The following is a 246,744-nucleotide window of genomic DNA, read 5'->3' as shown; positions in this document are numbered from 1 at the left end:
GGGGGCGTTTGGGGTCTGAATTTGAGTTATGGCTGAGTTTTTCTCGGAAGCGAGGAACGTGCCCTGAAGTAACCCCCAGTTCAGCCTTTGAATTTGGCCGAAATATGGGCATGGGAGATTAACTGGCTCGCCTTGATCTCGAAGCCGCTCTGTACTGGCGACCACACAGTTGGGTGGGCAAACAGTATACAGAAGCCATGGTATTTGGGACAAACTTATTTGTGTAAAGACGACAACACTTAAAAGATTTATTTTTGATGCCAGATGTTTAACCATACTGAGAATTATTCAGAGCCAGGAAAAACAGGTTATAGTCTAGGATGAAGATGAAAGGGAAGGGAAGAAAAATGGTTTTGAGACTCAGCACTTACACTGGCTCCACGCCTGTTTCAGGGTATTCCTGCATGGACCTTACAATAACTACCTTAAAACTTTTAGCTTCAAGTTTTATAGCAGCTATTTCCTCTGTTAAGATAATATTGGAAACTGGATAATCCACAATTTATTGAGACCTCCAAATCTTCATTATGATTGAGAAAAATGATCTGAGATATGATCTGTTAATCTATGTCTTCCCTGAAACATTTAGTACATGGTGAATATGTTTATTAGTGGTAAATCAGTAACTGGATTCAGCTTAACATTCAAATGTTTACCTCCTTAACATGAGTTTACAATGATTGTTCAGAACGAACCTAGTTAGCTTTGTAAATCACAAAATAAATAGCTCACTGTCAATAAGGGTAAATTCATAAAAAGAAGAAAAAGAAAATAGCACTGGGTGTTATATAGAAGTGATGAATCACTGGGTTCTGCTCCTGAAACCAACACTATGCTATATGTTAACTAACTTGAATTTAATAAAAACAAGAGGGGCGCCTGGGTGGCTCAGTTGGTTAGGCATCTGACTCTTGATTTCGCCTCAACATGATCTCATGGTTTTATGAGTTGATGAGTTGGAGCCCTGCATCAGGTTCTGTGCTGGCTGCATGGAACCTGCTTGGGATTCTCTCTCCTTCCCTCTCTCTCTGCCCCTTCCTCACTCACATCTCTGTCTCTCTCAAAAATAAAATTTTTAAAATTTAAAAAATAAAAAACTGAAAAAAGAAAATACAGTATTATAATACAGCAAGGGAGTTGAATCCACATTTTCCAGATATTTTTTTTAAATCATGTACTACAATAAACAATAGATTATACGTTCCAAATTGGGGAGAAATAATATACTAATACTAAAACACATATGTATAAAAGATCAGTAAAACCTGAGCCAGATGCTCAGCCTTTGGAGGTGACTCCACTGGGCCAGCACTGGTGCGAAATAAACAGTTTTCTGATTCCCCTAGTGCTTGTTGCTTGTGTCTTCCTGGACGCCAAGTATTTGCTGTAACAATACTTTCACATTTTAGATAGTATCTCTTTTATTTTTGTATAATTTGTATTATTTTATACTGATATAGCATATATAGTACATATAATATATACTATATAGATGAAATTTTAAAATGTTTTAAACTATACTTTGAATTGTAAAATAATTTACTAGCAAATTATAAAAAAATCATTTTGAGGGGCACCTGGCTGGCTCAGTTGGTGGAGCATGCAACTCTTGATCTCAGGGTTGTGAGTTTGAAGGTTGTGAAGAAATGTAATTTCTTCACTACATTGAGTGTAGAAATTACTTAAAAATAAAATCCAAAGAAAAAAAATTATTTTGAGAACTGCACAAGTTTGTAATTTTTTTTAATGTTTACTTATTTTTGAGAGAGAGAGAAAGAGACAACGTGAGCAGAGGAGGGACAAAGAGAAAGAGGGAGATACAGAATCTGAAGCAGGCTCCAGGCTCTGAGCTGTCAGCAGGGAGACGCATGCAGGGCTCAAACCCACAAGCCCTGAGATCATGACCTGAGCCAAAGTCCAACGCTTAACTGACTGAGCCACCCAGGGGCCCCATAAGTTTGTAATTTTAAAGAAGCATCCTTTCACAAGAAAAAAAAAATATTATGTACCTAAGAATAAAATTAACAAAAGATGTGCAAGTCCTTTATGGATGAAATTATATCAATGGAGAAATCTTTTCATAAAAAAGAAAAGATACTTATAAAGATCTTTGTTTTGACTGAACTAATCAATAACTATAATGCAATTATAATTAAAATCTCAACAGGGTTTTTCACAGAACTTGTTTAAATGACGTTAAAATGGATGCCAAACTTTGTCCAAGAAAAGCAGCTATAATTTTTTTGTGGGGAAGGGAGGGCTGCAGAATAAGTTGAGAGAACCCCTCCTAGTAGGATTTATTATATAACAGTTTAGGAATGGGCAAATAGACCAGTAGAACCTAATACTGATTCCAGAAGAAGACCTAAACATATATGATAACTTTGAATGTGACAAAGGTGGCTTTAAAAATTAGTGAAAAAAGGGGTGCCTGGGTGGCTCAGTCGATTGAGTGTCTGACTTCAGCTCAGGTCATGATCTCACAGCTTGTGAGTTCGAGCCCCACATCAGGCTCTGTGCTAATCACTCAAAGCCTGGATCCTGCTTCGGATTCTGTGTCTCTCTCTCTACCCCTCCCCTGCTCATGCTCTGTCTCTCTCTTCTCAAAAGTAAATAAAAACAGGGGCGCCTGGGTGGCGCAGTCGGTTAAGCGTCCGACTTCAGCCAGGTCACGATCTCGCGGTCCGGGAGTTCGAGCCCCGCGTCGGGCTCTGGGCTGATGGCTCAGAGCCTGGAGCTTGTTTCCGATTCTGTGTCTCCCTCTCTCTCTGCCCCTCCCCCGTTCATGCTCTGTCTCTCTCTGTCCCAAAAATAAATAAACGTTGAAAAAAAAAAAAATTTAAAAGAAAAAAAAAAAAAAAGTAAATAAAAACATTAATTTTTTTTTAATTAGTGAAAAAAGGATGGGCTAGTTAATAAATGGTACTGGAACAATTGCCATTCATATGGGGAAAATTTTTGATCTCTCCTCATTATGTATAAAAATTAATTCTGGGAGATTAAAAACCTTAATATTAAAACCAAAACCCTAAAAATATATAAGAAATGTCAGTTCTTATCAACTTGATCTATACAGTGCAGTTCCAATGCAAATCCCAACAAGTTATTTTTGTGGCTTTTGACAAACTGATTCTAAAGTTTATATGGAGAGGAAAAGGACTCAGAATAACCAATTAAATAAGAAGAACAACAACAAAGACAGGCACTACCCAACTTCAACACTTACTAAAGCTACAGTGATCAAGACAGTGAAGTATTAGTAAAGAATTGACAAATCAATGGAACACAATAAATAGTGCAGAAATAGATTCACATGAATATAGTTAACTGTTGAAAAAGGAACATAAGGCAATTCAATGGAGAAAGGCTATTTTTTTCAATAAATGGTGCTGGAACGATTGGACATCCACATATAAGAAAACAGGAATCTAGACACAGACTTTATATCTTTCACAAAATTAACTCAAAATGGGTTATTGACCTAAATGTAAAACAAAACTATGAAATTCTTAAGTGAAAACATAGGAGAAAATCTAGGTGACCTTGGGTTTGGCAATGACTTTTTAGATACAACACCAAAAGCACAATCCGTGAAAGAAAAATTGGTGAGTAAGACTTCAGTAAAATTAAAAACTTCTGCTCTGGGAAAAACACAGTTAAGAGAATGCAAAGCCAAACCACATGACTAGGAGAAAATATTTGCAAGACACACACATATCTGATAAAAGACTTGTATCCAAAATATACAAAAGAACTCTTAAAACAATAAAGGAAAAAAAATTTTTAATGGGCAGAGGATCAGAATCTCACCAAGAACACATACAGATAGCAAATAATCACAAAAACATGTTCACACCATGTGTCATTAGGGAACTGAAACTTAAAACAACAATGATACCACTACACACCTATTAGAATGGCTAAAATCCAAACTGTTGACTACACCAAACTTTGGTGAAGATGTTGGGAAACAGGAACTCTCATTCATCACTAGTAGGATACAAAATGGTATAGTCACTTTGGAAGACAGTCTAGCAGATTCTCATAAAGCTAAACACAGTCTTACCATGCTATCCAGAAATCATGCTCTTTGATTATCCAAATGAATTCAAAACTTACAGCCACCCAAAAACCTGTACTCAAATGTTTATAGCACCTTTATTCATAACTGCCAAAACTTGGAAGCTACCAAGATATCCTTCAACAGTTTAGATTTAAAAAACAAAAACAACAATGAAAAAGTGTTACATCTACATAATGGAATTTTATACAGCAATAAAATGAAATGTGCGATCAATCCGTGAAAAAATGAAAAACAAATGAAAAAATCTTAAATGCATAGTATTAAGTGAAGGCAACCAATCTGAAAAGGCTATATACTGTATGATTTCAACTATATGACATTCTAGAAAAGGCAAAACAGTAGAGACAGTAAACAGAATAGTGGTTACCAGGTGTTTAGATAGAGGGAAGTAGGGATAAATAGATGGGGCACAGGAGATTTTTAAAGCAGTGAAACTATTCTGTATGATACTGTAATGCTAGATACATGACATTATGGGTTGTCAAACCCATAGAACTGTACAGCACAAAAAAATGAACATAAATGTAAACTATGGACTTTAATTATATTTATATCTTTAGTAATCAGCATCCTGCCTTACTATAGTAGTTATGCAAAAAATGTAAGTGAATGAATAAAAAATGTATAAGAAAATGTGGGATCAGATCTCTACAATTATAAGTGAAGGAAGGATGTCCTAAGCAAGACTCGTACAGCACTCAAAATTTTAAGAGGACTTCAAATACCTCCATTTTGACCTCAAACATTCTCACTGATTAAGTTCTTCTTTCCAACTTGTCTCTTAACTTAGGCAAAAGACCATGGGGGCAAAGCATCCCCTGATGGGAACCAAAACTACCCCATCAAGCAATAAGGACTGCTCTGAGCCAGCAATACTTCACTCGTGACAATTGATGACCTGATCTTTATTGCCCACCTGCATGTACCCATGGGTCTTTGTCCCCCATTTGCCTTATATAAATCCGGAAGTAGTTTGGCACTTTGGAGACAATCTTTGAGACACTAGTCTTCAGTCTTCCTAGTGTTGGCCTCACTGAACTAAATTCCTTTCTTATTTCACCACCACTCATTTCTCTGCCTTTGGATTTTGTCAGGACAAGTGGCCAGATCTGGACTGGTCCCAAATTGGGACCCCTGGAGCCAGGTACTCTTGCACCCCTGTGCCCCTGCACCCTGTGCCCCAGCTACACAATGAAAGAAAAGGACTGATAAGTTTTTTTATAATATAACTGCATATGTATATGATCAAAAGGGAACTACTGTTCAGAATACCACTAATAAGAAAGCCAAACTGCTCAGAAAAATAGGCAAAGAATATCAATTCTCAGAGATGAAATCTGAATAGCCATTAGGCTTACGAAAATAATCAAGGCAATGCAAATTAAAGCAACAATGAGATACCATTTTATATCCATTAAATTGAAAAACAATTGAATTCCTGTAACGCCAATTGGATATTATTGATGGGAAGGTAAATTTATTTGGAAAAAAAAAAACTTTGCAGTGCAATATTACACTATTTAATAAAGCTGAAGATAAGTATTCATTACCACCCACAAATTTCAATTCCAGGTATACACAAAAATCCCCCACATATACATGAGAAAGTGTGCAAGAATATATACTGCAGTCTTGTTCATGATAGCTAAGTGTCAACAGCCTGTCTCTCATTAGGAAAATGACTGGATGAAGATAGATGAGTAGATAGGTAGGTAAGTAGGTAGATAGATGATAGATAGATAGATAGATAGATAGATAGATAGATGATAGATAGGAATATCCTAAAACAGAATAAGGATGACAGGTGGAAAATATGCATGTATTTATGCATATATTCAGGAGACAATAATGGCACTAGAAGTCAGAAATCAAGCTGTAGCAGTTGCTCTGGGAATCCAACAGCACCTCTGGTTAACTGAAAACAATTGGCTTCTCTGTCTTTTCTCTCTCCACCTGTTTTTATCTCTATTGTGTTCCTAATTATCTGTTTTTGCTTCCTTGTGATTTCTGCCTACTGGTTTCTCTCCATGTATGTCTCTATCATTCAGGTCTTACCCAAAAATTGCTCCTAGGGTGGCCTTTCCACTGCTTCCTACACAAGCTGTTTTATTTTTTTAAGTATCAGTTATTACCTATGTAAGTTACTTTAAAATCAACATATTTACTCTTAGAATCTATGTTTTGTACTACAGTGTTAACTCCAGGAGAGCAAAGCCATAGTCTATCTTGTCTATTGCCACACCGCCTGGAATAGTGCCTAGAACTTAAAAGGTACCCAATAAATAAATGCTTAAGCCCACCTAGTTAGCTCCAGATAGTCTGCCAGTCTCACATAAGAATAGCCTTCAGTCAAAGGTTGTATTTGCTCATCCCCCTAGAGTACTCTGATTATGTTGAGCTGCCCTACTGATTACTTCCTAGGCCACAGGCCAACCCATAAATTATCTCTGGCTTTGGAACAAAGTCTTAGCTGTAGGGTATCATTAAATCTGCTCAGCACTTCGCAACATGTCTAGAAGATAGAAGATAGTTATGAAGATATAACATCAATATAAAATGTCCATCGTATTTTAGTCCCTTTTCTGTATTTGGGACATTGGGTCACCAGTACCTGCCTCCTATCTTTTCTTCTTGAAACCCCACTCATCCTTCAGAGTTTAACTGTACAGCAATCATGTTCATGGAGCTGAAGGGGAGCAGAATTTACCATTTCAAAATATGTCACTTTGGCATGAGGATTATTTTGAGCTAAAGACAATCAAAACCCAGCAGATTCAGGAAAGCTCATTACCTCCCCCTCAATTGCCTAAATTTACATTGGAAAGGGGACCTGTACAAGAAAGAGAGCCATTCCAGAGGTACCTTTTTCCCTAAGAAACTTATCTGCATAGCAGGGTAAGCTTTGTTTTCCAAACATCCTCTGTGACTTCCAACGAAAGGTCTTCCTCCTTTTTGTATCCCCAAACCACTACCCATTTCCTTAGCTCAGGATGTTGCATAAGCCTCAATTACCTGGATGTTCCTTGAGTCTTCCAATCTTTATGGGGCTCCCTTATACACAATTTTGTTTGTTTTTCTCCTGTTAATCTGTTTTATATCAATTTAATTTAGACCAGCCAAAGAACCATAGAAGGGAAAAAGGGAAACATTTTCTATCTCTATAAAGCCTATTTGGATTTTCCCAGTCCAAATTTACTTCTCCCTTTTATACATCTGTTAGAACACCTAACAAATTCTGCCATATGCCACCCACATTGTAGATTTAAGTCATAAAGATTGTGCTACACATAAAAGACTAGTAAAACGTTTATAACTTGTTACATAATGAGCATTATATATGAGGAAATGAAAGGATCACTGAATGTAAATCCAGAGGCTTTGGTCATAAATTTTTTAATTACAGTGGAGTTAACTTTAGTTACCAGAGTAATATCGTAAAGAATTTACAGAAGAAAATATTATGTGTAACAAGGTTATGTGGTCATGTCTAATAGCTAGATTGACCACCAAATTGGAAACATGTTTAAAATAAATAACTCTGGGGCCGCCTGGGTGGCTCAGTCGGTTAAGCATCCGACTTCGGCTCAGCTCATGATCTTGCGGTTCGTGAGTTCAAGTCCCGCGTCGGGCTCTGTGCTGACAGCTCAGAGCCTGGAGCCTGTTTCCGATTCTGTGTCTCCCTCTCTCTCTCTGACCCTCCCCCGTTCATGCCCTGTCTCTGTCTCAAAAATAAATAAACGTTTAAATAAAATAAAATAAAATAAAATAAAATAAAATAAAATGAATAACTCTGGGGCTCCTGGGTGGCTCAGTTGATTAAGTGTCCAACTCTTGGTCTCAGTTCAGGTCATGATCTCACAGTTTGTGGGTTCAAGCCCGGCCTCAGGCTCTGCACTGACAGGGTGGAGCCTGCTTGGGATTTCTCTCTCCCTCTCTCTCTGTCCCTTCCCAACCTTCTCTCTCTCTCTGTCTCTCAAAAAATAAAAATAAACATAAAATTTTTTTTTAAGCTTTTATTTATTTTTTGAGAGAGAGAGACAGAGCATGAGCAGGGAAGGGGCATAGAGAGAGGGAGACACAGAATCTGAAGCAAGCTCCAGGCTCTGAGCTGTCAGCACAGAGCCCGACACAGGGCTCGAACCCACAGACTGCAAGATCATGATCTGAGCCAAAGTCGGATGCTCAACCGACTGAGCCACCCAGGCGCCCCCATAAAAAATTTTTTGAATGCACTCTGGGAACGCCTGGCTAGTTCAGTCAGAAGAGCATGTGACTCTTGATCTCGGGGTCATGAGTTTGAGTCCTGAATTGGGTTGTAGAGATTACTTACATAAATAAATAAACAAACAAATAAATAAGCAAACTTATAATAATAAATAATAAAATAAATAAATAAATAAACTTTAAAAAATGTAAAGGACATGAATATTCTGCTCTTCTGTTTCCCCACCAAAAGAAAAAAAGAAAAAGGAAGAGTCTCTAAATATTTAGATTTTAAGAGATGCTACATAAAAATGAGGCAGCACCTGTCATGCACTTCACAACTTTAAGATAGCCTAGGGGTCTGGCTGCCTGTAAAACTACCACAACAGCCACATTAAACATCTAAGAAAGGCTGTGCTACTTATATGCATGCTCAGTTATAAGAGCTAATTTTTAACTCTATAAAACATGTCTATTCATGCTGGTTCTAGCTTGCCTCTTTTTCATATTCCTAGAATCAGAGTATTACTCAGTTATTTCATACAATAGAGAACTCCTTGAGAACAAGAATTCTTTTCCTCTTTACATCTTCCTTGGTCTCAAGGCAGTGTCTTGCATAGTGTAAATTACAAATATGGATTGAATTGAACATAGAAATTTTAATTTAACCATCTGAAATATGTAAGGGGAAAAAGTTAATAAAAAATCTGGTACAGGGATGCCTGGGTGGTTCAGTCAGTGAAGTGTCTGGCTCTTGATTGTGGCTCAGGTGATGATCTTACAGTTCGTGAGTTTGAGCCCCTGACAGTGCGGAGCTTGCTTGGGATTCTCTTTCCCTCTCTCTCTGCCCCTGCCCCACTCACATTCTCTCTCTCTCTCTCTCTCTCTCTCTCAAAATAAATAAACTTTAAAGAAAAATTTGTATAGGAATGGGGCTTCTGGCTGGCTCAGTTGGTAGAGCATGTGACTCTTGATCTTGGAGTTGTCATTTTGAGCCCCCCATATTGGGCAGAGAGATTACATTTAAATAGAGTTTTTTTAATGTTTATTTATTTTTGAAAGAGAGAGAGACAGAGTGGGTGTGGGGGAAGGGCAGAGAGAGAGAGAGGGAGACACAGAATCCAAAGCAGGCTTCAGGCTCTGAGCTGTCAGCACAGAGTGCAACGTGGGGATTGAACTCATGAACCAGGAGATCATGACCTGAGCAGAAGTCCGACTCTTAACTGACCGAGCCACCCAGGCACCTGGGGAGAGAGATTACTTTAAAAAATAAAATAAAATAAAACATCGTTTAAAAAAGAATCATTAATGAAATGGGGATGCACCTTACCAAATGTTGAACCATTTCATAAAGCCATAAATTGTGAGGCTGACACAGGAATCAAAAGAGAAAGAAAGAGAGGGAGAAAGAAAACCAAGTATATATGGATAATTAGTATGCAATAAAGGTAATATTTAAAATCAGTAGAGAGAGCAGATAAATTTTAAAATAATACTGAAATCACATTTTTCATAGTATTTGATAAAGTGGGTTTAGCAGTCATTGTTATTTAAATGGAATTAACTAAATGTTCACAAGTGCTGATCATTTCATCTTAATTCTATGTACATCAGGAGCCAAAATATCACCTTATAGGTAAAAAAAAAAATTAGCCTACTTAAGCCCTGTTTATTTTTTAAATCCATTCTTCCCAGGATTTAGATGATGATTGGCATTCAATAGACAACAATTTTTTGTTGGATAATAAAATGGGTGATAGGGTAAATGTGTTCTACATTATAGTTTAAAACAATTTTTTACAAGATGTGTGAGGCCATTCACTTTTTTTTTAAGTTTATTTATTTATTCTGAGAGAGAGAACATGCATATACACATGCCGGAATGCAGAGAGAGAGGGAGAGCAAAAGAGTCCTAAGCGGGCTCCTCATTGTCAGTACCAAGCCTGATGTGGGACTAGATCTCACGAACTATGAGATCATGATCTCAGCCAAAATCAAGAGTTAGATGCTTAACCAACTGAGCTACCCAGGCACCCAAAAACAAATTTTTCAGACTCCTAAGGTATACTGAATTGAATAATCACTCTATATTGTTTTAGTATCATTCCAACTTTACCAGACAAACCCAATTACTTTAACACCAATTCCTAAGTTAAACATTTAATATGTCAATTCTTTTTTTTTCTTTTCTTTTTTTTTTTTTTTATTATTCATCTTTGAGAGACAAAGAGAGACAGAGTGCCAGCAGGGGAGGGGCAGAGAGAGAGGGAGACACAGAATCCGAAGGACTTTCCAGGCTCTGAGCTGTCAGCACAGAGCCCAATGCGGGGCTTAAACCCATGAACCATGAGATCATGACCTGAGCCAAAGTGGGACGCTTAACTGACTGAGCCACCCAGGCACCCCTCGATTCTTTTTTTTTTTAAGTTTATTTATTTCTTTTTGAGAGAGACAGAGAGAGTGCGGAGGGGAGGGGCAGAGAGAGGGAGACAGAAAATCGCTAGCAGGCACCACACAGTCAGCACAGAGCCCGGTGCGGGGTTTGAACCCACGAACCATGAGATCATGACCTGAGCTGAGATCAAGAATTGATGCTCAACTGACTGAATCACCCAGACGCCCCTAATATCTCCCTTCTTATGCCTATTCCATACCCCATAAAGAGTGTTTGAAGCAATATCTTGATAATGGTAGGCAAGGATTTCAGAGTAATTGTGTGTGCATCCAAACTACAAAAGACTAATATCTACTCCCTGTGTAACTACAACATATGAAAAACACACATCAAATAAGGGCCACTTACTCAGCTTCATATTTTACTGTATCTTGCTCCAAAGGGTGTAGTTTTGATTTCTAGCTCTTTAAGGCATATTACACAGAGATTAGAGAGGTAATAAATGATATTAAAAGGTTTTGAGTTTAGTAGTTAGACATCCTGCTATAGAATTTAAGCAATTTACTTAATCTTTTTGAACCTCAGTTTCCTCATCTGCAAAACAGTGATAATAACAGTGATGCCAAGATGATTTAAATAAATGATTGTCAAATCTTCAAAATAATGAGTGGCCCTTATAAGGACTCAAATCTCAAATATGTTTTGAGTTATTATTAAATGTTTATCTGAATTAAATGAAATGGTACATTATAACTAGTTACTATTTGGGGCTTCTGGGTGGCTCAGTAGGTTATTATCACTCTTGATTTTGGCTCAGTTCATGATCTCATGGTTTTGTGAGTTTGAGCCCCACATGGGCTCTGTGCTGACTATGCAGAACCTGCTTTACATTCTCTCTCTTTCTCTACCCCTCCCCTGATCACACTCTCTCTGTCTCTCTCAAAATAAATAAGTAAATAAATATACACTGAAATAAATAAAATAAAGTAAAATAAAAAGTAAATAAAATAAAAATAAAGTAAATAAATAAAAATAAATAAGCAAACTTAAAATTTTTTTTTTAGTTATTACTAAACGAGATGGTGCCATTATTATTAGATGGTAGAAGGTAAAAGACTTTCTTAACTTAATCCAGGGGAATTGCTCGAATGTTTTGACATTAGTTCAGTAAGTGGGTTTCAAACCCCCAAACTGACTTATGGCTTCAGGGTCGGCCTACCCCAAGGATGTTCCTCTATTCTTTCCTTGGGATAGATTTATCAGGACTTAAAGGAGAGTATTCTGGGTAAGGAGAAGATCAAGGACCTACTTTCTCCGGTCCTTTGTAATCCACTAGGTCTGCTCATGTTTCTCTCCTTTTCTTCTCATTGTATATTTTAAAGCTTCCCTGAGTAACATGACCTGGAAAGAGAGCACAATAGCGAGGAATGAGGAGTGACATAGTGATAATGTCTCAAGCCACCTAAACCCAGAGCAGATGCAGAGATTGGCCATTATTTTGGAGGATTTATGGATACGAAAATTCTGAAGATTGATGCTGAAGAATTAAATGAAATACCAGTTGTTTTAGTTTAGTTTTGTTTTTTAAATGAAGATAGGCGGAATGAGTCCTATTAATTGTCAACTGGCAAGATAAACCAGGATACCTAAGTAACCACTAGATAAGAGCTTATCAGGCAATCGAGTAATATAACAATCCAGAAGAGCTTAAAGTATAGTGAGACTAAATCCTGATGGTTAAAAAGGACAAAGCCTACTGTACTAATTAATTAACTTTTATGATGGTGTCAGACCATTAGTGATGAGGAAACACTGGATTTCATGTATTTGGACTTTGGTAAAATGTGATTCTTTCTTCCTGTCAACGTGTTAGGACCATATGGTCTAGAACCAAGTATTATACATTAGACAGAAATTGACTGAATATCTTATCCAAATGGTTTACACTACCACTGCTGTTGAAATGTGCCAAATCGGGCTATTTAAGGATCAGTCCCCAAGGATTTGTAATCTATGACATGTATGACATATTTTATAAAAAACAGTAGTAGTTTCTACCCACTCCTACAACTTTGAGTCATTGCTCAAAAATAGTAATAGCCAAATCAAATTACACTTCTTTTTTTTTTTTAAGTTGACAGAGACAGAGAGAGAGAGAAAGAGAGAGAGAGCAAGTGAGCACAGGGGAGGGGTAGAAGGAGAAAGAAATAGAATTTTAAGCAGACTCCACACTGGGTGTGGAGCCCAACATGGGGCTTGATCCCACAACCCCGAGATCGTGACGTGAGCTGAAATCAAGAGTTGGACGCTTAACTGCCTGAGTAACCAGGCACCCCCTAAGTTACATCATCTTGGCCCAAAGCCGTATGTCTGAAAAAAATATATGAGAGGTGACCAATGCACAGATCTTCAGACAGAAAAAATTTAAAAGGTAGGTGGGAAAAAGGAGAAGAGACAGAACGGTAAACAAAAATCTGATTAATTTAAAGTGTCCTAGTTACCCACAAAAGAAATATAAAACTTAGGTATTATATAGATACAAGTTGATTCTTTTAATGTTAATTGTATTTTGTCTTGGTCATAAAATAATAAACCTTAAGACAGGACACATGCCAAGTCATACAAAATCAAAATTATTAGCCTGTGGTTGAAAAAAAAGGTCCAAAATTAAGAAACAAAGAAACATTCTTCTAAATAAAAACTGAGTCAAAAGGAAATTTAAAATACATGAACAATATTTGGGAAATTATTGATATGAAAACAATATACACAAGGTGGACTGCAAACTTGTAGGTCAATTTATAACAATTTTATCATAAAAATAGGAAAAGTGGGGCGCCTGGGTGGTTCAGTTGGTTGAGCATCCAACTTCGGCTCAGGTCATGATCTCGCAGTCTGTGAGTTCCAGCCCCACGTTGGGCTCTGTGCTGACAGCTCAGAGCCTGGAGCCTGCTTCAGATTCTGTGTCTTCCTCTCTCTCCGCCCCTCCCCCACTCATGCTCGCGCTCTCTCTCTCTCTCTCTCTCTCTCTCTGTCAAAAATAAAAACCTTAAAAAAATTTTAATAAAAATAGGAAAAGAGATAATAAGCACTGTTTATCATTTTATATATTTTTTTTAAAACAATTTATTTCGAAAGAGAGAGAGAGAGAGAGAAAGACTGAGGGAGGTGCAGAGAGAGAGGGAGAGAGAAAATCCCAAGCAGGCTTACACTCAGCACAGAGCCCCCCTGGAGGCTTAGCCTCAGTCTCACAACCACAAGATCAGGACCTGAGTGGATATCAAGAGTTGGATGCTCAACTGACAGCCACCCAGGCATTCCTCATTTTTAAAAACACCCTAAAGGGAGCACCTGGGTGGCCAGATGGTGAGCGTCCAACTTGAGCTCAGGTCATGATGTCATTGTTCTTGGATTTGAGCCCCGCATTGGACTCTGAGCTAACAGCTCAGAGCCTGCTCTAGATTCTCTGTCTCCCTCTCTTTGCCCCTTCATCACTTGTGCGTGTACTCTCTCTCTCTCTCTCTCAAAAACAAACATATAAAAATTAAATAAATAAAAATATAAAATGAATAAAAAATAATAACACCCTAGGGAGGGGAAGGTGGGGGACACAATGAGGTCCATAAAATCAATCTCTATTTGAGATCAGCCAAGTATACCTTAGTTATAATGGGATATAGAAATGTAAATGGGATTCTACACACCACCAATAACTAGTTTGGAAGAAAAAAAAGTTTTTAAAGATTATATTGGCAACTGCAGCAAAAAGAATAAATTACCCAGAAATAAAGATGTGTAAGAATTCTTTTTCCTATAGTATATACTAATTTCTTAAAACTATAAAATATTAATATGTATGAAGAAAAATCCTCTATTTTTTCCTATTCAGCAATGACTATCAATAACATTAGCTTCAGATGATTTGGTTTAAATAATTTAATCAATATGTCAATTGGCCAAAACATATTTCCAGTAACTTTAATTTTCAAATATGATGCCCCACTGAGCAATTTCTCAATATTTATTTATATTATTTTTATTTATTGTTTAAATCATAAAGATTTGGGAAGCTGTATGTTAACTGCAATGAGATCCAGTCTATTCTGAATGATTGTTGTGACTTAAAGTCTTTTCAGATTATTGCACCAAAATGATTAAGGTTTAGGAAGCATTTAAATGGCTTTTTAAAATTCAAGGCAAAAAATGAAACCTAAATGTGAATCAAAAGCTTTGTATTGGGTAGCTAGTCGAAATTTTACAATGATTTTAAAATGTCTTTTAGAACTTCTGAAATGGAAACACAATTAAGACACCTTTTGTGAAGCAGATGAAATGAAATTGGGTGTCAAATGATATCACTGAATGTTAAATTCTGCCAAGTAACCAGTAAAGAGAATTTACATGGGAAATGTTCCTTTAAGTCCTATTTGAAATTATAAACCCTGAAGTAAAAATGATTCTGACCATTATGGGTTAGGTTATATCACTTGTTAATAACAGGTTCTTTACCAAAATTCTCAAATCTCATAAGCTGTAAAAACCAGAAGTTCTTTTTGATGTTTGCCATGGACTAATTGAGAGACAGATTCAGAATTGAAGCAAAATCAAATTACTTATAGTCATTTGTTCCACTTCGTATGAATTCATAAGTTTAAATCAGGTATATTCATTTATTTGCCTTAGGGAGGTTCCCAGACTCTGCTGAAAATATTGTATAAAATTTGCTATCTACTCTCATTTACCTTTCTAAATCTGAAAAATTATGAATTCTAAAACTCATCAAGCCTCATAGATTTCTGATAAGGGGTATTGGGCTTGTAATATGTAAGGTTTTTTTTTTTTTATCAAGTATACTCTGACTCTAATGTTTTATTTTAATTTAATTCATCTTATAAGAAATGCACAGTGGTTATTTCCATTTTATAGATGGGGAAACTGACACACAGAAAGGTGAACAACTTGCAAAGCTAGTAAGGGGCAAAGCCTAGATTCAAAACATGGCTCCAGTTGGACAGCTGGACTAGCTCAGCTGACTTTTGAATCAGAGGTCAAGGCTTACTTAGCAGATAAGTAAAAAAAGCTAGTTTAATGACTATTCACACTCAGTTTTCTCATTGTAAAATGAGAATAATATTACTAACTAGCTCATCAGATTATTACTTTGATTAAATAAAACATGTAAATCACTTACGATAATGGCACATAGTACCTACTAAGTATGTTTGCTATTGTTAATAGTATTGATCAGTTTAAGTCAACCTGAACTATCAGTCTCAGGGGGAGCCTTGAAATAGTTAGAAACAACTTAGATTTTGCATCAGTAAAAAGAAAATATTTGCTTAGGGATGGGCGCCTGGGTGTCTTAGTCAGTTAAGCCTCGGACTCTTGATTTTGGCTCAGGTCATGATCTAATGGTTTGTCAGGAGCACTGACAGTGTGGACCCTGCCTGAAATTCTCTCTCTCTGCCCTTCTCCCACTGTGTGTGTGTGTGTGCGTGTGTGTGTGTGTGTGTGCACTTGTATGTGCTCTTTCTCTCAAAATAAAAAATAAACTTAAAAAAAAAAAAAGAAAGAGGCACCTGGGTGGTTTGGCCAGTTGAACTTTTGACTTCAGCTCAGGTCATAATCTCACAGTTCATCAATCTGATCCCCACATTGGGCTCTCTGCTGTCAGTGCAAAGCCCACTTCAGATCCTCTGCCCCCCTCTCTCTCCACCCCTCTCTTGTTCATGCTCTCTTTGTCAAAAATAAATAAATATTAAAAAAAAGGAAAGAAAATATCTGCTTACACTACGTAGTCTAGGACTATGTGTATAACTTAAAAAAATAATATATTCAAAAGAAACCCATTTGTTCCTTGTGCTATGGTTTGTAAACACAGTGTCTGACACAGAGTAGATAATCCACAAACCTTTCTTGAATGAACAGTGCTATAAAGTTATAAAGAGGCAACCACATGCTTCAAATTATGAAATGTTGATTCTGAGTCCATACAAGACAGATATCATTGAAAGCCTTGGTTGATAATGGTAGATACTAAAATGTTAATGAGTTCATTGACTTCCTATAAACAAATAGTAGAGTCCACAGTATATATTTTATTAGAGTTGTGCTGAAGAACATCTTACCATACTTAGCTGGTGAGATGTCCAATAAAGAGAAAAAAGCACAGAGCTTTCCTTCCCATTCTAAGTCTCTCAGGCCACAAACTGGCTAACATCGGGAAAGGGAGACTCTCGGATGAGCAGAACCCAGACCTAGTGGGTCAAACTAGGCTGAAATTTATTTTATTTTATTTTAATGTTTATTTATTTTTGAGACAGAAAGAGAGAGTGTGAGCGAGGGAGGGGCAGAGAGAGAGGAGACACAGGATCCAAAGTAGGCTCCGTGTTGTCAGTGCAAAGTCCGATGTGGGGCTCAAACCCACGAACCGTGAGATGATGACCTGAGCTGAAGTCAGATGCTCAACCAACTGAGCCACTCAGGCGCCCCTAAGCTGAATTTTAAATAACCAAATATGACTGGGAAGCTTGGATTCTGACTGAGATGTCATTAAGAGATGAATTGGGACTTTGAGGAGCGTTGAAGTCATTTAAAAAAATAGAAGTTTTATATTTATGCTGTACTGAGAGGAGACTGCTTATTAAACTAGTTATGTATATTTTTCTGGCAAAAAGGACTTTGAAAAACCTTTAGAGCCCTTAAAGATTTTAGAAGCCCATAGGATACTTCAGAATAATTTATAATATATATGAATCACCTAACGTTAGCATTAGTAGCAAATAAATAGTATACCAAGGGTGTTACCTTATTTATTTTACTTATTTTTATCATGCTAGAATTAGCACTTGTGAATTGTGATTAATGAGTTATCATTAAAACATAAAATGAAAAGGCACAGGTGCTTGGCTGGCTCAGTTGGTAGAGCACATAACTCTTGATGTTGGGGTTATGAGTTTGAGCCCTACGTTGGGTGTAGAGATTACTTAAAAATAAAATCTTAAAGGGGCACATGGGTGGCTCAGTCAGTTAAGCATCTGACTTCAGCTCAGGTCATGATCTCATAGTTTGTGAGTTTGAGCCTCACACTGGACTCCGTGCTGACAGCTCAGAGCCTGGAGCCTGCTCCAGATTCTGTGTCTCCCTCTCTTTCTGCCCCTCCCCTGTTTGTGTTCTATGTCTCTTTCAAAAATAAATAAACATTTAAAAAAATTTTTAAAGTAAATAAAATCTTAAAAAAAATAAAAATGAAAAGGCAATCTATGGAATGGAACAAAATATTTGCAAACAATATATCTGATAAAGGATTAACATCCAGAGAGCAGACTGGTCATTGCTTGGGTGGTGGGGGGATGAGAGAATAAGTGAAGGTAGTAAAAGAGAGTAAACTTCTCGTTGTAAGATGAACAAGTTCTGGGGATCTAACGTACAGCATGGTGACTATAGTTAACAAAACTGTATCGTATACTTGAAAATTGCTAAGAATAAATCTTAAAAGTTCTTATTACATACAAAAAAGTAACTATATGAAAAGATGCTCTGTTCACTACCTTATGTGTGTTAACTAACCTCATTTCACAATATATATGTATATCAAATCATCATATTTTACACCTTAAACTTACACAATATTATATGTCAATTATATCTCAGTAAAGCTAGAAAAAAAAAAGAAAAGGAAACGTTTGGAACTAGATAGAGATAGTAATTGCATAACATTGTGAATGTACTAAATGCCACCGAACTGTTCAGGTTTTTTTTTTTTAATGTTTATTTATTTTTGAGAGAGAGAGAGAGTGAGAGTGGGGAGGGGCAGAGAGTGAAGGAGACACAGAATCTGAAGCAGGCTCCAGGCTCTGAGCTGTCAGCACAGAGCCCAACGTGGGACTTGAACCCATGACCTGTGAGATCATGACCTGAGCCAAAGTCAGATGCTTAACAGACTGATCCACCCAGGTGCCTCTGTTCATTTTTTTAAATGTTTATTTATTTACACACACACACACACACACACACACACACACACACACACACACGGGCAGGAGAAGGCAGAGAGAACGGAGAAAGAGAATCCCTAAGCAGGCTCCATGCTCAGGGAAGAGCCTGACACGAGACTCTAACTCATGAACCATGAGATGACCTGAGCCAAAATCAAGAGTCAGATGCTTAACTTACTGAGCTACCCAGGCACCCCTCAATTGTTCAGTTTTAAATGGTTAATTTTGCTATGTCAATTTAATTTTAATGAAAACAAAGTAAAAGACCAGTACAAATGTTGCCTTTAATAAAGTTGCAAATAATATACTTCCATATCATATTACTATACTTATCTGTTTATGGTTCTTTTCCCCTAACTAGGTATATGCTCTGTAAAGATAGGAGCTATATTTAAACATTTTTGTATCACCTACCCAGCACAATGCCTGCCACATAGTAGTCACTTAGAAAATGATTGAATTAATTAAAGAATTTAAAAAGTTACATGTATTTCTCATCATGAAAGTTGAAGTTAAGTTTTGGATGACTAGCACATTTTGGAAAAGTTATTGATGTTCCTGAGCATAAAGTGCTGAATGTCCAGGTTATTTAGACCTTTTTCATAAGATTACAGGAGATTTACCTAACAGAGCTGATAATTGATTTTATTTTTCACCAAATTGCTGACACTAATATACCTGTTAAAATTATGAAAAACATCTAAATTGTGTTGGCTTTCTAAGGATCACTTTGTTTACTTCAGGCTCTGACAAATTTATTACTGTGAAGTCAATGAACGGTTCTAAGAGATCTTAATTTCCCAGTAAGGTGATAGTGAGCTAGATGGTGGAATATGACCTGAGGCTTGCAATTCTACACGATTGTTTAACTTCTTCAAGTAACTCATTAACTATTTGTACTACGAATATAAAGTGCATGACAATTTTGATATAACTAGACTAAGAAATGTTTTTGGAAATAGGAAATTCTTCATACTTTTATGCTCTTACAGGGCTCTACTTCTTGTGAGTTGTCTTTCATTCACTGAGACATTCCCTCGAAATTTTCTTTTGTGTTTAACTATTCCAACCTTAAATGTGCTGTGGCTAGTGTTGCAAAACTTTCATTTGAACTTTGTTTCGTGATTCATTTCTCATAAGAGTGGGACTTTCAACTTGGCACATACTCAAATATGTGCTTGGAAATATTCTTCAAAGAAATAAATAGTGATACAGTGATTAAAAAACATTGTTAAAAAGCAAATTTAATTTTGTTTAGATGAAAAAAAATTTTTAAGGTTTATTCATTTTTCAGAGACAGAGGGAGACAGAGCGTGAGTGGGGAAGGGGCAGAGACAGAGGGAGACACAGAATCTGAGGCAGGCTCCAGGCTCTGAGCTGTCAGCACAGAGCCTGACGCAAGGCTTGAACTCACGGACTGTGAGAGATCATGACCTGAGCTGAAGTCGGATGCTTAATCGATTGAGCCACCCAGGCACTCCAATTTAGATTTTTTAAAATCTTTGTATGTTTGTTTGTTTTTGTTTGTTTATGAGAAAGAGAGTGAGAGAACACCATTAGGGGAGGGGCAGAGGAGAGGGAGAGAGAGAATCCCTAGCAGTCTCCAAGCTGTCAGCTCAAAGCCCAACACAGGGCTCAATATCATGAATCATGAGATTGTGACCTGAGCCAAAATCAAGAGTGGGATGCTTAAGCGATTGAGCCACCCACCGAGGCACCCCTAGTTTAGATTCTTATATGTGATGGCATACCTTTAAGATTTTAAGTAAAATAACATTGGCATTGATATGGTTATTTTCTCAGCTTTATGAGTCTGGCTACATGTCTCCTCCTATCTGTTAACTTGGGTAAATTGTTTAATGTGAACATAAAATTTCCTCAAATACAGGTGAAATATTTTCAGATGTAGTATTAAGTAAAAATCTAGCTTAGCAACAATTTAGACATTTACGTCTGTCTTGTTCATCTTTTGTTTCCTGGCAAAAAAAGAACCTGAACTAATTACTTTACAATTTAAGAGTATTTGGGCTGCCTGGCTGGCCCAGTCATAAGAGTGGACAACTCTTGGTCTTGGAGTTGTGAGTTTAAGCCCCACACTGGGTGTAGAGATTACTTAAAAATAAAATGTTAAGGGGCACCTGGGTGGCTCAGTCACTTAAGTGTCCAGACTTCAGCTCAGGTCATGAACTCACAGTCCGTGGGTTTAAGCCCCATTTTGGGCTCTGTGCTGACTGCTTGGAACCTCTAGCTTGCTTTGGATTTTGTGTCTCCCTCTATCTCTGTGCCCCCCCCTCCCCTGGCTTGTATTCTCTCTCTCTCTCTCTCTCTCTCTCTCTCTCTCTCTCTCTCAAAAATAAACATTACAAAATTTTTTAATAAATAAAACAAAATCTTAAAAAAAAACAATTTAAGAATATTTGAGCTGACCTGCAATTAAAGAATCCTCTTTGTTTTTGATATATAACTATGTTTACCAAACATGGATGAGTTTCTCAATGAAAGAAAGTAATATTTCTGCTGAACTGAGTTCAAATCAGACCCTTATAGAATTGCTATTAATTTGTAATGTCACAAAAATAAATGCAAAAGAATAGTACTCTTTTAATGAGGGTGTGGGTAAATATAACCAGAATATCTTGATCGATTGTACACGTGCCTTCCGGGAACTTATACAACTAACGTTTTTTGAACACTTCTTTATGTCAGCCAGTGTTCTACACACTGTATGAGTATCACTAATCTTCATAAACACTTTGAGAGAACACCATGATGAGGTATGTAGCTCTCTTCAAGGAGAGATAAGCTTTTTATTAAAACTTAACAGTATAAGGCAATTGAAATCTATTAAGAGATAATTCCCATTATTTTCTGTTGTGGTTTTTGTAAAGGCTGCTTTTAGGCAACAGGCTTGAGTAATGGAAACTTGAGTAAGGCAAAAGGGCCTATGGCACCCACCCCACCGAACTGAATACAAATAAACACAATAAGCGACTAACCAATAGGCTATTTACATTAAGTCAGTAATCCCCATATTCTCTCACTCCACCCTCTAACTTTGGCCCCCCAACACCACCTCATAGCGATAGTGTCTCCTCTGCTGTCCTGCCTGCAGCTCCCCTGTGATGTGTTCAATAAACTTCTATCTCCTTTGGTCTAACTTGGGTGAATCCTTTCCCCGCCAGTGCCTCAGGCCCCCATCCAAAGAGAGCGCCTGGCGGTTGTACAAATGATGTGTAATTCACATTACACATCACAGTTGAACACCGCACCTGATATTCTGCTGTCAGTTCTAGAAGAGAATGAAGAGTATGTTCGGAGGAGGTTGAACAGGTTAGTGAAGATTTAGATCTTTTCGTGCTGCTTCAAGGCACAAACAAGATAAACTAAATAGGAAATGGAAAGAGAGTGTGTGAATGAATGAGGTCCCTTTGCATTGCTAAAAGCACTCAAGGTGAACATTACCAGGGTAGAGAGTTTGTTTTTGTTCTTTTAAAATATATTTCAGTAGTGCCTTGGTGACTCAATAGTTAAGTATTCTACTCCTGATTTCGACTCAGGTCATGATCTCATGATTCTCACGGTTTGAGCCCGGCGTTGAACTCTGCACTGACAGCACAGAGTCTTCTTGGGGTTCTCTCTCTCCCTTTCTCTCTGCCCTCCCCCGCTCCTTCTCACACCCTCTCTCTCTCAAATAAATAAACTTAAAAAAAAAACTTAAAAAAATAAAAATAAAATATATTTCAAAAATATATAAAACAGCTTTACCAAAAAATTAGGGGAAACTAGGGAAAGAAAGGGAGGAACGGAAGAAGGGAGGGAGGAGAACAGAAGGGGGGAAAGAAGGAGAGAGAGAATAGAAAAAAACATAAGGGATAATCTATCAAAATTACTTTAAGAGGGGGCGCCTGGGTGGCTCAGTCTGTTAAGCAACTGACTTCACCTCAGGCCATGATCTCGTGGTTCACGGGTTCGAGCCCCACATCAGGCTCTGTGCTGACAGCTCAGAGTCTGGAGCCTGCTTCGGTTTCTGTGTCTCCTTCTCTCTCTGTTCCTCCCCTCCACATTCTGTCTCTCTCTCTGTCTCTCAAAAATAAATGAACGTTAAAAAAAATTTAAAAAAAATTACTTTAAGAAGAAAATGCAAAGTAATCTAAGATGTAGCCTCCAGGACACAGGGGTGCAATATAACTCCTGGATCCAGTAGTCCTAGACAGACCAGGTTCAGCCACTTGCTGCCCACAGAACCCAAAGGTACAGAGAGAAGTGGTGGTGAAATAAGAAAGGAATTTATTTCAGTAAGGCCAACAAGACGGTGGACTAATGTCCAAAGTGCTGAAAATACTTCCAGGTTTATATTTTTAAAATGTGGGACACAGGTCGGTGGGTATATCCTGGGAGGCAGTAAAGGTCAGGTCATCATTTTCATGGGTAGCGTCTTGCTGGCCCAGGGCAGTCCTCAAGGGGATACTTGCCCACAGGGTCTTTTGCCTGACTTAAGAGATAAGCTGAAAAGAAGAACTTAATCAGTTAGAAAGTTTGAGGTCAAAATGGAAGGAGGTAGTCTTCTTTCAAAGATGATAGTCATTATTATTTTTATTATTTATTTATTTATTTATTTATTTATTTATTTATTTATTTATTTTGAGTAGGCTCTGCACTGGACATGGGGCTAGAACTTACAACCCTGGGATCAAGACCTGAACTGAGATCAATAATCGGATGCTTAACCAACTTAGCCACCCAGATGCCCTGATAGCTATTATTTTCTGATGAGAATAGGAAAATTTATCCAATCTTATGATTTGGCAAGCATAATAAAAGTCATAGAAACAATCACATGAAAAAAGACACTAACAAATAAAACACCCAGGGACCACCATCTTCCAGCAATTCACCAAAATGACTAACACAAAAGGAAAGAAAAAGAGCACCTGCTACCTTCTTTAGGCCTTTTAGAAAACCCGGAGTGCTTCCTTTGGCCACATATATGAGAATCTGCAAGAAAGATAATATTGTAGACATCAAGGGAATGGGCACTGTTCAAAAAGGAATGCCCCACAAATGTTATGGTGGCAAAACTGGAAGAACCTACAGTGTTAGCCAGCATGCTGTTGGCTGGCACTGTTGTAAACACACAAGTTAAGGGCAAGATTCTTGCCAATAGAATTAATGTATGTATTAAGTGTGTTAAGCACACAAAGAGCAGAGATAGCTTCCTGAAGGGAATGATCAGAAAAAGAAGGAAAATGAAGAGAAAGATACTTGGGTTCAACTGAAGCACCAGCCTGTTCTACGCAGAGAAACACACTTCATGAGAGCCGATTGAAAGGAGTCTAAGCTGCCAGAACCCATTCCCTATGAATTCATGGCATAAGTGTAGAAAAAATAAAAGACCTCAAGACTATAAAAAAAGAAAAAGGGAGGAAGGAAGGAAGAAAGTAAGCATGCAGTGTTGATGAAGGTATATATGACTGTTCTTAAAAAACATCTAGTGGGAGTGTGTATAAGTTGATACATTTAAACAAAAAAAAACCAATTTGACAGTATAAAACATTTATAATTTTCATTCTGTAATTCTATTTCTGTGCATCTATGCTAGTGAAATATCTTAAACAGGAAAGAAGCCATGAGTACAAATATATTCATCACAGTGGTTTTTAAGTAGTAGAAAAATGGAAATAATATGAACACAGTTATAGAAGAATGGTATATTAACTCGAACATATGCACTTGGTAGAAACTTATGCTTTCATCAAAAAGGAATTTTCAAATACGATGTACCAGCATAGAAATATATTTGTTGATGAATGGAGACATTCTCAAAGAAGTATAGTTCAAATAGCCAAAATATTAAAAAATTGTTTAATGTTTATTTATATTTGAGAGAGAGAGTGCGTGAGCAGGGGACGGGCTGAGAGAGACAGAGACAGAACCTGAAGCAGGATCCAGGCTCTGAGCTGTCAGCACAGAGCCTGATGTGGAGCTTAAACCCATGATCTATGAGATCATGACCTGAGCCGAAGTCGGAGACCTAACCAACTGAACCACTCAGGTGCCCCAACAGCCAAAATATTTTTGAGGGGATTCTAAGAATTAACTTGTCTCTCATCTAAAATTAATAAACTTCGATTCACATACTCACCAACACTGCCCACATCTCTTTTTCTCTTCTTTCAATTTTCCGTAAACCCACATTATTCTGGAGCCCCTTACTGACAGACCACAATCAATATTCTCTTTCCCTTTTCTCAACTGCTTTCCCTTTTTCCATCCCCAATTTGTCACTTGTTTTTTAAATGACTCTAAGTCAATTTGCTTTTTTTTTCCTCACCCCTTTCTAATCTCGAATTTTGCATCTCACAAGTCCTTCATTTCAGTCTGGCAGAGTGATCTTTCTGGAGGAAAAACATGGGAAGCTGGAATGGTAAAAAAAAAAAAAAAAAAAAAGCAGGGGCGCCTGGGTGGCCAGGTTGGTTGAGTGTCTGACTCTTGATTTTGGCTCAGGTCATGATCTCACGGTTCATGGGATCCTGCCCCACATCAGGCTCTGAGGGGACAGCACACAGCCTGCTTGGGCTTCTCTCTCTCTCCCTTTCTCTCTGCCTTTCCCCCCAACCCAAGTAAATAAGCTTAATTAAAAAAAAAAAAAAAGCAGTCACCATTTTCACTCCAAGTTTTGGCAGAGGGAAGTTTATTCCTACATTAAGAATTTTTTTTCTCCTGTTCAATTATGAACAGGCTAACAGAATTTTAAATACCAAATATTGCAACTTGGTATTCAATTATTATTACCAAACCAGGTTTTTATTTCCATGCATCAACTTACCCATACTCCCACTGGAAATTCATCATCTATATCTTCATCAATATTGGGTATTTTATTTCTTCACATCTTTTTTTCGTGTGAAACTAAGAACAATTATTCTAAGATACTGATACAAACTTATAATAATAGTAACATAAATGGAAGTGTTAAAATAAAAAGGACTTCAAAGATGTCCCAGAGAGAAGGGCCAGGATTTTGCTGTAAAAATAAAAACTTCTATTTGAACTGTGTCCTAGGATCCTGCCAATCACTTGATGGATTACATAAGTATGATTCACATATATCCTAGTTACACTGAGAGGCCAGAGTACCCAGTGGCCAGTTGTTAATAGGGAATAGGTCAAGAGGAAGGAAAACAGAAGTAGGGCTTAAAAGTACTTAAAACTGCTTCCTTGTTTTTTTTTTTTTAATTTCCATTTCTAAGTATAATGATATTACTAGAGCCCTGCTGCTCGCTTTGATTAAATGAGAAAAGATTAATTACTGCACTTTGTACCTCACTAGATACTTCCTGTAATATCCTGTTTTCTGTTAACTACTTGATAATTCAATTAAAAATCAGAAGAATTATAAGTAGGTGAGATGAAGTCTCATGAGGTCTTGGATTTACTTCAAAATACTTTAGCAACAAAAAGAAAGAAAAAGAGGGTAGATGAAACCAGTGTGGCAAAATAATTATCAGTTTTACATTTGGGTGCTTCATGTATTAATTAGGGTTCAGTGTATCAGTCTCTTCACTTTTGTATTAGGAATTTTTCATAATAAGATTAAAATCAATAGTTACATTGAAGGCAATCAAGCAAGCTCTTAGCTTTATTTTTTTTTTTTTTTAAGTTTACTTATTTAGGGGCACTGGGTGGCTCAGTCGATTGAGCCTCCGACTTCAGCTTTGGTCATGATCTCACAGCTCGTGAGTTTGCGCCCCGCATCGGGCTCTGTGCTGACGGCTGGGAGTCTGGAGCCTGCTTCGGATCCTGTGTCTCCCTCTCTCTCTGCCCCTAACCTGCTCACAGTCTGTCTCTGTCTCTCTCAAAAATAAATAAACATTAAAAAAAAAAGTTTACTTATTTATTTTGAGAGAGAGAGCAAGTGAGAGCAAGTGGGGTAGGGGCAGAGAGAGAAGGAGAGAGAGAATCCCAATCAGGCTCCTTGTTGTTAGTGCAGGGTCCAAAGTGGGGCTCGATTTCACAAATTGTGAGATCATGACCTGAACTGAAATCAAGATGCTTAACCAACTGAGCCACCCAGGCTCCCCAAGCTCTTCGCTTTAAAGAATAAAGTTTCATAACAGGAACCCATGGGGGAGGGGAAGAAAAAAAAAGAGGTTAGAGTGGGAGAGAGCCAAAGCATAAGAGACTCTTAAAAACTGAGAACAAACTGAGGGTTGATGGGGGGTGGGAGGGAGGGGAGGGTGGGTGATGGGTATTGAGGAGGGCACTGATATGCCCCAATTCGAGAGATCCCCGAAAACAAACCACCAGAGTCCAGAGTCAAAGCCAAGCGGCAAGGGTCGTTTATTACAGGTTCGAACCCGGACCTCCTCGCACTCGTTGCCGGTGACGCTAAGAGGCCCCGAGCAAGGTTTTTACAGCACTTTTATAGACAGGCACAAACAGGTTATGGGGAAGTTAGGGATTTTTCGAGGTTACAGAGCTGTTATTGGTTGACATTTAAATTTGAACACTCAGCAGAACTTGATTGGTTCCCGCCTTTAGGTCAAACCACAACCAGGCACGCCCTGGCTGGTTCCAGGAACGGCGGAGAAGTGGGGGGGGGGGGGGGGGGGGGAGTCTTTTCCTTGCGGTTGTGGGTACACCTGATAATTTTTCTTTAGTCTCTCAGCACCTGTTGGGATGAGCATTGGGTGTTGTATGTAAAACAATTTGACAATAAATTTCATATATTAAAAAAAATAAAGAATAAAGTTTCATATTTTGCCAATGAAGAGGTTTTTGGTTGCATCTTGATTTATCCAGAATAGTATTAAAAATTTCTGATACCTGAAAACTTTCTAAGTAATCAAAGACAAAAAAAAAAAACAAAAAACAAAAAACAAAAAAACAAAACCCATATGCAATGACAATGATAAATATCAGATTCAAGACATTCTGACATTCGATATACTTAACAGTAACACCGATTGGTACTTGTCACAACTACAAAGTCCAAATACTCCTTGATACCCAGATACTAGCTCTTTCCCACCTCCCACCCCACTCCTCCTCTTCTTGCTTGCATGCTTTAGTCTCGGATTTACCCTTAAACACCCTGTTCCTTTACTTTATTGCTCTCATTGATCTACTTGGATGGAAAATAAGCTACATAATATCCAAGAGAAAAAGACTCTTGGATCAAAAAAGAATTTTAAAAGAACTAGGACAAATAATAAGAGTGGTGGTAACTAAAGAGAGAAGACAAAGGAACTAAAATGTTTTGAGACCTCTTCTATGGACCAAGGAGATATTACGGATATTTTACATATAGCAGAGTGAGAGACGTTTTGATATTGTTTGCAAGAAAAGTCACTAGAATTCTGTTTTTTTTAACATTTATTTATTTTTGAGACACAGTGAGACAGAGCACGAGTGGGGGAGGGGCAGAGAGACGGGGGGGGGGGGGGGGACAGAATCCGCAGCAGGCTCAAGACGGCAAGTGGTCAGCACAGAGCCAGATGTGGGGCTAGAACCCAGGAACCGTGAGATCATGACCTGAGCCAAAGTCGGACACTTAACCGACTGAGCCATGCTGGCCCACCTCTTTTTTTTTTTAATGTTTATTTATATTTGAGTGAGTGACAGTGTGTGAGTGGGGGACAGGCAGAGAGTGATGGAGGGGGAATCTGAAGCAGGCTTGTTATGTCCAGTTTTTCATGCCAAAATGGTATTCTTTGATACTGTCCTCTTTCCTAAACTCCCTGCATCAAAGTTATCTTACAAAGTCATGTTGAGTTTTATTTTTGAATATATTTCTCTTTTTTAAAATTTTTAATTTATTTTTAATATATTTTTTAATGTTTTCTTTATTTTTGAGAGACACAGAGAGCGAGAGCAGGGGAGAGCCAGAAGGAGAGGGAGACACAGAATCTGAAGCAGGCTCCAGGCTCTGGGCTGTCAGCACAGAGCCCTAGGCAAGGCTCAAACCCAAGAACCTCAAGATCATGACCCGAGCCCAAGTTGGACACTTAACAGACTGAGCCATGCAGGCACCACATTGAATGGTCCTATTCTTTATACAAATGTCAGGCAGGCAGAAATCTTTAAAGAGCAGAGCAAATATCTTTCATTGCTCCATCAGGTCTGTCACTCACTGTGACTCCTGAAATGTAAAGCTGGTTACCCACAGGGTGGAAGTAGATGAATTTGTATAAGGCACTCGGGGACTTCTGTGAGAGAATACATCCTAAATCCTCTCTGAGGATATCCTACATCCTCCTCTCTGAGATGCAGAATTAGAGAATGGTTCTGGAATGGAGAAGGCGGGCTTCATTCATTCAAGGGCCAGTGGTAGGGATAGGCAGCACGTCTCCTAAAGTAAAATTAATGTAGAGGGGAGCCTGGGTGGTTCAGTCAGTTGAGCATCAACTTAGGCTCAGGTCATGATCTCCCAGTTCATGAGTTCGGGCCCCACATCTGGCTCACTGCTGTCAGTGCAGAGCTCACTTCAGATCCTCTGCCCAACCCCCTCTGCCCCTCCCCGACTTGTGTGCATGCATGTGTGCTCTCTCTCCCTCTCTCTCTTTCTCTCAAAAATACATAACATTAAAAAAATTAATGTAGAGAAAGAAGTTGATCTGGACTGGTAGCTCTAACTCATGACACATAAATAATACAGAAGTAAGTAGAGTAAGGGGCACTTGGCATCCAACCCACACTGCATGCAGAGCTTACTTAAAAAGTCTTGGGGTGCCTGGGTGGTTCAGTCCATTAAGCGGCTGACTCTTGATTTTGACTCGGGTCGTTATCTCACAGTTTATGAGTTTGAGCCCCACGTCCAGCTCCATGCTGACTAAGCCTGCCTGGGATCCCCTTGCTCTCTGCCCCTCTACCCTCCCCTTCTCAAAAATAAATAAGTAAAAATTTTTTAAAAACTTAAAAAAAAAGTAGAGTAAGAAACATATTTATACTGTTTTCACATAAAGAATTAATTGAGGGGCGCCTGGGTGGCGCAGTCGGTAAAGCGTCCGACTTCAGTCAGGTCACGATCTCGCGGTCCGTGAGTTCGAGCCCCGCGTCAGGCTCTGGGCTGATGGCTCGGAGCCTGGAGCCTGTTTCGGATTCTGTGTCTCCCTCTCTCTCTGTCCCTCCCCCGTTCATGCTCTGTCTCTCTCTGTCCCAAAAATAAATAAAAAACATTGAAAAAAAATTAAAAAAAAAAAAAAAAGAATTAATTGATCATTAACATCCTCCCCTCAAGCAAGACAAAACTTTTACCTCACTTTGGATTTTCCCATCCTTCATCTTCTACTGCATTGAAATTATCTGGCAATTCGGTTCTAAATTATTTTTTTACACCATATCTCTACTTAACTGGGAAAATTACCTATGTATAAAATAAAATAAAATAAAATAAAATAGTGTTGCTTATATTTTAAAAATAAAGGAAAATAATTTGAAATATATTGTAGTGGACAAAGCAAGAGGTATTCAAATCTCATACACTCTGCTCTATGGCCCCCGACTTCCTCTTCCTAAACCCTGACTTGGTTCCCACCTTGCTCCCTTCTCTGAACAGTTCTCACCCTTTATTTCCCACCCAGGGCCTCATTTTCCCCTTGAAATCTCACCAAGCATCTCACTTCACAGAGATGTTTTTCTGCCTCTGAATTCCTATTATATTTACCATTCGTTGTCATACTCTATTGTTACATTTTAAGTGAATAAACTAAAATGGAACATATTTGAGAGCAGTGACTGTTCTAGATCTCTCTGTACTCTTCAAGGGACTTAATGTGGTATTTTATTTTTTAATTTTTTTAATGTGGTATTTTAGATCTCGGCTGAACATTAGACTAAAACTCTAATTTGGTCAGAACACACGAGTTCCTCCCCTATCTCTCTTTGGTTCTTTTTAGCTTAGTAACCGTCATGGACAACTGAATGTGAATCTTAGGGCTTTTATTGGTCTACCTAGCAACCAGGAATGTTCCCAAGGATACAAACTCTAAAGACATATGCTTTTGATATGGTAATGAATGAAACTAAGGAGGTAGTCCTAAAACAGTACATTTCCATATAAACTGAAATCATATGTCAATATTAGAACTACTGTATAATTAACTGTGGCTTTATGGTCTCAGTAGGAGCTATTATTGCCCTCTTTATAATCAAACATTTTATTTTAGTCGCATCAAGCAAACATCTCTAACTTTTTAAAAATGAAATAATGAGAACTTACTAGAGGAGTACCAAGAACAACATTACAACCAATCATGTTCACATAATCCAGATTTAGCAAATTCAGTCATATTTCCTAAGGAATAAAACATTATAGAGATGAAATCCTCTTGCCTTGTTTGCCTTTATCTTTCCCCAGAAGAACAGCTATCCCGAAATTGATATGTATATGTATATATGTATATTCTTCCTATCCATGTTTTTATATATTTTACCATACTTGTATGTATCCATTAATACTGTATAATATTATTTTGCACGCTTACAAATATTACACAAATGTTATACATCGTATTCTGCACACTGCTTTTCCATTAAAAATTATCTGAGATTTAAACATGCATATATATGCAATGGATTCAATCCAATTGCTGCAAAGGAATCCATACAGTGAATAATATACAGTTTGCTTATCTACTCTCTTATTGAAAAGCATTTAGATTATTTCTAGTTTTGGGGAGGGCACCTGGTGGCTGGCTCAGTCCATAGAGCTTAGGACTTTTGATCACAGGGTGATGAGTTTGAGGCTCACGGTGGGCATAGAGCTTACTTTAAAAAAAAAAAAAAAGATTACTTGCATTTTTTTAAAAATTAAACTAAAAGGGCAGCAGTGAAGACCTTTGTGCATGACTTGACATGTGGGAGAATCCTTTTAGTGTAAATATTTGAACATGAAATAATGTTAATATGATAAATTGTTACAGATTTTCTGATGTTAAATAGACCATGCTTATAGTCATGGAATAAACCTTATCTGGTCATGATTTTTTTCAAGTTTTATTTATGACTTTGGGTCTACATTCATAAGTGAGATTTGTCTATGATGTTATTTTCTTATAGTGTTCCTTACTTTTGTTACCAAGGTTATAGAGCCTTCTAAAATACTTTGAATACTTTGAATACTTTGAATACTCTTGCTATTTCTAAAACAGCTTGATTACAACAGAATTTTTCTCACATTCAAAAAACACGGAAGGGGTGCCTGAGGGACTCAGTCAGTTAAGCAACCAGCTTCAGCTCAGGTCATGATCTCAGGGTTCATGGGTTCAAGCCCTGTATCAGGCTGTCTGCTGTTAGCACAGAGCCCACTTCAGATCATGGGTTCCAGTCTCTCTCTGCCCCCCTACCCCCAGCTCACACTCTGTCTCTGAAAAATAAATAAACATTAAAAAATAAAATAAAATAAAATAAAATAAAACATAAAAAATAAAAAACTGAGGTATTCTTTGTTGATATTTTAGATTTTTCAAATGTTTTTACTTTTTAAAAATTATTTTTAATATTTATTTATTTTTGAGAAAGAGAGAGAGCACAAGTAGGGGAGGGGCTGAGAAAGGGGCACAGAGGTTCAAAGTGGGCTCTGTGCTGACAGCACAGATCCTGATGTGAGGCTAAAATTCACGAACTGGGAGATCATGACCTGAGCCAAAGTTGAACATTCAACTGACTGAGCCACCCAGGCAAGCCCATTTTATTTATTTTTTATTTATTTTATTTATTTTGAGAGAGAGAGAAAAAAAGAGAGAGGGAGAGAGAGAATCCTAAGCAGGCTCCTCACTGTCAGCACAGAGCCCAAAGCAGGGCTTGAACGTAGGAACCATAAGATGAAACTTCCACAAAACCCTGCAAATGATGAGGTTAGGGGAACTCCCAAGTTGGTGAATACATCCACATGTTACGAGGGTGGTACACCCAGCTCCACAGGCTCGTGGGTTCGGTACTCTTCTGGACCTCACCCTTGTACTTCTTCATCAGGCTATTCATTTGTATCTCTTATAATAAACTGTAATAGCAAGTAAAGCATTTTCTTGGGTTCTGCAAGTTGTTCTAGCAAATTGTTGAACCTGAGTCGGGTGGGCTTGAGGGAACCCCGGTATTTATAGCCAAGTTAGACAGAAGTGTGGCTAACCTGGGACCTGATACTTGTGACTGGCATCTGAAGTGAGATCCCCCCTTAGGGGCGCCTGGGCGGCTCAGTCGGTTAAGCGTTTGACTTCAGCTCAGGTCATGATCTCGCGGCTTGTGAGTTCAAGTCCTGCATTGGGCTTTGCGCTGACACCTCAGAGCCTGGAGCCCATTTCGAATTCTGGGTCTCCCTCTCTCTCTGCCCCAACTCCGCTCATGCTCTGTCTCTCCTTCAAAAATAAATACTTAAAAAAAGAAGAAGAAGAAGAAGAAGAAGAAGAAGAAGAAGAAGAAGAAGAAGTGTGATCACTCCTGTGAGACTGATCACTTAAATCTGTGGAGTTTGACATTAGGACTGGGTAATTAGTGTCTACCTTGAATTGAATTGTAATACACTTAGTTGATGCAGAGTTGGAGAAATTGTATTGGGAAAGATACCATGTATTGGTGTCAGGAGGAAAAAAATCTCTTGCCATCACTGTGGATTTGCATTCTATTTTAGTTACAATCAGTGGTATCCTGGAGCCAAATTATACTGGTTCAGAAGAGTCGTTTATTAACCTCCATGAAATTTGTGGGCTGGTTGTTAACTACAATAACACACACACACACTCCACAAATGGGTAGCATGTTTTATGTGCTATTTTGACCTTGCTTTTTAAATTAATGATATATCTTGAATATTATTCTAATATCAGTAGAATATTTTTGTTACAGGGGTACTGCATTTTTTTTTCTTTTAAGATGATCTAGTTTTGCTTTCACTATGATGGGCCTTGGTGTAGATTATTTTATTTTTATTTTACAGTATTTTATTTTGAACTTTGGTATATATCCTGATTTTCAAGATTCATGACTTTTTTCATTTCTAGGCTATCCTGCTTATTATCTTTTCAAACACTAGTCCCAGTATACCATCTTTCTGAAACTCCTCCAATTCCTTATTATGCCATTTAACCGCATAAACATCAAAATTTCAGGTGTATTATTTTATATTTTCTAGCCACATCTATGTCCTGTGTATTTAGGGCAAACTTTTATTTAAAAGACACCCCAACATACAATGACTTAAAATGTTGTTATTTAGTGTGCTCTTAGGTAACAATCCAGAGGTGACTGAACGGAGTTTCCTGCAGGTTCTGGGGTAAATAGTCATTAAACGAATCTTATACTTTCCATCCTGTGTCTCCACCATTGCCTGGGGCAAGAGTTCTTTTTTTTTTGTTTTGTTTTTTGACTGAAAAATAATTGTATACAATATTGTATTAGTTTCAGGTTAGGGCAATAGTTCTTAACCATTTTTGTGCTATAAACTCCTCTGGCACTCTATTCAAGTATATAGACCAACTCTCAAAATGATACATAAAATAAAATACATTTTTTTAATGCATAAAATGAAATACATTTAGATATAAAGGAAAGAAATTCGAGCGCCTGGGTGGCTCAGGCGGTTAAGCATCCGACTCTTGGTTTTGGATCAGGTCATGATCTCAGGGTTCATGGGTTGGAGCCCCTCTGCGCTGATAGTGCAGAGCCTGCGTGGTATTTATTCTCTCTCTCTCTCTCTCTCTCTCTCTCTCTCTCTCTCTCTCTCTCTCCCCCTCTGTCTGCCCCCTCCCACTCGTGCTGTCTCTGTGTCTCTCAAGCTAAATTTTTTTAAAAAGTTTAAAAAGAAGTTAAAAAAAATAAAGGAAACAAGGGCGCCTGGGTGGCTCAATCGTTTAAGCGTCTAACTTTGGCTCAGGTCATGATCTCACGGTTTGTTAGTTGGAGCCCCACATCAGGCTCTCTGCTGTCCACGTAGAGCCTGCTTCAGGTCCTCTGTCTGCCTCTCTCTCTGCCCCTCCCCGACTTGCACACTCACTCTCTCAAAAATAAATAAATAAAAACATGTAAAAAAATAAAGGGAACAAATTATACCAGATTACATTTATCAAAATAGTTTTCTAAATAGTGATATAATAATAAATATACTTAATTCATTAAGCATCATAATCTAACAGTGGATCTAATAACCACCATAACCTTGAAGTACAGTTGAGCGTAAATGATATTTAGAGAGATCTGAAACAATTGTAATGTGATATGAAAATATTTTTGGGGTGGAAAATTCATAGGTATTGCTAATACCACAGTGTGGTTTGCTGTTTACATTCATAATTAAAGAAAATATTAATTTCAGCTAGAAGCTAGTGAAGACAAGGATATAATATTTTCCCATTCAAGTTCATGAACCTGAGATTAAGAACCCCTGCACTTAGGTGTCTCTTTGGCTTGAAGCTGAGTCCTAGGCAGTGTTCTCACTTACAAAAAGGGGAAGAACTTGAAAAAATGCACACTCCACGTTTTAAAGTTCTGTTCTGAATGTGGCATATAATACTTCTGCTCAATAGGACATAATCAATGGTGGCATGTAGCTACAACATAAGCTGGGAAGCAGTCTTTAACTGGAAGCCACATTTCCAAATATAACTGTATTACATAATAAATTAGCAACTGGCAATCTCCTTCATGCTCTTATAAGAAAAAATAATTTCTACGATTTTTTTTTAACGTTTATTTTTTGAGAGACAGACAGAGCGTGAGTGGGGGAGGGGCAGAGAGAGAGGGAGACAGAATCTGATGTAGGCTTGAGCTGTCAGCACAGAGCCCCATGAGCTGCTGGAACTCACCAACTATGAGATCATGACCGGAGCGGAAGTCAGATGCTCGACTGACTGAACCACCCAAGCACTGCAATTTTTACAAGTTTTAACTTATGAACAGATATATCAGACAGTGGGTTTCCATGAGCATTTCCTAATGTATAAACTTGATAAGTATTTTCAGCATTTTTATATGTTTTAGTTAGATGAAATATATTTTTAAATTGCAAACAGGGAATACAAAAAACAAAAACAAAAACAAATAAATTGCAAACAGGGAATTAGCTCACCACAAAGCTGTGAATTAGGTAAAATTTATTTCTGTCTTTACAACATTCTCATTTCTTTTTCTTTTTAATTTAACTTTTTCTTTTTTTTTTTAATTTTTTTTAACGTTTATTTATTTTTGAGACAGAGAGAGACAGAGCATGAACGGGGGAGGGTCAGAGAGAGGGAGACACAGAATCTGAAACAGGCTTCAGGCCCTGAACTGTCAGCACAGAGCCTGACGCGGGGCTCGAACTCACGGACCACGAGATCATGACCTGAGCCGAAGTCTGCCGCTTAACCGACTGAGCCACCCAGGTGCCCCTTAACTTTTTCTTTTAAGAGAGAGAGCATGCATGTGGGGGGGGAGGGGCAGAGGAAGAGGGAGAGAGAGAACCTTAAGCAGGCTACATGCCCAGTGCAGAGCCCCACACAGGGCTCAATCTCACAACTGTGAGATCATGACCTGAGCTAAAATCAAGAGTTGGACGCTTAACTGACTGAGCCACCCAGATACCCCTACGACACTCTCATTTCTATCCATTTTTAAAACATCCTCTCCTTTTCTCTCCCATTTGATGAACCTGCATCTTTCAGCCTTTATTTCCATTTTTATTTTGAAAATTTTCAAACATACAGGAAAGGTGAAAAAATAATACAATACCTATACACCCTCCACGTAGATTAAAAAATGTTTAATTGTTAACATTTGCTTAATCTCTCTTTATTTTATTTATATATATGTTTGTCACAAGCACATTATGAGTGCACAGACATGAGTTGTGTCTTTCCACAGTGTTAGCTTTATTCAATCACAAAACAAGGCTAACATAATTGTAAAGCAGGTCCAAGATTCCAAACTCAATGCCATTTTGTTACACATTTAACTTGGTTTCATACATATCACACAAAGTAAAGCACACTACAAACAAGATACAGCAAGAGGTGAGAAGTTGAGAAACCCAACTCAAAGTCCATCTATGAATGCATAGTAGAGATGAGGCCTCAGTCTGGTCTGGTTAGCTCTCCGTGCATACTGCTAATTATATGCTAGCAGTGGAGGATCTCTGTTATGCTCAGAGACCAGTCAGCCAGAGCTTTGGCACAAGTCGCCTTTTCAGTGTGGTCAGATGGGAAAGGGCTAGTGTCTGGAGAGTCTGACAGTTTGCTGCAAAAGTCACCCTTTTTTGAAGGAGTTTAATCAGCCTTGGGCCTTTCGAGGCCTCTTCAGGTTCTGCTGGTCGTCAGTTCTGGGCATCATCAGTCTGTGCCGGTTTCAGCATTATCTGGTCTTAGCTGCAACGCTCTTGGTTGCCTGACATGAGTCACTGCTTGATGTAAGTGACTCCATCTTGCCCTCTACAATATTTTTAAACAATTTGAATGTAAGTTACAGATATCATGAAACTTCACCCGTATATACTTCAGCATGTATCTCCGAAGAAATAAGGACATTCCACAGTATAACTACATTATCACTCTTAAGAAAATTAACAATAATTCTGTAATATCTAATATCCTTTCCATATTTAAATTTTCCTAATCATTGAAAAAACATTTTCATAGGTGTGCCAGGCTGGCTCAGTTTTGATACAGCATGTGACTCTTGATCTCAGGGTCATGGGTTCAAGCCCCACATTGGGTGTGGAGCCTACTTAAAATAAAAAAAAAATAATAATGATAATAAAAAGCTTTGTATAGCTAGTTTTTCTGTAATATGCATCTCTTAGTTTGGTGACAGACCTTTTCAACTTTGAACAAACCTCCTTTGCATCTAAGTAATGTCTGTGTTTATCTAGACTTTTTATTTCTACTTGTGGATTTAAAGGTTTTTATATCTAATTAATACAAAGACAGGAAGGGAGAAGACTTGGGTTTTTTCCATTTTATTAAGTGGATCTTTTGCTCGAACCTAATATTAAATTAAACCTAATACTATTGCTGAACAGATATAGGTCTTAGCGACTTTAAATACAAAGGGGTGGATTACAAGGTATTCTGGGACTATGTATGCCCATTTTAGGCCACATTTGACATCTTGGCTTTCTGTTCAATTTTTCAAGATTTTCAAGATTCTACCAATATTTATTGAGTAGTCAATATGTGCTGGGGACATATAATTAAGATGGACATGGTGTCTGCCCTCAAGGGAGAGAGATCAGTTAATTAATATTTTCAATTGGAAATATTGGAAGTGTACTATACAACGGTCTCAGAACTGGTATTCTCTTTAATCCCAGCCCACAATCCTTTCATATTCCCTACCCCTGAGATGTCCATATGTCAGAGATCTGAGTGTCATTATTAAATGCCATCTCCCCCTTCCGGTGCTTTATCCTGGTGCTCCAGTTCTCCAATCCTGCAGCATTGGTGTTATGTATTCACCTCAAACCACTGATATACAACTTCTAGGCACAAAGGTTCTGGAGTCTCAAACTCTTTGGTCCCAAAACTCATGGATTATGACCAGGGAAAAGAGCGTAACTGCTCAAATGTTTTAATCAGCTATTTCTGCAATAATGCTTCAGAATACACCACTCCAAACTCAGTGGTTTAAAACTACAAGCATTCAAAAATAAATAAATAGGGATGACTGGCTGGCTCAGTTGCAAGAGTATGCAACTCTGATGTTGGGGTTGTGAGTTTGAGCACCATGTTAGGTGTAGAGATTACCTTTAAGAAAGAAAGAAAGAAAGAAAGAAAGAAAGAAAGAAAGAAAGAAAGAAAGAAATTTACAACTACAAGCATTCATTTTTCTCTTAAGGATCTGTAGGTTGCTTGCTCCTTTACTATTCTAGGCAAGATTCTTATTTCTAGACTCTGGGTTCCAAGTTCTATGTTGCAGGTTAGGGTTCAGGTGTGCTCCACGTTTCTACAGCAGCCACTCAGGTCAAATCACCACAGCACAAGGAAACAAGATAAACTTTGCAGGCACATGAAAAGCCTGTGCTCACGTAATTTCCTATTACATCATATTCTGTTGGTTTAAAGCAAGTCACATGGCCAAGCCCCAAGTCAGTAGCACAGGAAAATAGAGTCTAAGCCAAGTTAGAAGGGAAATGAAGTGAATTTTTTGTGGAGCATTACGGTATTACATCAAGATTCCTAGGAAAAAAGGCACGGAAAAGGATAGAAAGAAGAGATTCCCAAGGGTAGGACAAAGAACAGCTAAACTCTAGCCATGATTGAAGATGGGATAGTACCCCCAAAAGATCAACTATCAGGAAGTAATATGGAGGACCCATTGCAGTGGGTGTGATGAATAGTGATGAAATGCTACAAGATATCACACACACAAAAAATCACAAACATTGTTACTGCTGAGAAAGATGAAGAATCAACAAAAGAGGAAAATAATAAAATTTTATTTTTTATTGTATATGATAAATTACAGCTATTTGTGTGGGCTGCTTTCCTTTTATGATTCCCAATCTCTAGGCACAGTAACTACCACAAATATCATTAAATATGTCAAATTGTGTTATTTTAGTTATAGAAGAAGGTTTTATATACTGAGCGTTTATAGATTTTTGTCATGCAATTTGATTTTTTGCTCATAACTAGAGGGATCTATGATCTAAACTAGAGTGGAAGCTAGGAGAATAGAAATAAAAGAACATATTTAATAGCTATTTTGCAGAAACGATTAACAAAATAATTGGATAAATAATTGGATTCAATTTAAGAGATGGATAAATCCAAGATATTTTTGTATGCAAGCCTAATGTGACTTCTTGAACAGTACAATCAACAAAAGCCAAAGAGCTGTGGGGGGTCTGAGAAATAATTTATGATATTGTGATTTAAAATAAAAAGTACATATCTGGTCTTTGTCACATTCCTGTCACAGAGCTCCTGAAACTCTTGTAAATTCCTAAGAGATGAGAGCACTGGGAGACTCTTTTGTTCTAATGGGGCAACTCTAGGTGGACTCCTGGATGGCCCTAGAGGTAGGCTGATAACCAGAAAGACCAAGCTATGATTAGAAGTTTGGAATTTGTAGCCCCACACCCCATACCTCAGCAGAGAGAGGCTGGAAATGGAGTTAATAAATGATCGTTAGTACATGAGGAAGCCTCCAGAAAATCCCTATAGTATGGGGTTCAGAGTGCTTCCAGGGTCGGTGTTCACATCCACATACCCCAGTTCCCCAGAGGCAGAAGCTCCTGTGTTCAGGATGCTTCCATACCTTGCACTATAATATCTCTTCATCTGGCTTTTCATCTGTATCTTTCATCACACCACTTAATAAACTGGTAAACATGTTTCCCTGGGTTTTGTGAGCTACTTTATCAAATTAATTGAACCTGAGATGAGAAAGAGGGTCATGGGAACCTCAGATTTATTGCTGGTCAGAAGCACAGGTGACAACCTGCACTTGTGATTGATATCTGAACTGGGTGGGAGTAGTTTTGTGGGACAAAGCCCTTATACTGTGGGATCAGATGCTAACTGCAGGTGGACAGGGTCAGAATTGAACTGAGTTGAGTTAAACTGTAGGACACCCAGCTGGTGTCAGAGATTTGCTTGGTATGGAGAAAAAACTCCCACATAATTGAAATTGAGTGCAGTATCTTAAACTCCAAAAATGACTGTCAACAATTCTTCTTACAACACACGCTGCTCCTCTCATCCATATTGCCTTGTGACTTGTTTTGACCAATGGACTATAGCAAAAGTTATATTGTGCAGTTATGCTGTACAGTTATGGACCTTTCCTTCAAGGGGTCATCTTGAACATTTCAGCTTCATCTGAGCTCCCAGCTGAATGTAGCCATAAGAGTAATCCTAGTCAACAAATACCATGTTAACAGATTTGCTATTCAGTTGAGCCTAGCCAACTCAAAGAATCATGAGAAATTATAAATAATTGTGTTAAGCCATTAAGTTTGGGGATAGTTTGGGAGCCAGTAATAGAGAACTCATAGAGAAATTGGTACTGAGTATGGAATTCAGTTACAACAAAAAGCATAAGATATGCAGCGTTAGCTTTTGGACTGGGTGGTGGACAGAGAATGGACAGATACAAGGAGACTATTGGGGGAGGCCGGAAAAGCAGCCTTTATCTCATCAATAAAGATAAGAGAAATAGCAAAAATAAAATTTATTGGAGATTGGAAGGGGAACCATGTATGTATGGGTGTAGTAGCAGAACAATTAGCAAGTCTGCTAACTGTAGTAGCTTGGAAGAGAAAAAGTATTCAGTAAACCTATAGATCTGTTTATGCAGATTTCCAGACAGAACATTAAAATTGTCAATCGGTCTCTTTTAGCAAAAACATATGATAAAGTATTCAAGAGAAAGGTGAGGGCAAAAAGGGATTGTTCAATTTTCAAGTGGAATTTAGAGGACATATACAGTCTATGACAGTCTTCCCAGCAGGCAAAAATGTCTCAAGGCAAGAGATATTCTCAGGGCAAAGTTAAAATTCAGAGCTCTGCCAGTAAAATGCAGTCATGATCAAGTCAATGGTGCAGCTGTAAGAACTTCTGTTAAGACTTCAGAGTGACTTAAGGAAGTGTCGTACAAACCCATAGAGTTCCATGGGAAGGTTTCTAAGAATCCTAAGGACATCGTCCCACGGTAGCCTAATGTGCCCCAAGAAGAGAGATGGCTGTCTTGGAAACAACTATCAATATGGCTTTTGAAGCACAGAGTGAACCTCAGAATGATTTATATAAAACTTCCAAAGTCATTAAAAGAACTGCCCCAGCAAAAGCATCATCTTCTTGTACCAAGGAACAAAGACAGTTCACTTTGAAAGAAGCCTCTAGACCCTAAACTTCTAATGGAAGAAAGCAGGCTGTGAGAATTACTTATGTAAACAAAAAAATGATAACTTAGGCAGAGCAAAGATCCCAAAGAGTACAAAACCAAGAATCAATAGAACAGTGAATTCAGAAAATTCCCGGAGAACGGAACTAGGACCCATGTCTGGAGTTTGGAGCATGGCCACGTATGCTGGCCAGGTTTCAGAAATGGACCATGACTACTATGTGGTCTTATGTTTCCTGCTTTCAGGACATGAGTTTCTCTTGCAGTTGCTCTATCCTTTTCTCACCCATGTCAGGATGGGCAGTGGGGAGACAGGTGTTTTTAACTTGCAGATCTCCAGATCAAGGTTAACTGAACCTGAGCAGTCTCATCCTCATCTGGATTTAGTACAGATGACAAGATCTTGGATTTTGGGCTAGCAAAGTAACGGGATGAAATCTGTGGGGAGCGGGGTAGATTAATGTATTTTGCATATGAGTGGAAGATAAATTCTAGATGATAGACTGTGGGAAGACAGCTAAAGACAGCTGCCAACAATCCCTCCTAACTTTGCATGTGCATGTCACTCCACCAATCAAAAGTAGAATCCAATTCTCCTCCCTGCTCCCTCCCTGAACTTGAACTAGATTGTGGCTTGTTTTGATTTACAGAATGTGTTAGAAGGGACATTCTAGAACACCCAAACACAAACCTTCAGAAGCTTCTGCTTTGAAGGGATCCAGCTACCACGTAAATAAGCTTGGACTAGACTACTGAGTAGTAAGAGACCAGGGGCTTCAAGTGAGAAATTCTGGCTTCCACACTCCATGCCAAGGCCCCAGATGTATGAGGACGGCAGTCTGGAATATTTTAGCCTGGCTTAGCTCCCAGATACACCAACGACTTCACCTGACACTATATGAACAGAGAACCCATTGCCACTGAGCCCTCCAAAAAACTGCGGAATCATGAACAAATAAATGACTGCTTTTAAAAAACACTAATTATTGGAGTGGTTTATTATGCAACAATAATTAATGAAAACAGGATACAGGAGAACATTTTGGGGATGGTGGAACACATTTAGGGAAACAATGATTTATAATTGCAGCTTCAAACATGCCGAATTTGAGATCAGGGTGGGCTATAAAAATAAATATTCTGCTGCCAAATTTCTAACACCTTTAAGAAGAGTAAAACAAGATTATTCATTTATACAATAACTTAAACACTAATTTATACAATAATTATTCACTGATAATCTATTATGTGCCGGGCTGTATGCAGGGGTTGAATGACAATGTGTTTCAAGACGACTTAAATTATCTTAGCCTGTCAGTAATTTTCAGAATATTTCTGTAAATACTGGTAGCATCTACCAATTTAAGGTAGGCAGGGCTATTTTTCTACTTTCCCCTCTCCTCCCTTCCTAACAGACTTGATATCAATGATATCTTACAGTAAAAGTAAGTCGTAGACCAAATTGTGACAAATGTATAACATATAGGAATTGTCTTTCCTTGACAAGAATGCAGAATTTTATTAAGAAATACATATTAAGATGATGAAGCAAACCAAAATCATAGTATTAATATTTTTATGGTATGTTTGGGAATAAGCTGTTTGTCTTTGGTATATTTGAATGTTTTATATTTTAATGTTTTAACGAGTTTGAAATATTTAATATTTTACAGATTGTCTTCATGACTCTATTTTTTATTTAAGAGAGAGAGAGCATGAGTTGGGGAGAGAGGTGGGGGGGAGGGGGGGAGAGAAAGAGAGAGAGAGAGAGAGAGAGAGAGAGAGAGAGAGAGAGAGAATCTCAAGCAGGCTCCCATGACCCTGAGATCATGACCTGAGCCAAAATCAAGAGTCGGCTGCTCACCCAACTGAGCCCAAGGCACCCCTCAGCAAATGAGGTAGATTCCAAGATCTCTAGGAAGGGCTGGATGTAGGTTTTTGTGGGGCCTGAAGTTTACACATCTCCTTTTGCTGACCCTTCATTTTTATTTCCCAAATAAATCTTATTCCTTAACCATGACAGATGACCACTGTGGAATTCACTTTTACCCTCTTTAAGTTCTACTATTTATGTGCTGAGTCAGTGCTATTACTCTACATCTGTTTCACACGCAGCTATAGAGAAAATTAATTTGAAACTTTATCCTGGTCAAATACAATGGAAGTGTAAGAAATAGCCCTGCAGTCACAATTGGGTATAAATGGAATATAAGAAGCTTAGAAAGATACCTAAAATAATTAAGTTAGAAATTGTCATTCCTATCAGCAAATTATGAAAGATCTGAAAAATATCTTTGGAATAAAAGTGGCTATTGCTGCAAATTATGTTTTTGCACTGTATAATCCCATTTCATTTATGTGATTAACTTGCCTTTTTTAATTTTGAATCTTTATTTTTATTTTTATCTTATTTATTTTTGCTGTTGAAACACACGGTCCTATCTCAATATTTCTTTTCTTTTCTTTTTTTTTTTAATTTAAATTCTAGGTAGTTAACATACAATGTAGTATTGGTTTCAGGAGTAGATTTTAGTGATTCATCACTTACATATAGCACCCAGTGCTCATTCCCAAAAGCACCCTCCTTAATGCCCATTGTAGCAGGATTCTCACACAGAGTCACACGAAAAACCTAGGCTTTTCTTTCCAGGAAGCCACTTTATTCATGCCAGCACTGCTCAGTTGGGTTCGTACCCAAAGAATTGAGCCCCAAATGCCATGTGGCATAGTTTTTTATATATTTTCTCCTACTTTGTCTCCCATACATGGTAACACACAAACATGTAGTCTGATTAAGTGGTCTCATGTTACAAGGTCTTGAGGGATGTTGTCACATAAGCGTATAGTCAGGTTGTCTTTGGGTTGTTGTTGTTGTTGTTTTTTTTTTTCTTTAGGGAGGGGTCCCTACCACACCGCCACCCACTTAACCCATTCCCCCAACAACTTGCCTTTATTTTTAATGCAAGGTTTTCAAGAGTAAACCTATCTTGAGCTGGAAAAAAAATCGAAGTATATGGACTTCAGTTTCTACAAATGCCCCAGAGTCATAAGTAGTTTTAGAAAGAAGGCTAAAGAGAGGTTTCTAGTCCTGGCTCTGCCTTTTACCTGCCATGTTACTTCGCTCTCACTCATCTGTAAAGTGGAGATAGTACAGCTTACTGTGCCAACCAGACCAAGTCATGTTGTAATTTAGCTGAACCAAGTGGATGTGAAAGATCTCTATAATTCAGAGGTGAAGTATTATTGTATTTATCACATAGACACTGTTCCCTAATACCTAACACACTCACAGCACCCCTTACACCAGGAATATGCTGTTCTATCTGTTTTGCCTATTCATTTAAAATTTTTTTTAATATTTATTTATTTTTGACAGAGAGAGAGACAGGCAGACAGAGCATGAGTGGGGGAGGGGCAGAGAGAGGGGGAGATACAGAATCTGAAGCAGGCTCTAAGCTCCGAGCTCCGAGCTGTTAGCACAGAGCCCCACGCGGGGCTCGAACTCATGAACCACCTGTTTTGCCTATTCAAATTGCACTTCCCCTTAAGCCCATGTTCAAGAGCTATCACCTCCTAGATCTTTCACTGAACATTCTATCTGAAGTCTTTTTATGTATATATAGAGAGACATATATATGTCTATATCTATTGTTTATTTCCTTGGATCAATTGTATCTCTTTTTAAATATAACACAAAGTCACGTATTGAAGGAAGGAAGCATACAGCATTTAACTTTATGCATTAATTGGATGTCTACCTATCCTTTGCTAGGCAATGTGAGGACTCTGAGACACTCTTCCTGTTTCAAAAGTATCATAATGTAGTAGCAGAAATATGACATTTTGTTTATTAACTATTCACTGTTACTACTATTAAATACTATAAAATCATTAGCATCTGGATGGTATCTGAAGCCCAAAGAGTAAAGGGACTTGATCTGACAAGACTGAAGAGAAAAGAGACTGTAGAGAAAAGAAGGCCCAGGACAAAACCTTAGAAAATCAGTATGTAAGAGATCAGGGGAGGATGCAGAGAATCCAGGGAAGGCTGTGAACATAAAAGTTTTCTAGAAAGAAAGAAAGAAAGAAAGAAAGAAAGAAAGAAAGAAAGAAAGAAAGAAAGAGTCTGTTTTTTAAAAGTGAACATGAAAAAAAAAGTTCAACATCATAAGTCATCAGGGAAATGTAAATTAAAACCAAAATAAGATACTACTGCCCATCCATTGCAGTAGTTAAAATGAAAAAAACAAAAAAACAAAAAAACTGACAACGTCATGTGTTGGAGAGAATATGAAGGAACTTGATTCAAAGATTTCTGGAGTGACCCTTTTGGAAAACAGTTCAGCATTTAAAAAAAAAAATGAAATTAAAAATACCCTTATAGCACAAACCAACAATTCCACTCTTTGGTATTTATCCAAGGAAATGAAAACATACACCTACATAAGGACTTGATCCTGAATATTTATAGCAAGTTTATTTTTAATTGTTCTAAGCTGGATCCAGCCCAAATGTCCATCAAAGGGTGAATGGATAAACAAATATGTTTTCTTTTTTAAAAAATGTGTATTGTTTTTAATTTAAATCCAAGTTAACTAACATAGTATGTAATAATGACTTCAGGAATAGAATTTAGTGATTCATCACTTCCATATAATACCCAGTGCTCATCCCAACAAGTGCCCTCCTTAATGCCCCTCACCCATTTAGCCCATCCTCCCCACCCAAAACCCCTCCAGCAACCCTCAGTTTGTTCTCTGTATTTAAGAATCTCTTATCATTCGTCTTCCTCTCTGTACACTATTGTTGCTTACCACCCCTTGTGTTCATCTGTTTTGGATCTTAAATTCCACATACTAATGGAATCATATGATATTTTTCTTTCTCTGACTGACTTGTTTCACTTAGCATAATACCTTCTCATTCCATCCGTGTTGTTGCAAATGGCAAGATTTCATTCTTTCTGATTGCTGAATAATATTCCATTGTGTATATACATACCACATCTTCTTTATCCATTCATCAGTCAGTGGACATTTGGGCTCCTTCCATACTTCGGCTATTGTTGATAGTGCTGCTATAAATATTGGGGTGCATGTGCTCCTTCAAATAAGCATTTTTGTCCTTTGGGTAAATACCTGGTAGTGCAATTGCTGGGTCATAGGGTAGATCTATTTTTAATTTTTTTAGGAAACTCCATACTGTTTTCCAGAGTGGCTGCACCAGTTTGCATGCTCACCAGAAATGTAAAAGGGTTCCTCTTTCTCCACATCCTTGCCAACATCTGTTGCTGCATGAATGTTCAAGTTTGCTATTCTGACAGGTGTGAGGTGGTATCTCATTGTGGTTTTGACTTGTATTTCCCTGATGATGAGTGATGCTGAACATTTTTTCATGTGTCTGTTACCTATCTGGATGTCTTCTTCGGAAAAGTGTCTATTCATGTCTTTTGCCCATTTCTTCCCTAGATTATTTGGTTTTGGGTGTTGAGCTTGATAAATTCTTTATAGATTTTGTATACTAACCCTTTATTTGATATGTCGTTTGCAAATATCCTCTCCCATTCCATCGGTTGCCTTGTAGTTTTGCAGATTGTTTCCTTTGCTGTGCAGAAGCTTTTTATTTTTATGAGGTCCCAATAGTTCATTTTTGCTTTTGTTTCCCTTGTCTCTGGAGATATGTCAAGTAAGAAGTTGCTGTAGGAGAGGTCAAATAGGTTGTTGCCTGTTTTCTCCTCTAGGATTTTGATAGCTTCCTGTCTTACCTTTAGGTCTTTCATCCATTTTGAGTTTATTTTTGTGTATGGTGTAAGAAGGTGGTCCAGGTTTGTTCTGCATGTCGCTGTCCAGTTTTCCCAACACCATTTACTGAAAAGACTGTCTTTTTTTCCATTGGATATTCTTTCCTGTTTTGTCAAAGATTAGTTGGCCATAGCTTTGTGGGTCTATTTCTGGGTTCTCTATTCTTTTCATTGATCTGAATGTCTGTTTTTGTGCCAGTACCATACTGTCTTGAAGATTACAGCTTTGTAATACAGGTTGAAGTCCAGAATGGTGATGCCTCCGGCTTCAGTTTTCTTTTTCAGGATTGCTTTGGCTATTCAGAGTGTTTTTTGGTTCCATACACATTTTAGGATTGATTGTTCTAGCTCTGTTAAGAATGCTAGTGTCATTTTGATAGGGATTGCACAAATATGTTTCCTTTTGTTGCTAAGTCGTATTTCATCATATGGATGTACCATTAAATGTACCATAATTATTTTCTATTTACTAGCTGATAGACACTGAGTTGTTTCCAATTTGGGGTGATTAAAATAAAGCTATAAATATTCATATAGAAGTCTGTGTATGGCCACAAGTTTTCATTTCATTTGGGTAAACATCTAGGAGTGAGATTGTTAAATTATATGTTAAAGGTATATTTCACTTTATAAGAAACTGCCAAATAATCTAAAATGGCTGTACAGGGGCATGTGGCTGGCTCAGTCGGTAGAGCATATAACTCTTGATCTTGGGGTTGTGAGCTCGAGTCCCACATTGAGAACAGAAATTACTTAAAAATAAATAAACTTTATTTAGTTATTTATTAAAAATTTTTTTAAATTTTTATTTACTTTTGAGAGAGAGCCCCACATTGACAGAGAGAGAAAAAGAGAGAGAGAGAGAGACAGAGAGACAGAGCATGACTGGGGGAGGGGCTTGGATCATTGTTTTTACCATGATGTTGTGACTCATCAGCATTTGTATTTGCATAATCTTCGAAAAATTAGGTTTCAATGTTGAAATTTGTAAATGAAATTTACAATAGTCTTCACAATGTCATATGCTCAGATGTTACACCTTAGACAGAATGACCTTCCAAAAGCTTAACTTTGATTCCATGAATTAGATGAAAAAAAAAAAAAACATTATTGAGATGAATGGATTTTCTGTTTGAAGCATCTGATAACACTGGCATAAAAGCAAGCATCACTTGGGGCATCTGGGTGACTCAGTCGGTTAAGTGTCCAATTCTTGGTTTTGCTCAGGTCATGATCTCACAGTTCATGAGTTCAAGCCCCACATCAGGCTTCCTGCTGTCAGTGTGGACCCTGCTTGGGATTCTCTCTCTCTCTCTCTCTCTCTCTCTCTCTCTCTCTCTCTGGCTCTCCCCTGATTGTACTCTCTCTCTCCCAAATAAATATATAAAAACTTTTTTTACGAAACAGGCATCATTTAACTGTTTGTAAAGTTCTTGTTCTGCTATTTGATACAGCACATTAATAACTATCGTTCCACTTTTCATAAGTGCACAGAAAAGGATCCAATAAAAAATAAGTGAAATTAATTGAAACAGTCATTTGATCTAATGCATCACATAGTGATAAGTAAATGGGCTTTCTACATTTGCTCATGTTAAATTTTTGTCTGTCAGCATAGGCTTTAAAAAAAAAGTACTTACTTTTGAAGTAGATGCCAATGCTTCTTAAACTGATTAGTGTCTTCTGGATTTTTGATAGTCATTACTATCACTATGGCCCCCATGGTGAATGTAAATAGTGGCAAACACATTATGTAAGTTACACTTCCATCACCAATGGTAATATAGTACTTAATTTTTCATTAAATATGCATGTTACAGGTTGAATTATGTTGTATTCCTCTCCAAAATTCATATATATTGAAGTCTTAGCCTCCAGTACCTCAGAATGTATTCTTATTTGGATTAGAGTTTTGCAGATTTAATTAGCTAAGATGAGAGGCACCTGGGTGAGTCAGTCAATCGAGCATCTGACTCTATGTTTTGGCTCAGGTCATGTTCTCACAGTTAAGACTGAGCCCCAGTGGAACTCTGCACTGAGTGTGGAGCCTGCTTGGAATTCTCTCTCACTCTCCCTCTGTCTTTCTCTCTCTCTCAAAATAAATAGATAAAATTAAAAAAAAATTAGTTAAGATGAGGTCATACCGAAGTGGGGTGGACTCCTAATCTAATACGACTAGTGTCCTTATAAAAAGGGTAAATCTGGACACAGGCATGCACACAAGGAGAATATCGTGTGAAGATAAGGAAAGAGATTGGGGTGATGTTTCTAAATGCCAAAGATTGCTAGCAATCAAAAAGCTAGGGGACGGGCATAGATTCTCCCTCACAGCCCTCAGAAAAATCTCACCGTCCCAATACTTCGATTTCAGACTTCTAGCCTCCAGAACTGTGAGACAAAAAATTCCTGTTGTTCAAGTGACCCAGTTTGTGATACTTTGTTATACGGCAGCCCTAGAAAACTAATAGCTGAATCCATGCGCTAGAGGTAACCATATAATGCAAAACTCTCTTAATTTACTATCACATAAAAGAAAATGCTAATTTAAAAAGGAATAAAACTGTGATACTTGAAGCTTATATACACATTATTTTTTTTGTAAGTTTTACTTATTTAAGTAATCTCTACACCCAATGTGGGGCTCGAACCATGACCCCGAGATCAAGAATTGCATGTTCTTCCCACTGAGATAGCCTGGCACAACTTGTATATGCATTATTAAAACTCAATAGTATTGGTAACAAGGTCTTTTTTTTTTAGAGCTCTTATTTTAGAAAGAGAGAGTGCACAAGCGGGGGAGAGGGGCAGAAGGAGAAAGAGAGAATCTTAAGTAGGCTCCATGCTCAGTGTGGTGCTCGATGTGGGGCTTGATCCCACAACTCTGGGATTGTAACCTGAGCCCAAATCAAGAGTTGGATGCTCAACCAACTGAGCCACCCAGGCTCGCTAGTGAGTGAAGTCTTCTTATAGTCTAGCCCCGGTCAGGCTACCAGATGACTGCAAACACATGAGTAACCCCAAGCAAGAGCTACAAAAGAATCTCCCACTTAAGCCCAGCCCAGATTTGTGTGATACATGGAATTATGAGCAAATAAATGGATATTGTTTTGAGCCACTACATTTGGGGGCTGATTTTTATGTAGCAATGCATAACTAAAGCATCATTGTAAAGATTTGGGCTTTTACTCTGAATGAAATGGTTCTATGAACTGAATTGTTTCTCTTCCCTGCCCACCCCTCATTCATATTTTGAAGACCTCACACCTCATGTGACTGTATTGAAGACAGAGACTTTATACAGATAAGTGAGGTTAAACGAGTTCACAAGGATAGGGCTCTGATCCAATAGGATTAACGTCCTTATAAGAAAAGACACCAGAGGGGTGCCTGGCTGGCTCAGTCATTGGAGCATGTGACTCTTGATCTAAGGGTTGTAAGTTTGAGTCTCATATTGGAGATGGAAATTACTTAAAAATGAAATCTTTAAAAAAAGAAAAGAAAAAAAAAAAGGCACGAGAGAACTTCTTCACATTTTCTCTGACAGGTGAAGATACAGTGAGAAGACAGTCTTCACAGAAGAGACCTTTCACCAGAACCCCACCCAGGTTGGAACCCTGATCTTGGACTATAAGAACTGCAAGAAAACAAAGTTCTACTGGTTAAACCACCCAGTTTATGGCATTTTGCTATGGTGGCCCAGGATGACTAATACAGATAGGAAGATGGTAGTTTTAGTTGTTTTTGTTTTTGTTTTTAATTTTTTTATGTCTATTTATTTTTGAGAGACAGAGACAGAATGAGAGACAGAGCATGAGTGGGGAAGGGGCAGAGAGAGAGAGGGAAACACAGAATCTGAAGCAGGCTCCAGGCTCTGAGCTGCAAGCACAGAGCCTGAGGCAGGGCAGGAACTCAGGAACTGCGAGATCATGACCTAGGCTGAAGTTGGATGCTTAACCAACTGAGCCACCCAGGCACCCCAGAACATGGTAATTTTTGAGCCAAGGAGCAACATGATCTGACCTTTCAAAAAAAATTATTCTGGCTGCTACATTGAAAAAAACAAACAGAAAACCCATAGGTAGCCAAAGGAAGAAACAAGAAAGGTGGCAGAAAAGGGGCTCAGTTGGTTAAATGTCTAACTTCGGCTCAGGTCATGATCTTGCAGTTTGTGAGTTTGAGCCTCTCGTTGGGCTCTCTGCTGACAGCTCAGAGCCTGGAGCCTGCTTCAGATTCTGTGTGTCTCTCTCTGTTCCTCCCTTGCTCACACTCTGTCTTGCTGTCTCCCTCTGAAAAATAAAGAATTTAAAAAAATAAAAAAATAAAAAGGAAATGTGGTGGAATGATCTAGATAAGATATAATAGTAGCTTGGACCACTTGGGTAGTAGCTATGCCGATGATGAGAAATGATAAGAATCTGATTTCTGAATCTACAAAGTTGCTGACAAACGTGAGGTACAAAAGAAAGAGAGAGTCAAGGACAACTCAAAGATTTCTTGCCTGGGCAAGCAGACGGATGAGATCATTTAATGAGATGGGGAAGAATGCAAATAGCAATTTGGGGAGGACTTACTAGTAAGATCAGAATTCTGTTTGAGAATATTAGATTTGCTTAACTGACTAAGCCACCCAGGGACCCTAAGAATATTAGATTTGAAGTACCTATTATGATTCTGCACCCAATACTGACGTGTGGACTCTTTCCAAACAATTCTCTACACCAGCTGGGTACCTATGATTTAACTCATTTCTGACACTATCTACCTGACAGTGTGTCAGATACCACAGGACTCAGTCCTACAAGACTGCCCTTCCCCTACTTGAGATGGCAATGCCAGTCCAGGTTGTCACTTGTGTTTCTAACCAAATGACTATAGGTTGGAGACTCCAACAGCCCCACTCCTTGGGTCTATTAACGTGCTGGAGTGACTCACATGACTTAGAGAACCATCTACTTACTAGATCACCAGCTTATTATGAAAGGATATATAGCTCAGGAGCAGCCAGATGGAAGAGATGCATAGGACAAGGTATATGGGAGAGGACATGGAGTTTCTGTGTCCTCTCCAGGAGTGTCCTCGAATATCCACGAGTTCACAAACCTGGGGTCTCTCTGACCCTGACCTTCTGGGTTTTTATGAAGGCTTCAATTCTGTAGGCACGATTGATTAAATCACTGGCTATCAATTCAACTTCTAGCCTCTCTTCCTCAGAGGTCAGGAGGGTGGGACTGAAAATTCCAACCATCCAATCACCAGGTGGGTCGCCCTTACACGAAGCCCCCATTCTTAGGTGTTTTCAAAAGTACCCTCATTAACATAAACGTAGGTGTGGTTGTGAGATGTTTGTTTTGAATATTAAGACACACTTATTACTCTTACTACTCAGGAAATTCCAATGGTTTTGACAGCTCTATGCCAGAAATGAGATGAAGACCCAATATATATTTCTTATAAATCAAAATATCACACCTATGTACATCCAGTCTATAGGAGAAATATTCAGCCAAGAGACATAAATTTAGGAGTTGTAAGAATATATAATTTAGAGCCATGAGATGAAGAATCTTCTAGGAACTGACAGTAAACTGAAAATGGGAGATACAAAGATTAAGTCCTGTGATACTTGAGTGTTCAGAGCAACTACTCTTAAATTATGGTTTGTGGCTCCATGGGGTTCTTTGAGATCTTTTCATGGAGGCCTGGAGGTCAGAACTGTTGAGAGGCCTGAGAAAATTGAAACTTAAAAGCTTAAGTTATGGGAAACTGAAACCTAACCAAGCTTAACCAGCTTGTTCCGCTTCTGTACAATTGCTTGGCGCGCCCATGTATTCCTGATCAATCATTATTGCCTGGCACATCCGTATATTCTTGATCAACCATTGTTACTTGGCACATCCGTGTACTCCTGATCAATCATTGTTGCTTGGCACATCCGCGTATTCCTGGTCAATCATTGTGGTACCCGTACCCCCGGTTGTGGTCTGACCTAAAGGCAGGAACCAATCGAATACTGTTAAGTGTCCAACTTTAAACACCAACCAATCGCAGCTCTGTAACTGTGGGAAATTCCTGATTTCCCCATGACTTGTTTGTACCTGTCTATAAAAGGGGTGTAAAAACCTCTCTCAGGGCTTCTTGGCGTCACCGGCAACGGGGGCACAGAGGTCCAGGTTCGAACCTGCAATAAATGACCCTTGCTGCTTAGCTTTGACTCTGGACTCTGGTGGTTCGTTTTTGGGGGTCTCTTAGACTCTGGGCGTTTCACTGTTTTTGTAGTAGTACACAAACATTATTTGTCTTTCTTTTTTTATATACTATATTAACAATTGCATTGAAAATACAAAAACAATGGTGGGTGAACCTGCAGCCACTTTAGCACAAATCAAGACACTGTCATCAAACTCTATTAGAAAACATTGTACTTTTCATCTTTGTTCTTGTATTTAAAATAAAGGTGCAGTTTCATTGAAACATGTTCTTGAGGACAGGGTAAACATTATTCACTGGTTCTCAATGCTTCGTTACATATTTATTTAACATTCTGTCCATCAACATGGAAAGTCCTTTTAAAGAACTTTCAGTACAAGCCAAAGAACTGTGCTTGTCTTAAGAAAAGACACTTGTGCCATTGTTTGAATTGCAAGTCAAACTAACTGATATTTTTCATGGAACACAATTTTTACTTGAAAAAAAAATGACTAACAGAGGCGCCTGGCTGGCTGAGTCAGTACAGTATGTGATTCTTGATCTCAGGGTCATGAGTTCAAGCCCCACATTGGGTGTAAAGATTACTTTAAAAAATAAAATCTTCTAAAAAAAAAAACCTGACTAACAGAAAAGATTATGGTTTTATATAGACTTGGATTTTTAGCAGACATTTTCTTGAAAATGAACCAAGTGACCTTGCCACTTCAAGGAAAATAAACGGATGGCATTTGTTGCCAGTGATAAAATTTAAGCATTCGAGCAAAACTTAGACTTTTGGAAGACATATATCTACCAAGCTTGATAGGTTCCCAATACTTGTTTGATGAGGCGGGTTGTAATAATAACAAATATGATTTTTTGATATCATATAATGAGATGTGTAAACATTTGGAAGATCTGCATAATTAAGGGAAACAATATTTTCTCTTTTTTTTTAAAGATTTTTATTTTTTTAAGTACTCTCAATACCCACCATGGTTCTTGAACTCATGACCCTGAGATCAAGAGTCACATGCTCTTTTTTTTTTTTTTAATGTTTATTTATTTTTGAGCATTAGAGAAAGAGTGTGAGCAGGGGAGGGGCAGAGAGAGAGGGAGACACAGAATCCAAAGCAGCCTCCAGGCTCTGAACTGTCAGCACAGAGCCGACTTGGGGCTCCAAGGCACAAACTGCAAAATCATGACCTGAGCCAAAGTCAGAGGCTTAACTGGTTGAGCCATCCAGGCGCCCCAGGAGTCACATGCTCTTCTGACTGAGCCAGCCAGGCACTCTAGGGAAATATTATTTTCCAAATGACCAATTTATAACATTAGCAAATCATGCATCTAAAAGAGCCATTCCAAGTGCAAGATAGATGAATAGATTTTAATGTAAGTTTAAAAAGTTCATTGGTAAGATTTCAGATTACACTTTACAACTAATCTTCAAGAAACCACTTCTTGGAATTGAGATGTGGGATCAAAGGAAAATGTCCAGAATTATCTGAAAAGGCTATTAAAATATTCCTTCCTTTTCCAAACACATATCTGGTGAGGTCAGATTTTCTTCATATGCTTCAATGAAAATACCCTATTACATTAGGTTGAATGAAAAGCAGAAATGAGGATCCAGCTGTTCTCTATTTCACCAGACCGGGAGTGGACAATTTTTTTTTTCTATAAAAGTCCTGATACCTAATATTTTAGGATTTGCAGGCCACACAATCTCTGCCACAAATGTGCAACTCTTCCACTGTAGTGAGAAAGCTTTCATAAACAATACAGAAGTAAACGAATAAAGGGGAGCCTGGGTGGCTTAAGCGTCCAACGTCTGCTCAGGTCATGATCTCACAGTTCATGAATTTGAGCCCTGCATTGGGCTCTGTGCTGACAGCTCAGAGACTGGAGCCTGCTTTAGATTCTGTGTCTCCCTCTCTCTCTCTCTCTCTGCCCCTCTCCCGTTCATGCTGTCTCTCTCAAAAATAAAATAAACATTAAAAAAAAAAAAAAGAAGTGAATATGTATGGCTGTGTTCTAGTAATAGGCAGTGGGCTGAATTTGGCCAATAGGCTGTACTTTGTGCATCCTTAGGCCTCTGAACTGGACATTAAAGAGATTTTTAAAAATGCAAAAACAATGTCAGTCTTCTCACTAATTTGTTTTGGAAAATACAGTTTTCTTTCTCATAAAAATGGTATTTCTATTAACATGTAATTGATGTATAATTATTATTTTCAAATGAATCAATAGATAATTCTTTTTTTTCAATATATGAAGTTTATTGTCAAATTGGTTTCCATACAACACCCAGTGCTCATCCCAAAAGGTGCCCTCCTCAATACCCATCACCCACCCCCCCCACCCTCCCATCCCCCATCAACCCTCAGTTTGTTCTCAGTTTTTAAGAGTCTCTTATGCTTTGGCATAGATAATTCTTGTAAAAGTCTCAATTTTAATTTCCAGAAGAGTAAATATTGATAGATACAGGCCACATAACAAAAGCTCTTTGAGGTTCTCAATAATTTTTAAGGTAGTGTAAAGGTGGTCCTGGGACTAAAAAGTTTGAGAACTACTGGTTTAAAAGTTGGGGGCATGAGAAGGAACCAGCAAATGAGACAAGGGGACCAGCTCATGAGAAAGTAGGAAAATTAGAAATGTGACCCCCCGGAAGCCAAGTCAAGAAATTCTTTCAGGGAAGAGGGTGTGAGGTTAGCTATGTCCATTGATAATTATCTTGTCAAATGTTAATGATGAGAAACCAATAGACAGGGAAATGTTAAGCTTCAAGGGAGAGGAGAACTAATCATTTGCCATAGGACACTGGAAAAGAGGAAGGTGACAGTATCCAGAGCACTGGTTGAAGATTTTGCTGTAAATGAGTGGAAAGGGGGTGCCTGGGTGGCTCAGTCGGTTAAGCGTCTGACTCTTGATTTTTGTTCCAGTCATGGTCTCTAGTTCGTGGGTTCGGGCCTCATGTTGGGTTCTGCGCTGATGGTGTGGAGCCTGGTTGGGATCCTCTCTCTCTGCCCCTCTCCCTTGCTTGTTCTCTCTCTCTCTCAAAATAAATAAATTTAATAAGTAAATAAATAAATAGTTCTACTTCTACTGAAACACGAGGTAGTAAATAAAGGATGAGGACAACTGCAGCCAAATTTGTAGGTGCAGAAGCAGGAAACTGAGGGAGTACCAATCTGATGGCTTCTATTTTCACTTAAAAGTAGGAGGTGAGGCATCTGTTGGGATGAGGGGGTGAAATGTTTGGAGGCTTAGAGGAGTGAAAAAATGAAAGGCTGAAGAAAAGAGAGCTGACTAGGGAAATTAGAAGGAAATCTACGTAATGTTGATTTTCCAGGTGGGGTTTAGGATCATGAATATATTGTCCAATGCACCAATCTGTATAATGGTTGTTGGCTCTTCTCTAGCAAATATTTAATAGTTCAGGTGTTAGTACATGTTAGTACACAGATAACAGAGACAACAGACCTGCTGGACAGAGACAGTACATATTTTAGGATTTGTGGGCCATATGGTCTCTATCATAACTATTCAACTCAGCCTTTGTAGTGTGAAATCAGCCACAGACAATATGTAAATGAATGAGCCTGACTGTATTCCAATAAAACTTTATTTATGGACACTAAAATTTGAATTTAATGCAATTTCTTGTGTGTCATAAAATATTCTTACTTTGAATTTTTTAACTAGTTAAAAATGTAAAAATAATTATCAGCTTGTGAGTCACACAAAAACAAGCAGCAGGTAGATTTGGTCTGCAGTGCCCATAGTTTGTGAACCTCTGCTCTAGACCATAGCAGATTAGAAAGAGTTGCACCCTCAGGGAAGGACTACCCCAAGACCTTGAATAGAGCTTGGGTTGGTTTCTATTTGTTCCTTTTGTAGGGTGCTCTTGTGTAATATACAATATGGATCTCTTTATGTGATGGTCCTTGCAGTTAGTCTGTTGGGTGATATAACAAAAGGAAACAAAGTATGGACATTGAGGATACTGGTACAAAATGCACCACTGCAGTATAAACTGGATAGAAATAGAAATGAAGGTGGAAAGGAGCTGATAGACACCTAATCCGGGGGGGTCAAGGACAGTTAAGTCTTTTTTTTTTTAATTTTTTTTTTAACATTTTATTTATTTTTGAGACAGGGAGAGACAGAGCATGAACAGGGGAGGGTCAGAGAGAGGGAGACACAGAATCCGAAACAGGCTCCAGGCTCTGAACTGTCAGCACAGAGCCTGACGCGGGGCTCGAACTCACGGACCGTGAGATCATGACCTGAGCAGAAGTCGGCCGCTTAACCGACTGAGCCACCCAGGCGCCCCAAGGACAGTTAAGTCTTAATGAGCTCAAGGAACCGATTGATAACAGAAGTGACTAAGGGAAGAATCGGAAGGAAGATCAAAGTCCTGGAGTGGTATGTTGGCATGTAAGATTTTAAGAATGAAAGAGCTCCATGTTGATAACAGGGTACGGACAGCTCACCCAGGGGTCAAAGTCTTTGATGAGAAAGAGGAAATTGACCAAGTTATCAATAAGTGATAGTATCAACAAAGGTTAGAGGTTGAGGTCATGAATCATAAGGGAACAGTGAGAGTGAAAATGCAATGACCTGAAAATGGTTCGGGGACAAAGGGAAGATCCATCAATTGCTCTATCACATGGCTGACACTCCCTGGTTATCTCCCTTTCAAAAAGTAGCTTCTAACCTGTTGCTCCTATACCCCAAAGAATTAGGTCCTTCAAGAACCTTTTCTTTCTTGCCATAGAACTGATCTGGCAGGAAGACAATCATGAAGAACCTTAGAGGCTAACAGATGAAGGAGCAGAAAACTTTTGCTTCATTATATTCACATTTTCCAATTGCCTACTGAAATCTCCAGTTAAATGTATTAGAGTCTTCTTAAGCTCACTATGTCCAAAATAGAACTTAATTTCCTCCTGGACACACTCTACCATTTCCCCCATCTAAACGTTTTGCTTCCCCTTGAGTACACTCTCATACAAGGACCAACACTTCTGCCACAATTCCCTTCATAGCTATCCTTAATCCATTCGTCTTTACAGCCACTGTTATTCCTTGGCTTCAGGCTTTCATCATCTCTCACTTGAATTATTATAACATCCTTTCAATAATCTCCCTAATAACCCTAGGTTTATTTACAATTTTCATAAGCTATTTCATGTTGTTTTGCATTAATTTTGACTTTTATTTAAAAAAAAAATTTTTTTAACGTTTATTTATTTTTGAGACAGAGAGAGACAGAGCATGAACGAGGGAGGGTCAGAGAGAAAGGGAGACACAGAATCTGAAACAGGCTCCAGGCTCTGAGCCATCAGCACAGAGCCTGACACGGGGCTTGAACTCACGAACCGCGAGATCATGACCTGAGCCGAAGTCGGACACTTAACGGACTGAGCCACCCAGGCACCCCAATTTTGACTTTTAAAAAATATTGCTTTGGGGCACCTGGCTGGTTCAGTCAGTAAAGCATGCAACTCTTGATCTTGGGGTCATGAGTGTGAGCCCCACTTTGGATGTACATTTTACTTAAAAAAATAAAATCTTAAAAAATATATTGCAATAAAATATCATTTATCTTGTGTACTGAGTCTTTTAGTGCCTTCTTAAATTGTTCCTACAAAGCAAGTGCTTCATTCATTTCACCCTTGTCCCAGCCTTACTAACTACTTCTGTCTTGTCTCTTGCAATCTGCTTTCCATTCAGCAGACAGTCAACTAAAATACATATGTAGTCATGCCACATTTCTGTTTAAAATTCTTCAATGGATCCCTCTCAGTTTAATTCAACAAGACTTAATGGTCTCTGCTTACTATTTTAGCCTCTTTTGTAGATTTCTTCCTCCTTTATTTATCATTACCATGACTACCATTATGCATGAGCACAGAATGAACACATTGTTTTTAGAACTTTACATATATTATCTCATCTTATATGATAAGGTGGGGTAACTACTATTACTCTATTTATATATCATTTCATAGGCAAAGACACTTAACTATGAGTTTCTATAATTCCCTTCATCTAGGTCTCTTTTAGGCTTTTCCACATGTTTCCACTGCCTGGAAGACTCTTCGGTTTTCTTCTCTGGTTACTTCCTGTGGTAGGCTGAATAATGCCCCATTCTGCCACAAGGACATCCATATATGCCAAGGAATATATGTGGTCAACAGAAGTAGGAAAGGTCAAGGAACAGATTCTTACCCAGAGCATCCAGAAAGAATACAATCCTGTGACTCCTTGACTTTGGACTTCTAATGTCCAGAACTGCAAGAAAGTAAATTTGTGCTGTTTTTTTTTTTTTTTTAATTGATATATAATTGACATACAACATGTTAGTTTCAGGTGTACAACATAATTATTTGATATTTGTATGTCTTGTAAAATGATCACCATAAGTTTTTTTTTAATGTTTATTTATTTTGAGAGAGAGAGAGAGAGTAAGTGGGGAAAGGCAGAGAGAGAGAGAGAGAGAGAGAGAGAGAGAGAATCCCAAGCAGGCTCCATGCTGTCAGCACAGAACCCCACGCTAGGCTTGATCTCACAAATCTCGAAATCATGACCTGAGTCAAAATCAAGAGTCGGAAGTCTTAACCGACAGAGCCACCCAGGGCCCCACAATAAGTTTAATTAACATCCATCACCATATATTGTTACGTTTCTTTTTTCTTGTGATGAGAACTCTCTTAACAACTTTCAAATATACAATACGGTATATTTTTTTTTTTTAGTTTTTTTTTTTTTTAACATCTTTATTTTATTTTCAGAGAGAGACAGAGTGCGAGTAGGGGGAGGTGCAGAGAGAGAGAGACACAGAATCTGAAGCAGGCTCCAGGCTCTGAGCTGTCAGCACAGAGCTTGACGTGGGGCTCAAACTCACAACAGACCATGAGATCATGACCTGAACCGAAGTAAGACACTCAACAGACTGAGCCACCCAGGCTTCCCTACAACATGGTATTATTAAGTATAGTCACCATGCTGTACAAATGTGTGTTGTCTTAAGCCACTAAGTTCATGGCAATTTGTTACCACAGCGATAGGAAACACTTCCTCAGGGAAGCCTTTTTTTCGATCTCCCCAAACTGGATTAGCCACTCCTCCTCAATGTTTGCTCAATTCCCTGTCTTTACCTTTCCCACAGCACTTGCCTTGCTGCATTGCATTTCCCTGTTTGAAGCCCATCTCTACCGCAAAGCTGTGTGTTGCTCCAACAGGGATCACATTATTCCTCTTCTTCCCCAGAGCCTAACTTAAAGATACTGCTGAGCTGCAGCTCAGTAGGTATTTGTTGGATGAATGAACCCTCAAAAAGGGTTAAGATTATGTATTCATAATAAATCACGTGGAGTGACTAGTACGTTTTAAATGCAACTGAATTGGTCTTCCTAGCAAGAACAATAAAAAAAAATCAATGCACAGAGCGGACTTTTTCCTAAGTGCCCCATGAACATCAAAGTAAAGTGGTTACCTTGACAACAAGGAGAAATCTGCTTTCCTTAGAGAAATGAAGTAGCAAAGCAAGAGAGAGTGAAATAATTAAGAAATTTTGAGGTTTAACAGGGACGTCTAAGTTTTTTACATAATGAGACATATGCTTCGACATGACATGTGTGCCAGCTACCATAAGTTTTTGTTCATGACAATAGTGAATTAAATGTGACTGTACTGGGCTTGCTACTATTGGATATGATTCCAACATGAGTCAGGGCCACATGACATTTTATTTATTATTTTCCTTCTGTTGTAAATCTTTGGTGTGCTCTAGTTTCACAATGTAATTTTATTTTATTTCTTTATTTTTTAAATTTTAATTTAATTTTTTTTAATTTTTATTTTTTTAATGTTTATTTTTAAGAGAGAGAGAGAGAGAGAGAGAGACAGAGTGCAAGCAGAAGATGGGCACAGAGAGAGGGAGACACAGAATCTAAAGCAGGCTCCAGGCTCTGAGCTGTCAGCACAGAGCCTGATGTGAGGCTCGAACTCACAAGCTGTGAGATCATGACCTGAGCCGAAGTCGGACACTCAACCACCTGAGCCACCCAAGCGCCCCAAATTTTTAATTTTATTTTAAGTAGGCTCTAGACCCAATGTGGGGCTTGAACTCACAACCTTGAGATTAAGAGTCACATGCTCTACTGACTGAGCCAGCCAGGCACCCGGCACAATGTAATTTTAATATGCTGATTATGAAAAACAGAGGTATCTCAGAATTGTGGGGGGTCCTTACAGAGTCACCTGAGTTTCTCTCTCATCTTCTACCTCCCCAACTGTTCAGAAGTCTGGTATTGCAAGGCTGAAGTCAAAGAGTTAGCTGGACAAGTTTTTGTCTGGAGACTCTATGGAAAAATTAACTTCCAAGTTCTCCGGTGCAGTTGGCAGAATTCAGTTCCTTGTAGTTGTAGGAGTAAAGTCCCATTTACTTGCTGGCTGTCACTTAGGACCTGCTCTAAGCAACTAAAGGCTACTGTTAGGTCTTTTCCCATGGCCATCATTGTTACTTCACGATATGGTATGTTTGCTTTCTTCCAGGCCAGCCAGACTTTGCCTTCTGCAACCAGCCAGAGAAAACTCCCTACTTTTAAAGAGTTCATGTATTTGGGTCAGGCCTACCTAGATAATCTCCACATCTCAAGGTCACCTCTGCCACATAAGAACATAATCACAAGAGGAAAAGTCATCATATACACAGTCCTACGAATAGCATACACAACATACGGGTGAAAAATTTGGTGCCATTTTAGAATTCTGCCCGCCCCAGCACTACACATCAAAGTTGATCAGAATGGGAGTGTATTTTGAAAACAAATAAATAAACAAAAACACCTAAGATTTTTCTCAGTACTTTTCCTTATATTCCCACAGAGAACCACTCCTTTAATGGCACTGAATTTGAACAACTCACAATTACATAATTAATTTCATTCAGTGTGATTAATATAACTAATCCAATTCTTCCTGCATGACTCTTAACTTCAATTGGTTACACAATTAGCTTGCACAGGCTACCCTGCTGGCCAATGAATTCACATGAGCTAGCTAATCCATAAGACAACAAAACATTCTTTTGGAGAGCTAACAATATCAGCTGGTGGTTATGTTATTATGCTAGAGTTTTACAGGGTGCTACTATTAGGGGAAACTAGGTAAATGGTACATGAGACTCTTCTTTTACTTCTTATAACTGTATGTGAATCTACAAGTTTCATCTCAAACTGAAATTTCAAAATAAAACAATCCGGTTTTTAGTGTGGTGTCAAATTATAGATGCCACATATCAGACTATCTGGTTTTGCTCTTTCCAGAATAAAAAAGTATGACCAGAGATAGGACTGGAAGGTTGAAAAGCAGGAAGTTGGGTTTGGAATTCCCTAAGTGAGGAATCTGATAAGAGCTCAATGAATGATGAGCAAAAAGCTCCAGACAGGCTTTTCCCCAGCTGAAGTAGCAATTTCTAGATTTTACCAAGTGGGTAAATCAGCTATTCATATTTTGGAGTTTGTGCATTGTTTAGAAGATTAGAAATCCAAAGCTTTTGCTAAGTTTTTGTTCTATTATTCAGAGAAGCAGATATTTTAAGCAACAACACTGTGTTGTGACCACTTAACAGAGGAAGAAATTTAAAAAAGAAGCCTCAAGGAGCGAGTTACCTATTTTCTTCTAGACACCATTTCTGTGATTCCAGTCACCATCACCATGTGACAAGGAAGGCCCATCAGTATTTTCCTCTGTGTGGATAGGTTGTACCCTGGCAAGGTAGGAAGAGAGCTGAAATGAGCCTTTGATTCAGTCAATTACGATTTCGACGACAAAAAGTATTTTAAAATAACTATTAAACTTAAATTTTAGATTGTTATATAATGAAACATCACATAAAAGTACTATATTCTGTGATCAACTTTGTTCTCTAATTTATTTGTTCTATTTGACCCCAAGCAAAAATTTTCCAGGCAACTTTCCAATGCTGTCTACCAGCTATTTTTTCCTTACATCTTAGTTATTAAAACTTCATGGTTTGCTACTCTAAGTCTGTAATAATTGAGGAAGTGGACTAAGGTGTCCTCATTCTGCTAATCCCTGCTTGTTTTTCACAAAATTACTAATCTTCAGGGAACATCTCAAACCATTATTTTTATTTCTGAGTCAGAAAACCAAAAAGTGGAGAAAGTTGTGGATGACAAGTGCTCTTGGAACATTAGACAATCTTTTATCTGGAAAGAGATGGATTTGATACATTGTCATTAAAAGTTCAGGGTGCCCCAAAGGTAGGATTATTTGATTCTCAATATACAACTTTTAAAAACTAAGACAAGGTTGACAGAAAAAAGTATAAAGGGTATTTTTGTCTTTGTAGCTTACTCTGTGTCACGAGAATATTTGTATTTACGCAACACATCAGTTAAAGGATGCCCACCTTTCGTGGCCCAAAATATAAAAAACATTTTAGTTTGATGTCATTTGAGCCATCAAGGTCACTTTACATGGAAAGAAGTGACTAGTTCATGACGATGGGTCCTGACCATGGGTGTACTTTTCAAACTTTGGAAACAATAAAGGCAATACATTTCAGCAGAAGATAGTTTTTGCCCAATTGGAATGCTTCTTGAGTCTACCATGTTAGAGTCAATCTATCCTGCCATAGGATAGCAGGCAATGCAGAAGAGCCTGAGACCAGACAGCCAGTGCCGAACTGACAGATTTATAAGAGCACATTCCAGTGTAACCATCCTATATGCAGTCACATGAGTGGGCCCAGCAAAACCTATAGAAGTAACGTAGACAGCCTGGGTCAGAGGACCCAGTGAGGGTCCTGCAGGACCAGCCAAGAATAGAAATCAAAGTTGAGCCAGGATCAAGTGAAAGCAGAGTTTACTGAATAGCTTAAGGGTTTGAGTATAGCAGACAAGTTTATGGGAGATTTGGAAAGGAAGGGAGAGTGAGTCTCTTCGTTGTGTGATGTTAGGGGTTTGTATCGGAAAGAGGTCCAGGTTATGTGTTCCTTCAGGAATTCACAGTAGGGTCTGATCAAAGCGAATGACAGGTGAACAATCGGTGTTATTTCATAAATTATTGCAGGTAGGGGATATTGATATCAGCATCGGTGGATGTTTGTTCAAAGCTAATGTCCTGGGGGGGTGCCTGGGTGGCTCAGTCGGTTAAGCATCCGACTTCAGCTCAGGTCACCATCTCGCAGTCTGTGAGTACGAGCCCCGCGTCAGCCTTTGGGCTGAGGGCTCAGAGCCTGGAGCCTGCTTCCGATTCTGTGTCTCCCTCTCTCTCTCTGCCCCTCCCCCGTTCATGTTCTGTCTCTCTCTGTCTCAAAAATAAATAAACGTTAAAAAAAAAAAAAACCCACAAAGCTAATGTCCTGGAACACATTTGGAATCCGGTTCTTCTTAGATGTTATCAGGTGTTTGGGGGCCTAAGATGAAATTCGGAGAATCATTAACTTTCTTGCTTCCCCCTCAGAGTGGGAACATAGCTTCTTTGGTTGATTCAGATGCAAGGTGAAATATAGAACATGAAGAAATGAGGCCCAGCAGAAAACCAGCAAAGATGGAGCCTTTCTAAACATGAAGTTGTGGGGCACTTGGGTGGCTTAGTGGGTCTAGCATCTGATGCTTGATTTCAGCTAAGGCCAGGGGGGTCAAGGGATCTCTCCCTCTACCCTTTTCCCCCACTCACGTGCTCTCTCTCTCTCTCTAACATAAAAAAAAAAAAAGTGAAAAAATAAATAAAAATGAAGACATTTTAGTTTCCATCTCAGAACCATCCAATCAACTCACAAAACTGTGAGCATAATGAATCTTGTCATATCACCAAGTTTTGGGGTGGTCAAAGCAGATTAAAATGGTTCAGGAAGACTTCACAGAACCCGACATGGATAAAACTAAACTTATTTTTCTTGACTTCCAGACTTCACTTTTTCTAGTAATGATGCCACCATGCCATCATTTCTTTTACTCTGTTTTGAAACAGAGGTATGTTTTTTTTTTCATTTCTGTCTTTCTTTCCCTGATATATAGTGTCTAATTCTCATCAATTCTTCCTTAAGAATTTCCTTCTCACCTCTTTTCTATTATATTTAGCAGACAAGTATATGGGAGATTTGGAGAGGAAATATGTTTATTTCCAAATATGTTTATTTATTTATTTTGAGAGAAAGAGAGTGTGTGTGCATGTGAGTGGGGCAGGGGCAGAGAGAGAGGCAGAAAGAATCCTAAGCAGGCTCCACACTGTCAGCCCAGAGCCCGACACAGGGTCTCCACCTCTCAAACCATGAGATCATGACCTGAGCCAAAACCAAGAGCTGGGTGCTCAACTGACTGAACCACCCAGGCGTCCCTCATGCCAATTTAATGACTGAAGTACAGCACTGATTTTTTTTTTTAAGTTTATTTATTTTGAGAGAGAGAGAGAGAAAGAAAGAGCACAAGTGGGGGAGGGTCAGAGAGAAGTAAAGACAGAATCTCAAGCAGGCTCTGCAACCTCAGTGCAGAGGCCATGCGGGGCTTGGACTCACAAACTGCAAGAGCATGACCTGAATCAGATGCTTAACTGACTGTGCCACCCAGGTGCTCCCAGCAGGGATTTTTTTTTGCTTTCAGTCTTCAGCAGTTCAATTTATGAGGTCCTGAATCCTCATGTAATTTATTGTAGCAAAATATTGTTCCAATTAGGCTTCTTTCCACCAGAAAAAAATCCTTAAATGGCTTCTTTTGACTACACAAGAATGTTCTTTATCTTCAGCCTTATCTATTGAATCACCTCCTTCCCAATTCTGATTGCTACATATATTTCCAGGTATATCCTATCTTTCTCCCAAGTTATCATCTTTCTCCAAAAAATCCCAACTCCAGACAAACTAGCCTGATCATACTTTCTAGACTATGCCATAAGCATTCTTTAACATTTTTGCTGTTGATTTTTTTCTCAAATGACTTTCCACTTATCTAGAAATGTCCCATTCAAATTTTACCATCTATATGAGGCTTCTTCTCTAATTATTCCCGAATTATTTTTTCGAACTCCTTTAATAATTTATTGTCCAAACCATTCAGTTAATACCCACTATGGTCATTTATTACAGTTACATTTATTTTGTATGAATGTTTTATCTACACACCTGAATTGCAGCCTTCTGGAGATCAAGGTCTACATTTTATGCCTTATATAAAGTGTTATTAGCAATGTAATGCCCCCAATTTCGAATCCGAGAGACCACCAAGGAGCCGATACCGATGCAAATGCACGAGGGTTTATTTACAAACTCGAGCTTGGGCCCAAGTATACCCGACTCAGCGGAGCAGGGACTTGGACCCCTAGGTTAAGAGGCGTAGCAGTTTTTTTTTATTTTTTTTTTTAAAATTTTTTTTTTTTTCAACGTATATTTATTTTTGGGACAGAGAGAGACAGAGCATGAACGGGGGAGGGGCAGAGAGAGAGGGAGACACAGAATCGGAAACAGGCTCCAGGCTCCGAGCCATCAGCCCAGAGCCTGACGCGGGGCTCGAACTCACGGACCGCGAGATCGTGACCTGGCTGAAGTCGGGCGCTTAACCGACTGCGCCACCCAGGCGCCCCTAGAGGCGTAGCAGTTTTATAGGGGCCAGTGGCCAATGAGATTGTAACACACAAAGTTGCATAGTCGTGTCAGTCCACACGCAGGTGGCCAACTGAATTACAATTTACCCTATAGTAACTGTTTGAACTAGCCTATCACTCTGGTCAGAATTGGCGCTCAAGTTTGGCGGGCAAAAGGTGGGGTTTACATTCTTTGGCGGTTAGGGGTTCCGCATTCCTATTTGAGCCGGTTTCCAGTAAGGGTGTGCTCAGCGGCTTGACTAGGGTGGGGGAGTGTCTTAGGTCACGTGGGGTTATACATAAGATGGTGGGTGTAGCATAAAATGGAGTTAGTCTTGCTCTGCTTGTCCAGGGTTAGGGGATTTTTGTTGAATTCCTTGGGTCCCACAGTAAATATTGATATTGAAAGAGGCAGTGAGATTTGAGTAGGTAGGAAGAGAAGGTGCATTCTAGAGGAAAAGCAGTAACAAGTGAGAATATGTATGGTTTAAAGGGTCAATTCAATTACTTAACAACAACAACAACAACAACAACAACAACAACAACAGCACTCAGCTATCCATTCTTCATCTCGCTTGCTTTTCTCCAAGGCACAGTGATGTTCATTTATGCCTCAGGGCTTTTACACTGCTGTGGAAAATATGATCACAGAAATAGAATTTTAAAAATACTTTGTTGTTTGCAAAAACTGTGTTACAGGAAAAAGAAAAGAAAAGAAAAAAACTGTGTTACAGGATGGAAAGAGGGGAATGTTTACTGACCAGAGGCAAATTATCACCATTCGCCAGTTCCAGGGTCAATTTTACACCTAAATTCTCCTCCCCATCCCCCAGTTGCCTAGTGGTTAGCAGGAGAGGAAATGCCTCAAAACATCCAGCAGGGTGGGGGAAGGGACAGCCCTGTAGTCAAAAGTTCCTAAGAGCTCTTTGAAAGGGGTGCTGTTTGCATATATTTAAAAGGGCCACACAGCTGGTCAACTAAAACACTGAGGAACTACCATTTACCTGAGATCTTAAATTTCTCCAACAACTGACAGGTAGTGCTTTCTTCATTCAACAAGTTCATTTATCCAACAAATATTCTCTGAATGTCCACTATAAGAGGCATTGTTCTGGGGGAATACATGCTTTATAACAAACAATAAACAAAAATTATATACAGAAGAGTTGAAAACAATTTTTACCATTTGTATAATATAAAAAATATATAATTTTATTGTGTGCTCTGAACAACAGCTTCAATTACATAAACCAAAAAGAAAAAAAAAACCTGGCAAACCTATAATGAAAATAAATCAGTCTATAAACATAATAGTTTATCATGGAGAAGCTAATTTCTTTATTGTCCCTTTTCTTCCTACATCTTGGTATTGCTCTTCTCTTCCTATTTTCAGGACATCATTGTCCAGAGAGTTATTGTCAAGTCATTCAATTTAAAACTGTCTCCCTATCATTTTTTTCTATCATCCTTTACAGTCTATGTACTTGCCCAAAGTTATAGTATTCATTTACTTGTTTATCAGTTTTTCCTCTACTAAAATGTGTTCTATGAGGGCAGGGATATCACCTTTCTAATTCATCATGATATCTGGTTCCCTGAACAGTTCCTGCCACAGAAAAATGTTGCTGAATAAATGAATAACTAAACAATAATTAACAATTGTTGGATACTTCTGTGTACTAGAAATGTTGAATGCATTATTTTAGTTCTCCCTAGAATCCTTTATTTTACAGGAACAGTGAGTAAATCTCACAGTTAGTAAATGACAGAGTCAAGATTTGAATCAGGGATGTTATCTCCTCATGAGTCCTTGGCATTCCATTGGACTTGGGAATCCACCAGAGCCTCTTCTTACATTTGTATATACATATATGCATCTATGTATACATTTTTTAAATACCTTCTTTTTTTTTAATGTATACTTACTTATTTTGAGAGAGACTGGGAGAGTTTGAGCTAGGAGAGGCAGAGAGAGAGAACAGAATCCCAAGCAGGCTCCATACTCAGAGCTGCCTGATGCAGGGCTCTATCCCACGACCATGGGATCATGACCTGAGCCAAAATCAAGAGTTGGTTGCTTAACCAACTGAGCCATCCAGGTATCCCATGTCTTACGCATATATATTTCAAGTAGGCTCTGTGCCCAACATGGGGCTTGAACTCATGATCCTGAGATAGAGAGTTGCGGGCTCTGTTGAATGACCCAGCACGGTACCCCAGGGGTATGTAATTGTGTCATTTCAATTAAAATATACTGAAATGCTTATTGGGCATAATGTGTCAGAGATGCAATGGTGAGGCTGAAATGGAAGGTACCTGACTTCATGGAGCTTATATATTATGGCAGAAGACATTAGCTACTTGCATAATTAATTATCTAGTTACCATGATTTTAGTATCAGAAAGGATAACTTAAGGTACATAACAGGAGAAGCTGACCTAGTCTGGGGATTCGGGAAAAGTTTATATGAGGAAGCAACATTTGGGTTTCTACTCATCTTTCAGATTTCAACCCAAATGTCATGAGTATTCCAGATAGTAAAGTGAGTAAAATGCCCCATGGTAGAAGAACTTTTAAAATAAAGCTTTTATTATTATATGGATCTCTGAAATATAAAGAGTTAAAATTTCTATAAGACTGTTATTATGCCTGAGAAATGTATATTTATAAATATTTATTTATATATTTATTAAACAATAAATATTTATTTATTAAAATTTAGTAAAAATTAAAGCACTAAAATTTAAAATCTAGTCAAAATTTAGTCAAAATTAAAGCATCTAATGAAAATTGAAATGTTTCCAATTGTTTCCAAAATGTTCCTGCAGTTGATTTATTTACATAAGGATCTACCCAGGAGTCATAGACAACACTTGGTTGAATTATGTCTTAAATTCTTTAAAATATATAACTTTCACCACCTTTTTTTGCCTTGCAATTTATTTGTATAAGAAACTTGGTCTTTTGTTCTATAGAATTGCCCATGTTTTGGATTTTCTGGGTTGCCTCCCCATGGTGTTGTTTAACATGTTTGTCTGTATTTTCTGTAAAACTGGTAATTAGAGACTTGATCAGATTCAGGCTCAATTTTTTTCTTTCTTTCTTTCTTTTTTGGCAGGACTACTTCATTGGTGCTGGGTATGTCTTACTGTATCAAAGCAGAAGACATATAAGCCTGGGGTACGTGGGTGACTCAGTTGGTTAAGCGTCTGACTTAGGCTCAGGTCATGATCTCATGGTTTGTGGCTTCGAGCCCATATCAGACTCTCTGATGTGACCATGGAGCTGGCTTCGGAGCCTCTGTCCCTTTCTCTCTGCCCCTTCCCTACTCACGCTCTCTCTCAAAAAGAAATAAACATTTAAAAAAATAGAAATAAAAATAATATACGTAAGTACAATTTCTTTGTATTATTATTCCTCCCCTTTCTTAGATAAAAGACACTTGTTTTTTTCCCCTCTTCTTTTTAACATTTGTTTAACATTTATTTATTTTTGAGACAGAGAGAGAGAGAGCATGAACAGGGGAGGGGCAGAGAGAGAGGGAGACACAGAATCTGAAACAGGCTCCAGGCTCTGAGCTGGCAGCACAGAGACCGACGCGGGGCTCGAACTCACGGACCGCGAGATCATGACCTGAGCTGAAGTCTGCCGCTTAACCGACTGAGCCACCCAGGCGCCCCTCCCCTCTTCTTTTTAAAGCTTAGCTGGAATATTCTGATGATTACTCTATAATAGTATATAGATATTATTTTTATTTTACAGTTGTATATTATTTAAGTATGCAAAATAACATAGTTTATTCAACCAGTCTTTTTATTTTTTTTATTTTTATTTATTTTTTTTTTAATTTTTTTTTTAATGTTTATTTATTTTTGAGACAGAGAGAAACAGAGCATGAATGGGGGAGGGTCAGAGAGAGGGAGACACAGAATCTGAAACAGGCTCCAGGCTCTGAGCTGGCAGCACAGAGCCCGACGTGGGGCTCGAACTCACGGACCGTGAGATCATGACCTGAGCCGAAGTCGGACGCTTAACCGACTGAGCCACCCAGGCGCCCCTCAACCAGTCTTTTTATGATGGGCATATGTGTTGTTCTTTGTCTTTTGCCATTTCAAAGAATGCTGCCATTAATAGCCTGTACACTCAACTTTTTGAGCTTTGTTAGTGTTTCTCTGGGATAGAGTCCCCCCCCCTTTTTTTTTAAGTTTATTTATTTATTTTGAGAGAGAGAGTGAAAGTAAGTGGGGGAGGGAGGGACAAAGACAGAGGGAGAGAGAAAATCCCAAGCAGGCTCTGCCCCGTTAGCCCAGAGCCTGACACGAGGCTCAGTCTCATGTACTGCCAGATCAGGACCTGGGCCAAAATCAAGAGTTGGATGCTTAACCAACTGAGTTACCCAGGTGCCCCTGGAGTAGATTCCTAAAAGTAGCATTATTGGGTTAAACACAAATCCATACATAACTGTGCTGAATTTTGCCAAAGTCTCTTCCATGTAGGTTATGTAATTTTGCATTCCCACTAGCAGTATATGATAGAATCTATTTCCCCACAGCCTTTCTAACAGAGTATATAGTCAAACTTTTGGATTATGCCCTTTCTGGTATGCAAGAAATAACAACTCCTTATGTTATAAATTTGCATCCTTATTATGAGAATTCTTTAATATGTTGTAGGGCCCTTTAACTATCTATAAACCATCTGTTTATATTTCTCCTCCATTTTCCAAAAGGATTTTAGCTTTTTTAGAAGCTCTTTATGTATCAGGGATATTCATTCTTTGTGATAGAAGTTCCAACCATTATGATGTGAGGAATACATTCAATTTTTCTTTTTTCCACACAGCATCAATAATTAAGAATTGGAACATGGTGGGGTTTTTTGCAGTTGAAAAGAGATCAATGCAGACAGCATAGGTCAGTGGAAGAGTCATGAAAAATAAAGTCATGTAAGATTACATGATCTTACAGACTCTTACAGTCTAGATTTTAAATTTTGGTTTTTATCTGAATAGCAGTAAATAGGCATGAAGAGTAATATGAACCAGGGGATGTTTAAACAAACCTCCCTCAGCTGGGGGAAGTGATGGTTCAGTTTCCTTATCCAAATGGGAGGCACTATAGAGATTATCTACTTGGTGGCCAAGACACAAGGGGAGTAACAGTGGGTAAGGTCCCAGGGTATGTAGCTGAGTTTAAACTTGGAATATTATTCAAGTCCCAACATCTTAATTGATTTATTTTTTTAAGTTTTGACATCTTTAGTATTAAAAGATATATAACTTATCTTGTTCCAATAGGGTTTCTGCCAAGTATTGTTAAAATTTCAACTTCATCTGAACTGCAGTTGCTGTCTGCATGTATAGCACCCGTAACATGTAAAACTACTCCCTCCTGTGGGAAGCAACACAACCTATAGCAGGTTTAAAAATTTCTTATGTAGCTATCTGGAACAGACCGAGTAGGTATCATATCACAGTAGGCTGTGCAGGGCACAAGCCATAAACTCAGCTTACTTTTGTTCTTTCCATCAATTGCAGTAATTAGCAACCATTCCACTTGTCAGCACTCTTCTACCGAATAATGCTTCTCCACACTGGGAGCTGAATCTTGCTGAATGACAAATTCAGTAAATATGTATCTCTAGCTTTGCTTTCCAGTGTACATTGTATAGATAACTGGGCTCCTCCCCTAAGAATAGGAAAAGATTTGAAGTTAACCTCAAGGGGTTAGGGAATTATATATCAATGTAATTAATTTAATTAATGTAAGTGTTAGTGTCTCTGTGAAGATAATGGCTTATAGGATCATAAAAACTCTGTTAGTGCCATCTAATTGGGAAAGGAAAAATGGTATGTATAGGAGGAAGTATAGTGTTAACTTTTAAGGGTCAGACATATAACTTGGGTCCTGGGAAGTGAGGTGAATTGGGACCTACTTCAGTTTGTAGATACTGAAATGAAACAATATTTGAACAATTCATTTGAAATGGAATAATTCGGTGCTAGGTGATAGATTAACACCAGGGGAAGAAGGTATAATCTGACTTTAAAAAACCCAACAAGACAAAAATAAAAACCCACTTCGATGTCTCTCTCTTGAATTTCAGAACATTTTTACTTTTTACATTTTATTTTATTTATTTTTTTAAAATGTTTATTATTTATTTTGGGAGTGGCCTAGAGCAAGTGAATGAGGGAGGGACAGAGAAAGGAGAGGGAACGAGAATACCAAGTAGGCTCTGCGCTGTCAGCACAGAGCCGGATGCTCACAATCTCATGAATCATGAGATCGTGACCCGAGCCGAGATCAAGAAATGGACGCTCAACCGACTGAGCCATGCAGGTGCCCCGGAACATTTTAATTTTTTTTTTAATCTTTTATTTTTTAAGTATTTATTTATTTTGAGAGAGAGTGAAAGACAGCACACATGCGGGAGGGGCAGAGAGAGAGGAAGAGACCAAATCCCAAGCAGGCTCTGGCGCTGTCAATCCACAGCCTGATGTGGGGCTCGATTCCATGAACCGTGAGATCATGGCCTGAGCCAAAATCAAGAGTCTGATGCTCAACCAACTGAGCAACCCAGGCACCCCTGAGCATTTTTACTTTCTTATAAAGAAAAGGGTCTGGGGCGCCTGGGTGGCGCAGTCGGTTAAGCGTCCGACTTCAGCCAGGTCACGATCTCGCGGTCCGTGGGTTCGAGCCCCGCGTCGGCTCTGGGCTGACGGCTCAGAGCCTGGAGCCTGTTTCCGATTCTGTGTCTCCCTCTCTCTCTGCCCCTCCCCCGTTCATGCTCTGTCTCTCTCTGTCCCAAAAATAAATAAAAAAACGTTGGAAAAAAAATTAAAAAAAAAAAAAAAAAACAAAAGGGTCTGACAAGAATAAGGGAGTATCCCCTGATCTTTGGCAAGAAATTCCTCTAAAACAGAGTAATGCAAAGATTATGATTTTAAAAGATCACTTGGGCTACTTTATGGTGAATGCATTAGATGAAAGCAAGAGTAGAAGTGGGGATTCCAGGGGCGCCTGGGTGGCGCAGTCGGTTAAGCGTCCGACTTCAGCCAGGTCACGATCTCGCGGTCCGTGAGTTCGAGCCCCGCGTCAGGCTCTGGGCTGATGGCTCGGAGCCTGGAGCCTGTTTCCGATTCTGTGTCTCCCTCTCTCTCTGCCCCTCCCCCGTTCATGCTCTGTCTCTCTCTGTCCCAAAATAAATAAAAAACGTTGAAAAAAAAATTAAAAAAAAAAAAAAGAAGTGGGGATTCCAGTCTTCCAGGTGAGAAATAATGGTGGAAAGTAGATGGATTTGAGAAATTAATTGGGCATCAAGGGTAAAGAAGAGGAAGAGTCAAAGATTATTATCAATTGTGGCTAGAGTTTTCCACAAAGGCCCTAAGTAGACGTAAGCGGAAAACTTTAGGCTTTGCAGTACAGGCACAAGTAGGAGGGCTTGTCCTGATGCTGGCACAATAAGAAAGTCAAGGCCTATAACCTTTTCATTACACCAGGTTGACATGGCCCACCAAATGCACCGATACTGATACAAAGCAACGTGTTCCCACTTCAGTAATCTTCCAATCTAGAGAAACTTTAACTTATTGTGGCCACTGTGCCCACCATACATGAAATACTCCTTTATGAGCTACAAGGGAACCAATGGGAAGATGAGTCTACCTAACAATTTAACTCAATTTTACCCTTTACTCAGCTGATTTGCTGCTTGAGAAGTAAAAGTACCTGAGAGTTCAAGTTGTCATTTGTACCCACCCTCAAACTTTCAGCTTGAGCACTTGACTAGGTAGCTGGTGTTTTGCAATCTGAGATGGGTAACACAGTAGAGGAGGACCAGGCTTTTTGTTTTGTTGTTGTTATTGTAATTGCTGTTGTTACAGTTGTAGGAGAGGTAAAGAAAATAAGTTTGGTTTTGGATATGGATTTTAAGGTCACTTGGATACTCCCCATGGAAACAGGAACTAGGCAATTGAATATATGGGTCCAGATACTCGAAGAAAGTTGTGAGCTAAAGATAAAAGTGTTAGAATCCTCAGCTCAATAGAAAGAAATCAAAATTATGGGCATGAATGAGACCACCTAGGGAGAGACTATAGTTAGAAGAGGGACAAGAACTGAAACCCTAAAGAAAACTCGTATTTGTTAAGGACAGCGAGGAAGCTGAGAAGGCAGAAATAAACGTTTATAAATATATATATGGCAGAACAGATGAGAGAAGCATGGTGTCTGAATATGAAGAGGAAGACCATTTCAAGGAGAACATGATTAACAGTGTCAAATGCTACTGAGTCCTGTAAAATGAAAACTGTCCACTGGATTTTACAGCCAAAAGTTATTGATGGCCTTGGTGAAAGTTGTTTTGGTAGAGTGGTGGTAGCTAAAGTCAGAAATTGTTTTAAGAGTGTCTGTGAAGTGAGGAGAAGGCACCAAATATAGATAACCCTTGAGAAATTTAACCTTGAGAGGATGGAGAAGGATTAAAAGGAACATTTTAGGAAGCCAGAAAAGAGAGCAAAGCAATAAATGTATACGTTATGAACATTTAATTCCACAAGTATTTACTTCTGTAAGCATTTATGGATCACATGAAAGGCACAGGGAGGGAACTGAGAATTGAGAGATGTACAGGAAACAGCCCTTCTCCTCTAGGTACTCAAAAGTTTAATAGGGGAGAGACACAGAAAAACAATTATGTATATAGACAGTGTAATAATAGATATGTTGGATTTAGTAGCAGCATAGCAGTGGAAGTGGGAGTGTAGGTTTATCAAGAAGGAGATAAGGGAAGACATTAGAAGTAACACTTCTAACCCAGAAGTAACCCAGGGGTGCCTGGGTGGCTCAGTCAGTTAAGCATCTCTGTCTTGATTTTGGCTCAGGTCATGATCTCGTGGTTCCTGAGATGGAGCCCCTCAGTTTGGCTCTGCACTGATGGCATGAAGCCTGCTTGGGATTCTCTCTCTCCCTCTCTCTCTGTCCCCACCCTGGTTCTGGTTTCACCACCTCTCCTTCTCAAAATAAATAAACTTAAAAAAAGAAGTAATACTTAAATCGAGTTACGAGTTCTTAAGTGTTTGCAAGGATGACTATGAGCAAGACATTCTAGACAGAGCAGAATGCATAGTTTATAGGAAACTCCATAAGCCTCTATTTTTTAAAATTTTATTAAGTGTTTCTTTGAGAGAGAGCACGAGTGTGGGAGGGGCAGAGAGAGGGAGATAAGAGAATCCCAAGCAATTTGTATCTTGCCTGAGCAGAGCCAGACTTGGGGCTCAGTTTCATGAACCTTGAGATCATGATCTGAGCCGAAATCAAGGGTCAGTTGCTTAACCAATTGAGCCACCCAGGTGCCCCCGAAATTACACACAGCCTTTAAAGAGGGGTTCTTGGAATCAAACTGCCTGGATATAAATCCTGCCTCCAACATTACCAGCTCTATGACTTTGGGTCACCAAGTAAGCATTGCAAAGCTTCAAATTCATTACCTATGAAATGAAGGCTGATAATTCCTATTGCATAGGATTTTAGGGAGCTTTAAAAGCTCCCTAGCACTGAATTCAGTAGCAGGTACATAGCAAATACTCAATACATATTAACTTTATTTATTGTAGGATCTGAGATGCAAAAAGAGCGGTAAAGTATGAAGCTACAAAAGTTAATCAGGAACCAGATCATGATAGATTTGTCAGGAAAAGTCTACACTGTGCCCAGCATGAATTAAAACAAACCAGTACAATTATTAGAAAACAAACTTAAGTCAGGCTTAATTCTACTAAAAAAAAGTCTTCAGGAAGCAGCTTAATTATAATCTCCTGTTAATGAAGCCTGAGGCAACAGGTATGAACAAGTACCTTACAGGATACTAATTAGGAAGCTGAGATTGTTAACCTCTAATTGTGTAATTTGCAAATATATTTTTACATTACAACATCTTGTAATACAAAACATTATTTTCCATTAAGATTGTTGCAAAACTTCAGTTTTCTAATTTTTTTCTTTTTAGGTTTTAGTTTTTTTTTTAATGAATTGGTAGCGTGGTAATACTTTGATTTCAGTAAAAAATCTATTTCAAATCTACCACCAAAACAAAACATACCGAAATGAACTGGTCACATAGTGTCTGTCGCTCACCATGAGAGTTTGGTAAGGGCATTTTAAGAGTAGTTAGATTGCACAGAAAGCTGCAGTAGGATCTAAGGAAATCTACCTGGGAGCTGTGGCTTTCTAGCCTTTAGTCATAGTTTGAATGGATAGTTTTCTGTACTCCAAAAAGTCAGTGATTAATATTTAAAATTTTTATTCTGAGGAAGCCTTTTTCTTTTCCCTTTGGAAGTTCAACTTCTCACTTAATGTGAACAACATTCCCTCTATAGAAGGATTTGCTGCCTTAGAAAATTTTTTTAATGTTTATTTATTTTTGACAGAGAGAGAGACAAAGCATGAGAGGGGAAGGGGCAGAAAGAGAGAGGGAAACATAGAATCCAAAGCAGGCTCCAGGCTTTGAGCTGTCAGCACATAGTCCTACAAGGGGCTTGAACTCCCAAACCGCGAGATCGTGACCTGAAGTCTGTTAACCTACTGAGCCACCCAGGCGCCCCTTTAAGATTTTATTTTTAAGTAATCTCCACATTCAATGTGGGGCTCCAACTCACAACTGGAGATCAATAGTCACACGCTGCACCCTCAGGGCCAGCCTGGCACCCGGACCTGTTCAGTGTTTTCAAAGTTAAAGTTATATTGGCTTAAACAAAAACAAACAAACAAAAATCTTCATTTGGGAATTTTCCATTCCTGATGAATCCAGGGGTAAAATCTTTCTACTGGAATTGTTAATGGTGATTTTGGTATTTGATATGGCATGTACGGTTAATGCTGTTTTTGATATTTGGTATGGAGTGATTTGGGTTACATCCTGTGCAGTGTGCCTTAATTTCCCTAATTTTATTCTGATGGTCTGAGCCTATAGATTATGCCTCTTTTTTGCATGTTTATGTATATATGTAATTGGGTTGATTGTTCAAGATGTTTAATTAATCTCATCTAGTTGGTTTCTCGCAGTTGACTAGAAATTTCACAGGGTAGGAGGTCCTGAACTCCTGCCAGTAAAGTAGGTCTTATCTTTGGGCTTGTCTGCGCTTATTAAGCACACTGACCTGATCTAAGAATGCAGGGCAGACTTCTTCAAGCAGTGGCTTTGGATTTCAAAGTTTTGTTTTTTTCCCCCAAGACCTAACCAGTAACATCTACAACCCAGTACACGTGTATATGACTGAATAAAAAAATGTTGCTAAAGAAGACTTATTTGACTACCCGAGATATCCCTGAAATTTCTTACTCTCCTTCCTATAAAACAAAAACTACACGCCGTCCAGGTAGAAACCAGCTAACCAGACTTTATGAACCACTAACGGGTAAAGGCCGATGGCAATCGCTCCTCTAGCACTCTCCGCCGCTACCCCTTCCGTTATACCCTTCGAGAATAAGTCGTTGCAGCTGGGAAGGCGGCGACCAGTAAAGTCACGGAGCCGAACCAGCGCTTCGTCCCTGAAGGACGCAGTCAGGTCGCCTTCAGGGAAGCAGCCTCGGCTCGGTGGATGATGCAGGGCTCGACCTATTTCCCTGCCCTCTGGCTTCCTCGAAGTCCGTCCCGCCCCCTCCATCTGCTCTCCGTGAATTTAAATTCTCCCCTACAAAGTGCGCCGAGCGCCGAATGATCGATGTTTCCTCCACGCCCCGAAAGCCGCCATTTTGGGGGGAGGAAAATACAAGTAGGGGTGGCAGAGGCTCCACGGGATGCTGACTGGCTTTTGCTTCTCTTACCAGCACTGTGGGACTGGGGTAGAAGAATCCACCGGGACCACTCCTCCGGCTGCCTCTCCGGAATGAGGCTTCAGCGCCCGCGCGGGACAGCCCCCTTACTCATCCGAGAGTGAGTGGCAACCATCGGCGCGGCGCGCCATAGCGCGCCCTCCACTGTCAGTTAGCCCGCGCGCTCCCGGCAGCGCGCGCCGCTCCCCGCGCGCTCCCGCCCCTCCCCCGCCGGGCTTGGAGCTCGGCGCAGACTCGCTTGTTTGTTTCTGCAGGAGCCCAAGGAGAGGCCGAAGCCGAGAAAGATGCCTGGGAAGCTGAAGGTGAAAATCGTGGCCGGGCGCCATTTGCCAGTGATGGACCGAGCTAGTGACCTGACTGATGCCTTCGTGGAGGTTGGTGCAAGGTCCTGCCCCTCAAAGCACAGGGAGTGCCAAGCCCTGTGAAGGATCCTACCCACCTCACCCCCAGCTCTTCAGCCCATTCTCATTTCGACTGTCGTCCTTTGTGCGGTGCTTCTCCAGCCGTCCCTTGAGGGCTGACTGACGAGATTGCAGCCCATGTGATGGGTGCAGCGCTCACAGGCGTCTGTGGCGCGCCGCGCGGGGAGGCAGTTACTGCTCTGCATGCTGGGGTGACCCTGATGTCAGGACTCATAACAGGCCACCTGCCAGTCAGGAAGCGATCCCGAGGCGTGGCCGCTCAGCCACCGAAAACACACACACGTACATTCTTCTGTTTAGGAGGGTGGCTTCTGACGCCGAAGTGATGGAGATCACGTTAAGAATGTAGATACAGTCCGTTATGGGCACTTGGAGACCTACAAGGCGTGGCGATCCACCCCTTAGCATAACATTCTCTGAATCATCAGTGTTAAGTTAAAACACAGCTGGAAAGCTTTCTGCTCTTGTATAGACTGGTAGGTGTGATGAGCTGTTTTAGGGTAATTTAGTGCCTTGAGGTAGGAATCCAATTAAGTGCCATGGATTTAAATTGCAAAATTGCTTTTTAAGTCAGATGATTAGTTTAAAGCTCATGCAAATTAGCACAGGCCTAGGGCCCGGAAGGTAATAACCCAAAGTCTGAAAGAAGCCAAGTAAAAATTGTAGTGAAAGTTGACATGATGAGCCAGAGCATTAGAATAATAATTATTTGGGCTATTAATGCTTAGAGTTGATAGCTACAGGATAATATACAACCTGATTTCATATCAATATAAAATATTCTTTTCTTTAAAAAAAATTTTTTTTAATGTTTACTTTTTTATTTTTGAGAGAGAGAGAGAGAGAGAGAGAGAGCGCGCGCGCGCGCGCGCGCGCGCGCGAGCGTGAATGGGGGAGGGGCAGAGAGAGGGAGACACAATCTGAAGCAGGCTCCAGGCTCCAAGCTGTCAGCACAGAGCCCCACCCAAGGCTCATACCAACCAGCGTGGGATCATGACCTAAGCCAAAGTCGATGCTTAACCCGACTGAGAGCCACCCAGGCACCCCTCAGTATAAAATATTCTTGATGTTCCCTAAAGGTTTTCTGACTTAATAATTGCAGTTTTTCCTCCCAAACATTGCTATAGTTATTCTTAATCCCAACTTCATTTTCATTTGAGAAAACATGTTGTGTGTGTTCTTGGGTCAGCTGTTAGGTAATGGAGATTCACAGATTACCAAAGCATAGTCTTTGCTTTTAGGTAGCTCAGAGACTGACCCATATAGTTGAGGTTAATAACTAATAGCTAACATTTGTTGAGTCTCATTATTGCCAGGTTTTTGTTAAGCACTTTTTAATTCTTATTACAACAGTCCTGCTATTATATTATTATCCCATATTACAGTTAAGGTAACGCCTAGGAACAGTAAATAATTTGCCTAAGATTTCTTAACCATGTAAATAGCCTTGTGGTCTGTTCTCTTAACCACTGTGCTAACATTGCCTCTCTGGACAAGGTGATGAGTGTTGTCGAATATGGAAACTTCATTCTGTCTCTGAAGGTTTAGGAAGTCTTACTAAGAAAATGACATTTGAGCTGAACCTTGAAGGATACTCAGGATGTTACCAGACAGAAGGAACGTCAAAGGCACAGGATGGGATACATGGTATGTTCAGGGAACTATCTTAGTTTAGGATGTGTCTGGGAGTAAAAGGGAATATGTGAGTAGTGGAGGTTGTGGGGGATGAGCCTGGAAAGGTAGGTTGGTGCCAAATCTTGTTTTCTGTACTAAATAATTTTCCTTTATAAGCAGGGGTAAGCAAAGAGAACTTTTTTTAAAATGTTTATTTATTTTTGAGAGAGAGAGAGAGAGAGAGAGACAGAGTGTGAGTAGGGGAGAGGCGGAGAGAGAGGGAGACACAGAATCCGAAGCAGGCTCCAGGCTCTGAGCTGTCGGCACAGAGCCCGATGCGGGGCTCGAACTCATGAACTGTGAGATCGTGACCTGAGCTGAAGTTGGTGGCTTAACTGACTGAGCCACCAGGCACCCCGCAAAGAGAACTTTTTAAGCAGAAATGAAATAAGGTGATGTTTGTATTAGGTTGTTTATAGGATAACTTGTATGATAATGTTATTGATGAACTAGACAGGTGAGAGTTGAGGCAGGGAGATCAGTTAAGAAGGTGGTAAAATTATCCAGGCAGTACGTGCATGTTGAGAATGGCTATGGGAACCAACTAGAGGAGAAAGACTTAAGGGACATTTCCTAGGTAAAATAATGCCTTGGGAATCAATGGTTTTGCTGGTAAGGGAGGGGTTGGATTTAAGGGTGACTTATTAATTCCTTCTTCCAGCAAATACTTATTAAGTGCTATTTGCCAGGTCCAGTGCTAGTCACTGGTGTAGCTGATGCGTACATAATAGTGAACAAAATAGACTTCGTTCCTGGTTTTATGGAGTTTATATTTTGGTGGAAGAGACAGACATTAAAAAGCAAAGAAATGATTAAATATGTAACTGTGATGAGTGATATGAAAGCAATAGAGAGTAACAGGGAACATCTGTTTTAGATTGGGTAATTGGGGGAGACCTCTGAGGAAGTGTCCATCAGAAGACCTGCTGGATGAGAAGGAGCCAGCTGCTTAGGGAGTGTATTAGGAAGTGAAGGGAGATGTGTATGACTGGCATATAGTGAGTAAAGGAGAAAATGGTGTAAGATAAAGTTGTAGAGTTAGTCAAGGAGCCAATCGTTCAGGATCTTAGAGGCCGTGATTGGGAGTATGGATTTTATTCCAAATTCTGTAGTAAGCAGTTGTTGAGATGAGTACTCTTTTTTGCTACCTGGAGTATGAACTGAAAAGAGAAAGAACTGAAAAGAGAAAGCTATTCGGAAGCAAATAGCTAATTACGAGATTCTATAATAGTTCAAAAAAGAGAAGATGGGGGCCAAAATGTTGGTTTGGTAATAGAGAGAAGTGGATGGATTCCAGATACACCGTGAAGAGGGATTCTAGAGGATTTATTGGTCGACTGGAGTAGGGGACCAGGGAAAGGGAAACTAAAAGATGACTCTTAGTTTTCTGGAATTTTGGGGTAATTTTCTGAGACTCCATGGGATTGATAGAGATTGATTGAGTAGATGAAGAGTCAGTTTCCGTCGAGGTGTGTTAAGTTTGAGATGTCTTTAAGAACTTTAATTGGAGTTGTCAGTGAGGAAGTTAGATTTGTGAGTGTGGTGTTTAGAAGAGAGGTGTGAGTTAGAAATGAGCTCATACAGGCCAGTGCTTTTCAATTCCGTGAGACCCAGTACCCACTTTATATAGCAGGTGTTTTGAAATCCACTCTTTACTACGCTGGCATGATATTTATAGCTGATGTAAACAATCCTTACAATTAAAAATCAATATATTGCTCTAAGTATAGTATGATAAGAGACTTTTTAAAATTTGTATTTCAATATGGAAGTACTTCTTCATGAACATAGTAGAAGATGCAAAGTAATCAGATTGAGAACATGAATGTTTATTAAGCCTTTGTATATACCCATCACTGTACTGAGTATAATACAGTGTGCTGGGGATAATAGCAGTGGATTAGACAAAAATTTCTTTAATCATGGAACTCACATTTTAGTGAGAGGCGGGAATTCATAAAGAAGATCATTAAAGGGGCGCCTGGGTGGCGCAGTCGGTTAAGCGTCCGACTTCAGCCAGGTCACGATCTCGCGGTCCGGGAGTTCGAGCCCCGCGTCAGGCTCTGGGCTGATGGCTCAGAGCCTGGAGCCTGTTTCCGATTCTGTGTCTCCCTCTCTCTCTGCCCCTCCCCCGTTCATGCTCTGTCTCTCTCTGTCCCAAAAATAAATAAACGTTGAAAAAAAAAAATTAAAAAAAAGAAGATCATTAAAGAAAAGATAAACTCTGTTAAATAGAGAGAATATGGAGAAAATAAAGCAAGGATACAAGAGAGGGAGTGCCTCACTTTGTATAAAAATCATGTGAATCTGACTCCGTAGAGAGTGAGACAGTTGTGCAGTTTTGACATCTCAGATGGCCTTCATTGCTATCTGATTTTTCAAAGTAGTCAACTCATGGGAAAAAGCAGAATTTTCTCTTAATTTACACGTTGGTTCTATTTCTTGACAATTATGTATATGAAAACTCCATTACAGTACTTTTATCTGTAGAATGAGATGGGTTTTTAATCCTTTGTGACTGTCTGGTAGGACATTTGAAAATCATGAGACAAGTCTTCATTGTAGGGGACTATTTCTTACATTGCAGGACACCTACCTTCTCTGGTCCTTCCTCTTAAATATTACTATTGTTCCCCACAAAAACACCCATAGAAATTTCTAAAATTCCCTTAGGAGTTGGTTCTGTCCCTTTTTTTAAACCTCTGAATGAGGGGAGAGAGAAGAATGGATCCTTGAAAAAACTTGATATTAAATGTCTATTAGAGGAGGGGGACCAGGGGAAGAAAACGGAAATTATCAGCCAGTTGGGGGAGAGAAAAATCAGGAAAGTAATGTCTGAAAAGGCAAGAGGGGAAGTTTCTGGAAAGAGGAAGCCCTCAACCATTTAAATGGCACTGAGGGGGTCAAGTAAAGAGGACAGAGAAATCACTGTATTGGACAATATGGAGGTTGTTACTGATGCCAACAAGAGGAATGTGAAGGAAGCCCATATTGTAATGAGTTAAAGAGGGCTAACAAGGGGTACAAGGGAGGTGAGGAAGAGGTGTGGCAAGAATGGACAATTATTTAAAGAAATACAGCTGTGAAGAGAGGAGAAATGGTGTGTTATTTGGGGAGTATGTGGCTTTCAGTACTTAAGTTAGAAGATATTAGAACATATTTGTGTGGTAACAGGAAAAATCCAGCAGAAAGGGAAAGATTAACGCAGGAAAAAGGGGATAATGAAGGGTTACTGTATAATAAAGGGATAAATTGTGTGATGTAGACTGTAAGTGCTGTATAAGCTCATAAGAGAGGGAGATAATGGTGCCTGAGCTGGTCATGAGAAGTCTTTGTGCTGGACTTGAAGGATGGTCAAATTTCTATAGGCAGAGAGGAAAAAAGGACATTTTTCAGATGAATAGGATAAACTTGGTAAAAGCAAAAGGAGAGGGATAGAGCATATGTAATTGAAGGGAGGATTCTTGTGGGGAATAAAATTTGCTAGGTAGGGAGATGCAGATTATTGAATGGTCTGAAAACTACGGGGTGGAAGTTTGTACAGTAGAAGCTCTGTTAACAAATTTGCATTAATTCACTCATCACAGTCCCCAGTGTTCTGCATTCCTTCCATAAGCCTATTCTTTTTTCTTTTTTTATTTTAGGGACAGAGCATGAGCAGGGGAAAGGCACAGAGGGAGGGAGAGAGAAAGGGAGGGAGAAAATCCTGAGATCCTAAGCAGGCTCCATGCTCAGGCTCCGCCTGAGGGGGCTCAATCTCAGGACCCTGGGATTATGACCTGAGGCTGAAATCAAGATTCAGATGCTTAACCAACTGAGCCACCCAGGTGCCCCATCCATAAGCATATTTTTGAATACCCACATTGCTAGATTATTCTCCAGTGTGCCTGTGTGTGTACTTCTCCCATCAGTTGGCTAATAATACTTTACCAAAAGGCAGTTTTGTTTTTTTCCCCAAACCTGTTTTATGCCAACTCTATTTGTTATTGTAATGTATTTAAACCTTATGTAAATTGGTGAAATAAGTGTGAAAATGAAGTTGATAATGTTATGTAAAGACATATGGATACAGTCACTAAACATTACTCTTGAATTAGATGAAGAAAAGATTGTAAAAAATATAGGATTCTGTGTTCATATATTTTTACAAGCAATTTTAAGTTCTACCATCATAAAAAAAAACCTAAACTGGAAATCACAGATGGTACATTATGGGTGTGGCTTATGCAAAAAAGATGATGCAGAACTCTTAACAGTGGACCCTTACTCAAATAAGAGGCCTTAGCCTTACATTCAAAGATAGAGGAATGAATATTTATTTGTATGTTTTATCTTAAAATGTTTACAGTTTGTATCATTTTTAATGATTCCTTGATTTAACCGTATTATTTGATTAACTGATCAAATACAGGTCTGGATTGCATTGGTTGAGGGAATTTCTACTACATATGATGTGAGAAATTTAGGAAGCCAGTGAAGACCAAGTAGTATTTAAAGATGTTTATTCTTGCAGGAATTTCCAGGATAAATGAGGTAGAAGTTCTGTATAAAAGAAGTATTAATGGAAGTTTATGCTGGTATTAATGTGCATGTTACAAACTGTTCAGCAAGGTATATTGTCATTTTGTGTTTACCCAGGAGCCTGTGAGTGAACAGAGAGAGGAAAAGAAATTAATGTTTAATGACATACCAGACATTTTGCTAGGTCTCTACATGCATTTTTTTTCATGTACTACAACAACCCCCCTTTCAGAAGAGGAAACAGCCTTAAATAACAGGTTAAATAACTTTCTCAAGGTAATTTAGCTAATGAGTGGGGAAAGAGAATGCTTTTACTTTACTAGGGAATCTCATTAAAATCCCCGAGGTTCTTTAATAAAGTTGTAAGGCATTCATTTAATTGCTGGGTAATAAAATCTCCTTCGAATTAAATAAGACCAAATGAACTATGATTCTTTAGTAGAAGGGGAATCATCACAATTTGGCAAAAATACACACTTTAGCCTTTTCCTTTTTCTAAAATGTTTGTTTAATGCAGTTTGGAGCTATCAGATCTTTACTGTATCTAGAATGGGCAGTTGACCAAAAAAAACAATGAAAGGCACAATATAACAGTACAGTATAGTGGGACAAACCTGAAGGGGGCTCTGAATTCATAACGTAAAGAATGATATGGTAGTTTTGGCAGTTGAATCCAAACCGTTAAGTACATTTGGCTTTTGAAAGGTTTTGAATAGTTTTATAATCCTAACCACATTTTACTTCAAATTAAGCAGTTACTGGGTAATTTAAGCAATAAGTATTTCCTTGATATTTTGAATATTAAAATGTAATGAAATTTGTAACTGAACAGTAATTTCTGTTCTTCTCAGGGTTCCCCATCCCCATTAAGTTTCATTCTTTACTGTTTGTGATTTAAAATAAGTTATTGAAGTAATACATGAATAGCTCCCATTACAAAAGATTGAAATAATTCAGAAGTAAAACTTGAACACCCCTTCCTTTGTACTTACTATGCTGTACGCTGTACTGTATTTCCTACCATGTCAGTCCTCTCTTCAGAGATGATTGCTGTCAATTCTTTGGCATGTGTTTGTTTACTCCCCCTCCTTCCTTTCAAAAAAAAAAGTTTTATCATATTTTAAAAAACGACTGTAATAATGCTTTATATATTTTATAACTTGTTGTTTTTCAGTTATTGTGTCATTGACGTTTCCACATGACAGTGCATAAAATCAATTCCATTCTTTAATGGGGATACATGTGATTTACTCAATTTTCCTATTGAATGACTAGATTTTTTAGTTTTTTTGTTTTTTTTTTTTTTTTTTTTTTTTTTTTTTTTGTTTTTTTTTTTTTTTTTTTTTTTTTTTTTTTTAGGAAGGAGACTCATGTGAAAATGTTTCTTTAGGATAAATTCCTGGAAGTGGATCCAGAATTTTATAATTTTAATCAAAATAAATATGATTTGAATATATTTGAAAATATAATATGATTTGAATTTTTATGTTTTTGAATTTTAAAATAATACATTTTACAAATAGGAAGTGTATGTGCATGGTTCAGAATCAGAAGGTACAAAATGAGTCAACCTCTCATACTGTGTTTCTTTTAACCAACCTGTTCTGTTTTTTCTAGGGTCCGTTGTTACCATTTGTTGTACATTCTCAAATAACCTGTGCAGTATGTAGGCATATATTACATGACTTATAACATTTTGGCATTTTTTTTCCCCCAAAGAATGCTATACATGCTGTTCCATTGAAGAAAGATCTATTTTGGTGATTGTTCTGTACCAGTGCAGAGAACTGCTTCATTCTTCTAATTAGCATTTGGACTGTGTGTCTTTACCATACTTCATTTAACCAGTTCCAAATTGGTGGATATCTAGGTTATTTCCAGTCTTAGGCTACCATGATGCTGCCTGTATATGTCATTGTGCACTTCTATATAAAGTTAAAGGGTATAGGCATTTAACATTTTGATACATTGTCAAACTACAGTCCTTAGAGATTGTTTTAATTTATATTCCCACCAACAAAGTATTAGAACACCTCATCAACACTGTTTTCAAATTTTTTGCCAATGTGATAAGTAAAAATGTTGGTTTAGTTTGCATTTCTTAAATTTTTTTTTAATGTTTTATTTATTTTTAAGACAGAGAGAGACAGAGCATGAGTGGGGATGGGACAGAGAGAGAGGGAGACACAGAATCTGAAGCAGGCTCCAGGCTCTGAGCTGTCAGCACAGAGCCCGATGCGGGGCTCGAACTCATGAACTGTGAGGTCATGACCTGAGCCAAAGTCAGACTCTTAACCGACTGAGCCACCTGGGCACCCCTAGTTTGCATTTCTTATAGTATGAATGTGGTTGATCATCTTTTGATGTATGGTTGACCCTTGAACCGGGTGGGGCCTCTTAGGGGCAGTTGACATCCCTCTCCCAACCCAGCACAGTTGAAAATCCACATGTAACTTTTGACTCCCCCCAAAATGAACTACAAATGGCCTGCTGTTGACTGGAAGGCTTACTGATAACATAAAGTTGGTTCACAGATTTTGTATGTGAAATGTATTATACACAATATTCTTACACTAAGATAAGCTAGAGAAAAGAAAGTGTTACTGAGAAAATCATTGGGGCACTTGGATGGATCAGTGGGTTAAGCAGTGGACTTGTGTCGGCTCTTGATTTTGGCTGAAGAAATCTCACAAACCGTGAGACCAAGCCTCACGTCAGGTTCCTTGCCGACAGTGTAGAGCCTGCTTGGGGATTCTCTCTCTCCCTCTCTGCCCCTCTCCCATGTGTGTGCTCTCTTTCCCTCTCTTTCTGTCTCTCAGAATAAATTAAAAAATCATAAGGCAGAGAAAATATATTTATAGTACTGTTCTGTGTTATAGATACTGTAAGTTTACACTGTATGTTTACAAGGTGAATCATCTATAACTACATCAATATTGTCTTAAATGATACAAAACGCAGTAGATGTTCCACATATTACTAACACTAGACATCAAAAATGGAAAGATACTGTGAAAAAGAAATTCTTCTTCATTTAGAAGTATAATGATTTATACATTGGTAACAAAGAAGCAGCAGTATGATTGCTTTATGGTAGCCTAGTGTAATTGATAGGATTGCTTCACAGGAGCCTTGCTAACAAATGAATTCCATTATATAACAAATGAATTGTTATGAAAATGAATTGTTATAAAAAAATTTTTATTGAAAAATTTTTATGATACACAGTATTGCAGTTTTAGAAATGTAATAATGCTGTATTAGAAATGTAGCTAAAAAAAAAAAAAAACCCGTGATGATAGGCTGATACACAGTTTTTCCAATAATGAGAGAGGCACAGTGTGGTATATAATTCTTTGAAAGCAAAGTTATAAAACAGTAAGAAAAATAATGTGATTAATTTTGTATTAACTATTGCTCACCTATATCTATATAAGTATAGGCTAACTGCTTCTATCCAAGTCTAGTACACAATGACTACTTAGGCATCTGATGATGGCACAGAAATGCCTTATACGGTTCTTACTGTATAGTTATTAGATTTTCACATGAAGACACTCACACAACAGATACGCTTATTAATTGTACAGCATGATTATTAAGTGGGAGTGGATTGTCAGGTCTTCATCCTCATTGCTTTCATGTTGAATATGTAGAGGTAGAGGAAGAGGAGGGGATGGTCTTGCTCTCAGGTGGCAGAAATGGAACAGGTGGAAGAGCTGGAAGGGGAGACAGGAAAGGGAGGCACATGGTAATTTGCAGTTTCTAACATTTTTGCTTTTTCATTTTTCGAAAAGTATTTCCGTACAGTACCACTGTTTGTGTTAGTTTCAGTGCTAGTATCCTAGAAAGGTCTATGTTGTAAGAGAAGTCAATAGCAGTCTTGAATAATCAGATCCCTTCTGCCAGGTTGTTTAATACCAATTTATTTTCTGGCACTGCTTCTTTTACATCTTTTTTCTCATCTGGCACTGGTTTGGAAGCCATCATTTCCATCAAGTTGTCTTCTGTTAATTCTTCTGGTGTGGTGTTCATTAGCTTTTAAATTTCTCTAAGATCCATACCTTGAAACTCTTCACCCTTCACCCTTTTTGCTATATCCACAATCTTTTTATTATTACTTTAAAAAATTTTTAATGTTTATTTTTGACAGAGCGCGCATGCGCTAGAGCATGAGTGGGGGAGGAGCAGAGAGAGAGGGAGACACAGAATCTGAAGCAGGCTCCAGGCTCTGAGCTGTCAGCACAGAGCCCGACACTGGGCTCGAACTCACAGACTGCGTGATCATGACCTGAGCCAAACCGAACACTCAACTGACTGAGCCACCCAGGCGCCCCACTATATCCACAGTCTTTTCCATGATTCCCCCTTTTTTAAAAAAGTCGTTTTTTTCAAGTAGTCTCCATGCCCATTGTGGGGCTTGAACTCAAAACCTTAAGATCAAGAGTCACATGTTCTACCGACTAAGCTAGCCAGGCTCCCCTCCATGATTCCCTTGATTGGCTCTGTTGTAAGTCCTGTGAAGTCATGTACAACATCTGGACACATTTTTTTACAGCAGGAGTTTATTGTTTCAGGCTTGATGGCTTTCATGGCTCTTTCTATAATAATGATGGCATTTCAGTGGTACAATCCTTCCGGACTTTTCATGATGTTCTTGTGGAATTCTCTTCCATAGTGTTGACGATCCTTTCCAAAGAACACCATGTGTAATGAGCTTTAAAGGTCCTTATGACCCCCCTGATCTAGAGGCTGATTATAGAAATGTTGTATTTGGGGGCAAGTAAATCACTTTGATGCCCTTGGTGTTGAACTCATGGGGTTCTGGGTGACCAGAGACATTGTCCAATATCAAAAGAACTTTAAAAGACAGTCCCTTAGTAGCAAGGTATTTCCTGACTTCAGGCATCAATGGAATCAATCCAGAAAAAGGATTCTTGTTGTCCAGACCTTGTTGTATAACCAAAAGACTGGCAGCTCGTGTCTGTCTTTTCCTTTCAAGGCTTGGGGATTAGCAGCTTTATAGATAAGGGCAGTCCTGATCATAAACTTGACTGCATTTGCACAAAAGAGTAGAGTTAGCCTATCCCTTCCTGGCTCAAACCCCAGAGCTTACTTCTCTTCCTTACTAATAAATACCCTTTTTGGGATTTTTCCCCCCACGAGAATAAGGCGCTTGTGTCTGCATCAAAAACCTGTTCAGGCAGGTTTCTTTTCAGTGCTTTTTTCAGTGGCATCTGGGAACTTGTCTGCTGTGTTTTGGTCGGTGGCAGCTATTTCTCCTGTTATCTTGACGTGTTGTAAGCCAGTCCTCTTTCTAAAATCATGATACTATCCTTTGCTGGCATTAAATTATCCTGCTTTAGATCTTTCATCTTCCTTTTGCTTTAGGTTGTCATATAATGACTTCACTTTTTTCTTGAATCATATTAGAGTGTAGTGTATCCTACACCCATGTAAAAGCTGCATTTTCAATATGAAATAAAAAGGTATTTTTCAAAAAGTGCAAGGTTTTTGCACCTGTTGGCATAGCTGCAGCGGTGTCTTCACGAATTTTCTCTATTTACAGTGGTCCTTATGCTGGATTCGTTTATCTTGAAGCAGCAGGCAACTGTAGCTGTAAAACTCGATCTGTAGTACATATCAAGCAATTCAGCTTTTTCTTGCTAATGTCATGACTTTTCTTTGATTCCTGGAAGCACTTCAGGCAACCTAGTGGCACTTTGTATGGGTCCCATGATGTTATTCAAGGATTACAGTATTACACTAAACACAATGAAAAATACTCAAGAACTGCAAGAGGTTACTTTGTGCTGCAGTATGCAATTTACTGGAGAGACGAACTGCTCACATGGAGATAGGTAGCATGGTACAGTGTTTTAAGTGGATACTCAAAACACTTGGGCTCATGGCAGTGGCAATAGGAAGTGATATGAAATTATTCTAGTACCACAGTGTGTGCTACAATTCATTTTATGCAGTTATGATTTAACACTGCATCTTTACATTTCTCTCAACTGCAAATGGCATTGTGTATGCTCTTATGTCTTTTTTTTTTTTTTTTGCATGTTTTGATCAGTTTTAACTTTTTATAGTTAGTGTGTATTTTATGGTAGTGAGTGATAAAATAGACTAGTATTTACATATATCTTATGCATTCCTGACATAACTGTTTCTTAGTTTATTTGCTATTTCTAGGGGGTTTTTTGCTATTCATTTTGTTTATGAGTTTTTTCAATTTGTCACAAATCTCCAAAAAGTTCTCAAGTATATTTACTGAAAAAATCTGCCTATAAAGTGGATGTGTGCTGTTCAAACCCATGTTGTCAAGGGTTAACTGTACTTTAAAAACATCTATATTAAATAGATAAATAAAAACCATCTGTATTTCTGTTTCTTTGAATTGTCTGTTCATGTCCTTTGCCCATTTTTTTGTTGGGTTGTTGATCTTTTTCATACTGCTTTATAAGAGCTCATTAAAAATTGAGGAAAGTAGCTGTTTGGTACATATTTAGCAAATACTTTGTCTCAGTGTTTTGTTTATCTTTGACTTTCTTTATGTAAAAAAGATTTTGTTTTTAAAATTTTTTTTTCTTTTTTTTTTTTTCAACATTTTATTTTTGAGACAGAGAGAGACAGAGCATGAACGGGGGAGGGGCAGAGAGAGAGGGAGACACAGAATCGGAAACAGGCTCCAGGCTCTGAGCCATCAGCCCAGAGCCTGACGCGGGGCTCGAACTCACGGACCGCAAGATCGTGACCTGGCTGAAGTCGGACGCTTAACCGACTGCGCCACCCAGGCGCCCCAGATTTTGTTTTTAAGTAATCTCTACACCCAATGAGGGGTTGAACTCACAGCCCTGTGATCAAGAGTTGCTCGCTCCCCATCGCTTCTCGGCCTTTTGGTTAAGATCAAAAGTATAGTAAGAGTCACATGCTCCACTGACTGACCCAGCCAGGCACCCCTATTTTTGACTTTCTTATATTTTTTTAAAAAATTTTTTCTAATGTTTATTTATTTTAGAGAGAGAGACACACACACAGAGTGCAAGTGGGGGAGGGGCAGAGAGAGAGAGGGAGACACAGAAACTGAAGCCGGCTCCAGGCTCTGAGCTGTCAGCACAGAGCCCAATGCGGATCTTGAACTCAGGAGCCTTGAGGTCATGACCCAAGCTGAAGTTGGATGCTTAACTGACTGAGCTACCCAGGCGCCCCTTTTATATACTTTGCCATGCAAAAAGTTCTTATTTTTACTGAATTTCTGAAACCTTTTCTACCCTCTAACTATGCTGCCTAAGTACATATTTAGTACTTGGTATTGTGCCTAATAATTCAAATTAAATGATAAAACACCTAGAAAAAAATATACAGAAGATAATTTTTTTTTTTTTTGGCTTTTAGAAAATTTCCTGAACTGATAGAACAACAAAAGCAAATATTATAAAACCAATGGAGATTTCTTGCAAAAAAGAAAGGAGGTTTCGTAGATTATTTGCTTGAACTAGCATTTACTAAGAATCTACAGTATGCAAAACTATGTCCTGGGTATTGTCTTAAAGGGGATAAGCTTTAGTGAACTTAGAGGTTAGGAAAGATAATGGTAAAAACTAATAGAATTAGAGCAGAGATCAAATTTAGGAAAGGCAAGACCATCTAGGAAATAGTAGTTCCCTAGCTGTTTTGCTTTTAAGCTTCTGGACGACTTCTCAGGTTCAGTCAGATTTCATAATCTCCATTCTTTGTCTGAAGCAAGCCCCAGGGATTTAGTTTGCTTTTTGCATTCTTCATTGCTTTCTTATTTTGGATCTTTGTGATTTAAAGTTTATTTATTTTGAGAGAGAGAGAGCATGCTCGAGTGTGGGAAGGGCAGATAGAGAAGGGGAGAGAGAATCCCAAGTGGGCTTTATGATGCAGGGCTCAATCTCATCATGACCTGAGCTGAAATCGAGTCAGACGTTTAACTGACTGAGCCGCCGAGGTGCCCCTTGGATCTTTGTGATGTAGTGTATGCCAAGACTGGCTGTGAAATAAGATAGTCTCCCCATCCAATCCCTTACATTGTTCCTGAAGATAAAACTTCAGGATCAATGCTGTGTGCATACTTATAAGGGCTTAAAAAAATAAAACGGGGACATTGGAAAATACAAGGCATATACATATATATGTTTTAAGTTTGTTTATTTTGAGAGAGGGTGTGTGTGAGTGAGCAGGGGAGGAGCAGAGAGAGGAGAAAGAGAATCCCAAGCAGGCTCTGCACTTTAAACATGGAGGCTGATGCAGGGCTCGAACCCACAAATTGTGAAATCATGAGCTGAGCTGAAATCAAGAGTTGGACGCTCAACTGACTGAGCCACCCAGACCCTCACAAGGCTATTTCTAAGTTCTCACAATAATGTGCTATAGTTCTGGATTCTCATGCTGAGATGGTGAGAGGATGGTCAGTTGACTTTTTTACCTTCTGATTTTATTCTTGCTGGTCCTCTGCCATTAAGACTCCTCTTTTGTCTGAACTTTTATTCCTGAAGGCTATATTGACTCCTTCCTTCATATTGACAAAATGGTCTGGTTTTCATTTCTGTGTAGAGCTAGTCGAAGAGTGAGTAATTTCTTATTTCAGGTATAGCCTATGAACTTACTGGACCTATCTGTGCTTTCTTCTCTTTCATTTCAGGGGATAGTTGCCTTTTTTCCTCCTTCATGGTTCATTCCCCCCCCCCCCCCCCATTGCTTGCCTGATGTTAAAATTTACTTTTATTCACATTTTTTGATATTTATATTTGATCATTTATTTGTTTTTAGGTAAAATTTGGTAATACCACCTTTAAAACAGATGTGTATCTCAAGTCCCTCAACCCTCAGTGGAACTCAGAATGGTTTAAATTTGAGGTAAGTTTTAATTATTTTATTTTTATTTTTTTTTAAGTTTATTTATTTTGAGAGAGAGTGCGCTTATGTGTGTGTGGAGAAGTGGCAGAGATGGGGGAAGGAGAAAGAGAAGCCCAAGTGGGCTTTGCTGACAGTGCAGAGCCCAATGTGGGGCTTGATTCCACTAACTGGGAAATCGTGACCTGAGCTGAAATACAGTCTGACGCTTAACTGACTGAAGCTCCTTGAGGTAAGTTTTTAAATGTCACCATTTTTGAGTATATTTTTTTGGAGGTGAGAGGTGACCCTTTTCCCTTAGGAATGTAGGAGTACTTTTTATTTCAGGTATAGTAGTTTTCCTAAACCATAAAATTTTTTTTTTTTTTGCTAAGAATATTGCGTTTTTAAAAAATAATGTTAAGAAAATATAGTGTATGAATATAAAGACATTTAAAAAATAGAATCCCTCAGAAGTATTATATTATTGTTACTGTAATTTTAACAGTTACCAAAAATCACTTAAGAACAGTATACAGGGGCACCTGGGTGGCTCAGTCGGCTGAGCGTCCGGCCTTGGCTCAGGTCATGATCTCACGGTTTGTGAGTTCAAGCCCCGCGTCAGGCTCTGTGCTGACAGCATAGAGCCTGGAGCCTGCTTCTGATTCTGTGTCTCCCTCTCTCTCTCTGCTCCTACCCCGCTCATGCTCTGTCTCTCTCTCTCTCAAAAATAAATAAACATTAAAAAATTAAAAAAAAAAAAAAAGAATGAACATTAAAAAAAAATTAAAAAAAAGAACAGTATACAGATTAAATTTTTTAAAAGTTGTAATAAAAAGTATATATAAAAAATGTTGCCATTTTAACCATTATTAAGTATCATTTAATAGCATTAATTACCTTCACAGTGTTGTCTAAACATCACTATTATAAAACTTTTCATCACTGCAAAGAGAAATTACTCATTCAGGGGCACCTGGGTGGCTCAGTCAGTTAAGCATCTGACTTGGCCTTAGGTCATGATCTCACGGATTGGCTCTGTGCTGACAGCTCAGAGCCTGGAGCCAGCTTCCGATTCTGTGTCTCCCTCTCTCCCTGTTCCTCCCTGGCTCATCTGTCTCTCTCTGTCTCAAAAATAAATAAACGTTAAAAATTAAAAAAAAAAAATTCATTCAGCAATAACCCCCATTCCCTCTTCTCCTAGACTCTGATAACATCTAACCTACTTTCTGTCTCTTCGAATTTGCCTATATTAGATATAAGTGGAATCATACAATATTTGTCTGTGTCTGGCTTTCACTTAGCATAATGTTTTCAAGGTCTATCCATGTTGTGTCATGTATTAGAATTTCTTTATGTTTTATGGCTGAATAATATTCCTCTGTGCATGTGTATGTCACTGTTTATCCATTTATCTGTTGATGGATACTCAGATTGTTTTCATTTTTTGGCTACTGTGGATAATACTGCAATAAACATTAGTGTACAAGTGTCTGTTTGAGTCCCTGTTTTCAGTTCTTCTGGTTATATGCCCAGAAGTGGAATTGCTGGGTCATATGATAAATTATATATTTAGCTTTTTGAGGAATTGCCAGACTTTTCCCTAGTGGCTGCACCATTTTACATTCCCAACAGCATGAATGAGAGTTCCAGGTTTTCCACAACTTTGTCAAGCTTTGTTATTTTTTTTTTTTAATTTAAAAGACCAACTATTTATTTATTTATTTATTTATTTATTTATTTATTTATTTAAATGTTTATGTATTTTGAAAGAGAGAGAGAGTATGAGCAGGAGAAGGGCAGAGAGAGAGGGAGAGAGAGAATCCCAAGCAGGTTCTGTGCTGTTAGCACAGAGCTTGATGCAGGCTCAATCCCGTGAATTGTGAGATCATGACCTGAACTGAAATTAAGAATTGGATACTTAATTGACTTAAAAGGTGCCCCTGTTTTTTTCTGTTATTATTTTTTTCTTAATATTTATTTATTTTTGAGAGACAGAGATAGAGCACAAGTCGGGGAGGGGCAGCGAGAGGGACACATAGAATCCGAAGCAGGCTCCAGGCTCCGAGCTGTCAGCACAGAGCCTGATGCAGGGCTCGAACTCACAAACTGTGAGATCATGACCTGAGCTGAAGTCGGAGGCTTAACTGACTGAGCCACCCAGGCGCCCCCCCCCCGCCCTTTTTTTTTAATCATAGCCATCCTAGTAGGTGTGAAGTGACATTTGCAGTGTAATTTTCATATCCATTTTCCTCATGAATGAAGTGACATGATTTCTTAGGATTAAGGACCATTTGAGTTTCTTGTACTTGGAACTACCACCTCATGTTTTAACTCCCCAGAGAAGATATTTAGAGATGACATTAAGGAGGTAGACTTCACAGGAGTTGGTGACTAGCTTAATATGAAAAATGTAGATGTGATGTTGTAGGTCATTGGTTTTGACTTGCATTTTGAAATGACTAGTAATGGTGAGTCTCTCTTCATGTGTTTATTGGCTATTTGTGTGTCTTCTCTGGAAAACTGTTCAAGTTCCTTGCTCAACTAAAAAAAAAATTTGTGGGGGGGGCGCCTGAGTGGCTCAGTTGGCTAAAGCATCCAACTTTGGCGCAGGTCATGATCTTTCCATTCATGAATTTGAGCCCCGTAATGGGCTCTGTGCTGACAGCTCAGGGCCTGGAGCCTGCTTCAGATTCTGAGTCTCCCTCTCTCTCTGCCCCTGCCCTATTTACACTCTCTCTCAAAAATAAATAAATATTAAAAAAATTTTTAAGCCCCCTGATGCGAGGCTTGAACTCACAAACTGTGAGATCATGACTTGAACAAAAGTTGGATGCTTAACCCACTGGGCCACGAAGGTGCCCTACTCCTTTACTCATTTTTAAGTTGGATGGTTTATCTTTTTGTCGTTAGCTTGCAAAAGTTCTTTTTATTTTTATTTTTTTAATTAAAAAAAATTTTTTTTTTAATGTTTATTTCTGAGACAGAGACAGAGCTTGAGTGGGGGAGGGGTAGAGAGAAAGGGAGACACAGAATCTGAAGCAGGCTCAAGGCTGTGAGCTGTCAGGACAGAGCCCAACGCGGGGCTTGAACCCACAAACTGTGAGATCATGACCTGAGCTGAAGTTGGTCGCTCAACCAACTGCGCCACCCAGGCGCCCCGTAAAAGTTTTTTATATTCTGAATATTAAACTCTTATCAGATCTATGATTTGCAATTATTTTCCTGCATTCAGTAGGTTGTCTTTTCATTTTTTTTGGTAGTTTCCTTTGATGCACAAATGTTTTTAATTTTGCAGTACAATTTATCTTTTTCTTTTGTTGCTCACACTTTCGGTCTCAAATCAGAGTCTGTTGCCAAATTTGGGGTTATGAAGATTTACTGCCATGTGTTTTCCTAAGATTTTATTATTTTATCTATTATAATAATCTGTTATTATTTATCTGTTTTATCTGTTATTTTACCTGTTATTTTTTTTTTATCTGTTATCTGTTATTTTATCTGTTAGGTCATTGATTCATTTTGAGTTAAATTTTATAATAGTGTGAAGTGAGAGTTCAACTTCATTCTTTTGCATGTGGAAATCTAGTTGTTTCAGTACCATTTGTAGAAGAGACTGTTCTTTTCCCATAGAATGGTTTTGGTACCCTTGTCAAAAGTCAGTTGGACACAGGCATATGAGTTAATTTCTGGACTCTCAGTTCTGTTCCATTGTTTTATATATCCTTGTGCTATTACCATACTTTTATGATTACTGTATCTTTGTAGTGAATTTTCAAATCAGAACGTGTGAATCCAACTTTGTTCTTTTGTACTGATTTTTTAGTCATGGAGCATTTTGATTGCCTTTCTGTTTTCTTTCATATATATACGTATATACATGTACATGTATATATACATATACATATACATACACATGTACATATACATATATATACACACGTATATATACATATACATATATATACACATTTTTTCCCCTTGCTGTTTTAAAATTGACATTATGTATTTTGAAAATGCATCAGTTTGCACATGCATAAAATCTTTTTTGTCATTTTAAACTAAGTATTAAGGTAAAAATGTGGAATATAAGAATCAGAGAAAGTAGTTAGACAAACTTGATTACATGATTTCAGATGGAATTAGAATAACAGTGTTTTTCATCATCCTAGCAAAATATTCAAATGCTCATATAGCTTCATTTTGATGGCTTTTTCTTTTTTTCTTTCTTCCATAACCTTAGAAATGGTTAAAAAAAAAATAGTCTTGTTGGGGCACCTGGGTTCCTCAGGTTGTTGAACATCCAACTCTTGACTTTGGCTCAGGTCATGATTTTGTGGTTGGTGGGATCAGGCCCCGTGTGGGGCTCAGTGCTGATGATGTGAAGTCTTCTTGGGATTCTCTTTCTCCCTCTCTTTCTGCCCCTTTTTTGTTTGTGTGCTCACTCTTTCTCTTTCTCTCAAAAATAAATAAACTTAAAAAAAATATTTTTGGTGAATTACATTTTTTATTGGAATGGTAGGAAGAGGTGGGCATTATGTATTAGTAATTTTCATGATATGGGGCATTAATACATAAGAATATTTCATTTTATTGATGATGCAGTACTAGTAATTTTTAAAGCTGAAAAATACTCAAGTAGCTGAGATAACTTTGAAAAATAATATATTTGTATTTTTATGAAATAAGGGACTTTTATAATATTAATGAGATTTAGTAACTGAAGTTACTAGCCATTTCCCTTAAAATTTACCAAGTTTACTATTTTGGCTAGTACTTCTAGTAATAGTGTATATTGTGTGAAAAATGTTCCTTCATAATTTTTTTTTAAGTTTGTTTACTTCTGAGAGAGAGAGAGAGAGCAGGGGAGGGGCAGAGAGAGAGGGAGAGAGAGATTCCCAAGCAGGCTCTGCACTCTCAGCACGGAGCCTGACGTGGGGCTCAAAATCACAAACTGCAAGATCATGACCTGAGTTGAAACCAAGAGTCGGAAGCTTAACCCACTAAGCCACCCAGGTGCCCCAAAAATGTCCTTTTTAAAAAATGTTTATTTATTTGTGTGTGTGAGAGAGACAGAGAGAGCTAGCCTGAGTTGGGGGAGGGACAGAGAGAGAGGGGAGAGAAAATTTCAAGCAGACTGTACTGCCAATGCAGAGCTCAGCATGGGCTCGAACTCACGAACTATGAGATCATGACCTGAGCTGAAGCTAAGAGACGCCTCACTGACTCAGCCACCCAGGTGCTCCTGAAAAATGTTCTTAAACTTTGTGTTTATAGTTAACGTTTGTTATATGCTTTTTAAACCTTTTTTGTCAGTTGTAATTGGCCTTAGTTTATATGTTCTGAGCTCTTAAATAAATATCATGAACAAATGGATGTTTAGTTTTCTTTCATGTAAAAGAAATACTACGCCAGGCAGCGTAATGGTATTTGGAAGCTCCATGCAATCATTTGGAACCCAGGACCCTTTTGTCTTTCTTTTCCATCATTCACAGCCTGTGGCTTCCATATTCATGGTCACGTTAGCCTCCAGTTTAGCAGCTGGAGTTCCAGTGATCACATCAGTATTCTAGGCTGGAAGAAAGAGCTGGAGTAAAATGGAATACAGGAGAGGTGGTGATGGTAATCAGTGGAGTGGGAGGAATATTTCAAGGCAAATTCAAAATATTATGCAATATCATCCATAAATTTTTAATTATGTCTGACTTATAGGGAAGGACCCTCTTTTTTGAAAGTGAATCATCCACATTATTACATTAGTGATAGCAACAATAATTCCTTCTTATACTTTAATACTTAAAATAATCTTCAGAAGTTGGATTGTTAGCCTAAAATCAGCAAGAAATTGAATGGGGGTGGGGAAAGGCATGATATTTCATAATTAAGTTAAAAAACTAACCAAAGTGTACGACTGCAGAGCTATCACCTGACCAAAGCATATGTAAGGAAGATACAGGGATTTTAGTTAACCACAGACTCGTTTTTTTTTTTTTTTTTGGTTTTTTTTTGGCTCACAAACTCTGTCTTAACAGTATGGTGTGTCTGCTGTAATGACAAACATCCATAGGCTGCATTTAAAAAGTATAATATTCTAATTATAGGAAATAATAATCTTCTTATATTTTGTCCTTGTCTTACTAATATCTATAATATTGTGTTCAATCTAACCACTACCTTTGATGAGGAGAACTGGCAAGTTAGAGGATGGAATGGTATGCAGAGGAGGGCAGCCAAAATAGTGAACATGTCTTCCATAAGGGAGAAATCTTTTTTTGCCTCATTCTTTGCCTTAGTCAGTTTGGGCTGCTGGTAATAGAATACCATAGACTGGCTGGCTTAAACAATAGCATTTTATTTCTCACATTTCTGGATGCTGGGAAGTCTGAGATCAGGGACCATCATGGTTTTGTTCTAGTGAGGTCCCTCTTTCTGCTTTGTAGACCGTTGTCTTCTTGCTATGTCCTCACATGGCCGGGAGAGATCATCTCTCCCTGTCTTTACTTATAAGGATACTAATCCCATTCATGAGGTCTTTGCCCTTATGACCTAATTACCTCCCCATCTCCAAATAACATCATGTTGGGGATTAGGGCTTCAACATATGGATTTTCAGGGGATAGAAACATTTAGTCCATTGCATTTTCCATTGTAGTCCCTCTTTATAGCTAGTGCTTGCTTGGCATGTGGTAAATAATTGATAATAAGTAAAAGGAGAGAGAATAAACATTTCATTTACTTAACTCATGAACTTAAATTGTTTTTTCTTACAAATAATATTCAAAATATTATGCAATATCATTCATAAATTTAATAATTCATAAATTCATAAATTCATAAATTTAATTTTTAGAGAAGGACCCTCTTTTTTGAAAGCTAATCATCCAGTTACATTATTACATCAGTGCTATCAACAATAATTCCTTCTTAATTTTTTTTAAGCAATCTTCACACCCAGCATGGGACTCAAACTCAACCCTGAGATCGAGAGTTGCATGCTCCCCAGACTGAGCCAGCCAGGCACCCCAGTCTTTTACTCTGCGAAATTGTCTTTAGAATTTATGGTATCATTGTTCTCATTATCATCCTTGCTCTCCTGTAGGTAATCTATGGAAGCTGTTTTGACATTCCTTAAGCATTTTTGCTTGACGTTATAAGCAGAGTAGTGAAACACTGAATAACTATGTAGAAAAGGAAATTAAAACCTTTTGGGTGTTAATCATCTTATGTTTGTGCCTGGAGGCAAATTGTACTTTTTTTTCTTTAGAAATTTGGCATCTTTTATAGGAGAAGGGGTTACAACTTTTGTGCAGATTAATCCCTTTACCTTTGTGCTTAGAGATCAATGTGTACTTTTTTTTTCAGAAATAAGTAATCTTTTACATTTGTCATATGTATATATTTATGGTAATGAAGATTTTTAAATTAAAAGGTTTAATTTTAAGGTATACTTTTAGGTGGACGATGAAGATTTACAAGATGAACCTCTACAGATCACAGTTCTTGACCATGACACATACAGTGCAAATGATGCCATTGGTAAAGTGTACATTGATATTGACCCTTTACTCTACAGTGAAGCTGCAACAGTCATCTCAGGGTGGTTTCCAATTTATGATACCATACATGGTAAGGAGTATATTTTAAGAAAATAAATCATAGTTTTTAAAATTTATCCTTAAACACTTTTGTGCTACATGTGGTGGTTTTAAAATATCTTTAAAAGATGTTTTCTTTTTAATAGTCATAAAGTATTATTGGTAGAATTGTTATTTTTCTGAACATAATTTGAAGTAATTCCTTCTAAATATATGCAGTATAGTAAGTTAATGCATTATTTAAAAATCATCTAACATTGGTACTGTGTTTCTGAAACATTTTCAAGTGGATAATGTTGATATTTTTCTGCTTAAAAATTCTTCAAGTTTTTTGTTGCCTAAAGCAGGGTTCTCAAAGTGTGGTCTGGGGACACCTAGGGGTCCCTGCACAGGTTCTATGAGGGAGATGAGAAGTTTTAATATGATACTTACATGTCATTTGCCATTTTTATTCTCACTTTCTTACAAGTGTACAGTGGAGTTTTCTAGAGGTTTTATGATGTATGGTGTTACCACACATTGAATGCAGAGCAGAAATGAGAATCTAACTGTATTCTATTAAGCTAGACATTATAGAAAATTACAAAAATGTAACAGTGCTATTTTACTAATTTTTTTTGGTTTTCAAAATAGTTATTTTTATAAAAATGTTTATAGTAATATTTTAAAAAATTCTCAGCTTTAATTTTAATTTTCATTCTAAATTTTAATTTTAATTATAACATTGTAAATGTTGATACATGACCCATGTAAACAAAATCTCTTTGAGGCCTTCGATAATTTCTAAGATTGTAAAAGTGGTCCTGTCATTAAAACGTTTGAGAACTGCCAGCCTGCAAATATACCGTTCTTTTAGAATGACAGATGGACCCGTAAAGAGTTGGCAGATGTTTCTGTCTACAGTCTAGCATCTTTCTGCCTGTTTTACATTTTTGACCTGGCAATTCCATTGATAGTAGTTTCTTATAAGAAAATTAAGATGTTTGCTGAGATTTATGTAAGAGTATGTTTATTGTGATACTTAGATCCTATTATTATTTATTAATGTTTACAATGGTAAAATGTATTGGAAAAGAGGATTTACTTAAATAAATTAGAGCATATATAGACCATGAATTATACAGCCAGAACGAACTGCGTGTTTTAAGAATACAATGGCATAAGGAAATAAAAGGATTTGTGAAATTGTAAAATTTTATAGAATTCAGATTATAAAACATTATTATAGGATGATTCCATATTTGTTTAAAAACAAAAGAATTGCATATATGTGATATCATTGGATAAATTGGCAGAATACATAATAAAATGTTTATTCTTGGATAGTTTTATTTCTGGACTGTAATCCTATTTTTTTTCTTTTCCTCTTTTGCTTTTTTCTATGTAAATGTATTATCTTTGTAGTTAGGAAATGAAATCCAATCCCATAGTAAATTACCAATAAAACAATTGGTATTAATTGGAATTAATCTGGTTATTAATTGGTATTAACAATTGGAATTAATCTGGGCTTGCATTAAAGGCATGGCAGTATGAGTGAATGAATTTTCTAAATATTTTATATTAAATACTGTTTATAATTGGTTTATTTTTTTTATTATTTTTTATTTTTTTTTTTTAATTTTTTTTTTTTCAACGTTTATTTATTTTTGGGACAGAGAGAGACGGAGCATGAACGGGGGAGGGGCAGAGAGAGAGGGAGACACAGAATCGGAAACAGGTTCCAGGCTCTGAGCCATCAGCCTGATGCGGGGCTCGAACTCACGAACCGCGAGATCGTGACCTGGCTGAAGTCGGACGCTTAACCGACTGCGCCACCCAGGCGCCCCTATAATTGGTTTAATATGTTTATGGACCCTTTGTTAGGAACATAATCTCTTATTATTTCAGTGGGTAAATGAGCAAGTCACTCTTAGAAGGCCTTCCTCAATAAGTATGAATTTGACATGAAGTCAGGACAGTCCAGTAAAAATATTTAGTGAATGTTAAGAGATAGAGACTGGGTCATTTTTATTTATTAGGTCATGTTGAAAACCCCTATTTTTGGAATTTCTTAGCTCATTTTAACTTACTACATTCATTGAAAAGAATTAAACTTCTTTTGTGTTAAATCAGATTCTTCCATTAGTTGTTAAGACCACTTACTCTGGGATCATAAAGATCTGACTTCTAATCCTGGCTGTACTACTTAACTAGTTATTGACACTATGCAAATTATTTAACTTTTATTAAACTTTAATGTCTTCCTCTGTAACATGAAGATGACAGTACTACGGAAATTGCCTTACTGGGTTGGTGTGAGCACTTTGAGATACTACTTATAAAGCATTTAGAATGTTATCCATGCTCACTTGTTACCGTCATCATCATCATCATCATCATCGCTGTCATCACTTTAAATGGGGCTCCTTTCCAGTTACACTTGATTCAAATAAGTAGAGACTTGTAATAGAAATGAAAATTCTATTCATTCTTTAGTGTATACATGTTCTTCAGAAAATGTAATAAATTACTTACAATGAACATAATTAGGAAACAAAGCATTGCTATTATGATTGATATGTTATTTTTTAAATTTTTTTAAGTTTATTTATTTATTTTGAAAGAGAGAGAGAGAACAAGTGGGGACAGACAGAGAGAGAAGGAGACAGAGGATCTGAAGTAGGCTCTGTACTGACAGTAGAGAGCCCAATGTGGGACTCAAACACAGGAACTAGGAGATTGTGAACTGAGCTGAAGTCGGACACCTAACTGACTAAGCCACCCAGGCACCCTGATTAATACATTATCTTTAAATCATCAGTTGGCATTCATTTTCTGGATTATTTAATTGTGCTTTATTTTGTTAACGTAGAAACTTGATTTCCTTTTGAAATTCTAGGTATCCGTGGGGAAATCAATGTAGTTGTAAAAGTAGACCTCTTCAATGATTTAAATCGATTTAGGCAGTCATCATGTGGAGTCAAATTCTTTTGCAGTAAGTAAACACATTTTATTTCTCATTTAACAGGAAACTTAATTTTTAAATATAGGAAATCAAATATTTCATAAAGCTAATGGAAAACCTATAATACTTTGGTTTTAATGCCAAAGAGAAAATTATTAATCTCTTAGAAACAATTATTGTAGCTCTGGGGACTATTTATCTGATTTTAAAGTAAATGCAATCTTTTTTTTTTTTTGAGTTCATAGAAATTTTTGTTAGACTAGTCCAGTGGGGCATGAGGTATGCTTGGTTATCATGCCTACAAGGTCAGAGGAGTTTGTGAGGCAGCAGGAAGGAGATCACTCTTCCTGACCCTACTCTGGCTTGTACTCCAGCCTCTACTCCAGACTCTGGAAGGAATCACATTAAACATTGCTGGTAACAGTTGCTTAATGCCAGTAGAAAGAGTGACTGGTGAAGATTTTGGATTCTTTCCAGAATTTTAAATAACAATCCATATATTACTGAAACAACTTAATCTTGTTTACTTAAATCTTATGTTAATAAATATTGGGTCCAAAGGTGGAGAATTGATTGCTAAAGCACCACATAATAATACAACTCTGAAATATCTAAGAATGACTAGAAACAAGTTTGAAAATACAGGTAGAATGTTTTTTTTCAGGAATGCTACAAATTAATTCATCCTTAGAGAAGTGATATCCTAGTGACTGTGGTCTGGAAATGCAAAATGTGCTAGCATTTGCTACAGTCCTACCTGAAAACCAAACAACTAAGGGAATAAGCCTACACCTGCCTATACTGTATGGTGAACAGGAAGAGTCCACAGTTCATCTAGGCCACCTATTGAAAGAAAATCACTGCCTTGCTGAACTGCTTATGTGTAAGCATGATATTATAAAACAGGTGATTCTGTATCTGAATAGTAGCGTATGCTACCTTGATGTCAGCTGATTGTCAGTAGTCAGCAGCAACATAAGGGGAGATGGACTTGTACTTTCACAATCAATGAAAAAAAATCCCACACTCATTCATATCTACATTTGGGGAAACAAATTTGATGAAGCTACATGTGTGACATAATTAGATTTATGCGGAATGGGCTAAAATTAGATAATAGAGATATGGAGCCATTTGTGGTGGGTGGACATGTGTATTTTGAAGACTCCAGTGGCCTTGCCAAGCATTATTATTGGACACAAACTTATGGAGAAGCTTGCAGCCACTCATCTAATGCAAATTTTACTCTTGTCCAGTAGGGCAACCTCTGAAAAACAAGCTCTGAAATAATTTTCACATATCTTCATTATTTTCACAGAGATGAATATTTTACTGCTTATTAAATTTTTCTTTTATGAATTAGAACAAGTTGCTCTTGTCAAATGTGAAAAAGATATGACTGACTATAATGAACTATATATAACTGTCAAAAGAAAAAGAAAAATCCATTGTTATTTTACTGTAGTATAAGACACTGTAAGATAGGAGCAAAGCACTCTAGCCAAACCTTGTGGTGCTATCCAAAATTCAATAGGCATCTACAGTTACAGTCCCTCAAGTGCCACGTAGTATGGGCTGGCATTGGCAGATGTGGGCAGTCACAACCAGCCTCGATTCATAGGATTGAAAACTCCTAAGTAGTTGAGTTAGCTTTAAGGCATGGATGATATCCATTTTAAGAGACTAGTTCGGTGTAGATGTTCTCAGGTTTTCCCCCCGCCCCCCCCTTTTTGTTGTTGTTGTTTTTGTTTGTTGGTTTTAGGTTCTCCCCTTTTTTAATCTGACTAGATCTTATTTTAAATCTAATGACATTTGAAATTCTATATATTAAATGAGTTTGTTATGTAGTATAGACTGCCAAACCAGTTGGCCACATGGCCATGGATTATTGGAAACTGCAGGGCTTTATGACTCCTCAGATTGTCAGAAAGGTAATAGTTTGATTTTTGAGGCTGCAATATGTGTTGTACAGAACTTTTTCAAAGTACTTTGAATAAAGTGTTTTGTATTCATTATCCACTTTCTGCCTATTTTTTTAATGATTAACCAGATGACTTTAATTTTGGTTTTTTAAACTTTGTATTGAATGCTGTTTAAGGTTGTCTATAGCTGTTTTCTAAATTATAAAAATACGATTTGTTTCTACTGTGTTTGCTGTAAGAAAGATGAGAGGTCTCATTAAAGAAAATGATTATTTCTAAGAATAATATGGAACTTAGAAGACTGATTGGAAGTATAACTATTATAATTACATTGAAATTAGCACAGTAAAAGGCATTCTTGTATTATATATTCAAAAGGTAAGAACTTAGTTGTAAATTTTTTTAAATTGAATTTAATCTTGTGATAAATAGAAGCATAACAGGTAATTTCTTTTAACAGCAACATCTATTCCAAAGTGCTATAGAGCTGTAATAATTCATGGGTTTGTAGAAGAGCTTGTAGTCAATGAAGACCCAGAATATCAATGGATTGATCGAATTCGTACACCAAGGGCATCAAATGAGGCCAGACAGAGACTCATTTCTTTAATGTCAGGTATTTAAAAAAACAAAAACAAAAACAAACTTTCTTACTGATTTACTTAACACTGTTACAATTTTTACTTCCTTTTGACATGCTACCTGAAAGTTAACAGTAAGGGCTATGAATTATGAATGATTGATTCCCTACCCTTGGCCCCATCTTCCTGAACATACCTGCATTGCCATTTTATAAGAGGAAGTCTGAACCAGAAGTTGTATTTCCTTCTTAACTAGGTAGACAAAGGAATTTGTGCTCATAAAGTGGCCTGGTAGAAAGAACCCTGAGCAAGGAAGTAGGGAACTGGGTTCTAGTTTTCCTTCCTCTAGTATTTCTTTGTAGTCAGAGTTTAGGTAATCTGTCTAGAGTTTTTTGTTGCCTTTTCATAGTCCTTCTCTGACAACTTGGTGTAGCTCCCTGTATTTTTCCCTGACACTCTTACCCCATTATGTTTCTTTATTTTTCTTTGAAGAACTTGTTTACCATTTAAAATTTGTATGTATATGTAAATTTACATGTATATAAATTTACATATATATCCGACAATAAGTATAAATATTATGTTTAATAAATATAAATATTTTATACTTACACATAATAAATTTGTTTTAAATATAAATTATAAACACCTTTATATTACATTAATATTACATATTAATATATCAAACAATATTTATGAATCAGTATAAATATATTTATACCTAATATATAATGTTATAGTTACTATATTAAATAATATATCTTTTTTGTTCACCTCTGTGTTTCTAGCACTTAGAAGAAAGGAAGAATGCCAGGCACATAGTACACAACCAAAAATTATTTGGTAAATGAATGCATGAATGAGTGAATCTTAACTTGCTGCATCTGTAAAGTGCAACTAGTAATATCTTACCTCCCTGAAATGTAGGAGGCTGGAGCAGATAATCTTTTAGGTTCTTTTCAAGTTCTAAAAATCTGTGATTTTTTTCCAAGTCTTTTTTTATTGCTACCATATCCAGTCTTGTATCATGTAATGTCAGGATCTGAAGCAGAATGAGTTTTTTTCCTTTTTTTGTAGGTGAACTGCAGAGGAAGATTGGCTTGAAAGTACTTGAAATGAGAGGAAATGCAGTTGTTGGGTACTTACAATGTTTTGATCTGGAAGGCGAATCTGGGTTAGTGGTACGCGCCATAGGAACAGCATGTACACTGGATAAACTAAGTAGCCCGGCAGCATTCCTTCCTGCATGTAATTCCCCATCCAAAGAAATGAAGGAGTAAGTATGAATCAATGAATTGTTCTTATGGAGCTTTTTATCTTTTACCTATATGCTTTCATTTGATTTGAAATATTCTAGTAGACTTGTTTAACATACATTTTTCCCTGTGGTGATTGTTTTTTCCTTTGGTGATTTTTATTAAAGGTGACATGAAAATCTGAAGGTTAAAAGTATTTAGGTGTTCCTGATATTTTATTTATACTGTCTTAATATGAAATTCAAGTTAAGTAATGTAAAACTAAACTGAGTATTTCAGATCTTTAGACACCGTATATTTAAAGCTTAAAATGGGTATTTATGGAATTTTTACTTACTCTCTGGGAAATGCTTAAAACCCAGTACTATACTTGATAATCTTACTATGCTTATTAGCAACATAGTATAGAAAGAAGAAGTATAGCAGGAAAGGTTGACCTGTATAGGGGTCTCAGATGTAAATGTCTACAGAGACCAGATAGTTTATATATATATAAATAATTGAGTGTAATTAAATAGGGAGTACAGAGGACTGTGTAAAGCCCATGGTGACACTTTTTTTCTGTAAAAGGCTGGATAGGAAATATTTCATGCACTAGCCATACAGTTTCTGTCTTTGTTTATCAGGAAAAAAAAGGAGTTTGTTGATTTGATCTAAAGGAATTTAGACTCATACATTTTTAAAAAACTAAGCGTGATTCAACAAAATACTTTGGTTGGCTGGATTTGGCTTATGTGTTGTCATTTGTGTCTAAGGCAGAAGATTTTCAATATGGTGGTGATCTACAAGGAATTTTTATTTTTTATTCATTATTTTTTAAGTTTTTTAAAAATGTTTTTTAAATTTATTTTTGAGAGAGAAAGAGACAGCGTGCAAGCAGAGGAGGGGCAGGGAGAGAGGGAGGCACAGAATCTGAACCAGGCTCCAGGCTCTGAGCTGTCAGCACAGAGCCCCACATGGGGCCCAAACCCAGGAACTGTGAGATCATGACCTGAGCCAAAGGCGGACGCTCAACTGACTGAGCCACCCTGATTCAACTTGTTTTTTAAGCAATATTTTTAAAAATGAGATTTTCCTTTTAGGCTTATTCTTTTTGTTTAATTATTTCCCTTCTGGTAGCCTTCAGTTATTTAGATTAAATTTTAGTCACAAGAGGGAGCATAGTATTCTATCTATTGCCTAATTTTTTTGGGAAATCCCTTGACAAGTGAAATAATTGTTTAAAGAAAGCCACTTATATTTTTAATGTTTATTTTTGACAGAGAAAGAGACAGAGCAAGCGAGTGAGCAGGGGATAGGCAGAGAGAGTGGGAGATACAGAATCTGAAGCAAGGTCCAGGCTCCATGCTGTCAGCACAGAGCCTGATGTGGGGCTCAGACTCACGAACCGTGAGATCATGACCTGAGCCGAAGTCGGATGTTTAACCTACTGAGCCACCCAGGCGCCCCTGTGAAATAATTGTTTTAAATAAACTGAAGAGTGAATTTGCTTTATATTCCATTTAAGATATGTCTTAGAAAGATATGAACTGCCTGCTACCACAGGTAAAGTCAAATTGCAGGTGTAACTTTTTGAGGGATTCAGGTTTTATTTTAATTTTCCACACCAAATTAAAGACCTGGGCCCCTCCTTCTCTTGCCACCCTCCAGCTTTATCTAAGTTGCCTGAAGGGGCCTGGCTTTGTAGCTGTGATGTCTGAAGTTTTCCTCTTTCCACTAAATTACTTAGTGGAAAGAATGCTGTATTATCTGTTGGTGTCTTAGGATGATATATTGATAGTAATGGAGTACTTTTTGCCTACATTCAGGAATAGTTCCATTAATGTAAGTCTTCTGGGATTGTGTAAGTGTTCTTATTTTCTAATTTTGTTGTAGCCATCTGCCTTAAATTGTCAAATATTCACACCATGAAGAATTTAAGTTGCTTCATTAAGATTTTCTGAAAGGCATCTTACTACCACAGTAATGCTGTTTAAAAAAAAACAAAACTAACTACTACTCAGGCTTCTTTATTTTAGCCACCTTCTTTGTATTTTTGATAATGAATCAATTTGGGTGCTAGTTTAAATTGTTTTATGATTCAACTGATTGTAATAATTATAGATGTTTAATTATAACTGATTCTAGATAAGAATTTGATAAAAGGTAGTTTGGATTATATTCCTGTCTGAATGGATTTATTATTAGAAATGTCACTGAGGTATTGCAAGATAATCTTTCATACAAGGAGACTGATAAGAATTAGAACTCCAAGAATACAGATGGTATTTGGGATTTTAATTTGATGTCATACATTGAAACTTTTACAATGTTCATTTTATTTTATTCATTTTATTTTACCTTTATTAATGGTGTGTTCTACTTCATTGGTTTATTTTTTTCCTTTCAGATGGTTAGTGTAATGCATAATGTAAATCTCTTTGATATGTCCTTGCTGAAGTATTTTGATGATAGAAAGTGCATTTAAATACAATTTACTGCTTCTCTACTTACAAAAAAAAGTACTTTCTAAGAGATATTAATTGTAATTTCTCCTCTGTACATCCCTGATTCTTAGAATTTTTAACTTCATTAGTCACTTCAACAGAGAAAGAAAAAGCAAATAAAACCTCACTCAGTTGTTTGTATACACATAGGTCACCAATGAGATGTTTGATTTTTATCAGTTGTATTAAACACATTTTTAATTTAACCTAGTAACAAAAACAGAAACATTGTTCTATTGTAAAATCAATGATGTTTTCAGAAAGTAGTCCGTAGACTATGTGAAAGACCTATTGTTGCCCATTAATGATAGCTCATGTTTGAACCTTGACAGACTGTGATTGTTGGGAATTTTCACTGGCCAGTAAAAAAGAAAAGGCCAGGAAGAGTTGAGCTCTTGATCTGCTTTTAATTTGAATTCTAAAAAATGAGGATATATTTTTAGAGTATATTCACATTTGATTTTTTCCCTCATGCATGAGTGAAGGCAGTACGTAGTGAAATAATTGCTAATATGAAGTATAGGATTCTTAGTTTAATATGCCATTCCTACCATTCAACGTAACTGTGCCCTTTTAGCAAAATTTCCTCATGAAAATGTAAATATTATATGTGAATATGTATCTGTGTATGTGAGCTAAATATATCTATACATACATATAGATATGATCTTGCAGGATGTCAGTTGATATCTTACAAAATTTCAATTCAGAATGTAGTTTAATAAATTATGTTTAAATTTAAATAATATATTCTGTTTGACAGCTAGATAAAAATTATCTATATTGTTTTATTAATGTGTTTTGAAAAGCAGTGTCCCCTTGCTTTGTTTTTTTTCCCAGTGTAACCTGTTTTTTAAGCAATATACTTGGTGTGCTAAAATACTGGAATGTTTACATTTGCTTATATCCATTTCATTCATTTTTCTTTGTGCTGTCATTTCTCATATTCTTAAGTACCACTATTACAGAAACAGTTCTGTTAAATTTTCTTTATGGAAAAATATAATTAATTACATCCATTCAATTTCAGAAGTAACATAAGAACTTTATATTTGACTTTTCACTTTTATGGGTGTTTTGTCCCTAAAATACTGTGTAGTAAGTAAGCTTTATGGTGATGAAAACATTTTAAACATCTTAAAATACAAATCTTAGTCTTTTTCTTATTTAATGCCACTATTTCTGCTTGCTATTTTTCTTATTCACAGTCCTAATTATTATTATTAATCTGATCATTTAAAACTATAACTGTATCCTGTCAAGTTAGTATTTAGCTATTCTTTTTAAATTTTGACTTGTTTTTTGCATGTTGGAGATTAAAAATTCCTCTCCCCTAACTAAAGCTCCTTTGAAATTATTTTAACATAACTTTGCTATCTGTTGTATGTATTGTTTTCTTTTCTTCCGCTTTGACTACAAATTCCCTCAGGTCTCCGCTGGTTCATCCTCCAAGCCATGGATGCCGCTCGACTCACAACAGCCCAATTCACACTGCTACTGGCTCACGACTTACTCAGAACTTCTCTGTGTCTGTTCCCACTCTCATCTATACTGGTACGAGACTGCTCAGACTCCAGAGCTGGGGAAGGCAGGCCACAGGCAGCATGGCTGCCAAGGGCAGGCAGGCAGGCAGGTAGGCAGGTAGCTTAGGTTAGGCAGGTACCATCAGTCTTTTCCTTCTCCTCCTTTTCTCACTTGAAGTCCAGCTGCAGTGAAGAAATCCAGTATTTAGCCACCGCAGAGGTTCTAACTACTTGGAAGTGAAAGTGTTCTTCTAGCTTCCAAAGTCTCTTCCATAGATCCTCTAAGAACCCTATTGTATGTATGTATCCTGTAAGTTTTTAGGGCAGTCCTCTAGGATTTGCCATTATTTCTGCATTTGGTTAGAAATAAAATTGATTACTGGATTCTATATGAAATAGCTGGCAAGGCTTCTGATTTGCTTATTTTATTATGTATAAAACCTGTTACATAGTAGGGTCTGTTTTATTCTGTGGAAGAGAGCTTTGGAAAACAGGTAAGCAACTATTCTGTGTAAAATATAATGGTTCTGTGTAGCTGTATTCATTTTTCTCTCTGTTGTGTTTTTAGCTGTGGCACTCTTGATGCTATAGGATAAGGAAACATTTTTCTTTTGAAGATATCAGTGTGTGCAAATATAAAAACAATTGTGAATATTTGCACATACCATTTGCAGCATCATTTTTTCTTTTGTAACTTAAAAAAAGCATTGTTTATTTGAAAGTATTTTCAGTCATGTATTCTTTTTGTTTATTTCTCCTTTTAATATTTTTTACCCCTTTAGTCTGTCATCTCATGCTTCTTTGCTTTTTTACTTGGCTTATTAACTGTTCCAGTGCAGATGATTATTTCTCTGGAGAATGATGAATGGTTAAATAGCAATTGGTTGTCTTTGACCTCATACCCAGCTCCACACTTAAGAAATGACTGCTGGCCCTGCCCAATACTTTCCTGGTGTTTGGATCATGCTGCCTTCCGTCACGTCCTTTGGCACATGATTGCTTAATATTTCTCCACCTTCTTCTGGCAGGATTCCCTTCAATGAAGATCCCAATCCCAATACTCACTCATCAGGACCCTCAACCCCTCTGAAAAACCAAACTTATTCCTTTTCACCTTCCAAGTCCTACAGTCGACAGTCCTCTTCTTCTGACACAGATTTGAGTTTGACACCCAAAACTGGTAAGGCGCTTCCACCCACCTTTTTCTTTTTCTTTTATTTTTTTCAAATTTGTTTCTGTTCTTTATTAGCTTTCCATCAAGGCTTTCCTCCTGTTTTTGGCATTTAAGTTAAAGGACAATGTGAATACTGATCATTTTCAGTTACCACCATTAAAATATGAAAATTTCATATAGTTCAGAAATTAGCTTGTTCAAAGATCTGCATTTATTGATTTAATCATAGTGTAGATACGAAGTTCAGAATTTATTTTTGCATGTAGACGTTTTTCATTTCATGCTCATATTGTGAGGAATAACATTCTAAAGCTTTTGCGTAGAAAGTAACACCAGTAGCTTGCAATCCAGTTCCTCATGCAGTAGAAGCATTTTTGAATTCATTTTTCTGTTTTTCTGAACTTAATTCTAAGATTTTATTATGAAAACATTTTTGGAACAATTGAAATGGTTATATTGGAGTACATATATCTATTAACTTCTTGTTATTTAAAATGTTTGGTTTTGCTACTCTTACTCTCTAGGTTAGAAAATAGCATTTTTGCTTTACTTACTCTTACATATTTCTCAATGTATGAAGTTTATAATTTTTCCCCCTACTATTTGTATTTTGATGAATAATTTCTGTGAGTTTTTATGAATGTTTTCTGATAAAAGATTGTTTAAAAAGTCAAATTATTACATTACTTCTTAAAGTAGAGTTATTCAAATCTTTAAAACAGTATTGTTAAGAAAAGTAAAATACAAAAATTAAAAGGTTAGTAGTTAGCAATTTTTGTCAATACTATCTTTGTCTTACAGTTTTCTCTCCAGATTGATGAAGACATTTTGTATAGTTCTTGTGTTGTTTTTATCAGTGTTAATAACCTTTTGTGTGTTAGGCAAGAGATTTATGAAATGATTCCAGATTTTATGAAAACAGTGAAAAGCAATCCAATTCCAAAACCAATGCTACTTATAAAGAAAGGGCATTAAAAAGAAAGCCTGTAGATTTAGTATCTACTTTTATAAATGTAGTCACAAAATGTGAGGAAGATAAATATGAATACCTAATTATTTGAAAAGAATAGCTTTATTTTTATATATGTATGTAATATGAATAACATCTAAAAATCATGAGATACTTTATAGTAATTGATGCTGTGGATTGTGGCATTTTAACCATATTTATGCCGTAAAAACTGAACCATTCAAACTTCAGTGAAAATTTTTTATTTTTAAATAAAGGATGAGATTCAGGCCTTCAAATTCATGCCTATCAAAACAAGGAGATTTAGATAGTATTTGAAGAATAAGTTTTCCTAAAAACGTTTTTCAGGCTTTGACTGCTGGCTATTTGCGTATTCCTTGTTACTTTTTCAGTATTCTTGTTTTCATTTTTCTTTGCCATACCACAAATGATTTTTTTTAATGTTTATTTTTGAGAGAGAGCACTAGTGGGGGAGGGGCAGAGAGAGAAGGGACAGAGGATCTGAAACAAGCAGGCTCTCTGCTGCCGCCAACAGCAGCCAGCCGGATGTGGGCCTCAAACTCAGGAACCATGAGATCAAGACTTGAGTTTGAGTCGGACTCTCAACTGGCTGAGCCACCCAGGTGCCCCCCACAGATAAATTTTTGAAAATATTTTCTTGGTCTTTCTGTTTCCTTTTCTTTAATTCACCAAAAAGTCCAAGTACGAAAAGATTATGAAGTAAGAAATTAACTGAATCAGATTCTCTTAGCTTTCTCTTAGGCAATTGTATTATCAATGAAAACTTTATTGCATTTTATTTTCTAGCTCCAAAGCTTTAGTTTTTAAAGATTTATGTATAATAGTTATTATTCTCATATATGTCTATATTCATCAGCTGCCTCTAAATAAATTATTTTGTTTTGCTACTATCATATGCTATTCACTATTTTTAGTAGCATACTTATAGAACATTAGCAATTTTTAGTCTTTTGGCTTTATCATGAGTCCCTAAATATCTTTGAATATTCCTGAGGGCCATTCCAGAGGAGATCTGAAATGGCAAAATTATGATTGTTTTAAAACTTCTAAAACTATAATTGAGCATGTATTTCATGTTTCTCTGCCTTCAAATTTACCTATATACAAAATCAGTCTCTTGAGAAATAGTGGAGATAAGGTGACTAGGATTGATTTATGTAAACTGGGGAGCCAGAAATAGAATAAGTTAATAAAGCTTTAGACTGAGAAAGTTGTTTTTCTATTTGTAGTTAAAGCTATCATCTATTTTTCATGTAGGTATCATTTAAAAAAATTCATATTGATTTATTTCTATAGTTTCTAATTTTTGACATTTTATCAGGTTTTATTTTCATATTTTTTCCCAAGTACTCAACCAGTAGGAATGGAATTTTAGAATACTAGTGTTAAGATATTGATTTGGCAGCTGACTCAAGCTAATTTTTTACTTTAAAAAAAAAAAAATCAGGCTTTTAACCATTTGTAGTTTTTGTAATCTAGAGAGTATTTGCACCTTAGGTATGAAAGTCTTTGTAAATGCAGTGTTATGATCAGACTTTAGCATTTGAAATTTAGAGGAAAAAGAAAAGTAGTAACATATGTCTCAAATCTGGATAGAAAGAAGCTAATGTCTATATTTTTTTAATTAATGATGGCAACTGTTTAATGTGGTCATTTGCTTTTTTTATGGGTATTCAATTAAAATACTCATAAGTGATATATTTTAGTAACATTTGAAGAACTGAACTTTGCCATTTTAAATGATGTTTGTATTTGAGGCAACAAGTTTCTGGCTTTAAAAATTTATGAAGTGCACATTTTAACTTTATGCATTCTTAAGCAAAAAAAAAGGGCAGGTAATTTAAGTGTTTTTGAGAAATCATCTCAAAGTGATTAGAATGGCATAAAATTCTAATTTAAATCCTGATTTAAAAAATTTTAATGAATGTGGAGTTTGTAAAAGTTTTGCTAAGTTTTAGACTATGCCTTTTATTTATATTATGTTGGGTAGATGGTCTTGCTAATGACTTCCTATGCTTAGTGTAATTTATGTAAGCATTTTAAAATTCATTTTTACTGTTATGTTTTGCTTCATCATTGCTTTCCTTATCCTGCATTTTCTGATCATCTTCTGAATCTGCATCTTTTCTCTGCTACTTTCCTCTACAGCACCTTACCCACAGGGGCCTAGGATTTACCTGTGTCCCAGCTCCCCCTCTCTCTCTTGTGGTTCCCTTCATCTTAAAAAGTCCTGTCTCCTCCTCTCGGAGTCTAGCCTTCCCCCTCATCACTCTAGCCTTGTCAGCCCAGTTCTGAGGAAAAGTGTTTCTTTCAGTGAAGAGCTGTTCCTGGCTGCTTCTGGTAGGATCACATTATGTCAGCTTTTTAATCCCTTTATTTTAAATCACCTTTAAAATGATTAATTATTTCATATTGTAAAGAAGTATTGGGTGTTTTATACAGGGCATACTTCTTATTTTTCTTATTGGTGGACAGAGTTAAATGATTAGAATGATCGTGAGGATGTGATTGAGGATTACTTGATGGATAATTATGAATATTCTGCTGAAATTATTTTATATACTAAAAAATTATATGTCTGAGGACATAGATCTGTATATTTCCAATGATTATTAGGTTCTCATTACTAGAGTTTCTGTTTTAGATGCTTTACTTTCTTTCCCTTCACACCAACTCCATTCACTTTGGACCTGCACCATCATGTTGCTAAGCCATATGGTTACATTAGTAAATTATTGTTTGAATCAGTTTAAGTCTCATTTTGGTGGTATTCTTTCATTATCCATTTTTTTTCTGTCCATTGCATTAATTTTCAAATTATTCTGCTGTATTTTCTTATGTTTTGTTTATCTCTACAAGATTACATTTTATTTTATGGCTTTCAGTATGCTTCATATAAAGATCTTAGTTTCATTTCTATGTTTAGTATTGTATAGTCTCTAAAAATCATGTTTGGGTTACTAAAAGAAAAATACGTTTCTTTTTTATTTTTAAAGAACAGAATGGGACTATACACATGCTAACATTTGTTTCCTTATCCAAGAACAGCTAAAAATGTAAAGGTAAATTAGTTCCTTTTTGAAGTCATTGCAGTAAATCTGACTGTCTGTATCTTCAGTTTTGAAAAGGTGGGATTGAACTGTTAATTCCAGTCTGTAGAGTGTTAGTTTCTCACCTATCCCCTGCTTTCTATAATTCTTTGACCATAATTGGTCTATTGGTATTATCAAAAGAATAAAATTAAAGTAGGGAAAGAAATGAAAAATTAAGTCTTTAAAAAAATACATCTAAGAGCTTGGGAAATATTCTTTCATCCATAACTATGTACATTTGTGATGTGTCTATTATATGTCTGTGATTTTTACTTTTTAAAAATACTTTTATGTTGGTTTTTACAAATGATTATTAAAAATTATGAATGTTAATAGTGTTTTGTCATGAACGATATATTTAGGAATGGGAAGTTATCAGAAAATAGATACAACTATATTTCAAAATTGCCTAAAACTCATGCTCTTTAGAGAATTTTGGAATATTTTAAGTGAGCACAATTAGTGCTTATCCTCTCTGTATTTACTTTTAAACATTCTTTTAGTATTCTTAAATTGTTAGCATAGCGAGGGACGGTTGATCCTTGAACAACACACCCCTGGACAAGCTGACATAAACTTATAACTTCTGATTCCCCAAAGTGTAACTATTAATAGCTTATTTTTGACTGGAAGCCTTATTGATAACATAAATAATCGATTAACACGTATTTTGTACATATGTATTATATACTGTATTCTTGCAGTGAAATAGGCTAGAGGAAAGAGAATGTCATTAAGAAAATCATAAGGAAGAGGAAGTACACTTACAGTACTCTACTGTATTTACTGGAAAAAAATCCACGTGTAAGTGAACCCGTGCAGTTCAAATCCATGTTGTTCAAGGCTCACTGTAATTGGTAGTATCTTGGTTATTTTATATTAGAAGACTCAACTATACAAAAATTCATCACATTACCATAATTAAAAAAATAAGGTTTAGAACAAATTGAGTCTAGAACCAATGGTGATCAGTATGGCTTTGACATCTTGCTTCTAAAGAAAACTTTGTGAATAAAATCGAGTAAAATACGTGCTATATGAAGTACTTTAAAGTTTGGATCATTTTAATAGATTTCGACTCATGATATTTATGAAGATGAATGCAATTGAAACTTTGTTTCTATAGCTGTTTTTTGGTTGTTATTTATGTACCGATGTTCTGTAGGAATGGGAAGTGGTAGTGCTGGAAAAGAAGGGGGGCCGTTTAAAGCTCTTTTAAGACAACAGACTCAGTCAGCACTGGAACAAAGGGTAAGAGTTGCTCAACATTCTTTATTCTTAAACTGTTAATGTGTTTTTTAGTATGCTTCCATGCATTTTTAACTTACTTCCATAAGCTAGTTTTGATCATGTACCTATAATGTAATTTTGCAGTCCATAATTTATTTAAGGTATCAAAGTAATTTGTTTATGAATAATTACTTTTAATTTGGAATAGTTCTGTAACTTTTTTGTTTTGTCCAGTCTTTTATTAGAAATAGTCTATTTGGAAATATCCATTGAATGATGAAGTCATTTCTAATTTTGCATTAAAATTATAGTATATAAAAGGAAATAGAGTTTTCTCAGAAAAAATATTTTAGTTGTATTATATTAAAATAATTCTTTAATATATTAATATGTTTATATGCTAAAATTATTCTTATGGCTGGCCAATCTCTTAGGGGTAAAAAATGCACAGATTCGTATTTCTACAGATTAACATAAACATTGTGGTTATTTGGTATGTGAATACATCTCTTTAATTATTATAAGTTTAATGTTTAGTTAACAATGTTAAATGGGAAAATGAATAGTTAAAATTTTTGGATGATTTTTCTCTTTTTATTTTTTGTTTTTTGTATAAACTTCATTGCTAAGGGAGGATCGCCTCATAGGTTCTGTAGAAGGCGGGTATGTTTCTGAACATGTGTGAGAGCCTGTTTCTTGTATTGGTAGCTTTTCTAGTTTTAATCTTGATCATTTAAGTTTTATTTAAGCTTTAACAAATGTTGCCAGCTTTTTTTCTTTCTGTAATGCAATTTTTAAAAATTTATCAGCACTATGAGGCTCATTTTTTTTCTCTTTAATGCAGTGCATGATTACTTATATGTTATGTCAGTTATTTTAAGGCATAGTTCATAGCTTTCATTATGTCTGATTTGGAAGTTATAAGCGTTTATAGAATTTTCTTTTACATGTTCCATTTTATACTAGCATTACAAAAAAAAAAGATAAAACATAGTAAATACCTACAAAAGAATGCATTCTATAAAACACAGGTATTTCTTCTCTAGAGTTTAGCTTTTGAGAATAGTTTTTTTCAGATCTTATTATTACAAACAATATAACAACTTCTTTTTTAGACTTTTTTTAGACTTTCTTTCCTGTGCTGGAAGTACCTGTATGCACTGTTTGCCCTTTAGACAAGGCTAGGGAAGAGGAGAGCTGAGCTAAGCAGAAGGATGAGACTTTAGCTGCACACAGTTGTTTGCTTTGTACCTATCAGGCAGCAATTCCCTTTGAGCTACTTTCACACCTTGCAGGCCTACCAGCTACTCTCCTGCAAAAGCCCACTTAACCATTCAAACCATTTGTTAAAACCAAATATAGAAAAAGACTAGAAACACGGAGAAGAGGGTCAGAGTGAAGGTGTGCGTGTTCACTTCTCATTTTTTAGGCTAGAATGCTCTTCCTCCTCCCCCACTCCCAGTATTACACTCTCTACAAAGTTCCTTACACAAGGAGCATTTCCTGTAATTATTGTTCTAGAATTCACAAGAACAGAAAAATTTGGGTTGCCTTGATGTTTGATGTGAGATTTTGCCTGTATGTTGTGCCTGTGACTTCATTATCTATATTAGGAACTTTTGAAAACACCTAGCTTTAAAAGAAAAGAAAATACTAATCAGTTAAAACTATTTTAGATTTAGTTTGGATAAAATTTATGTTTTCAAATATGGTTTTAAACATTCTTAAAGTTTTGGACACATTACTACATGAGGCATACATTATTAGATACTCTTCATGGAATTAACAGTAAAGATGTGGGAAAACTCTAGTTTTCATTTACAACTTTGTAAAACCTGAGTTGGCAATATATTTATGTTACCTAACCCTGCAGTAGTCACTTGAGTTTAGGAAACTACCTCTCTATCCTGGGTATATAAAAAATAGAACAAGCATTATGATCTTTAGCTTTCCTAAAAAGCTGTGGCTACCACTAGTATGTATGTGTTTGTTTTGGGAAAGATTTGTACAGAAGTATGAAGAATTCTCCCCATATGAGTTCAGATATGCCTTAACTCTGCCAACTTGAATACTAGATCAAATTGCACATATGATATACCATTTTTTATATTCATTTTTAAAATATTCTTTTCTACCCTTTGCCACCCTTAATAAATTGTATGGCTTTTTTTTTTTCTTGAGAAACTTTGTCCAGCATCTTTTATTTAATGAGTTATTCAAGTAGCAGTTATCAAAAATAAAAATGTTATCTTTTTTCTTTCACAAAATCAGTAAAAAATAACTTGACAAGATCTTGGTGATAGGTGTCAGATTACTAGGAGATAAGATATAGAGATAAAAGTTTTATTTAAATTTAGGTTCCACCTATGAACTATTTGATGTAAAGCAAATAGATTTATTTTTCAGTATGACTCTTCTTTCACCTCTAGGAAAAATGAAGTTACTTTTCAGATGCTGAGATGTATATTTTTCTTCAGTAAAGAAACCTAGTTGACTTGGTTTAACCTAGTATTTCCAAATATAGTTTACAATAGAATGTTCCACTTAAAATACCTGCTAGTGAGGAACATACTTTGGGAAACATTGATATAAAGCAAACTCTTTTGATAAATTATGATCTTTGCAAAAGTTGAGTAAAATTATGCAATAAATCATAGTAGGAACCTGGCATGGGGTTTTATATCTAGAAAGTTGACCAAGGTATCTCAGGATAATAAAAAATATATTTGATAAAAAATAAATGATTTAAATATATTTTAAGAAAAATCCTATTTAAATGTTAAAAAATTATTCCTATTGTGTTTCCAGATTTTCCAACTAGCCTGTCTTTGGACACATAGTATTAAATAGATTTATACTGTATGCACTTGGCTTATGTCAAAATATCAACATATGAATTCTTACCTAGGTAGCACAAGGGAAGGCACTTTAAATATTAGGACTCTTCAGAGAAAATGTCTTCTGTGGTCTCTGAGCAGGGGAGGGGCAGAGAGAGAGGGAGACACAGAATCCGAAGCAGGCTCCAGGCCAACCGTGAGATCATTACCTGAGCCGAAGTCAGATGCTTAACTGTTAAGTCTGGCACTTCCAGGCGCCCCAGAAGCTGTTCTTTTCAATGGAACAAAACCTATAAATTCATCAGGTGTTATGATAGACTAGAGATTAAAACCAGCTCCTTGCCTCACTGTTTTAATAAAAAATGACAAGAAGCCATATGATAAGATTTGTTGCTCATGTAGAGTCTAGGCCCTCTTAACTCTTACTTTAGGGTGTGGGAAAGATTATAAAGCATAATTTTAAGATACTTTGCAGAGGGCTGGCACTTTGTAAGTATGCCATAGTAGTCACTGGTGATGGGGGTGGAGATGATAGGTATTTAACAGTCCTCTGTAGGTTGATCTGTAGTTCTTATGAGAGAGTTATCTAAAAATGTCATTTTGGTTCCATAACAATGCCATTTTTTTTACGCCAGGGTAAATATTGGGTGTTAGAGTAGGTGTGCTGATTGGATCAACTGGGGACGTGTAGGACAGAGTTTAAATTGGCAGAGTGGGTGTCCATGTCTTTGGGCAGCCGTTCCCCTACTTTTTCTGCTATGACCACCAGCTCTAGTATGATGCTTTCCCACTTATCCCTTTATCTGTCTTCTGGAATTTGGGAGAAGAGTCAGAATCTCAAGTAGAAAAATCATTTAGGTTCATTTTTATACTTCTCTAAATTCTTTTTTGTTTTTTTGAAGTTATTTTTAAAAAATTATTTTTATTTTTATTTTTATTTTGAGAGAGAGGGCATGAGCAAGGGAGAGGCAGAAAGAGACGGGAAGAGAGAGAATCCCAAGCAGGCTGTACCCAATATGGGGCTTGAACTCACGAACTGTGAGATCATGACCTGAGCCAAAATCAAGAGTCGGATGCTTACCTGACTCAGCCTCAGGGACCCCTTACCTAAATTCTTATATGCACATGTTTTCTAATATGTCTATTTACCTAACTTATTTCTTAGTTTTAGAAGGAAGTACAGCTTTTCATGTAGCTTATAAAAATTTTATTTCCAGTGTCTCTTGTCCAGAATATTCAAAATGTTTAAGTATAAAGATTAAATGCAAAGTGTTTTTTTTATACTTTGACCTCAGTATTTTGAGAAAATTTAAAAACTGTGTACTTAAAGTTGAAAAACAAAAATCCTAGAGGCCTAAATACTTAAAATACTTAAATTTCTCATAGCATAAGTTTACTTATATATTTCCCATTTAAAACTTACATTTAAAAAGTTCAATTGGAAGTAAGGAGGTATTTTGACTAAACATTTTATAGTAATGTAATTGAAGTTCTCCTATCTTTTCATGGTTTTCCTTTTGCCTATCAGGTGGGCCAAACCTATCCATTTCCATAGATTGATTTTTAATTTTTCTTAATGTAGCCTAGGATTTTCTTACCCTTGTTAATTTAAAGATTCCTTACAAATTCTGTCTGAATTTATTTCTAAATTCATGTGTGTCTATAGATATAGACACATATGTATATATGTATTTTATACTATATCTTAATGGGTTACTGAAGTGTGCAGGACTGTTTGCCTTTGTGCTAAATGACTCCAAGTTGCTGTGCTTTGTGAATTATGCTTTGGTGAGTTTGTATTCTCCATGCTTTAAGCACTCAGTCGGTACTTGCTGCTTTTAATGTGCTTGCTTCTAGTAGTACTCTGTATCTCTTTATCTCCCAGCTTTCATTTGCTGCATTTAATCTGCTGTTGTCCAGAAAAAAAGATACTGATAGATTTTAAAATACGTTCCTATAATTGTATATTTATAATAACTGTATGTCATAGTATGGATATGATCTATAGGGATCTCTTATGAATCAAATACATAACCTTTAGTACTTGGAACTATAACAGTTCTTTTTTGACTGTTGAGAGTTCTGGTTGGCTTATTTTCCAGTTCTAAGTTATGTTCTGAATAGCTGAGGCTACTGGTAAGTGATTTCTGTTTAAGTGATCTATGTTAATCTTGTAGCCATTTGAGTTGGATACTAATTTTCGTTTTCTTGCATCCAGTTTGTGTAATATGAGATGCCTCCATATTTGGAGAGCCACTGGAGCTCCCCTTTCTTCCTGGTGCTATTTCAATGAATTTCCTTTCTCTACCATTTCTCTCTTGCCTCTGTATTGATGAGATTGAAAGATATCCCTGAGAGAGAAGGGGAGAATAAAACTTGGAAGAACTTGTGGAATTTTATTGCCTCCCTTGCTGTCATCTGCATACTTCTCCCTTTTCCTTAATATCCATTTGTGTACTTAAGTTTTCTCCTGCTGCTCGTAGTTGATAGAGTAAATAATCTCACACAGTGATTCTCTGCCCACTTCAACTTGGTATTTGTCCTTCACTTTTCTGTGAATCTCTTAACCCACACTGCACATTCTCTCACTCCTCCTTCAGTCCCACATTCTTGTAGATCTCTTGCACCAGTCCTTCAGAGTCTTTACCAGTAGCCTGGAATTGAGTGTGTGTATGTGAGGAGGTGTCTGCCCCACTGCAAAGCAGACCCGAAGTAGAAGGGCAGGGGAATCCCCTCATCTCACTGTGATTTTGCATCAGTGTAAGAGATTGAGAGAAAGGAAGAGTGTGTTCATATATCTCAAACTGGGACTCTGAGAACCTTTTTTTTTTTTTTCTTCATTGAGAATTGATAAGAAGAGTGTTTGGATTCTGTGTAACATGATATATATGGGAAAATGGATTAGGAACTCCAAACATCCAAGGAAACTTTTAATTACAAAGCATGAGTGAGATATAACTGGTAGCCTTTTGTTAACGGATAGAATTCATATCTCACAATGTGAATATAATCTAAAGGGGTCAGGCTTTTTAACAAGCACATTTTTGTACTTTGCACATGGTCAGTTATATTTTTCCCCCATTCTTTCTACTAGGAATTTCCATTTTTTACCTTGACGGCATTCCCTCCTGGATTTCTCGTGCATGTTGGGGGTGTTGTTAGTGCACGTTCTGTGAAGCTTTTGGACCGCATCCACAATCCTGGTATGTTCTTTAAGAGTTTGTTTTCAGTGTTTCATTTGCTTTAACTGTGGTTATTAAAATTGATTTTTATAGTTTTAAAGAATCAAATCTATCTGAAAAGAGAAATGAAAATGAAAGTATAAACTGGCACATGTTGCTTTAAGTATTTCTAGTAATCTTAATTAAAAATAATCAAATAAGTAGAAGTATATTTTAGTTGCTTTTTTATATAAAACAAATTTTGATTCATTTTTGGCCTAGTTAACACTTTGAGGGAATCCTTAAATTAACTTCTGAGTCTGCTATTTGACCCAGACAGATAATAAATTTTTACAGTTTGACCATTGCAGCCCTTATCTTAAGATGTTAATTGTTTTCATTAGCAGTAACTCTTTGTGGATTATTTTAGTAATTTCCTTATTCCTAAAAGCAAGTGTTCTTTTGAAATTTAATTGTAAACATTGTGTATTGTCTAAGAATTAAAAAAAAAAAAGTGCTGTCTGCTTTCTCGTAGAGAAAAGACCTCTTTTCTGTAGCTATTTGTTCTATGTAAGCAAACAGGTAAGAAGAGTAGGCCACTTCTTTTAAAACATGGGGCCATGATTGTAAAAGAAAGGCCTCAAACCAGTCTCAGTTTCAGGCCCTTGGATTAGGAATGCTTTGGTGGTTTTTCTGAATATAAAATAAGCATGAAAAGTGTGGTAGAAATTTTCTGTTTGGAGCGTTTTCTTGCATCTCTCATTGACTGGATTCCCAGTAACTCATTCAAGCCACTTATTTTGATGATATACCTTAGACCTAAGTTATGTTAGTATTCTTATTTGGCACATATGCATACATGCTTTTGAAAATTTTGAATTGTCACTTCCAATAACCTCTTCCTGAGGCTTGTACTGACAGCTACAAAAGGAATAAAATGCTTTGAAACTATTTTATGTAAAACATTGCTGATAGTGATTTTGAGGATACAGAGCATTACCATCCTTTTAAATTAAAAAAGAAAAAGTTAATGCAGTTTTTTTTTTAATTAAAAAAAAAGTAAAAGTGGTTTGATGTCATTTGAGTTAATAGTTATAGAGAAACAGAATGGAATTTTTTCCAGACCCTGAATGAGATTTTAGGAGAGCAATAGTAGCTAGGATTATTTAACTCTGAAGCTGAACAAATACATACTTTAAGCATTAGTCTTCTCTGGTTTATTATTTTTTTCCGATGTTCCTTATTTTTTCTGGCCAGTTTGAGGTCTTTTCTTAACGTAGTATTGTATATTCTGCAGTAATTAAAGGCATTCTATATATGAATGATGCCAGTTTAATGTATTGAGACATTGAAGACACTGCAAGTTCCGTATCTTTGTGTTTGGGAACTTGAATTATTTGGAAAGTGCAAGGAAATACTGAGTTAATATACCTGACATTAACTGTGTGACCCAAGGCTTGTTACCTGTGTTTCTATGCACTATTGACTCAAATATTTTGATAGCTGGCACCCACTCATAAGCTCCAAACATGGTTTCAGGAGTATATTTAACTGTTGGTGGTATCTTCTGTTTACTGAAAACATTTTTATTTTATTGTTGCTTCCATGTACTCTGAGTAAGCTATAGAGTCTGGGAGAACAAACAAGGGTTATTTAAATAAGTTAAGTAAAGAGCTATATTTAAAATCACATTGCTTTTTACAACAAACTCTTTTTTACGGTTTATCATACTTGCCAGTTTATTCTAGTGGTGTGAGAAATGTAAGAATCCAGGCCCAGGGAAGAAAACAGTATTCCTTATTACAGAATACAATTTGTGTATTGTAATTATCAGCTTACGCATTCTCTTCCTTTCCTTCCCTTTCAGAAATTTTTTCAATTCACATGAAAATTCAAAAATTTTCAGTTACTAATATGCTGTTTCCCAAAAGGTTATGGGCATAGATATATAAATGCTCTTTCATGATATATAAGCTATATTTTAATTTTGTTTTATTTTCAGTTAAATACAAATCAGCTATATATTCTAATGGTTTCAATATTACATTGTTTTGATATAAATATCACATTTTTGGGGTTGTTTTATGTAGGTATTATGCATTAAAAAAGGACATTTTCTTAAGAACTTTTTTTTAATGTTCTTAATGTTTCATAAATAATTATTTATGAAAAGGATTTAATTTGTTGAAAAACGCTGAATGTTGAAACAAAAAGAACTCTAGATTAGCATCTACCATGATGATGATGTATTAATTTTATGACACTGAGTTACTCTGCTGAGAGAAACTTACAATGGATTGAAATGCATGTGCTAATGTTAAAAGTGCTGTATTTGCACTCTCAAATCAATCTTGCAGTTATTTTTTGACTAGTGAATACGGGAAATTTTCATTTTACACTGAGTGTAGAAGGAAAAAAAATCTTATTTTAAAACCACTACCACCTGCTAACTATGGATTATTATTTTGGAGTTCTTTTAGAATTTTCTCCTTTGTTAAATATTAAGCAAACATGGTATATACAACAAGGAAAAGAATGGGGTGGTTTTAAAAATCAAGGTCATTATCTCAAACAATTAGACTTTAGTTAATGTTAGATTATGATAGCATGCTCCTTCTTCTCTTTCTATTTCTACTTCTTATTAACTCTGCTGTCTGTGTCTTTCCAGTTCCTGTCGAGTGGTATTGTCAATTGTGTTCTTGTTTGTAGTGTTTTTTTTTGTTTTGTTTTTTTCCTACTATTCTGCACCTAAAACTGATCTACTAATTTGCTGTTTTGAACTCAGCCTTTGTCGGAATTATGGGTAACACAAGATCTTACAAACTGCTAGACTGGAATAGTTTCAATTCAGGTATTTTGATGGTCATTCAGTACTACATATGCTGACAAAAATTATGGCAGCTCAGTGAAGTTTTTAGAAATGTTCTAGATTAAATAGATTTATTATCAATTCAGTTATACAGACACATTCTGCAGTACATATGTTATAACTCTTACAGTTCCCATGGAAATGCAAATATAAAAATGTGTTAACTAAAATGAATTAACCAAAACCATAGAAATACCATAAATTATAAATGGCTTATTTTAGGTAATTAGCTTTCAGAATGCTAAATTTAAATTATATTTATTACATTTTGGGTAGTTTCTTCATATAAGGTAAATGAGATAGACATTAGCTTTATGATTAAAGAAATATTAATTGTTAAATATTAGTATTAAATGGCTAGACTTGATAAACTTAAAGTATGTTTAAACTTTATTTAGGTTTGAATATATTTAGTATTCCATAAATACTATGAAAGTACAACTATTACCATTTTTTTTATAATTCTAGAAGTGTTTCAAAATTTGGCAAGTAAGAGATTTTGGGGGGATGAACAGCTTTCATGAGCTCCCTTCCTTCCCCTTCCATGTGAGAATATAATTTTCTTTTTAAGTAATTTTACTTGTGGATATAGTTTGTAGCTTTTAGAGAAACTAAGATAACCTTACAGCTGATGATGTGGTTTAGAGTCAAAGCCAATTTTTCTTTTTGATAAAAGCATATTCTCTTAATATAAATATCTAAATTTTTATGTTACTTGTGGAATTAAATAATGGAACCATTTTGATTCAGTATCAGAAGCTGGTATTTTGCCTAAAGAATTTTACCAGTTCTTTGTGTCAGAAAGTATATCTATTTACAGAGAAACAAAGACACTAAGAGGCTCACCTTTTAGATAATATCCCATAATCTTTTCAATATTGTAAACTTTTTTGTTCTTAGGAGCCCAGGATGTAAGTTCTGATGTAAGTAACACATGTTCGACTCTGAAGTAACTCATGTTAATCATGCAGATTTACCTAAGTTCAGTCTAGTAAACAATCTGATAAGGTCCAATCTTTGCGGATTATCAATTGGTAAGTCGTCAGGGAAATTACCTCTATTTCCTGTCCAAGTTTTTGCCAGTATATTATCACACTGATTAAAATTAAAATAATAATTTTGAATGGAATATGTTATACTTGGTTTTTAGTGGGAAAAATACCCTGCTGGATTCATTTAATAAACATAATATATTTTTGAAAATTAAGCAGATTAGTGAATAGGAAGAGAAAAAGCCTAATTATGTAGGGAAAGGACATTGGGAACAGAGTGATCATTAATAATTTAAGGAGCTTAAAATTTGTCAGGGCAAACATGTTTAGAGTGAGATGTGTGTTAGATGATAGAACAGTCTTGGAAAGTAGAAAAGCAGTTAAATCTTATAGGTCTAATACTTTGTTGCCTGTAAGCAGAATTACAGAATTTGGCAAGGAGAAACACGGTTGAGGAAAGAGTATATCTTGCCATCATTTAAAATAAAGTCAGGTAGTAAGTGTATGAAAAAAAGATGGATATGAATTACAGAAATATTAAAAGAACATAAGGGACACCTGGCTCAGTCAGTAGAGCATGTGACTCTTGATCTTGGGGTTGTGAGTTTGAGCCCCTGTTTGGTGCAGAGATTATTTTAAAATCTTAAAGAAAAAAAAAAAGATAAAAGATGACACTTTCAGTTTAATGTTCTCATAGTTCTGTGCTTTTGACTAAGATATTAGAATCTTTATGGTAGTGGAACATACTCAGAAGTCAGAGTGATTTTCATATTAGTTTAGGAAAAATAATATAATTCTGAACAAAAATATGATAAATGTATTCAAATCATTTATGTATTCTTCTCTGTAATTAGGGAATATTTAGCCATTATTATCCTATATTACTGTAGAAAATCAATAATTGGCCACATCAGTAAAAAAAATAATTGTTGATATAATTTTTATTAATGTGAGAAATTATTCATCAATATTGTATTTCCTGGATTCTCTGACAACCATTTATTATGTAAGGTATCATCAATTAATGATAGCTTCCCAAGAGGAAAGAGAAGGAAATACTACCATGTTAAATATATTAACTATTAGACATTCTTATTTCAGAAACATTAAAATGTGGAAAGATATAGGAAAACATTTTTAATCACACAATAGTATCTCATGAAATATGATATGCAAGCATTTATTAGAGTTTATTTTGTGCCAGTTTGCTAGATGATAGGTGTGCAAAGATGCCAGTAACCCTGTTTTCATAAAAAGGTCATATTCTGGGAGATTAGAAAAACATGTTAATGGTTTACTGTGTGGTGTGGTGTGGTGTGGGTGTGTGGTATGGTGTGGTGTGGTGTGATACAAGGTACAGAACTAAAGAGGACAGCATAAATTAACTATGTGGCAGGGAAGCTTGGAGATATAATTCTTGAGCTCAGTTTGAAGGATGTATAAGAGATTAACATTTATACTTCAGACAGTGTATTTGGAGGTATGTTGTTACATCCTTTTAATGTAGTTCTGAAACTTTAGCACTGTGTTACAAAACAATATCCTAGCCATTACTTGTTTGATATTTACATAGTTACCTCATACTGTTGTTTGACATTGAATACAGAATGTCTTGGTTAGTTCAGCTTTTTTGTGTGTGTCCTTTTTTCTACTGCTTTGCTGTCCTAGGTTGTGTTAACTACGGTGATAGAAAATATTTTTATGGAGCAGGAAGAAGGAAAAAAAAACTTCAATTATCTGAGAATTTATTTTAAAATTACAGTATTACTTTTTCTTATCTTCCTTCTTATGTTTCTGGCTTGGTAACAGACTTTGAGAAAGACAAGATGAATCTTGCTGCTAGGAAGGAGGAGACACCATGTGCAAATCTTGTATTGTGACGTGGCAGGAACAGGGCCGGCATAGGAATAAGACAGGGTATCCAATGGTTACATTTGTATTAGATCATTGATTATAGCATGGAGAATGGATTTAAAGGCAGCAGGACTAGGGATAGGGAGGCTAGTTAGTTGACTGTAGTATTTCTGGCCAGATGGATTTGGTGGTGATAGGAGAGCTAAAGTTTATAGAGCACTTACTGTGTGCCCGGCACTCTTCTAAGTGCTTTATGGTAGTAGGTCATTCAGTTCTCAAAACACAGCTCTGAGGTAGACATTTTTCCTATTTTGTGGATGAGCAAAATGAAACAATAATTTTCCTAAAGTAAAATAGGTAGTTGTTGGGCTACAGCATGAACCTAACTACTCTGGCTTCAGGGCTTACACTCTTAACCATAAATTTGTAAATATTTTAAATGTAAAATCAGCAGGACTTGGTCATTAGTAAAATGTGGCAAGTGAAATTGTCTCTTGGCAACTTTGAGCTGAGAGAAAGAGAGATTAGGATTATCCTACACAGCTACAAGTCTAAAGCCCCAGCGAGCGTTTGCGTCCTATCTTTTGGAAACCCAAGTCTGTTTGAAAGTTGAGTTATAAAAAATATTTTCAGAGTAGATTTTAAAAGTCTTAGCTCATTGTCTCTCAATGCCTATGATCTCTTTTTTCTCTCTTCTGAGTTTAACACTGAAAGTATTTCTGGATAGCGTACGGATATAATTTTTAATTAGCAATAGCCTCAGTGTAGTTGATGAAAATTTGTTATTTTTTTATATAGGATGCATGTGAGCTTAGATATTTTATCGGGAAGCAACAAGAGGAAATATAAAATAGATATATAATGTGGTTTGAAAAGTACTAGTTTGAAAGAGCTTCCAAACTTAGACAATATTTTTAAGAGTGAATGTTTCAAGTACTGAGTTAGTAAAAACAGTTTGTTTAAAACTAGATAACTTTTGTTTTTGAGAATATTTTAAAAGTTTTATTATTTAAAAAATTTTTTTAAGTTTATTTATTTATTTATTTATTTATTTATTTTTTTTTTTTTCTACGTTTATTTATTTTTGGGACAGAGAGAGACAGAGCATGAACGGGGGAGGGGCAGAGAGAGAGGGAGACACAGAATCGGAAACAGGCTCTAGGCTCTGAGCAGTCAGCACAGAGCCCGACGCGGGGCTCGAACTCACGGACCGCGAGATCGTGACCTGGCTGAAGTCGGACGCTTAACCGACTGTGCCACCCAGGCGCCCCTATTTATTTATTTTGAGAGAGAGACAGAGTGAGCAGGGGAGGGACAGAGAGAGAAGGAGAGAGAATCCAAAGCAGGCTCCGCGCTGGCAGTGTGGAGCCCTATGACAGACTCAAACTCATGAACCGTGAGATCATGACCTGAGCCGAAATCAAGAGTCCGATGCTCAATCGACTGAGCCACATGGGCACCACTATTTTATTATTTTAGATTGTAGATTTTTGAACGTATTATACTTAAGATTTTCTCAATCTTATAATGAATGAACTTTTGCTAGTGCTAAGGAAAGCTTTAGATTAGTGGTCTGAATTTAGAAAATGTTACTCTTTTTTTGTTACTCATCTGAATTGTAATTGTTTAGAATATTTACTTTACTTCGGGGGCGATAATAATCAAAACCAAGAAAAAGAAGTGTAATTATTACTTTTAACATATTTTATATGCTTTAAACATATTCAAAATGTGAGTCAACCAATGTGTAGGGAAATATTTATAGAATATATCAATCTGATAATCTAATTTTTTTTTCAGTTGTAAGTAAAAATCTTTTATTCATGGATGTTCGTGGTGTGCCTACCATGTCTTGAACATGATGTTGGATATTGGGAACACGATTGTTCAGCCAGGCAGACACCCTGTTTGCACAGCCAATCTAGGCTATTTCTTGCACTGTTTTGCTGTGCGTGCATGTGTGTGTGTGTGTGTGTGTGTGTGTGTGTGTGTGTGTAGAGGAGGAGGAGGAGGAGGAGTTAAATGGAGATAGGCTTTCTTGGAACTTGAATTCTACTGATGATCTCAGTAGTTATTTTTTACTCCATCTGAGAGGTACTCACAAGCAGATGTGCAAAACTAAGCCTAAAGTAGTTAAGCCGACTTTGGTTTTAAGTATTTCAATGAGGGTTTTAGGAAGTAGATATATAGAGTTCAAGAAGGCTTTGTAAATATAGCATGTATATTGTGTGAACTTCTTTTTATATGTAATGCAACATGTAAATGTAATACAAATTTTTCTGTCTACATATAATGTAACTGGATACCAATTACTCTCCATTCTTTATTATCTGTAAGAAAAAGTCAGACATGTAATTTCCTTAATTTTGAAATTTTACTCTTTATATGTCTAATATAACTGGATGTTAATTACAATATTATAATATAGTATGTAAATGTTATATGTAATCTTCTCTCCATGTATAAAGAGGGAAATCTCACAGATAAGGAGTAGTTATGTGTCTGACTTATTTTATGAATAGTGAAGACTCCAGTTTGATCTAACACGGATTATATCCCAGCTACCATCCTAAGATCCCAAATTACTGCAGCTTGATGTCTGCTCTGAATTTGCACATCACTTACTGTATGATGGGACTGTTCTTCCTAGGTTGGTACTGAATCCCCACCTAGTTTGAGGTGGTATACACACTTGAACCTGAACTCTCTAATTTCTATTTCATTAGGGAAATTTATGTTCTTCAATGAGTTGTTTTGTGTTGGAATATTACTTTAAGGTGTTTAAGAATGTGGCTTTTTAATGCTTCCATTAACAAGATAGATTATTGTTGTATTAAAAATGTTTATTTGAGCCCACCTAACACTTTATCTCCTCTCGTTTATTTAAAAATTAGATTGAATAATTGTCCATTTTCTTTTCTCTCAATCAGGTTAAAAGATTCTCAAGGGCAGAATTATTCTCTTCCAGAGCTATGTAAAAATAGAATTAAATTGAACACTTTAGGTAGTCAGTTTTTCTTAGTTGCAAGTGTGTGATTGCCTAAAATCTCAAAGGGACTAAGTTTTATAAAGGCATATTATATTGAGTTGTTCACTTCTTTACTTTCTGAGATATGAGCTATTATTATCATTTTACGAATCTTTACCAGTTTTACCTGTACTTCAGAAATAAGACAAAATGTTAAAAAGATGGCAAGATATCAAGCTATGTCCATGCTCTAGAAAAGTAACAGTAAAGAAAAATTAATTGTGATGTCAACCCAAATGTGCAGACAGTACCTCTAAAAGAAGCATCAGTGAGGTATTGATCTAGAGCACAGTGCATGCCTATAAATAAAAGGATATATTAAAAGATTTGTGATATTATCTATGAAGAGTTTTGACCCATAGAATACAAATACAACATCGTATGAAATATAATTTATATAGTACATAAATTTTAATATCCTCTAAAGTGAGATCTTTTTATAATTATAAATAGTTCTATAGATTATTTGGAGGAGCATGGTATTTAAAGTGAAGATTTTTTTTCTTGACATCTCTGAAATGTTTTTTAATTGTGACCTTCACATCTCAGCTGTATATGCTTCAAATGACTAAATTGTATCTAGTTTCACGAGTGGTATGTAGAGTTGCCATAAATTTTTAAGCCAGACTCTTTATTTTGCCTTTTATATGAGTATGATAGATCCTCAGTTTTGACTTTTGGAGAGTGAATAACACAATTCAAATTCAACCAATGTATTTCCTATAAGAATGCAGTTAGCAGTTACTTAAGCTTGAAAAAATCCCATTATGGGATTAAATAGTATATTTCTGAATTTACAGATATAATAAGTAAGGCTGAGTCATAATTACTAAGTGAATATTCTTTGGCTCATCTCTGATATAAATATAATGTAGGCTTTGAAGATAAATTTAATTTTTTCAATATTAAATAAATTGATTCTTAATTTTAATTAAATAACCCCTAAATTTAATAGCCAAAAAATTCATCCTTTGGCTTCTTGCTTACGGTTGTAGATAATTATTGTTGATTCAGTTCCTAGTTTGTGATTAAGTGCTCCCTACTGTATGCTTGCCTTGCTTCCACCTAGACTCTAGGGCCATTACTTTCTGTAACCATTTCAGTGAGCTGCCATAGTTTTCAGTCTGTACTGTCACCTGATCCAAGCATGCGCCAAAATATCCACTGTTTCTGGCTCCTGTCTGCTGAATCTGCTTTGCAAAACCCTTTGTTCTCTGAGCTTTTGCTTAAGCCAAAAACAAAATTTAACAAATTCTTTGGAGTGTGGACATATGCCATTTGCTTCCTTAGCTCCCATGTTGTGTAACTCTTTAGCTTCTATTAAACTTGTAAATACTTTATTAAATACACCAATGGCATCCCCATGTGCAGTTGTGTGGCTCATGTGTCAGAATAAAGGCTGCTTGTGACCTCGTCAGAGGAACATGAATGCTCCACTTGCGCTGCAGTCAGCCCTTTGTTGTGTTGATTTTTTTTTAAATCAGCCACTTATTCTTTCATAGCGTTTGGTTTAATTATCTGATTATTTTATGTGTTACACCAAGGTAAGTTTGATGTAAATGAACTTTGTAATCTATGTGGTTACATGTATTTCATAGTGATTATTATTACACACTTTTCCATTTAGACATGCTGGCCATTTCTAAATAAATATATCCTGAACTGAAAATAAGTAGTTTCCTCCTTTTTTTTTTTTTTTTTTTTTTTTTTTTTACTAATTTAAAAAACAGTGTTATGGATTACTTTCTATAAAATTCATTTTAAAACAGAAAAGCTACCATGTATTACTTGTGGCACAGATGTAGGCAAATCTAATGTGAGAAAAATCTGTTTTTATAAAAACATAGTATACAATTATTTGCCTTAGCAAATAATATTTAAACTTCCAGAAAGATATAAAAAGTAAATAGCGGGTTCTACTAGGGTTTTTAAAGAAAAATTAATTTTTATTTTACAATGTTTTTCAGGGAAAATAGCTATTTTCTAAACTGAGTTATATTTGTTATTTTTTGTGATACCTGTTTTCAAAGAATCATAAATAATTTGATAGTCTGAGCAACTACATGAACAGGAGTTTGTCTTACGATAAAAATGCCCTTATTAGGAAACGATGTTAAATAGATGCCCAAATTGGCCTGGAAACATGTATGTCTTAAAAAAAAAAAAAAAGGATTTGCAAATGTATTTGTGCTGTTAATGTCTACATTACAGGGGGAATATGAAGAAATTCTTTAAGATAATAGTGTATGTGCAAAATAGGGCCACCTAATTGTCTTACACATTTCTTAATTCACAATATTGATTGCTAACACCATATTGTTGTAGTCTTTTCTATTTCTCTCCTTTATTTATCTCATACTTGGATCTTTTTCCTCAGTTTCCTGGAGTCTGCATTTCTTTCTTCTTTCTTTCTTTCTTTCCTTTCTTTTTCCTCTTTCTTTCTTTTCTTTCTTTTCTTCTTTCTTTCTTTCTTTCTTTCTTTCTTCTTTCTTTCTTTCTTTCTTTCTTTCTTCGTTCTTCTTCGCTCTCTCTCTCTCTCGTCTCCTTCTCTTCTTTCTTTCCTTTTTTTCGTTCTTTTTTTTTTTTCCTGAAGGAAAGTTTTAGGGTAGCTCTGTCTTGGATCCAAAACTTTAATACAAGAACTGGCTGGCATCATTTGTAGTTATGACATTATCTCATTTCTCCCTTTTGTTGATCTCCTCCCTGTGGAGGAAACAAAATTACATCATAGAAATGTCTGCTATAACAAGCCTTTTAACCTTTCTTTACTTTGCTGTCTTCAGTATTTTACTAGTGAGTATAATTCTACTTATTCTACTTATTTAAAAAAAACATATTTTGAAAACTGGATATATACTGAAATTCAAAAAAGGAAGTTTTTGGATTGGTTGATTTTCAGTTTTAATAAGTGCCTTTTATGTGGAAAATTTACAAAGAGAGTTTAGCATCCTATTTAGAGTTAAAGTTTTTTCTATACCAAATTGTTCCCAAATGGAATTGGCCACACAAAGAAACAAATTAGGATATGCCCATTATAGACTGTTTCTGTTTTTAACATCTTTGCACATAAAATGTTACTATTATTTGCAGCTGCTGTTCACCAGTAGTTTGCAGCTAAATGCAAGTGATTAGGAAGAATGTGTGCCAGATGCTCCATTTATAATGCTCCATTACAAACAATATCGGATTCCTCTGTGTTAAAAAACAAAACAAAACAAAACAAAACAAATGCATGCTGTGATTCTAAGGGATTTTCTTACTTACAGAACCATACATGTAGTTACAGTGTACTGCCTGAAATTTGTCCTTATTTACATTAACCCAATTACTTGTATTAAATTCAACATATTTGCTCTCTTTATTTTAAATTGGCTGGTCCCTTCATTTCTTGTTACTTTGCTTTAGGACCCCCAAGGATGGCTACAGATGGCTTTCCTCTTTTTAACATTGGACAAATCTTTGCCTTGGAAAGAACCTAGAATATAGTGGGTTATAAAAAATAGGTACCAGGAAATGAAATCAGAATTTAAATTAAATGTATGGATATGACTCACAATGTTCACTGAGCGAGGTGAGTGAGACATAGAATATCCTCAGTTTAGGATTAGAGTCTGGAAACTCTGGGTCTACATTTGAAGTTGTATCTAATAAATATATTCCTATAGATGTCCCCTAAGTAATAAAGCAAATAGAACTAGTTGGTTTATTTTCTAGCAATCAAGTTTAAAAATGTTAAATTTTGTGAGAAGTAGCATTAAATTAAAATGTTAATAAGCATTTTGAGAAATAATATTTTAAACATGTGAAGTTAGTTTTAAAATCTGTTATAGACTAGTGTGTCTTTGCCTTCCAGAATATGTTTATTTTAAACATTTCTTTCTCATATAAACAATGTGCTATTGAGTAGTGAACTGATATAAAATTTATCTTTCAGATGAACCAGAAACTCGAGATGCGTGGTGGGCAGAAATCAGACAAGAAATAAAATCACATGCTAAAGCATTAGGCTGTCATGCTGTAGTGGGCTACAGTGAATCAACTAGCATCTGGTAAATGATAATAACTTGATTTTCTAGATGCTGTAATTTACGGATTGTCATCTAAAAGGTTAAAAGCTTTATGCAAATATAGAGAAAAGAAGAATTATGGAGTGATCCAGGAGCATGGACTTGGGAGTACATCAGACTGAGGTCCATATGCCATTTTTGCCACTTAATTGCTGTGAAACTTTGAGAAAATAACTATTCCTCTGAGCCTCAGTTTATACATTGAAATGGAAATTATAACCATCTATCAATTAAGGTTACTGATGAATTAAATGAGAATTGATACTGGCACATAGCAAGTCTTAATTCTAGGCCTACTTTACTCCAGTTTGTGACCCCACTAACTCTTTCTTCTGGGATATTTGGAAACCTTGATCTAATGTGTCTTTAAGGTTTGTCTGTAAACTCTTTTTACCTAACTGCAACTTAATTTTCTTCTGCCAACACATCATCCTTCCTAACTCTGCCGAGTTAGGAAGAGACTTCCATACTCCTAGTTCTCCATTTCTTTTTCTCCTACCTTTCATTTGAACAATCTCTCTTACTTTAAAGTCCATGCCATTCCACAGTCCAGACTTTCCTACCTCCAAAACATTCTTCTGCCTTTCTTAATTCTCTGCTGTCTCCTCCAGTTGAACATGATTACCTCCCTTCTAATAGCCTGACTTGGTACCTTCTTACTCTCATGTCCTCCTCTATCCCTCAGCTTTCAACTGTATTTTAGGCTTCATATTGTTCAAAATGGTTCCCCTTTTAAATTTGAAACTATAAAATTTCACTCTTGGATCACAACTTAATATTTTTCACTTATCTCATTTGCACATTTATACTGGTTTGTTTGGCTTTTATCTTAACCAAGATTTTCCCCAGTTTCTTAGTTGGGCTCTGATTTGACTTGCTGACTGCCATCAATGAACCCTACTTTCAACCCCTTGAAAAGTTTATAATAAATATCATCTAGAAACTGTTTGACCTTTTGCTGCCCACCTTCTATTCTTTTTTTTTCTTTCTCTTAATGTTTATTTGTTTATTTTTCAAGAGAGAGAGGAGAGGGAGGGGCAGAGAGAAAAGGAGAGACATTCCTAAGCAGGCTCCACACTGTCAGTGCAGAGCCCCATGTGGGGCTCGATCTCACCAACCACAAGATCTTGACCTGAGCCAAAACCGAGTCAAACACTTAACCAACTGAGCCATCCAGGCACCTCCACCTCCTATTCTTGGTTAATCCTTACTGTCAACTATTACATGGGTAATTCTCTTGTGCTTGTGGTGGTCATTATTTTTACAGAAAAATGATTAGACTCTGGTATATGTGGAGAGCCATGCTGTTTCATCTTCTGAGGGCCCTTTCTTTTCCTCTGTGGATCATGTGTGGTATTCTTGCACCTTTCTGTCTCCATTGTAGCTGTTCTACACTTGTTAAAGTAATAACTTTGTTATGCTTATCCTGCCTTACTCCCCGGTAGATAATCTTAGCTCATTCATAGATTTAGTGTCATATGCTTCCAGGTCATAGGGTTATGGTTTTAAAAGACATAGTTTTTGTTATTGGTTTCACATTTTACTGGAGAATTATGACAAGTAGAACACATTTTATGGCAGAGATATCCCAGGGTGCTGTGGGGCCCAGAGGGTTGGAGTTTAGAAGTAAGATTGGAAGAAAGGGTTAATGAAGTAACTGAAGCTTAAACTAAATCTCAGGGGATGAGTATGAATTATATAAATGAAGAAAGGAGGCATGAAGGGAGTGTTTAAGGCTAGTAGAGTAGCATGCAGAGAAGGCCAGAGGTGTACATTCAGTGCGGCAGGAAATAGGTCACAGGTAGATGCGGGAGTGTACAGAAATGAGTCAAATTGATTTACGTAGAAGTTTGAATTCACCTGATACAAGCTTCTTTTTTCCCTCCAGACCTCAAAAAATCTTGTGTTTAAATCCCATTTTTACTAATTTTTTTGGTTCTGATCCATCCTATTACTGGATAAACTCTTTGAAATGTACTTCTGCTCTTAGAGCTCCTTAATTCAGCACATCAGGGGCTCCACCTTCTTCCTTGACATTCTCAGTGCCCACTTAAACATTTTGAGCCTGGTCTGTCTCTACTCAGTTACAGATCAAGTGACCATTTCTTTCATGTCCTTTCAGACTTCTGGTCCACTTATACTGTTTCCAACATTTTGTCCCTAGGCTGCAACTTTTCTCTTTTGCTTTGTATGATCTCATTCAATAATTTTGTGGATTATTTAAAATTAGTTGATATGTAATAAAGAATTCCAAATAATTCTTTTGAAAGTGAGGTTTTTATCATACATATAATGATGTAGTTTAAGCTCCATTTAGTATATTTTGGGTATTATTTGTTTCAGATACCTTTTGATTATTAACTTTAAGCTATAGGGATATTGATAATTACATAGTTACACTTTTAAAATGATTTTAATGAAGTTTAGTATGCATTTAAAGAGTATTTTAATACAGTTTAATGGTTTATTGCTGAATTCCGCAAAATAATTTGTTACTACTTTGAGATATTCAGTCTTTATCAGGTTTACCATATTTTAAAGGAATTTATTGTCATTAATATTGTGCTTTATCTTTTACAATTTTTTAAGTATAAAGAATTCTTACCCTTTTCATTTTATTTATTTACTTTATTAAAAAAATTTTTTTTAATGGTTATTTATTTTTGAGAGAGAGAGAGAGAGAGCACAAGCAGCGGAGAGACAGAGAGAGAGGGAGACGCAGAATGCGAGCAGGCTCCAGGCTCTGAGTTGTCAGCACAGAGCCGATATGGGGCTTGAACTCACAAATGGTGAGATCATGACCTGAGCTGAAGTCGGACGCTTAACTGACTGAGCCACCCAGGCACCCCACCTTCTTCATTTTAATAACATTATTTTTATTTTTTATCCTAGGATAGGAGATAATCTTATGATATCATTAATATTTGTGGAGTCTAACTTGAATTTAAATTGTCACCCTGTAATCACTTTGATATTTAACATTTTTCAAAGTTAGATTGCCTGAAGATGTTAACTGTTTTATGTTTTTTTCTTTTATAGTGAAGAGGTCTGTATTTTATCTGCATCCGGCACGGCAGCTGTACTGAACCCTAGATTTCTGCAGGATGGCACCGTGGAGGGCTGTTTGGAACAGAGGTTGTCATGGCAGCCTGGCTTATTTTCTATGATGGCAAAGAAGGGAGAGGTTAACTTTTGTAACTTTAGAGCTGGGATAGTTCTTCTGTATGAGAGTGGCTTAATATAGAAATGAGGACCAGGCACTTCACTGCTTTTTGTGTAACCTATAGCAACAGAGAAGTATTGAGTTCTGCACTATATGACACACATTGTTATAATTTTTCTAGTATCTTGGTAAGTTACATGTATAACTATCAGTGAAAGAATTTCAAGTGTATATTTTTTGTTATAGTATAGAAGTAATTTCCTTTGATTTTTCTCTTCCTTTCCTTTCCCCTTGTCTACCCTCTGAAACAGAAAAAGGTCATGAAACAATTTGCATAAAGAAAATTCATAATTTACAGAACAATTGAAACACTGTATCGTAACAAAATTATATATAAAAGCTTCCTAAAAAGTGAAATATAACTTTAATGTGTATGAAAGAGAAAGTAAAAGTGAAATTATTAGGTAAAATAGATTACTTTTTAGTTTATTTGGTTATTAATCTCTTAATCTGTTAGCTTCCATAAATGTCAAAAATACTTTCCATAAACAGATGAAATTATCAAATATATATATACAGAAAACTATTAGTTTGGTACCAGAGTACCTGAATAATATAAACTTTAATTACCCCTTACTTCACTGTATGCATATTTGCTTCCCTCCCCCTCCTCCGCCTCCCCCCAGTATTTGTATATTAAGGAAGACAGCAAAAAAAATCTATATGTGATCAAATTTAGTATAAATTTGCAAGTCTCTGTATAACAAAGTTATTCTAGCTCACGTAGGCACATAGAAGACCTTAGTCGGTTTCTTCTTTAGTTTGTATTAAAAAGGTATTTTGACTGTAATATATTACAGAGCATTAAAAGTCAGCATAAATAGGAAAAAAGAAGGTGGAACATTTTAAAGTATATTAAAAGTCAGAGTGTTCTATTTTGAGTTGTTCCAGTGCTGCAATATAGTTCTCTCACATCAGTGGATTTCATTATTGAGTAGATAGAAGCCTGATTTAAAAATGGCCTTTCCCATGCAGCTTGATTATTTTGGTATTGTGGCTTGGATGGATACAGTGAATTCTCTTATATGCCAATCTAGTGGAACAGATACATCCCTATCTATAAAAGAGGAAAATGTCTTTTTCTTGCTATAAAATTATTTATGTTTACTAGAGAAAAATTTGGAAAGTATGGGAGAGTAGAAGGAAGAAAACATTCCCTATAAACTCAGTATTGAGATAATCCCTTCTGTATATTGCATATTTTAAATGCTTCCTGAATTTAAATAGTTCTGTTTTTAGGCCTATGATATTGCATCATTTATGTTAGAATTTCTATGAGGTGTTTAGTTAAAAATTACCCCAGTGTTCAATCTTTTGTGCCCCTTTGTGACACATGGGCTTTGGTTCAAACCAACCAACATTAAAATCTGAGGTCTTCTGCCTTGTATTTTGTGTGACCGAACAAGTCACTTAGTATCTCAGGTTGGTTTCAGGCCAAGAAGAACTAGTTTTTGTTGCTCTTTGCTTTTTATTATATTGTGTGTGTGGGGGGGGGGGGGGTGGGTGTTTATCTATGTTTTCCTGCTTAGTCTTCAAAAAAAAAAAAGAAGCCTTTCTGGGTAGATACTGTCATTCTGGTTATATAGAGGAGGCTCTGAGAAATTGAATAACTTGTATAAGATCACACAGCTCTACTTAGCATCTGATTTCCCTGTTGCTTATACCAGAATGCCGTCCCAACAAAAGAATAATTAATGTATGGGAGTAGTTTGATTTAGAAGGTTATTTTGGAAATTCAGTGCAGTAATGTATACAAGGAATCTGCAGGAAGCCTGACTCCTAGTAGATACAGTATAAGTTTCCTTTCTCTTTTTTAATGTGTCCGCTTGCCAAGTTTCAGCTTCTAACAGGTCACTTTAGATTGGAATGAATTGAGAACCCGTATCTTTCCACAGCTCTAGAGGTGTGGCTGTGTGAATGTCTGGAGTTCTCCATGGAGCTTTCTTCTTCCATTTCTGTTTCCCTAATTTCCTCAGATTTGATGAGTGAAAAAAATACCATTCTGAAGTGAATTCATAAGCATTACTACAGCAAACATTTTACTGATTGAGAAGGTTGTGTGTTTACTTGTGGTTTATGTTGTTTGTGAAACACAGGTGTTTCAGTTTCTCAAAATATTTATTCTGACAAATTCTTAAGTCATTGGAAATTAGAAATGTTAGATTATGCCTATTTTTGACTTTTTAAATTAAAAAAATTTAATGTTTATTTTATTTTGAGAGGACCGAGACGAGTGTGGGAGAGGCAGAGAGAGAGGGAGACACTGAATCTGAGGGAGGCTCCAGGCTCTGAGCTGTCCACACAGAGCCTGACGAGGGGCCTCAAACCCACGATTATATTTGTGATTATATTTGGTGATTATATTTGTGTTATATTTGTCAGACAGTAGGAAAATGTCACCCTTATTATCTAACCATTTGTTTTTATGAACTAGCTTTGGAATAATAGTGGTTTTGTCAGGTGGGACATTCTCAAACGTATGAATTGATGCAGTTCATTGGCTATTTATATAAGTCTTTTCTCTCATACAAAAGTGTATGGTTTTGATTTCATGGTCATTTTTAATTCTTAATAGTCATAGTGGGGACTGTCATAACTCTCATAGTGGTAGAAGTTATATAGTTTATACATTAGTACTATATGTATAACATATGCTTTTGAAAAAATGCATAGAATTTTAATAGATGCTGTCATTTTTATCTTGATGTATTCATATAGGCTAGAAGAAAATTTGCCTGTAGGTTGTGGATTTTGCCACATACCATATGACGAACTGAATATGCCATTTCCAGCTCATCTCACATACTGCTATAACTGCAGGAAACAGAAAGTTCCTGATGTTCTCTTTACAACTATTGACCTCCCAACAGATGCAACAGTTATTGGAAAAGGTTGTCTTATTCAAGCAAGGTATATTTGTGTAAACAATATTGGGGTCCCTGAGAAGTATGAGGTATGGAGTCAAATAGATCTATTTCACATGTCTGCTGTACTGTTTCCTACCTGGCAGGCTGGGCAGTACTATCTGGACCTTGTATTTAGTCACATGGAATATTGGGAGGAAGAGTACCCATTTTAAAACTCCAAATAAGTTTAAATGCAAAAGCAATTTAAACATTTCAATTCTATACAATATCTGTTATTATGAAGATTATTAATTAACTTGTTTCAGGCTAGAACGTGACTCTGCTTTAAGGACATTGAATATGTAATACATTTAGAAATTTATCTTTTTTCTTTTAAAGAAACAATGCTATGTATGGTTTCTTTACTACTTAATTTAGCTCTTAACAGTTCCTTTTAAAATGTACTGGAGTAGGAAATGCTAAATTGTGGTTGGCATATAGGAAGCAGTGATAACTGTCTAGGTCACTGACAACTGCCAGGCTACCAAATCCATTGAAATGCTTTTCTCTCTTCCTCTTACTTGACATCCTCAGCAATAGTAGTAGTCACACAGTTGATCATCTTCTCCTTGATACTCCTTTGACTTCATAGTGCCCCCGCCCCCCACCCCTGCTTTTTCCTACCTTATGTATAATCCTCAGTGTCCTTGTTGATTCTTCCTCCTTTTCTTAATCCTTGAAAGGGCCACGGGTCTGGGACTCTCTCTTCTCAAAGCTCTCTTCCAGGTTGAATTCAATCAGCTCCTGCAGATGTGCTTTCTATATGTCTGTGGACTCCCAGATTTATAACTCTAGTCCAGAACTTTCTTCTGAGCCTCAGACCCATATACTTTCACACCCTATTTTGATGTCTTTTAGGCAACTCATACTTGTTCCATATTGAACTGCTGGCTTTCTCCACTTCTTTCATGTTAGCCTTCTTTATTTTAATGAATGATACCTTGCTCTGTCCACTTTTATGCCAAATATGGTATTCTTTGACACTGTCCTCTTTTCCTAACCTCCCGGCAATCAAAGCTATTCTACAGAGTCATGTTGAATTTTATTTTGAATGAATGTATATTTTTTGTTTATTTTTAAAATTTTTTAAACGTTTTATTTATTTTTGAGAGACACAGAGAGACAGAGCATGAGTGGGGGAGGGGCAGAGAGATGAGGGGAAACAACAGAATCTGAAGCAGGCTCCAGGCTCTGAGCTGTAAGCATGGAGCCTGACATGGGACTCGAACCCATGAACCGTGACATCAAGACCTGAGCCGAAGTCGGTCGCTGAACCTTGTTGTGAGAGATCAAGACCTGAGCCGAAGTTGGTCGCTCAACTGACTGAGCCACCCTGGCGCCCCTTTAGTTTTTATTTTAAGTTTATTTATTTATCTGGAGTGAGAGAGGGAGAGAGAGAGAATCCCAAGCAGGCTCTGCACTGTCAGCACAGAGCCTGACGTGGGGCTCAGTCTCACGTAAGGCAAGACCATGACCTGAGCCAAAATCAAGAGCCAGAGACTTAACTGACTGAGCCACCCAGGCATGCCTGTATTTCTAATACGTTTACTTTTGCTTTTTTTGCTCAATTTCCTCTTACATCTTAGACCTTCCATTTGGGATTGTTTTTCTTTTGCTTGAGGTATAGACTTTAGACCATGTGAACTAGTTTTGCTTGTCTGAAAATATTTACTTATCTTTAAAAGATATTTTGGGCTGCCATTTATTTTCTTGCAGCACATTGAAGATACCCTTCCATTGCCTTCCAGATTTTCATTACTACTATTGAGAAATAACCTATTAGATTAACTTTTATTCCTTTGAAGGTAGCTGCCCTTCAACCCCAGGCTATGTGTGAGCTATTCTATGTATTTTTGGTTTTTTGCAATTTCCCTATGAAATGTTAAGTATGGAATTTTTTATTCTAATTGCTATATATTGGGCTTCTTGAATCTGTAGATTCTTTCATGTGTTTTAGAAAATTTTTAGATATTGTCCCATGTTTCATCTCTCTTCTTGATACTATAATTAAAAATGTTAGACTTTCTCACTGCTTCTTTATGTATGTTACTTACTTTCTTAAATTTTCTATTTTTGTTTATGCCATATCTTGAATACTTTCTTATCTTCCAGTTCTTTGATTCTCTCTTCAACTGTCTCTAATATTGTAGTAAGTCCAATAATTGGGGCTTTAAATATTTGATATCTATTTTTATTTCTAGAAGTTTTATTTTGTTCTTTTTCAAATTTATTATGTTACAGCCTATGACTGATTCTTTAACTGATAATTTTAATATCTGAAATATTTTTGTATTCTCTTATTTCTGTTCTTTATTATTTATTGTGTTTCATTTCCTTAGACTATGATAGGCTCACTGGAAGTTGCAAAAATGGTACAAATAATACCATTTGTATTGGTGACAGATTCCCTCATTGGTGACATCTTATACAGCCATAGTAGAGTATCAGTAGGAAATTAACATTGGTATAATACTGCTAACTATACTACAGACCTTACTCAGTTTTTATACTTTTTTAAATTTGCATTCATTTATGTATTTGTGTGTACATGTATAGTTCTGTGCAACTTTATCCCACAAACAGATTTGTGTAACCACCACCATAGTGAAGACACAAACTGTGTTCCATCATCACAAAAGAACTTCTTCATGCCATTTCCCTATGTTTATACACCCCACTACCCCTTGCCCTGGTCCTGTGATGCTTTTAAGAAGATTTTTTTTCAAAGTTTATTTATTCTGAGAGAGAGTGAGAGAGGAGCACAAGATGGAGGGGCAGAGAGAGAGGGAGAGAGATCCCAAGCAGGCCCCGCACTGTCAGTGTGGAGCCAACATGGGGCTGGAACCCATGAACATGAGAATCATGACCTGAGCCCAAACTAAGAGTCAGATGCTTACTGACTGAACTACCCAGGCACCCCAGCTTTTTAAGACAATTTGTAAAAAATATATAATTTAATCCAGCTTTTTGTGTTGTTTTAGGTAGGAAGGAATGTGCCCATCAGCAGTTTCAGAATGTGGTCCCCAGACCAACCAATAGCATCATGATGCTTGAGAGACCTTACAGAAATGCAGATTCTCAGCCTCACTCCAGACCTATTGAATCAGGAAACTCTGGGCATGGGGACTAGTAATTGTTTTTTAATGAGCTCTCAAGATGAAGTTTGATAACTACTGGTGTAAATAGCCTGGTTTGCCAGTTGGGGATCTTTCCTTCATCTTTACTGCTACCTTTTTAGTCTCAGCTCTCATTGTCACCTAAATTGCTTTTTGTCTGCTATCCCCTCATCAATTCTGTTATCCTTATTCATTTTCTGTGTAGCAATGTAAATGATATCCTAAAACATAAATTGGATCATGTTACTACTTAAAACCTACCTGGAGTTTGTCATTGCTGGTAGAATAAAATCAAACTCCTTACCATGACCCACAAGCCCCTAACATGATCATGCCCCTGCTTACCTGCACCTTCATCCATATGATTCTCACCCTTGCTCATTTCACTTCAGTGTAGTAGTCTCTTTTTGGCTCTTCTGATATGCCAGCTCCATTCCATATTTGCCTTTTTCCAACGCTCTTGGTTCCATCTTGTCTTTAAGATCCCAGCTCAGATATCATCTCTCTTGTGAGGCCTTCTCTCTAGTTATTGCCACTCGCTTCACCTACTCCATTTTCTTCAGAAACCTGATTTTTTGTTTTAAGTTTATTTATTTTTCAGAGATAGAGAGTGCATGTTAGCGGGTGAGGGGCAGAGATAGAATCCCAAGCAGGCTCTGTGCTATCAGCACAGAACCCTATGCAGGACTTGATCCCATGCCCTTTAGATCATGATCTGAGCTGAAATCAAGAGGGATGCTTAATGGACCGAGCTACCCAGGAGCTACCCCAGACACTGATTCTTTTTAAAAAAAATTTTTTTTTTAACGTTTATTTATTTTTGAGACAGAGAGAGACAGAGCAATGAACGGGGGAGGGTCAGAGAGAGAGGGAGACACAGAATCTGAAACAGGCTCCAGGCTCTGAGCAGTCAGCACAGAGCCCGACGCGGGGCTCAAACTCACGGACCGTGAGATCGTGACCTGAGCTGAAGTCGGACGCTCAACCGACTGAGCCACCCAGGTGCCCCAGACATCTGATTCTTAAACATAATCCTAGGTTATCTTGTTTCTTTATTTCCACCCCCCTCCCCTGGAGTATACCATGAGAAAGGGACTCTTTTGTTTGTTGATGATTACTCACCACTTAGAATAGTGCCTGGCACATTGTAGATACTCAGGTAAGTTTTGTGTTCTTTTTTTTTTTTTAATTTATTTATTTGAGAGCGAGAGCACGAGTGAGGGAAGAGCAGAGAAAAAATCCCAGGCAGATTCTGCACTGTCAGTGAAGAGCACAACATGGGGCACAATCCCACGAAACCATGAGATATGACCTGAGCTGAAATCAAAGTCAGATGCTTAACCAACTGAGCCACCTAGGCCCCAAATTTTGTGTTCTTTTAATGAGTAAATTAACTTCTTTCCTTTGCTATCCATTCATTGTATGATCATATGGAGTTCTAAAACCTAAGATTTTTAAATTATATTCTCTAGTGATTTTGATCAATACTTTTTCCATTTCCAGAGATTTTGAGATTTTTCTTTATCTTTTATTAAAATAGGACTTTTAGCAAAAGCATACACATTGAAAAAAGTGGCAGAAAAGATTATTGATGTAACTTAATAAACCCCATTTGACACAAGTCAATGTTTTATTAAGCACACTTATAGAAAGTTTTAAAAATTGGACATTTTTTAAGATGATACCAAGAATACTCTCCAGTGACTAAATTATTTTCCTTAACAGGTTATGTCGTTTAAAAAAGAAAGCACAGGCAGAAGCAAATGCCACAGCTATCAGTAATCTGTTTGCCATTTATGGAATATGAAGTACATACTCAGCTAATGAATAAACTAAAACTGAAAGGAATGAATGCTTTATTTGGACTGAGAATTCAGATCACAGTGGGTGAAAATATGTTGATGGGCTTAGCGGTAAGTTTAGAAGTTTTGATTTTGTTTCGTAATTTCTATAGTTGTAGTAGAATCTGTTTTGTGCAATTCTAAGTCTTTTTAAATTTTTTTTTTTTTCAACGTTTATTTATTTTGGGACAGAGAGAGACAGAGCATGAATGGGGGAGGGGCAGAGAGAGAGGGAGACACAGAATCGGAAACAGGCTCCAGGCTCTGAGCCATCAGCCCAGAGCCTGACGCGGGCTCGAACTCGCGGACCGCGAGATCGTGACCTGGCTGAAGTCGGACGCTTAACCGACTGCGCCACCCAGGCGCCCCAATTCTAAGTCTTTTAAAAAGACTTATCTAGAGAAATGGGCAATAAGACCTTTAAGGGTTGGGGACATTATAAGAAGTGAAAAATCTTGTGATAAGGTTTAAATATATTATTTTTACCTTTATTTATGAATATTATTTAAAATTAAATTAATAAAATTATGAGGTAAAATTTATTTATTATTGTATTTTTCTATTCTGACCATAATGTCAATAGTCAAGTTTCTAAAAATTATCATGTGTGGCTTGTTTAGTTAAGTTGGTTGTCACTGTTCTGGACTTTATTATTTTTTGTGCAAAATATGTTATTTTTTTATGCTAAATATTAGCATTGCTAACAGGGTTTCTTCTCTGCACTGTTAACATTTGGGACTGGAAGACTCTTGGTTGTAGGGGGCTGTCTTGTTCATTTTAGGGTGCTCAGCAGCCTTTCTGGCCTCTACTCACTAGTTGCTAATAGCTTCCCTTCAGTGTGACAACCAGAAATGTTTCCAGACATTACCAGATGTCCTTTAGGGGACAAAATCACTTCTGAGGGGGAGGACCACAATCTTTAGTTGTATGGAGAAAATAAAGCAATACATATGAAACACTGCTTACTGCTTGCTTACTGCTGGACAGAGAATAAAGTTTCATACCGAATGTGCACCTGCGGTCAGCAGTAGAATATGCAATAAAAAATGTGTTTCTTAAGTGCTAATAAATTGTGAGGTGGTGGAAAGCTCTTTATCTCAGCTTTATGTTCACCTAGGCTTCTTACAAAGTGTGTTCTGACTAGAAAGTTGTCTGTGGGGAAAGTAAGAGTTGTCTTTATAAGTAGTCTGAGACCCAGAGAACTGGGTGCCTGCAAAATATATATTGATCAGATAGAAACTGATTAACAGTATTTATAGAAGTCCTGTTATACTTTAGACACTTTGCTAGCTAGAATGTTTGTGATACTGGCACTTTTCAAATTGGAATTCTCTGCCATCTTTCTGACATGCATAAACATTTTAAGAAATTTATAGAACTTGTGTTTTTTCTCAGTATGCACTTGCAGATAAAATGCTAACTTATTTCCTGTTCATACATTTACAAATATGTAAATTTTTGTATGTAGGGGATAATTGTGCAATGATGATAAACTAATCAGGTAATCATGATTTTTGACAAGAGAAATTTATAATGATTAATGAAAGTAATCTGATTTATATTAAAATATTTGAGATCTAGATCAACTTGGGAAAAAAGTGTTCATTATAATTCATTTGTCTAAAAACTCACATGCTTAGCAATTACAAATGTATAATTTGGCCTGAACACAATACTAGTTATTGGTGGGTATCTGTGGGAATTAAGCTTGATTTAGATTCAAAGATTTAAAAACACTGTGCCAACCGTATCAAACACTTCTGATAGTTGTGCCCCAGGAAACTAGCTTGTGGTGCTGGTGTAATTTTCAGCGCTTGCCTGAAATCTTTCTTTCTTGCCAATCTTTTCCTTCTTGACCACTGGTGACACTCATTATAACTGTTTGAGATTTTGATCTTTGTGTTGTGGTTTAGCCTGTGCATTTAAATCTCAAGGTCCCAAGAGTAGCTTCCTTGATAGTTGATCTCTGATGGACTCTCTGATGATGTCTGATGCCTGCTGGGTTTCTGGCACTGTGGTACCCGAGAAGGAATGCAATATTATCTTCATAAGAGGAGAAAACGGATGCTATGGTAGATTGAGACTTGTCCAAAGTGATATGGTTGCATGTACTGGAACCGGATTTCAAATGCAGGCCTGTCTTATTCCAGAGTCTGTTCTCAACCACTCTGAACTGTTGTCTCATTCGCGAGCACAGTTAAGAATGTGCTAGAGATAGTGTGCTAGGGCTTCCTGTGGCAGGATGAACATCAGAGACTGGGTCATAGACATAGTCATGGACACTAATGAGCAAAATAGGAGAGAGAGCTTCTGAGGATCAGTCTCATCTACTGCACAGACATCATCATAGAGTATCATACCGTTTTTAGGATGGACTTTCACAAAATTGGCAATTGATTAAAAAGAATAATGCACACAGTTTAAAATGCACAAATATCCAGACTTAAGAGAAATGTCTTCTCTTGTCTGCATTCCACTCCTTCAGTGTTAACAATTTGACGTTTATACTTACATATTTTTGCTTTGCTTATATAAGCATATTTAACTGTAAATGCACATAGGTGTGTATGTGTGTGTGTGTGTATGTGTACATATCATGTTTTGTATTTCCCCTAGTAGTTTTCTAGTACTGATGGCATGTAGTATTGTTACAGGGTCAGGAATTAATATTCAATTAAATATTTAAAAGAAATCTGTATTAAGTAAAATTTTCTTTCTTGGTAATTATGGAGGTAGGGTGGTATCATGAAAAGTTCTTGGGGTTTAGAGTGAGAAATATATTCACATCTCTTCTCCAAATTTATTGATAGTGTTATCTTGAGTATGTTTCCTATCCTTTCTGAAGTTCAGTTTCTTCTTTGCTTTACAAAAGTTTCCCTTTTATTTTTGCCACTTTAAAGGTAAATTATTTACTCACTTATGAAAAAAATTTATTTTTAACAATTTTTAATCTTTTTTTCTAAACTGGTTTTTCAATGCAACTTATTTTTTACAATCATAAAGTAAAAATTTTAAAGTGCAGTGAAAAGTAAATCCTTCTTTCACTGCTGTCCCCACCTACCCAGGTTTCACACCAAAAGCAACCAATTCCTGTTGCCAGTTATGTTTCTGTGCTCTTTCAACATGTCCAAATGCATGCATTGATGCTAATGATCTTTTTGCCAGTAAGGCAAAGGCAACTTTCCTAATTTAAGGGACTGTTATTCTTTAGACATTTTTTCTTATTATTTCTCCATTATTTTTACAAGTCGGCCACAGGTGTGTATTTAGCTGCTTTACCAACGCCCGGTGGTATTCAGATTGCTGGGAAGACTCCTAATGATGGCTCCTACGAACAGCACATATCTCATATGCAAAAGAAGATAAATGACACAATTGCTAAGAATAAAGAATTATATGAAATTAATCCTCCGGTAAGTAAAATAAATTTACATTGTGAATAAGTTCTTGTTTAGGAGTTAATATATTTTGTGAGTTGTCTTATTTTGGACATATTTTTTTTTTTTTTCACTGTTGAATTTCGCTCTCCTCAATACTCATTCTTTTCACCTCCTTTTGCATTCATGCTCAAATGTCTCCTTTTAGGGAGATGACTCTGCCTGATTTAAAAATTATACTCTCCCATCAATTTTTGATACTCCCTAACCCCCTTCTGTGTTTTACTGTTTTTTATTTCTTTTATCTCTGTGTGTGTATGTATAAACACAAAGAAGTAGGTTTTTGATTCTATTAATTGCTTGTTACTCCTAGTAAAATGAGGCCCCCTCGGGGCTGTATTCCTGAGGCCCAGACAGTTCCTCCTAGTAGCCTCTTGATAAATATTGCTGAACAGTTAAATAAATGGTTTAAATATTCATTTTTAGTGAAAAGAAAGATTGCTTATCTATGATAAAAATGTGAAAGATACACCATTTTTCACTTTTTGCTTCTTTTTGAGAATTTTCCTACCAGTCACTTCTGTAATCAGTCTTTTATACCAGGTTTGCAGTAGGTTTCACAGGGCCTCCTTCTCTGAGGATGCCTTACAGCCAGGGTCTGAATTGAAAGAAAGAAGTGTTTGAGTTAGAATGAATCTGTTTGTCTTTACGAGTCTCTGATAATGAAATACTTCTGCAAAAGGAAAGTATTTAGATAACAACATTATTATTGTGGTTTTTATTATTTGATTTTATACACACTATCAAATTTTGGTTGGTTGTCTGGGGCAGTGATCTGTATTGTAGCTTCCGACTTACAGCTTTCTAGCAAAGTTGTTAAGCTGGGAAGAATTTTAAAGGTATGACCTACAACTAGCTACACTGCTAAGTGTGGTAGACACTGGTCGCATGTCGCTGTTGAGCACTTAGTGTGTGTAGTCTGAATTGAGATGTGCTGTGAGTATAAAATACACATTGGATTTTGAAGACTTACTATGAAAAAGAATGTAAATTATCTCATGAGTGTTTTGTATATTGATAGTATGTTGAAAATGTAATCTTTTGGATATAGTGAACTAAGTACAATATTTATTAAAATTTATTTTATTTCCTTTTTATTACCTGTGACTTGCTTTATATTTCTGTTGAGCAGTGCTAATGTAGAGCTTCTTTAAATTCACTGAGAAAATTCGTGTGTTAGTATATTAATACTTACATAGCCTCTATAAAAGCTTTCTGCACAACACTTTACTGCTTGTTTGCAGTACATTATTTTTTTTTATAATTATGCTTTGATATTTGAACATTTTCTAAGAGTGTTTATGCCTATTGGGGAGAATGATTTGCAGAGCTTTATGTTAGGGCTCCGTGATATAAGCTGAATTCTTTTGCTTAACGGTATTTATCAACTAAGTACTTCCATGCTGACCTCTCACAGAAAGAATTGACCCCTCCTCCTTTATATTCTTCTTGTACTTGTATGTGCTTCTGTCATAGGGCCTGTTACATATTATTGCACTTACTTTTTACATGTCTTTCTTTAATAATGTGAGCCTTTTAAAGTCAGAGACATATTTAGAAAATGTGAATTAACTCACTTCATCTATTCAATAAATATTTATTGAACTTCTGTTTTAGAAGTACATTTTAGAGGGAATAAATCTGTTATGATTCTTAAAATTTCAGCTTATACAGATTTCATGTGTTGAAAAGGACCATATTTCACAAAAGACTACTTAATGGATTTTCTAATATGTCTCTCCTATTTCAGATAGTGAATGAATACCTTACAGTCTTGCAGCATAACCTCTCGGAATTTGACGAAGTCAGTGTAGTAGGCCACTACTCACTTATATTACAATTTTGTCTTTTCAGTTTCTAAGACAATGTATGCCCACACTGAAAATGTGAATCAGTGTGTTTCTTCTCTTATGAAGGTAGCTCCTGCTGCAGTGAATACGCTTTTTTTTCCCTCAATATTGAAAAATCTTTCTATTGCAGGGGTGTAGTACCACTTAAAATGGAGAAAATTCAGTCAACTAAAAGTGTCAAAATACCATAGGTACCTGTGGTGGAACCTCATTACAAATTTAAGATACATTAAATACCAGATAGTTGCTTTTATTAGGTCCAGGACATAGTGAGCAGAGGCATAACCAAATTTTAAACTACTAAAAACATTACAAAGAGAAGAACATTGTACTCAGAGCAAAAGAACTGATCTAGATAGGTTCATCGCTTAAACTAGTTTTCAAACCTGGGCAAACTGCTTTACCTCTGAACTGCAACTCTTTCTCATTGTGTGGTCATTATAATAGGAACCCTGTCAAATTTATACAGGGCAAGTTAATTTGGGGTACAAATAAGAGATATGAATGTGAAATTACTCTATAGGTAGCTATTATGAAAGTGTGGTGGTAGTCTTATGTAAGGTGTGTGCTAACAATGAGCATTTAAAGCTGTAATTTTGAAAAAAAATTTTCTTATATTCCTTGTTTTTTAAAAAACATAGCTCTGTTATGCCAGCAATAGGCTAAGCCTTTTCTATTTGTGCTCATATTCACACTCTCTTGATAGTCCTTATAGCCAACAGATATTTAGAACCTCTGGTTACCTCTGATCTTTGGCTATACAGTAGGTGAGAGCTTGCAAACCCATATAGGATTGCACCATACACTGACCTCAAAAAAGATTGTTGTTGTAGCTACCAGTTTGTTTAGCTTAACAAGTTGTACAGCAAATCCCTGCATAATATTATGTATTATGTCTGCACACACATACACACATTTATCATATTCCTCATTTTATTATGTGACACTTTGAAAAATTACCACTGGATAAGAAAAGATATAAAAGGTTAGAATTCATCTGGAGAACTACATTTTTAATGATTTCTGGACTGTTCAGTCTTTTAAATATTGGGTAGAAAATACCACATGAACTGGATGGGCTGCCGATTCCCTACTTGTTGTGGTGTCCTCTCTATACACTAGATGTCAGTGTTGCCCTGCTATGTCCATGACAGTCGTGTATGGTTATGGATTAGTGTATCAAGGCTACTAGTGATAAAAGGAAATATCCATGTACTCTCTAAAAGGTTAATTAGTCATAAAAGTTATAATTAAATATAGAGTGTGAATATATTTTACAGATTTTTTTCTCCACAGATATTTATCTATTAATATAAAAATTTAAAACCAAACTGAAGTGTACAAATACCAAATCATTATGCTGTATACCTGAAGTCAATATAATGTTATATTTCTATTATACTTAAGTAAAAAGAAAGAAGTAAAAGACTACAGTTTACAAAATAACCCCAGAGATGAAAAAGACAGTCTTATGTGATATAAAGCAATTATATTTCTTTCAGGAGATATCCGAAGAGATTATAGGGTCACCCATCCCGGAACCTAGACAGCGCTCAAGACTTTTAAGATCTCAGTCAGAAAGCTCTGATGAAGTTACAGAATTGGACCTTTCACATGGGAAAAAAGATGCTTTTGTTTTGGAGGTATTACTGCATTAAATTAATTAAGGTTTTTGGAAGATGAGGTGTACACTTTTTACAATCGGATCCTAAATTGATGTGATTTTGTATTATTACAACTGCTATAAATCCATTTAAAAATGTTATTACAGAAATGACCATTGACTTGAAAATATCAGAACTTGGTAATGTATTTTTTGTTCAACACCAGATACAATAATGCAGGTGATTCTGGAAAAATTAATGGATGGGTTAAAATAAAATGATGCTAAAATTTAAAATAGTAATGATAGATATTGGAGCTATTTTTGCAAACTTGAATGAATTTAAATAAGAAATTAAAATGCTGTTCTTTCACTTACTATAATTATTATCTACTTGCTTCATGTGTTATGTTATTATAATTGTATCCTTTTTACATGTAATATGATAAGTACTGTGAATTCTGAGTGTAGTGTTTTCTTACTGAATTCAGAAGGTATAATTGAACTTTGGTTATGAAAATACACTCAGAACTTTCCTGGAGGATAAATGTGACACAGAAGATATGTGGGGCTTTCTCCCTCGCAAATCTGTTCTCTCTGCCCTCCTCTGTAAATGGTTAGCTTTGAAGGATGGTCTTCCTTTGATATTGAAAGAAAGGAAAATAAATGAGGATACACAGAAATGTTCTAGAAAGGTGCCAGTTGAGAGAAAAAATCAGATGCCTTTATTTTAGTAAAGCAGGAAGCTGATGGTAGATTGTGTTGGGATGAGTTTGGAAGTTTGAAGAATCCAGAACAATGCCCATGAATGTGATCAGGATGTCAGCCATGGAAGATGCACAAGCCTGAACTAAGGCGAGGGTGTTAATTTGTAGAAAACTCAAACTGTATGGATGTGTGCCTGTTTCTCATATTTTTCTACAGTCTGAGAATGAAAAAAAAAATGGAGGTTGGTGAAAGAATATGTCAGGCTAAGGAGGTAAAAGGTTCCAGGGTACTGTTTGGAGTAGTGTCGCTCCAGGTGTGCTGTGACTACCTATAGCATCAGCACCATCTGGGATCTTAGAAGAAATGCAAGTTCTGGAGGCCCACTTCAGAACTGGTAAATGAAAATTTCAAGGTAGGGCCCAAGAATCTTATTCTTCAGGTGATTCTTAGCATTACCTGAAGTTTGATCTGGAGCATTTATTGATCTTTCTGGTCTTGGATCCTGGCTAAGTAGAGAACAAAAGTGCTTTAGATCTGTGCAGAACTGAGAACAAGGTGCAGATTCATGAAGTAAGAGAAGGAACAGACAGGACACTGTAGTTGGATCTGGGGTGGAATGTTTTGGGGAATAGCGAGTTGAGGTATGGCTATGACAGTGGGTCTCTAAAGTAAAGTTTAGGGACGCCTGGGTGGCGCAGTCGGTTAAGCATCTGACTTCAGCCAGGTCACGATCTCGCGGTCCGTGAGGTCGAGCCCCGCGTCAGGCTCTGGGCTGATGGCTCAGAGCTTGGAGCCTGTTTCCGATTCTGTGTCTCCCTCTCTCTCTGCCCCTCCCCCGTTCATGCTCTGTCTCTCTCTGTCCCAAAAAAATAAATAAACGTTGAAAAAAAAATTTTAAAGTAAAGTTTAAAAATGGTTCTTGAAGTTTCAAGGATGATGTGAGGGGACAATTGAAGTGTGTGAGAGTCAGACTCCCAACGTGCAGATGAATGTCAGTCTTGGTTTAGCTGGATATTTTCACTATTAATTATTCACAATGAAATATTGTGATATAAGAGAAATGGGGTTTGGAGTTATTTTTTTAGATGTGCCTTTAAATTTATCCCTATGTAAGTCAATGTTATTTATTTATTTATTTATTAAATTTTATCCCTATATAATTCAGTTTTATTTTTTTTATCCCTATATAGTTCAATTTTAAAGCAGTTTTGTATTTAAGGTGAAAGACCCTGTTTTTTTGAAATTGTTCTTTATTAGCTAATAAAAATAGAAATAATAATTGCTTATGTATCTTTCTAAGCTTTTTGAAACATGCCTCATAAAGGCTTAATAGAAGGCTGTCTTTTTCTTAATTGAATATACTTTATAAAGTGAAATATTTTTTTAGAAGTATTTATAATAATTACTGTGGAGAAATTTACAGATATCAGAACTTTCTTTTTCAAGTTTTGTATTTTAACTTAGGAAAAAATAGCTCCACTTTTCCTTGATTCTTATATTTTCTATTTAGTAAGTAATAAAAACAATGATTTTTTTTTCTTTTTTTTAAAGTTTGAAATTACTATGTATTTATACTTACATAATGGTTCTAATCTTTATTTTCAGATTGATGACACAGATGCTATGGAAGATGTACATTCTCTGCTTACTGATGTTCCTCCCCCTTCAGGTGAGTGGAAGAAACTTTACTTTTGAGGTGAGACTAGTTTTACGTATCAGTATTTTAGTTCATAATTATTACAGTAGTAACGTTATTTTAAAGGTTTTATCAGTGTCACATCCTATCATGTGCTTTGCTTCTCCAAGGCTAAAAACATACTTTAAAAATATTTATGTTAGAACTTAGGTGAACTAAGGGGGCACCTGGCTAGCTCAGTCAGTAGAGCATGTGACTCTTTTTTTATTAAAAAAATTGTTTTTTTCATTTTGGAGAAAGAGAGCAAGAGTGGGAGAGAGACAGAGAGAGAGAGAGAGAGAGAGAGAGAGAGAAGGAGAGGGAGAAATTCCTAAGGAGGTTACATGCTCAGTGTGGAGCCCCAGAGCTTGACGTGAGGCTCGATCTCATGACTCTCAGATCGTGACCTGATCCGAAATCAAGAATCTGACACTCAGCCGACTGAGCCACCCAGGCACGTGGAGCATGTGACTCTTGATACTGGTTTTAAGTTCGAGCCCCCTACTGGGTGTAGAAATTACTTAAAAATAAAATCTTAAAAAGAAAGAACCACAAAAATTTAGGTGAACTGATTTTTAATCCTTTTATGGTCATACATTAAAAAAAAAAAGAAACCAAACTGATAATTTATTGAGATGGTCTAAAGTCTACTGAAGGTATAGTATTTTAGAAAAAAGAATAAATGGATCTTATAGTTAGAATTCCATGTGATAATTGAAAAATGTTACTCTTTAACATAAAAATAGATGAAGCATTATCATATAGTTTAACTATGATTTATTTCAACAGGCTTTTATAGTTGTAATACAGAAATTATGCCTGGTATAAACAATTGGACATCAGAAATACAGGTAAACCTTTCCCTTTCACAATTTTAAACAAATACAATGTATGTGATTTTAGCAAGTTCCTTCTTAATATATGCTTTTTCTTTGACCTCCTTATTGCAATTAAAATGTTAGCCTTTCTTTTTTTTTTTTTTTTGGATTAGCCCTTTTCATACTACATTATTTATTATTCATTATTTGGCAGTTTTATCAACTGTTACACTATTTAGTTAAAAATATTAAATGACATGCTATTATATCTCCCCATATTTAGATGTTCACATCAGTAAGAGTAATCCGATTAAGCAGCCTTAACCTGACTAATCAAGCCCTTAATAAGAACTTTAATGATCTCTGTGAAAATTTGCTCAAGGTATGAATCTTTTGACTAACTATATTTTAGTTAAAACTCCTAAGAATTATGAAATTAAAAAAGGAAAGTGTATGTGTTGTCTGGAATATCTTACACAGTTGTGGGCCAAATTATTTTCATTTACATACTAGTTTAATCTTAACTCTGTCATCTGGTAAAATGCTAAAGTTGTCCTCTCCATCTTAATATGCTACACTGTTGATGACATATATTTTAAGTTGTTTCATAGTTTTAAGCTTCATATGAATCTATTGTGTATACATAAATTTTAAAAAAGCCTTTTTTCCTATATTACTTTTTATGACTTATTGGTTATTATGATTAAATCTTATTGTCTGCTTAAATATTTAAAATAATATTCTTAATGTAAGAATACACAAAACAAGTGGACCAGCTTTGTTTTACTCTTTTAAATGTCCCTTTTGCCATAATGCAGTGTGTGGTGAAAAATCAGTTTTTAAAAATGTTTTAATCAAAAGAAATGATATTACTAATATTTCCTATTGTGTAGAGCCTGTATTTTAAACTACGGTCTATGATCCCCTGCTGCCTTTGCCATGTAAATTTTACAGTATCTCTGCCTGAAGATGAATTAATACAGGTAATTAAGATTCAAATTATTATTATTTTTTTTTAATGTTTAATTATTTAGTTTAAGAAAGAGAGTACAAGCAGGGGAGGGGCAGAGAGAAGGAGACAGAGAGAATCCCAAGCAGGCTCTGTGCAGTCAGCACAGAGTCTGATGCAGGGCTCGAACTCAAAACCATGAGATTGTGACCTGAGCTGAAACCAAGAGTCGGACGCTTAAGCGGCTAAACCACCCATGCACCCCAAGTTTCAATTATTATTGAAGAAGAATTCTAGCTTTTATCTGATCTGTTTTAATATTATAAACCTGCCATAAGTGAATAAGTATAAAGGATTTTGCTTTATAATATTTTTAAACATATTAGAATGAATCAGTCCATGTATGTTTTATTTTTCTGAACTCTAGTAATCCAAAGGTAGAATCATATGGCTAGCATAGAATGTGTACTTATGTGGGATTTCTCCTGTCCCCATATTTTAGAGAAGGTACTTGAGCTCTTGCAGGAATATCTAGGTTTAGGTACACATGTCAGACCCAGTTGTAGTCTGAATATCTGAATAGTTATTGGCAATTCTGGTTGAGAGTCTTAACCAGGAAAAGCAAATTAGCCAGTTAGTATAAATTGTTCCATGCTACTGAAGAAGGTTTGTGAGAAACTTATTGTGGCAATGATTAGTTTGCTAATCACGTTGTTTCTGTAATTCTAGGTTACAGTCACAGCAGTTGCAATAACTTTTGACAAAAATCAGGCTTTACAGACCACAAAAACACATGTTGAAAAGTCATTGCAAAGAGGTAAACCTGTGATGGATGGGAGCATAGTTCATGTTTGTCTACATTATAGTTCAGTGAAAAAGGTAGATTAAATAAATGACTTTTTTCTTGAAGAAGAGATATGTCACTTTTTCTATCTTTATAACGTGGTGGATAAGAAGAATGTGATGACTTGGTATTTTTCACACATGAATAGGTGGTTCACTGGTATTTACTTCCATAAAGAATGCTGCTGTTTTTTAGGCTTAGGTTATAGTATATTAATTCTGCAGAAATTTTGTGATTTCTGTCCTGGAGTCTTTGGGGAGGTCCTCAAGGCATCTGAGAACCTACTGATGTAGTAAACATCATGTATTCTTCTCAAGAAAGGTTCCCTGGTATCCAGCAGATTCTCAGAGTTGTCCTTTATCCAGTAAAATTTAGGAAGTACCATCCTTAATATATTCCAAAGAAACTCATTATTAAAAACTGCTATGTGTTCTGAAAAAAAGGACAGGGAAATAGTATGCTTTCTAAACTTTAAGGACTTACCTGGCCAAATGAAATATACATGGTTAGTCTAAAATTTTTAAAGGTGATTACATTCTACATGCAAAGCATGAATTAATGTCAAACAGATGTATTAAACGATTGCGTTCAGATATTTATCAAAGAAGATAGAAAATAACTGATTTAAGTATCATAGAACTAGTATGGTACCAAAAGTAGAATAATAATTGTGGAGCTATTATTTGTTATTGAGTTCTTATTATTATATGCTAAGAAATTTATACTTAGGAGTTTTTCTAAATCTCACAACAGTCCTAGCAGGGAAGACAGCATCTCTCAACAGTATGCAGGTGAAGGGTTTCTGTGGGAGAAACCAAAAAGAAAATAACGAGAATAAATTGGATTGGGGGGAAATATATATTATCCCGGATTCTTAATTAAAAAAAATTAATACTAGATCATTACTAAATAACTAGTGTTTTTCTTGCCTCTCAAGCCTCTACAGATAATGAAGAACTTCTGCAGTTTCCACTGGAGCTCTGTTCAGATTCGCTTCCTTCTCATCCTTTTCCACCAGCTAAAGGTTGGTTAAATGAGGGAAATGCGAACACAAATCCTAGTTTCTCGTTTCTTTTACTTCTTCATTGTAGGCAGTCTTACTTACTCTTGAGATGAAGATTTATTCTTCATTCCCTCATGGTCTGTTTCTTCATGTTTGTACAGGGGAGAGAGTAATATTCCTCATATTTTAATTTCTCAAGTAATCTCATCATAAATTATTAAGGTAATTTTTCATGTGATACTCCATTCTTATACTTCAAATGTATTAAAGTTTTATCTTCAGAAATCTGTATTTCCCTAAGTAACTACTCACACATGATATATTGATACTATCTGGTAAGGTTTTTTTCCAGCAACGATTGAATCTTTTCAAAAATGTTTACATTTTATGGATAATAAAATACTTATTTTCTTCAGAAGGTGTGTGGAGAGGTTTAGGTGGGGGTAGTATAAGTAAAAAAGGGATGAGCTGTCTTTTGAGTGTCTTGGTTATTATTGAGGAACGTTGTTATGTGCTTAAAAGATACTGCCATATTTTCAAATGCAAAATGATACTTTCTTAATAGCAATACATCTACATAGATCTGTACAATCTTTGGAGAAAAATGGGAGGTAGTATTTTCTATTTCTCTTCTGATTTCAGGGCAATTTTTATTATAAGAATTTTCAGAATTACTATACCTTATTTTATAGCATTACATATACAATAAGTGTAGTTTCTGTTTTTTCATAAGTTTTTATTCTGAGAAGTGATGCATTTGTTATTTCAAACAAAATTGGCTTTTCTAATTTTTACATTTTATAATGCAAGAGAAATTTTTAAATGATTTGTACTTATCAGTTATTTCATCTGATACCAATTAGTTATAATACAGAATAGTATTATATTCACATTGCATATAGAGTCTTTACTAAATCACTAGGCCTGCTTATCTATGTAGATAAATAGATCTTGTCTCATATTTTGAAGATGAAAAGATAAGCTCCTTTCAGATTCTGAACTTTCTAACATGGTAACTGTGGTCCTCTTTCTTGTTTAAGTTAAAATTCTACTTTAGAACTCCATAGAGAATTTTAGCATAGTTCAACTCCTTGAAAGAAGAGAGAGGAAAAATCAAATCCAAAGATAATCTGAGTTCAGATTTATCAATTAAATATAGCTTCCAGAACAAAAAGAACTGTGAAGAATCTTCCTTGTACTGACTAGATACAATTTTTTTTTTAAAACACCTATTTGTACAGGAAACTTGTATTTAGCCACAGGGTTAGTTCAAATCACTTTTAGTTGTCATTTTGTTTATCCTTACCCTGCAGTGGGTGGGGTGGGGTGTGGAGGGGGAACCAAAACCAAAAATGTAATCACAACAAAAAGATTTGATCAATTGGCAATCTATAGGAATATATACTTGTGGATATGGGGTTCCTTTAGCTCAATTTTACCTTGTTAGTAGTTACTGATTTCTGAAGAAAATTGGATTTAAATTCTTTAAATTTTTCGTATCTATATTGATAACTTGCAGTTTCTGCAGTAGCTTTCAAAGTGTTTTCAAAGGTAATTAAAACTAGTGCTTGTTGGCGTCATGAGTCTATTTTGTAGAAATGATACTTTGTAGAATGAGGAAAGAAGAATTTGAGTAGAATAAGTCATATCTGAACAGTACTTAAAACATTGCAGTTCATTTCAGGGAGCGTGGAGAGGGGTCCTAAAGTGGAGTAATAAAGTAGCAGACCTGGGTTCTCTTCTCAGTTCTGCGACTGATCAAGTGTGAGAACTTGGGCCAGTTAACCTCTAATAAGCCAACTAAGCCTCAGTTCCTCATCTGCAAGATGTGAAAGGATTAATATTCTCTCTAGCCTTTAACTCTCATTCCTTGGGTTTCTATAGCAAATGGTTCTTCAATAATTAACATGTTCCTGTTATTAAAAACATACATCAAAAGCTAATTAACCAAAATCAGAGGCTAATGTTTAATTAAGTTAAATTAAAAATTTCCGAATTAAGTTGAATTAAAAATTTCTGAATAGCTTCAAATCTATTAAATCAATAATTTTTAAATTCAACTTCTCCAAACCATGGAGTTTCTTCATAGGTGCTTCATGGCCTTCTAGGAGGCAGGGTGGGCAGGGAGTGAGGGGAGGGGAGGTCTCTGGATCCGCTACCTCTGAACTAGAGCAGCTTCGATTCAGTAATGCTTTTACTTACCGATTTTCTGTATCTGATTTTGTTGTAAGAAAGAGTTTCAAAACGTTTGAAAACCACCGAATCAGATCATGCTGCCATCATCATCATCTTCATAATGTTTAGTAGCATCACATCTAACACTAACATATATGAAACTTTTATACTAAGTACTTAACTGCAAAAACTATGTGCAAAAACTATGTGTTTTTCCTTGAATATTACATTTTAGAATCATCAGTAACTACTAAAAAGTTTAGTAGTGCCTTTTTGTGAATACTTTTGTAAGTGTCGTTTCTGTTGCATGCTTATTTATTGTCTTTGCTTCCTCAAGTCTTTTCAGGAGGACATCGGTTATACTAAATATACTTGAAGAAGTTATCACAAAGTATTTTGGAAGATTTGAGGATAGGATGGGTTTTGAAAAGGTCTGAAGAGTGGAATAATAGAGTGTAATACATGAATGTAGTAATTGAGCATTGTAACATGAAGGGAAGTTTTAAATAGAGAATAGAAATATCTGGCAAAAGTTAAGCTTAGCATTTTGGAGGAACAGGCAAGAGAGAGAAAGGTAAAGAGTTCTAGGAATGAATGAATGAATGAATGAATAAATAAATAAATAAATAAATAAATAAATAGTGCTAGGAAAAGCCCAAAAACTTCTTGACTTTCTTATATGCAACCACAAGAGGCTTAAAAGTCGACTACTAATATTGATAAATAAGTAAATATATAGTTTTATGGTTTTTATACTTTTGTTAAGGTCAGTTAGCTAAGCTGATGGAGCTTTTTCCCTTTTTTAAATTCTGAAAACTTTATTAAGCTTCATTTTATTTTAAGTTTAATATTAAGTTTTACTTAATTTAATTTTTCAAGAGCTATGCACAGCATATTTATATATACTTCCATCTTTTAACTTGTAGATAAACCTTTCCTTTTTGTGTTACTGAAAAATGAGTGAATAGTGTGTGAAGAAAATATGCTTCAGTTATGTGTATCCTAATCTAATTCACCGTGTAGAGTAAGCCTGGGCCTGAATTGTCCATCCATGTTCATTTTTGTCCTTTCATATTTTGTTATATTTGGTTTTATTTCTCAGGATAACAAAATAGTTTGATGTAGGTCTCAAATTTATGGCCGGTTTGATTACCTTGCTAGGTGTCTTGATTTTCTGATTTGAAATTTTAAAAGGTGCTGAGCCTGAGTAATTTATTCCAGGAAATTATCATGTGGAGGTCATCAAAATTCTTTGATGAATATTATGAGGTACATAGATGATGTGCCATCAACGTAAATTACTTATATTCACATGAGGCTGTATTATGAGCAAAAGAATGGCAATTTTTTTTTTTTTTTAACATTTATTTATTTTTGAGACAGAGAGAGACAGAGCATGAACGGGAGAGGGGCAGACAGAGAGGGAGACACAGAATCGGAAGCAGGCTCCAGGCTCTGAGCCATCAGCCCAGAGCCCGACGCGGGGCTCGAACTCGCGGACCGCGAGATCGTGACCTGGCTGAAGTCGGACGCTTAACCGACTGAGCCACCCAGGCACCCCAAGAATGGCAAATTTTTTATACCACTCTCATAATGTTTTTTCTTCATCATTAGTATCTATACTTTAGTTTTCTAAATATTTACTTTTACACTATGAAATGGCTTTAAGAGACCATTTTATATATGTGTGTGTGTGTGCATATATATATATATGTATATATATATATGCACACACATATATATACATATATATATAAACATATATATATGTGTATATATGTATATATGTATATAAATTAGTCTATATATTTATATATAAATGAATTTATATATAAAAGGATAGAACAAATACAGTAACAATGGGGAATCTGAGTGAAAGTAATCTGGATAAAAATAAAAAAAATCAGTAGGAATTTTCTTACAGACTGTAGAAAATCTCAAAAATTTTATGCATATACTTTTTATAAAAGGTTAGCAAATTATTTTTGATATATGTCTAAAGCCCTAAATCTCAATATATTAGGTACCATACTGTGGTTCTTAAGATCTCAGACAAATGTATGTGAATCATATGCCACTATAAATATATTTCAAATACTTTATAGGTTTATAATAAGATAATAGTTTTCATTAAAATTATGAGAGTTTAAGGCTTTTAAAAGGTTAGGTAAATTTAGTTTTTTATGTACTGTCAGATGAAGCTGTATAGAAGAAAAGTCTTTTGTACCTAACTTGATCCTGCTTTCATTTTGCTTTGTGCTGGGAGGATAGCCTCATGTTCAGTGGCATAAGCTGTAGGCTGGCAGGAGAGTACTCTTTGCATTAAGCAGCTGCTGATTAATGTGACGAGCAGAGGTCAAATTCTGGATTTCGGTATAAAAAAAAAACAAGTTGGTTTATATCCTCAATACATTGTACTCCATAATTAGATATTCACATTTGAAGTTTTTTAATGTTTATTTTTATTGAGGCTATAAGGGTTATTCTTTGTTAAGACAAATTTGATTTTAGAAGATAGTTTAATTTTTTAAATTAAATGACTTGCCTCACATTACTTTAAACTAGCCATTTGAAATATAACCCTATAAAAACTACAAAGTTAGCTTTTATTTTATCTTGCCAACTAATGGTTCTAAATTCTTACAACTATTACATAGTTCTTTACACTAACTAAAAATATCTTTATGTATTAACAATTCATTGCATGTCTGTTTTTTTTTTTCTTTTTAAAATCTATTTTGTCACTACAACCAAATGGTAGCAACAGTACCAAACACTGAAGTTCTCCATGTTGTTGATGGCCCCAACCATCAGTGGGAGGTCCTGAAAGGAGAGAGATGCTGAGGGGAAGGAGATTGAGAGGAAAAGAGAAACTGCAGAGTGGAAAATATATGAGAAACTCATCCCAGATATGGGAAAGAAGGAAGGAAAGAGAATTGATGGAGAAGTAGGGATAAGGAATCTTTGCTTCTTCAAGGCAGCTTGAGTTCAATGAAATCCAGAGTTTGCGGAAGAGGGAGTAAACAGCAAAGAAAATGGAACTGGGTTACTGGGTTATTTAGAAGAGAAGATATAAAGGGTGGGGCGGAGGGGAGAAGTGAATGCCTGGAAACAGGCAGGAAAATAGAAAATGGGCATTAAAGAAGACAGGTTGTTTAGGCTGTTGCCCTCCTTTAATTGTACAAGGTGGAAGCTTTAGTGATCCAAATAGAGAAGCTAATTGTCTTTGTCATCTAATGTACATATTGTGATAGTAGTCGAGTTTTTTCCATAGTGGACTCTCCAAATTGAAGCTATTTATATTTTTCTCTGTGCTTTAAATATCTTTTAGCTATAATATGGCAATTTCATTATCAATCCACCAGTATTTGAATATCATTATGGACAAGGTTTCTACTGAATGTTTATACACATAATTTGTCTTATTTAACTCGGTCATTAAGCCAGATTTTATAGTTATAGGATATAGCTAATCAGTATATTATAGAGTGACAGAAATGCTGAAAGAGACATAAAGTGAAATTTTGATCATAATAACTTAAAACTAAGAATGTTTAAATAGCTAAATAAAGCAGACATTTTTTTTTTTTTTAATTTTTTTTTCAACGTTTTTTTTTTTTATTTATTTTTGGGACAGAGAGAGACAGAGCATGAACGGGGGAGGGGCAGAGAGAGAGGGAGACACAGAATCGGAAACAGGCTCCAGGCTCTGAGCCATCAGCCCAGAGCCTGACGCGGGGCTCGAACTCACAGACCGCGAGATTGTGACCTGGCTGAAGTCGGACGCTTAACCGACTGCGCCACCCAGGCGCCCCAAAGCAGACATTTTTAAAGACTTCAGATTGCATATGAATTTTTTTAAGTGGGCTCCATGCCCATCATGGGGCTTGAATTTACAAACCCTGAGATTAAGACTTTCTTGCTCTACTGACTGAGCCAGCCAGGCATTCCAGATTGCATATTTTTTAATCTGCCAGAGAATCTTCGTAAGTTTCAGGGCCTTTTTTTTTAGTTTTGGTAATTTCCTTAAGATGACCAGATAAGATTATCTCAAGTATTTTTTAATTATTCAAAGCAAAGATGATTTGTAGATTCTAATGTGAATAAGTTGTCAGAAGAGTTATTGATCATTGTAGAGCTTTATCATCGCCAGCTGATACCTTTGTCCTTGGTTATGACAAGTTATTTAGGAGGATGGAAGAAGTCTCAAACTTCAGAAGCATTGGAGCATGTATAATTGAGGGAGAAAGAGTCCTTGCCACATTATTTTCTGTTGTCATCAATATGCTCATTTTCACTCAACTGCTTTTAACCTAGGTTAGTCTCCCGCCCCACACTGATAAGGGCTTGTTAAATACAATTGTAGTGTACTAAGAGAATAATAAAACTTTATTTTCTATTTGTCTTGCTGACTTTCTAGGATTGTTCATTGGGGGCGGGGATGGATAACAGGGTTATCACTTACTGGTGACTTTTTAATGAAGCAAAATAATCATTTTTTTGTATCCAGTGGGAAAGGAAATCGTAAGAGAAGTGGGCTACTGTGTGGCTTCATTGAGACTTTCTGCAGCTAGAATGGGGATACCTAACATAAGAAGTGTTTGTCTCAAACTCTTTCACATGTGGAGCAGAGACTTTCACATGTAGACAAATATACAAATGGCTGGCAATGGGCATTAGCTACTCAACAAATCTCAAAAGATTTTAATAAGATTTCTACTCCTGAAGGTGAAATATGTTCTCTCTCTCTCTTTTTTTTTTTAAGTATTGGCTTAGAGATTGCATATGTGTTTATTTCTTTTTCACCAGAATTGCTAGTTTGCCGGTGAGCCAGATAACTGATATCTGTAGTACCTTCTCTTTTGAAAAGCCTATTACCTTGAAAGCCAAACTGTAATTAGAGGAGCAGAGTGACTGAGAATCTGAGGTCCTTAGATAACTGAGGTGTGCAAACGTCTGAGGTGCTGATCACCTGTTCCCTGGACCACCTCATCTTGGGCCTTTTTTCTGTGAGAAAAATTAAGATCTTGGCAAGCATGTTGGGTGAACCTGCTGTCCTGAACTGAGATCAAAAATCATCTCCCTTAACCTTTCCCTTAAGAATATCTGCAATTTAAAAACTTTTTTTTTCTTAAATTTTAATTCAATACATACATATATGAAGGCAGGGAATAGACATTTTCCCTTGCTCTTCCCCCCCCCCCTTCTCCACCCTTTGTAAAAATTTTTTGGGAAAAGTAATAAATGTACACGGTGAAACATTCAAATCTTATGAAAAAATCAAATAGTCCAAAATCTAGCTCCCCCTTCTCCATTCATTTACCTTTTCACGAGGCAACTACTCTTAATCAGATTTATTGTCTGTCTTTGCAAAGATATACTATTTATCCTTTAAAAAAACAAATATTTTACAGATCAATGTGTACCTTTGGTTCTTTTTTTTAAAATTGATATTTAGAGCTGGTAACAGATACTTTCTACATGCTCTTTTGGTGGACATTTGTTATTAAATTACATGTAGTTGCTACTCACTGGGGAGTTTCCTATTACCCAGATAATACTGAGTTATAGAAGATAATTTCATGTTAATAATTTTCACATTTTTTTAAAGCTTTGACCCCTGTTCCCTCATTTTAAAAACTTTCACAGAATTCCTAAGGCCAAGTATATTTTCTGTAAGTCTCTGCCCCACAAGTCTGTACTACGTAGGACATAGGAGAGCCCTGGGAGCCACCTGGGATATGGAGGCTTAGGATGGGCATTTGCTGTCCCACCTTCTGCACCGTGTCTGTTTCAGTGCTGAACTAGCTGTCCCTGGAGATGTGATAGGCCTCTGAGTGTCTGTTCTGTTGTAGTCTCCTTCCTGTGGGTTCCATCTCCTCCTGGACTTCCAAAGCTCCTCAGGATCCTGAATCAGGGAGGACTCTTCCTGTCTAGATCTACGGTCTTGAGGGCATGATGGTCAGGGGCACACCCACAGCATGGTACCTCACCGTCATTTTGTTGACCCTACTTAGCCCATTTATTCAACAGCTCTGTATTGTAAGAGGAATGTCAGCCACTCTACACTTTGCAGTATTAACTGGTGGTCACTTGCCTTATAAAAATGGGGAGAGGGAGTATGCATACTTCCATGCACCCAATTAGCAAGAACCTGTCCAAACCTTATTTGGTATAAGGTTTAACTTCGTTAATTTAAGAATATTACCAAAAGATTAATACATTAAGCAGAGATAAAAATATGTATTTACTTAATTTATAATTAAAAAAAAACTGGATGACTCGAATTATTCTCAGAAGTTTTTGTAGTGCTGTTTAAATTTGTACAATACTTAAATAGCTATAATAAAAATATGAAATATTAGGGAAAATTCTGGATGCTCCTTTTGTGAGGTTCCTGGAAAGGGAGTGATTCTAGTTTGGGACCCTAGTCATGTCTGTGGAGAGTACTTTTTGGTTCCACAACGTCTTAATGCCACCAGAGGGAACTGTTGACAGTGAAGTCCTTGAATGAAGGGGATTGTGGTAGTGAGGGGGAAGGTTATGGTTAGTAAGCAGCTTGTGTTTATCTGTGAGACACAGGTCATTGCCTTGTCTGTAATTTGTAATCTTATTGACCCTTCCCACTCCCCAAACATTTTCCCTTCCAAGTTTCATTTCAGGTTTTCTTTAATTTCTCTGCTCAGTTTTCTCATCCTGCTTTCATCCTACTAACATTTGTTACTATGTTTATATTTTCTCATGTCTATAATGTTTCTGAAACTCTTCTTGTGTTACAGTAACAGTCTTCCTTGACATGCTATTTATTAACTGAGCTAGTTTTCATATATCAGTAGAAACTGCACTTAAACCCTGAATTCTTCTATTTGGTTTGCTTTTATAATGAAGCCATAAAGATTTCCTCCTATTCATCTGGCTTATAGATGGTATTGACAAACAGCAAAGAAGAGATACTGGCTTGTACTTAGCATCCGAGCTAATGTTGTTCATATTGTCTTATTAGAACACCTGGAGAGTGCAAGTTCTAACTCAGGTATACCAGCTGCACAGAGAGGTGAGTTTGTCTAATTAAGCAAATAGTCACCAAAGGTGTGAAATTCTAGTGTGGTGGTGCATAAACATACAGACATTGGAGAAATGCACTGGACAGTGGAATAAACACCAAAATGTGGCATTATTGTAGTTAGAATGTGTCATTAAAAATATTAATTAACCTAATATTTAAGTTTTTAGCATCTTAATAGTTTCCCTGTTTCTCAAAATAAAATTTTAGCTCTTTGACATTCTTTTTAGCTTAGTAGTAGTAAAAGCTATTTTATTTAAAAAGGAGAACTTGTTAGACTCGCATCTGCCTCCCCACTCAATGTTGTCAGAAGCTTGTTTCCAAAATCAGACGTGAAAACAGAATATTGACCACAATAATCCTTTGGCCTTTCTGTTACTTATGGTAGAAAGAATGTGTTCTAATAAAAGATAAGTCAACCAGTGATTTTTTTTTTTCATGTGTTCTTCAGCATTTGATTTTCATTATTTTTGTTTTAGGGTAAAAATAAGGAATTAAAGTCCTAAAATACAGACAGTTAAAACCTTGTAAAGAAAAAGAATGGGAAATAACATTAGTCAAAGCGGTATATGGTCCTTGCAGTGATATTTTGGTAAGACCTTGCTTCCATTGCCCCTAAGAGACCACCACACAACTATGACACCACCAAAAATGCTCAGCCAGCTAATTAAGAACTTGGTTTTGGACAAATCAGTGTCTAAAGCTTGACTCTTTACTACCTCTCATATCTGACTTGAAAAGGACCATTCTTTTTCTAAGTTACAGTTAAAGTACATCATCAGAAGGAGTGTTATGACGAGTAAGAGACGTCATCCATATTTTTTCTTTGTTTTTTCTTTTGTTTTCTGTCTGTGTTTTCAGCAACGTCAGTTGATTACAGTTCCTTTGCAGACAGATGCAGCAGCTGGATAGAGCTCATTAAACTGAAAGCTCAGACCATAAGGCGCGGATCAATTAAGACAAGTAGGCGGATGTTTCTACCACATTATGATCTGAGAAGCATATCCCTGATTTCCCAGTGGTGAAGGCTAGACCTTTCTACCCTGTAATAACATTGCCGATCAATCATGTATTGGAGTGTGAAAGCTGCAGACTCTAATGGTCACTTAGCAAAAGTTATTGAAGGGCCTTTAGATTTGTTCATTTTAACTGTAGAATTATGTTTTAAAAATTTTACTTTTTGTGAAGGTATTCTTAGAAGTGTATAGATTATATATCCTCCTAATGGAAGGAAATTATGAGCTCTCTTATAGAAGAGATACTCTTTGAGGACCCTAGCTACTATGTAGTATATGGCATCTGTTAGTTTCCTAAGAGTGATAAAGAGGGCCAAAAGAATGAGGTATTTCTGGATAGAAAGTAGTAAACTCTTATCTCACTGCTAGAATCAGGATCGTTACTTACGTGTTCTTTATACTCCATGTGTTTTGATAGACTTTGAGGTAAACATATTTGAGTGAAAGAATTTATAGTACATTAAGAGAGAATGAATGATGTTTTAGAGGAAAGATCACAGGATATGGAACCAGACAGATCTGGTTTGGGATCCTAGAAGTGTCATTTTAATAGCTGTGTGACCTTGGGCAAGTTATGTAATTTCTCTGAGCCTCAGTTTGCTCATGTGTAAAATGGGGATAATATCTATGTTGCTGGGTTGTAAGGATTAGATAATACATATGCATGTGTGGCTTATAGTAGTTACTTGATAAGTGCTAGCTATTATTATTTGTTATTTTATAAACAGTTAACTTTTAGATAGCCAAGGTCATTTGTTTTTAAAATTATGAGTTTGATCAAAAAGGTTTGGAGAAGAAACCCATTACAACTTGTTAACATAAGGTTTATCTACAAGTTGACAGTGATGAAGTTGTCTGAAACAGATGGAAAAACTGCACTGGGAAATATAACAACTTTCACACTCTCTTTGTAATAATTTGTTCCTACAGCAGATAATTTTTAATGCTCTTCTGCTTTTTCTTTTTCTTCACTTTATAACGATCATTGTGTGTTGTCCTAGCTATACCGCATCAGCATTTTCTTTTGCAGGAATGCCATTTTTCTTCCAAAAGAATTCCATTTCAGCATTTCCTCTCACGTTTTTCTTTCTCTCTTTAATTGCATGCAGTGCATGATAATTTCTTTACTCTCATGACATGGCTTACCCTCACAGACAGCTGAATGTTGTCACCACTTTTTTGGAAACCTTAGGGAATAATTGAGTTACCAACATCTGATCTTGAGGTTTTCTTTTCTTTCTCCAAATTTAGCTGTCACCGTTGAAAAAGCAAGTCCGATGGGTGAAGGAAATTTCCGGAACCGTTCTGCTCCACCTTGTGCAAATTCTACAGTTGGAGTTGTTAAGATGACACCTCTTTCTTTCATTCCTGGAGCAAAAATAACCAAATATCTTGGGATAATTAACATGTTTTTTATCCGGGAAACCACTTCTCTTCGTGAGGTAGATAATTTTATAACATTGTTTTTGTACATTTTCTGATTGAAGACATTAGTATCAAAACCAAACGAATTTCAGGTTGTTATTTTTTGCTAAAGTATAGACACATGCACACACACACACGTACCTTTTCTTTTCTTTTTTCTTTTCTTTTTTTCAGTAATTTGTCTGGATTGATTCTAGATTAGACTTACCAAATTTCATATAGCACCGAGTATTAGCACAAGAATTGTGTTGGGTTTAATTTCATTTATTATTAGAGATTCCAGATCCTTATCATAAGTAAAACAAGTAAATTGATCCATGTTGGATTAGAGATTTAAAATAGCCTGAAAGAACAGTTTAGTTTTTTCAAGTAGTTATTTGCCTGCTATTATTTAAATAGCAGTTTTCATGGTTTTACATTTAGAAACTGTAGGGGACTATATTATAGATAGATGTCTGTGGATAGTTTATGTCTGTTTTTTTTTCTCCCCCTGAAAAAGAATGTGGCTGCTCATTTTATTGCCCCCTCCAGAAGTATATGAGGATGCCATTTATTCAAATTCTTACCCCACAGTGGGTAACAGTAATTACAATGTTTTGATGTGGTCACATTTAAGAATCAGTCTATTATATCTTTCATTACATAGGAATTTAAACTCAAGGAAAAGTTGTATTTACATTGTGTCTTACTAGAGCAAAGTAATATTGTGAATAGGGACAATTTTAAATTATTGAGGTATGAAACTTAATAAACTCTTCAGCACTTTGTTTTTTTTAAAGTCTATGCATTATAAAGATGCCTTAACTATGCTTTTTTTCCCATTGTGTCATCATCAGTGTTTCTGTACTTCCTTAGAAATAATAACCCTTATACTATTTTTTTTTTTAATTTGAGAGAGAGAGAGAGAGAGAGAGAGAGAGAGAGAGAGCCTGAGCCAGTGAGAGGGGCAGAAAGAGAGGGAGAAAGAGAATCTTAAGCAGGCTCAATGGACTCTCAGCACAGAGCCCAGTGCTCTGCTCAATCCCATGACCCTGGTATCATGATCTAAGCTGGACCCTCAATTGACTGAGCCACCCAGGCACCCTGCCCTCATGCTCGTTTTTTTTTTTGTTTTTGTTTTTGTTTTTTTAATGGGGAGGCTGCTATTTAAAAACAAAAAAAATTTTTTTAACGTTTATTTATTTTTGAGAGACAGAAAGAGAGCAGGGGAGGGGCAGAGAGAGAGGGACACACAGAATCCTAAGCAGGTTCCAGGCTCCGAGCTGTCAGCACAGAGCCTGATGCGGGACTCGAACCCACAGACTGTGAGATCATGACCTGAGCCGAAGTCGGATGCTTAACTGACTGAGCCACTCAGGCGCCCCTATCATGATGTTTTTAGTATCATACTCACCATTCTGCACCTGGCACAGTCTCTGGCAGAGAATAGACATGGATATTTTTCTGTAAATGAGGGCATGACTTCTGACAGATTAATTAGGTAGATGTTTTCTTTATGATAAATTAGGAAATCATATTCCATTGTGTTGAGATAGAAAAGATGCTATCTTAATATATTCTCAAAAACCTTTTAATATAGAATTAAAATAGGTGACGCTTTTAGGTCCATTTAAATTTGACAAAGAAAGTTGGGTGTGAGAAGCTGGTATGGATGGGTAAATTAACTTTCCAGTTGTTTTTAATAGCACGTACTTATTGCACTATGTTAATCCATAAAATTTTGTTTCCTAAGTGCTTTCTCTATTGCTTGAGAGCCACGCCCCAAAATGTTGCCTCACAGTGGATTTCTCTTCAACAGAGATTTGTAATATTAACTGTATGGCATAATATCCCAAATTTATTTGTTACTTGATAAGTTATTTGCTTACAATTATATAATCTTTTAAGAATTACCCTCTGTAGTCTCTGTTACTCTGCCATCAGAATTTCTAGATTTAAAAGGCAGGAAGGAAACAGATATAAGTGAAAGAAAAAATGTCCTGAGCTATGATGAATTGGAAGTAGGCTGAAATGCCTCAGTTTCTCAGTTACAAAGAGAGCTGCCTTTACAAAACTACTGCTTTTTAGAAAGGTGTGATCTGGTCAAATGTTTTTTCTAACAGTGCATTAAATTTTTGCCATTCACTTCCAGTTTAAAGTTTGAAATTTCTTCCTAGACTGTAAATAACCTCCAGTAGAATTCATATAAAGCTGAGGTTGAACAGCATTTTAAGCTCTCAGCTAGACTTTGGTTTCTGTTTTGTTTTCGAACACTCAAAACATTCTCCAAACTACTGGATTTCATTCCCTGACAAATATGTATGGAAAACTCAGTATGTGCACATACTGAGTTGTGAGCAGAACAGATGCATATAGTTGTGAGCAGAACAGATGACAGTTTCTGACCTGGTGGAATTTACAGTCTGGTAGAACTGGAGCATGGTGGACATTAAACAAATAATCATGTAACTTATGTGTAATTACTAGTGATGTTAAGTAATATAAAGAAATACAACAGGGGCGCCTGGGTGGCGCAGTCGGTTAAGCGTCCGACTTCAGCCAGGTCACGATCTCGCGGTCCGTGAGTTCGAGCCCCGCGTCGGGCTCTGGGCTGATGGCTCGGAGCCTGGAGCCTGTTTCCGATTCTGTGTCTCCCTCTCTCTCTGCCCCTCCCCCGTTCATGCTCTGTCTCTCTCTGTCCCAAAAATAAATAAATGTTGAAAAAAAAAATTTAAAAAAAAAAAAAAAAAGAAAGAAATACAACAAAGGCTGTCAGAGGAAATAACAGGGAAACTTAATTTAGATCTGATAGTCAGGGAAGGTTTCTCTGAGAGAGTTACATATAAACAGGGACCTGAGGAATTAAGAGTTATTCTGGTGGAAAACTGGGGAGGAGCCTTCAGGAACAGCATGTGCAATGACCCCGAGGAAGGAAAAGTGCTTGACACCTATGAAAAACTGATAAAAAGGCAAGTGTGCCTGGAACATGCTTCAGGATGGGGGATACGGATAGCAGAGAAGTTTTATTGTGTATATTTGCCATCAATTTGTGTGAATGATAGGAACGATTTGATGGAGATGTTGAAGATGGAGAAACAATTTGAATTCTTGCTCTGCCATTTTTTTTTATTAGCTATGTGGTCATAGCTAGTCAGGGCCACAGCTTTGGTTTCATCATCTGTAACATAAGGGTACTAATCTCCATCACAGACATGTGTGCAGTAAAGGTTTGTTCATTCATGCAACAGATCCCTGTTATGAGGAAAATTAAAATGATCATCTATTATATTAAGATCATTTAAGATGTTTTAATATATATTATTTGGCATGTTATATACATTCATGTCCATGTATATAGTTTGATTTTTTGCATATTATTATTTAGGAAGGAGGAGTCAGTGGTTTTCTCCATGCTTTCATTGCTGAAGTGTTTGCAATGGTGAGAGCTCATGTCGCTGCATTAGGAGGCAATGCTGTTGTCTCCTACATAATGAAGCAGTGTGTCTTCATGGAGAACCCAAATAAAAACCAGGTGAGATGTAGCTGGAAACATCCAGTGAGGGAACCTGAGGATTTCCCCTGTGGCTTTCCCATCCTCCCATTCATCTCCCAACCAAAGGGAATTGCTCTTCAGTGCTTTTGGATTCTAGATGTTTAAAACATGTTTAATAACTATATTAGTAACCATGGTCATACATAAATCACATACTGTTTTCACATCCCAGATCTTCTTAAATATCTCTGGAAGTTTTGCTCCTAAGTTACTGTGAAAGCCACCTCTAGTTTGGACTATGAACTGTCCAGTTCTAACTGCCATACTAGTGAAGAGTACATCCCGATGGGGCCACACTCTTTATCTATTTCTGTAATAACATCAGAGTTTGTTTATTTGTTTTTAAAGTAGGCTCTATTGACCCTAGATCGAGTCACATGCTCTACCCACTGAGCTAGCCAGGCGCTCCTATTGATGTATCTCTAATAAATAATTCTGTTAGTGGGAGCAAAAGACCATTACTTAGGATCAGTTTTATAATAAATTTATCAGTATTGTTCCTTTAAAAAACTTATTAATGTTTTTTGTTTTTTGTTGTTTTTTTTTTTCAGTTTTCTTGTGAGTTGCCTTCTTTTCATTTGCTCATTTCTCTATTGGGTTGTCTGTCTTTTCTCTAGTGACTTCAAAGCCTGTGCTTTTCAGCTATGCAACACTGCCCCTAATATAACAGAAAATTGTAAGCATATTATTGAGTTGGTGATTAAACATGTCCTGTTGTTTGTCTAGGCACAGTGTCTTATAAATGTAAGTGGTGATGCAGTGGTTTTTGTTCGTGAATCCGAGTTAGAAGTGGTATCAACCCAGCAGCCTACCGCCAACTGCCAGCCATCATGTACTGGAGGAGAAGTTACCACCTGAAGTAAATTAGAAAGAGTTCAACTAAATGAAATTCATCTGTCTCCATTGTTTTGTCTTTAATTATCTTACTGGACTTTTAAAAGTGAACTTAATTTCAGATCATTAAGAGAGAATTGGTACATTTTGAGTAGATTTGATTTGTCTCTAATCTCTTGGAGGCATGAGAATTTTTAAACCATGGTGTTTTGTTTGCCAAGCCACGCCCCATGAAATCTTGACCCTTCACTAAGTTCAGATAGATTTCTCAGAGAACTGTAGCAGAGATGGAAGCTGTCTGTAATTTATGTTGACTTTAATAAAATCATACTTTGAAACACAAAATGGTGAGATTATCAAGAAATTATAATAACTACCCTGGTGTAATTGAGAGAAACTAAGCAAGAAATTTATAAATTGTTAATGAATAAATAATCTGATTTGAGGAATGTGTGGGAAAATGGAGAAAAGTTTTGAGAAATCTATGTGTGTTTCTTAATGCGTTTTATTTTGATAACTGAGTTTGGAATTTGGTAACAACTGAAGGGGAAGAGTGCTTCAGCCATCTTTTAAAAAGTTAAAATTACTGTAACTTGGATCCATATTGTGTCCTAACTGCTGTAAAAGAAAATGTAATTTATTAGAACGAGTGTCCTTCCATTGAAAGTTTTAATAATGTTTGTAAGGAGGGAGGAAGAAATTAACTACATAACTTTACAACTGGCCAAATTTTGTTAGTGTTTTTGTTAGTGTTTAATTTGTCTAGAAGAGGCTTGGCTTCAACTGGGAAGAAAAAGGTCAGTGAGTTTTGTTGAAATAGTTAAAATATAATTGACCTAGTAGGAGTATAAAATTATTTTTAATAGAATCATACTGCACTCCTACCAAATAAACAGAATTATATCTTAGGCATTTTTGATGGTAAGTTAGATTGTATTTGGCATAGAATTTGGAGATGTAACTTGAATGTAAATATGCTGCAGAGTGTTGAATGTATACGTAGAAACACCTTTTCTGTCAATGCCAAATACCTAGTGCAAATGAACCTTAAAAAGTACATTCCTCCTTTGCACAATAAAATTTCTGTATAAAACTCATGATTTTGCTCTTTCAGGATAACAAACTACCCTAAAAATTAGGAATCAATTCCTTGTTATCACAGGTGTCAATATTTTTCTGTATTTTGTTTATAATTTTATTTTTTAAATAAAAAGTTTATAAACTGGAATATCCCCTATGTCTCTGCTTGCCTCCCTTGTGCAGTACTGCCAGTAGTCTGAAACCCCTTCCCACCCGATGGTCTCCATTCCTCCCTTCAGTCAGCAAACATCTGTTGTGCATCTGCTGGGACTGTGGCATTTTCATGGTCTTTGGTTGGTAGGTATTCACATTCAGCATCTGTTTGTTGAATGCTTGTTAGATCCCAGAGCACAGTTTTAGGCAGTCACCAAAGCACACCTAAGTTCTTATGATCATGGAGCTTATCTTCCATGGCTACACAAGTGAATAATCTGTAAACTGTGCTATATGGTACTATAGCAATTGCTAAGGTTTACTGAATGCTTTCTATGTGCCAGGCAGCGTCACAAATAGATTTTTGTATTAACCCTCGTAATATTTACAGAAACCCTATGAGGTAGACGTAGATACTGTAGTGAAGCCCCATTTTGTGGTTGAGGAAGCCGAGTAGAGAGTTTGATTTGCCCAAAGACACAATAAATAGTAGAGCCAAGATTCAAGCACAGGCAATCTGGCTCTGAAACTTACACTATTAAGTGAGAAAAATGTGTGTAGCTTGAGATGGAGGCAGCTTCCCAAAGGAAATGATATTTAAACTCAGTCTGGAAAAATGTGCAGTTCACTGGAATTGACTATTTGTTCATAGTTTTATCCATCCATCCATTCATCCAACAGCTGTTACGTGATTGCTTAATATGTTTTAGAGTCCTTTCTAGGCAGAGGAATAATAATATCACTAATTGAGTATCTATTTTGTGCCATGTCCTATGCATAGAGATACATTATTACTAATTCTTAAAATAAAACTGACTCTGTGGCATTATCTCCATTATAAACATAAAACTGACTGGGTGGCATTATCAGGCCTGGCTGATTTCTAGAAAACCTGGAGTTTCCTTAACTACTCAGGCTTAACCCTCTGTCTGCTCACATGGGCCATTTGCTCCTGTGCTCCACCTCTGAAACATAATCAGTCCATGCTGTCTCCTTCCAGAAAAACTAATGTTACACTGTACCTCAAGAGTTGCTGCTCTTTTCTTTGTGTGGATTCCCTCAAAAATGGTCATTTTGAACAGATGTGCTGGGACTTACTACAGTGTTTACAGCATGCCTCGTATGTATCCCTTTCATTCTTAAGTGCTGCTCCAGAGGTAAACTACACAACTTAACCAATTTGCTACATGCAGTGAGCACTTCCTCCACCTCCCGCTCTTCCATAATCCATTACCGTCTGGCTTCCATCCCCTGATCTGTCCTTTGTATGCCAATGATACAAGCATTGGATTGCAGTATTGGATTGCTGACAAGCTTTTTCACACATACACATACACTTTTTCATTAGTGTATAAATGGGATCATAAACACAATTTTTTAAATTTTTATTAAAAAAAATTTTTTAATGTTTGTTTATTTTTGAGAGAGAGACAGACCATGAGCAGGGAAGGGGCAGAGAGAGAGGGAGACATAGAATCTGAAGCAGTCCCCAGGCCCTAAGCTGTCAGCATAGACCCCAATGCTGGGCTCAAACTCACCAACTGTGAGATCGTGACCTGAACCGAAGTCGGACACTCAACTGAATAAGCCACCCAGGCGCCCCCATAAACACAATTTTTAAATAGAGTATCTTTACTTTCTACCTTTTTGCCTGGCTTTCTCCCACTTTCCCATCACATTTCTGTTAATCTGCTGATAAGTTATAATTTACATTCATTAAAATCTAAATGTACAGTTTAAGGGGCTATGACAAATGGGTTCAGTTGTGTAACCAAGGTAAAGGACATAACCTGTCACACAAAAGAACATTTTCCCCACACGCACGCACACACAAACATTTCCATCACCCCAGGAGGTTTCCCTACTGTTCTTTTGCAGTCAGTCCACTACCCCTTCTGTGTAAATGAGATCTTATGCTTGATGGCTTTTATTTTGTGCAATGATTTCTAGGTGCATCTATATATGGACAACATTTTTGGCTCTCATGAATAAAACGATTTTTTATTTGTTGGCACTGTTCTATGAAAATTGAGTTTCTGTTCTTTAGAGTTTGCTTTTTCTTGTTGATAATCTGCCACATATGTGACAAAATTTCCCCTTATTTTGTTGTGCATCAACACAGTTCAGGGTACCTTTTGTCATATCCAAACATTTAATTTTATTGTGGACAATATGACTCTTTTCTTTCTTAGATTCCCTTAGTTACGATGATCTCGCCTTGAGTTCTTGGCTATCTTGAAGGTTCATCAAACAACGTGTCCTGAATTGCTCTCATCTTGTGGCTCCGCATCAAACTTGATACCCTTCATTATTTCTTCCTAGATAAATGTCATCACACTTAGTCAGTCTTAGCTTGAGTCAGAGACCTGAGGGAGATCCAAAGCCAATGCCTGTTCCACTACACAACCCAATTTCATGAAACAGGATGCGTAAAAGTGTGGAAGCATGAAAATGTATGTTGTGTGAAAGTAACACATTTATTTACAAGCAGTTTTGCAGCCCCCCCTCCCCTCCCCCAGGGGAAGGTCTTTCACAGAGTACTTTGAGAATCTGACCTAAACTTTGGAACTTTTCCCCAGAAAAATAAGCATACACATGAAATTTTGCATACTGCTTCAGGAGATTTATTTTTTTTTTTTTTTTTTTTTTTTTTTTAATTTTTTTTTTCAACGTTTATTTTTATTTTTGGGACAGAGAGAGACAGAGCATGAACGGGGGAGGGGCAGAGAGAGAGGGAGACACAGAATCGGAAACAGGCTCCAGGCTCCGAGCCATCAGCCCAGAGCCTGACGCGGGGCTCGAACTCACGGACCGCGAGATCGTGACCTGGCTGAAGTCGGACGCTTAACCGACTGCGCCACCCAGGCGCCCCTAGGAGATTTATTGAAATACTGAAACCCAACTGACCCTGACTTAAACCTAATATAGAATGAATGGAGGGGAATGAGGAGCCAGGCTGAAGTAAAAGTTAGGAATAGTTACATAAATGCTATCCTAAAAACCTAGCCTTTTCCCCGGAGGAAAGTCAAGACATTTTTAAGATTAGATTTTTAAATATTAAAAAGCCCAGGGGTGTCTGTCTGGCTGGTTCAGTTGGTGGAACATGTGAGTCTTGACCTCGGGGTTGTGGGTTCAGGTCCCTTGTTGTGTGTGGTTACTTGAAAATAAAAAATCCTTGAAAAAAAAAACCACGATATATCTATGGTAGGCAGAATAATCTCACTCCCTCCAAGATATCCACAGTCTAATTTTCAGAACCTGTGAATATATTACCTTACAGAACAAAAGGGACTTTGCAAATGTGATCAAAGTTAAAGACCTTGAGATAGGTAAATTACCTAGGTTTATCTGAAGGGGTCCTAGGATCTAATCACGTGAATCCTCAAAAGTGGAAGATGGTAGAAGAGTAGGTTAGAGAGAGTCTATGAGAGGTGGACTCAACATGCCATTGCTCACTTTGAAGAAGGAAGGGAGCTACAAGCCGAGAAATGTGGGTGGTTTCTAGACTCCAGGAATGGCCCTCAGCTGACAGCAAGTACATAGGGTTCTCTGTTCTATAACCACAAGGAACTGAATTTTGCCAAAAACTGAAATGGGTAAGGAAATGGATTCTCCCTTAGAGCCTCCAGAAAGGAACAAAGCTTGATTTTAGCCTTGTGAGACCCATATCAGATTTCTGACCTATGGAAATGTAACATAATAAACTTATTTAAGCACTAAGTTGGCAATAGTTATGGAAGCAATAGAAGACTAACACGAATTCTTCTAAATTTAAACTATGGGTATATATAAAGCATAAAGTTACAATATAGTGCTATTTATGGTAATATGAAATGCTTCACAAACTCAGGATATAAGTACAGTCATATCTCTTTTTTGTAATTAATTATTTTGAATACCCACGCAACTAATTAGGATAAATTCAGGATCTCCCACCTTTGAGGTCGTCTCCACTTCTAGAATTGTCCAAGAACTCTAGGGGCTCAGCGCAGTCCCCAGAACTTTAAGTTCAGCTTCCCCACCAACGCTGGTAGAGTACAGGAACCACTTCGTTACACTGTTGCATTTGCTTCTCACTGCCGCATGATGTCGCTGTTGGAATGGGTTCCCCAGAGTAGTAGAAGATGCTGGTCTCCTGCAGTGATGACGCCTAAGTGGCCAAGACAACAGCAAAGGTTTGCATGATTCCTTAGCAGGTAGTTCTATTTCCTCCACGCCTATTCCATCTAAGGAAACCTGCCAAGTTTCACTTTCTAGTGCTCAACCCAACTGTCAATGGAGTTGTGAAGAGTTTCGTGTGAACTCTTTGTTTTTTTAATTTTTAAAAAAAATTTTTTAATTTAGTTTTGAGAGAGGGAGAGAGACAGAGCATGGGCAGAGGAGGGACAGAGAGAGACACAGAATCTGAAGCAGGCTCCAGGCTCTGAGCTGTCAGCACAGAGCCTGACGTGGGGCTCCAACTCAGGAACCGGGAGATCATGACCTGAGCTAAAGTCAGCTGCTTAACCGACTGAGCCACCCAGGCATGCCATGAGGTTTGTTTGTTTGTTTGTTTTTTAAATAAGATATGTATTTTGCAGACATTTTATTTCAGTCTGTGTCTTATTTTGCATTCTTCAAACATCGTCTTTTGGGGAAAAAATTTTTAACTTTGATGAAGTCTTCTTCATTTTTTTTATTTTGTGGTTTGTACTTTCTGTGTTCTCAGATCTTCCAATTAACAATCCTACTTCTAGGAAATTACAAACATTTTCATCTCTCTTAGATACCAAATGGAATGTCTCCCTGATGATTTGCTGTGTGTAACTTCAGTGTAGGGCTGGTAGAACTTGGAGAGCTGCTGCTTCCCATGGTTGTTGAAGATGAGGATCGCCTTGATCATGGCTGAGCCAGGCCGACTGGGTCGGCACTGGGGGCCAGAGCAGGGGCTGTGCTTTCTTGTGTTCTAAGAAATTTTGCCTAACCCCAAATTGCAAAGCTTTCCTAGAAATTTCAGGTTTTGGCTTTACCTTTAGGTACATGATCATTTCAAGTTACATTTTTGAATGTGGTATGAGTATGGGTCAAGGCTTTTATTTTCTTTTTTTTCCTTTTTTGCATATGGATATCCAATTGCTTGAGCACAATTTGTTGAAAAGACTAACTTCTCTACATTTGATTGACTTGGCATCTTTGTTGAAAATTGATTAATTGGTTGACCACATATAGACGTACAGGTCTATTTCTGGACTGTCCTGTGTTCTATGTATCTATCCTTTTTCTAATATTAAACTATCTTGATTCTTCTAATTTCATAGTAGGTCTGGAAATCAAGGAATGTGAGTCTTAAAACTTTGTTCACATTCTTAAATCATTTTTTAAAATGTTTGTTTATTTTGAGAGAGAGAGAGTGCACTGCAGAGAGACAGAGAGGGGGAGAGAGAGAGAGAAAGAGAATCCCAGGCAGGCTCCACGCTATCAGTGCAGAGCCCAACAAGGCGCTCAGTCCCACGAGATGTGAGATCATGACCTGAGCCCAAGTCAGACGCTTAACCGACTGAGCCACCCAGGTGCCCCTGTTCACATTCTTAAAAAATATTTTTGACAATTTTAGTTCCTTTGTTTTTTCCATGTAGATTTTCAATAGCTTGTTAATATTTATATGAAAAAAAACCTGCTTTTTAAAATTGGGATTGTGCTGAATCTATAGATCCCTATAGTTTAGGGAGAATTGACAACTTAATCTTGAGTCTTTCAATCCATGAACATGCTATTTCTCTTCATTTAGGTTTTGTTTAATGTATTTCATCAATATTTTGTAGTTTTCAATGCACAAATCTTGCACATTGTGCATGTGAGGGGGCTTTATATCTAAGTACTGTACTGTGGGAAGTCAAATAGCTATGTCCTGGTTAAGGAGATTATAGGGAACGTATTACACTGCTTTCTGGACATGATGAAAACAGCTGACCGGTATCTATTAATGTGTATTTAGGGGTTGGGTCCTGCCTGTGCTCATGTATTCCTTAGACCGTATTATCTTTGGGATATCTTATCTGTTCCCCACCCTGCTTTTGGCAGGCATCTGCTCTTTTGTAGTCTGGGAATGCCTTGTAGCATTTCTACTCCTGTCGGAATACTCAAATTGCAAATGTTGATTATGAATTGCCTGTGTGGCACAACTTCTTTTTTTTTTTTAATTTTTTGTTAATGTTTATTTATTTTTGGGAGAGAGAAAGAGCATGAGCAGAGGAGGGGCAGAGAGAGAGGGAGACACAGAATCTGAAGCAGGTTCCATCCAGGCTCTGGGCTGTCAGCACAGAGCCCGACACGGGGCTTGAACCCACGAACCTTGAGATCATGACCTGAGCTGAAGTTGGATACTCAACCAACTGAGCCACCCAGGCACCCCAACAACCCTCTTGATATTCTAAAGTCCACACAGCTGGGGCAGGGTGGTGAAGGGTGCGAGGAAGTATGGTTTTTGTTAATGCCTTCCAATCCCAAGGGGTCATTTCATAACCATTTCTTATTGTTTCAATGATCCCCTTAGTAAAAGAGCTTTGGATACCATTCTCAGCAACACTTTGTTTCAATTCCTTAAAGATAGTAAAAAGGAGGGACTCATGCCTAAGGTGATGTCCAGCAGTGGTAATGACAGGGAAACTATGAGACTCCCCAGCAGCATATCCCTCTTGTAAACATTGCTGCATAGCTAATGGTTTATGTCCCTCCAATATAGGTATTGGCTTTATATTGGGAAGAATAGGGACAGGAAGAGGCGGTGGAGGGAAGTTGTCCTCCATTGTAGGAGGTGCCATAGGAGAGGTGGGTGTTAGGCTATCTTTCTTAATTTTTTCCTTCTCTGGAGATACACATAAGGGACATAATGCCATTCAGACTAAACTCCAGGTCACTAAGATGGAAGCAGGAACCTTCTCTCTTTTTTCATGTTTTTTTTTTTTTTTTTTTTTAATTTTTATTACTTGTTCCCATAGATCTAAATCAACTGTACCATGGTCTGGGAACCAGGGGCACGTGTCTCATATTGTTCATAACAATTTAGTTAATTGATCTTTTTTTGACCGTACAATGAGCTGCCTTTAAAAGCTGCTGTAAAGTTTTTAAATATAATAGCTGTTCCTTTGTCTTTTTTGGCCCATGATAAAGGAAGAGAAAAGAAATACTCTCAACTAGACACGTTGGCAGCTATCCCAAGCGGGTATTGCTGTCCCTTACTGGGATGAGGTCTGTCTGAAGTCTGGAACTTTCTTCTCCTGAACGTGTCGATTCTGCCACCTGATGAGCTTCTTCTGGAACCTATCACTGTCATGTCAGGGTCACCAGTTGTGGGTTCGGCTTTTGACTTTGTCCATCAAAACCGAGGATGGCAGAAAGGATTACTCAAGACTCCACAAGTCAAGAGAGGTGAGAGAGAAGCTAAGGGAAGTCTCCCTAAGCTGCTCTCAAGCTCCTGTATATTAGGTATACAATGTAGGGAAAACATTATGCAACATGCCAGTAAGAATGTATAGAAAGCATAGAAAACATGCAAAAAAACCAAGGTGTTCCTGAGACTACAAAAGAGCAGATGCTGAGAGCTGGGTGGAGAACACTATAAGATATTCCATAGGTCACATAGTCTAAGGAATTCATGAGCACAGGCATGACCCAACCCCCAAATACACATTAACTAGATACTGGTCAGCTGTTTTCATCATGTCCAGAAAGCAGTATGATGCATTCCCTATAATCTCCTTACCCAGAACATTGTTATTTGATTTTCCACACTGTACTTTATGTTTTTTTGGTTCTATTATAAGTGGTACTATTTTAATCTTAATTTTCTTTTTTAAAAAATGTTTATTTATTTACTGAGAGAGAGAGAGAAAGCCAGGAAGGGGCAGAGAGATGGAGAGAGAAATCCCAAGCTGGCTCCCCGCTGTCAGCACAAAGCCCCATGCAGAGCTCAAACCCATGAACTGTGAGATTATGACCTGAGCGGAAACCAAGAGTGGGGTGCTTAACCAACTGAGCCACCCAGAAGCTGCAATAATCTTTTCTTTTCTGCTGTAAAGAGCTTTTTTGTTTACATTTGGTTCACAGCTTGGGAGAAGGCTCTGGGATGCTTAAAATGCTGCCTAGTGGCTGAAGGGAGAGAGTCTCAGGCACAAGTCCTGGCACCAGGGGGATGCTAGAGGGGCACTCTGAGGCTGCAGAGCTCTGGAGGCTTTCCAAGAGGAAGAGATACCTTCCCAGCCCAGCCTGGAGGTGTCCAGCCTGTGGAGGTGAGTCAGGTGGTGGCCATCTTCTTGACGCGTTTCACTTCCTTATGTAGGAAGTGGTTCTGCAGGAAGTCACAGAGATGGGCATCTGTGCAGACAGAAGCTGGGGCTCGCAGATGCAGAAGGGCCAGGTTCAGGTTCTTCTCCAGAACCCTGGCTGCTTCCGTGGCTTCCATGGTTTTATGCTACTCATCTGGGGACAGCTTCTGCACGTCCTGGAAAAGAGGCTTCCACACTTCTGTGCTGGTTTTTCATCTTCTAGAGACGTTCCGCGCCCTCCCGCTTCTCCTCAGCCAACTGGCACCCACCCTCTCAAGCCACATGGTAGCAGCTGTAGGAGGCCCTTAGGTACATGTGGACCAGGTGGTTGACAGTGGCCCCCACCAGTGGAATATCTGAAGAACCTGGGAGCTCATGCTTGATGGGTAATAAGGAGCTAAGCTCAGAATAGGGTGTTGGCTGATCCCAGGGGCAGAGGGTGGCAGAGAAGATGCCTCTGGAAGGTTGGGGGCAGGTGGCAGGAGGCTAGTATAAGGGGCAGCCCTGGGTTTGTTTCATCTAAATACTGTTGAAGCAAGAGACAGATTTTTGGGACCAGGGTGCACTGCCTTAATTTTAATTTTCAGTGGCTATTTTTAGTGTATACAAATAGAATTGATTTTTTATGTTGTGCATTGATTCTAGTAGCTTTTTGTTGTTGTTATTATATGGGGTTTTTATGTAGACATTCATTGTCATGATTGTTCATTGAGACTCTGACTTTTACTTATTTTTTTTCTATACTTAATTGGCCTTATTAACAATTACCTTATTAAAATATTAAGTATTATGTAGAGTGGTTTAAATATTAAGTATAATGTGGAATGGTAAGTGATGTGGAAATGTTAGGGTTCAGAGCCTCCAGCCAAGAAAGAATTCTTGAGACCTCTTGGGTACAAAAAAAGATGGTTTTATTATAGCGCAGGGACAGGTACAGGATGTAGGTACCTGAAGATTGTGAAGAGCAATTGATTATGCCCTTGGGAGTTGGGGGAAGTAAAGGTAAGGGGATGTTTCCAATAGGACCTTCTTAGGTCAAGGAAGAATCACAGGATCCTGGAAGCCTACCCATTGTCAGACTAAGGTTGTTTTTCCCTCTAGCAAAGCATTAGCATTAAAACAGTTGGGAGTTCCTGGAGGAATGTCTTATTCTGCCTGTCTTAAATGTTTGTCTATGGGCTGCAGGTTATAAGGAAACTTAATTTTATCTGCATTTCTTTCTGCGTTTGTTCCCCACATTGGTAAAAATGGGCATCCTAACCTTCTTCCACATCTCAGGGGGGAAGACATTCAGTCTTTCACTATTAAATATGATGTTATTTGTGGGTTTTTCCAAGACCTTCTTTGAATTTTGTCAAGTGCTTATTTTTTATTTACTGAGATGATCATATGAATTTTCTTTAGTTTGTTGATATGGTGAATTACACTTACTGATTTTCGAATGTTAAACCAAATGTTCCCTCCTTTTCTATTTTCTAGAAGAGTTTGTCTATAATCAATGCTAGTTTTTCCATAAATGCGTGATAGAATTTGCCACAAAACTGGCAAATTTGAGTATTCTTTGTTGAAGTATCTGTAAGTATAAATTGGTTTTATTAATAGATATGGGGCTATCCAGGTTATCTTTTTCTTCTTGTGCAACCTTTGGTAGTTCGTGTCTAAGGAATTTGTCCATTTCTTCTAGACTGTCAAATTTATTGGCAAAAAGTTAATACTATTTTCTTACTATCTTTTAAAAAATTCTTTTTAAGTCTGTTTGTTTGTTTATTTATTAGAGAGAGAGAGAGAGAGAGAGAGAGAGTGTGTGTGTGTGTGTGTGTGTGTGTGTGTGTGAGCAGGCACAAATTGGGGAGGGGCAGAGAGAGAGGGGGAGTGAGATAATCCCAAGCAGGCTCCATACTCCTTGCTGAGTCTTAAAACTTTGTTCACATTCTTAAATCATTTTTTAAAATGTTTATTTATTTTGAGAGAGAAAGAACACACTGGGGAGGGGCAGAGACAGAGGGAGAGAGAGAGAATCCCAAGCAAGCTCCATGCTGTCAGTGCGGAGCCTGATGGGGGGCTCAATCTCACGAACCGTGAGATCATGGCCTGAGCAGAAATCAAGAGTTGGATGCTTAACTGACTGAGTTACCCAGGCACCCTTACTATCATTGTAATACCTGTGGGTTCTGTAGTGATGTATCCTCTTTCATTCCCGATATTGGGAATTTGTGGCTTCTCACTTTTTTTCTTGATCAGTTTAGGTAGAAGTTCATCTCATTTATTGATCTTTTCAAAGAACCAGCTTTCAACTTCATTGATTTTTCTCTCTTGGTTTTTCTCTTTTTTCAATTTCATTTGGTTCTACTCCTTATGTTTCCTTCTTTATACTTGCTTTTGGTTTAATTTGCCCTTATTTTTCTACTTTCTTAAGGTGAAAACATCATTGAGGCTTTGCTTCTTTTCTAATACAAGCATTTAATCTGATACATTTCCCCTATACACTTCTCTAATAGGATCCAAAAATTTTGATGCATTGTTTTTCTTTTTATTTACCTTAAATTAAAAATATTTTGTAATACTTTTAGCTTTCTCTTTGACTAATGGTTTATTTAAAAGAATGTTGTTTAATTTCCAAGTATTTTGGATTTTCCAGATAGGTTATTTGTGATGAGAACAATTAAGATACAGTCTTCTGGTAACTTTGAAGTTTATAGTACAGTATTGTTGACTATTATCAGTGTGCTGTGCTAAGATCTCCAGGATTTATTTATTTACTATTTGCAAGTTTGTGCTCTTAAGCAACATTTCCCCAATGCCCAGCCCCTGGTAATCACCATTCTACTCTGTTTTTATGAGTTCAGCTTTTTTGTTTTAAAATTTTTATTATTAATTAATTTATTGATATAATTGGCATGTAACATTATATAAGTTTAAGTTGTTCAACATGGTGATTTGATATATTTATATATTACAATTTGATTACCACTGTAGTGTTAGCTAATACCCCATCAGCTCACATAAATATAATTTCTTTTTTTTTGTTTTGGGAATAATTAAGATGTAGTTTGATTAGCAAATTTGATGTTCATAATACAGTATTGATTCCTATAGTCACTACTATAGAAGTTCAAATTTTTAAAATTAAAAAAATTTCTTAAATTCCAGTATAGTTAACATTATATTGTTGTATTCGTTTCAGGTGTACAATACAGTGATTCAACAATTCTATACATTACTCAGTGCTCATCAAGATAAGTGTACTCCTAATCCCCTTCACCTATTTCACTCATCTTCCCACCCATCTTCTCATTCGTAACCACTTGTTAGTTCTCTATAGTTGAGGGTCTGTTTCTTGGTTTATCTCTCCTTCCCCCCTGCCCCACCTTTGTTCATTTTTTCATTTCTTAAAAACACAAGAAACAGGTGTTGGAGAGGATGTGGAGAAAAAGGGACCCTTGTGCACTTTTGGCAAGAATGCAAACTGGTGCAATTACTGTGGAAAACAATATGGAGATTCCTCAAAAAATTAAAAATAGAACTACTCTATGATCCAGTAATCACAGTACTAAGTATTTTTACCCAAAGAATAAAAAAAAACACTAATTTGAAAGGATATATACATCTCTAAGTTTATTGCAGCATTATTTACAATAGTGAAACTATGGAAGCAGCCCAAGTGTCCATTGATAGATGAATGAATAAAGATGTGGTGTGTATATATATATATATATATATATATATATATATATATATATATAATGGAATATTATTCAGCCATGAAAAAGAATGAAATCATACTATTTGCAACAACACGGATGGAGTTAGAGAGTATAATACTAAGTGAAGTAAGTTAGAGAAAGACAAATATCATGATTTCACTCATATATGGAAATTAAGAAGCATGTTTGATTTTTTAAAATTCCACATGTAAGTAATGTCATACAGTATTTGTCTTTCTCTGTCTGACTTAATTTCATTTAGCATAATGCCCTCAAGTTCTTTCTGATTTCATTTTATTTTCACTATTGACATACAAGTGATATCTCTTCTTTAAAAAGTTTTAGTTGTGCTAGACTTTCTTTCTTTTTTAATGTTTATTTATTTTTGAGAGAGTGAGTGCAAGCAATGGAGGGGCAGAGGGAGATGGAGACAGATGATTCAAAGCAGGCTCTGTGCTAACAGCAACGAGCCCATTGCAGGGCTCGAATTCACAAACTGTGAGATCATGACCTGAACCGAAGTTAGACACTCAGCCAACTGAGCCACCCAGGCGCCCCTCGATTTTTCAATATATACTTTTAATTTACCACAGTCTATCTTCAAATAACCTAAGTACGTTGTTATGAAGTGCTTAGGTATAACGGCACCCCATCCCAAAAGTGCAAGATTTGTATATTGAAAATATATGAAATACTTAGGAATAAGTTATAGTATTTCTTACTTCAAGAAAACTAGCATAACTACTTTGTGGTTGGAGAATATTCTCTAAATGATTGCAATCAAGTTATTTTTATTTTTTTCATTCTTCTTTCTTTAGGCTTTATCAACTTCCTGCGGTGAGTGCTTAAGCTTGTTTACTGTCAGTCTTTCTTAGTTCCTAATAACTGTATCTAAAGTTATAAACTCCTCTGAAGTTGTTCTTTTATCATTCCACAAGTTTTTTTACAGCATTTTTATTTATTTTAAATCTGAATATTATAGTTACCATTGTGATTTCTTCATTAGTCCATAAATTATTTAAAAGTGTATTTCTAATCTCCAAATGTATGAGTTTCTTTCACTTTGTTGTTATCTAATTAAGTTGCACTATAATAAAGTATTGTGATCTAAGTGACAAATTCTTTGGAAATTCTTGAAAATTCCCTGTTGCTTTTCAGTTCAATTTGCGTAACTGTTTCGTATGTACTTGGAAAGAAAATTTGTTTATTTGTTGCATACAAGATCGTATATCTCTGTATCATCTATTATCATCTATCATCAAGTATCTATAAAATCAAGCTTATTAATTATTAACTCTTCTACATCCTTACCAATATTTTTGTCCCCTTGATTTATCAATATCTGAAAGAGGTGAGCATGGTATATTGATTACATTGAACGCCCTGCATAATGACCTCTGTGAAACTGTGACTTTGCAGCTCCTCCCATCAAGAGGTCTAATCTATTTCCCTGTGTGGTGACTTTGGGTAGGCCTTCTGCATTCATTGGCCAACAGAACACAGTAGAAGTATTGATGCACCTATTCTGAGCCTAGATTCCAGTACTGTGTGTGTCTGCTTTCTCTCTGGAACCTCTACCATGCCATGCAAACAAGCCCTGGCCAGTCTGCTAGAAGATGAGAAACTTCATGGAGCAAAGATAAGTCATCTTAACTGCTCATCTTGCACTTGAATTAATTAGCTGATGAGCACATTCATGAATAACAATAACTGACAATTATCTTAAGCCAGAGAGTTTGGGGGTAATTTTTATGGAGCAATAACCAACTGACACATAGCATTAACATTTCCCCTGTAATTATGCAGTTGTCAATTTGTCTTTATACTTTTGGTACTTTTACTTTTTATATTTTTGAGGCTATGAATTCAGGTGTATGTAATTTTATGATTTCTTATCATCTTTGTGTTTTACATCTTTTACCAATGTAAGTGTATCTTGTATTCATGTGAAATGTATTCCCTGTAAACATCACATTTATATTTTGAGCAGTATGAACATTGATGTAGCACTTTTCTTTGGGTTGCTTTTTGGCTGGTATGCTTTTTGCCCCAACTCATATATATTTAAATGCTCTGTGGATTTTTGTTCTCATTGTGTCTTCTTATGTGTGGTCCACCATTCCTTTGCTTCTTTTTGTTGTCTCTTTCTGTGTTTTCTGTTGAATTATCAAGTCCTCCCACTTTGTTCTTTTGTTATCTGTTTGAAAATTCAGATTTCAAAAAGCTAATAAGTAATATCTTGCTTTTTCCTCTTGTGTGTTCTGAAGCAACTGAGAGATAGACAAGACAGTAAGGCAGACAGAGGTCAAATACCACCTGTATTACTAACAAAGGTTTTGGAGAATGTGACTCTAAGTCTGTTGTCTCTGAATTAGGCAGAATTACCTGGTCCCTAGTAGTGCTGAGTAACCACAGAACTCCTTCCTCAGGGACAAACAAAGTTGAGCAGAACAGAATGTATGTTCTCTCCTGATAAGCAGATCCCAAGGGAGGAAGAAGATTAGAAGGGGCTGAGCTAAGCATTCAGTTATGTTGGAGGAGGTCATCGAGAGGATATGACCACTGTTGACTCATGAGCTGGATCTGGGCAGTTAGAGGCTCCTCACTCTCTCCCTGTCCTTGGAATGTATGTTCTGCCCACCATTCCCAAGTGGGAGCTGTTCCAAGGACATAGCCTTATGAGAGTAAGGGGTTGTTGAGACCATCTGGGCAGTATACATGACTGAAACCAGTTAAATCCTCCATTTAAACTTCTAAGAGTCCGGCGGGCAGGTATGCAAACTTTCTTGTCTTATGGCAAGCCTCCTATGCAAGTTTCCTTGCTTATTAAGACTGTTACCTGCCGGTCTGGAGTAGGCTGGCTCTTTCTTCAGTCTCTCCTTGCCCTCAGTGTACAGGGGCCGGTTTGCAAACCAACAAGTTGCCTTTCCTAAACTATCATTCAGAGAAGTAATTTTGACTCTCCTAGACAAGAGTGAGAAGGAGTGGCCCGAGTGCCCAGGAATACTATTTTAATAAAAATCACCCCTAGAAACACAAGTGGAGGCATAGGTATTCTTAGAAAATAAATAGTATATTCCACATCTGTTCTCTTAGTTATTATGCCCACATTTTTAGTATATCTTTCCTATGGCTGTTGTAACAATTACCACAAATTAGGGGGTTTAAAACAACACACATTTATTCTTGTACCGTTCTAGGGGCCAGAAGTCTGATAGCAGTATCCTAGGTGACAGCAGGGTCATGCTTCTTCCAGGTGCTCTCGGGCATGGATCTCTTCCTTTTCTTTTCCACCTCCGAGACTTCCATCTTCAAAGGCAGATGTTTAGCGTCTTGCTTTGGTCATTACACTGACTCTGTCTCTGCTCTCATCACATTTCTTATATGGACACTTATGATTACGTTTAAGACCCACCTGAACATTCCAGTGTTGTCCCGTCTCAGGATCCTTAATCCCAGCTGCAACGTCCCTTTGTCATATAAAATAATATTCACAGGCTCTGGAGATTCGGACATGGCTGTCTCTGGGGGCCATTACTCAGCCTAGCGCCCATATATAGTTAACATTTTTATTTCTCCAACAAGTCTAAACTTAGAGCCTCCTTTCTGTCCTTCTCCCAAATAAGCCGGGACTTAATGTTGTCTATGATTTTTAATTCTAACATTTTAAAATGTACACATTATGGTTGTTTGACTATTATAAATATTTACTGAGATTACCAATGTGCTTTTATGATGTCTACTTACTACTTTTTGCATATCATTCCTTTCTTCTAGGTTCATTTTCCTTGCATCTCAAATATGTTTTTTAGAAGTTAGTTTATTCCAATTTTTATCTTTCGATAAAAATTTGTATCTAAAATTGTTTTTAATCCACCTTCACTTTCAATTTAATTTAGTTGATTATAGAATTTTAGGTTCATGATATTGTTTTTTTCCTCAGAATTGTACCACAGTTCCTAGCAGAGAACTAGAACCTCTGGATGAATGAATGAATTTTGCAGACATTAGGAAAATAGAATAGTGAAAATAATCCTGGATTAGGGGTCAGAAAAACTGGCCTTAAATGCCAGATCTTCTACTTATTACAATTAGGCTTTGGAAAGCCATTTAACATAATAATCTCACTTGAAAATTGGAATAATAGTCTTCACCCTAATTCACAACATCCTTGTCAGTCTTAAAAAAAATAATGAATTTGCAAATTATGTATGGTGAAATTGTACAGCTTCTTAGTAATTGATTATTTATTATTATGATTTAGAATTGTTGATAAGGTTGGTTTATTTTTCATTGCTATAGAATAGGATTATATATGTTTCACAGACGTAATTCTCAACTGTGGAATTTAAGTAGATCAATTCATAAAAAGTATACTGCCCCAGCAAAAATAGACATTGTATAATTAAAGATTCTCCTCTAGTATATCAATATAGTGCTTTCATTATGATGGTTTTTGAAATAACTTTAAGTATAAATGCTTAATTGGAAAACTTGATATCCTTTGCAGTAATGTTTTCTTGACAGGAAATTATTTCTATGAGATTATTTTAGCAAATTGATTACATCTGTAGTTTAGAATGAATAATGACCCAGAATCCATAATGGTTAGAAACATTTTTTTTCCCCTTTGCATTGCTATCAGTCACACCAAGCATTTTATCCTCACAGATAAGATTTTCAAAGAAGCTATTAGAGATGAGGTTGAGGGAACAAGATGGATTTGTTTTGGCATAAGGATGGAGTTAACTCTTCCATATCCTACAAAGACACAAACACACACACATATGCTTTAATAGAAGAGTCATCTAGTTAAATTATTCTTGTCTGCCTTGGTGGTGTTTGCTCAGCTACTTAGAGAAACTGGTTATCTGCAGATTATCATCCCTATCTCTTTGTCACCCCCTGAAATTGAGGAGAAATTATTTCTGTTTTTGCCTGGTCACACTCAGTTATGTTTGATGGGCCTCCTCAGAATTTAAATTGATCAGTTTCCTAATCCTCCACTTTGAAATAAAATACTCAGCTGTTATTGGTTCCCAACATAGATATTAGAAATGCTTATTGGTCTATAAGGCTTTCTTCCACACTTTGGCACAAACACCTCATTTACCAAAGTGGTTATAATGGTGGAAATAGAAGCTAAAGCATCAGTTCATAATGGGTAGAAGGAGGTGGGTAGCAGCTGGGTTCAGCAGGTTGATTGCTATTTGTCCCCTTGGGCATTTTCCAGAGAAACCTTTAAGATTTATTCTCATCATGTTGCAGAGGCATGAACCTAAGGGACTGCCACTTAATGTCCCAACTAGAGACCAATTTTCTTTGATATTCATTGGGATGGACACAGGTACAACTTTACCCCTCAGATTTTAGGTCTCAAACTACTAATAACCTGTTTACAATTGCTTTTATATTTTTTCAGCTAATCTTGGCATGTTAAGGGTTCTATTGCCATGAGCACAGTGATTGGTACAGAAGAGAGGAAAGTAAACATTACATGTAAAATGAATGAAAACTTTTAATTTCTTCTTTTAAAAAAATTGAACTACTATTTTTTTAGAGGCCCAGATAAAGTGTCTCAGTCTTGATTTTGGCTCAGGTCGTGATCCAAGTGTCATGGGATTGAGCCCCGCATGGGACTCTGCACTGAGCATGGAGCCTGTTTGGGATTTTCTCTCTCTCTCTCTCTCTCTCTCTCTCTCTCTCTCTCTCTCTCTCCCCCTGTGTTCCTCTCCCCTGCTTGCATGAATGTGCATTCTCTCTCTCTCTCTCTCTCTCTCTCTCAAAAGGATGTTTAAGCTAAAAAACCAATTAATTCTTGTAGTGCTTATGTATCTTTACTACCTTGTTACCATATTAGTGTCATGCTGAGTTTTAATCTATCTAGGAATTACCTTGTGTGTCTTTTTTATTAACATTTTATTCTTTGATCTCAATGTTTCAAAGTCTGAAAATTTTATCACTTCTTTTGTAGGCTTGTTTTTGGAATCTCAATGTGATATTTTAAAAAGATCTCTGACCAAGAACGTTTTATTTGAGTCTTTTATAAACATCCTGGTTTTAAATATCTGCTATCTAAACAACAATCAATTTTGGAAAGAATAAAAAGCCAATGGAGTCAATTATCCCTTTGCCCAAACTCCAAACTGGTAATCTTCAATTATGATATTAGTTTTCTCTAATTATTTAAAGCTTTGGCAAAAGTATCGTTGGGTAAGAAAGTTGACATGAAGCCTGCCTGCCTCTCTTTCTTTCATCTTTCTTTTCTTTCTTTCTTTTTTCTTTCCCTTTCCCTTTTCCTTTCCTTTCCTTTCCTTTCCTTTCCTTTCCTTTCCTTTCCTTTCCATCTTTCCCTTTCTTCCTTTCCTTTCCTCCTTTCCTCTCTTCCTCTCTTCCTCCCTTCTTCCCTCCCCTCCCCTCCATCCTTCCTTCCTTTCTCTGCATTTCACAAAGATGTTCAAGGTTCATTCTCCCAATATCACTTATTGCATTAAAACTTGGATGTGTTTAATTGCATTAAAATACCACCTATCTAAGATAGTTATATTTCCATTTAAAATGACCAGATGCAGTGGTTTGCTCTAAAGTCCACATTTACTTTGAAATAAGAATAATGCCACCAGAGTGAAATTTTAAAATAGGCTTTGGCACAATCATTAAGCCATCATCCAGCCCAGGTATGTTGGCAAGAATGCTGGTATTTAGGAAACTCTTCTGGTCCTGACTCTTCTGCCCATCTAGTATTATTACTTCTTTAGCCTAAAGTCACCACCACAAGGTGAGAAACTTGGTCATCTAAAGAAGCCACCCAGGCCCTCTTTTTTACATCACCTAATCCTAATTTTCTACCTAGCACTTACCACTCACTAGAGATTTTCCTTGTTTCTTTTGATTATCCTCTTAGAATTTAAGCTTCGGAGGTGTTATCTGTCTTTCTTTATGGCTGAACAGTCAGCATCTAGAAGAGAGTCAGGAATATACCATATGTCATTGAATCTAAGATGACATCAATTGTAAGATACACCATCACTTCCTGTATGTCAGAATTTTAAAATGCTGCCATTTAAACTATGGGACATGCTGTCTTGTCACGTTAGACTTTTTGTTTTAATTTACTGAGAAGCTCTTTTAGATTTACTTAGAAAGACCATAGATTTATCATATATATTAGTGTACACACTCTAAAAATGAGAATATAAGCAAAATAAATCGGTTAAGCTATTCTTTTTTTTTTTAATGTTTATTTCTGAGACAGAGAGAGACAGAGCATGAGTGGGGAGGGGCAGAAAGAGAGGGAGACACAATCCGAAGCAGGCTCCAGGCTCTGAGCTGTCAGCACAGAGCCTGACGTGGGGCTCGAACCCACAAACTGTGAGATCATGACCTGAGCTGAAGTCAGTCACTCAACCAACTGAGCCACCCAGGCGCCCTGGTTAAGCTATTCTTGAAACAACTTGAAGTGCAGGTTTTCAGTATTAATATTCAATGACACGTTGCCAGTATACAGTATTTCCCACACCTTACCATTGTCTGTGCCATCAAGAGTGTCAGTGAAGCAGTATTTCTTGAAAGATCGCTTCATTATTGTCTTTGAGATTTTCTTCCCAGAAGGTGACATTCAGTGTGCAAGTTTTGGTGCTTATGGTAGTCAAAGCCTAGTAGACAGCAACTCTAAGACCAACCCTGATTTCAGAAATTTCAAAATGTGAAAAAAATATACATCTTAAAGTTTCAAAAATAGGGTTGGGGGTACTCAATGAATAGTTTTTGAATATTTCTTTTTCTTTAATGTCTATTTATTTTTGAGAGAGAGAGATACAGAGCACAAGCTGGAGAGGGGCAGAATGAAAGGGAGACACAGAATCTGAAGTAGGCTCCAGGCTCTGAGCTGTCAGCCCAGAACCGACGCGGGGCTTGAACTCACGAACCACCAGATCATGACCTGAGCCAAAGTTGGACACTTAACCAACTGAGCCACCCAGGCACCCCTCAATAAATAATTTTTGAATACTTGAATAAATGACTGTTGTCAACTCTCCGTGTTCTTGAGCAAGCCAGTTTTTCCTTGAGCCTTATTTTGAACAATTTAAAAAATAAACAAAAACCAAAACTCTGATCAACCTACTCTTCAAGGGTTCAAGGTTCTAGGGCAAACAGTAAGACTCCCTCCACTCAGCTTTCTTTCAGATAATTAATAAGAGGTGCCAGACCACAGATCAGAAGATGTGTTATGTGAAGCCTGAGGATTTTTGCCACGTTAGGCTGGCCCCTTTCTCTCTCCCTGGTTGTAGGTGGTTAGTATATAGTACACAGAGCACCGTCATCAGAGAGAAAGGAGCTAATCAGTGAGAGGATTTACACACAGGAAGAAATGTATGCCTAACCTCTATATAGCTCAGTTCCCAGGATGTAGAGAAGGGATGGCCTCTGAATTCATTGCCAAGGTTACAAAGTTCTTGGAGGGGCCAGTGACCAGGCCTCTTGTTGCAGCCATGGGAAACTCTCTATCCAACATGGGGGTACCTGGCCTAGCTGCAGGTGATCCAATGGGCAGAAGTAAAAAATCTTGGTTGTTAGATAAGATCTGTCTGTACATAGTCCTCAGAATCCTAACTCCAGATGTGACTGAATTGCCACTTTGTAAATACAGAATTGCTCTTTTATAAACCAGAAGCCAATGCCTACAAACTGGGGAGGTAACTTCAAGAACCCCAGATAACCTGTATATATGCATACCACCCAGCTAAAAATATCTATAGGCTCTACCCAGCATGGCTACTTACACCAATTCATCTCCATGGCCTTACACATACTATACATCTCACTATGTTTCAGGAAGCCCTATCTTGGATACAGTGACCTCCTGCACATCAGTCAAAGGACTGAAACTAGAATAGGAAAATCAGGATTGGTTTCTACTTTGTTTCTTCTACTACTGAAAGTATCTGACTCTATTGTAATTAATTGCTTCCTGCCTGTTTCTTTCCCTAGGTTATGAGATACGCCCCAGAGAACTGAGGAAGAACAATGGAGTACATTATTAACTAAAATCAGTGCATAATTTTATTTTTTTAAGCATTCTGGAACAGATAATTTATCACAGTTTGATGCCTCAGGAAACATTCCATTTTGGTTATATGGCACAGAGAGAAGCTCTCTTAAACTTCCCCTACAGACTCCTTCGTATATTTGGTATGATGTTAATCCTTTAGGCTGGTGTGGGAATCTTCTCTTCTCAGCAAAATTTGAATTTCTACTTCTAGATTAGAGTCAAAGAAGGATTAGAAAGATGTTCATTTTAATATTTAAAGACCACTTTAGGAATACTTATAATATCCTGCTAGTTATGAATGTATTGCATTTACTAAAAATTGCTAAGTACCTTGCCAAATTTTTGTTAATATTATAATCAAAGGTACTTAGTTACTGGTATTTCTGCAGCCACTGAAAATGCCATGCAATTATATACAGAATATATTTTCTCTTTTGAAACTGAAAAGCCCTAGAGGTTCAGACTAATGGCTGCGCTCTTCCAGATACATTATTCATTGTAAACTAGCTTTCCAGAATCCTACATTATGGAAAACTAATTACCTGTCACATTTTTAAACACATGTATACTAATACATATTATGAGCATTTTGAATAATCTTTCATTCCTAGTCAACTGTTTTTTGGTGTGTGTGTGTGTGTTTAACCATGAAGGCAAAGTTTAAAAAATAGAAAAATAACAAATTAGGAAAATTTGACACAATTCATTATTAGAGAATGATAAGTAAGTAAAATGGAGGATGAGTAAGAGATCTACATGCTGAATCAACAGTTAAAATGTAAGTCTTTCTTGCTTTTGATTTTGTACAGATGCCAGCCCTGAAATGGAGGTGGTAAGAGATGTGTTTCCCAGTTGAGGACATGAAAGACACCACTCACCAGTTGTGGGCAATACCTACGAGGGGATTAGATGGGAACTTTTGCTACATGCCCTGCTCCCCACATATGAAAGTTTCCCAAAGCATAATATATCCAATTATATGCCTGGATGGGATTTTCAGGTCACCCCAGACCAGTCTTCTGTCAGTAAGTTCATTATTTGGTGTAGTTTTTAGGGAAAGATATTCAAAACTAGTCTCAAGTACAAGTGTTCAAAAACCCTGGGGAGTCCTGAACAAATTCAGAGAAAACTTAAATAATAACAAATCAGGTACAATTGTATTCGAAATATCTAGAATACAGATCTCCTCCAGTCAAGCTCTCTCCATTTGTTCTACCACCCTGCACTGACATCTCATTAAATTTAGAATGCAGTTAAAATCCTGCAAAATTTTATATGAATTGTCCCCTGCCACCCTATCTAATTAGTTCCTACTACTCTCTCCTAGTGTTCCTGGCTTCCTCTACTTCAACTATCAGAAGGTGCCTGCAATCACTGCATCCCTTACATAGTAAGTACAGTAAAACCTTGGTTTATGGGCATAATTGTTCCAGAAACATGCTTGTAATCCAAAGCACTTGTATATCAAAAGCAAATTTCAAGAACCTTTGGTTCAGTGGTGATCATGTGACATTCGGCATCACTTACTACTCGTATTGTTAAGACATCGCTCATTTATCAAGTTAAAATTTATTAGAAATGTTTGCTCGTCTTGCAGAACACTCGCAGAACAAGTTACAATCCAAGGTTTCATTGTATTTAATAAATGTTTTTACAAGTTTACAAAAAACAGAGAAATTTCATATATACATTTGTGTGTGTGTGTGTGTGTGTGTGTGTATATATATATATATATATATTTGCGTGCACATATGTATGTGATTATTTGAATAGTGATGTTTTATAGTTTTCAAAGTACGTTTACTTATTTCCTTTGATTTCTATCTTGTTTCCAGAAACTTCCTAACAGTTTCTTTCTGTCAGTTCTCTAAAAACTCATTAGATTATTAAGACATAAGTAGTTGGTAGAAATAATTAATAAAAAAAAAACCTGACTCAATCAATGCAGCTTGTTGGGGGTATTGAAAAAATAATTTAATCCAAAAATCGATGGGAAAAGTTCATTTATTGCTGTCAGGAAATACATGAAAAAGTCAGTGACTTCAGTTAGGAGAGTCAGACAGAAAGTCCTGGAAACAAGGTTAAAACCAAGTACACAGATGCAGGATGGAGGGACGCAGCTAGCCAGGATTCAATTCATGTAAGGTGAAGAAACTGCATTTAAGGAAACCTTGTGAATCATAAGACAACAGCCTCAGACCAGAGCAAAAAGTCATGCATCCTTGGATTGAAAAGCCTGTTGTGTCTTTAAGCCTCATTTGTATGAAGGTGATGATGCCATCATGGTACCAGGTGATGAGAGTGGAAAACCCAGGCTCATGTGCCCTCCATAGGAAAAATAATTAACATATGTGTTCAGATTCTGTTTATGCTTCTGCAATAAATGGAAGTCATTTTCTAGATCAAAAGGGAACTACCTTACCTGCTTCCTCCTGGCTCCAAGTCCTGTCTACAGAGGAGCTGGGTGTTGGCCATACTGCTGTGCTCACTTGCTCAGCTCGGAGCTTTCTCCCCTTCACTAGTGATATCACAGAACATCAACAGAAAGTGCTTATGTGTTACAGGTCTCTGAGGTCGAGGTGTGAAGTTAAATGGTTTGATTTAAAAGCTAGGCCAATGGGGCGCCTGGGTGGCTCAGTCGGTTAAGCATCAGACTTCAGCTCAGGTCATGATCTCGTGGTCCGTGAATTCGGGCCCCACGTCAGGCTCTGTGCTGCCAGTTCAGAGCCTGGACCCTGCTTCGGATTCTGTGTCTCCCCCTCTCTCTGCCCCTCCCCTGCTCATGCTCTGTCTCTCTCTGTCTCAAAAATAAATAAAAGCATTAAAAAAAAAAAAAAAACTAGGCCGCTTTTTGAAGAATGTTGAATGAAGGTTCTGTAAACAACCAGGAGAGTGATACAGCCTTCCCCCTCCCCCACCAAGTTTTTATCAGGAAGCATTTAAAAGAGATAATGGATCAGCTCACACTGGGACTAATCTGCCATGAGTTATTGTGTGGGATATTGTATTTTCCAAAGTTAACATTGCAATATTTCATGTTCCACATGCTCTCCACACCTCGCCTTTCCCCATTGCTTTCCACTTGAAATTGGAAATAGAATTAAAGGAGTAAAGAAGTACAGGAGATATTACCCGACTTCTGAGGCTTCTTCATAAGAAGGTCAGTTCTGTCTGTCTGTCTGACTGTCTCTCTTTCTCCCTCTCAATACTCGGCCTTGGGATCTGGCCACCATGTTTTGGAGAAGCTCAAAAAGCTAATGTGAAGACACCGCATAATTGCCAGGCATGTGTGAGACTGAGTTTTCACTTGATTCCAGCTCTCACTTTGTTATGCAGCAATTGATATGTAATACAGATTTCATGTTCTTTGCTCATTAACTTTCATTTTGGAGGCTTGCCATAGCCATGTTCTACGTGACTTGCTTTGGGTTTCTGCATGTGTCATACACTCCACACGGAATGCTCTTCTCCTCTTCTAAGCAAATACACATTCTTCATTTTCATTTCCTGGCATAACCCCAAATCTCTCCTCTAGGGTCTAATGCTATTCTTCCTATTCTGCATGTCCCTACACTCAATGAACTCATTTATACTGTGTTCCTCTTCATTCAGGTGTGATTTGTCTTTCTTTCTCTTTGTTTTTTTCCCTCAGGGCCAAGTCCTGAATATTTAATTAGACCGCTAATGACTGGAAATTACAGGAGAGGCAGAGTGGGGAGGTGGGTAAGAACATTGGTTCAAGGCCCAGACTGCCCACGTCAGGAGAGTGGCTCTACCACCTACCAGCAGTGTGCCCTTGGATAAGCTACTAATGTCTGTATCAGTCAGGGACCTACCAGAGAAAGAGAACTACTAAGAGATCTATTCCTAACTATGTATACATACACACACATACAGAAAAGACATTGATTTCTAGGAATTACACAATTGTGTGACTGGCTAGGAAAACTTGAAATCTGTTTTCTTGCCACTCCACCTGACAAGATCCCAACTCTGGACCAGGCTAGCCGTCTCCCATTTTCTTGCAAACTGGTGTTGGAACAATGTGAGCTGGACAACGAGCATTACATAGTAGACCTCATCCTGTCTCTGACTGGCTCCCTTTCCCCTTCCTCTCAATAGCTTTTTCAAACTTTATCTACTGCTCCCCACTCTGCCAGAGGATGGGGGGAGCCCTCCTCTTTCTCTGGCCAGTCCCTTTGCTGAATTGTAAATCTCATCCATTAGTTTCTTCCTAAAACTCTCCCTAATTCTAGCCCATCCCTTTTATTTTCAAGCTTTCTCTCTATTTGTTTTTCTTCTTAACATATAAACTTGTTCCCCCTCTTCCCTAGGTCGGTCTTTAGCTACTGGGCCTCCCTTCGTCAAACAAACTTCTTGAGAAAGTAATATACTTTGCTCTCTTTTTAAAAAATTTTAATTTTAATTTTATTTAAAAAAATATTTATTTTGAGAGAGAGACAGAGAACGTGAGTGGGAGAGAGGCAGAGAGAGAGGGAGAGAGAATCCCAAACAGGCTCCACACTTTCAACACACAGCCCGATGCAGGGATCGATCTCACAAACTGTGAGATCATGACCAGAGCCGAAATCAAGAGTTGGATGCTTAACCGACTGAGCCATCCAGGTGCCCTATTTTGCTCTCTTTACATCCTCACTTGCTATTCATTCTTCCATCCGTGGAAATCTGATTCCACCTTTACCTTTCCATGGAAACTGTGCTTACAAGGTGGATGACCTAAACCATAGATCCAAGAGATGATTAAAAAGCATCTTGAGCAATGTTTAGTCTCAGCAGCTCTGGACACTGTTTACCACTCTGCTTTGCTCAAACCCCTGTCTTCTCTTGGCTTCTATGGCTTTCTCATAACATTTATCTCCTTCAATGTTCATTTTAATTGCTTAGTACCCCATTTGCTCAGATTGGTAGGACATCATGGATTGTTCTCAGGTCATCAGTCAAATATGTAAGAACCTAGAGACTCACTTAGTGCAAAGGGGCCATTCTTCTGTGTAGGTGCCAGGGGAAGAAGGAACTGAAGACTCTCACAGTCCATTGGGAGACTTGTTTTTCAGCTGCTATTACTTGTCACTGCCAGTTAGCATTCCTGTGGAAAACCTGGGAGATATGGAGCCTTCAGGTCTCTTCCTAGAACAATGGAAATGCTGACCAAATTGAACACCTGGGTTTATCTAAAGAGAAAAGAATTTTGGAACTTTAAATGGCCAGTTTTAAAAAATCCTGCCTAATTGGGCATTATCGTATTTCACATGGATTAGCTTTCCAGTGTATGAAAATTTAAGTATTTCTTAGAATATTTCTTCATGGAGTTTAGACATATAAATTATATTTTTTAAATATTTTCTTGGGGTTGTCAAACTAATTCTATTAGCATTAACATTCTTGGTTATTATTTGTTGACTGTAATTTGGACAGTTCCTGGCTTATACAGTGTTATTAGAGTTAAATTTGTGGGCTGTAACCTTAAGGTATAAATTTTATAATCCTCCATTTACTATGAAAATATAAGAGGTGGGTTTTAGGGATGTCAAACTGTAAATGTAAAGAAAGCTAAGGGGTCATATAATAATTGCCTCAATTGGCTGATGGGTAGCTCTAAGAAAATGCAATCATTGAAAAGGGAACGTGAGTACCTCGAGGTGAATTGAGTGAGTCACTAGTTTTCCTGAAGACCAAATCACAAGAAATACACTGAAATCATAATAGAAGGTAGGACATCAGCTTCATGCTGGTTGTCCTTTTTTTCCTACCTGAAAAAACCACAGCAAAAATAGCTGACATTTATATTATGCTTGTTATATATAGACACTACTCTGAATGCTTTGTACCTATTAACTTTTTAAATAAATTTTATTTATTTACTTTGATGCAGGGGAGGGGAGAAAGAGATGGAGAGAGAATCTCACGCAGGCTCTATGCTCAGTGTGGAGCCTGACACAGGGCTTGATCCCACAAACCATGAGACCATGACCTGAACCAAGATCAAGAGTTGGTCACTAAACCAACTGAACCACCCAGGCGCCCCTACATCTATCTGTTAACTTTTTAATTTTCACAACAATACTGTGAGAGAAGGATTTTACTCTCCTCAATTTTTGTGTCATGTTCTCCATGAAACACAGAAAAATGAATTATTTTCCCCAAAGTCACATAGCTAGTTTTAGAAAAACTATCATTTCAATTTAAACTCTCTGAGTTCATTGCAATAATGCCATTGCAACAAAGCTCTATGGCTCCATTTTACCAACATGAATGACCACAGCTGCTCCTGTTTTTTATTTAAAAAAATTTTAAATGTTGGGTGCCTGGGTGGCTCAGTTTGTTAAGCATCTGACTTCGGCTTGGGTCATGATCTTGCAGTTTGTGAATTTGAGCCCTGCATCAGGCTCTGTGCTGACAGCTCAGAGGCTGGAGCCTTCTTCCGATTCTGTGTCTCCCTCTCTGCCCCTCTCCTGCTCGTGCTGTCTCTCAAGAAATGAATAAACGTTAAAAAGTTTTTTTAAATATATTTTTTAATGTTTATTTATTTTTGAGAGACAGAGACAAAGCATGAGCAGGGTAGGGGCAGAGGGCAAGGGAGACATAGAATCCAAAGCAGGCTCCAGACTCTGGGCTGTCAGCACAGAACCCGATGTGGGGCTAGAACCTAACCCATGAACTGCAAGATCATGACCTGAGCCAAAGTCAGATGCTTAACCAACTGAGCCACCCAGGCACCCCTATTTTTTTATTTTAATATTCTTTTATATTGCTTCCTCTTTTGTCACAAGAAAAGGACAGAAAAGGCAAGTATAGAACAAATAAGTGCTTCTCCCCTGGGGTGCCTACTATAGACCACAAGGCAACAAGAACAAGAAATGACTGGTGTTACTCACTGCAGGGCATCAAGGTAGTGAGTGGGGTGGGGGCAGCGTCTGGACTAGGAGTTGGGCGAGGGATATGCAAAAATGTAGGAAGGTTTGAGGGCATCTGCAGTTCTCCTGAATCAGCAACATTTTGGATATTTATAATTTTTTCAGAAGAAAAATGTGCAGTGACTTCTATTCCATGTTAGATCATTGGAAGCTGCTAAAATAGAAATTACTGGGAATGTTCAGCAGATGTGGAAAAAAATCTGATGGTCTTTTACTGACTACATGTAAAGTAACGTCTTGCTGATACTCCTTGTGAAAGCCGAGGTGTTTGATAATTGTGTTGTGGAAGTTATAAAGTAGAAAAATGTGTAAGTGAATCAATAAAGGTACTTCCCAATTATTGAATATATTTCCATTTTTTTAAATTTTATTTTCTATTTTTTAAAATTTACATCCAAATTAGTTAGTATATAGTGCAACAATGATTTCAGAAGTAGATTCCTTAGTACCCCTTACCCATTTAGCCCATCCCCCCTCTCACAACCCCTCCAGTAACCCTCAGTTTATTCTCCATATTTATGAGTCTCTTCTGTTTTGTCCCCCTCTCTGTTTTTATGTTATTTTTGTTTCCCTCCTTTAAGTTCATCTGTTTTGTCTCTTAAAGTCTTAATATGAGTGAAGTCTTCTTTCTCTGACTAATTTCACTTAGCTTATTACCCTTCAGTTCCATCCACATAGTTGCAAATGGCAAGATTTCATTCTTTTTGTTTGCCAGCTAATACTCCATTAGTCCATATATACATCCATGTATATATGCCACCTCTTCTTTATCCATTCATGCATCGATGGACATTTGGGTTCTTTCCATACTTTGGCTATTGTTGATAGTGCTACTATAAACATGGGGGTGCATGTGTCCCTTCGAAACAGCACACCTGTATCCCTTGGATAAATGCCTAGTAGTACAATTGCTGGGTTGTGGGGTAGTTCTATTTTTAGTTTTGTGAGGAACCTCCATGCCATTTTCCAGAGTGGCTGCACCAGCTTGCATTCCCACAAAGAATGCAAAAGAGATCCTCTTTCTCTGCATCCTCGCCAACATCTGTTGTTGCCTGAGTTGTTAATGTTACCCATTCTGACAGGTGTCAGGTGGTATCTCATTGTGGTTTTGATTTGTATTTCCCTGATGATGTTGAGCATTATCTTGTGTGTCGGTTGGCCATCTGGATGTCTTCTTTGGAGAAGTGTCTATTCATGTCTTTTGCCCATTTCTTCACTGGATTATTTGATTTTTGGGTGTTGGGTTTGATAAGTTCTTTATAGATTTTGGATACTAACCCTTTATCTGATATGTTGTTTGCAAATATTTTCTCCCATTCTGTCAGTTGCCTTTGAGTTTTGCTGATTGTTTCCTTCTCTGTGAAGAAGCTTTTTATTTTGATGAGGTCCCAGTAGTTCATTTTTGCTTTTGTTTCCCTTGCCTCCGGAGACGTGTTGAGTAAGAAGTTGCTGCGGCCAAGATCAAAGAGGTTTTTGCCTGCTTCCTCCTCTAGGATTTTGATGGCTTCCTGTGTTACATTTAGGTCTTTCATCCATTTTGAGTTTGTTTTTGTGAATGGTATCCATTCACCATTTTATTTTGTGAATGGTGGTCCAGGTTCATTTTTTGGCATGTCGCTGCCAGTTTTCCCAGCACCACTTGCTGAAGAGATTGTCTTTATTCCATTGGATAGTCTTTACTGCTTTGTCAAAGATTAGTTGCCCATACGTTTGTGGGTCCATTTCTGGGTTCTCTATTCTGCTCCATTGATCTGAGTGTCTGTTCTTGTGCCAGTACCATACTGTCTTGATGATTACAGTTTTGTAGTATAGCTTGAAGTCTGGGATTGTAATGCCTCCTGCTTTGGCTTTCTTTTTCAAGATTGCTTTGGCTATTCAAGGTCTTTTCTGGTTCCATACAAATTTTAAGATTATTTGTTCTAGCTCTGTGAAGAATGCTGGTGTTTTTTGATAGGGATTGCATGGAATATGTAGATTGCTTTGGATAGTACTGACATTATAACAGTATTTGTTCTTCCTATCCAGGAGCACAGAATCTTTTTCCATTTTTTTTTTTGTGTCTTCTTCAAGGGCTTTCATCAGCTTTCTATAGTTTTCAGTATACAGATTTTTTACCTCTTTGGTTAGATTTATTCGGTTTTTGTGCAACTGTAAATGGGATTGATTCCTTGATTTCTCTTTCTGTCACTTCATTGTTGGTGTATAGGAATGCAACTGATTTCTGTGCATTGATTTTATATCCTGCAACTTTGCTGAATTCATGAATCAGTTCTAGCAGCAGTTTTTTGGTGGAATCTTTTGGGTTTTCCATATAGAGTATCATGTCATCTGTGAAGAGTGAAAATTTTACCTCCTGGCTGATTTTGATGCCTTTTGTATCTTTGTGTTGTCTGATTGCAGAAGCTAAGACTTCTAATACTATGTTGAATAACAGTGGTGAGGGTGGACATCCCTGTCTTGTTCCTGACCTTAGGGGGAAAACTCTCAGTTTTTCCCCATTAAGGATGATATTAGCGTTGGGTCATTCATATATGGCTTTTATGATCTCGAGGTATGCTCCTTCTATCCCTACTTTCTTGAGGGTTTTTATCAAGAAAGGATGCTGTATTTTGTCAAATGCTTTCTCTGCATTTATTGAGAGGATCATATGGTTCTTGTCCTTTCTTTTGTTGATGTGATGAATCACATTGATTGTTTTGCAGATATTGAACCAGCCCTGCATCTCAGGTATGAATCCCACTTGGTTGTGGTGAATATTTTTTTTAATGTATTGTTGGAGCTGGTTGGCTAATATCTTGTTGACGATTTTTGCATCCATGTTCATCAGGGAAATTAGTCTATCGTTCTCCTTTTTAGTGGGGTATCTGCCTGGTTTTGGAATCGAGGTAATGCTGACTTCATAGAAAGAGTTTGGAAGTTTTCCTTCCATTTCTATTTTTTGGAACAGCTTCAAGAGAATAGGTGTTAACTCTTCCTTAAATGTTTCATAGAATTCCCCTGGAAAGCCATCTGGCCCTGGACTCTTGGTTTTTGGCAGATTTTGTATTACTAATTTGATTTCCTTACTGGTTATAGGTCTGTTCAAATTTTCTATTTCTTCCTGTTTCAGTTTTGGTAGTGTATATGTTTCTGGGAATTTGTCCATTTCTTCCAGATTTCCCATTTTATTGGCATATAATTGCTCATAATATTCTCTTATTATTGTTTTTATTTCTGCTGTGTTGGTTGTGATCTCTTCTCTTTCATTCTTGATTTTATTTATTTGGGTCCTTTCCTTTTTCTTTTTGATCAAAATGGCCAGTGGTTTATCAATTTTGTTAATTCTTTCAAAGAACGAGCTTCTGGTTTCATTGATCTGTTCTACTGTTTTTTTGGTTTTGATAGCATTAATTTCTGCTTTAATCTTTATTATTTCCTATCTTCTGCTGGTTTGGGGTTATTTGCTGTTCTTTTTCCAGCTCCTTGAGGCGTAAGATTAGGTTGTGTATCAGATCTTTCTTCCTTCTTTAGGAAGTTCTGGATTGCTATATACTTTCCTCTTATGACCGCCTTTGCTGCGTCCCAGAGGTTTGGGGTTGTGGTGTTATCATTTTAACTGGCTTCCATATACTTTTTAATTTCCTCTTTAACTGCTTGGTTAGCCCATTCATTCTTTAGTAGGATGTTCTTCAGTCTCCAAGTATTTGTTCCCTTTCCAAATTTTTTCTTGTGGTTGGTTTCGAGTTTCATAGTGTTGTGGTCTGAAAATATGCACAGTATGATCTCAATCTTTTTATACTTACTTAGGGCTGATTTGTGTCCTAGTATATGGTCTATTCTGGAGAATGTTCCATGTGCACTGGAGAAGAATGTATATTCTGCTGCTTTAGGATGAAATGTTCTGAATATATGTTAAGTCCATCTGGTCCAGTGTGTTATTCAAAGCCATTGTTTCCTTGTTGATTTTTTGATTAGATGATCTGTCCATTGTTGTGAGTGGGGTGTTGAAGTCTCCTACTACTATGGTATTACTATCGATGAGTTTCTTTATGTTTGTGATTAATTGACTTATATATTTGGGTGTTACCACATTTGTCGCATAAATGTTTACAATTGTTAAGTCTTCTTGGTGGATAGACCCCTTGATTATGACATAATGTCCTTCTTCATCTCTTGATACAGTCTTTATTTTATTTTATTTTATTTTATTTATTTATTTTTTTGGTTTATTTATTTATTTATTTATTTATTTATTTATTTTTTCAATATATGAAGTTTATTGTCAAATTGGTTTCCATACAACACCCAGTGTTCATCCCAAAAGGTGCCCTCCTCAATACCCATCACCCACCCCCCTCCCTCCCACCCCCCATCAACCCTCAGTTTGTTCTCAGTTTTTAAGAGTCTCTTATGCTTTGGCTCTCTTCCACTCTAACCTCTTTTTTTTTTTTTCCTTCCCCTCTCCCATGCGTTTCTGTTAAGTTTCTCAGGATCCACATAAGAGTGAAAACATATGGTATCTGTCTTTCTCTGTATGGCTTATTTCATTTAGCATAACACTCTCCAGTTCCATTCATGTTGCTACAAAGAGCCATATTTCATTCTTTCTCATTGCCACGTAGTACTCCATTGGATAGTCTTTATTTTAAAGTCTAGATTTTCTGATATAAGTATGGCTACTCTGGCTTTCTTTTGTTGACCATTAGTATGATAGATGGTTCTCCATCCCCTTATTTTCAATCTGAAGGTGTCTTTAGGTCTAAAATGGGTCTCTTGTAAACAGCATTTAGATGGATCTTGTTTTCTTATCCATTCTGTCACCCTGTGTCTTTTGATTGGAGCATTGAGTCCATTGACGTTTAGAGTGAGTACTGAAAGATATGAATTTATTGCCATTATGTTGTTTGTAGAGTTGGAGTTTCTGGTGGTGTTCTCTGGTCCTTTCCAGTCTTTGTTGCTTTTGGTCTTTTTTTTTTTTTTTCATCTTTTGTCCCCTCAGAGAGTCCCCTTAAAATTTTTCAGGGATGGTTTAGTGGTCACAAACTCCTTTAATTTTTGTTTGGGAAACTTTTTATCTCTGCTTCTATTTTGAATGACAGCCTTGCTGGATAAAGAATTCTCGGCTGCATATTTTTCTGATTCAGCACTTTGAATATATCCTGCCACTCCATTCTGGCCTGCCACATTTCTGTGGATAGGTCTGCTGCAAACCTGATCTGTCTTCCCTTGTAGGATAGGGACTTTTTTCCCTTGCTGCTTTCATGATTCTCTCCTTGCCTGAGTATTTTGTGAGTTTGACTATGATATGCCTTGTTGATGGTCGGTTTTTGTTGAATCTAATGGGGGTCCTCTGTGCTTCCTAGATTTTGATGTCTGTGTCTTTCCCCAGGTTAGGAAAGTTTTCTGCTATGATTGGCTCACATAACACTTCTACCCCTATTTCTCTCTCTTCCTCTTCTGGGACCCCTATGATTCTGATGTTGTTCCTTTTTAATGAGTCACTGATTTCTTTAATTCTTAAATCGTGCTCTTTTGTCTTAATGTCCCTCTTTTTTCCTGCTTCATATTCTCTATAAGTCTGTCCTCTATATCGCTGATTCTCTATTCTGCCTCATCCATCCTTGCTGCCGTGGCATCTGTCCATGATTGCAGCTCATTTATAACATTTTTTATGTCATTCTGACTATTTTTTACTTCTTTTATCTCTGCAGAAAGGGATTCTAATCTATTTTCGACTCCAGCTATTATTCTTATTATCGTGATTCTAAATTCTGGTTCAGACATCTTGCTTGTATCTGTGTTGGTTACGTCCCTGGCTGTCGTTTCTACCTGCTCTTTCTTTTGGGGTGAATTCCTTCATTTTGTCATTCTGAAGGGAGAAAAGGAATTATTAAGGTAGAAAAATTAAAATTAAAAAAAATTAAAATTAAAAATATATTAAAATTTAAAAAGTAAACACATACACACACACACAAATCGAATAAACGATGCTAGATCCTAGGTGTGTTTTGGTCTGGGTGTTGAAAGTAGTTCGAGAGATTAGAGAAAAACAGGGGGGAGAGGAAAGGAAGTCGTTTGAGAATTTGAAAAAATGAATACACTGAAGTAGACTAAAATGAGATGATGGGAGTAAAATAGAACTTGAAAATTTTACACAAAAGTAAAGAATATAGTAAAAAATTAAAGAGAAATATTTTTAGTAGAAGTTGAAAGTACAAATGAAGTTTTTCTCTTTCTGCATTCAAGACAAAGAAAAGAAATGAAAAAGAAAAGAGGAAAAAAAAGGAAATAGTTTGAAAATTTGAAAAAGTGAATACACTGAAGTAGACTAAAATAAAATGATGGAAGTAAAGTAGATTTTGACAATATTTACACAAAAGTAAAAAATATAGTCAAAAATTAAAGGAAAATATTTTTAATAAACACTGAAAATAAAAATGAAATGTTCTCTTTCTGTATTCAAGAAAAAGAAAATAAGTGAAAAAGAGAAAAAGAAAAGAAAGAAAATTGAATAGATGGACCTGCTAACAGATTGAAATAGGACTGAAATTACTTTGTTTTCCCCTAGAAGTCAGACTATGAAGCGCTTTCTAGTCCATAAAGTAAGCAGACAGTGAGACTTGTGTTCTTGAAGAGCAAGGTTGCCCCAATTGGGCGGGGCTCAGTGTAGCGTCTCCAATCTCCACTAGATGGAGCTGCTAGCCTACTGGGCTGAAGTGTTGCAGTGGTCATGGGTGTGTGCACGCATGTGCAGGAGCGGTGAAAATGATGCCAGCCAGCTACCCAGTCTGTTCTCCCCGATCAGCAATCATGCACCCGTCCTCTGTGTTCAGCTTTCATCCACTCCCCACTTTTTCACTCTCTGTGACCAGGCCCCAGGCAGTAGCTCTCTCCCAAGTTTTGTCTCAGATGTGGCTGTTTTCCCCATCCCCTTACTTCTGAAGGACTGCGGCTTTGACCTGTTCTTCCCCTCTGTGGGAGGGTCTTACCGAACAATGGCCGAATGAGCAATGGCCGAATGTCGGCTGCACCCAGGAATGCTTGCTGGACCCTGCTGCTCCCAGTGCCCAAGACTGCAGCCAGGTGCCAGCCTGCCCCAGAAAAAGTTCGTGAGATAGTGTAGCAGCAGCATTTCAGGGATTACAGAAAATCACAATACACATCTGGCACCAGTCTTCACCCTTAATGACCTTGTTCCAGCACCAGTGAATGTGGCCATTTTCTGGGGTCTGCTGGGACCAGGTGGCTTCAACAGTCTCTACCAAATGTCCTTCCAGCAGTGGAACCGCTTTTCCCAGTGTGGCCCGAGAACCTCCCGGACCCCACTCTGTTCCTGGGGATTCACCCGTCCCACCAGAGCACTGCCAGGTATCGAGCTGTGGAGTTACAGACTTTGCACTCCCCTTGTTTACAGTCTTAATGCAATTTAAACCCTCTCCTTTCTCCTTTCTCCTTTCTCCCTTTTTAGTTTAGCCCCTGCAGCTGTTTCCAATTTTCCACTTTCTCTCCAGCTGCTTTTGGGGAGGGGTGCTTTTCCCGTATTCTCTCCCCCCACCCCCGTCTCTGTCCTCTCTTTGCCTGCAAAAGCACCTCCCTGACCACTGTGGCTTCTTGCTCCCCAAGTTTACCTCTCTGTGCCATGTACCTGTTGAAATCTGTGGTTCAGATTGTGCAGATTATTGTGTTAATCCTCCAGTCAGTTTTCTAGGTGTGCAGGATGGTTTAGTGTTGATCTGGATGTATTTCATGGACGTGAGACACACAAAAAACTTCCATGCTGTTCTGCCATCTTGGCTCCTCCCCTCAAAAATATTTCCATTCTTAAGAGCAAAGCTTTTTTTTGAATGACATAATTTTTCATCCTCAAATTCAAAGGACTGATTTTGTCTCTTTGGTCTTTTGGACTGAGTTTCCACAGGACCACAGATCTTGTCAAATGTAAATTATTAAGGAATCTATTTTCATATTTCAATTATAAACCTCAACCGCCTGTGTTTGAATAGTTCCTGTGAAAAGAAACTTACTACGCACAAGGCAGCTTATTCTATTTTTAAAAAGACAAACTGAAGTATCAGAACATTGATATTAGGTAATTGTCAGAAAATGTTTTCATGATATGTAAGTACAAAATATTCCTCATAGTTTGTGGCTAAACTAATGTCCATCTGACAGAGGTGTAGCCAGGATGTGCTTTTGAATCTGTAACTACTAGTGTTTTTTTCTGTTTGTGTGTGTGTGTGTGGTGGTGGTGGTGGTGGTGGTGGTGGTGGTGGTGGTTTGTTGTTGTTGTTGTTGTTGTTGTTTTTCTTAGAGGGAGAGTGTGAGAAAGAGTGGAAAAGGGAGAGAGAATCCCAAGCAGGCTCCACACTCAGCTCAGAACCCAACACAGGGCTCGATCCCATGACCCAAGGATCATGACTTGAGTATAACTACTAGTTTAAAGGACTCCTCATCTCTTCCTTTCTCTCCACACCTGGGTTTGGACCCAAGGTTGCCCAAATGCCAGTGCCCTATTCCATGTTCCCCTAAGACAGGGACCTGAATCTAGGGACACACTTCAATGCAGTGATGTACCCAGTGTCATCACCCTGCCGACTCTGACAAAGAACAATTTCTTCATGAAGAATGTTTAGAATAGCAAACCTCTATGATTACATTTCCTAATTGTCTACTTAAGACAGTTCTTAGTTTTTCTGACCTTAAAAGACAGACTTTTAACACAAAGAGCAGGCTTGTTTCAGAAATCTCATTGAAAAATTGTAATGGTAATCAAGAAAACTTGCCCTTTTAATTGTAATACTGACATAAACAATTTAAAATTCTTTTTTATTTAATTTTTTTAAGTTTTGTTTATTTATTTTGAGAGAGAGTGAGATAGAGAGCAGGGGAGGCACAGAGAGAGAGAGGGAGAGAGAATATTAAGCAGGCTCCATGCTGTCAGCACAGAGCCTGACAAGGGGCTTGAACCCATTAACTATGAGACCATGACCTGAGTTGAAAAAAGTGTCAGATGCTCAACTGACTGAGCCACCCAGGGGCCCCAAACAAATTAAAACTGTAATAAGACAAAGGCTTTCTTCTTTTTTTTTTTTAAACATAAAATAACCACATTGAAGGTCCCAGTGTGGCTCTAAGACAACTACTCAACACTCATATGAGAAAAAGGACCAGAGAAGTAATTACTGGAACTTGATTGTGTAATATTGGATTTGAAAGTCATCCAAGATATTAGCATTGTCCTAGAACGGAAAGCTATGACATCCCCAAATACCACAAGGTAATATTCATTACAAGTTATACTGGAGGTATGTGTGGGAAGGAAACATTATCAATATTTTTAGCAGTTTTCCTTAAAGAGTGAGAATGTATCAGATATACATTTGCAACAGTGAAGTGATATATTTTCTTTTCCTCTAAATTATAATGTTCTGGGACTTTCCACCTAGTGAACCAGTGGGTTTCAGGGCTTCAGAGAACACACTATTTATTGCATGGATGCATTTAGAGCTCTTGTAAAAGCAGGCTCTTGGGAGGAAACATTTGTTGAGAGAGAAGAGGATTCCTTTATTTCCAAACTCCTTGAAGTCTAAACTTAAAATTGTACTAGGGAGCACAGGAAGAGGGAGAATACAAGCTGTGATGTGGGAAGGCTGCAGCTGACATGGGGAAGAATGGGAGATATCCAGGAAAAGAAGTGGAAAGGAAGAAGGAAGGGGACGTGTTCAGATCTGTGACTTCTTCTTCCCCATTCCAGGTCAAGTTCTAGGGTGGAACATTAAAACAAAATCAGATAAGGTTCAGGTAAATGGAAGCACATGGACTTTCTCCTCATTTCCCTGGGCACAGGCTGGGATTTCAGGTCCCGTCAAAGAAAAAGAACAACCAACAAGGTGCATCCAGGTGACAGATTGGAATGGTTGAGGGGATGCTCTCACCAGAGTAGAGGGAGTCAGTTCCTCTTCTATTCTACCAAGGCCAAGTTCAAATCACTGAGGGACCAGCACAAGGATCTGATCAGGACAGAGAAAAGACTACAAGTTCCCTTCTGTGAGTTTCAGCAGCAGATACCAGGAAGATGCCCAGTGTCCAAGCAGGATGAGAAATGGCCTCACAGAGTTCAGGGAGGGCCAGGAGCACAATGCTGGACCTTGCCTAGAGCTCTAGACCCCAGAATCCTTTTCTCCTCACCTCTATACTCAGATACTCTCTGATAGGGGAGACAATAAATGACTGAGCAATTACCTGAAATAAATGAAGGTAAACCAAAATAGGCTTTTAAAAAATAAGAGAGCCTAAGTTACCTTTAATTGGCAAGTTTAATTCCACCTTTGCTTCAAGTCTTTATAGGATAAGGGCCTCAGACCAAGATAAGTAGGCCTCCTTTATTTTCTAGAAAAATAGAGAATGCTACACCTTCCTTCTTACTCTTGCCCTCATCTCATGGTATTGCAGAAATGCTGATTCCTCCACAACAAAACATTACTCTAGATGTATTTGTTAATTTTATTTTGTGCAGGCACTAGCTGCCATTGAGAAAATAATTTCATATTTTCCATGATCACACCAGCATTATGGTCTGTGGCAAAGACATTGCTATATCCTTCCCAAGCCCTGTTTCTTTTTTTCCTCATGGGCACACAGTTAAATTACATTTAAATTATATCTCAGCCTTCCCAGTAGTAAGGTGAGGTCATATGACTGCATTTTAGTCAATGGAATGTGGATGGAAATTACATAGGCCACTTTTAAGCCAGTACCCTAAACTTCCTATGCAGTCCATGTTGGTCTTTCCCTCACCCGTCAGCTAGATCTAGGTAAGGAGTCTGGCTGGAACAGCCACTGGATGGAATATGCCTGGGTCCCTTGAATGACTGCATGAGACAGAGCCCCAATCTCCACCTGTCAAGAATTGTGAAGTATTAGGATTTTACTCTATTTGCAAGATAGCAAGTAAACTTATTACTGTTCCTTGGATCCTGGCAGAAGACCCAAAACTTCTGAGTCAGAGACAAAGTACTTTCTATTCCCTGCAAAACTAGTAGCCAGTTTTTCATATTGGCTTGTATCTATTCTTGCTTCCCAAGTTCCGTTCATGCAACACAGGACATGTGAGAGATGTCTTCACATGTGGTGGGCTACATTACGGAAAAGGAACACTGAGTTTGGGGAATTCACCATGTTGATAGGAAGCAGAAGCAAGACTGTGCTTTGTCATGGAGAAGACATCTCATTTTTCAAGGTTGCCCACAGCAAGTGTGACTCTGAGAATGGCCCTGGTAAGGAATGGTTGGGAGTCTTGACATGACTAATAAAATTTGCAGTGATATTCAGAGCCCCTGCAGAACTGGGCAGGAAACCAACCTTTAGTGGCTGAAGCCACTGAGATCTTGGGTTTCTGTAGCAATTAGCCTATCCTGCCTGATACATACAGTCCCCTGGGAAGAACCTTCCTTGCTTATCCCAGAAGTTAGCAGTAATTCCTTATTTTCTTCTGTCTTATGCTTCATTTTCTCTATCTACAGCTAATAAACCAGGGGCTAGATGTTTAGACTAAAGAAAGTATTCATTTTTTTCTAAAGTAACTTTATTTTTCTCAAAATTTATGACTAAAATTCAAGTATCAAAGTTTCAGTTTTATAAGGTTCAGTGTTAATTTTCTTATTTAAACATATCCATATGACAAATTTGATTAGTGGCAATTATGACAAACTGACAAAGATTTTCAAGCTGTCTCAATTAATGAACCATTGCTAAACATAATAAATACTATTACTTTTAATATACTAGTGTTTATATACTAATAGTAATAGTAAGTATACCATTACTATTATTAAGTTTTTTTTTTTTTATTTTTTTTATTTTTTTTATTTTTTTTAAATTTTTTTTTTTCAACGTTTATTTATTTTTGGGACAGAGAGAGACAGAGCATGAACGGGGGAGGGTCAGAGAGAGAGGGAGACACAGAATCGGAAACAGGCTCCAGGCTCCGAGCCATCAGCCCGGAGCCTGACGCGGGGCTCGAACTCACGGACCGCGAGATCGTGACCTGGCTGAAGTCGGACGCTTAACCGACTGCGCCACCCAGGCGCCCCTATTATTAAGTTTTTAATAGCTATTTCTTTTACTCATAATGGGAAAGTCAAGTGTTAAAAATATTGTACTAATGCCTGTTATGGAAAAGAGCTAGCAGTATGATGTTTTGTAATATCCAGGGAAAGCTAGCAAGATCATCAGAATATATTTCTTCTCCATGAGCTACTATTGTGAGTTCTTTTAATGTTTAATGCTGAACTAGGAAAATTCAAAAGAAGACACAATTTTCTGTGGAAAATAGTGTGAATTGTGTTGTTACTAGATCCCATATGGTATTAAAGTACTATATCTCATATCAAGTGTAAAACAACAGGTTACATTGCTTGAAATAATATTTAACATTTTCCACCACTGATAGGAGTGACAAGTATCATTTGTGTTCATAATGAATGTCTGTCTTTCATTTTGTTTTATTATTTATTTATTTTTAAAATCAATCTTAAATAAGTTTTTAACATTTATTTATTTTGGAGAGACAGAGAGAGAGAGAGAAAGAGAGAGAGAGAGAGAGAGAGTTTGAGAGTGCAAGTGGGGAAGGGGCAGGAAGAGAGGGAGACACAGAATCCAAAGCAGGCTCCAGGCTCTGAGCTGTCAGCATGGAGCCCAATGTGGGGCTTGAACCCACAAACCTTAAGATCATGACCTGGGCCTAAGTCAGACCGTTAACTAACAGAGCTCCAGCTGTCTTCCATTTTAAAGATGGTTCTGATCTGCCACCTGCAGAATAAGTCATTTGAGTGTCTTTTCAGTAACAGAGATAGATTTATCCATTCCTACTCCTCCCACCCCCTTTCTGTCCTATTTAAGGGCAAATTATACAATGTAACCTGAAAACAAAAAAGAAAAAAATTGTCCCACAGGGGATTGACCATAGAACTTTGACCTCATTACTGTACATTAGCACTATTTTCTATTCAAAAGAACAAGCCTGTAACAGATAATAGGTCCCTGCTCCTGTAACAAGTATGTTCCTAATCAATTTTCTGTTTTCACAGGGTTTCAAGCAAGCTGCACAATGACTGTATCACACTGAGTTATATTTCTGTTTGAATATCGAGGCATAATATATGTTTCTCCTGCTAGAAGTGATCTTCTGAGATTTTATATTTTGTAAAAATAAGAATTTCCTATCTGGATTTCTGGATAACTTAATTTATGACTATCCAGCCATCTTCGATGTCTGATACCCACTGTGGCAAAACTAGTGTTGTCCATAATAATATATGGGTGGATGCTATTTCCTGAAGTGATTTGTTGATGTTTGTTTCTCCAGCAGATTTATGTTGTCTATTAAGTCTTTCATCACCATCTGGTATAATTAATGACTCGTGAAACTTGCCTCTTGTAGCACAAAATCCATCACATGGCAGAAATGCAGATGGGCATTCCATGAGATGAGCCAAGATTTTGAACACAAAGCCTTCTTCAGCCAGCTGGGAGCAGATATATGAAGAGCCTTTGTCACCTGAAATTTATTCTCCTTCCCTATTCATTGTTCCAGAACATAGGGCAGCAGCTAGAATCTGTGGCTGAAACTGAAGTTTCAGTGAGCAGTATGGTGAGCCTAGTCCCAACCTATGTCATCATCCAAATGTTGACTTCAGATTTCACTGATATTTACCAGTACCTTTGTTTTCTTGTTTTTCATTCACAGCCCTTTCCTTTACTCAGTATTTTGTGAAATTCTATATATTATATGTTAGATTATTTGCTAGACATTTTGTAGTTTTATCGCTATTGTTCAAGGTATTCTATTTCCTGGCATATTTTCTAGTTGGTTGCTGCTGCTTTAGAGGTTGTTGATTTTTACATGTTGATCTTGTACTGAGCAAACTTGCTGAACTCCCTCATTCTCTGCACCAATATTGGTCATTTTGTCTTTCCCTTTCCAATTCTTACACCTCTTATTTCTTTTTCTTATGTTGTCCAGGGCTTTTAATACTATTTTAAAGAAAAAATGGGATAGTAGATGATGGCTATGTGAAGTGCCTTTATGAAATCAGATGACTGCTGTGGCTTTGCAATAGATAGTAAATTAAATTCAGGAAGTTCCTTTTCTTAGTTTCTTAAGAGAAGCACACTTTTTAATAGCTGCATTGTATTCTTATGTACAAATATATTGTAATTTATTTAGGCAATATCTTATTGAGAAATATGTTGGTTATTTTCATAAATTTATTTTTTATATTACAAAAAAATCCTACAGTAAAAATCTTTGTACATATTTCTTTCCACACTTGTCTAAGTTTATATACAGGAAACATTTCTAGAAGCATCACTGCTGAGTGAAGGATGTGTGCCTTAAATTTGTTTTCTCAAATTTTGGATAAATGTTATCAAAGAGAGAAAGAGCTAAACATTTATTCGTCTTGTTTTGTATACTATTTCAAGTTAACTAAGGGGGCATAGTTGATGAGAGTAAGTTGGTTTTATAGAATTTCAAATGCAACTATAGGTAGGGCAGTAGCATTATAAATGCACCATTTTGTGACGTTCAAAGCAGTAATCGATTCAAACAGTAACCATTAACGGATGTCAAAATCTTGAAGAGAAAAGTTGATGATTATAACAGAAGGATCAGATAGCCATTGTTTGAATGCACTTGTTAGTCTTAAAATCAACACAGTCAAACAACCAGACTTTATGAAGTACAGAGAACATGTGAACTAGTCGCACAAAAAAGCTTGAACCTGAATCTAAGTTTCTAACGTTTAATTTCTAGTTTAGTGGGAGGAGAGAGGAAGGGGAACAGTTAAATAGCACAAAGAGGAAACAATTAGACAAACACGGAATGAAGACATCTACAGAAGAACCATCTTATTTCAGCCACAAGTCAATGACATGAATATAAAAGGGAGAGTCAAAAATGTTAAAAATTAACAGTCAAAAATGTTAAAAAATGTAATTCAAATACCATGTGTGGTCCTTGTGTGGTTCCTGTTTCAAATGAATTTGCAATATATATATTATATATATATTATATATATATAATATATATATAATATACATATATATTATATATATACATATATATTAATGTTTATTTATTTTTGAGAGAGAGACAGAGACAGAGCACAAGCGGGGGGGACAGAGAGAGAGAGAGGGAGACACAAAATCCCAAGCAGGCTCCAGGCTCTGAGCTGTCAGCACAGAGCCTGACACGAGGCTCAGATCCATGAACTGTGAGATCATGACCTGAGCTGAAGCTGGATGCTTAACTGACTGAGCTACCTAGGCGCCCCTGCAAAAGATATTTTTAAGATGTTTGAAGAAATATTATTACAAACAAGATGTTAGATGATACTGAAAAATTATTAATTTTGTTACAAAAGAAAATAGAATTGTGGTTATGTAAGAAAATGACCCTATTTTTTAGTGAAATTTATGGAAAGTACCTATGATTCTAAATAAAACAATACCAGGGATTTTCTCAAAAATGCTGTAGCCCCATTCCCCCCAGAACAAAACAAAGCAAAAACAAAAAAGCAAAAAAAGAAAACAACCAAAAACAAAAAAGCAAAAAAAGAAGGAAGAAAAAGAGTAGTTGAAACAAATATGGGAAAATGTTGATAATTGTTTAATCTGAGAAATACACAGGTGAGTTACACTGTTCTCTCTACTTCCGTGTGTGTCTCACAACTTTAATCTCAAGTTCTTTTAATTATTACAAATTAGCTGAAGTCCACAGGATTTAAAATCTGAAACCATATTTTGTTCTTGTGAGTTTTAAATAATAAAAAGTCATAATAAAATTTACTTGATCTTCAAAACTCCAAAGAAATTATAATACAAATGTCTTAAATTACTTCTCCCCCAACCCCAATTCTAATTTCCCAATATCTTTTCTGCTCAGTCTCAGCCAGATGACTCTCAGTTCACTGCCTAGACAGATTCAGGGATTCTTTTTTTTTTTTTTAATTTGAAATTTACAAAAATGTGTTTTTTTACTTTTTTTTTTTTTTTTAAGAGAGAGAACATGAGTAAGGAGAGGCAAATGGAGAGAGAGAATCTCAAGCAGGCTTAGTGCTCAATGCAGAGTCGGACACGGGGCTCAATCTCACAAACTTGGGATCATGACCTGAATTGCAATCACGAGTGGGACACTCAACCAACTGAACCACCCAGGTGTCCCAGATTCAGGGATTCATTAATTTTTTTTTTAACATTTATTTATTTTTGAGAGACAGAGCGGAGAGAGGCAGAGGGGAGGGAGACACAGAATCCAAAGCAGGCTCCAGGCTCTGAGCTATCAGCACAGAGCCTGATGCGGGGCTTGAACACATAAAACGTGAGATCTTGACCTGAGCTGAAGTCAGCTGCTTAACCGATTGAGCCACCCAGGCGCCCCAGGGATTCTTTAATACAGTGATTCTGAATCTGATGTCCAGACTCCTCCTGAGTTTCTGATTTCATTTGCTTGGGATAAACTAGACCAGTGGTCCTCAAACGTTACTGTGCCTTAGAATCCCTGCAAAGGTTTAGTAAAACATAGATTGCTGGACCCTACCCCAGTTTGCATTTCTAAAAGGTTCCCAGGTGATGCTGATGGTTCTGGTCATGGTCTGGGGACCACACTCTGATAATCATTGGACTATGGAACTGGATATTTTTAAAGGCTTGGAGGTGATTTTAATCACTGCTAGAAAAGCTTCAATGGGTACTGTCTTTAATGGATATGGGTGTGGTTCTTTCAGAATCTCAGAAATTTAATTTAAACATGCTTCATCTTTTTTTTTTTAATTTTTTTTTCAACGTTTATTTATTTTTGGGACAGAGAGAGACAGAGCATGAACGGGGGAGGGGCAGAGAGAGAGGGAGACACAGAATCGGAAACAGGCTCCAGGCTCTGAGCCATCAGCCCAGAGCCTGACGTGGGGCTCGAACTCACGGACCGCGAGATCTTGACCTGGCTGAAGTCGGATGCTCAACCGACTGCGCCACCCAGGCGCCCCAACATGCTTCATCTTTAAATAACAGGCTATGCAACACGATCACAGTTTCAGCTCCCCACACCTACCACACCACACACCACACACACACACACACACACACACACACACACACACACACACAATATTCCCAAGCTCGGAGAGAAGAGCTATTCCAAACAAAATGATGGTCCCAGAACCTAGTGCTTGGTAAACTCCAAAGATGGGAACTGTGAGTGAAGGAGATAGACTGAAAAGAGAAAACTTTGGTTTCAGGTTCATCAGAATGTCTGTCCCTCCAAGTGAGTTGTTTGGATCCATGATCTTTGAATGTCAGTTCACTGGAGGTAATTATGGATACTGTGTGTTTGCACATGATGGGGGAAAAATTCCACCTATGGATTACCACAAGTTACCAGGTTTTTTGTGGATCTCTATTTTTGCCTCAACAAGAATATTCAAAACCTCTTCATTTCCATTTACCCTTTGAGTATGGGCACTCTGGCAACAGTTACCATACTTTTGTGAGCCCACAAGTTCAGTTCATGTTACAGAAGCCACTTCAACTTCCTCTTGCTATATGGAAGGGCATGTGAAATCTGCTTCCACTGGAAGATTTTCACATAATCTTCACTTATGTTCCAACTGGGGAATCAGCCTCAGCAGATTCCTTTTTTTTAAATTTATTTTTTTTATTAAAAAAAACCTTTTTTTTAATGTTTATTCACCTTTGACACAGAGAGAGACAGAGCATGAGCAGGGGAGGGGCAGAGAGAGAGGGAGACACAGAATCCGAAGCAGGCTCCAGGCTCTGAGCTGTCAGCACAGAGCCCAACTCGGGGCTCAAACTCACAAACCGTGAGATCATGACCTGAGCCGAAGTCGGTTGCTCAACCGACGGAGCCACCCAGGTGCCCCAGCCGCAGCAGGTTCCTTAACTGAAGTTCTCCTTGTTGAATCTCAAGGGGTTGCCTCTGGGAGTGTAAGGTAGATGGATGTTTCTGCCATGTGCTCCTCAACACATGTTTTCCTCAGCCTTTGTTTCGGGACTTGAGTAGCATTTCTTACACTTATATCTTTATTTTCCTAATTGTGGTATGTATCTCAAGTATTTCTTTCCCCTCTGCTCCTCCTCTACTCCTTTAAGAAAGCCTCAGCAGAGTCTCTCACATTTAAATTACTTTAAGAAAAATCGGGGTGCCTGGGTGGCTCAGTTGGTTAAGTGTCCACCTTCAACTCAGGTCATTATCTCGCAGTTTGTGAGTTCGAGTCCTGCATCGGGCTCTGTGCTGACAGCTCAAAACCTGGAGCCTGCTTCGGATTCTGTGTCTCCCTCTCTCTCTGTCCCTCCCCTGCTCATGCTCTGTCTCTCTCTCTCTGTCTTTTAAAAATAAATAACTGGTAAAAAAAAGATAAGTAAAAAATTTTTTAAAAATCATTCATACCCTTTATTTTTCTACTGCAGAAAATCTCAAAATCGAGGGCATTTTTGTTTTTAATTCTTCTTTCTTCCGAGCCTTACTGTTTCTTATCTCATGTACTCTTTCAGACTTGATTTTGTGGGAGTCTCCCATTGTAAAGAGAAACAAACCATTAGTTTATGGATCTACTAGAAGCACCAACTATTGAAACAAACCTTATCCGTCTTGCTGTTTTAAAATTGGTTAATCTGATATAGGAGGTATTTTTCCACCACCAAAAATCTAATGCAGGCCTATACTTGATCTATTGTTGTCCTGTCTGGCTCCCTTTTATCTTGCTTCATCTTGGTTGTGTTTTTTTTTCCTTAAGAGTCCCAAATTCCATGCGTTTCTTGGCATGTCCCCACAGGGCATAGCTAATGCTTGCATTGTCCACTTACAATAAACTTCATGTTACTTTGAAACTCACCCAATAATTCTTTGAATATTTTACTCTATTCTTGGTTCCCCCCCAATCTGTCCAAAAATTTTATTCAGCAATTTTGCATACTTCTCCCAATCTTCAAGGGTAATTCTCCCAGCTGATCCTACTATGCCCTCTTTGCACCTTTAACTCTGCCTCTAGTGGAGGACACGGGGTGGGTCTTTCCAGATGACTGTCTGAGACCTCACCTCTCTTCCTTTGTCAGATTTATTTGGGCTCCAATCACTATTTACGCTTTGTTGTAAAACACTTTCCCTTTTGTGTCTCTCTAGTTTGCCCTCTATCTTCTTAAAAAAATCTTCCTTCCGTTTAATTAACTTGTTTTCCTTTATTTTATTCTCATTCTTCTTGTTATTTTATTTATTTTTTTAATTTAAATCCAAGTTCACATATAGTGCAATAATGATTTCAAGAATAGAATTTAGTGATTCATCACTTCCATATAACACCCAGTGCTCATCCCAACAAGTGCCCTCCTTTTTTTAAAAAAAAATTATGTTTATTTATTTCTGAGACTGAGACAGAGCATGAGTGGGGGAGGGGCAGAGAGAGAGGGAGACACAGAATCAGAAGCAGGTTCTAGGCTGTGAGCTGTCAGCACAGAGCCTGACGGGGGGCTCAAATTCACAAACCATGAGATCGTGACCTGAGCCGAGGTTGGTCACTCAACCGACTGAGCCACCCAGGCACCCCACCCATTTAGCCCATCCTCCACCCAATACCCCTCCAGCAACCCTCAGTTTGTTTTCTGTACTTAAGAGTCTCTTACGGTTTGTCTCCCTCTGTTTTTATATTATTTTGCTTCTCTTCCCCTATGTTCATCTGTTTTGTTTCTTAAATTCCACATATGAGTGAAATCATGTATTTGTCTCTCTCTGACTCACTTATTTTGCTCAGCATAATACACTCTAGTTCCATCCACATTGTTGCAAATGGCAAGATTTCATTCTTTTTGATCACTGAGTAGTATTCCATTAAATACACATACCACATCGTCTTTATTCATTTGTCAGTGGATATTTGGGCTCTTTCCATAATTCATTTTTCTGCTGATTTCTGTTCTGATAGCAAGTTAGTCAGACTACTGGTCTGAAATCTGTGTGTGGTGTTTATGTTAAAGACATATCCATAAATTCTTATTTTGTTGCATTCCTATTGGTGCATTTTAAAACTCAGGATTAGATAGTACATTTTTCTACTCTGCCTTGCTTTCTGAAAATGTATAGTTCCTATTATTTTATGTTTGTTTCTATTGTTTGTAAAGATATTCCCAATTTTCCCCACCTAGTACCTTCTTTTCCTAACTCCTTTAGATTCTCAAGCCATCTTTCACTTCTTTTCTTTTTCTTTCACTATATTATTGTACACTTCCTCTCCATTTTCAGTAGACAGTTTTACTTTCCTTGTCATCTATTTCAATTATGACTTATTAATTGTACCTTGACTCAGCTGAAATGATATTTCTTTATTCCCAAACATGAAATATTTATTTCCCTGTTACATTTTTGTTATTGACTTCTAGGGTAACTGAATTATGATTGTAGTATATTATTATTAAAAAAAATTTTGTTTAAAAAATTTTAAGAAATCTTTATTTTTGAGAGAGAGAGAGAGAGAGAGAGAGAGAGAGACAGAGTATGGGTAGAGAGGAACAGAGAGAGAGGGAGACATAGAATCCAAAGCAGACTCCAGGCTCTGAGCTGTTAGCACAGAACCCAACATGGGGCTCAAACTCGTGAGCTGTGAGATCATGACCTGAGCCAAAGTCTGACATTTAATCAACTCAGTCACCCAGGCATCCCTGATCATAGTATATTATTTATATGACTTCAAACTTTTGCAATTATCTGAGAGTTATTTGAAGGCCAAGTCATAGAAGTTTATGTAAATGACTGATGTATTTGAGAGAATGTAGTTTGCAGTGTTTGTGCAGTGTTCGATATCCCTCCATTAGGTCAGGTTTGTAGGGTGTGCTATTCAGTATTTTATTTTATTTTATTTTATTTTATTTTATTTTATTTTATTTTATTATGTTTACATTTATTTATTTTGAGAGAGAGAGAGAGAGAGAGCGAGAGCACAAGCAGGGAAGGGGCAGAGAGAGAGAGAGGGAGAGAGAGAATCCCAAGCAGGCTCTGCACAACTAGTGCAGACCCCAACGTGGGGCTCGAACCCACCAACCATGAGATCATGACCTGAGCAGAAGTCAGATGCTTAACTGACTGAGACACCCAGGAGTCCCTATTTGGTATTTTATAGTCTCTTTTCTTTTTATCTGTATTCTATCAGATACTGAAAAAAGTGTGTTAAAAATTTTTCCATTTTGATTATGGATGGTTAACTCTCTCTTATAGTTGTGTACAACTTTCCTGTCTCTAGTTTGTGGTTATATTAATAGAAAAATATTTAAAATTGTTTTTGATATTTTGATATATGAATTGTATTTGATATTTTTGATATATGACATATTAAACCTTTTATTTTTATAAATAAAATTCTTCTCCAGAATCTTCAGTGTAATTTTATATAGAAGTGGTAAAAGTGGACATCCTTTTTTTTTTCATGATCTTAGGGAGAAGGTATTCTTTTAACATTAATTATATTAGCTTTTTTTTTTTTTTAACTCTTTTTGAAGTTCATTTATTTATTTTGAGAGCGAGAGCACAAGCAGGGTAGGGGCAGAGAGAGAGGGGAGAGAGAGAATCCCAAGCAGGTATGGAGCCCAATGCAGGGCTCGAACTCATGAACTATGAGGTCATGACCTAAGCTGAAGGCAGATGCTTAACCAACTGAGCCACCCAGGTGTCCCCAGCTGTGTGGTTTTGTAGATGACTTATCAGGTTGAGAAAGTTGCTTTTATTTCTGATTTACTGAGTGTTTCATTATGAGAGAGTATTGGATTTTAGCAAATGATTTGTCTATTCTGTGTGTGTCTATTGACATGATTGTGTAGGTTTGGCCCTGCTAGTCCATAATACGGTGTTTCATGTTGATTGATTTTCATGTTAAACGAACCTTGCATGCCTCAGATAAATCTCATTTGGTCGTGTTGTATAATCTTTATGAATTTCTGGATTATTTGGTAATATTTTTTTGAGGATTTTTGCATCTATATTCATACTGATATATTAATATGTAGTCTTTTTTCTTGTGATGTGTCTGAGTTTTGTTATTAGGGTAATACTGGCCTCACAGAATGAATGACTTGAAAAGTGTTCCCTCCTGTTCTATTCTGCGGAAGAGTTTGTGAAGGATTGGTGTTAATTCTTTAGATGCTTGGTAGAATTCGCCAATGAATCTATTTAATTTTTGGCTTGTGTGTGTGTGTGTGTGTGTGAGTTAGTGTTGGGGGAAGTTTTTTTTTAATTACCTATTAAATCTTTTTACTTGTTATATGACTATTCAGAGCTTCTTTTCTTCTTGAATCTGTTTTAATAGCTCATGTGTTTCTGGGAATTCATCCACCTCATTTAGATTATCTAATTTTTTGGCAAGTAATTGTTATAGCATTTTGAGGGGAAATTCTTTTTATTTCTGTAAGATCAGTAGTGATGTTCTTAATTTCATTCTTTATTTTAGTAAATTGAGTATTTTCTCTTTTTTTCTTTGTCAATCTACTTAAAGGTGTGTCAATTTTGTTGATCTTTTCAAAGAATCAACTTTTGGTTTATTGGTATTCTCTGTTGTTTTTATTTTTTTTTTTTTAAATATTTATTTTTGAGAAAGAGAAAAGAGTTTGTGTGCACACATGCGAGTGGGGGAGGGACAGAGAGAGAGAGAGAGAGAGAGAGAGAGAGAGAGAATCGCAAGAAGGCTCCATGCTGCCAGCACAGAGCCCTATGTGGGGCTTGATCCCATGAACCATGAGATTATGACCTGAGCTGAAATTAAGAATCGGACACTGAACTGAGCCACTCAGGTACCCCTCTTCTGTTTTTCTGTTGTCTATTTCATTTGTGTCCACACTAAGTTTTCTTCCTTCCTTTTGCTTACGTTTTTTTGGTTTATTCTCCTTTCCTAGTTTCTTAAGGTGGAAGATTAGGTTATTAATTTGAGTTTTTTCTTCTTTCTTAAATGTAGCTGTCTATAGCTAATAATTTCTCCATAGGCATTGCTTTAACTGTATCGCATGATTTTTGGTGCAATGTATTTTTGTATTGATCTACCTCTCCGGGGCAAAGATGATCTGCCTTTTCATGAGGCTAATCAAAATTACAGATGGTTTCTGACTTATTATGACTCGACTTAGGATTTTTTGGCTTTATGATGGTGTGAAAGTGATATACATTCAGTAGAAACTGTACTTCAAATTTTGAATTTGAATCTTTTCCTGGGATAGCGATATGTGGTATGATCCTCTCTGGTGATGCCAGGCAGCAGCCTCAGCAGCTCCTGGTCAGCCACGTGACCATGAGGGAAACAACTGGTACACCGGCCAACCACTCTGTAGCCGCACAACCATTCTGTTGTTCACTGTTAGTACTGCATTCAATAAATTACATGAGATATTCAATACTCGCTTTTAAAATAGGCTTTGTGTTAGGTGATTTTGCCCAACTGTAGGCGAATGTAAGCGTTCTGATCACATTTAAGGTAGGCTAGGTAAGTTGTGATGTGTTCAGTAGGGTAGGAGTATTAAATGCATTTCGACTTATGATATTTTTCACTTATGATGAGTTCATCAGGATGTAAGCACATTGTAAGTAAAGGAAGAGCTGTACTCATTCTAGCCTGCATCTGCCTCTCACTCTCGGGTGATGCTCTCTTTCTCCAGTTTTTTTCTGACATTCTCTTTTTAAATTGGTCCTGTCAGCTTGGGTGTGTCCAGGCTCTACATGTGCAGGGATGGGAAAAACTTGTCTTGCTTGACTTTGAACACTACACATCAGCTTTCAGTTTGAGGACCACCCTCTTACCTTAACACTTCTTTTTCCAGGTTCCTGGTGTCTGAATTTCTGATGCATTGACTAACTCCAAAACATTTTTTTTCTTTGATTAATATCATCCATTTAACATTCCGCTCTCCTTTTATGAAAGAATGTAGGAAAAGAGTAATTCAAACCTCAACTTCTTTTCTAAACAATTCAGAAGCCACAGAAGCTGTGGCCTCCAGGGAAGGTCTCAAACTAACCCAAACCATATTACTTTTATCCCCATTGCTTGAAATATCAGTGAAGTCTGGGTATGATGCCAGATTGTTTCTATCATAGTTTATGAAGATCATCCTTAATAGAAAAGTAATGGAATATAAATATTTTAAATAATTAAAGAGTAAAATAATAGAAAGTCTTAACATTCCAACTGCTTTTTTTCAGTGCCATTTTCAAATTCAGTAAAATAGATCTCCCTGCAAATGGTGAAGCTTATACATGTCTCAAAGACATTTAATCCAAATAATATTCTGTTTCACTTGGCCTTGTATAAACAAAGGTTTAAAAAGATATGATGTTATGTATACTTTGGCAATGAAATTTTCAGGGATCTATTTAATATCTGATTCAAATAGAGAAACATTTCTTAGGCTCTGTCTTTAAACAAAAGATTTTTTTCTTTTTTAAAATTATTATTATTATTATTATTTTGAGAGAAAGAGAGAGAGAATGGGGGAGGGGCAGAGGGAGAGAGAGAATCTCAAGCAGGCTCCACTGCCAGCATGGAGCCTGACGCAGGGCTCAATTTCACGGCCATGAGATTATGACCTGAGCTGAAATCAAGAGTTGGACACTCAACTGACTGAGCCACCCAGGCGCCCCCAATAGATTTTTGTATCTAATTTGTATAAATCTCAGTTACCTGGGCCAGGATTGTCACAAAGGAAAATGATTTTAGTATATGTTTAAAAAGAGTTCATTGAAAATATGAATTTATGAACCAGTATTGGAATTAACTTATTTTCCCCATAATTAGCCTTTTTTTCATTATTCTCAAATATACAATAGGTATTATTTAATATTTCAAAGTGGAGAGACTAGAGACTATTTCTTTCATAGTAAGAGGCAGTATACTCCTTGGATGCAGTTTGCATGGTGTGACCTGACCCCTTTCCTCACCTGACATGTGTACACCTTGGGTAACTCACTTAGCTTTCCTGTGCCTAGGTTTCCTTGTTAACAAATTGGGTAAGTGAACTGTAATCCACTTTATAGTGTTGATGTGAGTGTTAAGAGAGTTAATACACATTAAGCATTTAGAACAGCTCTTTGTGCATAGTAAGCGTTAAGTATTACCTGTTATGGTGATTAATGGAAAGAACATTTTATTAACCTTATTGTTTCATACAAGCAAGTAATTATTACTGTAATAAAAGTAAGTAAAAAACGGTTAGGTTCCCAGAGCCATAGGTCTCAGACTTTTTTGGTGTAGTGACTTTTCTGCCACTCACCACCCCTCCCAACCTGGTAAGCTACTAAAGCTTTCACTGCGTTAGCTTTTCCATTCACAAAAGTGGATGTCACTTCTAAGTAGTGTCCACATAGAAGGCTGTTTGGGGGACCAGTTAAGTGGATATATCAAACTCTCAGGAGAGGGTATGGTGTACCTTAAGCATACAAATATGAATCATCCACATCTCTGTCACCATCATTGTAAAAGTCCATATGTCTCTTTTCATCTGAATTTTGTCTCTTTTGGATCCATTTCAATCTGAAACAGAACTCAGGGATATATCTTATGTTTTCTTCCCAACTCTATAAATTTTTTGCACTAATATGACAGAATACTTTATTAAAAGTAACTGAACTTTTTTTTTTCTCTTTTACAGTTTGGTGAAGTCAAAGGTAAAATTCAAAAATTTTTGGCCAATACTCCTTCTGATTTTCAAGATTGGGTCTCTAAAATGTATAAACAAACAAACAAACAAACCATTAAGTATGGAGAACAAACTGATGGCTACCAGAAGAAAGGTGGGTGGGAGGTTGGGTGAAATAGGTGATGGGGATTAAGGAGGGCACTTGTGATGAGCACCAGGTGTTGTATGGAAGTGTTGAATCACTATATTATATACCTGAAACTAATATTACACTGTATGTTAACTCACTGGAACTTGAATACAAACTTAAAAAAATATTTTTAAATGTAAAACAACTAAAACCAAACCAAACCAACAACAACAACAACAAACTTCTGCCTATTCTAGGACTTAAGAGAAGGGTTTCAGAGTTTAGAGTAATACAATAACGTTATCCATCTTTCACATATTATGCCAAGTCCTTTAAAATGTTGTTTCATTTAATCCTTATAGCAATCTATGGGGTAGGTTCTATTATTCCCATTTATTAATGAATATACTGAGTCAGAGAATGATTAAATAAGTAAGATAATTTGCCCAAAGTGACACCACCATTAAAAAATGTTTTTTAATTTATTTTTGAGAGAAAGAGAGAGACAGAGCATGAGCGGGGAGAGGCAGAGAGAGAGGGAGACACACAATCCAAAGCAGGCTCCAGGCTCTGAGCTATCAGCACAGAGCCCGAAGCGGGGCTCAAACCCATAAAACGTGAGATCATGACCTGAGCCGAAGTCAGCTGCTTAACTGACTGAGCCACCCAGGTGCCCCCAAAGTGACACCATTATTAAATGCTTGAGCCACAGAACTCGAACCCAGGAAGTCTGGTTCTCAAACATGGACTCAAAATGCTATGATTTGGAGGAAGAAGGATTATATTTATTTATTTTTAAAGAATTCAATGTTTTATATATCCATATATTTAATTTTTTAAAAAGTAATCTCTCCACCTAACGTGGGGCTCGAACTCACTACCCTGAGATCAAGAGTCACATGCCTTCCCAGCTGAGCCTGCCAGGCACCCTGGGAAAGAGGATTTTAAAATTCTCCTTTGATCTTTTCTGATAATTGCTTTTTCTCTATGCATTCTTCCTTTCCTTAGGACAATATATTCAGATAGACCGAAAGTAGGGGCAGACACCATGTGATATTTTATAAAACAAGCAGTTTTCTGGAATTTTTATGTGTGTAGAGGAATTTGTATGTCAATTAATGTCTTTTTAATCCTGCATACAATTTTTTTTCAAATATTCCCACATTCTTTATACAACTATAAATAGAAATTTATTTATGTAGTCAATTAAAATTTCCAAATATTTTAACATAGACTGTAATCATAATGTTTTCGTAAGTCTAACACAGCAAATTTTCTTAAATGTTTTAAGGTCTTTTTAAAATGAGCATAAAGCAACACAGTGATTATAAACAAATTGTTTCTTTATTCTTATATACAAACCAGTTTTTAAATTATTAATATCATGACTCAGAATTGAGCATTATCTTTTTTCTCTTACAGAAAGGATCTGGTCTGTGCAAGCTAGAGAATTTTTCAGTTTCAACCTTTCTCCCTCATCCATTTGAACACTTTTGTCAGAATAAGAGTTTTGCTCCTTCAGATTTTCTCAACTTTAAAAAATAGAGTTTTCTCTGATAAATTATCTGTCCACTTAACAAGGTAAACCTAAGTTTTATACTTTCAGTGCCTCTCAGAGGTGAACAATATTACCTGAGTCTAAAGATCCATTTAAAAGTAAATTCAATTTAATGGGGATCCTGGGTGGCTCTGTTGGTTAAGCATCCGACTCTTGGTTTCAGCTCAGGTCATGATCTCAGTTTGTGGCTTCACAAACCCTTCGTCAGGCTCTGTGCTGACAGTGTGGAACCTGCTTGGGATTCTCCCTCTCTCTCTGCCCCTCCCTTGTTCACACACCGGCATGCTCTCCCTCTCTCTCAAAATAAATAAACATAAAAAAAAGTAAATTCAATTTACAACTTACTGTTATTGCAGGTAAAGAAGTACCAACTTTCCACATATTTGAAAATATAATTCTGTTGGCATTCCATACTTAAAGCTGTTTCCCCCCTTTCTTTTGCTATTCTTTTTTTTTTTTTTTTTTAATTTTTTTTTTTCAACATTTATTTATTTTTGGGACAGAGAGAGACAGAGCATAAACGGGGGAGGGGCAGAGAGAGAGGGAGACACAGAATCGGAAACAGGCTCCAGGCTCTGAGCCATCAGCCCAGAGCCCGACGCGGGGCTCGAACTCACAGACCGCGAGATCGTGACCTGGCTGAAGTCGGACGCTTAACCGACTGCGCCACCCAGGCGCCCCATTGCTATTCTTTTTAATAAGTGCCACAGGTCTCCTGTGGAGACCACATGTGCAATCCTCAGAACTGTGGAAGTTTCCATTCCCAGTCACAGGGTCTGTTCCTTTTCAGAGTTTATGTGGCTACATAAACCAGGGCTCCGTAGCTTGAGTCAGAAGCTGACTGCAATGCTCAAGATTACTGAAAACATCTTTTCTCGGTCCCTGAAGAGTCTGCTAATGGGTTCTGTGGTCTCTTATACAGAACCAAGCGTAGTTATCAGGAAATGCCAATGATCAAAACTACAGAAACAAGCAGAGACCCCAAATAAGTGCTTGATATAAAAATAGATACAGATAAGGATGTACATGTTGATAGTTATGGATCACAGCTTTCCAACCTTGGCACTCCTGATACTTTGGACTGGACAATTCTTCATTGTGGAGGTCAGTCTTGTGCACCATAGATGTACAGAGGCATCCCTGGCCCTGGCCTCTACCTACTAGATGCTGGTAGCACCCTTCCCACGTTATCACAGCCAAAAATGTCTCCATCCTAACATTGCCAAGGGTCACCTGGAGAACAAAATCTCCTTGGTTGAAAGCCCCTGATATATCATAATCCAAATGTATATTACTGTGCAGAGAATCAGACCCAAGTAGAAGCTTTTTAAAAAGCTTGTCTTACCTTAACATGGCTGGCTGGAGATGGAAAGTAGAGGATTCTCCATGCACTTCTTGCCATTTTCCCTACTTTTGCAATTCACTACCACATCTAGTGGTATTTTACTGTTATTGCTGTTTTTTGTTTGTTTGGTTTTTCAACAGGTGACTGTTAAATGTAGAAAATGTCTAGCATATAAATTTTATTAGCCTGGATGTTTTCCATTAAATTTGGCAGAATTCTAACTCAAATGGTCTAATAAACAGTGAATTAATTTGCTCAAAAACTGAAAAGTTCAAAGGTAGATCTACAGAAATAGATCCAGAGACTTACATGATCCCATTAGGACACAGTCTCTAAAACATTTCTGAGTTCTGCTTTCTCTGTGTTAGTTCTTTCTCAACTCTGTCCCTGTGGTAGTAAGATGGACACTAATATCTTTAGAGGTACACTCTACTAGTTCAAGTTTGGTACAAAAACATCTTCCATTTCCTAATAATTAAAAAAAATCCTAAAATAGAATCTTATTGGCTCTGATTGGCTTGGGTTGGGCCAGGTGCCCATTCCTGAATTAATCACTGTAGTAAGGGAGCCACAGTGTTCTGATTGCCCATGCTTAGTCCATGAGCTTAATCCTGGAATGGGGTGGAGTCAGCTTCATCTGAGTTACATGGACAGATACTAAAGGAGGGTTGGCTCTCACTATGCCAGGACCAGAAGAAGGGGAATTAGAGGCTGGGACAGAAAAAAAAAAAAAAAAAAACAAAAAAACAAAAAAAAACAACCCACGTGTCCATTCTAAGTGTGCTCATTGGGAATGCCAACAAGAAGATTCTGTCATGTTTTGGTTCATAGGTTGGAAAATATGATGTATAGTTCAAGACTATTCTTATCAGTTCATCCCAATAGACAGTGCAAGTCGTGGAAATTCTCAGATTTTGATATATTGTCCTCTCTTAGCTTTAATTTATAGTGTACTTGGAAGTCTCTATGTATTTTCATTGGCATCTTAATAAGTACAATTTGATTAGAAGGGTTGGGTGTTTTCTTTGAATGAAAGATGTTATTTCTTTATGCCATGAAGATATCTATGGCATATTGTACTGTACATGTGTACTATGGCACATTGTAATGGTGTTAAAGCACCACATAGTTTATTGATAACTTCATGATAACTTTTATCTGACTGATAAAGTTGATTTCAATGTTGTTTTAAGCTTAATATGTGTAACTACTTTCTCAGTAGTTTCCCTACATTTAAAGGATATGAGAATCAGCGTTAGACATATTCAGAAGAGAACATTTTGATAATTTTATTTTCTGAGATAGTTGGTGATATTTTATATGTCAGCTCTAAGGGGAAATAATTGACAATACTTTTGTGAGGAAGAAGACTTTAAAAAATCTGCTTCATTGTGTGAGAAAGTTAATTCAACTTAGTAAAAGGCAGTAACATTTAGTACCCAGTTGTATATGCTTTTGCTTTTATATCTACATAATGGGAAATGCATGCTGCATGAGAAAGATAAAAAAATTGTATATACTGTTTCTTCCATTGTATTTTTTCCCCTCTTTATCATTTTGGGGGGAGAAAAACAAGTGAGCAAGGGGCAGAGACAGAGAAAGAGAGAGAGAGAGGGAGAAGCGGGGCTCACCTGAAGTGGGGCTCAAGCTCACCAGAAACGGGGCTTGAGCTCACCTGATAAGGAATTTGAATTCACAAACCAAACTGTGAGATCATGACCTGAGCCTACGCCAGGTACTTAAACAACGATTGAGCCACCCAGGCGCCTTCCCTCTTTATCCTGTCTTTCCTTTTCAACTCTATTTCCTCTCCCTTTTTACACTATATTATACTTTTATCCTAACTTGTACTTTTCCTTTCTTTTCAGTCTGGTCCCTTTGGGTTAGTTTCTTTAGCTCTTAATAGTTATTGAACAGCCTGCAATGATTTTACCTAGTTTTTATATGGATGAGAAATCACTATAGTTTTTAAAATTCTATCACTTACAAAATTTTAATCTCATCATTTCTCTTTTTTTTTTTCAATGTTTTTTTTTATTTATTTTTGGGACAGAGAGAGACAGAGCATGAATTGGGGAGGGGCAGAGAGAGAGGGAGACACAGAATCGGAAACAGGCTCCGAGCCATCTGCCCAGAGCCTGACGCGGGGCTCGAACTCACGGACCGCGAGATCGTGACCTGGCTGAAGTCGGACGCTTAACCGACTGCGCCACCCAGGCGCCCCTCATCATTTCTCTTTATAAGCCTATAAGAGAAACGTTTTTCACTAGCAAATAATCTCATGCAGAATTAAGCTTTCTCTGGTGGAGACTACTAATTGTCTACAAGAGTCTGCTCTGTTCTTTATAACAATTATTGCTGGATACAAGGCTAGAGCACTCTGGCATAATAAAAAGCACATGGAGATAGGATCTAAAACAAAGTTTTATTTTAAAATTTATTTTTGTTATAACAATTAAATTTTACATACAGTAAATTTTACACTTCTGGGTGTATAGTTCTATGAGTTGTGAAATACACGTAGAATCATATAATCACCACAATTACGGTCAAGATACATAACATTTTCATCATCCAAAAAAAGTTTCTCATGCTACTCTTTTATATTCAACCCATTTCTTGTCCCAACTCTGGCAACCACTGATAGGTTCTCTACTCCTGTAGCTCTGGCTTTCCCACCATGTCATATATTTGGAATCACTTGGTATGCAACTTCTTGAGTATGGCTTTTTAAACTTAGCATGATAGGGGCACCTAGGTGGTTTAATTGGTTAAATGTCTGACTTCAGCTCAGGTCATAATCTCGTGGTTTGTGGGTTCGAGACTCTCATAGGGCTCTGTGCTGACAGCTCAGAGCCGGGAGCCTGCTTTGAATTCTGTGTCTCCCTTTCCGTGTTCCCCTCCCTTGCTTGTGCGCTCTCTCTCTCTCTCTCTCAAAAATAAATAAACTTAAAAAAATTTTAAAAAGATAACCTTAGCATGATACATTGGAGATACATTTCTGTTGTGTATCAGTGGCTCTTTTTTTTAAAAAAAAGTTGCTGAGCAACATTCCCTTTTATGGATGTATGAGAGTTTATCACTCACCAGTTAAAAGATACTTGGATTGTTTCTAGTTTTGGGCGATTATAAGTTAAACTGTTATAAATATGGAGGTACACGTTTTTGACTGAACATAAGTTTTTATTTTTCTTGAGTAACTACCTAGAAATGGGATTGCTGATTCATATAGTAATTGGATATTTAGCTTTATAAGAAATTGCAAACTGCTTTCCCAAGTGACGTTTTGTGTTCCCATCAGTCATGTATGAAAGCTTTATTTGCTTTGCATCCTCACCAGCATTTAGAGTTGTTAATGGCTTTAAATTTAATTATGCTATTTCAATAGTTGTGTAGTGATATTCACTATAGTTTTAAATAATTACTCATTATTCATGATGAATAAAGATGAAAAGCATCTATTTAGGTAGTTATTTTTCATTTGTGTATCTATTTTGTTCAAGTGTCTGTTGAAGTCTTTCATGCTTTTTTTTTTTTATTGAGAGATTAATTTTCTTATTGCTGAGTTGAAAGTTTTTTATTCTAGATACAAGTCCTTTGTCATACAAATGTGATTTGTAAATATTTTCATCAAGTCTGTGGTTTCCAATTTCATTCTCTTAATGTGTCTTTCAGACCAAAATATTTTAAATCCAATGAAATCCAATTCATCAGTTAAAAAAACCTTTTTTTTTAATTGCTTGTGCTTTTAGTGTCATATCTAAGAAATCTTTGCCTAACTTGAGGTCATAAAGGTTTCCCCCTATGTTATATTTTAAATTTTGTATACTTTTATGTTTTATCTTTAGGTTTAATTTGAGCTAGTTTTTGTCTTAGGTATAACGTATGTGTTGAGGTTTTTTTTTTTTTTTTGCATACGGAAATACAATTTTTCCAGTACCATTTGTTGGAACCTCCATTTTTGCTGCACTAAATTGACATTACATCTTTGTAAAACATTATTGTTTATATTTTTGTGGGTCTATTTGTGGGCTCCCTATCCTATTTCCACTAATATATAGGTCTATCCTTTAATAACTGTAGCTTTCATAACTGTAGCTTTATATTAGGTCTTGGAATCAGGTAATATGATCCTTAATATTTTGTCTTTTTTTTTTTTCAAATTGTTTGACTATTCTAGTTCCTTTGCCTTTCTATATACATTTTAGAATCAATTTGTTTATATTTATATAAAATGGTCCTGGGAATTTTTTTTTTTTAAATTTTTTTTTTTTTTTTTTTTTTTTTTTTTTTTTTAATTTTTGGGACAGAGAGAGACAGAGCATGAACGGGGGAGGAGCAGAGAGAGAGGGAGACACAGAATCGGAAACAGGCTCCAGGCTCTGAGCCATCAGCCCAGAGCCTGACGCGGGGCTCGAACTCACGGACCGCGAGATCATGACCTGGCTGAAGTCGGGCGCTTAACCGACTGCGCCACCCAGGCGCCCCATGTCCTGGGAATTTTTGAGAGGGAATTACTTTAAATTTGTAGATAAATTTTGGGAGAATTAGCAATTTAACAATGTTGATTCCTACAGTCTATGGACATAGTATACCTCTATACCATAGTAAACCAACATTTATTTAGGTCTTTTTTTATTTCTTTCATCAATATTTAATATTTTTCAGTATACTGATCCTGCACATATCTTATTAGGTTTATATTTACTTCATTTATTTTTTGGTGTTATTTTATTTTTTTAAAGTTTATTTATTTATTTTAAGAGAGAGAGAGAGAGAGAGAGAGATATTGAGAGAGACCAAGTATGAGTGGGGGAGGGGCAGAAAGAGAGGGAAAGTGGGAGAGAGAGAATCCCAAGCAGACACCACATTGTCAGTGCTGGGCTCAATCCCATTAACTGAGATCATAATAACCTAAGCCAAAATCAAGAGTCAGACACTTATCCAACTGAGCCACCCAGGCACCTCTTAGTGTTATTTTAAATGACACGTTTTCCTCTCAGTCTTGATTTCTAATTGTTTATTGCTAGTATACAGAAATATAGAGCATTTTTATAGTTTCCTTTGTTTTTTTTTTTTCATAGATAGTACATGTCATCCGGAAATAGAGACAGTTTTATTTGTTTGTTTCCAATCTGTAGGCTGCTTATTCTTTTCTTCCTTTATTACACTAGCTAGGACTTCTAGTATGATACTGAGTAGGAGGGGTGGAAGCAGACATTCTTGCCTGATTACTGATTTCAGCAGCAAAATTTTTGATTTTTTATTAGTAAGTCTTATGTGGGATGTAGGGTTTGGGGAAGTGTTTTTGTAGATTTTATTATCATGGGAAAAGCATTCAATCTTTCATCTTAAATGTGATGTAAGATGTAGGATTTTTGTAGATGCCTTTTATTAGGCTACCTAAGTTTGTATTTCTAATTTGCTATAAGATTTGTATCATGAGTAGCTGTTGAATTTTGTAAATTGTTTTTTATTCATCTATTGAGATGACTATGTAGTTTTTCTTCTGTTAATATTGTGCAGTACGTTAATTGATTTTACATTAAAACAGCACAGAAAAATACCCACTTGATTATGATTATTATGATCCTTTTGACGTGTTGCAGATTCTATTTGCTAATATTTTGTTGAAAAAATATGTTAATATTCATGAAGAATAGTTTTCTATTCTTTTTAGTTTTTATAGCATCTGTGTCTGGTTTGGGTATTAGAATAATGCTGCTCTCATCAAATAAGGTGAGAAGTGTTCCTTCCTATTCTATTTTCTTAAAGAGATTATGTAGAATTGGTATTATTTCTTCTTTGAATGTTGGTACAATTTGCCCAACACTCTGGGCATGGAGTTTTTATTTGATCTCTGTCTTCTTAAGTGAATTTTGGCAGTTCCTTCAAAGAATTATTCAGATTAATTTAAAGAATTTTTCTATTTTATCCACATTTTCGTATTAAAGGCATAGAGAAATTGGTAGCATTCTCTTATTATCTTTTCAATGTTTATATGGTCTGTAGTGATAGCCCTTAATTCTTTTGGATATAGTAATGTGTGTCTTCTGTCTTTTTATCCTGACCAATCTGTGAGAGTTTTATCAATTTTATTAACCTATTCAAATAATGGCTTTTGTTTTAATTTATTTTCACCATTTTTAAAATTTCAGTGTCATTGATTTTATTCTTATTTTTGTTAACTTCCTTCCTTTCACTCACTTTGGTTTCAATTTACTCTTCATTTTCTAGTTTCTTAAGATAGAGTCACAAATGATTGATTTGAGATCTTTTTTTCTTTTCTAGTACAACTTTTTAAAAATGTTTACTTATTTTGAGAGACACACAGAGAGAGAGAATGCATGGGGGAGGGGAGAAGAGGGAAACGGAGAGAGAGAATCCCAAGCAGGCTCTCAGCTGTCAGTACAGAGCCTGACACTGGGCACGATCCCATAAACTGTGAGACCCTGACTTAGGCTGAAATCAAGATTCGGACGTTTAACCTACTGAGCTACCCAGGAACCCCATCTGATACAACTTTTTAATGATATCTTTATCTTTATCTATATCTATATCTATATCTATATCTATATCTATCTATATCTATATATCTCCATATCCCCTAGTCACTGATTTAGCTTCCTGCTACAAATTTTGATATATTACTTTAATTTTTATTCAGTTTAAATGAGTGTCTGACTTTCCCACTACTTCCTGTTTGATCCATGTGGCATTTAGAAGCAAATTGCTTAATTTTCACTTATTTGGATATTTTCCATATATATCTTTCTATTATTGACTTACAACTTAATTCTGATATAGCCAGAGAAATAATTTGGATAATATAACTTCTTCCAAGTATTTTAAGGTTTGTTTTATGGCCAAATACATGGTTTGTCTTGGTGAATGTTCATGTAAACTGGAAACAAATGTGTACTCTGTTTGTTGGGTAGGACATTCTATATTCTATAAATATCTATAAATGTCAACTAGGTCATTAGTTCCTAGTGTTGCTCACATCTTCTATATCCTTGTGGTTTGATGGTCTTCTTGTTCTGTCAGTTACTAAGAGGACTCTAAGTCTCCAGGTATTGTGGATTTGTTTATTTCTCTTTAAGCTGTATTAGTATTTGATTCATATATTTTGAAATTCTACTGTAGAGTGCACACAAATTTAAGATTGTTATATATTTTTGGAGAACTAATCTTTTATAATTATCTATGGATAGAAATCCACACTTCTAATATATTTCATAATATCTTCTTTATTATGAAATATACTTTGTCCCATATTAATATAATAACTCCAGTTTTTTTATTGATTAATAATTGCATGGCATATTTTTCCCCTCCTCTACTTTTCACATATCTATACTGTTGTAGTTAAAGTGAATTTCTTGTAGATGGCATATACTTGGGCCTCATTTTTTAATTTAATCTGAAATTCCTTGTTTTCTTAATTAATGTGATTAGGTTATTTACATTTGATACAAATATTAATCTGCCTGGGGTTCAATCTATCATTTTATTATTTTTTTCTCTCTGTTTCTAATTTTCTGCCTTTGTTTGGATTGTTTGATTTTTTAAAATATTTCATTCATTTCATATTATTGGTTTATTAGCTATATATATATATATATATATATATATATATATATACTGTGTGTGTGTGTGTGTGTGTGTGTGTACATGTGCACACATGCTGTAAGGATTACAATATACTAACCTTTCAGAATCTACTTAGAGTTAATATTTTGCTACTTCGAACAAAATTTAGAAACCTCTTTATCTTCTTCCTTTTGTGTTATAGTTGTCATGTTTTAAATATAAATAACTGAAAACCCACATCAGAGAATGTTATAATTTTCACTTTCTTTTTTTTAAATTAAAAAAAATGTGTATTCATTTTTGAGAGAGAGAGAGAGAGAGAGAGAGAGAATGAGTGGGGCAGGGGCAGAGAGAGAGGAAGACAGAATCCAAAGCAGCTTCAGTCTCTGAGCTGTCAGCACGGAGCCTCACGTGGGGCTTGAAACCACAGACTGTGAGATCATGACCTGAGCCTCAGTTGGCTGCTTAACCAACTGAGCCACCCAGGCACCTCTATAATTTTCGCTTTCAATGACTGTACATATTTAAGGAACTTAGGAGAAGACTCTAGATAATTAGGCACATTTTCCTGGATCTGGGTATTTCAAGTAATTTTAGATTGTATCCTGGACATTTTGATAGAATGATATGAACACTGAGTTCTGTTAAAATTCTCTGGAGAAAGTTGATTGTTTTGTTTTGAAAGACAGGGTTTCTTTGGTTATGAGACAAGATGGAGTAGACACACTTTTCCTTAGTTTTTCCAATAAGTACAGCTAAAAATCCTGGACAAAATATATAAAGCAAACTTAGAATACTTTAGAAGGTAGAGAGAAGGTGAAAAATTAGGGACTTGGAACATATCGAAAATCTGGCAGTGTTCCTCTTTGCTGATTTTGTTGCTGTTGAGGATTTATATACCCTGAACTGAATGCTGAAGAGGCAAACTGGAAACACTAATGGGCATATACAAAAAAAAAAAAAAAAAAAAAGCCCCAAGGAAAACTGTCTCTCTAGCTAAAGGAACAGAAAAGTGGCGGATTAGCAAGAAAGAAATCTTTTAAATGTTAACCACACTAATGCAACCATTACAACCCGGAATAAATAGTGGTTACATCCTCTTTAGCAAAGGTGGAGTGAAGAGGCTAGATTTTCCCTTCATCCAGCTGTGATGACACCCTTCCCCTACCCTCTGTTTTGGTGTCAATGGAGAGCACTAGGGGAGCCCGACTTCCATCTCCGCCTGGGGGGTAGTGGAAAAGTTCTTCTTCTCATCCACCAGCACGGTGTCAGAAAAGATCTCCTAATTCAGAAGGTTTAGACAAGAGTCTCATAACAATACTCAAAATGTCCAGGATACTGTCAAAATCACTCATCATACCAAGAATCAGGAAAATCTTAACTTGAATGAGAAAAGACAATTAATCAATGCCAATACTCAGGTGATACAGATGTTGGAATTATCTGACAAGGAATTTAAAGCAGTCATCATAAAAAGCCTTCAACAAACAATTATAAGCATATTTGAAATAAATGAAAAAAAAAAGAAAATCTCAGAGAAATACTTCATCTAAATAATGATCTATTTTTCTGGTCCTCTGGGAAGACAAAGAGGATTTCTCTTTGAGTTTTTGTTACTTGTGCGTACTGTGCAGTAGGTCACCCTTGGGTTAAAGTAGGGTGACAAAAGAGGGAAAAAGATCAGAAAACTCACTGCATTACTGGTCATCATAAAAGTTTTAATTTCTTTTCTTAATCTGCCTGCTGTTATTTAATTTTCAGACCTCTCAGGTGGTGCTTTTTGTATCATCCAGAGTTGTAATTAGGTAATAGTAGACTGACTCCATCTTGACCAGCATGAAAATCTAACAAAATTTTGAAGTTAGGGTAGTTGCCAACCCACCCTGGGTTCAAAGTAGTGAAAGGTCTGTGACAGACTACCAGGGACAATTCTTATCAATGGGATTTGGATGTTAAAACTTTGACTCTTAAGGGATTGGGAAAATTCATGAAGAAGGAAAAACAAAATAAGGAAGAAATAGCCAGAAATACAATCCCCTGGTTATAATAAGCTGCCTTAGTAAAAGTAAAGTTACTGATGGGGCCAGGGAAAAATAACATCAGACCACTTAAAGTTAAAACAGGCATTTTGAAACAAAAGGAAACTGTGTTCACTTTGCACATTGCTAGCTGGAAGGAAGAAAAACTTCAGCACAAGTGACCACCTGGCCTAAAGGGTCTTGTTAAATTCACTTTATTTACTTCGGCATGAATAAATTTAAATTCCATAATACTGATAAGGAGTGGAAGAAGAATGAGGTAGAGCAGAGTGCTGAGTTTATTCCATTTGTTAAGGTGGTGAAGGAAAAGATGATCGACTTGTATCCCCCAAGGGGATACAAGGATATATGCTATGTTTAAATTGAATAGCCTTGGAGTGATGGAATTGTAACATCTGGGTGCACAATGTACTTCAATACCTGGTATCTAGTGGAGGATAATGTCAGGAGACCAAAAGCGAGCCTTTAGAGGTATGGTAAAGTTGCGATGTTAAGTACTAGGGTTACGGCAAAACCGTTGTTTGGAGAGTGAGAAAAGTAAACAACAACCACAACAAAACTAATAAAAAAAAAACCCAAATGCAAAAACTTGCAATGGCATTTTCTATACCCAAGTGCATAGGTGAAATAAATGTCATTGCCATTACTGGCAATCCTACCTCTTGCTTGATTTTAATTGGTTATATTAATTAGGAATTTTTAGATTTGCCTAAACTCTCCTCCATCTCTGGCCTGTGAAAAAAAAGTGGGTGACTCATGGAAACTAGCTGCTGTTTGTTGTGCTTCCATCAAGTAATTCTACTGATAATTCCCAACATGTCAGATGTGGGGAGAGCTGTTCAGGAAATCCAATAAGCTAAGATGACTGGCATGCTATGATAGTCTTGGTTAATGCTTTCTTTTCTGTCCCAGTCTTAGAAGCAACTCAGGCAAAATTCCCTTTTTCATGAGAATGACTGATATACATTCACCATCCTTTCCTAAGGGTAGCTGAATTCTCCCATGTATGTTGACAACCTGGCAAGGTGAGGTTTAAACTCAGTCACAGTCAAATGCAAGTTAATATAAGCATCAATGATAGCATAGAAGTTTCCCTCTCAGAGAAGGAAGCCCAGATTTGAGAATAACACTGGTACGTGTGACTAGTTGAAGTTGGTTAATCTGTCTG

General features: G+C 36.9%; 1 protein-coding gene, 1 long non-coding RNA gene and 1 pseudogene across 2 annotated transcripts; 2 read left to right on the top strand and 1 right to left on the bottom strand.

The window, feature by feature from the left end:
- Positions 1-36,495: 36,495 nt before the first annotated feature.
- Positions 36,496-79,009, bottom strand: LOC115518448. The gene is made up of 3 exons (XR_003970266.1): positions 78,921-79,009; positions 63,161-63,258; positions 36,496-37,074 (listed from the first exon to the last, which is right to left on the bottom strand). It is a non-coding gene; the product is annotated as an uncharacterized LOC115518448 (long non-coding RNA).
- On the top strand, positions 78,943-179,259 carry C2CD5 (C2 calcium dependent domain containing 5). Its single transcript, XM_030321929.1, is given in 28 exon segments — positions 78,943-79,029; positions 79,184-79,303; positions 94,346-94,432; positions 101,863-102,034; positions 104,885-104,980; positions 107,333-107,488; positions 108,531-108,729; positions 113,747-113,898; positions 119,141-119,226; positions 125,137-125,245; positions 137,881-137,995; positions 141,053-141,148; positions 143,955-144,146; positions 148,984-149,044; positions 149,046-149,171; positions 152,348-152,512; positions 155,889-156,029; positions 158,303-158,366; positions 159,162-159,223; positions 159,474-159,572; positions 160,084-160,173; positions 160,869-160,956; positions 161,921-162,007; positions 171,165-171,215; positions 172,086-172,187; positions 173,492-173,682; positions 177,030-177,176; positions 177,924-179,259. Coding segments are annotated over 27 exon segments (3,156 nt in total). The 5' UTR covers positions 78,943-79,029; positions 79,184-79,213; the 3' UTR covers positions 178,056-179,259.
- On the top strand, positions 105,232-106,159 carry LOC115518024 (annotated as a pseudogene).
- Positions 179,260-246,744: the final 67,485 nt, after the last annotated feature.

The sequence above is a fragment of the Lynx canadensis genome, chromosome B4, assembly GCF_007474595.2.
Source record: "Lynx canadensis isolate LIC74 chromosome B4, mLynCan4.pri.v2, whole genome shotgun sequence".
Lineage (NCBI taxonomy): Eukaryota > Metazoa > Chordata > Mammalia > Carnivora > Felidae > Lynx > Lynx canadensis.
Note: the sequence above shows the minus strand (reverse complement) of the source record. Positions and strands in the feature narration are given on the sequence as shown.